The sequence below is a fragment of the Carassius carassius genome, chromosome 21, assembly GCF_963082965.1.
Source record: "Carassius carassius chromosome 21, fCarCar2.1, whole genome shotgun sequence".
Classification (NCBI taxonomy): Eukaryota; Metazoa; Chordata; class Actinopteri; order Cypriniformes; family Cyprinidae; genus Carassius; species Carassius carassius.
Window position 1 is genome coordinate 25,023,697 of NC_081775.1, and position 283,404 is coordinate 25,307,100.

The window sequence follows — 283,404 nt, forward strand, 5'->3', positions numbered from 1 at the left end:
TAAAGTTCGAAAAGTGGCCCCAGCCCCTCCAGTGGCCATTTACAAAGGTAAGTTGACTACAGAGAGGAAAATGACTCCATTGTATTTTGCTGGTAAACAAAAGGTAGCAGATTCAAACCCCGAGAAGGCTTTCAGCACTGAGCTTGAGCGATGCACTTAACCTTAGGTTGTTCCGTCCCAGTAAAAGCTGTTTTCGAAAATACTTAGGCTAAAAGCATCAGATAAATGATTTATGAGTTTGTCAAATGAGAGGAAGCTCACTTCTGTGTTTTCTCATTTTCTAGGCTTCAACACCAGTGAGACTAAGATTCGCACATCTGATGGGAAAGTGTGGGCAGAGGAGGACTTCCAGAACTTAAGCAGAGAAATATACAAAGACCTGACAAAACAGCTTACAGGTATACATAGTTTTCAGGAATGTTATAATATGTAGTATAATATATAAAACAATTATAGATTATTGTAATATCTTTATGTAAACATTACAAGAATTACAGCAATACAAAAACAGAGTAGCCAGAGTATTTAGCCTGTGCTATAAGAAACAACACATTCACACAACATGAGTGGTGTAATTAAAGTCACTGATGCTATCTACAAATATGTTTTACATTTGAGTCATCCTCTTGATTTCAGCCTAATTGCAGCGTAGTGAATTAGGCATTTATTATTTATATGGAATTCAAATGTTTATCTATTGATGTTTTGGAGCTCAAATGTGTTTTACTGCCCTCTGAGTCAGGAAGCATGAGTAATGAACAGGAATTAGGACAAAACACTGTTTTACCTGCCACTCAAAGTAGATAATAATAATAATACATTTTATTTGTAATGCGCTTTTCTTAAACCCAAAGCGCTACAGTAATAAAGTAATAAATAAAGTAAAACAAAACACCAAAAGCAATACAACAATTCATTATAGAAAGACAGTCTTGAATAAATGTGACTTAATCGACTTTTTAAAATCACCCAACGTTGGTGCATTTCTGACGAGCAGAGGAAGTACATTCCATAGCTTAGGGGCTTTATATGAAAAGGCTCTTTCCCCCATGGTCTTTAGCTTACATGATGGCTGGTTAAGTGAAAGAGAGTTAGTAGAGCAAAGAGAGCGTGATGGAATATAAGGGCTGATGAGTTCACAAAGATACTCAGGTGCAGTCCCATGAAGTGCCTTGTATGTTAAAATAAGAATTTTAAAATCAATTCTCGCATTTACGGGAAGCCAGTGTAATTGTGAAAGAACCGGTGTAATGTGTTCACGAGGAGAAGTACAAGTGAGCACATGAGCGGCAGAATTTAGTATATACTGAAGCTTGCTCAACGATTTAGCTGGAAGGCCAGAGAACAAGGCATTACAATAATCTAACCTAGTTGTTATGAAGGCATGTATAAGCCTTTCTGTGTCTGCAAAAGAGAGAAAAGGTCTAAGTCGAGCTATGTTTCTCAGGTGGAAAAATTCAGTTTTAGAGATGTGTTTTATGTGTGCTTCAAATGATAATTGTGAATCAAAAATGACACCAAGATTTCGCACCTGTGAAGTGGGGATTACCGTACAGGAATCAACAATCAAACTGATCTGCTCGGCCTTACGAGTAGCTGCCACTGTACCAATCTGCATCAGTTCAGTTTTGGAGCAATTCAGCTTCAGGAAGTTTTTATGCATCCAGTTACTGATCTCTGCTAAACAACCACGCAAAGCTATTAATGAGCAATGGACATCAGGACTAGTGGTGATGTAAATCTGCGTATCATCAGCATAGCAGTGATACCCAAGACCATGTTTCCTAATGATCTGCCCAAGTGGAAGCATATAAATATTAAATAATATTGGACCCAATACTGAACCCTGAGGAACTCCCTGTCGAACAGGCACGGTATCTGATTTGTAGTTACCCAAGCCAACAAACTGGGCACGATTCGTTAAATAAGACCGAAACCAATTGAGGACAGCTCCAGAAAGACCCAACCAATTTTCCAGCCTGTCAAGCAGAAGAGAGTGACATATAGTGTCAAAAGCAGCACTGAGGTCTAACAAGACCAAAATACTGCATGCACCTGAATCCGCCGTGATAAGAAGATCATTTATGACCCTAATTAAAGCGGTTTCAGTACTATGCCCTTTTCTGAACCCAGATTGAAATGGTTCAAAGAGACTGTTCAGAGCTAGGTGATTATTTAACTGAACAGCCACAACACGCTCAAGAACTTTAGCCAAGAATGGGAGGTTAGAAATCGGCCTGTAATTGGATAAATCAGATACATCACAACCAGTCTTCTTAGGGACTGGTGTAATGGCAGCTATTTTTAGTTCTAGAGGAACAATTCCAGAAGTCAATGACAAGTTCACAATTGAAGCCATAAAAGGGCAGATTGATGCAAGGCCGTTCATGATGACCGAGCAGGGAACCGGATCTAAAATACTGGTTGTAGAGTTCATGGACTTCACTGTACTTATAATAAAATCATCTCCGACCATTTCAAAGTTTGAAAAGGTAGTAGTTGGGATGTTTGAAGGCTGGATATTAACTAGCTCAAGAGGAGTGATGGTATTTAAAGTGCTATATATATCCTCAACCTTACCAGTGAAATAATGAAGAAACTTATTGCACTGTTCAACAGAGGAATGAACAACGGCCTTAGTTGGTTTGAGAAGATTGTCAACAGTCTTAAACAGCGATTTAGAATTTGTTGCAGCGTTACCAATGATGCTTGAATAGTAGCTCTTACGTGCAGTATTCAAAGCAGAATGGTAAGCAGACTGTTGTTCAGTGTAAAGAAGCCTGTGCACCGTCAGGCCAGATTGTTTTGTACTGCCGTTCTAATTGTCTTCCGGCAGCTTTCATTAAACGTAAATCCGGGGTAAACCATGGACAGGGTTTCCTAAAAGTAACAAGCCGTTCTCGCACAGGTGCGGACTCATCCAAAAGTGAGGAAAGCATGGAATTATAGTGCTCCACGGAGTTAGTAGTGGGAAGCCCAGAGACAAAAGTCGAAAAAAGAATGAAGTCCATGTGCTTGATGTTACGGAATTTGATAGTGCGCTCAGAAATAGATCGTGAAGACGTAACATTTATGTCAAAGGTAATAAGTCTATGATCACTTATACTCATGTCGATACTATCCAGAGATTGGATACCAACACCAATCTTTGAGAGAATTTTTGAGAGAGAACCTCTGGATAGCGTAGGTTACTATAGCTGATTCCACGGCAACCAGAAGTACGACGCAGTGAGCGCCTGCGGTTCGACCAAAGTGCAGTGACTCCAGCACCGGCAGTAGAGCGACTCTGACGAGAGCCTCTATGATTATAACTAGGCCGGCGGAGGAGCTGCATGGAACGCAAAGTTTGTATGACGCTGATATCTGGACGGCCATGGTGTCCCAGGGACAAAAGATCAGAGAGAGAGTACCTCAGCATGGTGAAGTCCAGAAGTTCGGTCCACTGCTTTACGCTGGTTCCTGATAAAATCAGATCGCAAATAATCCAGGTGATCATATGAAGTCGCATGATAACATCCAAGAGTTGTTACACAGCCATTGCTCACGGAGAACTTGACGCAACTCCAGTGACCCGTTTGATCTCACACGGAGACAGCAGCAACAGGCAGAGACAGTGCAGGTGAATCACGGCAACCAGATGTGAGCAGCGGCAGATAGACCAGGGGGAAACACTTTAAAACGCTGGCTCAGTAAAGGTAAATATATGGAAATCCAGCAGCAAGTTAAGACTCAGAAGAGTTTCAAATTTTTCAGAAGAGTTTAAAATTAATTAAAATAATAAACAACTAAAAATATGGCTTCTATAATTCAAGTGTTTCTGCCGGATTGGAGCATGGTCAAAAAGTCTGCTTAATCCAAACCGCTCTTGGGTGATGACTTACATGCTCCTAATTGGCTCAGAGTTTCCAGGCGTACTGCCACAGCCATAGTTACCAATTTTCATGTCAGTCCAGACTGTTCTTTGGAGTTTTCTTCAAAGTTATTTGTAAGGATTGCATCAGTTTGCTTAACCATTCCTTAAAATAGCATTAAGGAACAAACTTATTTATAATATGCATAACAGTGCTGCTTAATTCCCTGTTGGCCTACTATATATTTGAATTGCTGTCATTAAAGATGCCTTATGATACACATTTGTAGCAGTACATTTTAGTTGTTTCATAATTATACAAGGATTATTGTTAGACAGAAAAATCCAATTTTGTTTTAGATGTCCATTTTCCATATTCTGTCTTTTCCATTGAATTGACATAAACAAATTAAAATGGGTAGTCTGAACGTATTTACAAGAATGAATCAATCTTCCGACTTAATTTGCTTATACCAACTAGATGTCAAATTAGTTTAATGATGGGCTTTAGGACACTTAAGGGCACTAAATACATCTATTTAATACAATCTATTAAATTTTTTATTGTGAATATTCGCGGAGTCATTGTAATTTTACCTGTTTTACCAGGCAATTTGATGAATACGGATTAGTTATTGATTTGTAAATATGGGAGGTTGTGTGTTCATTATGCATGGTGAAGAGTGTAGTGTAATGAGCAGCAGCACATTTTTTTTTTATTTTTTTTTTATTTTTTTTAGTATTACTATTTAGCAAGCCTTTTTTAAGTATTACTATGTAGGTTTAACTTATTTTTATTTCAGTTTTAGTTTAGTTTTAGTTTTATATATTTCCTGTTTGTAACTGTAGTACTTCAACCTAAACATTTTCAGTTAGTTGCCAATGTAACATTTCAAATTTTTCATCTATAGTTTTTAATAGTTTCAGTTAATGATAATAATCCTGATCCTCAACCAATTTAATCTTCTCTGTCTGTCCTTCACAGCAGAGAGCACAAAACCAAAGCAGAGGCCTTCAGAGCGAGAAAAGGTGAAAGAGAAGAAACCGTCCAAACCTGTTAGGAAAGTACACAGATCTTCCTCTGCACCAGACTCAAATACTAAACCAGGTCTGAGTTCTCTTTGTCATTTGTCATCCTGTCTTTTTCACACACCGTGTGTTTCTCAAGCAAACAGCTGTAGCTTATTTAAGCAAATGATATTGAATGCAACATCTGAATGCACATATAAAAGTGCTTAATTGTAGTTTTGCATATGAAGATCACAATCTGAACTGAAAATGTGAAAATGCTCTGCTGAACACACACACACACATGCTGGCAACCCTGCGTGAGCCTCTTTTGACCTGCCAGCGTTACTGTGCCCTGTTTTCTGCAAGACATTCTTGGAAACAGACGTGTGTGTTAATGTCCGTCTGCAAGCACAAGCTAAGTCTCTTATCCCAACAGAAATTTCTAGAATGTGTAGCATGCAGATTAACAGGATAACTGCAGCAACAGTGATGCAAGAATGCTTGATGTGTCCCAGTTCAAACCACTGTGGTCTTGCTGACAGCTGGAGAGGTGTCAGTCTAGTCATGACAGGATGGAAAAGTGAAATCAGACGCCTAACTTCAGAAATAGTACTTGGTTCTTCTCACGCTGTCTCTTAGTTTCACTCAATCAAGAAACTTAATATCATACGTTTGTATGTGATTGAATATGCTTCTAGCTGCACAAACTATATTTTATTTGATGCATTCCAAATGTTTTGGAGTGCAATGCAAAAGACAGTTCAAGTGCATACTGAATTCTCAACATTGCTGCATACAGACGTTAGCATGAATTGCACCTTCTGTCAAGCCAGAGCATTTTTAGGTGAATCTTGCTGAGCAAGTGGAACAGTTAAACTAATATGTTTATAAAAACTTATTGAAAAATCTGGTTTTAATGGTATAGACATTTGAAGGTAACTTTATCACCACTATTTTACACCACAAAAAAAAAAAATATATATATATATCATATATATATAGAGAGAGAGAGAGATTCCGTCAACATAAAAGTAAATAAATTTTAGAGGGTGAGAAATGTATTAAAATTTGATCTTGTTTTTTGATTTTGATTTTTTATAATATGCACCGATTAATCATGCACAGTAAGACCAGAATCATTTATTAAATAGTCAATTTTGCATTCCCGCAATCATTAAATGCTAGCGGGTGGTTTTCTCTGGAGAAAGATCATTTTACCGGGAGGGTTGGTTTAATTAAACATCTGTGTGAGTGTGATTCAGTGCAGCTATTCTGTCTCTTTATTATTACTTACTTTTTTCATACTTTCCTCTCTGCCTTAATCACACTTGTTCAAAAAAAAAAGTACAAATTAATTGTGGACAAACTGTAGTCTCAAGGTATCTGTGTAACCTATCTCCATAGCAATCAGCACGTCATCGTGGCGAGATGGGCAGAAGCTAGTGAAGATGATGCTGGGGCCACCACCACGGTTACACAGAGAGCCTCGGGTGAAGTCCTCGGAGACACAGATGAGAACAGGTGAGAGGATGATATATTTGCCAGGCTTCGGCTCCATTGCCATGCTGACTGTTAAAGCTCAACCGAACCACAAACAAAACTTTAAATATCTATATTCATTTAGCCTTAAATGGCTCAAGCTATTTGTTTATTGGCTTCTCATATTTTGGATGTCCAACCAAATGATGTCTTTGAGGTGTTTTGAATTAGTTTAGTTTATTGCCAACTGTTATTAAAGACTACATTTGTTGTAAAGCACTAGTGTTCCAGAAGCTAGTAGCCAAAGTGTCAGGTCTATTAATAAATAAAGATTCAGACAGTCTCCCGGCATTGGTACCTTTGCTGCCCAGTGACCATAATGAATAGAGTTCGACTGGGTGTTTCTGACTCACTGCACAAGTCGACCTGATTCCTTCCACAGTACTGCTGTCCTCCACACACGCAGGGCTGGACCCAGACTTTATACAGCCACTCTGATAGTGATTTATTGGACTGCAGAGACGGAAATGCTCAATGCTGTATTGATTTAAACATTATATGCAAGCAACTGCTGAAGGGGATGTTTTTCCAGTTCAGACTTAAATACAAGGCCTGTGACTTAAAAGCATTGTGTTTTGTTTGTTGACTCATTTATGTGTTTTTCAATGCTTGATTTAACCAGAAAGGTATTTTATTTTATTTTTTTACATTTTATCATTTAGCAGATTCTTTTATCCTAAGGACAAAGGAAGCTCAGCTGGTTCTCATAAGAGCACTTAGAAATTTATTTCGCATTTTGCTCTGAAACCGGCAGCGCATAGCCTAGATTTGTTTTTTCTTTGAATGGAAATATTATACAGTATTACAGTAAGTCGATCTATATATATATATATATATATATATATATATATATATATATATATATATATATATATATATATATATATATATATATATATATATATATATATATTGTGGGAATACATATAATATCTTTCATGTTCTTGCCATATTAAAATTGTAAAACTCAAATAATATAAATTTGCTTTCCTGTTTGTTTCTCTCTGTCATTTTCTGCAGGACCCGCTCCCCGTTCCAGCTCGGATCCTCGTCTTGAGCATAGCCGGCGTTCAAGGCCCACCAGTGCAGAAAGACCTCGCCATCACGTTCTTCCAGAAGAGCCAGCTGGACCTTCCAGATTAACAGGGGGTGATAGAAGAAAATCTCCCAGCACAGACCTTCTCTCAGCAGACATCCGTTGCATCCTAGATGACCTGCAGTTAGAGGAGGACCGCAGCAGGAGGGCTGAAGCTCCCCCCTTGAAAGACCGTGCCTCAACCAGAGTTTCTCGTAGTGCCAGCCCTGCCAAGCCTACCAAGAGAGCAGATCCTCCTGAGCATCCCATGGCAAAGAAACGGCACTATGACGCAGAAGCGGTGCGACTGTATATTGCTCAAAAACAAGAAGAAAGGAAAAAACGGCAAGCAGAGGAGAGGAGGGCTCAGCGGGAGGAAGAAGAGAATAAGAATAAACGCCTACAGGAGCTTTACAGGAGACAACGAGCAGGGGCCACCAAGGGCCCAGCCGCACCTGAAGGTCCAATAAAGAAGCGGCTCCAGGAAACCTACACCAAACTTCTGCTGGAACAGACTCAGCTCAGAGAAGAGATCAGTGGTGGTGCCATAACAAACATCGTCCAGCAGGTAAACCTTTATTGAACAGCATTTTTGCAGTTAAACATCTTGTTGATCTTATTTAAGATAATAAATATTTTATTGTTAAAAAAAATGCTCAGATATTTTGAGTGTTTTTTGAGGAAAGTAATTCTATTAAATTGACTGTTTTAAGGTAAACCAGCTTTCAAAAGTTTGCCATCAGTCTTTTTTTTTATTATTAAATTGGTTGTGACAATAAAAGGAAAAGTAAAGACATTTATGATGTTACAAAAGATTTCTGTTTCAAATAAAGGCTGTTCTTTTGAACTTTTCATCAAAAAATGTATCACAGTTTCTTCAAATATATGAAGCAGCACAAATGTTTTCAACTTTAGTAATAAATAATAAATGTATCAAATAGGATCATGTGACACTGAAAACTGTAAAACTGAAAATTCAGCTTTGCCATCACAGGAATAAATAAAAATAGTAAACTGATCATTTAAATGACAATATTACTATTTTAACTATATTTGTATTGTAATTAATAAATGCAGCCTTGGTGAGCATAAGGGACTTCTTTAAAAAAAAAAAACGTCTATAACTACATAATATACTGAATATCATGATCATATTAACTATTGGACACCCTGGTGTCTAGACAAAATCCATAATGATCGACCACTGTTTTAAGTGTTTTTGTTGTTACACTGCAGCCGAGACCAGTATACCAGCCATCTGGAGAGTCTGATAAAGAAAACAAAAGACATGATCGACCTCAAAGTGCCACCTCCAGCAGTGATCTGTCACTTACGGGGCAGTGCCAGCCTCCTTTCTCCAGGTAAAACACAAACAGTCCCATTCCATTACATCATCTGTATCATAAGTGTAATGTTTGAATTTCCAGCTAAAAACACCTGCTTCTGTTAGCTGTTGTTTCCACAAAAGAGCTTCCTTTTTATTGTTAGTTATCTGATCTAAGCACTGAAAAGATGAACAAAATATATCTCCTTTTCCTAAATGGGAAGTCATTTGTATTCCCTTATCACAGATATTTCAATTAGCTCTGTAAGAACAGATTAATCCGTCAGCTCAGTGCTTGGCGAGAAGTGTTTGTTTCTAGCCTGTTTCAGTTTCCATGGCCACCTTTAAGTGCATGTAGTTGGCGGCGGCGTCTGCGTATTGAGTTTGTGAAAACTGGTGTTCCTAAAAATGGGTTAAAACTGACTTCTGAATCTCCCTAATGAATTACTTTGGTAAGATTACATAATTCATGCCATATGTGACTCAATTTAAAATATTTACTATACTTTTTTATGGTAAGTAATTTTTTGGTTGTCTAGCGGTCTTTCTTTTTTTGTCATTGTTGTACTTTAATAATCTGTTGTCTTTTATTATTTCTATAGGAATGGTTTGGGTTTTGCAGGGTCACCCTGGCTTCAGTCTGACCAGCGTAGTCCTGTTCTGGGGGTCAGCAGCTCCCTAGCACCTCCTTCTGGCCATATCTTCTCTCAGCTGTTAGAACTCGATCCAGAACCTTCACTACCTAACAGAGAGTCCCGAACTCCACATGCAGCGTTTCCCTCAACCACAAGTCACAAAATGAGCCGTATTGAGGCTCTTAAAGCCACAGCTGCATCTCTCTCAAGCCGTATTGAGAGCGAGGCACGTAAACTAGCCGGTGCCGGAATAAACTACGGTTGTGCCGGGGATACAGGCACGGGTCTTTTAATCCCTAACAATGACCGCTGGGCTAAACCTGTTAGTCCGCCAGTCAGGGAGAATCCGACAGATTCCGATGACCTGGTTGAGAGGATTGAAAAACTGCTTGCTGCGGGTCAGAGCACCTATGATCAGGCCCTTCCGGGTGTAGGCAACCTGCACAGCTTTAGGGAGAGGATGGAGACTGGGAACAAACAAACACTTGCACCTTCTGGCCTCTACTCTAGAAACACACACAAGACCCCTTCTCCTGCAAAGCCCATTGTTCAGGAAGTTGAGCTGGACTCCAGCGGAGGTTCTATCAGTGAGGGTCCCCTGCTGAGTGAGGGCAGTATATCTGACCAAGACCTGCAAGAGGTGCCCAAATCAAGACTGGGAACCAAAGGATACAGTGCACATCTGAATGGAGACAGTTTGAACCCAATTTCACGCTTTCAGAAAGAGGCAGAGAAGCACCTGCCCTTTAGTGTATCAAGTATGGTACGAGGAGGAAGCAATGGACCATGGGAAGAACTGGCCAAGGGGAGCCCACACAGTGTTATCAATATATTTACAAAAAACATGAACTACAGCAAAGGTGAGAACTTCAAAAACTTATTCGGCCTGTGTTATTTAACTTTGTGTACTATAGCAGGACCAAACAAAGATTTTTCTAGTCAAAACTATCATATTTAAATGTTTAAGGATAATATTAGACCATTTTAAAAATCAAATAATATATAAAAACATACAAATACTTTTGAACTGAAGTTTTTAATTTAATATATTTGTTTTTTTAGCATTCGAAGAAAGGGGCGGTAAGAGTTCTCCGGCTCTCCGCTCTGCTCTGTCTGGCGCCAGCTCATTGGATGGAATGGTCTACGAAGACGACTTTGTTTCCTCTCGTGCCAGTAGCCAATCAGCATCCAAGAGAAGTCTCAATGGGCTCAGGTAAAACAAAATGCTCAATAGATCACTACCTTAAATATTCAAATTATTTTTATGATTTTAAAAAAGGCTGAAGTAAACACAAAAGGTCTGGTATATTTAGCCTGAAGAGGGCAGTGTTGCTCTATAATCATACCATCCTTCAGCTTTCACGTACATGCTCCATGTGGAATCATATACATATGGGTAAACTCTGACGCCTTCTCTCCACAGTAATGGCCACGGTCAGTTCAGTCCTCCAGATGAGGTGCTAAGTGTCAGATCTGCATACAGTAACAGAGCTGGGGAGAGATCTCAACATTCACCAGCTCTTACACCCCTCTCCTCTCCACACTCAGCCAGCTCAAGCAGCAAGAGAGGTCAGATATGTTATAGAGGGCCACATCATGTGATCTTGAGTGTGAAATCCATTTCTGTGCTCCGTGTTCATTCCTATAGGGATATATCACAAGTACTGGTACTTAAAGACCAGTATATTTGTAGAATCACCAACACTGACTGAATTTCACATATGTTGGTTTTAAACACTGTCATTTTTATGATTACAATTCCTAATTTCCTCTGTGTACATTCCTACAGCATCAGAAAGGAGCTTGCTGGAGGGACAAAGAAACACATCCTCTGCAGTCTCTGATCTCCCTGCTGAGGGTTTTCGGAAGAGCGGCTCAGAGAAAGCATCCAGTCGCAGCTCTCACAGGAGCGTGGACACAGACAGCACACTGGGGGGTGTTTCAGTCCACTCCAACCATAGGTAAGGCCTTGTAATCACATTAACTCACACTGATAAAATGTAAACCTTGAACCACAGGTACATCTAAAAAAAAATGCATCTGAACAGCCTCTTGCATGTATGTTCGTTACATTTTTATAGTTGGCATAGTTGAAGTTTTAAAAAGAAAAAAAGCTTTGATTTTGATTTACTAATACAGTCATCTTTCATTGCCATTCTGTTAGTCTGCATGTCACCGGACATGAACTTTGACATTTCGAGCACAGAACGGAAATATGTTTAAACACAATATCCATGCTGTTCCTGTTCATCATAATTATTATAATCCTGAGGAGCCAATGTCAATATTAGTTCTACTATATGTCAGGTAGAGGGTATAAGTGTTCAGCCTGCTGTAGCCCTTCAGAAAGCGAGATGGGAGGCAACATGCACGTACACACTGACTCTTTTGTTCAGTAGGTTAGCTGTGCTGCAGGTCAGGCTCATTGCCAATGAGATATTTCCCCCTAGTGTGACATTCGAGCCTCCCTGTGGCATTTGTTGAAGCCTGTGAGTTAGATTCCCCTCGTGCCTACCTGCGTTTCCAGCTGTATCTTCCAGAGATGTGGTCTCTGGATGCGTTTATACAGCAGCACAGAGTTCTAACTGGGTTAACATAAGTTTAAGGGATAGTCCCATCTTCAGCGCACTTCTTGGGCATTATTTCCAGCTACAGTAGCACAAAGACCTTATTGTTAAGAGATACTGGACTATTGGAAGTTTTGGTGGTCACATTAGAGTGGTGTGCACCATTCATCTCAATCTGTTAGCTTGTACCATTTTTTTTATCTTATTAGTATTTTTAGCTCAAAAAGTTTACCTTTTAGATTTATTTTTAATTAGAAAATCTTGTTAAATCATCTATGTGAAGTTGGTTTGTTTATTAAAACAAATATAACAATAACAGTTTATCAATACAAAATAAAATAAATACAGATGTTAGTATTGTTTTTTTAATGTTGTCCTTATTCTCAACAATTAATAATAATAAACTTTTTTTTTTTTCAAAACTAGCTTATGACCCCAACTACTATATTGCTAATATTGTTAATAAATGTTGTTCATATTTATTCTTATTAATTATTTTTAATTCCCTGTTTTGTTTTATTAGTCATTTTGGCTCTGAGGAAAAGAAATCTCCCCAAAGCGCTCGTACAACTCCTGCCGCTGGTTCTCCAGCCAGCTCTGGTTCTTCCCGATTGTCTCCAGATGACAGTATCCCAAGCAGAGGGTCTGCCCGGCGGTCGGGTTCCCCTCACGCAGCTCTGCCCAGTTCCTCCTCATCAGCTGCCAGGGCTAAATCCAACCCCTCGCCCCATACTCAAAGCCCAGGAAGAACAGAGCACAGAACTGCAGGTAAGCTGATTGTCTAGATTTTTGTCTAACTAATAAGCAGCTGTAATTCTAAAGAAGTCTGCTGTAATGGAAAAAGAATTTAAGTTCAGTAATGGAATTAGTTTAGTTGCTCTTCTATGTGTCCTCAGGTTCAGCGGAGCTCCAGTTTGCTCCTGGGGTCCTCCAGCAGCGCCTGTCTGCTGAGCTCAGTTACCTGGATGCAGTGGAGGAGTCAGTGCGACAGCTCGGTGATGTGGAGCGAGTGAGAGGCGTGTCTCTCGCTCAGCAGGAAACTGTCTCACTCGCTCAGATTCTCAAGGTGAAGTTATGCACCTGCTAAAGTGATTATCTGACCTGCTGTGGTCATGTGGCCATGTATTTGAGGGTGACCTTTAACCCGTGTTTCTTGCAGTCTCAGCAACAGAGGCATGAGCGTGAACTGTACTTGCTAAGGATGAAGGCAGAGCAAGAAGCCTTCGAAACACAACGGCAACTGGAAGAAAGCAGACAGAAAGCTGCACAGGTATTTGCATTCATAATTTGTTAATAGTTTAGGATCTTTTGTTGAGGAGATTTCATGTCAGTTTGTTTGTTTAATTTGAAATATATTCTTTCTGGTATGTGTATATACTTTTTAACAGCACTGAACGAGTTTACATGTATAAATAGATCTACAACAGGGGTGGCCAACTTTGGTCATGGAGAGCCTGCAGAGTTTTGCTCAAACCCTAATCAAACACACCTGAACAAGCTAATCAGTGTTTAAGGGTTAATAAAAAGTTACAAAGTAGGTTGGTTTTTGTCAAGGTTGGAGCAAAACTCTCCAGAACTGACAATAACCACATCTGATCTACGAAGGAAGGATGATGAAACCAAAACTGATTCAGACCAAGTTAAAAATGGCAGCTTTAGTTAGATGATTGGCATGTTTTAAATAAACGGATGCTTGTGTTGCATTCAAGGCCCATGCAGAGCTGCAAGAGGGTTTGCTCCAGTCTCAACAGCAGGCTTTAGGAGGTTTGCATGAGGCCACAAACAAAATGATAAACCAGCAGGCTGAGGCTGCACGCCACACAGCTGAAACGGCACAACACATTAAAGAGGTGAGCTTTTTTGCCCCACATATTTCTGGATTGAGTAACTGAAAATTGTATTTTATTTTTAAATTTGATTACCAATAATTATGATTTTTAAGAAGCATAAACTGGACTGAACAGACAAGAAGGGTTAATATTAAATAAGATAAACATATTAAAAACTATTTTGTTAATTGAAATAAAGCCAAAATAAAATGAACAACTTTTTAGCCAATTAGACATTAAGTTAACTGGAAATAAAAGCAGAACTAAAACCTAAACAGTAAAAAAAAAATGTACTAAAAAAGGATAATAACAAAAAAGTTGAACAAAAAGTGCCCGCTATATATATATCTTAAAATGATTTAAAAAGTTATAAATGTTCTAATAGTATGTAAATAGTACTAGAATTATACTAGATAGAAGTTCCATTAAGAGTCTTTTTGCAGTATTTAGACTAATTTTTGTAATTAAATCTTGACTCAATGAAAATAATTGATGAAATGCCTAAAGATTCTCAGTCCTACTAAATATCTAATACACAAACTCTCGGGTGTTTAATTGTATGCTAGAAAACCAAATGTTTAGAAACAAGATTGCATACTTATCTTCTCAGAGTGTAAAGTGTCCTCCCTTAAGGCACTGTGGCTTTTTCTTTAAAGTCAGCTTGAAGGATTAAAAGTGTATTTAAATGTTTCTCTCCCTCTCCCTATAGATGACTGAGCTGGCTCGTTCACAGATTGCTGGAGCGCTAAGTGTTCCTGGCCCCTCCATTATGACCCTGTATGATCAACAGATACCACACAAACGCAGTTTAAAACCGCAGCAGCCACACCCCCACACTGACAGGTGACTCACTCACCTCAGACATGGCCATTCTCTATTCTGATTCTTCTTACTCTACAGCTTCACTTAAGCATAAAAGCCAGATAATGTTCTGCATTAAAGGAATAATTCATCAGGAAATGAAAATCTATCATTATTTCATGTTGTTCCAAACCTTGGACTTTGAATATGCAAAAGTGCAGATGAATAATGAGAGCCACGGCAGGGGATTTGGAACAACATGGATATGAGTAAATCGTAATGATATTTTCATTGTTGGATGAACTGTCCTTTTAACCATGTTTTCACTTTCAATTTTCTAATGTGAAAGATTTTTTCAAATTTGTCATGTTAGTGATTGTGATCTATACATCAGTAATGCTGCTGTTTTGGATCTTCTCCAGTAGCTGGAATAGTGAGCTGTCTCCTGAGAGACGTAAGAGTCCATCGGAGGTCGAGACTCCACCAGACAGCCTCTCTGAGTCCATCCCTTCCAGGAGACCCACCATCAGGTAACGCCATCTACTTTTCACTTTAGCCAATTTGTCTTTCACAGCACAAATGAATGGTTTTATAGAACATAGTGTGTAAATGCTGATCTCTCGGTTTTTAAGTGGTGGCGGCAGCAGTAGTACCCAGCTGAGTCCACCTCGTTCTGATCAAAAGGAGAGGAATACACCAGGAAAAGACAGGAGCAGTAGTTCAGTCGAGGACCAGGCTCACACCGCTGCTGATGACTCCCTTTGCTCGGAAAATCTACGAAGCCCGCTTAAAGAAAAAGGTAAATCTCACATTATTGGGGGTAAGCAACTTAAATAGTCTGTCCTGAGAAATGTGTGCTGTTTTGACCACTTCCTGTCTATTCCTCCAATCAGCAGACAGTGCCTCCATCGCCGAAGAGTACTCTGTGAAGTTTGATGACTCTATGACAGAGGATGACATTGAGGAAAGATCGTTCCGCTCTCTTTTACCATCCGAGGCCCACCGTCGCGAATCGCTGGACAGGAAGCCCAGTCCTCGTCCTGAATCTGACGACGACCACTGCCATGACAGATCCAGCCCCAGAGCGAGCTCAAAGGTGACATCCTGTCAGCTCTCCTCGTGCAGCTTAACTTTGACCCCAGTTGTGCTCAGTACAATCAAGCCTGTTGTGTTTTGTTCTATTTGGTTGTCATAGTTTAAGTTTATTTGTGTTTTCCTGGTGTGTTGATAAGAAGCTCTTTGTATGGGATGGATTAGTGACTCAGCTCTTGTTTTTCCCCTGCGCCATATCACGTTATACACAGCAGGATGGCAGCATGCCCTTCTCAAGTGGTCAGGACAGCTTCTCTAGGTTCACCATGGATTTGGTGCGTCAGTACATGAAGGAGGAGGAAGTTCGCGCTCAACATCAGAGTTCTCTCCTGCGTCTGCGTCAGAAGGCCCTCCGAGAAAAGACCAAGGCTGAGCTGGCCTGGCTGGAACACCAGAAGAGGCAGGACAAACAATCATTATGATTAGCAGGAAAAAAGATATTAAATGCAACATGAAATCAAAATGGACCATTTTGCTTCCTTAATAATTGCTCTGGTTTATATTAGTATTATTCAAGAATTTAAAAAAAAATCACTAAAATTGTATTGCCTCTAAAATGAATGTCTGTTCTTGTAATAAAGGTTGCACTGGTGGGGAGAAAATAATAATATGCATACATTTGTCTCACCCTACGTTTTTCACGCTATATTCCCTGATTGGTAACTCCATATATACACAACAGTTTAGAAGCATCAGTAATATTTTTTTAAAACTTTTGAAAGAAGTGTCCTGTTAATGAAGGCTCCAATTATTTAATCAAAAATACATTAAAAAAACTGTAATATTCTAACATTATTACAATTAAAAATAATCGATTATATTTTGAAATTTTGTTCTAATAGTAAATTTGTTAGTAAAATCTCATATGTTGAAATGGAAACCCATACATTTAAAGGCAGTAGAGTGATCATCTTGATTAAAATTGTTGAACTATAGTGACATGCGCCTCATCTCCTTTCTTCTCCATTAGGCATCTCAGAGATAAAGGAGAGGACGATAAGATGCCACCCCTTCGTAAGAAACAGAGAGGCCTGATACTGAAGCTACAACAGGAACAGGTGACAATCATATGTGGATTTATGAGATTATCTCGAAGATACACTTTCAAATGAATGTAGAATAAATGAAATAGTCATAATTGATTTACTTAAATGTTGTCATGTTTACCGAACAGAAAAAAGGTTAATATGTTGCTGTTGTTTATCCCCAGGCGGAGATCAAACGACTGCAGGAGGCCAATAAAGCAGCGAGGAGGGAGAGACAGCTGCTCCTCAAACAGCAGGAGGAGATCGAAAGAATGAGGCACACAACACTCAAACTCAAAGAGCGGCTCAAAAGCGCCGACACAAAGCTGGTCAGTTGTCTGAAATCTAATCTAAATTTAATCTTCCTAAATAAAAGCTTTTTGTATCTTGTAAGTCCTCTATGTAGTTTATTGAACATATTGCACTTTTTTTTAATGAAACATCTGCAGGAACCACCCGTTTCAGGTGTGGCAGAGGAGTCGGCTCCGCCCAGCGTGATTGTGACAGACGCAGAGACCCGTAGCCACTCCCCCGTGTCTGTGTCAGGCAGTGAAACCAGCAGCATCATGCAGAAACTGAAAAAGATGCGGTCTCACATGGACGAAAAGTAAATAAACCCTCACAAATGTTTATTTTCTATCCTTCTATCTTTTTCCTCTTCTGTCCTCACAGATAACACATTGGTTTATAAAGTCATTTGATTATAACTAGATATAAACTTTAATTACCTTATGCATATGTAGTGTAAACCTATTTCAAGAAGGCCAAACAAACAGTGAATGTTTAGTGTACTCTGGAGCGATTTCTTATTTATGACTAGCTAATGCTACTAATAACATGTATTCATTTCTTTGAGGTTCGTCTACAGCTTGCTGATCAAGTGACATTTTAAAGTGTTTATTTCTTATTTATTTCTGTGTGCACAGTGTTTGGTTTGAACATAAGCGTGCTCTGTGTAGGAAAACACTCCTCTCACTTTATGAATGGAGGAATCTTTCACATCTAAAATAGAGAACAGCTTTCTTATGCAGCTAGTAAACAGGATGTACATTCTGCCAGTGAGATTTCATGAGATTTCTCTAATGCGTTTCATAACCTTCACATGTTTTCTAAATGCTTTGTCTATTGTATCTCATTCTCCCATGTTCAGCCACTCAATCCTTGACAACAGCTTCTTGTTTACAATCATATCTTGACAACTGATGAGGGACGTCCCATTCGTCAGAAACTTTTCATAGCACTGACACACAAATATTTTTGTCTTGAGAATAAAATTTGGGGATTTCACGCTTGTCTGATTCAACTAAGCACATGCTGTGTTGCGATTGTAGCACCGTTCACACACTTCTGCTCACTTTCTAGCTCACACTTATAGCATGATGATCTCTTTTGTATAACCTCCAGCTGTATTTATTCCGTACTCATCGGTATAAACACTTTATCCAGCATCTCATTCAAAGTGATTTGTAATCCAGTCCTATGCAGCGCTTTTTGTAAAAAGCAATTGCTTTGTTGTCTTCCCTTAATTTAGTTAATTTAATAAATTATGTACTTACCCTCTTTTATCACAGCAAAATTTGCAGAATTAGTCAAAGATTCCTGCATAGAGAAACAGCTTGTTAATTTCAGAAAGAAATGTCTGGGTCGTTTTTAACTTTAAAACTCACTCACTACGGCCAATTTACTTTGTCCAAGTCACCTATTTAGTCCAAAACTGTCCTAAATATTGTTTTAATTTTGGGAAGACTGAAATATGACAAAGGTGTTCTGATCAATTTAAAGAGACTCTCCAGACTGTTGTTTGGGGTAGATAAATGTTTCCAGGCCACTTTTCCTGGAATACTTGTAATTACACAGTGCTTTCATCTTACTTGTAAACTTTTTTTCTTTTCTTTTTTTGACTTGTTTGTAAGAAAAAAAGTTTGACACTCAAAGGTAGTGGCTTGTTAAAGGGGTCATATGACGTTGCTAAAAATAACATTATTTGGTGTAATGCAATGTGGGGGGGGGGGGCTGAGATAACCCCACCAATATTTAAATCTATGCATTACACCCCCCCCCCCCAATATTTATACCATGATCACAATATCAGGAGGCATACCCAAACTTCAACCCCCCCATTGTTCAAACCAAATCTACGCCCGTGGGTTTAAGGTTAAAAAAAACACGTTAATTTCCATATAATGTACATTATTGTTGCTCCTCTATGCCCCGCCTTTCTAAAACACATTGATTTTTACAAACCTTATCTATCTGAAAAAGCAAGGTGTGTGCTGATTGACCAGCTATCCAATGTGTTGTAATTAGCTGAATACCTCAAGCGTGCGATGGAAATGTTACGGCCCTTAACGTGTGATGCCATATCCCGGCGCGACGAGACAAAACCAATATAAACCCATTACAAATGAGGCATTTGTTGCATCCAGTGAGGACGTAATTACTGATTATACAGGTGCATCTCAATAAATTTAAATGTCAAGGAAAAGTTCATTTATTTCAGTAATTCATCTCAAATTGTGAAACTCGTGTATTAAATAAATTCAGTGCACACGGACTGAAGTAGTGCTTTGAGGACGAGGACGTTCTGGTGCAGGTTAACAGGTTAAGTCTTTGATACTTTTAATTGTGATGATTTTGGCTCACATTTAACAGAAACCTAGTGAACCAAATTGAGAGACCATTTTGAAGGCTCAGGAAACCTTTGCAGGTGTTTTGAGTTGATTAGCTGATTGGCATGTCACCATATACTAATTGGTTGAGATAGTGAATTGGTGGGTTTTTGTTAAATGTAAACCAAAATCATCACAATTAAAAGAACCAAAGTCTGACAGGAATTTATTTAATATACGAGTTTCACAATTTGAGTTGAATTACTGAAATAAATGAACTTTTCCACGAAATTCTAATTTATTGAGATGCACCTGTAATGACTCACTGTATACTGTATACTAATTTACTGATTTCTAGTTGTGTCCTGTTTTGGAAGGCCAAAGTAGTTTCACTTTCACATCGAAACACAGCGTCTTCACGACATGGCAGCATCGGCAGCAGAGAGAATAAATGTTACACCGCCTTTCTTTGTGTGAACGTTTGGTGGTGTTATGCAAATCTTAACACATTGTGGGGGCTAGAATGAGACGTTTAGGGGGGTGTGGTTGATTCTTAACTTTTATAAAGAGTATCTCTTTGGATTTGAGACTTTAGTCTTTGCAACTTTACTTATACACCAAGAGCTTGTAACACTCCAAAGAGAAAGGAAAAATCTAAATCGCATCATATGACCCCTTTAAGGATTTGCAGCATGTAGTAAGGATACATGTTTACACTCAATCTCTCTTTCTGTCTCCATATCGGTTTCTTCTCTCTCTCTCTCTTTATTTTTTTATTCTCTCCAACACTTCTTGATTTTTTACTGTCCTCTCCTCTTTCTTCCTTAGACACTGTTCTCCTGTCCATTATTTCTTCTCTGTCTTTACGGCTCATCACTGGGCCTCTCTGTCTATCTGTCTCCCAAATCTCCACCCCAAATTCCAGCTTTTTATCTACAGCCAGTTGGTCAGGTACAGTTACCCAAAATCTCCTCTCTCTTTCCATCCCTCCCTCCTCCCTTCTCTCAGCACCTATTTCCCATGGAGCATGCTTTTGTTCATCCACTGCCACAGCTGGGTGGGTGGGGATAGAGACAGAAAGAGGAATGCAGTGATGAATGGATGAATGAAAATGAACTGGCTAAACCATGCTAAAATAAGTTGATTCTTTGGCTAAAGCTAGTTTGATATTAAGCATAGTTATTTATCTGATTGGGGAAGATTATTTTTTATTTCTAATGATTAAATGATTTACCTGAATCCGTTGTGATTGGTTTTTGAGCCTTTATTTGCTGATCAAATACAGGAAAATGTTTAAAAAATAATTACCGTCAATCAAAGCCAAAGATTAGACTTGTTTAAATCATGGTGGGTTAAATGAGTGATTTGTGGGTCTTACATCTTTTGTCTCTGTAGTGTGATCCTGTCAAATCCAGTCTTTGCCTTGTTGCTAGTCTGTCTTGTATTAATATGTAAATGTAATTTATTTATGATCAATCTCACGAAAACTACATTTTAAAATTAAATTCAAGAGGGAAAAATAGAAGTATATATGTATTGGCATACATGAAGACTGTGTTTATGACCATTAACATTTTTGCAACGTTATCTTCATGACCGTTAAGAAAATGTATACCTCTAAATGTTCATTCCTGTAATGCATTCAAAATGAATTTTACATTATTTCTTTTTCATTTTTATGTTGTAATGTTTCGTTTCAATATTTATGCTCATTATACTCTCATTAATGTAATATATATTTAATATTAACATTTATTTAAATGTATATAATTTGCATTACAGAAATAAGTGGGGGGGGGGTTGAATTATTTAGATAATTGTCATGAAAATCACGATGTGAATGATATTGATGATCTTAAATATAGGGAGTATTGTCCTTAAAAAAAAAAAAAAAAAAAGCATATATATAAGTATATATATATATACTTTTTCCTGATTTGTGGTGAAATACAACCCCAACAACTTTCGTGAGCTTCAACCATGCATCACACACAAAGCGTCTCCGTTAAATCAGTTCTTGAACTTTGTATCGTGGTGAGTGGAGACCGGGAGGAATACCTCTTTTCAGACAGGCCGGGCAGACTGATATATTGTATGCTTCTGAATAATGCTAGTTTAGGACTTCTTCATCTGCCCAATGGCCACAGTAAATCTTAACTCCAGCCCCTGATTAAATAAGTGTAGCCCGCGATGAGCTAATGAGTATATATGACTGAGGCAACATAATACAATTTATGGTTGGATGAAGATGGCCACTGTATTCACTAGGCAAGACGATTGCTTTTAGATAAAGCCATCTGTTTTTCTCTAACATGTTTTTAATTATCTTAAACTTCAATGAAAAACCTAGGCGGCTTTGATCTAGCAGACCAAAGTCATGATACATGGAGGGAGGGCTTTTTTCTGAAAAAATAATGACCTGCCTTCAGTGACTCTCAAGGTTTTTTTTTCCTGGCACCACTTGCTAAAATGATAAATATGCTGTAATATTCAGTACAGCTTGTGAAATTCTAATTCTTTTGCTTAACTAAAATCTATACATTTGTATTGCCAAACGATTATATATATAACACATTTTATTAATTTTTTTCTGAAAACAAATGCACAATCAAATAATTCCATTGCAGGATTGCACTTACAGAGACAAAAGCCTAACAGTGTTTGTCAAAACCCTGGGTGGAACCTATGTGTTTCAGTTTGTCAGGAGTTTGTCCCCATGTGTATCACCCATGAGTTGGATCAGATGCATGTGTTTTACCCTGATAAGGATGTTAAAGGCACAATAGGGCTGTTTTTCCCATTAAAATGAATGCAGGTCACCAAGTGGAGCTGTGCCTGTTTTGGGAAGCATGTTTTGGTGTGTGTGTGTGTGTGTGTGTGTGTGTGTGTGTGTGTGTGTGTGTGTGTGTGTGTGTGTGTGTGTGTGTGTGTGTGTGTGTGTATGTAAGGGTTTGTGTGGGTGCACATCCTTTGCAAAAGAGAATAATCTGGTGTTTGAAGAAGGTGGGTGAGTGTCCTTATTTGGACCTCTGCTTTGCCTGCTTTTTTGGTGGTCTGTTTACAATTTATGTCACTTTACACAGTCTTGTTCTGCCTTTTCTATCTCTCTTCGTCTCCTTCATTCTCTGTCCTGTAGGTTTCTCACTAAAAGGGAGCAGCAGTTGATGCAGAGGCGCAGACATGCGGAGGAGCTTCTTGAGTGGAGACAGCGGTTGGACGCGGAGGAGGCGGAAGTGCGCCAAATGGAGAAACAAGCTCTGGCAGCCTGGGAAAAACAGCAGCAGCCACGCAACAGAACACCACTGCAGCAGCGCAGCTGGGAAAGTGAGCTCAGTAAATCCAGAGGTGGACAACAGAGTCCCGCAGGACAAGGTGAAGAGTGTGAAAAGGGCATTGAGATTGAAAGGAAGTGATATTGAAACTTTTCTTCTAAAGAACGGCCGGTATATGCACATCAGTAACCGCAGATCAGTTGTACTCCATCTGTACTTCCATTATGGAAGCATATGGGTAGCATTATTCAATTTGGAATGTAATATGCAAAATGACAATGCATTTATGTATTTACATTTACATTTTCCAATACATTTGTGCAACGTTTGGTGCAAAATGAAAATGAAAATTAAATTACATAATTTTCATTTGCCATTTCATACACCATTTTTAATATGTAAAATGAATACTAATTTTAACGCTTTATAAGTTGCAAAATTAAAATTAAAATGTATTACAGAAATTATTAGATATGTCTAACATGTTCAAGCAAAAACTGTGGCAAAATGATCATTTAAATGCTATTTTTCTTAAATGCATTAACACTCACAGTCAAGACACTTAAGATTGCATTTTCATTCAATGTCCCGCAATGAATGTAGCAAAATTCAATGTGCACATTGAAAATGCATTCCGAGCCGATCACGTCTCCGCCCCCTCCCGACACGTCAATCACTGCGTGAACAAGGAGGAGCTTGCAGAAGGTCAGAGACTCAAATCTCAAGAAGAGGATTCAAGTGAGAGAACATGGACAAGACAGTTGGTCCGTGTACGTTTTGATAATTTCGGTTTATGGCTTCAATATTTCATTTGCACTTGTGGGCGGAGCTGAAACGCTGCTTTCATCTGATTGGTCGAATTGCTCAACCTTCAGCTCGGTCTTTACATTCTTTCAGGCAGAATAAGAGTCAGTGCGAGTGAAGCACTGTAATGTCTGAAACTACACTCACTGTTAATTAGCATAATATTTTAAATTAGATGTAGCTGGGAATTCGTGCTGCTGCGACTTGCAAGAGACCCCGTTAAATTATTTCTAGGTTGTATACTGTATTGTATAAATATTGTCCCACTGATAAAAACAGTGCAAATAGTTCTGTCTCCTTGGATAAATATAGTTAAATATAAATATAAATAAATATAGTTAAATTTATTAAATAAAATTAAATAGGATTTTTTGGGAAGGTAAGTCTGGCCAGTTATACAGCAACACGAGTCAGACGAGTCTGAAGATCTGAGCTGAATTTGGTGAAACATTAAAATTCTAGTCTGTGTCAATTACTCTCATAATAAATATTAATAATAATGTTACCCGTATTTTTCGGTATAAGTTGCATCAGTCCAAAAATACGTCATGACGAGGAAAAAAACATATAAGTCGCATTTATTCAGAACCAAGAGAAAACCTTACCGTCTACAGCCGCGAGAGGGCGCTCTGGGGTAGGCTACAGGAGCACTGAGCAGCACAGAGCTAATTTTACTATTTTTATTTAGAAATGTAACTATATTAATTTTTACAATTATTTATTAATGTCACACACACATACCTAGTGCCTTATGACTTAAAAAATGAGAGTGGTAAATGTTACAGACATGGAACTGTTCAGTCTATTATTGATTTTTATTTCCACTTCACTTTTATCCAAAGAGAGAGAACTGTTTGCACTGTATTTATCAGTGGGACAATATTCATACAATACTACAACCTAGAAATAATTTGCAGGTCTCAGCAGCACGAATTATGTGCCCAGCTACATCTGATTCAAATATTATGCTAATTAACAGTGAGTGTAGTTTCAGACATTACAGTGCTTCACTCGCACTGACTCTTATTCTGCCTGAAAGAATGAAGAGACCGAGCTGAAGGTTGAGCGATTCGGCCAATCAGATGAAAGCTGCGTTTCAGCTCCGCCCACAAGTGCGATGAAATATTGAAGCCATAAACCGAAATTATCAAAACGTACACGGACCAACTGTCTTGTCCATGTTCTCTCACTTGAATCCTCTTCTTGAGATTTGAGTCTCTGACCTTCTGCAAGCCCCGCCTTGTTCACGCAGTGATTGACGTGTCGGGAGGGGGCGGAGACGTGATCGGCTCGGAATGCATTTTCAATGTGCACATTGAATTTTGCTACATTCATTGCGGGACATTGAATGAAAATGCAATCGTAAGTGTCTTGACTGTGAGTGTTAATGCATTTAAGAAAAATAGCATTTGAATTATCATTTTGCCACAGTTTTTGCTTGAACATGTTATACATATCTAATCATTTCTGTAATATATTTTAATTTTAATTTTGCAACTTATAAAGCGTTACAATTAGTATTAATTTTACATATTAAAACTGGTGTATGAAATGGCAAATGAAAATTATGTTATTTCATTTGCATTTTGCACCAAACGTTGCACAAATGGTATTGGAAAATGTAAATGTAAATACAAAAATGCATTGTCATTTTACATATTGCATTGTCATTTTGAATATTACATCCCAAATTGAATAATGCTACGCATATGCTTCCATATTCCATTCAAAAGAAATGATACCTTTATTTGGCAAGAACAAATTAAATCGATCAAATTATATCAAGGTTTCTACACGAATATTACATACCATTAAGCAGCACAACTGTTTTCAACATTAATAATAAAAATGTTTCTTGAAAATTAAAATGATTTCAGAAGGAAAATGTGACCAAAGACTGGAGTATTGGCTGCTGAAAATTCAGCTTTGCCATCACAGAAAAATAGAATAATATTAAATACCATAGAATTATATTTTCTATATTAAAATAGAACATTTTTAATTTATAATAATATTATTAGTGTGGTACTGTAGTTTTGCTCTAACAAATGAACCATTTTGAAAGACTTAATTAAAAAATCTTACCTCCCCCAGATTTTTAAATGTTCGCTAGTTTTGTAAGTCTGTATATAAGAACATCAAAGCAATGATTATGAATTGAACAGTTACATTTTGTTTATCTGTATTCATGTTCTCACAGAAGCAGGCAGTGAAGATGATGACTCCCAAGCATTGTCTGTGTCCAGCGTGCACACTGATTTGTCAGTTTCAGAGCAGCTGGCCAGCCCTTCCTCGGACCAACCTGTCTCTGAACTCCCCTCTCCTCATACGGGCAACAGCCCTGCCCCTGATACCCTCCACTCACCTGTGTTTAATGCCACACACAGCAAACAGGTGAAAACTGAAACTGAGTTTTCTAAAAAAAAATAATTAAAAATAAATAAAATAAAAACTTTTTGATTCTGCATCTAATGTTTATGTTTTCCTGAGCATGGAGATATGCAAAATTGTTTGCATCTTACAAGTAGTCCAAAGTTGTTTGTGCTGTTTCATAAAACAGAGTTGATCATACTGTAGCTCTCTTTGGTGAGTGTGACTTACACATCCTGACCTTGGATCCTTCTTCCTGTATGTGTTTCAGTCTCCTCCAGAGAAAGTCAGCCTCAGCTCTCTGCGACATTCAGACAGTAGCCAGCCTGGGACTGTCACTGGCACTAGCAAAGGCATCAAGACCAGTGAGGCCTGCACCAGTGACCCTCATTCAGCCACTCCATCCGGTAAGATCCATGCTGCCTCCATTAGACTTTGAAAAAATTAAATGGATTTGCACTCTCAACGTAATGTAGACCCCCCCCCCCCCTTTTTTTTGAAGACTGCAACATACAGAATAGTTTCATGTAGCGTTTTGCTCTCTTAATCCATTTTATCATTGGTCTACTATTTTTAAAAACTTTGTCTATTTTTCAAATCATAGTTCTTAAGGTGCTACATATCTGGTATGTAAATCCCACCTGCTTCAATTGGATATGTGAATGCAGGAAGAGGAACACTGTGCCAGCAAAATACAATGCTCTGTTTATCTCTGTGTATGCACTTCTTTGGGTCAAACCACTTAGTCATGTTATAGCAGCACAGATGAGTCTACCTGCCTTGTAGAGATGATCTGTCTTAATAGAGAGACAGTGCTAAAAGAAATTGTCCATTTAGGTTTAAAACATTGCCTATTGTTATTATTTAAATGTTGTACTTTGTCACAATGTTTAGTGCCATCTTAAGCACATATATATGAATTATATATATATATATATATATATATATATATATATATACACACAGTCACACACACATAATATTTTTGTATTTTATTTAAAGCAAAGACAATGTTTTGACGATGGTGATAATTTTTTTTTTCTCTCTTACCTCAGAGACCACATCTGATCAGAGTGATATTGAGAGCCGTATTCGTGCCCTCAAGGACGAGCTCCGTAAACGCAAATCTGTGGTGTATCAGCTAAAGAAAGAGCAAAAGAAGAGGCAAAAAGAGCGACTGAAAGCTCAGGAGGCAAGCCTGCTGAAACAGCTGGAGGTCAGCCATCATCACCTTTCATATTCACCTATTTCTTTAAATTGGCTATTAAAAAAAATGTCAGTATGCTGTATTTGTTAATGTTTGTCCTCCTCTGGTTCCCCAGTCATATAATGACTTTATTCAGAAGACCAAGGCTGAGTTGAGTAAAGAGCCAGACAGCACTCCAGCTACTAAACCCCAGATCAAAACTCCCACTTCAGCCACTGAAAAGCCTCGGATAAAACCCCCTCCACTTCAGAGGTCGGCCTTGACATTTACCAATCATTTATAATTTACTCTTCATTCTGAGGTTTTTTTTGTGTGTGTGTATATACCTCCCATAACATTTGCTGAATGTTTACTTTACAGACCTGAGACTAGCAAGAACTGGAAGATTGTCACAGAATCTGAGAAATCAGAGACTGTGCCCACAGAGACATCAGCAGATAAAGGTGCAATGTAGACTAAAAACATGATTATTGGCATTAACAATATTGATTTGGACCAAATTAAAAGTATACATAATGTTAAAATTGTGTATGTTGCCTGCCTTTGTTAGCAGATGATGTTGCACCAATACATCATAACTATTCATCAGAACATGATGACATTTCCTCAGATGAAGATCCTCCTACAGTTACTCCAACTCCAGTTATGGGAAGTCCAGAACATATGGACGTTTTGAGGAGCTTGCATAGTCCAGAGTATCCAAGCCACCAATCAGAAGATGCCCCCTCAATCAAAGAACATTCTGCTAGACCAGAGGCCAATGACCTCCCTTCAGAAGATGAGAGTGTGGTCTCTAGCCACAAGTCAGGTATTATGGAGGAACTGGAATATGCAAAGTCAGAGGGGTCTGAAAATTACCAGTCTGACCAACACTCTCACCCTCTGCTTAAACTAGATTTCGGGCTTCAGATTCCATCGCTGAATGACATGAAACCCAAATTTGAGGAGGAAAGGTTGTCTGAGAAGGATGCTGATGAGAAGCCAGCAGTTGAAGGTTCTGCAAATGCTGGAGAGAGTATGAGATTTACTGACTCTCCTGTGGTGAAATTAAAAGATATAGACTATCCTTCAGCTGAAAAGACTCCTTCAGCCATAGATCATTCTTATACCCCTGACTTCTCATTGTCCAAGGAGGAGGATTCACCAAAGATGAAAGATACACAGTCACCCTCAGGTGATGGCTATAACGATGACTTTGAGCCTTCCTTTGAGTCGTCAATTAAGGAGGATAATCATGAATCAAAGCCTACATCACCCTCTGCCCCAGAGCCCAAAGAAAAATCTGTTAAGTCTCCAATGTACAGCAGTGAAGAGGAAATTGAAGAAGAACTAAGTGTCCGATCAGGAAGTACTAATGGCAGCTTCCAAACTGAAGGTCATGCAGACCTCAGTAGCCTTGGTAAAGAATCAGATGACATCATGAGGCATTCAAAATGTTTGACTTTACCACAGCACCAAATGCCAGTTTTGCCGGTAAAGGACGAATTGCCAAGCTTCTGCATTGGAGACCGGGTTTTGGTTAGTAATATACAACCAGGGACACTGAGATTCAAGGGACAAACTAACTTTGCCAATGGATTCTGGGCCGGGGTTGAACTGGACAACCCTGAGGGAAGTAACAATGGAACTTACGATGGGGTGGTTTACTTTGAATGTAGGGAAAAACATGGTATATTCGCACCGCCGGACAAGATCTCTCGTCTTCCAGAGAAATTTGAGGCCAGTCCAGACACTGAAGATGAAGATTCGTCATATGATGACCAGCCAAATAGTAAAAACAAAGGTTCTGAGGAGCAGTTAGAGCACAGAAATCTGCTAAACAAAATTAAAGGAGAAAAATCTGACCTAGATTTGCATCCTGAGACTAGAGAGCCTTTGGAAGAGCATGGAAAGCCATTGGAACTTAACATCAGACAGCTTTCTACTGGGCAAAGCACCTATTTTAAATCTCAGCATAACCTGGATATTAATTATATTGACTGCAATATCATTAATGACTGTGACAAAAGCCAACACACAGTGCCTAACGGAGGAGACGGGGACATCATTCTCACATCTGTTGATAATGTTGTTCCATTGCTCAATAATTTGGATAAAGGGACATCTAAAAAACAAAAGCAGGAAGAGGAACCAACAGCAGTAATTTTGGACCGGTTGGTTGAGGATAAGAAAATTCCAAAAACCACTGACATCTCAATCGAGGAGGCCAGTCTTGATAATAGGGAAGACTTGAATAACAAAAGGGCTTTGACTACCCTAGCAGATAAACTTGTGGAAAACTTCTTAAGTGATGCGGTGAAGCAATTTCAGAAGATCAAGAAAGACAAAGAGGAGAAGTTATCAGCTGCTAATCAGTTGAAAAGAGACTTCATCAATGAAGATGATGGACTTGATGGAAGCAACAACTTTAAGTCTCAGAGCAGGTCTTCATCTAAAACAAAGACGGACAGTTTCCGCACCTTCTTTGATGATGATCAGGAGGAACTTTCATCTCCAGAGCATTGCAACAGACCTGTAAGTGAAAATTTTGATGCATCTAACGATCCTATAATAGATGAAATGAGAAACCAGTTAAAAAATAACCCAGTCTTCAGAGTTATTTATTGAAATGAAGTGAATGATTTAACCAACAAGCTGATAACATTGCTGATATGTAATGCTTAAGTTGACATTTCCAGCCTTGTTGACAGACATCTATGGGCTGATATTACCTTGGAACCCTCTTTTTAGGCCTGTAGTGTGTTGGAAATTAAAAAAAAAATGTAAAGATAAATTAGACCTTCTCTTGAGTTGTAAGAAGTGATCTTGATTATTGTTAACTATGATTCTTCAACAGGAGAGCCCTGTCCTGGGTACGAGTGGACAGGAAGAGCTAGCTAAACGTCTGGCAGAGCTGGAACTGAGCCGTGAGCTCTTCGATGTCCTTGGTGAAGAGCAGGACTGGTTCGATGAGGACTTTGGTCTCAGCTCACGAAAACAACAGCAGAAGCAAGAACAGCAGCAAGATGGGATTTCTGGTGCAGGGGAACAGGTCAAAACACCGCCCAGGCCTGAACTTCCCGTGCAGATGAAGCAACCAGAGGAGCCTGCCATGATTGTTCCTCACACTGTCCAGGAAGTGGAGAAACTGGTCATCGCTGCTACTCAGGAGATCTGGAAAAGCTGCAAACTGGGTCATGGTAGACCAAGCCTGACTGGAGTACCCAAACCTCAACCCTCTAATATTTTCCTGGAAGGAGACTCCAAAGCTAATGACCTGGAGGCTCAATGCCAACAAAGCTACAAACTGGTAGGGATCGAGATGCTGGCATTGAGGGGTTTGTTTAACCTTGGCAAGGTTTTTGTAGGCATTTCCATGAAGTAAAAAATCTTTTCCGTTGTATTTATTTACAGGCCATCTTTGATTTATCATGGGAGGTCATTCAAGACATCTATGCAGAAGATCCAAAAGTTGATCAGCCACAATGGATGAAGCCACGTCGCCTTAATTCCACCTACTTCCATCGGGTGAAATGCCCCAATGACATCACAACAGTTCAGGTATGCAATATATCAATGCTGCTTAAAGGAAAGTGGCATCTTGTTATTAGAATATATATATATATACATTTTCTTTATTCAGGAATTTGTCACCACTGAGGTATTAAAGTTGTGTGGTCTAAAGAAAGAGCAGTACCAAAAAACAGATTGGCAGAAAATGATCAAATTTGGACGGAAAAAGCGAGACCGAGTTGACCACATTCTGGTGAGTGTATTTAAATTCACATTCAGAAAGCTTGTTTCTGATATTGCAAAACTGTATTGATTTATATAATTATTTAGACTTTTAAATATGTAATCACTCTTCCTCTTCTAGGTCCAGGAGTTGCATGAGGAGGAATCCCAGTGGGTGAACTATGATGAGGATGAACTTTTCGTAAAGATGCAGCTTGCTGATGGGATTTTTGATGCATTGCTAAAAGACACAGCTGAAGTTCTGACCCAAATCCAAGGGAAGAAGTCCAAAATAACTTTTTGATGAACTCTTTGATGTTGTTCTCATCTGTACAGAGAAATATTTTAGGTACCTTCTGTTAAACTCAAAATGGAGGATTTGGCATTAAAGGACATTCAGTGAGGAATTCCCTTTCAGTCTGCTTGTGCAGGCCACGGAAAGTTATGGATTCAGGATTCTAGACCTTGTCATGGACATGTTCACATTCTCATCTAGGAAGTCTGATGAACTCTGCTCTTGATGGTCCGGTGTTAATTGTAGCAGCTGTTTGGGTCCAGATTTCCCCATACTGTGTCTGTTCATCATTGCTGCTAAAACTGGCTCTGCCATTCTCAAGTCTTATGATTAAAACACAAGGGCCAGATCAAATCAGGACAGACCTAAGGACTTAAAGACTTGTTTTTATTTCCAATTAAATTGTATCATAAGAAATACTTGTTTTTTCCTTTAATTCTATTAATTTATTTAAAAAAAAAAAAAGTAACATTTGAATTTGAAAGTAACTTTTGAAAAGAGTATTTTACCATTGACATGATTAATTGCAGAACTAAGCACAAAGTACAATCTGAATGTTGAAATAGCAATACAGTGTAATGGGATTTGATGCAAGATAATGTTAAATGCAAAAATATGTACATTTTATTTAACTCGACTTCTCGTAATGGTTTTGTTTTGGTCTATACACAACGATGTTGTATTGGCAACACCTGCTATAGTTACTGGATGCCAAAAGATTGATTTGAAATATATGAACTCTGCTCAACAAGGACAATGATGGGTTCTAGCCTTAACTTTTGCCTTTTATCCCATTCATTTTAAGTGCCTCCATTGTTATGTTTGCTCACACACTAGCGACTTTTCCTGGCCTTCCTTTGACCAATGTTGTAATGGCCCCTTTTGGCTTTAATCTTAAAGAAAAACTTATTTTTTCATTTCTGGACAAACCTCTAATACTGTAAGATGTACATTTCTGCCTTACTTTGTGTGTGTACCCATCATCAGAACCCTTTCAAAGTACAATTTTGTGTTTAAAAAAAGACGAGGGGTAATGTTACGCTATCACTGGCACAAGGACACATTTGTTTACTTTTAAAGAAGGTGTTTCACTCATTGTGTACCTTTCCTCGGAACTGCTCAAGGTCTCAGCACGTCCATCTCATCTGTTATCCATGAATACTGTGATGTACATATTTGGTTGTAAATCAGTCGCCATTACAAGCCTGGTCTCCTAAGCAACTGATTATGTGTATAATTAGCTGTAACCGGCCTTTCCTCGCCTCTCTTAAAGCTGTACTTCCTCTGAGCCAGTCTGTCCAGTAGTGACCTGCAGCATCATTGTAAGGTTAGATGCAGAGTATTGTGCCGTGTCAGTGGGTTAAACTTCATCTATGCAGGAACAAGAGTCTCTGACACCCAGCATCAGTCGCTCATCAAAAAGCATGTCTAATTATATAGGTAACAGAGATCTCTACCTCGTTCTACTACTACTAGTCTTTTTGGCTAATGCATTTAAACTTTTAACTGTGGGTGGGAAATTTGGATTTGTGTGGCACAAGTGGCTTGATAATCAGTTTCTACTTTTAAATTGGTAAGTTGTAGAAATGTTTCACATCCCGTAAACTTGTGTATTTATAATGATGTACTGTGAGTGACAGAGGTGCACTTGAAGACTTGTAAATTTATTTACCCATGTAAATATCATAGATCTCCTGTGAGTGGACTCATGGAAGATTGCTGTGAAAATGGACGTGGTTCCTTTTGCTTCCATGTACATATTATAGATATATTTGTTAACTGAACTGATCCTTTGGAAATTGTAAATAAAGATCTCGTCATTTCTCAGTCATAACATTTGCTGTGATATCTTTTACATTTTTTGTCATGACTTTTTATAAACGGAATCTACAAAATAGAGCTTTTTTTTTTTTACAAATAGTAAAAGAAGATGTGCATGTCTAAATAATGTTTAAACCACAGTTTATTGTAATGTTCTAGCAAGAAACATTAAATAGACATATTAATAAACCTGAAGCAGAAGAACGACATTAAATATTACGTTTTTGGTCGTTATACTCTGTTAACAGTGAATTGCATGGCAAATAACATTAACATTTATGCATTAAGCAGCTGTTTTTATGCAAAAAGAGTAACAAAATCAATACATCAAGGAGCCAACAATATGCATAATGTACTATTCTGGGTTTATTTGACTAGAGAAAATTATCATGACATTGTATGATTTTAGTTGTTGTTGTTGGATACAGTCAAGAAAAATCCAGACCTCTGATGTGGGGGAGGGGGTAAAGACATTTGATGTATAATTTTGTTAGATACTAGTTCAACACATTCAGCAGTTCTCACAATAAATACATATTTGTGTCTCTGCTAATGGCAGAGCTAAGTGTACTATAATTGTGACATGTACCTTGTGTAAAATGTTGAAAGTTTGCCTGGGTGGAATGTGCCCTGTCAGAAACTTTGGACAAGAGGCACACACACAAATGTCAATATTTGAGCAAAGGGTGATTCTGAACGAATGGATCAAGGTGTCAATGCTGTTCTAGGAAGGACTAAACCTACTCTGGCTTACATAAGTCTAATAAAAATCCATAGATGTATATGGTAGTTTGGAACAAATATATCCTAAAATGGTGTTCTGTTTTTAACTATTTGTGGCAACAAAAAGATATTGATGTAAGGAATGAAAAATGGATCTGTCTGGGAATTTAGAGCATATACAGTTGTTTGAAATTTCAAAGGCTTGTGACAGATGTGATTACTTAATGTGATTAATTCTGCAAAAAAAAAAAAAACATTTACTTAGTATCAATGAAAATAAGTCAACCCTTTATTTTCTTTCTCCACATTTTGTAATTCATAACTTTAACTTCAACAACAACAACAAAATTGACTCCACAACTGAGGGACGATGTTTATCTTGTGTACAAATAGATAGAAATCATTTCAAAATTATAAAATTAAAGCTGTTTATATTTATCTCACTCTTTGTTGGGACTATTATAGTTTTAAACACATAATTCATATAACAATTGGGCTTTGGACAAGATAAAATGATTCAAATTAAACGTAAAAAAAACAACTGAACGTCATGGCATGGTAAACGTTTCCAAGACAGTTGTATTGTTACCTGCATATAACAAAAATGAATAAATAAATGAATGAAAAAATCTATATTAAAAAAAAACTCTTAGTTTTAATAAAAACAAACACTGAGACATAAAAGTTTAAGAAGTTTGAAAAAAAAAACTGTGCGCTATGTAGAATTGAAAGAGAGTGGGAGTTGTGTAGAGTTAAGTGGGAGGGAGTTAAACGTGTGACCAGTAGCAGTCAACTTTCTATCACTTTCTAATAGAGTTAGTTGAAATAAGGGAAGATGGCGCAGCAGGGCTGCTGTGCCACGTCTTGTTACGCGACAAAAACCAAATTAAATCCCTTTGACTCTTTCTTATGTGCTTTTATTTCTTTTATAAGTTTTAGTCCTTTAATCGCTGAAGCCGGGCTGTACACAGCATCGGATCAGATTATTATTTTATCCCCGGAGAATGTGGACTCCGTGCTTTTTAACTCCAGCGCGGCTCTTTTCGTTGAGTTTTACGCGACCTGGTGCGGACACTGCATCGCGTTCTCACCCACCTGGAAAGACCTCGCCAGAGATATTAAAGGTTAGTTTGCTCAATATTTCCTCACCGTGAAGATACTGTCGAACAGTTAACAGCTGTTCGTGAGCTGCAGCGTCTAAGTATAACGACTGGACTTCCGCTACACTGTCATTTACCATGGTAACCTGTTTCCTCTAAAACATAGTTAACTGTTATGAGGTAAGGTTATTGTAATTAGTATTTGCCACAGCTGGTGTCCAAATAAATCAACACAATGACAATAAGCGACTACAAGGTTAAAAGTATATTTTAAATATTTTTATCGTGATTTTTGGAACCAAAGTGATTTTTGTGAGTGATTTTATCCTAACTCTTACGCCAAACATTTCATTCTGTGTGTGGAAACTGTTTTCAAAAACCTTCTAACTTCCCTGCATCAAAGTTAAAGTAAGCTCAGGGACGATGACTAATTTACCTTCTGATGATTTTTATCAGTGGTCAGTGGATAGTTATAAACACATAGTTAGTTGAGAAAAGCTGGTATATTGCTGCTAACTAGGTTACACAATGGCTAGTGATCGATATTGACCTACAGTATACAGTCGTGGCCAAAATTGGAAAAGTTGCTGCCTGTTTTTATAATAGCAATTTGCATATACTCCAGAATGTTGTGAAGAGTGATCAGATGAATTGCATAGTCCTTCTTTGCCATGAAAATTTACTTAATCCCCAAAAAAACCTTTCCACTGCATTTCATTGCTGTCATTAAAGGACCTGCTGAGATCATTTCAGTAATCGTCTTGTTAACTCAGGTGAGAATGTTGACGAGCACAAGGCAGGAGATCATTATGTCAGGCTGATTGGGTTAGAATGGAAGACTTGACATGTTAAAAGGAGGGTGATGCTTGAAATCATTGTTCTTCCATTGTTAACCATGGTGACCTGCAAAGAAACGCGTGCAGCCATCATTGCGTTGCATAAAAATGGCTTCACAGGCAAGGATTTTGTGGCTACTAAGATTGCACCTAAATCAACAATTTATAGGATCATCAAGAACTTCAAGGAAAGAGGTTCAATTCTTGTAAAGAAGGCTTCAGGGCATCAATGAAAGTCCAGCAAGCGCCAGGATCGTCTCCTAAAGAGGATTCATCTGCGGGATCGGAGTGCCACCAGTGCAGAGCTTGCTCAGGAATGGCAGCAGGCAGGTGTGAGCGCATCTGCACGCACAGTGAGGCGAAGACTTTTGGAAGATGGCCTGGTGTCAAGAAGGGCAGCAAAGAAGACACTTCTCTCCAAAAAAAACATCAGGGACAGATTGATCTTCTGTAGAAAGTATAGTGAATGGACTGCTGAGGACTGGGGCAAAGTCATATTCTCCGATGAAGCCCCTTTCCGATTGTTTGGGGCATCTGGAAAAAGGCTTGTCCGGAGAAGAAAAGGTGAGCGCTACCATCAGTCCTGTGTCATGCCAACAGTAAAGCATCCTGACACCATTCATGTGTGGGGTTGCTTCTCATCCAAGGGAGTGGGCTCACTCACATTTCTGCCCTAAAACACAGCCATGAATAAAGAATGGTACCAAAACACCCTCCAACAGCAACTTCTTCCAACAATCCAACAACAGTTTGGTGAAGAACAATGCATTTTCCAGCACGATGGAGCACCGTGCCATAAGGCAAAAGTGAGAACTAAGTGGCTCGGGGACCAGAGTGTTGAAATTTTGGGTCCATGGCCTGGAAACTCCCCAGATCTTAATCCCATTTAGAACTTGTGGTCAATCCTCAAGAGGCGGGTGGACAAACAAAAACCCACTAATTCTGACAAACTCCAAGGAGTGATTATGAAAGAATGGGTTGCTATCAGTCAGGATTTGGCCCAGAAGTTGATTGAGAGCATGCCCAGTCGAATTGCAGAGGTCCTGAAAAAGAAGGGCCAACACTGCAAATACTGACTCTTTGCATAAATGTCATGTAATTGCCGATAAAAGCCTTTGAAACGTATGAAGTGCTTGTAATTATATTTCAGTACATCACAGAAACAACTGAAACAAAGATCTAAAAGCAGTTTAGCAGCAAACTTTTTGAAAACTAATATTTATGTAATTCTCAAAACTTTTGGCCACGACTGTACAAACAAGCAATGTCTCAAAACACAAACAGCCCACCAAATGAACTGTCTGCCAACTGAGGTAGCCTACCTAGTAAGCCTAAATAGTGATTTAGTGCGTTAACTACAGTGTCAGCTTATTTGCTCTACCAAGTGAGACTACCTAGTGAAATAGTGAGTTGTCTACCTGGGCATCATTTATGGTTATCATTGGGGCATTTCTAGTTAATTTAGCTACTTCCAAATATAGGCAGTTCATTTAGGTTTTGAGACACAACCACTTTAAAGTGCACTCTTGACACCTGGAAGTCCCCTTTGTGAAAGGTTAATGGAACATATGTTGTGAATGTGAACACCGAATCTTCAGTGTTGATCAGAAACACTGCTTGGTCGTATTGTGCCAGATGCTCTTTGACATAGTGTTGACATTGTATTTGCACAGACAGGTGTTTGATGTTTTTAACCACAGACTGCTTACAGTCATAACACAAATTTTGCAATATGCAACTGAAATCCATTTGCAATAACACCATCAATCCCATTCTTTGCATTGTTTCGGTTTCATAACCTGCACTCTGTGTTGTGTTGCTGTTGTAGAGTGGAAGCCTGCTGTTGATCTGGCTGCTATTGATTGTGCTGATGAAAGCAACCGAAAAGTGTGCACCAATTTCGGCATCACTGGATATCCCTCTCTGAAGGTAGTGTGCAATTTAGAGAGCATGCAATTATTGTTGCTGTTGTCGTTTATAATTATAGTTCAACGTTTGTTTTCCTGTAGGAAAGAAAACCCACAATTGTTTTTAATTTCTCAGTCGTAGCAAGAAATGTGATTTACTGGAAACTTTTCCTCCTAAGAAACAAACCCTAGTAATTAAATTTCACCTCCCAGAGTTTCAGAAGAGATCTCAACAATTTGTGATGAGATTCTGCAATAACAAGTCTGAGATTTAAATACGAATGGAAACATGTTCCACTAAATTCTAATTTATTTCCCAGTAATTAATTGAAGACTGGAGTAATGGTTGATGAAAACTGAGATTTACCATCACATGAATAAATTGCATGAAAAATAGAAAAAGGTTTTTATTGTATATTAAATATATGCATAAATATAAATGCACCCTTGGTAAGCATAAGAATCTTCTTTCAAAAACATTAATAAAATCTTAGAACTATTACTTATTAATATTAAATATTAGAACTATATTACATTTTTGTCTATAATTTTCTTTTGTATTTTTATGCAATGTTTATTTTATACAACTGTAAAGGAAACATTTAAAAAAAAGTTAATACTTAGATGAAATGTCTTCTGAGCTCTGAAAGTGCAAGCAACACCTGAGCAATACAATTTTATCTTCTGAATAACCTTATGTGCGGGATAAGCAGTAAAAAAAAAAAACTTTATACAGTTTATACATGTAAATTTGTCTGTGTAGTCAAATTGCTCATAAATGGAAATAAAGATAAGAAATCAGCTTTAAAAATGGATGACTGCATATATTGGTCCTTATTCATAAAAATATGAGGGGGGACAAATTGTGTATATTTTTCACAAAACCATTATTTAAATTGTTGATGCCGTGACAAATGATTTACACTTAAATTCATTCTGCTTGTGTTTCATGAATGAGGCCCTTTGCTGAGCACAAAAGCATGACTTGTGAGTTTTTTTTCCACACAGATGAATCCATTTTATTCATGAGTAACTGTTCTTTGTTCAGTCATGCATTATGGGTACAGGGTATGCTGTAGCCAGAGGGGCGAACTGATGAAACTGAATCTGTCAGTTCTTTGTCCTTTCTCTACATAAACATTTAACTGTTGTTGCCATTCCTTGAATTATTATAGTGCATCAATTTCCTTCAGGAAAACATTTGGAAACTTGTCACCAGATGTTCCTTCACTATTTGGGTGTTTTTGTATCTGGATTTTTTAAGTCTAGTTTTGTGTTCTTGTCTTGTAAAATAAAGTCTTATGTAGGGACATTCTTCCACAGCTTTGATGAATTTTAAGAGGGTAAGAGGAAGTGCTCTTGACCTAAAGCATAAAACTGATGTGAAGGGCTCAAGCAGCATCGTTACTGATCTCCCTCTGTCTTTCTCAGTTCTTCCCTGCTTATTCAAGCAGCGAGTCCAGGGGCCAGGATTTCAGAGGTAAAATTGTGTCTTTATTTATTCCAGTGTGTCCAGCAACTGTTGTCTTTTTCACACTGCGATTGCAAAATAAGTGTCTACTGTCAGGGTTTACTTAAGACAAGTAGGGGGAAAAAAGTTATGACAAGGCATGGACACATCGACTTTATTGCATATGCATTTGGAAGAGTTTCCACTCCCATTGGCACTTTTATTGGATTGCAGTCTAACGCTGGTTTGCCTTGTTTAGTAAATCTGTCCTCTATTATAAGTTGTCATTTTCAGGTGAACAATTCCATTTCATCCAAATCTTAACCACTTAATAAAGATCTTTGATGTTTACTTGTGAGGTACTTTTCTTTATGTATGAGCATGTTTTTAAATGTTCATATAGGATTTTCAAGGGATGTGAGAGGCCTTCGTCACTACGTTATCAATAAGTTGGAGATGCACAATGAAACTTGGCCACCTGCTTGTCCACCTTTAGAGACAGCCAGGTTAGAATGCAATGTCTTACACACTTTTCAACTTATTTAAAAGCATGTCTTTGTTTTAATTTGCAATTAAAATCTTAAAAAGGTTTGGATGGCATCTTTTGTAAATAATGCTTGCTTCTAACGGTCAGCGAACATGTTGGTTTTGTTTGCTTTAACGCTGCTGTTCAAAAGTTCACTCGAATAAGGAAGGAAAAGGACACACCATAAACTTGATTTGTATCTTATATTTTTCTTTTTTTAGTGTCATCTGTCAAATCATTGCAGGAAATGCATATATATATTTATTTTTTGTCATCTGAGAGCCGAAAACAAGAGAAAGCACAGAAATATCAAATAATTTTCACAGGAGTATTTTTATTAATTTCGGGGGGGAAATGCATCTTAAAGTATGTTTTGGTTCAAGGCTCAAAACTTACTTTTAGTGAACTCCCTAGCATATGAGTGAACTATACAGTGAGACAATGTACTCATTTTTGGTTTGGTTTGCATTACATTATCTCAACTTATTTGAATCTAATCTTTTTCTCTCTTGACAGTGATGCAGAGATAGACAACTTCTTTCAGACCAACAGTGTGAAGCTCCTCGCTCTTGTGTTTGAGAGTAAAGACTCCTACGTGGGGAGAGAGGTGAGATCAGTTTACACAAGGATAATTTTAAAGGAGTAATTCACACAAAAATGAAAATGATGTACTTTTATTTACCCTGTTGTTCCAAGTAGAGGTCTTCACAGTGCACCTGAGACCCATCGACCCGACCCAGGACCCGTACGGGTCAGGTTTATATTTTAAATGATCAGCCGGGACTTAATGCAAGTGCACGCATGGTGATAATGCTTGCAGACTTGACACACTAATATTTAATATATTTCAAATCAGCAACACAATCTGAGGCTTTAACGCTCAAATTGCGTTAAAGGATATTTTATGTTGATCCAGCTAGCGCGCTTGTGCAGTCTCGAGCGCGTTTCATGTTTCTTTGGCAACCAGTGAGGGATACTTCGACCGCCAAACCGCTCTTTACATTTTCTCCCATTTTTATAATAATATAAATGAACCATTTAATCTTAAAGTTTTATTGGTCAGATTCAGACTCAACGCAGAACGGAGAGCACAGAGATGATAGCAAATAAATAACGTCAGCGGCCATGGCATTGCACGAGCGATCGTTATTATAGTTCAAAAGGACAAACAGTCGAAGTTATTATGCGAGTTAAATCGAGTCAGAATGTACATACATGCACAGTTGCATTTGTCATCCGTCACAGTGACATCAAGTGGACTTTTAAGCTGAAATAATGAGTGGATTAAGCTTGGACTTGGAATAATGAGAGGAATAACATGGATAACTTTCTTGTTGGAGGATTGTAATGCATCACAGGGAGTCAGGTACAAGGAAGAAAGACTATGCCTTCTTAAATTAGGTAAGCAACAGGTTTATTGACTTGTAATAGCAAGTCCAGCTTTCAAATAATAGACCGGTCTGGGTAGGAATTTCTCGGATCTACACGGGTCTGGGTCCAGCTTTTTAAATATTAGACGGGTCCGGGTCGGTTCGGTGTAGTATAAATTACAGGTCTCTTTCGGATTCGGGCATGAATTTTTGGACCCGTGAAGACCTCTAGTTCCAAGCCCAAATTCCTTTCATGGAACACAAAACAAAAGATTCTGATGAATTTATGCATAGGTTTTTTTTTTGTTTTTTAACCATGCAATTACAATTTCCCATGCATACTCAAGCTTCAAATATATTTTGCTAAGACTTTGAGAAAATACACAATAACTTTTGTTGAGTAGGATTTATTTGTACAAAATGTACATTGTCGCCTGTTTTTTTTTTTTTTTTTTACATGTCATTTATAATTTTTGTTCTTGTTTAGGTTACACTGGATTTGTTGCAGTATGAAAACATAGCTGTGCGCAGGGTTTTGGACACCGAGACAAGTTTAGTGTCCAGGTTTGGTGTGACCGATTTTCCTTCATGTTACCTGTACAACTCATCCAGACATATCTCTAGACTCAAAGTGTAAGTATTTAATTTCCTTCATATGGCCCTGTAACAGATATAATACTTCAGACTGATGTCATGGATTTTTCAGGACTATATTTTACAATAAATCCTGCATTAAACCTGATGCCTAGATAAAAAAATAAAAAAAAATAAAAAAGTCAAGACGAGAAGTATTTGGGATGTTTGAAAACAAATGCTAATGCTCATCACTTTTTGTAAAGCTCATAGTTAAAATGAACATATTAAACTTAAAGGGTGAAAAATCCCATAGACTTGTATTGGAGGGACTGAAATTACACGGTTCACCTTTAATCTCTCTTTCATAGTGTATTAACATGAGTTAGAGCCAAGGCATTTTATTCTTAGGTTCTTATAATTTAGCATTTGCCTGATCTCGTCTTCTCAGTTTTATGATCATTAGCCATTGCAGGAAAAATCCTGCAACATCTGGCCATGTTAATGAGGCAAAAGAATTTTAATACATGCAATTATTCAAGATCACAGAGCTTTCATAATCGATTCTAACCAGGAGCATAAATCAGAGGTTTACTCGCTTTGTTATGGTTATTTGAGAAAAATAACTTGGCATGGGTGTGGGGCCCTTTAGATGACAAATGCAAAAGAGAAATGATTTATGGTTGGTTTATGTTGTTTCTCTGCTGCATGGGTGTGTTGAGGGGGGGTTTTAATCTTCTACAGTGAAACAATGGTGATCCTTTTCAGCGTTTCACCTGCCAAGCAGTCCCTGCTCTGCAGAGCAACAGATGGCTTCCCGTCAGGTCTGAATGCGTGATTGATCTCGTGTAGCATGCTCGGAAACATAAACGCACACCTCGGGTCCTCGTGGTCTCAGAAGCGTGCCGTCAGACCCTGGGGACCTCAAGCTTCACCCCATCTCTCCGGTGAGGGCTGATTGAAGCTTGGGTAGATGAGGGAGTGTGTGTTCTCTTGTGCAGGAGACACAGGAATACACAGTGGTGTTTGATTGCCAGGGTTAGAGAAGAGGGTAATGATCAGTAATGACATCTCATCAGCACACCACACCCACCATCTGTTCATCTGAAGAAGAAAGATAAATAGATGACAGTAGAAAACAGGAGAAGAGAGACATGGGAGTAAGCTCACTTTTTTTACGCAAGCACAATGCGTTCCTAGGTGTTTTTGAAAAAGTAGTTTGAATTCTACTCAATTTTTTGAATTGTTAAAAAAGGTTACGGTCTCAAAAACGCATCTAACTTAGTAAAATGGTGGTTTACAAATATCAATGTCCAGTACTGATAGACTGTATTGGCTCAATGGCAGATATAAAGACAATTATTAAATTAAAGTCAGTTAGATTTTTTGGCAACACTTCAGTTTAGAGACCAATTCTCACTATTAACTAGTTGCTTTTTAGCATGTATATTACTAGCATATTGTCTGCTTATCAGTACTTATAAATCACATATTAATAGCTTATTCTGCATGACCATAATTGCATAAAATACATAAACTTAACAACTACTTTACAGACTATTAACTTTTTTTCGGCAAGAATGCATTAAATTGATCAAAATTGACAGTATAAGACTTTTGTTACAAAATAATTCAATTTAAAATGAATGTTGTTCCTCTAAACTTTGTTGATAAAAAAAATCCCAAAAAATCTACAAATAGTAAGAATTTTTTTTAAAGATGTTTATTTTAATAAAATAACTAGTCTTAGTGCGCATGAGAGACTTTTTAAAAATGAAGTTAACATTTAAACTGTAAGCACAACATTATAATTTCTGTAGCGCTCCATTGACTTGTTTATTGTTTGTTAATATTTCATTTATTTTGGTAATATTTACTTAAAATTAAGTAATGGGAAATCTGAAGAAAATGTATTCAGAAAAATTCTAGTGCTTTTTTTTTATCTATCCAAAAGGATGTCAGTATATTTTTGAATTGACACCAAGGCAAAGTAACACTTCAGTTATTCAGCAAAAGTAAGGAAACCCTGTTTTGTCCCTCATTATGAGAATTTCAATGGAATTAAAACTGAACTAAACAAATCTCAAATGTTCAAACGACAGTTGATTAATCCGCCTGTCCAATATATTGATCTCTCTAATCACAAATTATTTTCCCGCACTTTCTGTAACTCTACTTCCAGCTGTAACTTTAAAGCTATGTCCAAAATCACACACTATCAAAGTATGTAAAGCATCTGATAAAGAATATATTTCTTGACCCGTTATGTTCTGCAAGTATGCATCTAATTTGAATGCAGTCCTTATATGCTACATCTGCCACGTTGTATGCGCTAGTAGGTATATTTGGATGTAGAGTGACTGTCTCTACCCTAACTCGAATCTATTCCAGAGACCCAAACCTTAACCCTCTTCTTTTAATCCCTGTCCCAAACTGAACTGATCCAACAAGCAGCAGCTCTATAAAGGTGGACTAGTCTCAGCTCTTCTGGAGTCTGGCAGATATGACACCTACTACAAATTCTTCTGTAACATGTTGTCACACACTTGAGGTTATGTTTAGTGATTGTGTGGCCCTCACTCCCTTTTTCGTCCTTCACCAGATTCAGTGAAGCTCGTACCTTTTACTCATACGCCCTCCAGAGGTTGCCAGGGGTAGTGCGGACAGGCAAACCCCAGATTCCCATCACTGATCTTATCAAGAACTCAACTCTACAGGAATGGAGGCCATTTAACAAGTTAGTGCACACATAGTGTGACAAAATTGGTCATTTCTTTTCACATTTAGATTAGTTTTACATATTAATGCATCATTTAAATTCATTGCATTTTTGCAGTTCAAAGAGTAAAGCATGGCGCTAGCAACGCCAAGGTCATGGGTTCATTTCCCGGGAAATGCATGAAATGAAAAAATGGATACTTTGAATGCAATTAATGTAACAATTATTTACGTAAGATAAATGCACTGAAATGTTAGATGATTCCAATTTTACAAGCATTTTTAATAAGTCTGATTACACTTAACAAATCAGTAGTTTGTGAATATTCAAATATGGCCATACTTGAACATTCATTAATCAAAGTTTTATTTAAGAGTTGCAGAATGTCACAATGTTTTTATACAGTAATGGTCTATTTTAGGTGTTTAAAAACAAAATGGTTTACTCAATCATGTGGACTCTCTCATGATTTAAATGGTGCACAGTTGTAATCCTACATATATTTTTGTGTGCATTCATATAGGACACGTGTTTATATGTCTGATTTGGAATCAGCACTGCATTACTCTCTGCGTGTAGAGCTGTCTGGACACGTCAGAATTACTGGAGACGATCTTATTGCACTCAAAAAGTACATCAATGTACTGGCTAAGGTGAGTTACATCAATACACACACACATTAAATATCCACTTAATTCTTTTATATCATGGCATCTGTATCAGCCTAGTCAGCTCACAAAACAAACCACTAGAGGGAGATACACTGAACATTTCAATCCAAGATGTGTTTTTTTAATGCCTCCTCATAGAGATTTTCAGTGTCTGTGGTCATAAGGGTGTTTCAGGGTGACAATATATCCGTACTTGTGACAAACATGGTACATTGCTGAAATTATTTACATAACAGGTTACAAAACTGCTAATGTTGTTTAGATTAATTTCCAACATTTAAGGACACATCCAAGATATTCCTTTTCTCTGCTGTGATGTTCTGTTCCGTCACATCCTTTTTTTCTTTTCTTTTTAAAGGATTTGTACAACTCATTTGTCTTTACCATGTCATTTTTATTTCTTGAAAATGATTTAGGCTGGGATTGCTTATCTTAAAAAAAAGTATGCAATGCGCATATATATGTATATATATGTATGTATGTGTATATAAAAATACATTTACATTAAATATTACAAAATATTAAATTTAGTAAGTAATTTTTCAGATTCACTCAATTTTCTATTCCCTGTATGTTCTCTACTGAGCCATGCTCTACTCGATCAGACGCCTGCCATGGATCTCTTTGATGAGGTCTGAGACAATGACCTTTCGCTGGCTTTGCATCGGTCCAGCGTAGCTCTGCCAATCTCTCTGATTATTAAGGGCTCTCTGGGGAAGGTCTACACAGATGCCTGGAGGAGTGGCAGGGGCCCTGGGCATGCCTCCCATTAACTGTGGTTAGTTTTGTCAATATTTCCGGCTCCCTCTGGTATTCCAGCCTTAGCTGGGCCTCTTCAGAGTGTCCTTGCTGTTTTTGGCTTGCTCTTTTGAGCTGCCTTGTTAAACAGACACGCCGGCTGCATTAATTGACACACTGTGAAGAGGAAGTGTTTAACCCCACTAAAGCAAAGCATGGAGAGATTAATGGTGGCATGGAGGAACAAGCACATTCTCACACAGACACACACACACTCAAGTGTTCAGAGCTGAAGATCTGTACAGTGGCTCAAATGCTAAACACAGTTAGTTTGCTTACAGGTTTGGTACTTTAGATTAAGATGCTTAGAATGCAAGCAGACTGATGTAATGGGATAATCCTGTGAATGTCACAACCTGCCCTCTCATCCTGAACCTTCTCCTGCACCAGGAGCCCACAAGGGCAAAATAGAAAAAAATAAATGGACTTGTATGTATGTATAGTTCCATTCAAAAGTTTGGGGTCAGTAAGATTTTTTTTGAAAAAAAGAGTAAAGTAATCCAAAACTAAATAATAATAATAATAATAATAATAATAATAATAATAATAAAATAAATAATAATAATAAAATAAATAAATAATAATAATAAATAATAATAATAATAATATTGAGAAATATTACAATTTAAAATAACTGATGTACTTATTTTCGTGTGTGTGTGTGTGCTTGTTTATGCTACATTGTGGGGATGTCCCCACAAGGATAGTAAAACCTCAAATTTTCGACACTGGGGACAGCTTGAGGTCCCCACGTGGGAAACAAAAATTGATAAAAAATAGTAAATGGTGTTTATCTGAAAGTTTAACAATGCAAACAGGTTTTCTGTAAGCGGTTGGGTTAGGGTTGTGTTATGGGATGTAAAATAACATTTGGTCTGTATAGAAGTAATAAAAGTCAATGGAAATTTCCCACAATTCACAGAAATGCGCACACACACACACTCACATATATGTGTAAATATGTGTATTCATATACTAAATAGTAAATATACTGGTGGAGTTTGATGCAAAGTGTTTTCCTCGGACACGCTGTTGTTCAACGTATCTGGGTTTGCGGCACAATCCGGATTTGTATGAATCAGAACATGCATTTCAGGATTAAAAGAGTGGATCTTGGAGACATGAGAGCATTACAAAGAGGTTTTAGGATTACCCATCTTTATCCTGCTTTCTTGAAAGAGGCTTCCCGCCACGCAAGAGGGAGAGAATAAAACAAGGAATTAGAAGGCAATTTGAGGTCCAGATTCAGCCGTGATTCAGATTGACTCTTTTATCCGAGGCCACGGTGTCCTAAATGACTGACTCTGCATTTCCTGTTTTCATTCTAACAACTTTCAGAGACCCCAATGTTGGTGGACAACTAGCACCTGCTGTTGGGTTGTGTTGTGATAACATGGAAACAGTTTAGATGGCTTTTACATGGCCCACTTGTCTGTGTCCCAGAGGGTGAGATTAAACGGGGGTCTTCTTCAGGGCTGGGCCGACAGATGCCTTCTCTTTTGAACCTCTGCAGAGAGAGAGAGAGACTGTGGTTTTCTCGAATGCTGATACTAATCGGATTTAAGATGACATATTGCTAGGGTGAAGTGGATTGTCATGGTCCGAAGTGGAGGAAGAAGGGAGAGCAGGGGGGTTGGGGGCTGAATCAGTAAGGACAGTGATTGGAAAGGGCTGTTTGTGGTTAGTGATCTATATCCTTGCTTTGGTAGATGGAATATGCAGAGGGTATATACTCTTACACAGCATGATTGACAGTGTACTGTTGGAAAAACTGTCTGAATAACGGAGTCTCAGAAAACCTTGTCTTCTCATGAAAAAATAAACACTACAGCAGTCGCTAACAGTATTAAGACACTCCAGTATTAAAAAGACTTAAAAAGTATCAATGTCATTGTATTAGGTAGCAAAGTATCTTGGCATCTGCATACAAATGGCTTTTTAGAGCTATTTTTGCTATTAACATTAAATGCATTAGGTTTCATAAACTAGCAAATAAAAATATTGACAGAATTTATTAATCTAGGTTAGTATTAATTTTTAAATGCATTCATGTTCAGTAGTATAATACATTATTTTTATATCATACACCTTGCTATATGTATTAATATATGTAGAATTTTAGAACATTAGAACATGAACAACCACAAAAATTGTTTGATATTGTGATATTTAATGCAATGGCATGCATACATTTAACACTACTGTTTAGAAGTTTTGTGTTTTTTTTTTTTTTTTTTTTGATGCTCACTATATTGAACAAAAATAGAATAAAAACGAATGATGTGAAATAATAATAATATTATTATTATTATTATTATAAGCTAAAATTTATTTCATGTAATTTTTTTTCTTGCGATGGCAAAGCTGAATTTAAAGCATTACTGCAGTCTTGATGTTTCAGAAATCTTTCTAATATGCTGATTTGGTGCTCAAGAATCATTTCTTATTATCCATGTTGAAACCATACTGCTTAATATGTTTGTGGAATCCTTTATTCAGGGTTCTTTCATGGACAGAAGGTTCAAAAGAATAGTATTTATTTGAAATAGAATCTTTTGTGACGTAAATATATTTACTCTCACTTTATCAAATTAAGGCATGCTTTCAAAAAGTATCTTACTGACCTCCAAACCCTTAAACAGTAATATATGTAGTTAAAATCTTGCCCGAGTGTCTGAATACTTGAGGATGGTGTATATCAAAGTGTGTGAGCCAGTTCACAGCATTCTCGTCTTTCCTCCGATCACACTTTTTTTAGTTCTCCTTTACAGTGTTAACCAGCTCAAATATAGTCTGTCATGATTTGTCTGTTGACTTTTTCTTTGCAATTCTTAAAGAGACCTCACAGTATAACTGAATTATTTCACAGCCTTTCATTCACTAGCTGCCAGAGCCCCGGAGAGTTATTCACATCGCCTTTGTTGTTTTGATTCACAGAGATTCAGAACAGAATTTTCACCTAGTTTTGCACAATGTCTTTTGTATGAGCAATCCCAGATTACTCTTTTCAACCCCCAGTTCTGGTAATGAGCTTTTCACACTAGTTAGAGGCCAGACCAGCATGCAGATCTATTCAATGACACACACACACACACTCAGAGAAGGACTAGACTAGAGACTTTCTCCTTTTCCCACCTGTGCAGCTCTGATTAGCTTACCGCGTTGGCTCCGTTCTCAATGGCCGAATCTCCCAGATTAAGGAAACAAATCAGAATGGAGTAGGGCGTTGGGGTTAAGTAAATCTCTGCAAGGCCTTTTTAAGTGAGCTGCGTTTTAATAGAGATCCTGTTAGAGGGTGATGAATAGAAGGCCGCACCATGCTGAACAGATGGCCACAGGAAAATTGAAAAGACGCAAGAGCACAAATCAAAGAAAGGTGCACCTCTGGGATCCTGTGGAGCCTCCCCCACAAACACACACACACAGGCCTTGGCCTGCACTAATGTGGCTGTGTTTATGGGGCCATGACGGAGTGTTAGCTTTGGCTTTGTGGCCCCAGCTCAAGACACAGAATTGTAAGGTCAGCACTGGCGTCCGTCCAGGGCCATTGAATCTGTCCATTCCCTCGTGCCACATGGCTCAGGCTGGTCATTACTTCACTGCGCTTCCAGAGACTTCCACACACACACATTCTTTAAACTATTAAATTTGCACTTGTGTAAGAAAGGAGCGTGTTTACCAATAGAAAATTCTGTGTTGTTTTTCAGTACTAAAGAACAACAAAAACTTAATATTGAAATATTTAAATTCATTCTATGTTGGTATTTGTGTTTTTTGATTTTATTTTTTTCATAAAAAAAAAACATTTTTATATAAAAAATAATTGATTAATTGGTCATGGAATGTTTATATTTTTAATGATGAATGTGTCATGAAATAATAATAGTGATGATGAACATTATTAATAATAATACATTATTTGAAGCAGATTTAAACCATAGAAACAAAGAACACTATATTTTAACAAGAAATAATGATTGCCTAATAAATATAAATAGCAATAATAATAATAATAATAATAATAATTATTATTATTATTATTATTATTATATTTGTAATGTTTAAAGTTTAATAAAAAAATTAAAATCACAATTCTAATATTTTTTTATTATTATTACTCTATTATTATTATTACCAACATTTTATAATGGTTAATGTGTCCTGAAACTAAATAATATATATTATGAATATATATTCATCTTTAAAGGGGCATTTTCTCACTACTTTCCCTGACTGTAAATCTTCAGAGCATTGCAGTCTGCATTTTCACTGTCACTTAGCGTCTTCTAGTAGCACATTAGCGAATCTAGTGATCTCACTATTTGACAACAGCTACTGGTGCTGCAGAAATAGCTGTCACATTTATTAGGTTTAAAAGGACTTATGTAAATAATGAGATGTTTTAGCCTAGCCTGGTCCCAAACACAAGTGTATGACTGTGTATGTGATTATGTGCTTGTTTTGTTTGTGTAGTATTTCCCAGGTCGTCCATCTGTAAAGAGTGCACTGAACATGGTGGACAGCTGGTTACAACAACTGAAGGGGACAGAAATCAAATACAGTGATTTAAGAGATGTCCTGGACAACACGGTGCAGGTTAGACAAGCTTACCTGAGCAGAATATCTCAGAAAGAGCTTACGTTTTTTTTTTTTTTTTTTTACTATTGATGATATTAGAAATGATAAATGAGAATTTTGACAACCAGACATTTGATATAGCAAAGTACCACATTTATTTGAAAAGGTACCTAAGTTTGTCAATACCTTGACGTAAGCATTTCTCCACTTAGACTTGGGTCATGAGGTCAGTGTATTGGGATGCTGTCACTCATTTAAATTTATTAAAACATATATTCAAACTATTTAAGCCATTGCAAGCACAATTTCAAGCCATGGCATTCAACATAATATCCAGCCTGCAGAAACATGCAGAACACAAGCTTTGGAAGAATATTTCAACAGTTTTTGTCCATACGATAAAAGTCAATGAGGTCCAAAACACATTGGACTCCACTGACTTTCATTTTATAGACGAGACACAACAACACTTTTTTTTTTTTCTTTTGTGAAGTCACAGTAAATGACAGAATCTTCATTTTTGATTGAACAAGATTTTATGATGCTGTCACAGTACTGAAGCTTGCATGCCTACACACACAAACATACACGGAAGTAGTTAGTGCCATCATTACCTTTTAGCCACCCAGTCAATGAATCAATGAGGAAGAACGAAGGCGTCCCTTAAGGAAAAGGGCTGGTGTCATCAAGATCATCACCTCTTATAGACACACCCACCAATCAACTGCTGAGTGATTCTGCACATGAGATTGACCAATGGGAGGTCTGGATTAATTCCAAAACGGGCCAAAGAGTTTAATGCTGTTTGATAAGGGCTTTTAATTGTGCATGAAGTCAAATATGATTGAAAATGATCCCTGAAGAGGTTTTATTGCAGTATCCACCTCACTTCATTTGAAGAGTAACTGAAAGGAAAATTGATTGACTTCAATTGATTCATGTTGTTTAGGTGAAACGCAAGTCAATTGAGACTGTGTGTGTGTGTTTTTAGACAAGTGATGCAGTGTTGCCTGAGGGTGTACAGTGGGTGGGCTGCCAGGGATCTCAGCCCCATTTCCGTGGATATCCCTGCGCTGTTTGGACCCTCTTCCATACACTCACGGTGCAGGCTAAAGAAAAGTCCAGCCCAGGTACTATCTGTGTGCACAGCACCTTAACTAGACTGTTAGTTATTTAGTAAATGCTCCTTTCTTGTCGTGAACCTACAACCTTGTGGTAATGAGCCTAGACTAAATGAAATGGCATTCGCCCCCCATATTTCTTCTCTAATATGATATATATCAGAGTGAAACAGAGTTTTAAATGAGAAAAAAGCGGCAAGACTTAATTTTATCCATTGGGAATTAATATTAATGTGAAAAGTTCTATACCAGAATTTGCAGTCAGCTTTGAAAGTATACATAGTCGAAATGAAAGGTTGTTTAATAGTTTTGATGAAAGAACTTTCTTTGCAGTAATATGAACTTATGTCTTCAATAAGGCCCTGTTTACACTAAAGCGTTTTCGTTTTGTCTGACAAAATAAAAACGATCCTCGTCTACACTGGCATTTTCACTGCGTTTCAGAAAGATCTCCTTCCGCACTACACAACCAAAAATGCATGTCACATGACCATGCATGCAGGTAAAACAATGAGCATGATGTTATTGTCCACAGTCATCAAGGATACACAGTGAATGTGGGCAGCCACACCATCATTTCAGAAGTCTCTGTTTTGGTCAGTTTACACTGAAACACTGAAATGGGGTCTGCTTTTTTTTCTTTTTTTTGGAAAAGTCTACATTTTCAACTGTCGAAAACACTGAAGTAGTGTAAATGGCAGGTGTAACCGTAGCAAAAGTTATGCATTTAAAACAAAATTGCACTAGTGTAAACGTAGCCTCAGATTTAAACTGATTAAATGTATACCATGAACGCAATGCAATGATTTGTATAAAAGCATTTGCCAAATGCGTAAATGTGAATGTATTAAAGTAAAAAAAAGATACATTTTGACTTCATGACTTTTATAATGATTCTTTTAGAAATGCAATGTGCTGAGAAGAACAAATCAATGAAAAATCAGATCGCACAGTCTTTATTTTTTTCTTTTATTTATTTTTTTGTCTGTGTTTCTGCTGTAGACCTTACACATTTCAGACTCATGTACTGTAAGTGGTCTAATGAAGCTCAGACTGAATTCTGTGGCCCATCTTGGCCTGTTGTTGACGTTAAGAGTTGCCATCAGCTGCACTATGTCAAAACCTTCAAGGCCTTTTTGAGATGGATGAGTCCCATCTATTGTGTAAAGAAGGCCGACATGCAACTGTTTGTGGCCGACTGTGTGTTCCTCTAGCCTGTTTGTAGTGCTTTTTGTTGAAAAATCCTTCTTCGCCCCATGCAAATATACACAAGTGTCATGTTCCAGGAAACCAGTGTGTCGCTGTTATTTTTAGACCTTGTTTTGTTGCTGGAAAAGTAATTGTGTGTAGGTAGAAAAGAGGGATTTGTTTAGATTATTGGAATCTGAAGGGTTAATATAAGACCCAGTGAACACAGCTTCTCCACTCACACTTAATCCAGCAGCTTACAGTGGGCGGAAGGGAAGCGGAGGGGGCATCTGCGTGTGTTTGTGTTTGTGTGAGCTGGTGGAGGGGGGTCACGTAACCTGCAGATGGAAGACCAGGGACGGGGTGTCCATCTGTCCACTGGCAATGCTCTGGATTATGTCCACCAGCTAAACACCGAAAGAAAGAAAGAAGTGTACTAACCACAACACTAAACCAACTTGGAATATTGGGGGTCAGAGCTGACCTGTCTACCTCTCCTGGTAACTGCAGTGACTTGTCCTCAGAATGTGTTGTTTGAAACAATAGATACTCAAGAATTAGTGTAAATAATCTGGACCCTAGAGGTTGCATAGTTAGTGGAATGTTAATCTATGTGTCTAAAATTACCAGGTTACTACACTTTTGGATAGATTACTGATGGATTTTCATCCATTTTTAACTATGTAACTATTTGCTTGTGAAGATACAGAGAAGGTCAAATATTATTGTATTATGTAATGTAGTATATATTTTTAATAAAGCTGTTATTGTAGAATTAGGCCTTGTTAGAAGTGTTTAATTGTTTATATTTCAAAAAGTGATTAAATTACTGTAATATCAAATGTATATAATATTATCAAATACATTTTTATTTATTATTATTTTTAATGCATGATATATAATATATAAATAGTTTAACATATTTCATATGCTGGAATTTGCCAGTGCTTCTTTTCTTGCAATGGCACTTTCATTCTTTTTTGAATTTCCTCTTTACTTTCTTCTCTCTCTCTCTCTCGACCTCAGACCCTCTGGAAGTGTTGCAAGCGATGAGAAGTTATGTCAGCAGTTTTTTCGGATGCAGGCCATGTGCAACTCACTTTGAAAGAATGGCCCAAGAGAGCATGGATCATGTGACCTCGCTCTCCAGTGCTGTCCTTTGGGTTTGGTCTCGTCACAACCTGGTCAACAACCGTCTGGCAGGTTAGTAATTTCAGTGTAAATAAATGTTAAGTGTTAAACATATTACTAACACTTAACGTGTATACAGTGACCCCAAAAAGTATTTGCATAGTGTTTTTTTTTTTTCCCACTTAAAATTGGAAAAGCACACTTTTACATTTACTGTACTAAAAAGCACTTTTCTGATAAATTTTTGCCATTACTTTTAAACAGTTGGTGGTTTAAGAGTGACATTGTTTTGTGGAAATGTGAAGTCCATTCTCCTCAAGTTCACACAGGCATCCTAACAGAGTAACCATAAGTGTTATTCATCACATTATGTATGAACATGTTCATGTGACCAGAAAGCGCCAAGATATTTTGTCTACATTTTGAACAATATACCTACTACTTAAAAATCTAATAAACCGTTTTCCTCAAAGGTTTCTTTGCGCTATATTTCTGTACAATAAATGCTACTTGGATTTGAGTGTGTCCAAATACTTCTGGGGGCCATAATAAACCAAGGATATTATGCGGTCCTGTCACTCTTGTCCTGAGCAGGAGAAAAGAGCGCGCACCAGGTTTTTTTTTTTTTTTTTTTTTGTGGATTTACCCTCTATGGAGCACCAGTGCAGCTTCTTCCCTTTAAATCCCTTTAATTCGGCGATCCTCTGGGCAGACACCAGCTGTCCTGTTCTCTTCTATCCGTCTATCTCACTATTTCTTTCTCTGTCCATCCATCCCTTTTTCTATTCTCACTACTTCTATTGCTCCCCATATTTTATTTTATTTTGAAATTTTGCTCATTTATTATTCAGGTAGGAACATTGTGTTTTTTAATCTTACAGTTTTTAGTTATAATTCCGTAGTAAAATTTAACATATTGGACATTTCATAAATAAAAATCTCAGTTATCTTTCTGAGAACTTCAGCTTACATATCTAATGCATAAGGGCCATAAAGGGAGTTAGTCCCCTCTCTTCACAGTTGCTTAATTCATTTGTTTGTCATCTTTTGATGTCGACTGCCTCTTTAGCGTCTGTCTCTTTTTACCAGCCACAAAGTCATGAATAATTGGACAAAAGTCCCCCATGCATGTTCCCCAATGGCTCTTCTGTGCCCCCGTCACTTCTGCTGATTAGGTCTCACTGTCTCTCATGTCTCGGGAGAGTCGTTCCAGCCGCTTGTCAATTGATACAGCAACAGTGTCTCCTGCCTTGGGCACGTGGCCCTCTATTCCCCAGACGACCGGGACAGCAGGTGGCACACGCCACACTGCCAGCATCAAGCCTTCCTCTGCTTTGTAATCTCTGTCCCAAGTAGCTAACACAAATTGTGTGTGTGTGTGAGGTGGGTGGCTCTCTTCCCTCCCCTTTATTCCTCTCGGTTCCCAAGAGGGACCCTCCTCCTCCTGATCGTGAGCCTCTTTAGTAGTTCCCTCCCACTTCACACACACAGAGCTAACCAGGCATGAATAGTGGCCTATTAGTATCACTGCTGCACAATTAATTTAACTGGCATAAAGGCCCAGGCAACAAACTCAGCCCAGCACTGCTGCCACTTGTCGAGGGAGGAGAGGTCTACAGAAGGAAGACAAATAAGTTTACTTTTGTGAGCTCCTTTAAAAGTATGTGAAATGGTATGCAGTATGCAGCACGTGACCTAGTAACATTGCTTGTTTAGTTTAGCAAGTGCCGTCAAGTAGTTTTCTCAAAAAAAAGTTTTTTTTGTTTGTTTTTCTTTGAGCTAAAATCATTATTTGAGCCATCTGCCAAAAATGAATAAGGAAATTATAAAATAACCCAATGCTGCAGTATTCTGTGTAGTTGCTAGGGCATTACTATGTGCTGAATGTTGATAAGGTGTTCGGAGAGGTTTTTATAGAGCTGCTTCAATATATGGTTGGTGATTGCTAGGGTGTTTTTTAATGTTGATGTAGGTTTGCTAGGTTGATCTTAGGTGGTTGCATACTGGCTCAAGTGAAAAAGCATACCCACAACACTTTAGATTAGGGAACACTATTCACTGTTAACTAGTTGCTTATTAGCATGCATGTTACTAATATTGGCTGTTTATTAGTTTATGTTGCACATATCTGACCCTGGACAACAAATCCAGTCATAAGTCATACATTTCAGATTGAGATTTATAGATCATATGAAAGCTGAATAAATAAGTTTTTCATTGGTATATGGCTTGTTAGGATAGGACATTATTTGGTCAATATACAACTATTTGAAAATCTTCAGAAAATCGCCTTTAAATTTCTCCAAATGAAGTTCTTAGCAATGTATATTACTAATCAAAAATTAAGTTTTAATATTTACCGTAGGAAATTTACAAAATATCTTCATGTAACATGATCTTAATGTTATAATTAATTTTTGGCATAAATGAAAAATCTATAATTTTGACCCATACAGTGTATTTTTGGCTATTGCTATAAATATACCCATGCTACTGGTTCTCTTTAAAATACCTAGGAAAAGTTTAGCCTATATTTTTGTTTAGTTTTGGGAAGGTCACTTTGATTACAGTTACCCCATTTAAAATGTAACGAGTAGTGTAACTATTTCAATAACTATGTTAAAGTAATGTAACTGATCGCATTTGATTACTTTTTTACATTTCTAATGAATGTTTTCAACTATTAATCTTTTTGAAACTTTTAAAGCAGGCAGGGTTAACCTTACAGTAGTACTCAACTTTGACTACTTGAATTAAGATGATGATAATTCCATTTTAAAGCACAGCCACCATACTTTAAATTCTCTTTTTACTATCATTCTGAGGTTAAATACAGATTTAAAGTCATAAGATATAGTTTAATGGCTATTATATTGTTTTTAAAATCAAATCTTTGCATAGCTATGAGAGGAAACACACTAGCATCTAACAATGCCTATAGGAAAAAAAGTAAATCCTAAAAAATAAAGCATATACATAAACCCAAATAGAAGATAAAATGAGTATTGAGTAAGCATGGTGTCCTAAAATCCTGAAACATTGGGGTCTCATATTTTGGTGTCTCTTTGCACATTTCCTTCCTTTGGGAAGGAAATCAATCAAATCTATATGTTTGTGAAAATATTCACATGTAACCCCATTTGCAATCATTATCATTTTCGTAAGTAACTAATTTAATTACACTTTATTTTAAGGTCTCCTTTTATAATATTACTCAGTACTTAGTTGTATAATTACACTGGAACAAGCACACCATATAATAAAGTCTGACCTTTTTCCTCAGTAACTGTAACGGTTACGTTTCCGATACATAGTTACTCCCCAACACTGTGTTTGTTTTCCATTCGTTTTAGTCAGTCCGCCAATCCTCCCTTCATCTGAACATAGAAGCCCTGCCCAGCTATCGGCACTCACATTCACTCCTGTTTACCAGAACTGTCCCACGTGAAGGCTCCTTCTCTATTCACACGCATGAGTATTAAAGCACCGCCCCGGCAAGCTTATATCAATGTTAACAGTGCTACAGCTGAAGTCACCTTTTCTGCTGAAGGGCTCCATGATTAAAAGTAAGATCTTCATAGGCATTGCATCACAGCCAGATATGAGTGCTGTCACAGAGCCATGCATAAAGACCCCTGGGTACCCGTAGACACATAGTAAAACTGATGTATCTCTTATGTAAAGTGCTGTATGTAGAGTACGTCCACACATGCATATATACATCAGATTAATCTACGTAAAAGATGGGGGGAGGGATGTAAACTAAACGCTGCTGCCACCTCTTGTAGTGTCCCGACCACCCCGTGACATCCGCCACAAGCAATTTATTAGCGGATGCCTCCGTCTGGGGTGGAGTTTTGGGGGAGGGAGGACAGGAAAACATCTGAAGGGGAAAAAATAGTAATTCATTAGAGGGAGAGCTGCAGCCCAGAGGTGCTGGCTTTCATATTCAATTTGGAGATGGTGGCATGTTCATAGGGGGTGTGAAGAGAAGAGGCCGGTGTGTGTGTGTGTGTGTGTGTGGATGGGGAGGGGTGTCTTGTTCACCCCAACCTCATCTATTATCTTCACGATCCTCCCTCTGGGAGAGCCCACAGGTCTATTGATCATGTCTTTAGACCTGTTACACACACACACACACACACACACACACACACACACACGGTTCACATAGCACCTCAAGGTTAGGCAAAATTCAGAATTTTGAATGACAGGAAGAGGAATTTGCAGCAGAAATGTAACAGATACTCAGCCTTTTCCACTAGTTTTAGTTTTTCTTATTTATTTTCTGATAATGCAGAATAAGTTTTGTCATACAGACTTGAATGTACAAAATATTGTTTTCAGATACCTTTATAAAACTTTTCTGAGAAAAAGTGTTCTTCTCCAGGTTTTATTAATCTGTCAACTTAGAATTGATTAAGGTGCCATTTGGGCTTTTTCCACTTAACTTAAAACCAAGTTAAATGATTAATCTTTTTAAAATGGGTTTAAGCCCGTTTTAAGCCTAAGCAGGTGAATCTCATGAAAACATGTCCAGGTCACATTTAAGGTCACATTTAAATGTAAATATATAATACATTTAATACATATATTATTTATATTGTGTATAAATGAAGCTTTTTTAAGCTTTTGAAGTGTTAAATTATAACAATCATAACAATTAGACCCATTTTTCCCCTGTTTGAATGCAAGCGGAAAATGTGCTTTGGATTTTTTATTCCAGCTACTCTCAAATAATTATTCACTAATTTATTCTTATTATTTAAATTATTACTTTATTATTACTAACAAAATTGTATTTTATTAAACCAGAATAAATTAGAAGTTGTACAAAAAATATCCATGATGTTTACAGTAAATACTTAACAATTTTTTTTATATATGTATATTCTTCGCATAATTGTTTTTTTTTCTTTACTGTAATGAGGATTTGATTGAATTTTTGTTAAAATAGGCTTAATTTTCTTCATGCAAAATATAATTTTTAAACACACACACACACACACACACACACACACACACACACACACACACACACACACACACACATAAGTGGGGACATCCCATAGGCGTAATGGTTTTTATACTGCACAAACTGTACTCTATATTCTATGGCTCTACACCAACCCTAACCCTCACAGGAAACTTTGTGCATTTTTACTTTCTCAAAAAAACTCATTCTGTATGATTTATAAGCGTTTGGTAAAATGGGGACATGGGTTATGTCCTCATAAGTCACCCTCTCCTTGTAATACCTGTGTTATACCCATGTCATTATACAGAGTTTTGTCTTGATATGTCACAAAAACACGCCCACATATATATTTTTTTATTTTTTTATAACTTGAACATGTTCTTGAAAAAAGCAATATTATGAACGTGGTAACATTATTTCAGTGACAGTTGTGATTTTAGTTTTTCATTGTCAAAACTAATCCTTTGATTTATGGTTGATCTGGTTTATAACACTCCTTTTTTAAATGTTTATGAAATTATGAAACGCCCCCTGACAGCTGTTTTTCTTATCCCACAAAGGAGAACTCAGCGAGGACCCCCATTTCCCTAAGATTCAGTGGCCGTCTCCGGAGTTGTGTCCTAGCTGTCATGGAATAAAGAAGACCGGTGAGCACAGCTGGAACCAAGAAGAGGTGCTGACCTTCCTCCAAAACTACTACTCTTCAGCTCGCATTCTAACAGACTACCTGCAGGACGAGACCCAAGCGCTCATCCATCAGAGAAAACGACTCACTGCAGCTCGGATGGAGAAAGAAGCCGGACGTGGGGCGGAAAGGAGAGCTCGAGAGGTTCTGGACAGCCACCCTGCCGAAGAGCCTCAAGAAGAAGAGCAGGAGGAGGAGGAGGAAGAGGAGGAAGAACCAGCACTGGAGGAGCAAGCCGGTGAACCATACCCTGCGGGGTTAGAGAGAATGGGGGCACCTGAAGCAGACAAGGCTGATAACCAGGCACCTTGGGAGAAACCACAGTCCCAGCATAAACCAAAAATTGTGGGAATTAAATTACGGGAGCGCCAGGAAGATATCGTAGACCTAGATTTATTTGTCAACCAACACTATAAAGCCAAAGCTCTCCGAGCTGCAGCCATGTCTGGCGTAGTGCGACGGAGGAGTCTGAAGAAGAAAGAGGATGTGGAAGACCTCCAGTTTGAGGGAGGCTGGAGGGTGAAGCGAGACCTGGGAAGCCAGGAAGAGAACCTCGGTGCTGGGGGCGGGATAGAGCCGTACCCCAGACCCCAAAGCAAGCGCTGGATGTCCCTGCTCAGTGTGGGATTCTCCAGGCTGGATGTGAGCCTGTGTGTCCTGCTGTACCTCCTCTCCACCATGTGTCTGCTCGCCATGTACCTGTATTTCAAACTGAGGATAAAGCTGCGACATGCTAAAGTGTCTCTGCCTTAGAGCATCGCTTCAGTGCAAACTTTTACTTTGTAGAAGGAATGACCAAACCTTACAATCTGTGGCTCCTAGAGAAACCGCCAGCTTCAGCGACAAAGTACTGATGCATAGAAATCGAGAGTTTACAAAGAACTGTTTTTAATTTGATGGTAATTAATTTTGTTTTACAGACCCTACACTTGTCTGTGAAGGGCTGCATTTGTTTAGTTTTTGTTTGTTTGTTTTTAAACTCATCTAGTGCATCTAGTGATGGAAAAATTATCATAATTGATGTTTTATATTGTACAAAAACCAATTTTTATATGACCACTCATTTTATTGCATTCAGCACACAACAATTTTAAAAGCACCAACCATTTTTTGTGTAATTTTCTTAAAACAAAATTAAGAAATTATTTTATTTTTTTTTACTAAAATAATTAAAACCATAAAAAAGGCGTATTTTTGGGGAATTTGGAACCCAATTAACTCTTACTGTGGTTATCATAATTAAAATATCAGTGTTTTTAATTCTTAAAATTTCACCATAATTTTACTGCCTGTCCATTCACTATGCCTTTCTGATCAAATATTAGATTTTTTCAGAGAAATATTTTAAGATTTTAACTCTATACAAATACCTGAAACTACAAGAATCACAGACTTTAAGGTTTTTGCCCATTAGATAAGCAAGAACTAAATATTCATACTAAAATGGAATGCTTTGCTGGGTAAAATCTAATTAAAATTATTTTTTCTAAAAATGTCTCTCTTGGATTTTTTTTTCTCTTTCATGTTTCGAGATGTTTTGTATTGTTTTTAACAACTTTTTACATTTCCTGTGTTTTTGTAACCTGTATTTGGTGTGCAGCCCAAACTAACCTGACTGTAGACAGTCACTTGAAAAAATAAAGGCTGGAATAAATTGCACTACTTTTTTTTGCTATTTTTTTGGCCCAATTTGCAGTCTGAAACTGTTGCTAGTTGCAAAGATTCAGAGCCAGTCTGCCAATTTTTGACACTTAGAAAATCACGTAGTGCGTTATAGCTTCTTATTATGATTCCTTCAGTTTGGAAGAATTCAAACATGTTTAATATTTTGGGTCAAATTTTACTCATTTCTCAATCAAACCTCTGTTAAACACTGTAAACTTGACTATGTAACCGTTCATTATATACCTTGACTATAACATCTTTCTCCATTGTATAATTTCTAAAGCCCGAGCATCGCTCACCCTATCAGTGTTGTGTATGTTTGTCTACATGAATAGCTCATGTGTTGTGTTTAGGGGTGTCTGGGGTGAGGAGTGGTCTGGAAAGGGGTGAGCGGGCCCACGGGTGGAAGAACAAGCCTGTTGCCATCTGGTCTGCTTTGCTAGCTAAATCCTAACAATTTCATTGGGATTATAGCAAGTGAGTAATCCTGCTTTCCTTTGGGTCTGCGGGAGATTACCACGGGGATTAGCCCCCACCGATAATAAACTTTATTAAAACGCAATCGGCTTTCAAGGCCTCTTCCCTCACACACTTGGAAGTTGGCTGTGCCCGTGAGGGGGTGGTGACCCCAGGGAGAGAGGATCTGAAGTGGAGCGCTGGAAGACAAGGGTTTGAAGTGTTCCAGATTACACGGGCTCATCTGAAGGACACCATCACTTGATCTTGAGCTTTAGGGTTTTCGTGGAAATCTGAGCTCCGCCCTTTTGTCCCACATCTCTATCTGCTTGCCCCATTTTTTTCCTTTACTAGATGTACTGTATAAATCTTTTTGTTGACAGTGTTGAGCCTTTTGAAAACTGCTGAAAACGAAAGCTCTGAAGTTCAAGGCTTCAAGCAGAGGATGAGTATAGATCAGATGACCAAAAAACAAACTTGCTGCATTTAAAGGGACAGTTCACCCAAAAATTCACCCTCACGTCATTCCAAACCTGTATGACTTGATTTTATCTGTGGAACATAAGATATTTTGAAGAACAACATTGGATTCCATTTGAAGACAAAAAATGTTCAAAACAAAGACTTGGTGTAACTTGGTGTAAACTGTCTCTTTAAGACATTTAAGTGAGCTGTGCTATTACATTTCAGGATATTGGAGTTAATTTTGCACAGGAGATTCAAACATCAGGAATGACTTTAAAGGAGTTACCTGGAGGATCCTAGAGGATGGACTCTTGACTTGTGGATCAGTAAGCAAACATCTTAGGCACTGCATAGAAACACTATAAAAAATAAATAAAAAACACTTAAAACACCTTCGCAACCACAATGTATATCAGTTTTAAATTGGCAGAACTGGAAGATTTTTGTACATCAGCAACTTTGTGCATACACTGATGAGCAGTACACAAAGTCGTGGATTCTCTATCCATCCTTGCTAGTTTTTCTATGTACAAATCAGACAGAATACACTTCCTATTCCATGCCAGACCTGAGTGAGGGACCTGTCTGTGTGCCATGAGAACAATGGAACAAAAGCAACATTCCCAGCCCCCAACCAAAAGCAGCAGAAAGCAAGGGTAAAACGTCACCTTGTGTTGCTAGTGTTGTGTTCCATAAATTAGACAATGCTGGGTTTTATTGCTGAGGCCCTCCAACATGTACTTTGCGTGTTTATGGCCTATCGCATACTGGTATTAAAATGCGGGACAGGTTTGATACCTCTGCTGTCATACCACTCTGATTTTAATAATACAATAAAGCTTCTGCCATGGGTGTACACAGAGTGTATGCACAGTGAGAGTGAATTAATTCTGTGAAGAGAGGAAAAGGGTTAATATATCGTTCTGTTATTGTAGCTCATTTATACTCTTGACCCCTGAATGCCACATTTAGCCCTAAAGCTGGAGCCAAACAGGTCAGATTAATCTCATTTTACTACCGGTATTCCTCCCCTTGTACATAATACATATTTTGAGATGCAGCACTCATTCGCAGCTTTAATGCTGTCAGTCAGAATGGACGGATGGACTGTTGACAGGCGAGAGGAGGCAAAACATGCCAAACAAGCCCTTGCTAGAGTTACCAGTTGCACTTGAGAGAAGGTGCATTATATTATATTATTAATAATGTTTTATTTGAATTTATAATGAATTTTCATTAAAATTGTATATATTTGATTATATTATTACTTGTATAAAATATACATAAAACATAAAAAGATTGATTATAGAATGATTATATTGTATCTTAATATCATTTGTGTATTAAATGTAATATATATATATATATATATATATATATATATATATATATATATATACATATACACACATGCATATATGTATATATACATGTATGAATTACAAAAGACATGCACAAATCTGAACTTCGTCATCGTACTGAATCCATGTAATGAGATTTTTTTTATATAAGCCCCACAAATCAAGTTGAAAGGTTAAATAATGAGAAAAAAAAACATAAAAAGATTACATTATATTGTCTAGGCCTTTAGATGGGTTAAATTATTCTTTTAAGTTTCTTAGTATCTCCGTTTGATTTGTTTTTGGAACTAACAAGAACACGTCAATGTCCCTACTAGTACATAACCATAGATTTGTCTATAATATCAGTAAGGTGAGGAAGTGATGTTAGATTACATTCATTGTTCCAATTCATCTCCGAGGATTTCAGGTTTGGATTGTGTGAAGGTCAGTCAAGTTTCGTTCAGTAAATCATAAATACTATGCACACAGGAGCACTATGATGCTGAAACATTAAAGATACACCCTATTCAGGTATAATACAGTACATTATCCTCTTTCAATCCAGTGTCATATAAAAGCAAGTAGATGTATGCACAGCTTCTTGGCAGTGGCTGTGGATCTGCTGACTTGAGATCAGTGCTACTGGTTTTCATATACAGACTGCAGAATAAAGTGAAAAAGGTTGTCTGAGATCAGCGTAAGTCTAACCTCTTTCCTGATATCTTACATTCTTCTCAATAAGTTGTCAATAAGATGAGTTTGGATGGCTTCCAGAGCATGTCCATCAACATGTCTTGTCTTGTCAGCAAACACCGGAAATGTAATCTCCATGACGATGTTTCAAAGATGTTCATCAGTGTCGTATAACCAATTACATATTACTAGTTAAATGCCCTTCACTTTTACCCCAGTCTGTCTTAAGTCACCTCATCAGTTTAAGATTTTGTATTAAAAAGAAGCAGGTTCATTATTTGTTCTGGATAAACTTGTGTTGCACTGGTAAAAATCAAAGGAATAGTTTCTACCAAAAATGAAAATCTGCTGAAAATGTATATTCACCCACAGACCATCTAAGATGTAGATGAGTTTGTTTCTTCATCACAACAGATTTGGATAAATTAACTATTACATCACTTTTTCACCAATGGATAATAATCTATAAAACATTGTATAATTCTAGTCCTTCAATTAACATCTTTGTGAAGGCGTTTTTAAACTTTAAACCATCACTTCTGGCAAAAAATAACAGTCCATAATCAGTAATAATGCTTCCTCTAAAAATCCATCCCCTGTTGTCCTCTCATATCAAAAATCTCCAACACATTTGTTAAAAACGAATGGATTGTTAGTGCTTGATCTGTGCATATTTCTCTCCTGAATCAGACAAAACAGCTTTTTCTGGAGGAAGCAATATTATGGATAGAAAACTTATATTTTAGCCAGAAGCAAAGGTTTGGCATTAAAAACATCTTTCAAAAAGCTCATTCTGATGGCACCCATTCGCTGCAGAGGATCCATTGGTGCAAGTGATGTAATGCTACATTTCTCCAAATCTTTTTTTTTTTTTTTTTATGAAATAACAAACTCATCTACATCTTGGATGGCCTGAAGGTGAAAACATTTTCAGCAAATGTTCATTTTTAGATGAACTATTCATTCAACATTATAGTGTCATGTAACAAATATTATGCTTTATGTAAGTAGCAATTACAATGTGCATTCATGTTATCACAAAACAAACAAACAATTAGACCTACATAGAAGTGCATGGTGTGCATTAGTATTATTCACTGAATATCTAATTATACTATTAGATGTGCACTTTAGGGTATTTTATTCAGTTGAATAACAATAAAAAATCATGCATAAGATCAGAATCATTATGCTTCATTGGGGGCCCACTTAAATACACATAAATAAAAATATTGATTGCTGAAGGAAGTAAAAACATTACAGGGGATCCTTCATTGTTTAATGGTAAGCTTAAGGTGAAACACTGTCGCCTTTAATTGAATTTCTAACCTAAGCAGGATCTACCCCTTAGCCAATTATAATGTATTAGACAATTATAATGTATTATCTCTGACCTGGTCTACAATGGCCAGGTGCATTGATGCATTGCTTTGGAGGGTCATTGTTTACTTTTAAGTTTTACATGATTCAGATTTACTATTTGATTCCATTTATACAATTACACAATCTAGTACCCCATTAAAAATCCATTTTATTGTATTGTATGCCTATTGTTCATTGTATATTGCATACTAGGTGTATATATTGAATATATATTGTCAGTAAATTTCTTGTATAACTGACTGATATAGCATGTATGGTTAACTGTAATTTTTGAAGCTTCCCACCAATGTCTCCTAGCTAACTTACTAAGCCAATAAACCTAAATTCTGATTCTGATTAAACAATGCCGAACCTCGTACTTCAACTAATTACGTAAATGGACAGGACCTGTCAAGAGACAATAACTATTCCCTAATAGAATTTGCCCCCAAGTGCAATTTAATTTTCTCTGTTGCCCTCTCTTGAGGTCTCTTTCTGTCTTTCCTTTGCAGGGAAAATGGGGGGAACGGCTTCTGACATTGACGTTCGAGTCTTTATTTACTCTTTTCGAGGAATAGAAACCACCAGACTGATGTAGACAGGTAACGTTTCTGTAGTCTTTCTTTGTATCTGTGGAACGAAAATTCTATATCGACTTATACTGTAAGCTCGAGCGCTGTCTAGCTCGCGTAGTGAGCGCAGAAATACATGCCACGCGACAGTCGGTAGGTTTGCATGACGCTCTCTGAGACGTGATGTGCTTCTTTTTTAAACGCGCAAACATTGTTTATTTTCGTGTCGTATTCGATATCGTATTTGTTTAAGATGTTTCTGCGTGTGAAACTGTCTGAAATGTTTCATATTAACAAACAGAAGGAATGACAACAAAGAATTTTAGAAGAAGGCTAATAGTCAGCATGGGAGAGTGAGAATTATTTGTTTGTACTTGTGTGTTTATAACTGTGTTTGTCAGCATAAGAACAATATTCTCGTATTTGTGTGCAACAAATTAAACGTTAGAGATTGGCAAGTTCTGCTTAAATGGTGTAAATTACAGACAAGAACAAAGAGAGAGGTTGTCAGAATCTGCTTCACTCCGGAGGTGGGTTGTAAACATGGACGTTTTGAATGTTGTGCATAATTATGTAGCTACTCCCCCGTCATAACTATTTCTAGTAATGTAATTTAGTATTAAGAGGTAAAAGCAACAAACAGAAACATTTATACATACACTATACCATTTTGTGCAATATTTGTGGCTCAAGTAGGCCTACAAATACATTTGAAACTCTTTCCATCTGATTATATATATATATATATATATATATATATATATATATATATATATATATATATATATATATATATATATATATATATATATTTTTTTTTTTTTTTTTAGGATATTGATTTAGAGATATTTGAGTGGATTCTATTCTATTATCAAATGAACTTTTTGATTTAGATGAATCTATTAAACATTATAAATCACGTAATAGGCTAAACTATAGACATAATAAAATACATCTTTACAGGTAAATAGCTACATATTTTTCTACATATATTCTTCAATTTCTACTCTCACCGGAGGGAATGGTTCATGATATTATTTCACCCATTTATAATTATTTAAACTGATTTGTGTTTCGTACATTCTCTTAAGGGATAATTTTACTTTCAGTATAGTTGTATGAATTTGTCCAAGTGTAAGCTCATTGGCCTCACAGGAGGAGGTTAAGGGGTTGATATCTGATCTCTGCAGAGACCTGTATTTTACTGATATGATACAAGCTCTTATATGATACACCACGAGAAGCGGATAATGTGAAATACTGGCTGTAATTAAAGGTGGTCGGGTCAGCGGGAGACGCACCCTTTCGCTGAATTATAGCGCACAGGTCTCTCATTGTTCGGACAGGTGCCCTTTAGTGCATTTTATAGTGACTTAAACAGACTTTGAGACGCAAAAAAGAGCTGCGCGCTCGTGAAAACGCGTCCACTGTACATGAATTAATGTATTTAATCGTGTGGCAAATCATTGAGCATTAAGAGCATTTGCTCCTCTGTTCTGTTAAAGCAAGACTAAATTCACATTTTCACTTGACCATCAGCGTAATTGAATAATCTGCATAATAACTCCTAGCCATAATCAAAATGAAAATCAAAAGCGTGGCCCGGGATAATTCCCATGTCCACCATTGGCCCATGCAGAGGGAATCTGGTGAAGCTCGAGGGCTGCTGTGTTTGCCACCATTTAATCAGCTTGATGATCACTTTCATTTAACTAAATTACACTGGAGCCATTAAGCAAGACTGTGGACGGGGTTTAAAATTTGAGATAATCGGACTTTGATGACATCCACGTCTTATTTACATACTCCTGTAACATATAGCTGTCCATGATTTTTAATTTTATACATTTTTTTTTTTTTACATCAGACAAGCAAGATAATCAGGGATTGAAATACGTACGTGCAGCTATATAAACGAGACGATTTGATCTGTTTTTGATGTTACTTTGTGTGCCTCCAGTCTCAAGTGGAAGAATTGCCTTTCATTTAATTGGTGTTCTGAAATATGGCATTAACTGGTTTTAACAAGACTGACCAGCAGTCTGAGAGATATAAAATCAGTTAAGTGTTGTGTGTTGGATAGAATTGTTTGTAAGAAGGTAGGTAGAATTAATGCATTCGGATATAATTTAATAGAATGAATTGCCATTTGAAATAGCCGAACCTAATTTTTAACAAAAAAATAAAAATTACAGTAGCCTATTATGCACAGTTTTGTCTTTCGCCCATCAGCCGTTTACTGTATCTTCTTCATTATAGCATTTCACAGAGCTTGCAAACCATATGTTGTAATATAAAAACGTGCTTTTATGTAGGCTAGTTGTAAAAATGAGCATGAGAGGAGTGGGGTATAACGAAACACTCAAAACAGACATGATAGCTACAGGTTACGTGGAAAAGCAGCCAGACTGACGATAAAGAGACTGACTACTCCAGTCTGAAGCTTGTTTTCATGAAGCGGTGACTGTCAGAGCTCGCGAGCTCACGCGCCGCATTATACTGTCCATGAAGAGAATTGGAAGTGAAGATTGAGTTCATCTCGCTTGAACTCCGCTCTCTCCGGAGGGAGAAAGCTCGAATGAAATGAGTCCTGTCAGGATCGACTGTGTCGAGACTGCTGATAAACAAAGTAAAGGTTCACTTGAGTTTTGTACTTATTTTTTTTTTTTTTTACAAACGTATTCCAGGCACTGTTGAGTGTGTTTATCCTGCGAACTGTCCTGGTCAACAGGGCGCAATTATGAGAGCTAATTTCAGTCATTTAAAGTGTACATGTAGGCTGATGAAAGGATTAGATTAAAAAGGAACCAACTATTTTTTAAATAAAATGTAAAATAATGTAACTGTGCATGAATGGAATTCACTACATATTTTTTATGCAATTTTAACAGTATAAGTTAGCCTATCTTACAGTGAGTAGCCTATAGCCTTCTACATATTGACTACACATTTTCTCAGAATGTGGGGATAGTTTATAACTGTAATTCCATAAATATAACTGTAAATGTATTCTTTTATTTTGTACAATTTCATACAGTAAAACATTTTATTATCCTACTAGTAACGTATTTTTCTTACTTTTACAGTGTATGTTAAGTTAACTTACAAGCAATCAATTAGCAGGATTTATGAATATTTTACGTATTTTTTGTTATTCATGTGTTTACAGTCTAATTAGGCTATATCTAAACAGGCTTCAGAAGCCTACATCTCAAAATATAAGTAGGCTATCCACTAAAGCAACGCTGAAATGAAACTAGGTGTTAAATATTCACGTAGGCCTAATATTTACGTTACTTGCTTGACTGGCCCCTGCCAGGTCACAAAATTGTTTAAAACACTTTCAGATCCTGAGGTTTCAGTCGCGGTATTTATCGTCATCACTTCCTTATCGCTTTTTCCGCTCACCTGAGAGCACAAGCCGAAGAAGTTCCCGCCCCTCTCGCTCCCGTCCACGCCTCCCATTGGCCCCCCGGGGGTGTGACGTCAGGGCCGCCCCTGCAGTGTGAATGAATCAAGCGGTTTGTGTGACACACAGCAAAAGAACGCACGAGCTCGAACTCACGCGCGACTATTTCACGAGGATAACCACAGGCGCGAGGACTGTAAAAGGAGACTATCCGGGGAGAAAAAATATTTTACGCACATCTGAGATTCTCCGACCTCCGCGAGCGGGTGCATGTGCGCGTTTTCTCGGACTGGATGAAAATGATGCAAAGTGCGGCTGTGTTGCCCGGCGAGAGCGCGGTGAAGGGTCTGCCGGACATCCTCGGAGTGCCACTGCAACGTAAGGGCTTTATCTTCTGCTTATATTGATTAGTTCATCAGAAAATCGGCAGGCCTCCTCCGGGCGTCTGCAAGCCAACACTGGTGAATAATATGTAGCTTTTAATTAAACTCCACTGGGGAATTATACGTAAACCACTATTCTGGGTGGTAAAATCAATTCAGACATATTGTATAGCTTTATTATTATTTTAATCTAAATAGCTTTAACTATAGCAAATACTTCGTTAATCGGAAATTCTGATCTAATCTCGAGTAACAGATTACCAAATATTATTTTGTGATGAAAACAGATGAATGTTCTTTTTGAATATGATCGTAACTGAGCTCTGCAACAGCATTCACACAATAGCATCGTAAAAATTTGTCTGGTGTAAGTGTAGATTTATAATCTCACAGTGTAAATGTAATATATACATATATATATATATATATATATATATATATATATATATATATATATAGCCAGACTGATTTCTGATTAGTCAGACTAATGTTAGATCGCACAGCTGGCTAGAACAGTTACATTGCATCTTTTTAACAAGTTTGGTTGGTTGGGGAACAACAGTATAATAGGTGCTAGAAATTAAACAAATATATATCCTTAAAAAAACAATTAATCCGAGTTTCTATAATGCAGTGGTTAAATGTGGTAGATTGTATCCCATGTTATTTGTCACAATGAAGAAGAGATTATAAGACCATTTAGATACAGTAGGCCCACACAAACATTTAATTTAAAAAAAGGCATTGCCTATAATCTTCGCATCTGGTCTTTATCAGTCGCAAATTAATATGCGTTAGGCCTATATAATCTGATCTCAAAAACCAAGATGGAGTTTGAATTTGATAAATTCCTGACCTAATTATTCACAGTCGTGCTTCAGAAATTTACAGATGGACCTCATCTTGTTTGAACCAGACTTGGTTTCTCCCTCTTTCAAAAAAAGAGAAAACATAATTTTAGTCACTAGATCCGTGCATAATAAAATATCAAACGGTATTTTATTGAACACTGATAAAAAATTATGGAAAATAATTAGAAAGAAAACTAACCATTTATTTATTTATTAATTTGTTAAAGAATGGCCAAAAGGTTAAGTAGCCAATATAGGTCTGTCAGTGGCGAATGCTTAATTTCATTAAATAATAGTAGATTAAAAGATATTGCTACTCAGCCCCCCTTGTCGTATAAATGATGGATTAAGTGAGGATTATTTTAAGAATAATCTGTTCTTGCGGTATGGATCTAAATATTATTATTCAAATGAATAAGGTGCTTTAAAACCAACATATGTTTTTTTTAAAGAAAACATTTCGTAAATAGAAGCCTGTACGACAACGAGATTTAAATGAGAATGCGCTGAATGATAAAACAAAGATTTAAAACCAGTATCAGACGAACCAAAAGTGAATTGGTATATTTCAGATGCATAGTTTGAAGTTAAAGGAAGGCACGTCGTGGTAGCCATCTTTTAACTGAATGGCTAAGCAAATAGATTCCTCAGAGTAAATGAGCGTTAAAAGCTGAAGACGGTTGAATGAGTGAAGCTGCGCTGGGCGCTGTTCTTTCAGCACCACACACACAGCACTATCAGCAGTCATTTCAGCGGAACAAGAATGTAAAATGCTAATGTAAAAATAGTTAATTACCTGTAAATTAACTTACCAGAAACGGCAACATAACATTATTTTATATTTTAAAATACTATAGGATATACTGAGGCAAGATATATTTAATATATTTAACTCGCACAATTTTTCCGTAAAATATTGTGTTAAGTAAAATTGTAAAAACCAAACAAACAAAAATGCTTGTTATTTTATGAGTAAACGTCATTCACAGAATCACGTTTGTTTGCATTACGTTGAAAATGTGTGCGTGTGTGTGTGTTTGATGTTATGGTCATTTATTTGATGTATTTCTGTATTTTATGTTACAGTGTTTTTTTAGCATTATTTTAGTGTTGATGGTGTTTCATGGTTTTGTGGATAACACTGTTCTCTGTCATTGTGATATTATTAGCTATGTGGTTGCTGTAGAGGTCAGTTTTGATGAACTTTAAGACATTTGCCGCACGTTTACACGACGCATAAAACGCTATTCAGGTGATTACGCATTTTAGCACCTGCTGATATTAAAATTATTTATTTGATAAAAATACTATCCTCTTGCGTCATATTAGAATCCCGGCTTTTGTTGAATCCATTGAAACAGCACGTTTGAGAACTTGTCGACAGAAAGAATAGAGGATCAAAGGTCAAATATCGATATTAAATGTCATGATATTGTGATTTGAAGAAATTATACAGAGTTTTGCTCTCGTTCTCTGAACGCTTAAACTGATTCCCTTTTTTTTAAGGAATAATATCAATTGGATTTTATTTCTGTTTGGTTTAAGATTTCTGATTTGTGTGTTTGTTTTGTTCGAGCACTTGTTCTTGAACAACAGTAATTGAAGTGACAGACTGTCTCTGTTAAAGAATCGATGGACCAGTTATATGATTTTAATCTCAATGTCCTCTTGTCCTCGCCTGTTTTCTTCTGGGATATTGATTATTTACCAAGAAATGGACACCTTTCCTCACCTGTCCAGGGTTTACCGGTCCCATAGGTTGTCTTGCGGAAAGTCCTCAAATTTACTTTCACAATAATCTCTGAAGTCCGTTAATTACTTACTAAGCACTAATAATTAGCATTTATATATTTTAATATTAAATAGTATTTGTTTAACTTGTTTTGTACAAGTCTTATTTATAACAATTCCATGCGCATGATATTATTATAGGCTAGTATACATTTATTTGTTTTTATCCTTGTTTTTTTTCAATGCTGTTGTCATAATTCTTTGTCAGTTTTTTTTTGGGGATGTCGTTTACTTTTTACAAATATTAAATGTTAATTGCATTTTTAAAAAGTAAAGGTATCCCCAGTATGTTCCCCCATCTCAACAGAAGGTTGTACGTACGTATTTAAGAACTTTAAATATGATCGTTGCTGCTTCTATAGGTCTACCCCAGATTACTACAGATCAATAGCTTTTACAATTAAATGAATATATATAAAGTATAAAGCGTAATGTCAGGACATTTCTGTATATTTGAATGTGCAATACCTAAAGGGCTGTCAGCATTATATAATGCAACCATATTTGTTATTGACTTAAAATTATTAAACCTATTAGAAATTTCATAAAGTGTTACTTTATCTAAATATTGTTTAAACCAAGTTCAGCATTTCATTAAGCACATTTGACCTAAATCGCTTTCTGTGCATGTGTTTCTCCAGAGATCCCTCAGTGCGCAGGCTGCAGTCAACACATCCTGGATAAGTTTATTTTGAAGGTGTTGGATCGACACTGGCACTCAAAATGTCTCAAGTGCGCCGACTGTCACGCGCTCCTAGCAGACAAGTGTTTCTCTCGCGCGGGGAATGTCTACTGTAAAGAGGATTTCTTCAAGTGAGTCCATGTTCTCTTGCACTGTTAGCATTTACCTTTCCCCACCATCAGTATATATCTTATATCAATGTTTTATGCTCATATCTATCTATCTATCTATCTATCTATCTATCTATCTATCTATCTATCTATCTATCTATCTATCTATCTATCTATCTATCTATCTATCTATCTATCTATCTATCTATCTATCTATCTATCTATCTATCTATCTATCCAGTTCCCTTTTTTATTCTTGTTTAATACATTTTATGAAGCTAAACAATAAAATCAATCATAAATACCTTAAGCACATCAAGGCTTGTTGATGAATGCAGCAAAATGTGATGCGATTATGAATATTAATTATTTTTAGAATATGACAAATAGAGATCACATAACTAAACAAATAGAAGACAGTCAACCTTTACTTATCCAATTAAACAAATGTGTATTTTAAGTCATTAATGGAGCAAAATCTTATGTAGTCCAGTACATCATTGGACATTATATGATGAGAGATGTTATTTAATTTCTATTCTATGTTGGACATTGTTTCGGTCACTATATTGGCTGCATGAATTATCAAGGACTGGAGAGCCAGACATAAAACATTCAGACAAAAGCTTTGTCAAATTTCCTCACACAGAGGCATTTCACATGTGATTCCTTGTGCTTTTTAGTGCTGTTTGGCACTAGCCTGTGTGTGTGTGTCAGTGTGGGAGTATGTTCAAGGAAAGGCTGGCACATAGATTCTCTGTCATGGTTAATAAAGTGCAGTTTTTCATTTTTCTTGTGTCAGATTAGGAAGCACAGTGTGCTGGAACTCAGCCGCAAAGACCGCATGTTCCCAAATTCAATTCCCAGTGCTTTATAAGAACTCAAGAAAGCAACTTAGCATTTTTTTACTCATCTTTCCTGTGTCTTCCCTTCCTTTCTGTCTTCTTTTCTTCTTTTTTTTGCGATTGGATTTTCCCCTTGGCTTTAAGGAAGGAAATTAAGTTTGACTTTTATCCAAAACAGGATCAGTAGTGGCTTTTACCAAATCATGTTTGAGAGGTTTTAATGTCACAGGCTTCAATGAGACCTAAAACGCTATAGCAAGACTCAGAGTGGAGGCTAACTTTATTAGCAAGCCCTTGGGGACAAAAGAAGGGATTTTAATGTTAAGACCGTGGTGGTGCTGCTGAGGAGGATGGAGAGGGGGATGGAGGAGGAAATGCTGGTGGTTCACAGGCGAGGGGGCGAGGGCTGGCCTTCCAGTTCATGTTGCAAAAACTTCACCTTGGTTAAGTAAAAGGAGGGTTTATTTAGGAGTATTCACACTGTGATTTACAGCCTATTCTGACTCAGTGCTTTATGGGGCATTCTGTATGTGCGTTCAGTGGCCTCTCTCTCTCTCTCTCTCTCTCTCCTGTGAATCCCTTTGCCTCTGCTACATTGATCAAGACCATTTGTCAACTACAGGGACATGACAAGCACAAAGAAAAATGCCTGCTATAGTATTCTGAGCTTTTGTTAACTTATCACAGCCTTTGCATTTATAAAACGATTGCTTACGAAAATAGCCACAGGAAAATTAAGATGTAATGATGCTTTATCCCTAAAACAAGTTTGGGTAACACTTTACAATGAGGTTTTAAATGTTAAAATTGGTTAAAAACATAAGTTAACATGAACTAAGAATGAATAATACTTTTACATCATTACATAATCTTAACTAATGTTCATTTTAACATTTAATAACATGGAAAAAAGTGATTTGTAAAAAAATAAATTATAATACATAACTTTGTGACACTTTGTGAGTTAAAAAATGTCAATAAAAACATTATTTTAACATAATTTTAAAAAATGTGATTTATTATACATGATTAGTTATATTCCATCAGACGCAGATTTGTTCACAAAAAAAACGTTTTCAAATGATATATGTATCAGCTTTAACGCACTTATCAAAATAACAAAAGGTAGCATTAAAACATGATACATTTATATATATATTTGATGTACAGTATTTGTATATATTTGAATACGTATGTTTTGAATTAATTATCATTTGAATATTAAAAAATATTCTCAAAATGTATAGGTATATGTACAAATTAACATATTTATATACATGCATACAGTATATACTCTATACATGATTATAATTTTTTTTTTCACAAAATAACAATTTCATATTATATATGTATATATCAGCTTTAATGCACTTATCTAAATAACAAAAGCAGTCAAATGTCAAAAGTTTAATATTTAATGGCAAAAAGAAGTGTTCAAAATGTATCACACTCTTAGAAGAAAAATAAAAATACTCCATTTAATGTCAATGAACATAAACACAAGTTTGTAAATAAGCATTTGTTAACAAAATCTGTAATTTTCTGCCACTGTTTGGATGTAGAAAAACACCCATAGATATAGAAAATGTCTGCGTCATGTTTGCTTTTGCTTCTGTTATTGGCCATAATTGTAACCTTGGAATATGGATTAGGCATAAAATAATGTCTTAATTATGTGAAAATCATTGAACAAATGGTTATAAACTGGCTCGACGGAAAATAGGAATCATGTCTTTGTGGCTGCTTTTGTTGGTAATTAAGGCATAATACCTGAATTTGAATCTGTATCAAACTGAAGTGTCTATATTTGTACTTGCAGGCGTTTTGGGACAAAATGTGCATCGTGCCAGCAGGGGCTCCCCCCGACGCAGGTGGTCCGGAAAGCTCAGGACTTTGTGTACCACCTTCACTGCTTCGCTTGTGTAATGTGCAATAGGCAGCTGGCCACCGGTGATGAGTTCTACCTCATGGAGGACGGGAGGCTCGTGTGCAAGGAGGACTACGAAACAGCCAAACAAAATGGTGAGCTGTCATCTTCAGATCAGTGTAAATAATTACCTTCTGGAACCAACAATTGGACCACTCATCTTATGCAATATATATTGAGCTTTGTAACACATCTGTGTTTTAATTTGAGGAAGTATTTCTATAAAAGCAGTCGGAAGTCTATATCAGAATTCCAGAAATATGCAGCAATTATACTTGATTGTTTTTAAACAATGCCAAGTTAGGGAAAGAAATAAAAACCATTGCTCAGTAAGTGACTGAGAGTTTACCTACATTAGGATTTCGACCCTCAATAAGTCATTGAAATATATATTTTTAATCGTCCGTTTAAAAATGTGTATGCTATTTTTTAAATCGTATCAAGTTCTGTAATTTTATTACATATGATGGAATGTTTTAAAGAACAAAACATGGCGAAAACAGTGAAATGATGTTCCTAGAGAAAGATTTTTTATTAGTTTTTATTAGTTAGATAATAGATACACACATAGATAGATAGATAGATAGATAGATAGATAGATAGATAGATAGATAGATAGATAGATAGATAGATAGATAGATAGATAGATAGATAGATAGATAGATAGATAGATAGATAGATAGATAGATAGATTGATAGTTATATGACATTTTAATAAAAATGTATTGTTATAACATATTATTAATATTTATATAGATGAGTTATGCCAGTTGCTACTGACCCATTGAGAATAGTGGCTGTTTGCTGAACTGGCATATGATATGTTTTTAGACAGTGGTTGTGGTATATAGAAGCACTCTCCCAGACTTTGCCCACGTTGCTGGATTTTTTGTCACAATTGGAAATCATTCTGACAGTAAAGTTCAGGAGTGGAGATGGTGTAACTAACTTCTTCTTTTAAAATTATAAAGAGACACTGAGAGATCAGAGGAGGCAACAGGATGGTAGTAAGGAGATAAAATCATCATTAACTACAGTCTTGTGGGGTCTCAGAATCTGGCATATTAAGCCCCTCGGTGATCTGACCTCTCATGGGTCTGCCTCTGAAAGCCCCTCACGCTGTATTTATGGAGATTTCTGTGAGCTGTTGATTGATTATATTAAGTGATGCAATGCACTTTTACGGTAGGGTCCCAATAACTCGCACTGGCATGCCATTCTCAGAAGAGATTTATTCCCTCTTCCACCACAGTGTGACAGTTTCAGGAGAGTATCGACTGGCCATGTGTGAGCACTTTCACTCAAAGCATCCCACAAACTCGTACTTACTCATACCTCAAAATAGATGAGCTCCTGACATTTTGCCTCATGCTTGAGAAATTTGCTTCACTTGCTCCAACAGCGAATCAGTTTAGTTGAATTTAGGTGTTTTTATTCACTTTTTTGAGTTCGGTTTAGTCCTGCTAATACTACCTTTCACCTTTATGCTTGTGTTTTTCATTATAACAGTTATTTCAGAAGTTGGTTATTTAAAATATTATGAACTCCTTAGAACACAGTTTACTGTTTTATTGCTTAATGGATCAGTATTTTATGTTATAAAAGATTTTATATATTGAAATAGATTATATTTTTTATTTTATTTTTTTGTTTCTATTCATCAAAGAATCCTGAAAAACAAAACTCATCATGGTTTCCACAACAATTAGTACACAACACAACTATTTTCAGCATTGATAATAATAGGAAATATTTCTGGGCTGTAAATCAACATATTGTTATAATTTCTGAAAGGTTGTGTGACACTAAAGACTGGAGTAATGGCTGCTGAAAATTCAACTTTGCCATCACAGGAATGAATTACATTTTGAAATGTATTCAAATAGAAAACAGTTATTTTAAATTGTAATAATATTAGTGCTGGGCAACACTTCCAAAATAAAAGTTTTTGTGTACATAATATATGTGTGCGTACTGTGTATATTGATTATGTATATATAAATACACACACGTGTATGAATATATTTAAGATAAATACGTTTTGTTTATATTTTAAATCTATTTATATATTATATAAATTATATGAATATAAATATATGCATGCAAATACATGTAAATATTTTCTAAATATATACCAAATGTGTGTGTCTTTATATACAGTATACATAATAAATATACACAGTACACACACATATATAATGTACATAAACTTTTATTTTGGAAGCAAATAATCGCAATTAATTGTTGCTGGCACTAAATAATATTTAAAATTCTTAAATTTCTACTGTATTTTGCTAAAAAAAATGTAGCCTTGGTGAGAATAATAAACAATACTGTAAAAATACTTAGTTCTCCATATTAATATGCAAATAAATCTATAAATGTGAATCTGGACCACAAAAGGGTAAAAAAAAATATAATAAATTTAATCTATAAACAAGCTTTCCATTGATGTATGGTTTGTTAGGACAGGACAATATTTGTCCGAGATTTGAAAATCTGGAATCTGATGGTGCAAAAAATCTAAATATTGAGAAAATTGCCTTTAAAGTTGCCAAAATGAATTCTTTAGGAATGCATAATACCAATCAAAAATTTAGTTTTGATATATTTACGGTAGGAAATTTACAAAATATATTCATGCAACATAATTTTTACTTAATATCCTCATCATTTTGGGCATAAAAGAAAATCATTTTACCGACACAATGTATTTTTGGCTATTGCTACAAATATACTCATACTACTTATGACTGCTTTTGTGCTGCAGGGTCACAAATAAGTGGGGCGGTTTGACCAACCAATGGCAGCACAGTAATGAAAATTTTAATAAGTTCTTCAAATTTGACTGTTACAGATGATTCAGAGACAGGAGCAAAACGTCCACGAACCACCATCACAGCCAAACAGCTGGAGACGCTCAAAAGCGCCTACAAGAACTCGCCTAAGCCTGCACGACATGTGCGCGAGCAGCTCTCCTCAGAAACGGGCCTGGACATGAGAGTAGTGCAGGTCAGACTATAAGTCAGACTTCAAGCTTAACTGTTTTATATGATTAAATGGGTGTCTTTACTGAGGCTTGTCTGTCCACAGGTGTGGTTTCAAAACAGGCGAGCAAAAGAGAAACGGCTGAAGAAGGACGCTGGTCGGCACCGCTGGGGTCAGTTCTACAAAAGCGTCAAACGCAGTCGAGGGTCCAGTAAGACGGAGAAGGAGAGCTCAGCCGATGATGCAGGACTCAGCGATAGCGAACTTAGTTTCAGAGGTGAGTCTGTTTACATCTCCCATGATGCCTTGCTTTGTTTTTCTCTCTCTTCTTTTATTTCCCTCAATTCATTCATTTCCTGCCTTTTGAAAACATGCCACTTGGTGGATTGTTTGGAATATTCAAATTAGGTTTTTGGTTCTGCTATGTGTTTTTTTTATGATTATTTCATTTTTGTCAACCCATTTTGAGAACTCATAAAAGTCTAGAGCCGTGTTTATGCAAAATGAAAGCAGCGATGCACAAACGCTATAAAATTGGTGAAGCTTTTAGTTGATTAGAGAGAAAGCACACAGGGCCTTTGTTGTGTGGTTGAAAGAACAGAGACTGGTTGCGCTCCTGTGTGTACTGAGAGTAAATCACAAATGCTCAGATATTTCCAGAAGCATGTTACCCCCTTGTTAATGAGGTATTTGTCATAACTACAGTTCTTCTTCTATGTGTAAAAGCATCTATACAGCACCATTCAAAAGCTTGGTGTCAGTAAGTTTTTTTTTTATAAAATTTTCTAAGTAAAAAAAAAAAAAAAAAAAAGTGTTATTTTTATTATTATCATCAATATTGAAAACAGTCGTGCTGCTTAATATTTTTGTTAAAAATATTTTCAGGATTGTTTGAAGAATAGAAAGTTTTATAAGATTATAAATGTCTTTACCGTCACTTTTGATCTATTTAATGCATCCTTGCTAAATAAAATTATATATATATATATATATATATATATATATATATATATATATATATATATATATATATATATATTTTTTTTTTTTACAAAAAATACTATTCATTCTCTCAACCTCATTTAATCCAATGTTACTTTCCAATTATTTCTAAATAATTGCGATATTTACTATCAATTTCTGAGTGAAAATTTATTTTCAGTGTAGCTGTATTTTTTTTGGAAACGATCTTGAAACCGATTTTGTCTGCTCTTTCCAACAGAAGACCAAATCCTGTCAGACCTTGGTCATGCTAACGGCTTGTATGGAAGCGTCGGAGATGTCACGAACGGCAACATGCTTAACGGGAGCTTCTCCCTGGAGGGGGGTGGGCAGCCATACCATGACCTGCGGGCAGGAAGTCCCTACGGCCTGCCACAGTCCCCCTCATCCATCACTTCCCTCCCAGGCCACACCCCGCTGCTCAACAACTTAGGCTTCAACATAGACGGCATCATGGGTCAGGGCGGTCAGCCCAATGTAGGTCAAGCTCTGAGAGCAATGGCCGGCGGACCCACCTCTGACCTGTCGACAGGAAGCAGCACGGGCTACCCAGACTTCCCCACCAGCCCTGCCTCGTGGCTTGATGAAATGGACCACTCCCAGTTCTGAGGTCAAAGGTCATAATGGAAAGTGCAGTACTATGGACAAGAAATCTGAAGATTTTATAGACGTCTTTCCCAGAACTGGTGACGTTTGTGTGGCGAGGCCCAAAACAGCACCTACTTTAACACGGTGGCTTGACTTTGCTAAATGGCGCGCTGATACGAGCAACCCACCGTGGAATGTCTGCGCTGTATCATAATTTTGTAATTCATGTTTTTTCATTGTTCTCAAAACTGGATTGGACGATTTCCAGCATGAAATGGCGTGCAGCTGCGAATGGCGTTCAAACCCCAGACCACCCTGGAAACACAATCACGATCCACCACGTTTTTGAGAACAAGAGGGTCCATGCATGCTTCCGAATGAGGAAGAGAACTGTCCACATTCAAAATGGCGACGCACTTTACTGTATATTCCTCCTCAACTGCACACGGCAGGCTGAATACAGGAAAGAGAGGAGCGCACCGAACAAGGAGAGATATTTAAACAAGTGGCACAAGTGTATCTTTCCTACTTACAAGGGTTTGGGATTTTGATGGTTGAAACTTTCTAAACGACTCTACTAGAGATGGCCCTTCACATTAGGTCTGAACAATAGATCAAAATTATTTTTAATAATGATGAATCCGCATGCACTGCTCTGAGTTGTCATAAAAATCTCTGTGTCAATGGTCCCTGCCCGTTCAGTGTTTTTCTGTTAACTTCAGATATTTTGGGGCAAAATGAAACAAAATATATAGTTTAAAAGATTAAAATTAAAGTTAATATTTATTTCCAGTACAGTTCAGTTTATTTGTTATTGATAAGGTTTATTTAACCATCAAAATACCTTTGTTTACAATTGCCATTTTTGTTTCGTACTCATTGCTTCATGAGCAAAAATGGATATCAGAACAGATGACAAGTTCTATTACACAGACACAAGTACCTTAACGGCCTCATCAATTATTATCAAGCAAAACATGTGAAAGGGAAATTTACACTTTAGTTTTTTTTTCTTATTTGACACATTTAAGCAACCACTATGAGGATTTAGTGTTATTTATTCCTGTTATGGGTACCAATGTCAGTATTATGAAGAGGCTGATCATGGGAGAGAGTGCAGTGAGTTGATGTAAAACTACAAAACTGGTGATACAATTGTAAACGTGAGGAAAATTTGTTGTGGCAAAATTTGGACCCACATAATGGAAAACTGAGTAAAGATTAAGCTATGCTGAAACAGTGAACATATAAGCTAACAAAGAGCAACACAGAAAAAAGAAAAATAACCACTCAGAAATATGCTTTGTTGAATCTATGTTGAGTCTTAATGGGTGTAAATTTTGTAAAGTCTCAAAAAGTGTCGACAGTCTTGTTTCATGAGCACTATTTATTGCTATGGATCTTTGAAAAAAAAAAAAAAAAGAGCACTGAATTTAGTCCTATATGCCTTCTGTCCAATGGTATGAATTGTGTACAGTCAAATCTATATGGAGAAATAAAGCCGAAATTGTCTTTGGGTTAATGCAATGTTCTTTTTTATTTACTTTACATGCTTTTATTGATCTTGAATGTACAGATAAACAGCTTAGTATAAAACAGAATATATATATATAAATATATAATACCACAACACTGGTTTAAAGTCATTAATCTCAACTACTGATGTCACCACGTTTAATGATGTCATCTCAATTAAATCTGGAAATGTGAAAGTGAAGTGACATTCAGCCAAGTATGGTGACCCATACTCAGAATTTGTGCTCTGCATTTAACCCATCCGAAATGCACACACACAGAGCAGTGAACACACACACACACACACACACTGTGAGCAGTGGGCAGCCATTTATGCTGCGGCGCCCGGGGAGCAGTTGGGTTGTCGATGCCTTGCTCAAGGACACCTAAGTCGTGGTATTGAGAGAACTGTACATGCACTCCCCCCACCCACAATTCCTGCCGGCCCGGGACTCGAACTCACAACCTTTCGATTAGGAGTCCGACTCTCTAACCATTAGGCCACGACTTCCCACAAATTGGTTGCAAAATATAAAGGAATTGACCAAGCAAGGTTTTTAAGTGTTTATGAGGGGCTCTAACTGAATTACACAATAGTACTAATATGCCCTTTGCATATTCCAAGCAATACCATTTTTTGTTGTCGTTTGTTTTGTAAATTGGTGGTAGCCTATTGTTCACGTGATCAAACCAATTCGCGGTTATTAACTACAAAAAATATCTATGTGTATACTACATTTTGGTTGCACGGGAACAAAGGAATAACATTTCTGCAAAGCCCACAGACACAAACCTGTGGAACTTTGATCAGACGCACATCTGTTCGCCGGTTCCACGCGCTCATCCTTCTGCTTCCATAGACTGGAGCAGATTGCTGTTTAGTCAAACCTTCCCTAATCCTCTAAATGTTACCTAATTGTAAACTGCTCTGTGAAATGAGGACAAACAGGCTGCTTGACGTTCTCAACGGCCAGAAAACACAACAGACAAAAGATGCAGCAGGCTACAATTTGGACACGTGCATTTTAATGCGTGGATTCCATTTGTATGGGAATGCGCATTCCATTTACCAAAAAAAGCGACATAGGCCTATTTATTTACGGATATATATCATGCATAGGCCTACTAGACACTACTATAGGCGCAATTAAACGTTTTGTATCGACAAAACCAATACCTGAACTATCCCATTGCATAAAGGAGGCAAAATGTGTTATCTAAAACAATACATTTAATATGTATTAGTAAGGTTAGGTTATATGTTGTTAGGCTGTGCTTAACTGGAAAACATAGGAGACGTATCGATTTCATGGTATGAAAGCAATATTTATGAAAAAAAAAACTGAAAAAATAAAATAGAGAAACGCGCCGAGCTGATTTCACTCAGCCATTGATTGGGGCTGCAGCGGCCATTAATGTTCGGCCTTTAATAGTTCAGTCTTACAAAGATAAACAGCGACAAAGACAGTTGGTATAATTTACACGCCACTTACAGCACTAGTATACATATAAATCGGAGCAAATTCCTGCACTGTTGCTTTTGCAAAGATGACAAACACAAGCGCAAATGCCATTATCATCGATCTGCGAGCTTTTATTACGAACTTCCTGAAGCTAACGATTCACCAGCCTCCCGGGTGAGAAGGAATAAATTAACATGCAAATAGTTATTCAGCCTAAATGTAATCTGGGCTGCACAGACGGGCTATTTTTTCTCTTGTGTATGATGGCGTTCACTGGCATCTTGTTTGGCATTTTAATTCAACAGCCATACAAATAAAGAAAGGGTCATTTTGCAAGGACAAATGGTCACGTGTCAGTATAACTGTAGAGGTGTAACTTAGTGGGCAGTATTCTCATTTGCATTTAATGTAATAAAGAAGCTGTGCTCATATTGATAGCCTACTCAATGCATCAGATTGACCTTGGCCTTTAATTGACTGGAACTCTGGAATACTTGATTCTGATTGGTCAATGCACCATCCAGTTTGAAATGTAATAATACTCAGCGTCTCCTAAGTAAGCTTAGTTATTTCATACACTACGCGGTTAAGAAGCCTACATAGTGCATAAGTATACACAGTGTATAAGTTCATAGTGTGCCAATTGGGACACTATTTATTGAGAGTTGCAGGGATGATGCAAAACCTTTGAGTTTGCATTTTAGCTCTTTCAGTTCTATCGCTAGTTTTTTTATGGGTTTCTGGTTAATAAATCAGTAAACCCATTGTTAACAAATGGCTAAATGGAACTATAAAGGTTGTCGGTGACATTAAATGCAATTACACTTTCGGGTTGGTCTACAAAAAGATATGTCAGCCTACAGCCCTTTTTTTTTTTATATTAGTGGGATATTTTTCAGCATTTTTCGCTGGCTGGCAAATTCTAAGTGAGGGTGGAATAAAGCATTGCATTAAGAGTAGCCCAGTACATGCCATTCCATTTATAAGCTGGACAACCGGCTGAATAGAGAAAGAGACTGACAAAAAGAGAGAAAGTGAAAGGGACAGCCAGTGAGAGAGAGAACGAGTGAGAGTAACAAACCTCCACCATCTGCCACTAATGGTGTTAGGGAAGCATCCAGAAAGGCGACTTGTAAAAATGCATAAACGTTAAGTAAAGAAAGCTGAGCAATATGGGACATGATTTTAGAGGAGTCCGTGTCAAAAGTGAAGAGCTCAGGGGGAAATTGAGGCACATAATGGAAACGTAATGGGCTTAGTGTCACTGTCGTGCAGACAAGCCCACGGAGGATGCCGTCAGCGGCATTGAGCCTCCCCCAACTCCAGCGGATTTATGGAAATTACCGGAATAAGGGACAAACAGCCTTTACAAACAAACCGATACCATAATTCCTGCCTGTCTATAGAATATCTAAAGCGACAGACAGAGGATCTTGCCCTCGAGGAGGGATGCAGCTCTACAGACCCAAACCCGGCTAATGTTTCTCATTCCTCCACTTGAGTCCTGTTTTTATTCAGTCCATCATACTTTGAGATTGTTTTTGAACAAATGTCTATCAGCTGTAGAGCTTTGGGTAAAATAAAGTTTTGAGGATTTCTATGTGTAGGCGAATTGGAGAATGTAAAAAACACACAAAGTCACCCAGTGTATTTATTGTTTTAAAGCATAAAAATTCAAATGAAGCTTCACCAACCAAAAATTCAATGATAACAGAAAGAAGACACTGATCAGAGGTGCTTCATGCTAGAGGCTCTTACCCTCCAGAGACCAACGAGTAGAACAACTTATGTACTATAGAATTGTGCTACATTTACTATTAAAGGAATAATTAACCCACAAATGAAAATATCCTTAAAATGTACTCATCCTTAGGCTATCCAAGATGTAGATGAGTTTGTTTCTTCATTGGAACAGATTTGGAGACTTTTACCACTTACAAGAGAATTCTATGCAGTGGATGGGCGCCTTCAGAATGAGAGTCTCTTTGGATTTTGACCAGAAATATTAGTTTAAAGATAAATCCCCTTAATGATGGATTTCTCAAAAAAAAAAAGGCAGCTTTTCGCTTCACAAGATGCTAATTAATGGACTGGCGACGTGTGGATTGGTTGTGGATTATTGTGATGTTTTTATCATCTGTTTGGACTCTCATTCTGACGGCACCCATTAACTGCAGAGGATCCACTGGTGAGCAAGTGGATCCTCTTCAGTTAAAAATGCAATACAATGTAAAAATTTTATGTACTGTAACTATTGCATTTTTAATGTCTAAACTGAGAATCAAAAAGAGGTTTTAATATCCATTAAATCAGAAAGAAATGTGTATGCTTAACAAACCTCAATTCCTTAAGGTTTCCCTCCAGTTTTGGAATCAAAATTTATATAATAATTGGCGCATTGCTTTACATCTACCAATTTTTGGTTAATTTAAAACAAGTAGCAAAAAAGTAAAAAAATGAGACACCATTGTGTGTTTCCATGTCTTTAATAGTAACAACATTAACACATTCATTGGAATGTATCTTTCTAGGATGAGGGACGACAGGTTGTCTAAACTTAACTGTTTGAAAGTATAACATCTGTGCTTCAGAGACAAATGGAATCAATGATAATAGTTCTAGAATGCTGAACTGATTGATTTCAGGTCTGGAACTAGTGTCAGTTTGACGGCAGCCATGTACCATGTGGATGAGGAGCACAGTTTGTATGAACTTTTAACTTGATCATGTGGGTTTGGTTTGATTTTTGGAGTGAGATTTCACAGAGTGAGATTTAGCCTTTAGGAGCAGTGTACTGGCGCAGGAGAGAGGAGATAGCGCTAGACTCTGTCACCTCTTCTGGAAGGGAGCCTTCTTGATCTTTGATAGACGGGTCAGCTCCGGCCTTCAGGAGTAGCTCAACTATTTCTGCAAACTCACAAGCTGAGGCTAGAGAGAGAGAGAGAGAGAGAGAGAGAGAGAGTGAGAGAACACAAGAAAAAATATAAATAATGTTGGGTATATTTGCATATTTTGCAAGGGAGTCAGTCAGACACACTGATAGAACAGTACTTTAGCGGGAAATGTGACTCTTTTCAGAGAGTCAATAAAAAAAACTATATTAATTGATTCAAATAAAATTATTATTTAATATTTAATAAGATAATATTTTAAGTTTTTTTTTATTAAAGGTTGTTATAGGTAATTAGTTGTAGTCATAGGTAATTAATATATTAACATAATAAAAAAATGTTTCATTAAATAAAAAACATGAATTGAAATAAAAATACTTCTTATATATTCTAAATACTTATTATAAAATATTTATAAAAACTGTTTATTTCAGCTAGATAAAAAGCCAATAAATAACTAAAACTGAAATAAAAACATAACTTTATAAATATATATTACTAAAATTACTTACTAAAACTAGAATGAAAACAAAATATTACAAAATATTATTATTTATAACACTGCTACCAGTTCTTAGGTAACATGCCACCTTTAAAACGTAATCCAGTCCTGTTTTCTCTCTCGTACACTTAAAGTAATTGTTACAGTATGTATGAAGACTCAATGTGCTAGCTGCATCTGTAGTTGAGCAGCATGCTTGCATTTGTGCCCCATTAGGAGGCTGCAGGGCTGGGAGGGGCGGCACTCCTGTAACCCTGTTAGTGTTGCCTGCCACGCTGATGCAGGAACATTCCTCTAAACTTGAGTGCTTTTTCACGTCTGTGTCAACTATTGCCTTCTTTTAAAAAGGAGGAAAAACGCTCTCCTTATTCTTTCTCTTAGGTGAGTGGCTGATGTCAGCAGGAAAACCATGAGTGACAAGAGTGGCTTTTAACCTCAGACCCCCGACCATGAGAGAATGAGGGAAGGGAGAGGAAACGAGAGATTAAGAGTGAAGGAGAGTGAAAGAGAAGGCAAGTACAAGAGTGTGGTTGAAACTTAGTACTAAGTGAATGCTCACAGGCCAAAGAGCCCATCTTAAGAGATCTCTAAGATATCTGGTCTCCATACATGGATTAGATCCCACTTCAGCACTACCATTTATTTTTTTGGGGCTGGTATGATTTTTAAAAGTCTCTTACGCTATTTAATAAAAAAAATACAGTAAAACCAATAATATTATAACAGTTTAAAATAACTGTTCTGCTTGAATACATTTTAAAATGTAGTTTATTCCTGCAATGGCAAAGTTGAATTTTCAGCATCATTACTCCAGTCTTCAGTGTCACATGATCCTTCAGAAATCATTCTAATATGCTGATTTGCTCCTTAAGAAACACAGTCGTCCTGCTTAATATTTTTGGGGAAGCCACTATACATTTTTCCAGAAGTCTTTAATGAACAGAAAGTCAACACCATTTATTTAAACTATAAATCTTTTGTAACAATGTAAAACGTCCTTTACTGACACTTTTGCTCAATTTAATGTATGCTTGTGGATTAGAAGTATACATTTCTTAAAAAAATTTAATTTTCCTGACCCAAATATTTTGAACAGCAGATCTGTGATTTGACCCAAATATTTTGAACAGCAGATCTGTGATTTGACCCAAATATTTTGAACAGCAGATCTGTGATTTGTCCCCCATGTTTTATTGTGTGGTAGGTAAAAAAAAAAAACATTCTGAGTGTATACAGGTGCTGGTCATATAATTAGAATATCATTAAAAAGTTGATTTATTTCACTAATTCCATTCAAAAAGTGAAACGTATATATAATATTCATTCATTACACACAGACTGATATATTTCTAATGTTTATTTCTTTTCATTTTGATGATTATAACTGACAACTAAGGAAAATCCCAAATTCAGTATCTCAGAAAATTAGAATATTGTGAAAAGGTTAAATATTGAAGACACCTGGTGCCACACTCTAATCAGCTAATTAACTCAAAACACCTGCAAAGCCTTTAAATCGTCTCTCAGTGCAGTTCTGTAGGCTACACAATCATGGGGAAGACTGCTGACTTGACAGTTGTCCAAAAGACGACCACTGACACCTTGCACAAGGAGGGCAAGACACAAAAGGTCATTGCAAAAGAGGCTGGCTGTTCACAGAGCTCTGTGTCTAAGCACATTAATAGAGAGGCGAAGGGGAAAAAAAAAGATGTAAAAGCAAAAAAAGTGTACAAGCACTAGGGATTACCACACCCTGGAGAGGATTGTGAAACAAAACCCATTCAAAAATGTGGGGGAGATTCACAAAGAGTGGACTGCAGCTGGAGTCAGTGCTTCAAGAACCACTACACACAGACGTATGCAAGACATGGGTTTCAGCTGTTGCATTCCTTGTGTCAAGCCACTCTTAAACAACAGACAGCGTCAGAAAAGCCTCACTTCGAAAAGGACCAGACTGTTGCTGAGTGGTTCAAAGTTATGTTCTCTGATGAAAGTAAATTTAGCATTTCCTCTGGAAATCAGGGTCCCAGAGTCTGGAGGAAGAGAGGAAAGGCACACAATCCACACTGCTTGAGGTCCAGTATAAAGTTTCCACAGTCAGTGATGGTTTGGGGTGCCATGTTATCTGCTGGTGTTGGTCCACTGTGTTTTCTGAGGTCAAAGGTCAACACAGCCGTTTACCAGGAAGTTGTAGAGCACTTCATGCTTCCTGCTGCTGACCAACTTTATGGAGATGCAGATTTCATTTTCCAACAGGACTTGGCACCTGCACACAGTGCCAAAACCAGTACCTGGTTTAAGGACCATGGTATCCCTGTTCTTAATTGGCCAGCAAACTCGCCTGACCTTAACCCCATAGAAAATCTATGGGGTATTGTGAAGAGGAAGATGCGGTATGCCAGACTCAAGAATTTATAAGAGCTGAAGGCCACTATCAGAGCAACCTGGACTTTCATAACACCTGAGCAGTGCCACAGACTGATCGACTCATGCCACGCCGCATTGCTGCAGTAATTCAGGCAAAAGGAGCCCCAAATATGTATTGAGTGCTGTACATGCTCATACTTTTCATTTGGCCAAGATTTCTAAAAATCCTTTCTTTGTATTGGTCTTAAGTAATATTCTAATTTTCTGAGATACTGAATTTGGGATTTTCCTTAGTTGTCAGTTATAATCATCAAAATTAAAAGAAATAAACATTTGAAATATATCAGTCTGTGTGTAATGAATATAATATACAAGTTTCACTTTTTGAATGGAATTAGTGAAATAAATCAACTTTTTGATGATATTCTAATTATATGATCAGTACCTGTATAAGCGGCAGGCTATTTTAGAAAGGAATATGTCAAAGATGAAAAAAAGAAGAATTAGAAAGAAAATCAAGAAACTATGAATAGTTTGTTGCTATTGTGTGAATAATATGTAATCCTATAATCAATAACTGTAACTGTAGTCTGATTAAGAGTATTTTAAAATGTTATTTACTCTAATTACAAGTACTTCATTTTTGGAATCTGATTATGTAATCCAAATTACATGTAATCAGTTACTACCCAGCTCTCTCACTTTCTCTCCGATTTGTAATTAATTTAAAAAATAAAATAAGATGTGGTAGAGTTAAGGTAGTATGATAAATAATACGATAAATTGTTCTTCTCTATATCTTTATAACTTTGGATAAAAGCATGTACTACATAATTAAATGTAAATGTACTAATAAAGATTAAAGTGAAAGTGAAAGTGAAGTGACATTCAGCCAAGTATGGTGACCCATACTCAGAATTCGTGCTCTGCATTTAACCCATCCGAAGCACACACACAGAGCAGTGAACACACACACACACTGTGAGCACACACCCGGAGCAGTGGGCAGCCATTTATGCTGCGGCGCCCGGGGAGCAGTTGGGGGTTCGATGCCTTGCTCAAGGGCACCTAAGTCGTGGTATTGAAGGTGGAGAGAGAACTGTACATGCACTCCCCCCAATTCCTGCCGGCCCGGGACTTGAACCCACAACCTTTCGATTGGGAGTCTGACTCTCTAACCATACCATTAGGCCACGACTTCCCTTAGACAACATGTCTAAGACAACATGAGACTGAGTAAATGATAACAGGTTTTTGGGTTAACTGTCACTTTAAGTAGTAAGCAGAAAAGGAAAACTGTTAGATTTTTTTTTTTCTCTCTAGTCCATTTTTTTGTTACAGTATTTTATTTTCTGCACGCGTGTAGGTCCTTGGGCAGTAAAGCCCCTAGTGCCTCTGGGGAGCCGTAGAGAAGAAGAACAATTTACAGCGTGCAGTAAACCCCTCAATTAATCATGTGTCAGCCGCATGGCCCCACACAGGGAGAGGTGGAAATGAATTTTCATTCTGTGCTATTCGTCTCTCTGAGTTCATCGCTTATGTTTATTAGTCACTTTTTTATATCCCACCCCCACATCATTTTTCTGCTCCCCCTTCCCAAAGGAGTGCTCATCTTCAGACATTCACACTGCCACGCGACCAACCTGAGGACAGATGGCAAACACACACACACACACACACACACACACACACACACATACATCGAGAATAAGGGCCTGGAGGCTGCCCTTGTGTAGTCACATGACAGAGGAACACTGTTGATTTCCTCTGGGAAAACTGGTAATTATTACAGGTCCTATTTACCACACATGTGTCTGTGGATAAATGTGACCATGCTCACACACACATACACCTTCCTTCTGTAACCTCAGGTGAGGTGGATAAGAACTTCATTCAGAAAACATTTTATATAGATTTCATAGAGATAAAAAAAATAAAATAATAGTAAAGACATTCATATTCATGTAACAAAAGATTTCTATTTCAAATAAATGCATTTCTTTTTAACTTTCTATTCATCAAAAAAAAAATCCTGAAAAAAAAAGAATCACGGTTTCCACAAATATAGGCATGCAGCACAAATGTTTTCAACATTGATAATAATAAAAAGGAATGTTTCTCGCACAAAACACAGTATATTAGAATGATTTATGATTTTACTCCGTTTACCAGCTTTGCATAGTCATATTAGAATAGATATTGAAAATTGAATACAACCTGTTATAAATAAGATCTCAGTATTTTAAACACATACAGTAGTCTATAGTTATTAAAAAGTGAATTAAAACATTTATCCACATGTAATGCTTTGCTCCATTGACGTCCATTGAAACTGAATGGAATTGAAATTGTTCTATTGTGTTATTTTCTTTTGCGAGCATGGCAACTTGGATTAAACTAAAATATTCCTTTAACATATTCAACTCCCATTTTCATTTGCCACAGCATAGTTTTGTTCTTACCATAGTGCAGTGCGGTCTGACCTTCATCATCCTGTGAGAGAGAAAAAAAAAAAGTTTAGAGTTATAAAAGATATCGACCATTACATCTATTGTGAAACTCTTTAGACACTTTCTAATCTTTCTCTAAAATGACTTAGATTCCAAAAAGAAACATAAAGCAAACAAACATGTTCAAGTGTAAGGCCTGCCTGTTGAGCGCAATTACCGCCACATGATACAGCCTAAAACAGGTGATTTCAACTTGGAAAGGATTAAGAGAACAGATTAAACATTGATTTCCTGTCAGATAAACAATTAGATCCTGTAACCTCCAAAACAGACTTTTGAACAAATAACCAGGATCAGAGGAGCTTGAGGACTTTGTTTAGATGGACATATAAACCAGTTTAATATAAACAAACCTTTGACCCAAGTGCTCAACGAGGCTATGAGGCCATCATGCTGAATGTGTATAAAGGTCTAGGATGATCTATTCATCATCCCCTGCTGGGACCGTGTCCGATGCATTAGCCACAGAGACCGAGGGCATCACACAACAATAGATGCTTACACAATAGGCCCAATCTGCCTGGTGTGCTAGTGACAAATTGCCACAGCTTGTGGTATCAGAGGTGCGATGCAGAGAAAGCCATATTTAGGGCAAGGATTAAGGATCCTGCATGTGTGTGGATATAAATCCAGTGGAATGCAACACTCAGGGGTCAGGAAGTTCTGCGCATGACACGTGTCGTCTCGTCGGGCTAAATTATATTTTAATTGGTACTTTAATATGCCTTCTCACCCTAATAATGATGACATACAGCATTATTGTTTTGGATGAGTGGTTGGTGGAGATCATCAGAACCCAATGAGAACTACAGAGAGAGTTTTTATGACATGTCGCACGTTTGCCCCTCTGACACAATCAGCCTGCATTATCCTACATAGACGATATCATTAGCCCACTGCACAAAGGATTTACTCTACAGGTCATGCATTGTGTTTAGACTTATTATCATGTTGTAAAGCTTACAGTCTTACACTCTAACAAGTAAAAAATTCTGAATTATTAAATAAAATAGAGCATTTTAATGCTGAATTTAAATTACTTTTCATATTTAGAGTAATAGAAGCATTTTAACATAATTTTCAGAAAATAGGTCACACCTGACTATAAATTGGATTAGACCAAAATTACATTGTTGAAGTCATTTACAAACATTATAAACACTACAAACTTGTATTTTAGTTCTTGTTACTCTACAAATTTAACATTGTTCAGAATAGAACAGAATTTTGAAAATTAAGTAAAAAATTAGTATATTAGTGTAAATGTCATATTAAGTTCCTGTATAAATAACTTTTATTATAAACACCAAGCATAGAGAAAAGAATTATTTTTCCTGTTTATGCCCAAAATAGGGTGGAGTGCACCTCACTGAGCGCTAAATACACTTAATCTGTTTCATACTGGACACCAGAGGGGACCCTCACATGGAAACTACACACAGGCATCACAGACATAATAGAACTCATGACGCTCCAGGAAATCCCTAACATGAGCAAAGGCATCTAGCTATAGCTATGACTGAATAAAAAGAAGATATAAATGCTTAAACTAATCAAACATGAATACAGTAAACACACGAATGACAATATATGGTTTATCTCTGTTCTTCAAGCCATCACTGGTATTTTCATAAAAACAAAGTATATTTATAATCCAATACTAATCCAATTTAGACAAAAATTGTGTTTTATGTTCTGGAAAATATGGTTTAGTAACATTTCTCTGTCTGCCATTTGAGCTTGTAGCAATACATTTTTGGAAACATGATGCTGCAAAAAAAGGCATTTCGCAGATTATATTTTAAAACAAGCTTTGCATCAGGAGAGCCTATAATGCCTTAGAGAGTAGGTTTTGGAACAGCCATTATCAATTATTGAAAAGTGATGCTATCGTTCAGAACTTTGTTCTTTTAATCTGTAACCGAGTGAAATTTCTTCTCCAAAGTAGTGAGCCAAGGTGAATGGCCTTGTCAGTCAGATGCTGCTTAACTCTGATCCCATTGTTCCTAATACAAAAATCTTCATCGCACCAGGGCCAGGGCTCTCAAACGATCCTAGAGTCAGATGCTATTGTTTATGGAGAGGCGAGAGAGCGACTCCAGGGGCTCTCTGATTGGATTAGCTGGTTAAAATCCCACTAGACGAACAGAATACTGATGCAGTCTCTCTCCTCACCTTCTCTGATACAGTTACTGCCCTCTGAACAGGATACAGAGTACACGAATATCTGTTAACAATAAAATGCGACAACACAAACAGACATAGCTGTTCCTGGTTTTTAATTAATAATAAACAATTATATATTCATTTTCATATTTTCTTGTGATGCAAATTTGGTAATATATATATTAAAAAACACTCTTATATTCAGCATAATGACCATAGTTTTCACCAAAACGCTATAGTTAATAAAAAATCTTTTTCAACTGTGATAAAAATGTGGTAACTTAAAAACAACAACGACAAAAAATAGTTTGATTTTAACGTTGCAACTGTAACTATGAACTATGTTATTCTGACAGAACACATAACGGTAAGGGAAACATTAAAACTTAAAATCATACTATAAATACATTACTGAATATAGAAATTTGTCAGTTCGAATATTTATTGTTGACATATGCACTGTTAAAAAAATCTGAAGAAAAACATGAGCAAAATTATTTTTCCTTCTTGACGGAGTAAAAAGTGGCAGATGTTTATGAGAATGGTGGATACAGAATATGGAGATGCACATAAATACATATAGCCATAATTAAACAGTGAGGGCTTTACAAAACATAATCTTCTTTCACTAATCTTGTGTGCAGGCAACATCCGCATTGGCCCAGAGCTCTAGAGCATGGACACAAGAGACACTGTGAGGACGGAGACAGCAGACAAACAGGTTGGCTCGAACGTTAACTGCTATGATTCATGGAAAATGGATATAGACATATACATACACATACACCTGTTAGTCTATTTGCATTAGCAGAATCATCTACTGTAATATTTTAAGTACACCGTTCAACCCTGGGATCCTTTTTAAACAGTACAGAAGAAATTCATAAATATGCTCAACGAACTTCAATTTCAACAAGACACAAAATTTAATAAAATAAATCTTAGAATGGTTTTCTAATTTGGCGAATTAAAAACATGCAGCTCTGTGTGTGAGTGCATGTATGTGTGAGCACATGCTTATATGTATTTATGTATTTGCGTTTGTGAGGGGGTCAGAGACTAATGTCTCTAGAGCAGTCTGATGGAATCAGGCATAAATTGGATTGTCCTCCATTTGGTTTTCAAGGGAGAAGCAGGAAAGTCAAGTAAGAAGCCGGCATAGCATTTATTTCAAGACAACTCCATCCTAATAAGGAAACTACATAGAAAGAAACTGCTAGATCTCTAGGTTTCCTTGCGTAGCAGAAAACATAAATATCCCGAGACACATGAGTGTCCATGATGAGAACCTGTGCTTCAAAATTGAAATTCATTTTTCTACTCTTGTTTCTATGCTGACAATAGTAGTACATTAAATTCAGTGCATTTTGGTACAAAATACACTACCGCTGAAAAAAGATTTTTCTTTTAAAAAGACATTAATACTTTTATTCAACAAGGATGCAGTAAAATGATGAAAAGTTACAGTAAAGACATTTATAATGTTTTAACCAATGTTCTTTTGGACTTTCTATTCATCAAAGAAATCGAAGAAAAATAGTCATAATTCACCATACTATTGTTTTTCTGAATTTTTGATCAACTAAATAAAGCCTTGCTGAGGCTTCTTTAAACAAACATCTAAACAATCTTACCAACTCCAAACTTATACAAGCTTATAAAATCTAAATTCTTCTATTCACATCAACAAGCGGCATCAATTTACACTTAAAAGTGTAAGTGATAAAGTGACGTGACATACAGCCAAGTATGGTGACCCATACTCAGAATTTGTGCTCTGCATTTAACCCATCCAAAGCACACACACATGGTGAACACACACCCGGAGCAGTGGGCAGCCATTTATGCTGCAGCGCCTGGGGAGGAGTTGGGGGTTCGGTGCCTTGCTCAGTCGTGGTATTGCCGGCCCGAGACACGAACCCACAACCTTAGGGTTAGGAGTCATACTCTCGAACCACTAGGCCACGACTCCCCCCCCCCCCCCCCCCCCAAAAAAGAAACATAGTCTAATCTGTTTCACTATTACATTTCACCTCATCTTTGCTATTTGGAAAGAGAACACTCTAGAACACTTCTCTTACCCATTACGGCCAATGTATTTCAATCCATTCAGGGAGCATCGTCTAATCAGACTAACCCAAAGCCCTCTGATGACAACACAGAGGGGAAAGACACAGAAAGAAAGCGAAAAAAACAACAATATAAAAGCGATTAATGGAATAAGAACAGTATATCAGGGTAAAGTGGAGAAAAAAAGAGGCAGAAATGGAAGAGAAATGGCAAAGATGAGGTGAAATGTAATGGTGAAAAGGATTAGACTATGTTTCTGAGGCGTCTGTTGTATCCATCTGTGAAGGCTTCAACGGGAGCTGGCATACATACGCTGCCCACCAGGTCACTAAAAGCTTTTATGTTTTCATACCAGCACAACCCGGCAGTTCCCCGTGGCATATGGTAGGTGTGCTGGGAGCCACTGTCACAGCTTTATCTAGCACGACTAAATCTCTCACAGGAACACCCTTTTTCTCTTTATCTCCCTCTCTCACTTACTTTCTTTCCCTCTACTGTCCCGGACAGAAACATTAAACAAATGGGGAAAAATGCACATGCAATTATGATTTATGATGACTGAATGCAGGAGCGCAGGGGTTTTTAATGACCCTGGCAGTAGACAGGAGGAGAAGAGAGGGATAGACAGAGGAGTGAATCGATATAACCACACGCCATTCATATGCAGATACGCTTATGATGAGCAGGTGCCATTAATCAAAGCATGCAGAAAATGCAGCCATATTCATGATCATAGCACCTATAGTCTTACACAGATATAATACAAGATTTATGAACATCTTGGTTCCTTCTTCTTTACAATAAATACGTTCTTGTTATTTTGCATACTGTATATTAAACTAAGATATTCAAGCTGCAAAGAGGGCATGGTCGCATGTAAACGTGATTATTGATATGCGGTATCTCTAGTAATGTTTAAAAATGACCAAAAGCTGGTCTGTAATTTATAATAGGTATTTATGGTATAATAAACTGAGAATTTTGTGTCAAATCTAAGCACTTTTTAAACATTCATAATTTACACGTTGATAACATTAAGAATAATTTCTTGAGCACTAAATCAGCATATTAGAATGATTTCTGAAGGATCATGTGACACTGAAGAATGGAGTAATGGTTGCAGAAAGTTCAGTTTTGCTATAAGAATAAAATGCATTTATAAAATTTTAATTGTAATAATATTTCACCATATTACCGTTTTTTTTTAACTGTATTTTTGATCAAATGATTGCAGCCTTGATGAGCATAAAATACTTCTTTCAAAATGTTATAGAAAGAGAGAAACACTAATACCACGAAACAAAGAATTTGTAAACTTATTTTTTTTATATATTTTCTGATGTTTGTGATGTTTTTTCACTGAAAATTCTGTAATTTCCTGATGATAGGATTAAGGACCTTAATACATTAAAGCAGTTAAAACAATATTTTACAATATGTGTCACTGGGGTATATTTGTAGCAATAGCCAAAAATACACTGTATGGATCAAAATTAGATTTTTCCTTTATGCCAAAAATCATTAGGATGTTAAGATCATGTTCCATGAAGATATTTTGTACATTTCCTACCATACATATATTAAAACTTAATTTCTGATTAGTAATATGCATTGCTATGCTACAGACTTCATTTGGACAGTTTTAAAGGAAATTTTCTTTTCAAACCCAAGTAGAAAACAAACACTCCAAAATGTACTTGTGACACTGTGATTAAATAAAAACCGCAAAACAATTTAAAAAAAAGTGAGTTTAATATTTTAACTAAGACAAGAAGACACGAGAACACTGTATAGTAGGACTGACCCATATGAGTGTGCACACAAGGGTACTTTCTCGTTGGGAAAGCTGTGTTAAAAGGATCAGGCGGGTGGACCGCTCCTAATTGAATCCATTTCACCTCTCTGTGCAGTGTGTTAACCTTGCCAGCCAGTCTGTGTGTGTGAGGGTTAGCCTGTCGGTGCATATCACTCAATCCCAAAATGTCCTTGACAAACCCTCTGTAAAGATCATGTCAGGTTTTTTCCCCTCACAGTACCATCTCAAAACACTCGAACATCTTCACTGAGGCAGAATGCATCCATCACACCACAATCAATTATCAACATATTGCAGATGGTGGATACTATACAATAAAAAAGAATCTGAAATCTGATTGGATGGTTTGGAGCGACTGTAAAAATATACACCTGTAACCGCACATCAATTCTGTATTAAAGCAGTGAGTCTATAACAATACCACTCACAGTTTGGATAATAAAGTATATTATTTGATAGATGAAGTTCATTGTAATGTAATTATTTATTGAACGCTGGTCAATTTTTATCATACTACTGTTGCTGCCATTACATGAGAGAAAAAAAATCATTCAAGTTACCAAAGGCTCTTGCAACGTAGGACTATTATTTGACTAAATCTTTATTCCTGTTAATAAATATGCACCTAAATTGAAAATATAAACACAATGACATTATCTACATGTAGATACCTTGCCTAACAGACTTAAATCTGTGCCTTAGCAGTAAAAAAACACAAGATGTAGACACATTGTTTTCAAGGAAACACTTGTGGAGGATGGGGCTGTTTAAGTTGGCTGTAATATTCAGAGGGAGATTGATTAGTAGCAGCACGACTGATTGATTTTTTTTCTTTTACAGTCAATCCTGGAGGCAGAGCAGCGTTCACTTCTCTTCTCTCTAATGCACAACAGCATAAGTATGTTAATAAGCTGCATAACCAGCACTCACGCCTTCCTAGAACAGCATTAAATCATTGTCTGGGTTTTGATTTTGTTCTTCTTGAATTAGTGACTCTCTTTTCCCATTGACAGTCCTTGGGTAAACGCAGAGCATTTAAAAAGAAGCGCAAATGAAAACAAAACACATTCGTGGAATTCAGTCCCGCCCCCGTCTTGTCTGTGTCTGCGTCTCAGTGTCCACCCCAAGGGACGTCTTAGGATCCATTAAGCAATTTCGCATGGGCCAAGAGTGGCGGAGAATTACCATGAGCAAGTCCAGGATCATCAGAGCAGTTCAAAAAGAAATACATAAAATAAATAAATGCATAAACCGTTCTAATATGAAAATCAATGTTGCAGGCTCAAGCTAAATCGCTGTGGGGGGAAAACTAATAAACCACAGGGCAAGTTCTGGCCCTGCTGGGAAATATGCTCAATCTCTCTCTCTCTCTCTCTCTCCCTCCCTCTTTCTCTGCACACAGCTGTGGACAGCTTTAATGTCCTTCACAATTTATGTGGATGGTTTGAAAACAGGAAGAAAACTGTTGAGTGTACGTATTGTGGCAAGGCGGCAAGAAGAGGGAGAAACAGATGGTTCTGGAGAGGCTTTTCATCAGAGGAGTTTAGCTGCCTGCGGCTAGAATGAAACACTTCGCCGAGAATGAATTGAACCCGCCGATAACGTTGTTTATTTTCACACGATTTCTGCATTTTAGCACGATTCGCTGAGGGAATTATGCAAATCAGGAGATGGCGCAAAAAGATGTGCCAAATGGCACGATTTCGTGGATGGCCATTTTGCAGGCCAGTCTGGTGTACTTTAATAGGACTTGCAGCAATGTGTCACAGTTGCATGTGTATAATTCTCATGCTTTTATACAAAGTGGTATACACAGTGTTCTCTTGGTATCAAACCCATGAACTTGGTGTCAAGTCACTTTTATTTATATAGCACAGTGTTGCCAAGTCTGCGGTTTTCCAGCAGAATTGGACTTCTTTAACACTGATGCCACGGGTTGAAGCAATTGCAACATGTTATTTATCCGGGGTTTTTGCAATTGGGCTAGTTTTGAGTAGAGATTGTGCGGGTTTTCTTGTGTAAACCTGGCAACCCTGATATAGCACTCCAATACAGATTCTGCTGCTAGCACCTTGGTCTACTTTTTGAGCTGTATCAGCATTTTAAAATAAAGTTTTACTTTTTTTACAGTGCGATATAAACATGGACCAGTCATGTTTTTTCTCTATTTCTTTAAACAAAACTGCACTACCCTTTTAAACAATGTTAAAGGAATACTCTACCCAAAAAGGAAAATTCTGTCATCGTTTACTCACCCTCATGTCATTCCAAAACTGTATGACATTCTTTATTCTGTGAAACATAGAAGATATTTTGATGAATGTTGATAAACATTTTGGGTTCCTATTGACTTGAGTTGTATATTTGTCCATACACTGGAAGTCAATGGGAACTGTCTGGTTACCAATTAGTTCTACAGACGAAATAAAGATACAGACATGGCACGACACAGGAGTGAGCAAACAATGACAGAGAAGACTATGCCTTTAAATCTGACAGGCAAAAAGTGTTCACTTTTGTGAGTAATAATACATATTTATAAAATGCCACAATAAAACCTAATTTACATAAAAAGGAGGTGAAAAGAATGATGATTATGCTAATGCCAACAGCATTCTTGTGTCTCAAAGAGCAAAAAATAGCACTGGCTAAGGTCAAGTTTAATTCCCAGGAAATGCATGAACTGCTTCCAAACATAAAAGTTAATAATTAGCCTGAATTGATTTGCAAAGCGTTTTTAAATCACTTGTCTGGAAGTCACATTACAACCATAAACAAATATTTGATCAATTCTATTTCTAATGATGGACAACACAGAAAATGTTTCACTTATAAATAAAAAACAAAAAAAGCAGAGCAGGGACTTCTAGGAACATTATAAAACAATGATTTGCACAGATTGCTTTTTTCTTTGCTTTCACTAAAATAAATTGAACTTCACAATACTCGCAGAACTAGCAATCAAAACTAGAGAAACCAAAATCACTGACTGCCCTGTAGTGCTGCTCTGTTACCCTACAATGATTACAATTTGTATAGCAATGCCAGCCTCAGATCAGAAGCAAAAGTCTTCTGAAGGAGCTGTAAGTGTGTGACTCTCAGGTGTTTCAGCCCATGTGGCTAAACCCTCCCACCACTGAGCCCCATTCTCATGCAGCTGGCGATTGGACGCCTCTCCTCAACAATCTTATGACAGATTGCTTTAGGTATTTGTTATGACGTGGAGGATGGAACCATTTGTTATCGTGGACCTGTGGCAGCAGCAGCAGAAGGACCTGAATGTGTAAGAATGTTCTCAACAGAAATTTAAACAGTTGCTGGGATTAAGAAAGCATGTAGAAGCACAACCATTTTCAATATGTAGTCAGCCAACTACAATTTCATGAATCATTTTAAAATAAAATTATGCAACAGGTGACATTTTGTAAAACCAATAAAACCCTTAAAACGGTTGTCAGGAACTAACACGAATCGGAAACCTCAGATTATCCTTCCATTTCCACAGCACCACTAAATTACCTGTAAATAAACAGCATCCTTTCTCTGTCCCAAACAATTCCTCACCATGAACTACTTGTAACCCAGGCAGATATTTATCACTATTGATCTACCTGGTCCTTGCCAGGGCCTTTTGTTCTCTCGGCTCCAGGCTCTGACCTCAATTAAGTTATGAATTTCAATCTGATGGACTGAGAGCGTGTGGCCAGCGCAGCCGATTAATTAGACACAGCAGCTCTGGGGTTCACCCTCCACTGCTGGCGACTCATGCTGTTTTCAGAAGAAAACACAATTAACAATACAAAAAAAAGCAAGCAAGCAGTGGCTTAGACTAAATATTAAAACGGTTTCAAAAAAGTTTACAATACATCTGACTGGCAAATGAGGTAAAATACCAAACTGACTACAGAAAAATCTTGCTTGCATTTCCAAAACATAATGCACTTTTGAAGGAGCAAAGATAGTAAATTATTATAAATTAATGACCAATCACAAATCGGTATGCAAACCGACTTAAGAAGATCAACTGCAATTCAGCTTGTGTAAATTATGATGCCGTAATCACTGTCTGTTACTCTGTGTTTTGAATGCTAAGATGAAACGCATTCTATCAGATAACAATTTTGAATCTTCAGTCTCAAATTTAAATAAATAAAAACTATAACGTTTACAATGAGAAAAAAATTGGTGCAGAAAAAATATTCACTAAAAAAAGTGCTAGCACATTTCACAATTACAAAGAAAAGGCAAGTAACATATTGAATTAAAAGTGAATTTTTAAAGAAGAAAGACTTTTTTTGATAGTGTACCAAGTTTTAGGTCAAAGGCTGAAATGATCTACAAAACAATGTTTGAACTTAGTCTGTACTACATTAAGCAATTCGAACTAAATTAATTGTGGAAGATTTAAATAGAATAGGGACAGAATATTTGCAATATTTGTAGAAACCATTTTTTACTCAGAATTTGCTAATAAATAAATTAATGAACAATTAATTAAAAAGAAACAGCAAGTAACCAGTGAATTAAACATGGAATTCTGAAGTAGAAATGTTTTCTTATAATCCAGTAAATTTAATTTACAACTTTGAAAAATCACTTTTTTGCTGCCTTCTAGGCAATGCAAAAAATAAACATTATACAGAGTGTTAATCATAATGTTTTATATTTTCACAGAAGTTTCACCAAAAGCATGCTTCTTTGTTTGAAAGAAGCGCTCATTAGTCGGGCCTTTGAGACTCAAAACATGCATTGTGGTGTTAAGCTCATTAAGCTCTATATGCCATGCTCTAATTTCTGATCATGCCACTAAAACTGTGTTTACATTGTTTAAAATGTAAATAACTTGCAAAACATCTGCCCCTGAATGAATAAAGAACAGTTTAGAACTGTGTGTTTGTATACATCCATTTTAATAATGAAGATCCAGCTAGGAGGTGCATAACTGCAGTGATAAGTTGAGCTTTACCAGCACCTAAGAATCCAATCTCTAATAAATGTTGTTTGTGTTCTGTGTGGTATTCACAGAAAATCGGATCCTTCATCAGCATCAGCAGCTGTTCACACAGAAAGTATCAAAGTTGCACATCACCTCTAAAGCCTCGCTAACATGGACCAATCAGCTGTGAGAGAAGTTTTTAAATAAAGAATTTCATGCGAAACCATCAGTAAATACATCCAACTTATTTCAGACATCAGAAATAAAACAAATCAAATCAAATCATGTCATCATGACAAAATCACAATGGATGCTTTTATTATAGACATCTTCATTGATTATAATGTAAATACTAAGGTTTTGATGCATCAGGCCTCTCATATACAAGAACACATGCCCATAGTTGACTGTGTTCTATATCCTCTGCAGTGCAGCTGAAAACAACAGATGCATGAACTCATGAACCCAGACTTTACCAGTACAAATCTGACTCTACCACAGATGAACTACATTCCATGAGCGTGAAAAACGAATCCCCCCAAACTCTCCCATGTGTCCCAGTTCTGTTCAATTATGCAGAGAGAACTGAATACGTGTTGTCGTTGTGATGTTGTCCAGGTGGCTGTTGACAGGTGGCATATGAGCTAATCTGAGAGAACAAGGGGACTTTTTTGCTCCTATTGTGGTTCCCCTTGATCCAGGATTACACCAAAACACCACCATATTCAAACTACCACACTCTCCACGACCACCGCATCCATCAGCTGATTAATTTCAATACAATTTTCATTGAAGACATAATAGCCTTTTTTCTCCATAGCCCCTTTTTCAATCAACAAATTAAAAATAGAAACCACTTTTATCTTTATTTAAAACTAAGCTGAAATCGGATCATAGGACAGATGCGTGAAAACATTGCCCTCGCTCACAGTTCATGGTTCACCCATTATTGGTCTTTTGTAATATTTTCATTTATAATGTTCTACCTTTAGTCTTTGATTTTATATAATCAAAGTCACTTGTAAAATATGAATGTATAAGTATCAGGAAATATTTATGAATAAGAAAATACATCTAGATTGAGCTATTGGTTTTTTTCTTTGTGTGCTTTTCAAAGGCAGTCATGGCTCACACTTGAACCTAATGAGTGGTTTTATATTGCTATCAAATCACACTTCCTGAAAGTATTAACATAGGATAATAATTTTGGCAGGAGCAGTAGCATGATTTAGTACGGCCATATTTTCTCTCATGCCACCTGAACGCTACTTAATAAATCTGCCCTCAATAATTCTCCTGCTGTAGTCCAGCAATATTCCCCTTCTGCTGGTCAGTGCAGTAACCCAAAAGAAATTCTGTTGGTTCTTTAAGGCTGATCCAAAAAGAAGCAACAAAAACAGGCCAATTTACATCCAAATTCAAGTAATGATTTTATTTCCAAAGAAATGCAATGCTTGGCACCAAAATATATATGTACTATATATTTATTTATTTACACATATTATAAAATATTAAATAATATATTTTATTATACATTTATGCTATACATGGCCAGTGATTAAATGTCTGTTACATATAATATTATGTTATGTTGTCTATTAAAGCTCTAGTGGGGATTTCACATTAGTCTAACGGTTAAAATACAACAATAAAGCAGCACTGATTGTTGTCAAGGCCAAGCATTTACTCTCCACCCACACAATAAAGGTCCACAGCCACCAAAAAAAATTAATAAAAAAGTGAGTCATTTGCAAATGTTCTGATTATATGGGTTGTATAATGCAAACAATTTGGCTGATTACTTCCAATTGATTTGTCTTAGTGAGAATCAGATCAAGCCAGTGACCGCATAACTGTACTTCACCGTATTAATTTCCCAATGCAGCATTCAGCCAGCTTAAAACAAAGCTAAATCTGCCATTATGACCTGTAGTGTTTTTTTTAAATACAGCTACTTGCTTATAGTGTGTTGCTTAACGCCCACCGATGCTGATACGATATCTCTAAATGATTAAAGTACAGCCGCTGCTAAGCTCAGGGATGGAGGATGGCAGCAGGACTTCTCAGTTCACTGTTCTCCTAGATCAGTGATGAGGAGAGTCTATCAGCTCTGGGATCAAAAAGTTAAATATTTACTTCTATCACAAACTTTATAGATGTTCACAGTATTTTGCACAATTTTGAGATTTGCTGAAAATGACATTTAAGACTGTTATTAAATTAAGTTAAATGAACTTTAATTGCATTATTTAGATTAAGATGACAGCAAAGGTAATCTGAATGTTAAAATATAGGGCAATATGAGCATACACAATTAAAAATTCATCATCAACTGATACAGTAAATAAAAGAAAACTCTTATATCAACCTATATCCAATATATAGTGCACCCAGAATACACAATATATTTATTAGTAACCATATTGAATCAAGTATTGGTCAAATATTAGAACTATCAAATGAATAAAAAAATTCAATAAATTAATTTAAGGGGTCATATGATGCTGCTAAAAAGAACATTATTAGGTGTATTTGGTGTAATGAAATGTGTTTATGCAGTTTAAGGTTAAAAAAACACATTATTTTCCACATACTGTACATTATTGTTTCTCCTCTATGTCCCGCCTTCTGAAACACGGAGATTTTTACAAAGCTCATTGTTCTGAAAAGCGAGGTGTGCTCTGATTGGCCAGCTATCCAGTGCGTTGTGATTGGCCGAATACCTTAAGCATGTGACCGAACTGTTACGCCCCTTAACATATTGTGATGCCCTGTCTGGCCAGAGTGACAAAACATAAACATAAAACCCATTATAAATGTGATTTAAACATGATTTCTAGTCGTGTCCTCTTTTGGAAGTGTAGAGCTGCACGATTAATCGTTAAAAGATCGCGACCTCGATTCAGACACCCTCTCAATCTCATTTCTAAATGACAACAATTCCGAGTCTATTAAACCTTTGACAAAGTGTTACCGGATCATTCAAATCCGTGCTCACACTGCCGCTGACACAGAGAGAGCTCTTACCATGTTTTGTTAAGAAACATCTTCACAAACGGTCTTTTTTAACTACATAGTATTATTTCAGTCTTACAGTCATTCATATTATCACAGAAATACTGGGATAAAGTTTATAGTTCGGATATAAACATTGATGTCTATATTGTAGCGATCAAAATAGAGCAAATCCACTTTTGAAAGTACTGCGCTTCAAATAACATTTGCGTCGATTGCATTGTTTCACCACTAGGTGGCGATAAGTGTCTTAAAAATGTCTTTGTCAATGAATTAAATTTTTTATTCAAGAGAATCGTTCAAAAACCCTGATTCATCCAGTAATGAAACAAGTGAAGTAGGTTTATGAGTGAGTCGTTGAAGAAATCTTTTGTTATAAATGTCTTTGTCACACTTGATCAATTTAAATAATCGTTGCAAATAAAAGCATTAATTTATATACACTTGTGATAATGATAATAGTAATAATAATAATAATAAAAATGTTTCCTGAGCAGCAAATCAGCATATCAGAATGATTTCTGAAGGATCATGTGACACTGAAGACTGGAGTAATGATGTTGAAAATACAACTTTGACCACAGAAATAAATGACATTTGAAAATATATTTCAATAGAAAGCAGTTTTTTAAACTGTAAAAATGTATCACAACATTACTACTTTTGCTGTATTTTGGATAAAATAAATGTAGGCTTTGTGAGCAGAAGATAATAATAAAAAAAAAAAAATCTTACTGTTCAAAAACTTTTGGACTTGTAGTGTATATTAAAATGTTTAATTATTCAATCAGATCAATTAGACCCTTTTAAATAGACTGAAGCAATAATATTTGCAGCACACATAATTTTATTTAGTTCAGAATCGTAGGAGAATCGTGATCTCTATATGAGACCAAAAAAATCATGAATCTCAATTTATCTAGAATCGTGCAGCCCTAGGAAGTAGTTTCACTCTCTCACCAAAACAGCGTCACACACCGCGCCCTTGAGTGAGCAAAGGCCGGAGGCCTAGAGTGAGTGGAGAGCGATTGAGAACAGCGCGGCCGGCAAATTCTACGAAGGAGCTTGCGGCAACCACATGTGATGACCTCGGGCTGGACTCCGCTTCTTCCACAGTGAAAGCCGGCAGCAACAACAATACCACAACGAGAATAAAAGGTACTCCTTCTTTCTTTGTGTGAACATCTGGGCGGTGTTATGCAAATCTTCCCACATAGTGACGTAGAGATGTGGGGGCATGTGAGAATGAGCCATTTAGGGGGGTGTAGACGAGTCTTAACTTTTATAAAGAATATCTCTTTGGATTTGAGGCTTTAGTCTTTGCAAATGTACAGATCTTCTTCATGCACCAAGAGCTTGTAACAATCCAAAGAGAAAGGAAAAATTCAAATTGCATCATATGACCCCTTTAATTTAGATTAGATTAATTCATGACATTACATATCACTGAAACCGAACCCCATTAATAACAGTTCACAACAATCCATTTTGCAATTGAATGAAAATGAATAAATATGTTAATTTCCTTTTTTTTTTTTCTTACACCAAACTTTCAAATGGTAGTCTATAACAGCTGCCATAAAAATACTAGGCAGCAAAAAAAAAAGAGGAGAAGAAATGTTTCTTGAGCAATAAGCTTAAGTGCATAAGAGACTTAATTATAATAATGTTTTTGCATTTTTTATCAAATAAATAAATGCGGAAACTTATTTAAAAAAAACCATCTTGAAGACACTAAACCTGCAAACAAAAAATATCAACCTAAATAAATAAAGGCACATTTATATGTATAAATATCAGGAACCAGACTGTTATTATGCCTAATAATTAGCAATTTTAAAACATAACTGAGATTTAAATAAGGGCAAGAGTAAACTAAAATGTAATTGTATAAAATGAGCATGTTCCATTAAATATTCAATACCAACCAATTCCTATAAATTGTTTGTTTTATTCCAAATTATTGAGCGTAAATCCATCACTTTTCTATAGTTTCAAAACAATCTATTTTGCAATTTAGTTTGTCATGGACAAATTACTTCTTTGCCATCACGTCGGTTCTCAGCTATAGCATGAAAATGATCATCATTGTTGATCAGCCAGAATGTGTTAATGTGTGTTTAGACTCACCTGGCTATTGATATCAGCATTGTTCTGCAAGAGTAGAGACACCAGGTCTTTGTGGCCCCTGTCACACGCCCAGTGCAGGAGAGCCCGGCCCTGAAACACACAAATAATTACTTACCATGAAACTTCATCGAGTGTAAACTCGTGGATGCAAATGCAAATACAAAAAAATCAGTGCAGACAGGTTAAAAATTTTCGGCTCAGACATTGCACTATATGTCTTTTAGTCAATCTAGGGCGTTCGATCCCATAATTCAATCCGTTACTCTGATTTAGATACAATTTGTGGCGAGTGGGGTGGGGCCGAGGGACGTGGGAACACGAGTGAGGCCGGCAGTGATTGGGCAAATCAGTGGCACCTGCGGCCCACCGCCGGTCTCGAGTCCCACGTAGGAGATGGAAGGATATAAAACTGGAGCGACGACAGTAAAGGACCAGAGAGGACCAGGCCTGGGCTTTTAGTTGTGTTTTGGTTTCATTTTGTGCGCATCAGTCGTCCGTGAGGGGCTGGTGCGCTGTTTTGTTTTTATTTGGAATTATTAAAGTTTCAGTTGATTGTCCGCCGGTTCCCGCCTCCTTCTTCCCGATGATTATGGAGTCTTTATCATTACAGTGGTGCCGAAGCCCGGGAGAAGGAGGGACGCGCTGCTGAGGATCCCTCGCCGCTGTGGTGAATCCGCGGTGCCACAGAGCAGGCGAGGAGGATGCCGCCATGGACGCTCGAGGCGGTGGACTGGAGCGAGTTGCCGGGGACGGGCGAGCTCGCTGCCGACCGCCCACGATAGGGAGGGGCGGCTGCCTCCGTGAGGGAGCGGAGGAGTCAGCGCCGTTCGCCAGGGGGCCGGAGCCTGCTGCCTCCGTGAAGGTATCCGGAGGAGCAGGGAACGGGGGACTCCTGCCGGCTGCCCAAAACCGGAGGAGCCATCGCCGTCCACCGGGCGGCGGAGGGGTGTCGTGCCGTCCGCCGAGGGCCGTCCAGTGCCACCGCCAGGCACCGCGGAGGAGATCGCCCAGCCGGTGGAGGGCCGAGCAGCAGTGCGTCTGGGAACTGGAATTTTTTTTTTTTCTCCCCTCTCTCGTCTCTGTCGCTCCTCCTTCCATCTCCTTTTCTCTCGCCTAGTCTGTCCTACCCCCAGGTTCCCGTGAGCGGTCCCCCCCGGAGGGAGGGGGGGGGGGGGGAGTAGAGCGCAGTCTCGTGGGTACCCACCGGCCTGCGAGGGGCGATGGGGGTATGTGGCGAGTGGGGCAGGGCCGAGGGACGTGGGAACACGAGTGAGGCCGGCAGTGATTGGGCAAATCAGTGGCACCTGCGGCCCACCGCCGGTCTCGAGTCCCACGTAGGAGATGGAAGGATATAAAACTGGAGCGACGACAGTGAAGGACGAGAGAGGACCAGGCCTGGGCTTTTAGTTGTGTTTTGGTTTTATTTTGTGCGCATCAGTCGTCCGCGAGGGGCTGGTGCGCTGTTTTGTTTTTATTTGGAATTATTAAAGTTTCATTTGATTGTCCGCCGGTTCCCGCCTCCTTCTTCCCGATGATTATGGAGTCTTTATCATTACACAATTATTTAGTAAACTCTTTTTTTCGGCTTTGATACGGTATATAAAAATTAGCACTAGCTAAGAGGAGTGGAGAATATTCAATAACATCCCAGTATTTGCAAAAGATCTCTGCGACCCAAAACCATAGACGTGTCCACAGCCCACACAACCTACAGGTCGAGTCCTTCAGATGGATGAATCCCTCTTCACCTCTAACACATTCATTTATTCCCTTTTGTTATGCGGACCTCTATAAAGTTAACTTCACAATAGATTTCTCTCCTCCAGAAAAAATAAATTATGCACAACAATTTATAACTCAGAGCCTTTAGACCCAACTATTTAACGACGTGCTGACAGGATGAGTTCTTCTCTGGCCACCGTGCAGGCGAGAGAGAAGGGCATTGTGGGAGGGAAAGATCATGGGCGCTCCAGTAACAAATTGCAGTGGGACGGGAGACTCTTTAACAGTGATTGATGTGGTTCTGGGGACAAAAAGAGAGCAGACCCTTGATCACCAGAGCCGCCCCCCAGGCCTGAAGCCTCTTGTCCTTATCATGGCTGCAGAGTTCATTTTTCAGTGAAGGCCAATTAGATAAAGCCAACTCCTTAAGTCGTATTCCATGGCTGAAATGATATTGATCTCCAATGCTGCATGTTAAAATTGATATTTATGAGAGTCTGAAGCCTTACACCACAAGTTTTTTTTTTTCTTTTTGGAGAGGAGGGTGTCCCCTGGACCGTTTGTCAAATTTTCATCAGAGATATAGCCAAACATTTTTCTTTTCTCCTACTCTCCTCCCAAGACACTACTCTCTGGATCCGTAGCCCTTGGCTAACAAATTGTACTACAAAGGATAGATAATACCAAGTCTTCTAGACATGTAAATAGAAAAGAATCGCAAATGAATATATATCATGGTATATATTAGAGCACCACTGTATTATTATTTCACCATTTGTATTATATCACATAATTTTGGATTTACCTAAACGGAGTTACCAGTAACTGTTTTTGTCAAACTTGTAATTAGAAGATACAAATAACAACCTAAAGGGTTTACAAAGTGGTTTAAAAAGCTAGTTAGGAAGCTGCTGCTTTTTCAATTTGATATTTCATTTTATCAAAGCTTGTTTCTCCTTTCGGAGTAAAAAAAAAATACAAAATAAAAAAATTAAATTAGGTAATTGTAAGACTAGATATAAAATAAGAAAAGTTGCCATTATGAGAAATAAAGTAAACTGCAACTGCAAAGTAAAAAGTCTCTTTAAGTTATAAAGATATGACTATACTTATAATAATAAGGTCCATTTGGGGTCAGTATTTTATTTCATTTTTTTTTCAAGAAATTAATAATTTTATCTAGGAAGTATCAGTTTCCACGAAGATATTTAGAAGCACGATGGTTTTAAATATTTCTCGAGCACCAAATCAGCGTATTAGAATGAAATCTGGCTGCTGAAAATTAGGTTTTGCCATCCCGGGAATAGATTTTATTTGAAAATATGTTCAAATAGAATACATTTATTTAAAACTGTAATAATATTCCACAATATTAGTTTGAACTGTATTTTTAATCAAATAAAAGCCGCCTTGTTGAGGGTAAGACATTTCAGAAACATAAAAAAAAACAAAAAACGTTTAGACCCCAAACTTTTGAAACGTAGTATCTATATATATGAATTTAAAGTAATTTTGAATAACTTAAGTATTTTGCTGTAAATAAAGACATGTATGAATCCATGTTGTTACTGAAAAAAATGATTTCCTAGGACATGAAACACTCAGTAATTAAGAAATTCTACTAAGACGTGAATGCAGAAAGGGTTAAAATCATCCTTCCGGTGACAATGTCTCAGCAAACATAACTATATCACCTTCCCCAATTTCCTTCCAGCTAAGCGGAAGAGCAGTAGAAACAGGAAAGATCTAGAAATCCCACTGATTAGACCTTTCTGTCCCGGGTGAGAGCTTTGGATTAAGTGTGACAGGCATGGACTCTACTGCGGGGTGGTACATTGAGCAGGGCTCAGTGCAGATGAATAGGAAAGCTCTTGCTTTACAATGTCCTTGCCAAAGAGGGTGGGGAGCTGCCGGCTCAATTGCCTGTAATTGATGGGGCTGTTCCAGCACAAACAGAGAGAGAAAAGGAAAGCAAGAAATTCTTGGGACATCTGCACAAATGAGTCCAGCCCTCTTTTGATCAGGCGGAGGGGCTCGTGCCTATCAGAGGCATGAGTGGACCTGTCGTCCACAGGGAATTTAAGGCATAACCATAATAAGACAGAAAAAACATGACACACAATGTATGTCATAAAGCAGCAGAAAAACACCTAAATTCACACTGATGATTTAGTAAAAGCTCTTCAATAAGTCAGATGCTAGTGCATGTGTTAGAGCTCTGTTGTTTTCAGTTAACATGATCTAATTCAGAATGTGGTTATAGAGTGATGGTATGAGATTGCAATATCACAGTACTTTGAAATAGTATACTGTTGAATTAAAAAAAATGAACTTAATATAGACAATTTCCTTAATTGTTTTAAATTCCTATATAATATAATCAATGTAAAACAGCTGGATCCAACTGTTTATTGAAAAGAAAAACCTATTTATTATCCTACTTTTTATCATTAATAAATAACATTAATATTATTATTACTATTATTATTATTATAGCATCATCAAAAGTCTGAGACCACTAGTAAAATACTAAAAATTAGTATTTTTGTATTATTTTAATAGCATTTTTTCAATTACATATTATATTATTAAAAAAAATAATAATTATAATAAATAAAGAATCAATTTCTCTCATCAGAAGTACATATATCTGATCATTTTTTTCCAAACAAGTTTCATAGAATTCATGTCTTTAATTTTCAAAGTAAATAATTGCAAAAAAATATTGGTGATAATAATAATATTTTTTCATAACATCATTGCGGAAATATTAGTGAGTATAGATCAAACTGTAATCTTTGAGCAAGTATTTTTTAAGACAAAGCAGTTTTTCAGATAATGGAATCATGTCGAACTACAGCATTATCAGTCAGTCTGTCTCTAAGATTGCCAAACACAAGGCAACCCTTAATAATCACATCCACCTTCAGTGTGTGGCCATGGTTGTGCAATCCATTCTCCCATCTCTCCAGTAGTGAAGTGTAATGCACCTGGTATCCCCCAGGTCCCAGCACCCCTCTGGTCACCATCCGCTAACATCCCACATGGAATAACTCCAAGTTTGTCAGTTTATCCTGATCTATTGTCATCATCATTTAGATTATTTCCACACTGGCCTGCACTCAGCTGCACTTGTACATTAAGGGTAATGTATTTGACCCCTGCAGAGACGGGCCGAGCAGAAGGAGGTCAAATGGCAGCCATGAAGCTCATCTCAGCCCAAATTAAACCACTGGCAACAGCCTCTGCTGAAAACATCAAATGGCATTATGTTTCGAACAGAACTCATACGTCACATCTGAATGCTCCAGTGAGTTAAAGTCACGCTGTCGGTGTTTAGGACTTCAGGTTGGAAGCGAGGCCTCAATTCTCACAGGTCTGACCTCGAGCATGTAGTGGAAGACGGGAAGATGGCAGACACACACATAATACATATATAGGTATATATATGTACATAAATACAGCAGGTTTTAAAACTTAATAGTGCCCTCTAGAGGTTAATCTGTTGAACTGCACCAGCAGGACAAACAATGGTGGACTAACAATGGCTGCCATCTGGCCGACCTGATGGTGAGCCAACTGATTCCCCACTTTCAGAATTGGAGTGCTGAAAGAATTGAAACGGGCCAGTTGGTCACGATGATACATTAATAAAAATGGGGTGAGCGGGTGGATGGTGCATCTAGTGACCTTTGGAGTTTTAGATGTGTTGGAAATGCACAGATAGAGAGAGAGACAGAAGTAGGGTGAAAGAGAGAAGCTGTGCTTCAATTCACAGGGTCCCTACGCAGTGTTCAAAGCTCCCTATACACTGAACAGGGACATCAAATTCACTTTCCTTGACTCCTCAACAAACACACGAGAACAGATAATCATTTTTAGGTATACTTGTGTAAATACATATATGTTCTACATAAAATAATAATAAAAATACTACTATAGAATATACAGAAAATAATACTACTATCTGTAAGATGTTTTTGAAGGTGTCAGGCTTAAAGGCAAAAACTGTTGTTTTTTTTCCAACATAAAGTAACAGTTTTCCTTTATAATATATATTAAAATGAAATGTATTTCTGTGATGGTAAAGCTGAATTTTAAGCAGCAATTACTCCAGTCTTCAGAGTCACATAATCCTTCAGAAATCATTCTAATGCTGTAAAATGTTGCATTTTTATAATTGATAATAATACTCATTTATTATTGGCAAATTATATACAATGTGTAAACATGTACAATTCTATAACATTTTATAAATGTATCATTTTATTTATTTCTTAAATGTAAAAAAATGAAAAGCTTACCTCTTCATCCCTTGTATTCACGTCCACTTTCTTGGAGCTTATGGCCTTGCTGACATGTTCGATGTTGTTCTCTCTGCAATAGTCAAAAATGTTTTTGTCCTCTTCCCTAAAGTCAAACACAACAAGAGAGAAAATGCTCTGAAAGAATGTGAAGCAATGATCACACCAAACCTATTACAAGATTTCATAGAAATCAATTAAAGAACATGTGAAATAGCATTTAATCGCAGTAAAGAATTAAGAAACACAATAGTCTAATTTTAAATAATACATAACTAGGGTCAGGGCTGTCACTAGAAATTCTAGGTCCAATAAATGTATATTCCTGAGTGATCACCCAAGAAGGAAGATAATGCCAGACTAAACAGTGCTAAACTGATGTGCACAGGTGACACCAAAATCATGTTACTGGCAGGGGTCTCATGGTCACATGCTTATCCACCTCTGTGGATGTACATTCTCAGGAGCCTGGCACTCACCACAGCAGTTTTAATTATTTTCCTCTCTAATCACCTTGTGGCATTTGGGCCAAGCCAGGCAGGGCAGAGTGAGAGATCGAGAGAGAGAAAGAAAAGGGTTATAGGGGATGAGGTACAGTTGGTTGGAGAAATCTCATTAAGAGATTTACCCCTGCCCCTCTTGCCCATGCAGGATGGCAGATTAATTGCATTTGGAGCACTATTGTGTGGCCGCCCCTCACTGTCATTACAGGGGCAGGGCAGATGAGACTGGCAGCGGACGGGACCTCTGTGCCTGAGAGATCCAGGGAAACCTAAATGAACTGATTTCTGAGAGTGAATCAGTGCAGTACAGAGTATTTCAATGTTATAGAATCAATACACGGACACAAAATACATAATAAATATAATACATATTAAAAATATACATACAGTAGGGCAAAAGGTATGTGACAAACAGATTTTTTTCATATTCTGAACAAAATACATCAATATATTAATCTACAAATCTACATAAAATTCAATAAACTACTTACAGGAAGACATTTACATTTATAGCAGATTCCACAAATAAGGTACAAAAGAAATGGCCTGGAATTTAAGATTTAATTTTTTTATTATTATATTAAAATGTATCAATTAAATATGAATTAAATGTATTTTAATTTGTCCTTAATTTTGTTATTTTCAAAGTTAAATATGCAAAATGTATCAAATAAAAAGACGACTATGTCAGAATGGATACCGGAGTAGGACATTTTAAAGTAATCTATTTTTAACACATAAAATTAACATCAGACTATGTCACAGTTATGACATATTCATAATCATTTATTGTATTCATGAAGGTCCTGACCAGTCGTTTAAAACTAGCTACTTTTCACTCTTGCATCATACATGTACATAATACGATAGTTTATCCAACATATCTGAACAAATTCAAAAACTTGTGTTTTAAAAAGTAATGGTACAACAAAGTGCACAGTTTTCATGGAAACTGGCTTATGCTTATATATGCATGCAGTAAACCTGGCCTTATCTCCGTTGTAGTAAATAAGGCTGAATATGTTAGTGTTTGTGGTCTTAACATGTGTCTGTGCCATGTGGGCATCATTCGTCTCCCGGGGCAACTAATCAATAAAACTGCTCATTCGTCAGACTGATGCTGGCCTGTGCTCCTAAAGCCCGAGTACACACGCGCACACAAGCGCACGCTTACACCTGATTAATAGCCCACTGATAAACGACATGGCATCAGCGATGCCGCTGAGCATGCTGGGAAGGTCACTGGCTACTATGTCATTCCACACCACTTCATCAACATTTTCTGACTAGTGAGAGATCAAACAAAAGATCTATGTTGATGTTTTCACACACAGACTCCAATGCAGATTATAAAGGTGAATCTGTGTAAAGCTTCAAATATTACAATATAACAAACAACTCTTTAGTACACAGCATGAGTCTTTCATGCTCACCCGGCCATGCAAAAGAGATCCCAAAAATGAAAAGTCTGCCATCTTTTACTCACCAAACATTTCCCAAGGATTTTCAATGTATTTCTGTACATACAATGGAAGTCAGTAGGAACCTGAAACTTTTTTGGTTACCAAAATATAATATGTTCCATGAAAAAAGTAAGTCAAACAGGTATGAACAATATTAGAGTGAGTAAATGATGACATCATTGTCATTTTGGGGTGAACTATTCCTTTAACACCATCGATCAGTGATCGGTAGAGCCGAACACACGCCACACCTTGTCCAAAGAAGTACCGCCCTCCAAAATAGCCCGATATTCTGAAACTGACACCTCTGCTCCCATCAATCAGATCAGATCAATCTGATTTATATCTGTCCAAGGCGTCCTCATAGAACAACTCGTCTATCATCCATTCTTCAGAGGAGAAATATTCCTCATTCTTGACTGCTGCAGAAGCACAGGGTTTTTCAACTTATCAGCTGTTGTTTCCCAAGTGAGTTTAAGCTAAATAAATTAATAAATTAGACGGCCTTGGAGTTACAGGTCGTTTGGTTTAGCAATCGGGCAATGCAGAAGCCATTAAGACTCTCTAATCAGATGCTAATAAGAGGTCTGAATATGCAGGAGGGCTCTCAATCACCGAGCTTGGAAATTGGAAAGCAGCGAAGCAGTCTGCATGGCAGTCTGATTGGTTCACGCCCGAAATGGGCCGCTCAGCGAGCGAAAAAAGGCAGGAGAGGAGGGGGAACGGGATGTTAATTGCCTCTTTGCTTTTCCGTCCCCAATGAACGACTCACATTCTCCTGGGACATGTCAACTTGGGGAACGAACCCCTGTTGCATTGATACTTCCATATATTTCTTTCATCCATCCATGCCTGGATCCATTTTACATTCTTATCATTTATATAATCATAAAAAGTAATTAAACTCTACCGCTTCCTGAAGCCTCTTCACCCCCTATGCATGCATACTAATACTGTTCATTTAAGAAAGGTAAAACCATGTGAATTCAGTTTTGTTAAATGGAAGAAGCATCGGGGCGTCTAGTTCCATGAGCAAGAAAATGAATTAAGCCACACTAATGCAAGAGTGATCATTGGATCAAATAAAAAAACTGAAGCAAATTGTAATAAAATCATCATATTCATAAGCAGGACTTGTTACCTTATCTTTTCTTCTTGGTACAGAGAGCTAACCGCTGGCCCGCCGAATCCAGTTCGAATCTCTCCTCCTCTTTGCTCTGATGACTGAAAGAAAGACAAAGAATCAGGTCACACACAAAGAAGAAACAGGAAACTTTCATAATGAAGACTAGAGATCCATTTTAAGATTTTAAAGGAGTAGTTCACTTTTTATTTGTTTGAAATATACTCAACCTCAGACCTTTCAAGATGTAGATGAGTTTGTTTGTAGAAACACTTGCTCAGCAATAGATCATATACATAATGAGAGTCCTAACAGCTGATAAAAACATCCACAAGTAATCCACACAACTCTATTCCATCAATAAACGTCTTGTGAAGTGAAAAACTGTGCTTGTAAGAATCTCCTGATTCAGACAAAACAACTGTTTAACTAAAGAATGCAATATTATGGATAGAGGACTCACATTTTAACAAGACGCAACAAACTGAAGTTAAAATCATCTAAAGAATGTATTTCTTTAAACCAAAACTTAACTTTTCACTTCATGAGCCATTAATCGTGTCGTGTGGATTAATTGTTGATTATGGTGATGTTTTTATCAGATGTTTGGATCCATTTGGATTCATTAATGTGAAAGTGATGTAATGCAAAATTTCTTGATGAAGAAACAAGCTCATCTGCATCTTGGATGATCTGAAGGTGAGAACATTTACAGCAGATTTCACATTTCAAAAGCATGACCGAAAACTGGCAGGACGCTGCACATGCTACTAAACTTGCGCTAGACAGGTTTGTATTTTTGACATTGTTAAATTCCCTTTTCTTCCCTTTGCAGATACAACAGCATTTGGCAAAAGACTCTGGGTATTCAAACTCGCTGAGGAATAGGTTAATATTGCTTTGTGCAGCCAGTCAGCTCTATTATACAACCATTTTAATTAAATGACTTAAAAATATTACTGTTTTGAACAGAAAAGTGCTGCATCTGCACTTCTGCTTGAATAGTAGGCTTGTATTAAAATACCGTAAATTCGTGCACTTTTCTTTTGTTCCTCCACAGCAGGTGCACGGAACAACAGAAGGAACAAGCTATTGTCTAACCTCCCTCCCCGGCTCTATATCTCCATCTTGTAATGGAGCTTCCTGCCCGCTTTTAACACACTAACACAATCAGTTCATTCTGTAAGGTGGGGAATTTGTTTATGTGCTTTTGTGCCAGTCTGGATGGCAGTCAGATTGTGTTACCTGCAGTCCTATCAGTGAAAGGGATGCGTCTTTTCTGACATGGGGATTATGGGTAAAAAGCAATAAGGCAGAGAGAAGATAGATATGGAGGACTACAAGAGCAAAAGAGAAAAGAAGAGAGTAAAGCTAGAGAAAATTAAACTTGACTCAGAATATATTTGGATATTATTTTATTTATAGGTGGAGTTGGTCTGTATAATTGGTTTCATCCTCTTTTATTAGACAGGACATTAAATAAAACTATAATACATTGCAAACACATTGCAGGCTGGTCTTAAACCTGCATCATTCATATAAGCACCATGACTTTGCAATAGCAACATAAATGTATGCTTAAAAATGATTGCATAATTCCCAAAGAATTATATAATTAACATGAATCTACAGTTCCAATAGAAAAGGCATAGAAATGCAGCAACTCTATTTCTGATGTCTTTTTAGTATTATTCTCAACATCTTTGTAAAAACACAAACCACAACCACAACAACTGCACAATCAGAGACTGCCCTCTCCTGGACATGCTATTCAGTAACATTACAGAACAATGCCTATAGTTTACCAAAAGGTAGATCTTCTTACTATATGTAAATGTAAAAACATACTAATTAAATGTTATGCTTCACCTGAAAGCAACAACAACAAAAAAAGTCAATCTCCAAGTTAAGAAGTGAAAATCTCTCCAAAACAATACAATGTAGATCTGTTTTCCATAATTTGGAAAAGTACTCACTAACTCAAATTATTTAATTGCAAAAGAGCAAGAAAAATCTTTTTTTAAATCCCATCTTGCAGTAGGTCTAGTCCTTACCTTCTGGCTGCCTTCTGGATCCAGGGCATGTACACAGGACACATACTCCTGCATGGCCTGCTCCGCACTCATGTCCCCCAGCTGTTTCCATGCAGACCTGTGAACAGGAAGCACTCTGTTGGATTTAAAGACTCTAAAGTTTATAACCCCCAAAAAGCTCATATTGCTGGACACAAATTGATTTTACATTTACATTAATTTATTAAGCAGTCGATTCTATCAAAAGACTAGCAAGTTAAATAAAACCACAAGCAATTTGTCATGAGAGCCAACATTATTCATAGTACTAGTCAAGAACTGATTAGTTTTGAAGATATCAGATGTCACCATCAACAAAATTCAAGATTTATCAAGAAATGCATGCCTTGTTAAGAGACTTACCATTTTCTCTGACCCTCGAAATCGAAGAAACCAGGTTTTGGTGTAGTGCACTTTCCAACTTTGACCTGTAAAACATACATTTATTAATATATTTATGGTTTACTTAATAATAACAAATGTTTAAATAACTGAAAGTATGTCAAATATTTTAGACTATAAACATATCTTTATTAATTATAATTAATCTATTTCTTCTTCTTCTTCTTCTTCTTTTATTTCACAGACTGCAGAGAGTGACATAAAATTTATCGGCGAGAGAAAAAGGTAATAAATCAGGGATACGTTGCTGGCTGGACATAAACCTAAATTACTCACATAAGCACCAAATCTCAACTAATAACTAATATATTTCATGTTTACTTAATAACAATTACTGTCCAATACCCAAATAGATGTTTTATACTCCAGAGTTCAGAACCAACAGGCATCTTCATCTGTCAGAACCTTGCCATGTAATAATGTTTATTAAAAAAAAACTATCACTACAGTTACTGTTGGTGCATAAACTGGGCTAACTTTATACAAGCCGCCACTATTAAATAAAATGCCAGACAATCTCCAAGCTTCGTATCGTGTTTGTAGGTGATCTCATGTTAATGTAATATGACTTTACAGTATCAACTATGTCAATAACGAGAAGGCTGGGTTTACCTGTTTGAACCTGGCGTACAGATACAGCAGCTGCTCTCTACTCGCGGTCTGCACGAGATCTCTGACGCGGTCCGCTGCCACCTCAAACTCATTCTCCAAATCGGCTCCTTCTAATCGAAGCGATGTATCCCCAGCACCACAGTCGAATTTCCCTAATCCGAAATCTGAATCCGAATCGGATCCTCCACCGAGCGGTTCTCCGGTGTCAGGCCGGGCTGGATCAGTACCGGAGCCCGTCGCCGAGTCAGGGGAGGAGGACGGAGATCTAGACGCCATTGAAGAGAATTAAGATACCTTATAGGGGTAATCAACAGTATTTACCTTAATTATAATAAAAACAGCGCAGGCAGTTGACTGCTACAAGTACGTTATCCCGTAATCCGATGCAGTCGGACTTGTTTTGAGAATTAGTCCGTGAATGGTCCGTCACAATAATAAGCACGAGTGCGTCCTGCGACTGCTGCTAACAGTTCCAACGGTTTTTAGGTCCTACCAGTTTTACAGTAGACGCAATACTGCTACCATACTAGAACTTGTATATGTACTATCTATTAAATCCATAGATATGATTCTACTGATTCAATATGTATATATTACACTATTCTATTCTATTTGGCCTTTTTTTTTAATTTTTGGAAAGAATTTCAACACAGAAGAGATACAAAAATTTAATTTACATGATATGGTTTGCAACAAACCTTCTTATTTGCTCTTTTCTTAATATAATTTATTAACACTTATTTTTTATGGATTTATGCGCATATTTTACAATACAGACATTGTCCACAAGATGGCACACAAATCACATTTTCCTGAGCGAATCTCTTTACTACGCGTCCCACTTTCCATTTTATTCATATTCAGCAGCGTTCGATGCCCATTTCCACCTTTTTATTTTATTTATTTCTGACTAAATACTCAGAGAGATTAAGCCAAAAGTGTAGTAGTAGTCCAAAATATGTATTTATACTTTGCTGTGTTGCCCAGAACAGAAGCTATAAGTGCCACCACGGTGTTCTAAAATATAACAACATAAAGCAAGAATGCAGGCCTCTTAAGGGGCATAAATCAGTTCTCTATAGCCTTGAGTCAGCAAGCAGTCTATCAGTTAAATGTAAGTAAGCAGATTCTACATAAACTAGAGTCAAGGGCTCAGAAGGACTGCTGGATGGCTATTTTAACTTTATTTTGTTTTGCACTAAACTTGAGTCAGTAATGAAATTTAATCCTGATTAATATCCATCAGTTTGATAGCATATAAAACAAATTTAATATTTGGGAAGACTATTGTTCCCTTTGATAGTAGTATGCTCTTTTTTGAGAAAAGTAGGCCAGCTATAACTGAACTTATAACCTTATAACTTATAATATATATATATATATATATATATATATATATATATATATATATATATATATATATATATATATATATATATATATATATGTGTGTGTGTGTGTGTGTGTGTGTGTGTGTGTGTGTGTGCTCTTGTTTTTGTAACATATCAGGACACAACTCTGTATAATGACATGGGTATAACACATGTATTACAAGGAGAGGGTGACTTATGAGGACATAACCCATGTACCCTTTTTTCAAAACGCTTATAAACCATACAGAATGAGTTTTTTTGAGAAAGTAAAAATGCACAAAGTTTCCAGTGAGGCTTAGGGTTAGGTGTAGGGCCATAGAATATACAGTTTGTACAGTATAAAAACCATTACGCCTATGGGATGTCCCCACTTTTCACAAAAACAAACATGTGTGTGTGTGTGTGTGTGTGTATGTATGTATGTATATAGGATTACTTTTTCAAAGTTTACTGTTACTTGTTTCCTTCTTGCCTGTAAAAATCATTCTAGACCAGTTAGGGTAGGCTACATAAGTCTGACAACACAGTAAAAATAACGAATTAGTAATACATGGGGTAATAAATTATATGTAAGATAATATATATTACGATTTATATGCAATAATATTATTACTAAAACACCTTTTTTACACTTTTTTAATTCAAAGAAAAATCAATAGAACATTTACATTAATAATAGAAATGTATCTAAAAAATAATATGTACTTTTATTTGTAAATATTAAGACAAAAAAGCATGATAAGATTAATCACAAGCAGCTTTTTCTAAAAGCACCTCACGGCGCGCTGTGACGCACACACGTCTTTCACTCAGTGCGCGCTGATGGCGGACAGCAGCTACTTCAGACGCCCAGAGAGTCCCTCCCAGAGACGCCCGCACCGGGGCTGTAGCGCTGTCATTTAGGCACATGTTTTGGGAAGTAGAAGGAGGTTCCTTTTAGTCATTTTTGTAGCGGGTTTCACTTTGAACGGGGTAATATGTGGGACCGGGGGATATTGGACTGTGATAGACCGGACAGGATTTAGACAGCGCGTGCGGCTCTGTAACTTAGTGACAGAAATAACAAAAGCCCCAAAAGAAGACGCTGCCCGAGCCGAGGTAGAGGATATTATAGTCCTACTGTGGATATCTGCTCCGCCAGCATGAAGTTTGCGGAACACCTGTCTGCACATATTACTCCAGAATGGAGGAAACAATACATTCAGTACGAGGTAAGAGATTTATTTAAGGTTTTTTTTTTTTTTGGTGCATGTAGTCTGTAACGTTAGTTGCGTCCCAGAGATTGCGAAGCAACTCGGGAGTTACCAATATGAGCAAAACTTAAGCGGTTTATTTGATTTGAACAGCTTGTAGTTTTGAGTATGTGCAAGCTATGAAATATTGTTTAAGTTGCTAAGTTATATGATCTATATTTATAAAAGAAAAAAAAAACGTATCATAGCTAAAGTGAAACAATAATGTGTCTGCTAAATAATTTGCCATTGGAACATGCAATATGATAATATAGTATACATCATTTGTCTATTCATGTTCTTTGATATTTAGTAATGAGGGAACCATTGGCAGCTTTTACATGCAGACATTTTTATGTTTAAATGTATTTATTAGTATTTTCCTTTTTATATTTCAGATCATAGTGATTTTATTCTTGTTTCTTAAGACCCTCACAATCAGTGCATCTGGAGCTTTGTCAAACACCTGCCTGCACATTTGGGACAAAGAAGGAGAAATCACCTTAAAAATCTATATATTCTATTCTGTTTTAATATAACAGAATTATAAAGTTACATCGCGTAAACTCACCTAAATTATTTCTTAAGTTTTTCTTTTTTGGGATTAAGCCAGAAAGGTCATTTAAAGCAATTAGTTTGCTCACCCACTTTATGTCTGCAGCAATTCATTTGCTGAGTGTAGGAGTTCAAATTATTTATGCAATAAAATCTTTTTCTTTTTTCTTTTGAATTAAATTTTAGAACGAGGTTTGATACAACAGCATATAATATATGCAATAGTCATGATCTCTGATCCTTCTTAATAAATAGACATGGCAGATATTTATATTAATTTCCCACTATACAAGGTAGGTTTAAATGCACTTCCTTTTCTTAATTTACAAAAGGTTTAACACATCTGCAGTCCATGGCTTCCAAGGTTTTCAACCCCCATTAGTTTTATGAATTATGAACAAAGGAAAGAGCTCCGAGAGATTCATGCTATATCCATTGCTAAATATATAACATGCACCACTATCAAGGCACTGCTTCAGTAGAATGTAATTCCACTTAAAATAAAGTATAATTAGGAAAAACCTTCTTTAAGACATTACTCTTCAGAAATTATTATTATTACAGGGTTTCCCATGTATTGATTTATTTGTGGTGTTCCCATCACAGTATCAACACTGACCGACACAAATAGATTTTCCAAAATGCTTTGACTTCATTGAATAAACAAGAGCACTGCATATTTAAAAATCAAAACGCTGCTCGAGTGTTTTTATATAAATGTGTCTTTTTTTAAAGGGGACCGATTGTCTTGCAAAAAGTTTTGATATCATTTTCCTTTAATCTTTCCTATAATGTCTAATAAATTAGCGTTCATGAGCATAGCACTGTTTTGATTACAGCTACAAACCACTGTTTCTTTTGCTCTTAAAGTGCCTCCTGCTGGCAGAGAATGAATTAGCATTTTCAATTAGCCCGTCTGCTGTTTTATATTTACATTATATACATGTATATTTCCCCCAGGGGAAGTGTCGCCACACATAGATTGTTAGTCTGTGGGAAACAGAAATTATTATATATGCTTATGCTGTTTTTACTGACCTCTAAACAGTAGCTGGAAAATGTTGGACTGATCATTCAAACTGTTGAATAATGAATGTTTTTAAGAATGATTTTAATCATATGTTGGTTTATTGATTGTTTCTATGTTGTAAAATTATTGACTGCACCCTTGACAATAAATCAATGGTATTTGTTGTGTGATGGTGGATGGTCAGAGCTTGAGCAGCCGTCTTGGCGCAAAGGAGGAGAAATCCTTTGTCTGGAGCACTGAATCCGTAATCAGACACAGAACCCAGACAAACATGAACTATTGGAAAAACTGTTAACAAAACACATTTATCCAAGGAAATTGCAGTGATTGCCTATAAAGAATCATGGTAGTATTTTTTTTTTTTTTTTTAATTTTGGACCATTTAATAGAAAATAGATGCATCTGTTGCAGATATTCTCATGTGCTTTATATCTGTTGCATCTAAGATTGATTAATCTCAGTCATCTTTGGGTGGACTTTCATTGTCAAACCTCACTTATTACTAGCCTCGTGTGCCAATTTGCATGTGTGAATGGACTGCAGTGAGATTCCAGCTTGATCTGTCAAGGACAAGACAAAGAACTCAAGGAAAAATGTTAATACATAATGATCAACCTGTCATTTGATATTAACAGGGAATGTTATATGGATATGCAAGCTGTATTTAAACAATTTACATGACAGAGATATATGATTATCAATATATTTTCCAGCACTGTAAAGCCTTATCAATGAACTGGCTGGATCCATTCTTTACATGCGGTGATAGATTGTGCAGAAGTGGAAGTCTAGGCTTTGATTTTATCTTGGCAAGATGAAGACAAACATTTTTTAGCTACATTCAATACAATATGATCTATTGCAGCTCTGTCCTATGGAGTGCATCCCAAAGAAAAGCAGAATTTATTATTGTTTGTCACTGAAGTCCCTCAGTGAGCAGGTATGTCATGATTACTAGATGGACTCGGTCTTTGCTCATCTATTGCTTTGCTGCCTGTGGCTGACAGTACCATAGAAAGTCAATGGGAAACAGCCCCACAGGCTCTACGCAATAAAACTGAGTCCATAAACTGATTTTAGGAAGCTTATAAAAAATGAACTTCTTAAGAAAGCGACAAGCTTCCTAATTAGTCCTTCCTTCAAACTTTGAACAATGCAATGTGTGTATTGTTGAACACATAACATCTAAACAACAACTGACCTTGAAAATATTAACACATTGAGTGATATACATGCTGAAGTGGAAAAAAGATTACAATAATAGAAGGGTGAAAGAAGGTTGATGACACATTTAGTCTCCCAGTTGATAAACTGATAAACCGATTGAGTGATAAATTAATGAGGTCTCACACTCCGCCATGTGCATTTTAAGTAGCTTTAGTATCTTTTTTTAAAGCTGACTAGGAATATATATTTAGCAATGCCATGTTTTAATTGAAACAACGTAGTTCTAAAAGTAGCTGGTTGTTAGGGTTCTTGGGTGGTTGCTACTTTGGTGATTCTATCCAGTGTTCAGAGTGGTTTTCTGTGTGGTTGCTACTCTGTTTGCTGAGTGCAAAATGAGAGGATTCAACCATGTATTTGTGATCCCTAATCAGGGCTTGGATCCTTCCTTTTAGGGGTGGGTGATATGCCCAAAATCTTATATCACGATATGAGTAATTTTATTTCATTGTAACAACATTGCGATATAGGTTTTTTGTTTATTTTTTAAAATAAGCATATGACCAAAATCTTATTTCACGATAGGAGTAATTTTATTTCACTGTAACAATATATTTCACGATATAGTTATTTTTGCTTTAAATAAGGTATTTATTATATAAAAAAATTTGATACCATTGAAATTTCATAATTGTCACCAATGTCAATATCACAAATGTAAGTAAACTGAAGACTCACTGAAGACAACTGTCTGAGATTAAATAAGAATAAGAAACTAGTTAGAAGCAATAGGACAAAAAACTAAAGTAAAACAAATAAATAAGAAATGCTACATACACTCTAATGTATCTAATGTATAAAAACACTGTATATTCTTCACTGTGTAAATTAAATATATTCTTCTTACTAAAGTTACAAAAGAGATTTAGTCGATAGAAGTGACAGATTTTCTCATTGTTGTTTGATTAACATGAATGACAGACAGGAGGAATATTAGACTGCTGTCACTTTAAGATCTGCCCAGATCCAATATACTGTTACATGTGTGTTTTCTTTCTTAGCTGTTTGCTTTCACTTAAAGTGATACTCCACCCCAAAATGAAAATGTTGTCATTAATCACATACCCCCATGTCGTTCCAAACCCGTAAAAGTTTTGTTTATTTTGGATAAAAAAAGGGGCTTCTGCCAAGTAAGTTACACTTTCAAGGTTCAGAAAAGTATGAAAGACATCGTCAGAATAGTCCATTTGTGATCAGTGCTTTAATCTGAATTTTTATGAAGTGATGAGAATACTTTTTGTATACAAAGAAAACTAAAATAACAACTTTATTCAACCATTTGTCTCCTCTGTGTCTCTCTTCATCACCGTAGTGCCATTTTGGAGAACATCCACTGAACACAAGCAGTGTACGCTATTCTGTGTCAGATTAAAGACAAAATTTTCATTTTGGGGTGGAGTAACCCTTTAAGACCTAAATTACTTTGTTTGTGATGATACTTAAAATAACAGGCATTTTGACACAAAATTGTGTGCATTTAACCATTTAAGGCCTATCAAAAATAAATCTGTTCAATACTCCCACATCCTATGAGTACCATCTTCCTGTGCGCATGACTCTCAGACGAAACCAAAATGAGTTATCTTTCGCGGCTGATTGCATTTAACTGCATGCAAAAATGCATGCAAAATGCATTAAAATGCATGCAAAACAATACGTCTTGTGCCCATGTAACACAGCAACATTGTGTCAGCTTGTAACAGCGATAGAAACAACAGTCCAAAATCTCTACCAGTTAAAAAATTTCTACTGGTTAATTGTGTTTAGCAGTATATCACTCACCCCTACTTCCATTAATGTACATCTGTAAGATTAATATCTCCTGATTTATTGTCCTCTATATTAGTCCAATATGAGGTAGAATTCACGTGTGTAGCACAACAGTACAAGTCAGATTTTGGGGGGCAATTTTTTTCATTTAAAGGGTTTATAGGAATAAATCACTAAAACTAACAATGTTACCTGGAGTGATAGTTCTAGTGATACTTGCTTTACCGAATACATAATATAGCTTGTTTTGAGCATGCATACACTATATTTCTTCAAAACAGCGTGTCTGCTTACTGGCTGGGATTTATGGTATGGATCTTGCTGGCTGACTTCACAGACCTGCTGTTCACACATGCACTGACACACACAAACACATACACACACAGGGACTTGCGCTCCCTCTCCCACTGGTATGACATCTGCTGTCAGGCTCGCTGGACGCAAAGATCTGCCCAAACCTCACACAAATGCATGCACACATAGTTCTGGAGGATGGGCAGATGTATAGTGCGAAATGTATCCTGGTTACAGTCTTTGGTTGAATACTCTATAGAGCACATCTAGCCTTTGTGTCATCAGCACCATTGCCATGGCAATGTCGCCATCTTAACGATTCTCTTATTTCATTGGTTGACACACTGGCCAGGCTTTGGCCTTGAGTGTGAGATTGGTTTATATTGAAAAGAAGTGTTCACAGCATCTGTACAGCCCTATGTTAATTGGCTTTGGTTGGCGTTTAGCTTGAACGAAGGATGTCTGCTTAGCAAATAAATGTTCTTGATTGTGATTTTGTCTTTTGTTGTGTCTAGATATGCATTTCAATCTATGCTATATATTGACTGAGCACATCCCTGCATGGACAGCAGTTTGTGTAGTAAATTGCCTGAGAACGTTTCATCCCGTGTGCTAAATGTTTACGTTGACTACATCCGATTGATCTTATTTTTTTATATAAAGAAGTGAATATCTTCCATTGTAGAAGTGTTTTGTCAGGTAAATAAACATTTGCTTGATAGGCTAAATTAACTTGATGTATTTATTTAAAATATATTACATTTATTTAAACATATCAAATTATATTTTAACATGACTAAAACCAGTTAATTTAGTCCATCAATCTTATTTTAATTTACCTGACAAAATTGGTCTACAGGGCCGTCGCAAGTAGGGATGCACCGAAATGAAAATTCTTGGCCGAAACCGAAAACCGAAAAAGAGAAAACCAAGGCCGAAAACCGAAACCGAAACACCGAAAGAAATTATGCCAATTATTAGTACCATTGCATTTATTGCTATGACCGTGTACTAACTTTACTAAAATGAAGACATTGCAATTGCATAAATTAATATTAAAGTTTCAAAGATAATTACAATTACATAAATTATTTTTAAAAAACATAAAAATACATAATTACAAATTATGCAAATATTTATTAAGCACATTGCAACAATGCACAGTATTAAAATACAATTCAAACAAAAAATGTATCCCACTCATGTGTATATTAAATAATAATGTACAGGCCTACTGGCCTGCAGAAAGGTTTTAAAATTTACTGTTCTCTCATAAAAACAAAGTGCATTTAGGTGAAGTGCATTTTAAATTTTTCTCTGTAGGACTAGAAAGTGCATTACTTCTCCAGTATAGGCAAGAGGGTTATCACTTCTGGGGATGGGGACTTCAGACAGATAACCATCTAGCTGTTGAGCAGTTGAGCTTGTCATCTGCCTGACATTTGAGAAATATTTGAGAGAGTGTATTTAAATAGGGCCAGGGCATAAATAAATTTTTTTATCAAATTAAAGCAGAAATCTAGCAGAAAAATGGCTTCAATCTGAGAATATGTATGTGTGTGTGTGTGTGTGTGTGTGTGTGTGTGTGTGTGTGTGTATGTATATATATATATATATATATATATATATATATATATATATATATATAATGTCACATATATAGTAGCCTAAGAACAAAATAGCCAACGTAATAGTATTATTTGAGGCACTTTCTTGCAGAATTTCTCTGAACACATCAGACAACGAGGGTGCATGCCCCTCATCTGGTGCAGAGACTAGTCTTTTTTTCTGCGCTCTGATCAGTCTCCTGCGCTTGGCGCTTCTCCGTCTCCACGCGGGTTCTCCGCATCCAGCGCGGCCTGGATCATTTCTCGTGCGCGCTGCCTTATTTCCGCATCCAAGTAATGGTCTTTATAACGCGGATCAAGCACATTCGCGATGAAGTGCAGAGGATCCGAAAAGATCTAAGTGAGACGTGTGCTAACAGACTCTACTTTTCTTTGTTTTCACTTCGTGGTCCGTCTTAATCTCTTTGTTAGGAGACGCTTTAGTGCTCCGAATAAAGGAATAAGAAGAGAGAGAATGTTCTCACTGGTGTGAAGTGAATGTCGCGGGGAGCTCGTGGTCTGCGCTATGCAGGTGCACGTGCAGGTCACGGTTTCTGTTTGCGTCATCACAACATTTCGGCCGTGTTGTTTCGGTGATAAAAGTCTATCGGCCGAAAACCGAAAATTCTAATTTTCGGCCGAAAATTTTCGGTGGCCGAATATTCGGTGCATCCCTAGTCGCAAGTGGGGTGAAAAGTGGTGACAATTATAGCGGCCCACGGCCGAGGGGAGCCCCCGGCGATCTCAACCGTCTGCCTGAGGCTAGCCTAAAAAGACGATCAGGACAGTTGACAGGCCACTGCTGCGTGTCGTCACGAAAGCTTATCATTTTCATGTGTTTTTAAGCCTGACCACTTTCCAATTTAAACATTCAAAAGAGTTTAAATCATTCAAACACAAGACGCGGAAAATCTCAACTCGCGCGGTGTGTTCAGTGCGCACGCATCTCACAGTCTCAGAGTCGCGTCTGACAGACAGCGACACTAAACCGAGCTCTCCTTTGCGAAGTTCTCCTCGACCTTCCTCCTGCACCTGAACGAACAAAAACAAATCGCAGTTTAAACAAACAGAAAAGGATGTGAAAAAGCCCATTTCAGCACCGCGGTGTTCAGGGCTCCCGCAGAGGCGTCTCAAAACACTTTTGTAACACAGAATTTGCCTCTTTTTGCTCTTGTACCGACAAAAACATACAAAATATGTCAAAATACCCATCTTGGAAAGTATGTTCTAAAAAACTGTCGGTTATGTCTTAAGTGAAAGTAAACAGTTGAGAAAAATTTCGGATGTGTATTTATATTGGATGCTTCATCGTATCTTAAAGTGACCTCGCCTAATTTAGCTATGAACTGCTGTAATGTTAATCCAAGAAAATGAAAGATAATTTTTTTTACATTTTTTTTATTTTTTAAGTTTTAATAGTAGGTGCAGGACACTATAATTAATGTAGGTAAGCGAGTATAGCAAAATAAAGCAAGCTGTGACATATTATACCCAAAAAATCTTCATACATTGGACTACTAGTGAAGTTGATAGAAAAAAAAAATGGGACCAAAAATTATTCAGATGCTTTGACCTCACCATGTTTTGCTTAAGTGTTTTTTTTTCCTGAATTGCTAATGCAACCTTGTCACACCACAGACTGAACAAAATTAAGCATTGCTTGGTAATTGTTCAACAAAGTATTGATAGTTGTGCAAATATTGTCATACTAACAGTTGTCTGAAGTTTTGGTTGATTGTAATCCATTACATATCTTTCTATCAAAGTTATCTGACATTATCAAGATGAATTTGTTCTGACAGTTCAATTCTGAGTTCTTGTCATATTTAATTACCATTTTATAAACTAGAGCAAATAAACTGTGATAATTTAAGAAATGTTGAAGGTGTCTGAATATATTTGGGTTTGACTGTTAATTTAATTTTTACAGTGAAGACTATGCAGTTCTATTTTATATTTAATTAATATAAAATATTAAATAAATAAATAAAATGAACATAAATTAAACAATTTCAAACAGGGCCCACTGGTACAGCCTGCACCGGGGCCCCGCTAACCCCAGCTACGGCCCTGTTGGTCTATATGTAAATTTTTTATTTTTTTGTAGAGTTTATAGTTTAATATTACTGTAATTTCAGGTCGAAATTGATTTAATTGTCCTTAATATTGTTGACAAGCATGTTGACATATTTTAAAGCATACTTTAAGATGCTTAAAAAAAAGTAATTGTTTAATTAAAAAAAAAATCAGTTCTCGAATGAATAAAACTATATCAATTACTGAGAATAAACCTTGCTGTCATAAAATAAAATAAATTCAAATTACTGAGACAACCCTACAGAAGAATCTATCAGAGACCTTAGGGAATAAAGTTATATGTTTTCACAGCCGGAAGATTCTGGAATTAGACTATGCACAATTGTCCAATGTTTTTCATTATCTGCAAGGTTAATGACATGCTAAGAGAAGTAGGTAACCATATTCCCAAAGAACTGAAAGTCATAATTACAATATTTTAATATTCATGTTTAAAGAAACAACAATGCCCTTATTAAATGCTAGAACAATGTTTGAAGTAACCTCAATTAGCCTACATATCCAGCCAAGTCAACTCTCTTTGCCAAGACAAGTTGCCTTAATGGGCTATGTAAGACTTCTATACAACATTGTCCTATTGACCTGTACCATTAGACTTGTGATCTCATCATTACCGTGTCTATTTTTTTGACACAGGCTTTCAAGGAGATGCTCTATGCCGCCCAGGACCAGGCCCCGTCCATAGAAGGTAAGGAAACTCCCTTCTGAACATGTAACCGACCAAACTTTTTTTCTATTCTGTACTCGTTTCCACCACCCTAGCATGAACTCACTGCCACATCTCTCCCAAGACAGTGGGGCAGCTCGGCATAGCTATAATTAATACAGGACGTCTGATGTCCGGCGAGGCGTGAGGGTGACAGGGTGCGACGGGGAACTAGTTGATCTGAGGCACTGTCGCAAAGAAGTAAACAGAGTTCTAGGGTTTCAAGTCACTGAGTTTCAAAATGATGCAGCGTTTATGTTGTTCAAGTACTTTTAAATGAGTCTATTACCTCTGATTTCCTATATGGTGGATGTTTCAAGGTGAACATTTGGTTGGAGACGTCGGTGATAAAGTTTTATGTCTTGGTTTCATGTGACGTTAACCCTTTGAAGTCGATTAACGCGGATACGCGTTTTGAGTCATTTTCTCCTGATAACCCCGAAAAGAACTTAAATTACACTTTCAGTTTTAATCGTACAGATAAGAGCAATACATCAATTGAATCTGTAAAGGGTCTACTTTTTTTTGGATACAGACATAATAACAGCAAAACTTTGTGCACTTATAAAATAAAGATAACAAACAAGGTGTGCTGTCTGCAGCCTTTGTCTGCGCTGATCTTTATTTACAAACACGTCATTAAAATGACCTGTAACTCCGTGAATACTCAACGAAGAGACATGAGAGATATATCTGACATGACAAAACTTCTCCAGGCCCCAAAAATACCCTTAGACTCCAGAGGGTTAAAGGGTTGGTTGGCTGTTTTTTCTAGGCTTGGTTGTGTTTATGTGGGGCAGTCTAACATGCGTTATTGCTTCATATTTAAAAAAACGCATGATTTTTCACATAATTTACCTTTATTCTACACCTCCCTGTCCCTTCTCCTATAAATGGGCTGATGATTTTCTGTTTTTCAGTATGTGTGTTCATGACTGGTATTTAAAATGTATAGCCTGAATGCACTTTAAGTAGCTTTGGATAAAAGCGTCTGCTAAATGAATAGATTTAATGTTTTTATGAAGCCCCTCCCTCAGAAATTAGCATTGGACTCAGATTGGTCAGCTGGGTCAGTGTGTTGTGATTCGCTAAACCTTAAGTGTATGCCACGCCCCTCACGTCAGCGGCATGTGCTTCGTTTGTATTGTAAACAATGACGTCATCAGTATTGCTTATCAATTTGAGCCTGATTGAGACACAGAGGTTATTTTATCTTATGTATTTTTTCATATAAAAGCTTTAATAAAGTATGACAACCGCATGCGCGTCCATGTTTAACACTACTCAAAGCTATGTGAAAAAAAAGTGTATAATTGGAACAGTTCATTGTTTGAGCTGTTTTTGTGGGCATTATACTTCCATAATTTTAAAAGACGATATCGCTCCATTTGCATTGAACATTTAACTTCGTAAATTTGCAAATATTGCTTATGCTCAAACAGCAACATTACACACTAACTAATATTCAAAAAGCGAAACAGACCACCCCTTTAAATTGAAAATGGCACACCATTCTTTGCCGTAACATTAAATTATATGATGCAAGAATTAATTCTAGTTTAAAGTGTCCTATGAGAGAGTCAGTTGGAATCATGAGCGATTCGATGTATTTTTTGCCAGAAACAAGACTGAGCAAGCCATTCATAACAGTGCCAGACACCTGAAGAAGGTCCACACAGTTTGGCATCCATCAAACAGCCCTCTGGAGATTGTGTGTGTGTGTTTATAAGATCCTGTCAAACTAAAGAAGAGATGTTCTTTCCAGTCATTGCTTCTGTATGTCTCTGTCAGACTTTGTGTGTGCATCTGGCAGGCCATTTGACCTTGTTTTTGGACTTCAGGGTTTCATTGAGGTGGAAAATGAAAGCAAAGTTGGCATGTCTGTTGGTCAGGATAACAGATTTATTGTGTTAAAACGTTTTGGGTGGAAAAGAGGAAAGTGGCTGAGCTGCATTTTAACTGGGCTTTGCTTACTGGCATACAAATACTTTTTCCTGTATATAGTTACCCTGGTTTAACATTACTTTAATCCACGGGTTGCTTGTAACTGTGATTTACTCAATACCAACACAGAAATTTTTATTAGTAGTAATTTCTGTGGCATGAACCTTTATCATTTGGGTTAGACATTTGAACTTAAACTTAGTTATATAATTCATCCCACATATTTGCTCATGGAGCTTATTGCAGAGAGAGTGTTATTACTTTTGTAAGCAATCAGACTTGCATTTTTGTTAGCCAGGAGGAGGATGATAAAATGGGCGAATAATTAGGCATGCAATATATCTCTACCATATCGGTTATAGGACAATATGATAGATTTTATTTATTTTTCATTTTATCAATATTGTATATTCTGGTCAATATTGGTTATTCGAATGTTAATGCTTATTTCACATTTTTTAAGGTTTAGATTACCTTTGTTGTCGTCTAACACTCACTTAAAGTTAACATTTACACTCATTATTTAATATCACTGTTAAATGTAATCTTTATCATATCTCAATAAATATATATTATTATACTGTACACTATAATATAATGTTGTAATGCATACATTCACTACTACCATTTAAAATGGATGATTTTAGTTTGTAGTATTTTCTTAAACTTTTTTTATACAACATTTAAAAATTTTAATAGCAGTAATTTAACTGAAAATAATTACCGGCTTGTCGAATAAACCAGAATTTTTATATCGGTTCATCTCTAGGCAAAATACCATAGACTTACACTTAAGGTAAGGTACACTTAAAATTACTCAAGTTATAGCTTTTTTTCTTTTTAAATACAAGCAGTGATCTACTGAGGAACAGTTGTGATATCATGTAACTACTGGATTAAGCTGGTTTAAGTCTTAATGATAATGTGGCCAGTAAATTATTATAATCGATGCCAGTGTCTAAATCCATCAGAATTTATCCATACAGATCAATGGCTTTCTTGCTTTCCCAGCATTCAGTTGAAGCCCCACACAGTTTCCAGTATCAGTTCAGCTGTGGTGGTGTGGTTTCTTCTTTCTTTCAAAAGCGCTTTGATGTCCCTCTACAGTGAAAGTGAATTGATGCAAAATGAAAGGGAGGAAAATAGAGTAAAGGAATAGGCAAACTTATTGAAGCACCTGTCATGTGGCTTTTATATTAAGTTGCTTGTCTATCAATACTCTTAACATGATTTGTGAGGCTTAACGCGCTAATTTTTCACATATACTGTAGGTTTGCAATGTCAGATTCTGTTGAGCTCAAGAGATGATTTTATTAAATAAACCTCCCATGAAACTTCTATTACCACAGCTAGACTTATGAGGGAGCTTTTTCCATCACAGTCTGCGGAGTATAAGAAAGAGAAGTTTTGATATTCTGTGAACACACTGGTGCCCAAGGGAGGCAATTTATTGGGTTATTACGGCCCTCTTTCTCTCTGGCCTGATCTGATATAGTCATATTGAAAGCTCAATATTGAGAGAGCGGCAGTTCAAAGTGTCAGCTTTCCCCTTAGACTGTCAGGAACACGAATCGAAACCGTATGCTAATGTGTTCGGATATGGAAATAAGCATTTGAGGTCCCTAATTGGCCTGAGGTACGTGAGAGTTTTTATAAATTCTTTGAAATACAGAGGATGAAAGATCAATGTAAACTTGCTGTAGACCCTTATGCAAGACCCCTATTTTGTGACAAACATAGTATACCAACACTTACCTAATGGTATGGCAATGTACTTAAATCTGCACTTTTTTGCCAAGCGATTTTTGACAAATGATGTTGATATTTGAAAGCACCAAAATTAACACGGCCATACCCCAACAACAGTACCTCACCCCTGTTTTGACATCTCTGCCCCACAAATACCTACACAACCATGGCAACGATGATCACGGAAACAAGTGAAGATGACACACAAGCATATTCAAATAAAAGACAACACGGATAAGTTGTGCGAAACCAAGCAAAATCAACATTACTCACCTATCATGAAGAAACGATGCAAACTTGGTGTGAGATTTGAGCCCTTCCCGCTCCTTGAGTTCTCTTCACAGCTGGAAAGCTGCTATTAACGCGGGTCCTACCTCTTGCCTGATCGTAACCTTTCTTTTTAATGTTTTGTTTCTCTGATATTTTCCTCTTTTTTTTCTGCCCTGTCCCTCTATCTATAGTCAATCTGCTAAGATCTGTCTTTGTGCACTCACATTGACATACCCCCTTACTTCTGATTGGCTACAAGTGTTTTGGGACTTGGTCCGACGCTGTGGACAAAAGTGTTTTTCAAAAATCGCTTAGTGCACCTTTAAAAGGGAACAATGAAGAAAGTAATCTCAGATTTTAAAGCATGTTCAATGATATACAAAAACAATACAAAAAGCATTGAAAAAAATGATTTGGTCTAATATAAAATATTGAACACTGTTGTTTTTTTTTTTAATTTTTGGTTATTTAAGAAATGGTTCATTAGCTTAGCAGCAGCATGCTAACATGATCAACTGTGAGCAGATTTGTTTCAAACAAAGCTCATTAGCATGTGTAAATATGAACTTGAGCCAGAGGGGTTTGCCAAGACACTATTTTTTTTCGAAAGGTACAGAAATGGTTTGCCCATGGTTACCTAAAGGTCATCTGACTCCCACCACAAAGTGATTCATAAAATTGTGGTCCTGCCTTTCAGCTTAGCTTGCCAGTTTAACTCTCTTCAGTTCAGCTGTAATTGAGGTGAGTGCATACATATTGCCTTCGTCTGCACTTTACAAGACTTTTATGGATTTGGAGTCTCATGTGGTATTTAACCTGCACTGCGGACCTTTTGTCTGAGCCCAGAGGTTTTAATTAAAGACAAGACAGCAGTGAATGAAATATGAGCGCTAGCTTTCTATTTTTGCTTGCTTAATTTCTTACTTGCTTGTATCTGGTTTGGCCAATTGAGATGTGGATGTAGATGCATCTTTATCGATCTTCATAGGAGGAATTGAATTGGACACAGCAGCAACACAAATAGACAAAAAATAATAGAAAATAAAATAAACAAAATTATAAAAATACCAACAAATATTAATATAAAATATAAGATAAAGGCACTCATTTGAAAGCTGGAAAATGCTTCCTCAACAGGCAGCATACAAAGGAAGGCAACTATGTTCATTATCGAAGGTGATCTGCGATAATGAACGCGATATTGCATAGCTTGTCAGTGATCTACGGCTCTGTCTATTAAGTGCCACTCCATTTGAAAGCATGTGATGGTGATTTAGCGTTAATCACAGAACCAGATTTACTGACTAAATGTGCATGATCATATCGTTAGATATATCACCCAGCCCTAAAGGCAACATTGCAAATCCGAATCCAATGATTGCAACATAGATGTATCCTTCGCTGTCTATGATACACTATGCTGTGCATTCAATTCTGTCACAATAAAGGTAGACAAATTTAAAATGGCATATGAAAGTTGAGGTAAGTTTGATGTCATTACTAGTGAGAAATTAGTAACCAAATCAACGAAGCTCCCTCTGTTGTCTTGTAAATCATTAAACCTTTATGTTTCCTTGGCGCTAGTTTCCACAGAACACGTTTTTCCATTCCACTGTGCTACTTTTCCATTGTTTTTCTATGTAAACAAGGCAGATGGATGTGTTTGACTGTGTCATGCCAATCTAAAAGAGCAGCACTCAAGTTAAAAATATGTTCAATATATTTTGGACGCAGACAATGTATATTGAGTAAAGATATGAGATCAAGTGACCGTAAATTAATTTGATCATTACTTCAGATTTACAAACAGTAACTACAGTAACAGGCAAAAATAAGTGCAATTTGTTCTTGTGAAAGTCAGGGGCATAGCAAGTCATCAGTGTAGAAATTTCTACATTTAATGATACTTGATTATTTTTACTAGAATGGGGTGTTAATTGTGTATCACCAAATTGAAAATTGTGGAAAAATGTGGCAGTCTGGTTCAGCTGCTTATTTTGGTTAGGAACTGTGTATGATTGACATAACAGTTTTATTTATTTTATTTTTTTTTAAACTGGCATAATTTCTGCTTGTCATATATAAATCACTTTTCACAAACCAGTCAGTTCCAGAATCAAATAAATAAAATGTATTTTCTATTGTATATTTCTCCTGAGTGAGTATCCTTAAAATATCCATCCGTTTGGCATGTCTTCATGCACAAGTGTCTGAAATCTCTCTTTTTTTTGTTTCTGTCTTTGTATGGACAGATTCAGGACCCATTTCCATTGAATCCTCAAGCCTTTCAAGGTTTAATGATGCTGAATCAATACCGGCAGAAAAGCAATTGTGTGCATCTTCTTCTCTACAGGTTAAGCTCCTGGCTGGCTGGCTGTTTGAGCACACCTCCAGTCATCCAATAAAGCGAGAGAGATGAGGTGAAATGATCTTCCTGGTTGAATGAACACAGGGAGATAAGAAAGTATCTAGTATACAGTAGAGCCCTGGTCTCTATAGAACACAAAACAAAGGAACTGGATGACCTTAAATCTTGTATCTGTAGGTCACATACGCTTTGGAAAGTTCTGTTAGAAACAACTGCATTTAAATTATTTTTCTACACTGTATTTTTATAAATGGTAGTAATTTTTAGAGAACAAAAACTTAAAATGCTACTGTCAAACATGTTATTGGTAAACTACCTAAACTACTGACCTCCAGTTATTTGACCTGTACAAAAACAGACTGTTATGCTGCTTGATATATCTTATCATTTTATTTTATTGTTTATTGTCTTAATTATAAACATACTACTTCATAGCACCAATAGTTGTAATGTTTACTGCACTCTATCCTTCTAGTTATATGCCTATAGCGGCTAATGAATAGGAAGTCTCACACACATTTCTGTGTTGCAAAATTACAAAAAAAAAAAAAATCAGTTTGTAATCTGATGGACGCCTCAGTTGGACTGAAAAGCCTTCATGTAAACACCTCTTTTTATACCCAATCATGTTGCCAATTGACCTAATAAGTTGAAATAAGTTAAAAATTGGTCCTCCAGCTGTTCGTTATATGTACATTTAACTTTTTCGGCCTCTAATTGCTACCTGTCCAAAAATTGTTAAACGTAGCCAGTGTTTTGTATGTGTGTGTATGTTGTCTAACTGACACTCCCACAGCTCATTTAAAGCTGAGTAGGGCTCTTGTCATGGGGAGCTGTGAACAGCTTGTTGCCTGCTGAGAGAGCAGCCAGCGTAATTAGTGTTTGGGGCTCGTTCTGATCAAAGAGCAGCAAACGGCATCATTCTCTTACTTCAGCTTTGAGTCTAGACACAGTTCACACGCGCACACACACAAGTAAACCTTGGTTGTCTGGTTCATAGTGTTTTTATTATCCATTTATATTATTAAGGCACACTTTATTCACACCCAGTTCTGTGCACATGTATTCAAAAAGATCAGATCACATTTGCCTTTCATTTGGCTTTTTGTTTGCTAATTTATCAGGGATGAATAAGCCATTTTACAGACCATCTGGACTACCTACAATTCCTAAAAGAACATTTGAATACAAGGTTCATATAACCCAATTAATTAAAGCCATTGCATAAATAACAATGGCATTTTCGTTCTCTCAACTCTTGTGCTGTGGAGTTGTATTTTCAGATTAGTACCCCTCCTCCTGTTTTGACAGACATGTGGTGTCTTATTTAAGTGTAGGAGATCTTGTTGTTGTTGTTATTGTTATTCGGCACACGAGTGGAGGTTCCGTGTCTCTCATTAGCACAGATTCCGATCGGGGAGCTTTGGGAGTGCGCTGTTCTCCAGTTGTGCTGGCCCAAGGACACGGGGCCAGGCAGGGGCCACATTCAAGGGGGCCGCTAGCTTGGCAGAAACAACACGGCGCCCAGTACTCTGCATTATTGATGGACTTCTTCACAAGCTGCCACTCAGATGTGCAGCTCGATGCTAATTGTGCACTAGCTGGGTTGTTTTTACTTCCTTCTTGGTGGAGAAACAAACACGCAAAAACACTATGATGAATAAATAAACATTTGTACATTTGTTATAAATGTAGTGAATTTGTTCTGTAGAATGTAGAGCAGTGCATGATTTTATTTATCTGGATTTGATTTGGTAAATCAAATTCATTATTCAGGGGATAAAGGTAGAAATCTTTCAGAGAAATTATTGTTTTTTGTATTGTTTATATTATTTATCTTTATTAAATTGTATTTATTTATTTATTTTTGCTAATTTTATTTTATATAAAAAAACTTGTTCAAGAGGTGAAAAGGTAATTTTAGTAACATTTATTTATGCATTTATTTATTTATTTCACAGTAATGTGCACTGCAAATGTTTGTGCAATAAAACCATGGACACTTCAGGAAATTTAGGCATGTAGGAAAGTGAAATAGTAATTTTTGATTTCATGTTGCCTTGATTAATGCCATGAGCTTTTATACTAAAAGCATTCGAGACGAGCAAAAAATGGAAATGAAGTGAAATGAAAGCTTGCAAAAATGGTTGCTGATGGACAGGCATTTTAAGAAGAAAAAAACTTAGTGAGCAAAAAGAGTATGCATAGTAAGATTTGACAAATCTCATCCTCCTGTACTGGAGTGAAACATTTCAGAACAGGACAGGATGGTTTGAAATCTGCTATTGACAGCCTAAACTAGTGCATGGACTGACAGCTAACAGAGATAGAGTCAGGCGGACTGTAGGAGAATCCCACATCTCATGTTAAATGCAGTTGCCTCTGCTACAGTTTCTTAGAGCAGTGAACCCCAAATCCAGGAGAGATGAAAGTCCATCCATAATTCATCTGTGAATTACATCTATGCCGAACAGTGTGGGGGATTGTCAGGAGCAGAGGAAGGACAGGGGGAGGGGAGGACAGGAGGTTATGGGAGACAGAAGGAGTCAAGGTCTTATTTAACAATGTGCACTTAAGCTTTTAAACATCTAAGACAGCACATGATGGATGCACGTATGACTCCCTGTTTCAATATCCAGAAGCCGCAGAATGTTAGGCATAAAGATGAATAGAAATGCAGTGTAGACAGTAAAAGATTTTAGACTTTACTTGATGTGTAGCATAAAAACTATTGACTGCAGTATCTTGAAAAGTGACTATGACACATTGACATTTAGCAGGTTATATTTTCCCTTTGTAAATGAGCCATTGAATACACACTTTAGTTCTTGTTTTAAAACAGATTGTTGAGCTTATTCATTTTCTATAGATGTCATATGCGACTAGAGGAGTAAGCTGCTCTGTAATGTTTGTTTTTTCAAATGCATTCCCTTTCATTTATATGCACCCACAATATTCGGGTACAGTGTCTAAGGGAGGAGGTCGAAAGGAAACTATAGGAGGCGGCTGTGATACCATATGCTCAGGTATTTCAAATTTCTGCCACGCATTCAAAAGCACATTTTCTCTTGTTTTGGCGTCTTAGCCTTGTGATTTCTTGTTTTATAGACTACTGTTCAAATGTTTGGGTTCAGTAAGATTTTTTTTGGAAGAAGTCTCATCCAAAGCAAGGCTGCATTTTGTTAATCAAAAAATACCGTAAGTACATAGTAAACTTGTGAAATATTATTACAATTTAAAGTAAGTCTTAATTTATTTTAAATTGTAATTTATTTTGTGATTAAATTAAATTTTATTAATAAACTGAATTTTCAGCAGCATTTTCTCAAGTTTTTAGTGTCACGTGTTTCTTCAGAAATCATTCTAATATGCTGATTTGCTGCTCAAGAAATAATTCTTATTAATATTGAGGACGTTTGTGCTGCCTATGTTTTTGTGGATTTTTTTTTTATTTTTATAAAAAATAAAATGTATTTTTCAGAATTCTTTGATAAATAGGAAGTTCAAAACAATAGCTTTATTTAAAATGGAAATCTTTCATAACATTTTAGATGAATTTACTGTAATATTTGATCAATATAATGCATCCTTGCGGAATAAAAGCTTTTCCTTTTTCCTTTTCCTTTCCCTTTTGAATGGTAATGTCGAAAATTGTTTTAACATTTAGCTTGGAGCTGTTCACACAATTTAGCTGGTGAAGTTACACAAAAGAAATATATACATATGACCTTGCTCAGGAATTTCCATTTGATAGGAATAAATTTAGTTTCTTCGGCTACATTTCAGCAAGTAAACTTAATATACAGACTGTTTCCATTCCTATAAGGTCATCCTGGGACATTCCTACTCCTTTATGCAAAAAAAAAAAAAAAAATTCAGACCATATCCATCAGAATCTCCACTTGCACTTTGATTGCTGCACTCTGATTGGTTGATCTGTTTCTAGTGTGTCTCTACAAAACAGATTGTGTTGCTGAGAGGTCTGCTGTCTTCCACACATTCATCTTTCATCTATATTCTAATGGGCTTTCTCTCCAGGGAGTTTACAGGTGCCAACACCCCCATAGCAATGTGAGAAAATTGAGCAGATCTATACAGGATGTCCTGCAAGTGCTGAAATACAAAGGTAGTTTTAGATTTTGATTGGATTTTGTGGCTAACAGTAAATAAATAAAAAAATCTTTTGTAGTCTAATTGTGTTTCTCAGAGGATTACTGGTTTTCTGTTAGTCATCGTGTTCATGCAGTTTTGTCACCTTGGCACTTTATCAAGAACCCATTTAGTGGTTGTGTTGGAAAAATTTTACTATTATATAGGGGCTAAATTTATCCTAGTGCCTTTGTGAGCCAAAGCAGGTGGGTTTAATTTGAGTGTGGCCCCTGTGGGTCAGTGTGTGTGTGTATTGTGGTGTGTGTGTATTCCCATGTTGACTTGGATCCTTTTAAGCCGTACTGTAGCCCAGAGCAAAGTACAGACTGGAGAAACTCTGTTGACATTGACAGGCATTGGTTGGCATTAGAGGAAGAAGGAATAGTCCTGGAGCTCATTTCTTTACACTTGAACACCCACAATGCACTTCTCGTTAGCCAAGTCTATGACATGAAGATCACAAAAACAGCCCTCCCATTTAATTTACATATTTACATAATATCATCATTGTATTTAATCACTGAAATAAACAGGGTATTATCTTTAAAGAAATGTTTTTTTCTCCAGGAGCCTTTAGATATTAATCATATAGGGGCTCTCTGAAAAGCCAGACACTCTGAGGGAAATGGTTATATGAATTATTGATGGTTATTGTTCCCAGTCAGCTTGATTTATATTAAATGATAAATTATTCACAGAGGAGAAGATGTCAGATGCAACCCCACCTCAGCATTTTAACCCTGATTTTATTGGATTGGAAATTAAATGAAGTCTGTCAGATTAAGTAAATTAGTTGTGTTTTGAAGCTTTTTACTATCTTATTTTATTACAATTTATATTATGATTATGATGAATAGCTCTGGTTAATCAGCGTTGATCTGTAGTTGTTTTGCATGTATGTAAATCACCCACAGCTCAACAGACCAAGAATTTTAGTTTTTAGGGCATGAGATATATTGTTTATTATATGAAGTTAATATTCTCTGGTATCTTTAAGCCGGTCATATGTGCGTATTGATAGATCAGTTCAACATCTGCTGGTAAAGTTTTTAGAGAGTGACTGTGTAATTCTTTGAGCGAGAATGCAGTGATTATCTGCAATTTACAATTTACATTCTCGCCTGAGGATACATGCATATATCAGCACATCCACGGCTTGCGGGTAATATATTCGAGATGAGTATTAATAATCACCAATTACCACTGTAACCTAATTGTAATCCAACACCAGAGTCTCTCACGCTTTATACAGATGGCCCACGTAAGCCCTGGGGAAGCAACGATGGAGAGAGAGGGAGGAAGTAGACTTGAGTTGGAGAAGTAGATAAAAGGAGAGATTTGATTGTAAGACGAATGGAGGCGGGGTTAGTGATATCAAGAGATTCATCTAATATACAGTACTTTCATTAGAAACATACGTTCAGCTCCATTGTGTTTATCACATAACTAGCCTGTAGCTGGTTCCCAGTGTCTTTATTAGACAAGATTTCATATATATATATTTTTTGATGATATATCATTGCATTATCTGACCTTTCTGTGTCTGGTTTATATGACATTCATACTGTTTTTGAATATTAAGTTTTTGAATATTAATTTACTGTTTTTGAATATTAAATTATTAGTAATTTATTATTTAACTCATGAGTAAATAATTTTAATGACTTTGTTAATAATTAGAAATATAAAAGTATGTATATGCATTCTGCATGAAAATGAAATGTTAATTTAATCAGGGCAACTGACTATATATTTTGCAAAGATATTTATGAAGTGACCTTTTCAGTGTGGCTAAAAATCATAGTAATCAAACTTTCTTATTTCCATTAAATATGTGTATATTAATGTATTTTTTTTTTTATTTTATTCAAAAAAATAAATAATAAAAAATCGGTTTAAGTGGGCATAACCAATGCACGTAAAACATTCAGAAGAGCTTAGCAACAACATAACACCCTGGCAAATACTCGGTTGTGAAAATGTTTACTTTTCTTTGGCAAAGGTCTGGAAAATGGTTTGCTAAATATTTGAAAGTCTAGATTATGCATTTTAATGATTTTACCATCCTATGTGTGTCATTGTGAAAAAAATAAATGAAAGTGCCAAGGTCAATGTTGTATTATTCAATCAAGCATGGAAATTGCTTATAATCAAATCAAGCCGAGTGAAGCATTCCCGTATATAGGGCCCTGCGTCAGGATGATGGAAGAGGAATTCTTAAGGGCATTAGCAGTGGGATTCAAACCACCAGGCAGTCAGGATGTCTCTGTACTGTGTCAAAACAAGCACAGGAATGACACAGGACAAGAGCTTTCCATCTCTGCTCATGTGCTGTTTACAGCTCTCCTATAACATCTTGTTAGGAAACTTGGGGAAGTTATCCCATGAGTTGTTAAAGGATAAAAATGTTAGTTAGAAGTGTTTTTAGAGATGACTTCCTGGAATGATGGAACATGGTTAACAAGATACATATTAATTCCCAGAGAGAGACGAGCAAAACAGCCATGCTGATTAAGAAAGCTAAAATTAGCCACCTCCTCTAGCACAGCAATCCGCTTCACACCTAATAGGATTATTCTCCTCTGTACAATAACAGTAATCAGATGTTAACTTTATCATAAGGTATTGGATGCTACAGCATCATTTCCTAAATCTATTATTATTTTATTACTATTATTATTTTAGTCTTACTTCAAAATATTGCACTTGACTTTTAATGATGGCTTTTAAATTTATACAATTTGTCTGCCACATTGTCTGCCCTGTCAAAGATTTTTTTACTAGCCCATTCTTCCCTTATCCCCAAGTCGTGTCTTGCGTTTTGGATAATGAGTGCTTTTTATTGGATGGTGCTTTTATTGGATGTCAAGACACAGTTGGATTTGTGCCAATGAGGATCTGTCATTTCTCACCCCCGTAAACTGCAGCTGGAGGTTCCACGTGTCTGTGAGATATGACATGATTATAATCACTGGGAAGCTCATTTTATTTATGGGGAGATTTTTCTTGGTTATTGTGTCAGGATGCATATATAAACTCTCAAAATTTTAAAAGTGTGTGCATTTCAACTTGAAGACAGTGCTATACAGTATACTGTATAGCAAATGTATATCAGTGCAGGCTTACAGGATATGTTTGTGCTTGATTCTTTGTGCATCATTAATGCCCCCTTCTTCAAGAGGGTACTCTTCTTTTTAGGCATACAGCCACAAATGCCTTGTTTGAAAATGAACTAGTTTAAAATGCATCAAAAAAACTGTAAAGTGGAGATTTTGACCTGTTCCACCTCTAATGTACTGAATGTGAATTTAAACTATCTTGAGAAGTGTCCCAAATTCAATGGGGGGGGGGGGTCAAACCTCATATAAAATAAAAGAGGTCATATAATATTTAGTTTGACCTGCTGAGGTTACCCATCAGCATTTTCTGAATGTTTCTACTAACCATTTGATGAAAAAGAAAATTATTTCTTATTTTTAATAGCACCAGGTTGTATTTTCACCCTATTTTTAAAAAAGTTCCCAATATTTCAGGTGAAATATTGCAAGAAAATGCAAATAAGTTTGTTTTTATAGTTGGCATTTCATGCCTGTTAATCCATTGTTGTGAGCAGCATTCTCTCCTATCTTTTTGTCACACAAAGAGCTCAGACAGGCCTTCGTGAGCGTGTCCGTGACTCACTTTATTACTGTCCTCAAAGAAAAGCACTGGGTTTCACTCCTTATCAACAGCCTGCAGCTGGCAATAGGTGAGACACTAGCAATGCAGACATCTCCAAAGTCACAGGCTGTATCTGGCAAGTCCAGAAACTTGAGGAAATTTAGATTTTTTTTTATATTTTCCAAATTATCAAACTGGTCTATCAAAGAAAACTTTGTATGAATATGTCTGTTAGTTTGAAGGTTTTTACAGTGATCTCAGTTTCATAAGCACAATAAAGCCTGTAATTGCCAGCTGTAATCATATTGGCTGGCTCACATGTAATTTTCAGGAGTCAAGCTTCACAGGTGATTATTACTGCCCTGAAAAATGTTTTTCTAAATGCTTACAAGTAAGAATCTCTGGATTCTTAAGAAGGTTCATGGTTTATTCCAAAAAGCTTACTTTTTTCAAAACTATTAATACCTTTTTTTTGGATGCATTAAATTAATTAAATTGAAAGGTTGCAGCAAAGACTATTACATTTTTACAAAACATTTCTATTTTTAAGTAAATGCTGTTCATTTGAACTTACTGGTGATCAAAGAATCTAAAGTTTCTGCAAAAATATTAAGCAGCACAGATGTTTTCAACATTAACCATAATAAGAAATGTCTCTTCAGCACCAAAATCAGCATATAAGAATTCATGAAGGATTATGTCATGTGACACTTGAAGATTGGAGTAATGACTGATTTTAATTAAACACATTTAATTGGGAGTGGTGACTTTTTAATCACAATAATAAATTACATTCTTATTTACATTAATATAGAAAACAGTTGTTTTCAACTGTATTAATATTTCACAGTATTACTGTTTTTAATTCATATGTTTTTGCAGCCTTGGTAGTAAACAGGTTTTCAATGACATTAAATTTCTCCTACTGCCTTTTGAACTGTTATATGTGTCCCTGGACCACAAAACCAGCCTTGAGTGTAATGTTTTTTTCGAAATCGAGATTTATACGTCATCTGAAAGCTGAACAAATAAGCTTTCCATTGATGTATGGTTTAGGATCGGATAATATTTAGTCGACATACAACTATTTGAAAATATGGAATCAGAGGGTGTAAAAAAAAAATCTAAATACTGAGAAAATTGCCTTTAAAGTTGTCCAAATGAAGTTCTTAGCAATGCATATTACTAATCGAAAATCGAAGTTTTTATATATTTAAGGTAGGAAATTTACAAAATGTTCAAAATATCTACCTGGCTTTGCTTAACTGAGTGTACTGTCATTTTCTCCTATTGTTGGCTGTGGTCGTGTATTATCCTTTGCTGAACTGTGGCCAAGACACTTTGGTTGAGATTAATGTCCTCTGGTCAGGCTATTGACACAACACTTATTGTAGCATTTATGACCCCTGAGCTGCATGGGGTAGTCATATCTCCTCATAAAACCCCAGCAGCAGGTGGCAGGACTCTGTTTCACCTGCTATACTGGGCTGATGCGTTGCATTATTGATGCCTTTCTTAGTGTTAATGGCTGTCTGAAGTTTACACCGGCATCTCTGTTAATGTTCCGATCTCGTACGGCTTTCTAATAGAATGAGATTTCCTCCGGAGCTGCGATTTCTGTTTTTACCCGCAGGATCAAACGCACACTGAAGCTCACATCACAGAGGCTGTCACAGGCTGTTTAGAGAACCATTTACTCTGCTAAAGTTGTGAAGCAGAGGGCTGTCAGCGTGAAAGTACAAAGATGAGCGGTGACAGGCCTGTTTCTGTTCTTTTGTCAGTGAGAGAGTATCTGAGAACTCTCCCTGTGTTTACTCATAGAAACAACACTCCTTGCAGCAAAATGAAGATCGGTTGAGTTAAAAAAAATTAAATAATACGAAGTATTCAAAAGCTTCAAAGTATGAATGCACAGATTGCTTTTGAATCCTTTTTTGTGATTTTTTTTTTAATAAACTGAATTGGATTTGTTTGAAATATGCAGATTAGTTTATAATTGCATTTTTATAAGGGTTTTATTTTTCATTCATTACCTTCATGTTTAAGATTGAGTTACATGATATATCTGTGATCATATTAGTCTTTGCTAATTTTTTGAAAATTGTTTTTGATTTGTTTTGGCATCAGTCTTTCTGTGCTAGATTTCCAAACGTTCAAAATTTCTCCGGTATATATTATGATATTTTGCCTGCATTTTATAATTTATACAGTGTGAATGCTGATAATAAAATAATAATAATAATAATAATAATAATAATAATTGGCAGTGCAAGTTGAGGACTACTAGATATTATTAATAATTTTTGATTGTGCAGAAAAGTATTATAATACTAAAGGCGCCCATATAGAGCGGCACAGAGCACTTATGCGCATCCTGTGCGCAGAATGATGAGCTTGAAACCGGTTCAAATGAAAGTGAAGTGACATTCAGCCAAGTATGGTGACATACTCAGAATTTGTGCTCTGCATTTAACCCATCCAAAGTGCACACACACAGAGCAGTGAACACACACACACACTGTGAACACACACCCGGAGCAGTGGGCAGCCATTTTTGCTGCGGCGCCCGAGGAGCAGTTGGGGGTTTGATGCCTTGCTCAAGGGCACCTAAGTCGTAGTATTGCCAGCCCGAGATTCAAATCCACAACCCTAGGGTTAGGAGTCAAACTCTCTAACCACTAGGCCACGACTTCCCCACCATGATTCAGTCCGATTTCGTGAACTGGTTCAACCGGTTCACTAAGAAGAACCGGTTTAATCGAACGATTCGATCACTAGTACAAAGGAATATTCAACGACTATGCTTTAAATTGGTCAAGAAATTACTTTTAAATTCTTAAAAATTATTTACATTTCATTAAAATGCTAAAATACTTTATAACATTAAAAGAATCCTCAAAAATGTATGTTGGTTTTTACAAACATAATATAAAATATTAAGCAAAGTAAATGTTCACAAGGTTGTAATTCGCATCTCATGCAAACCTGTTGATTTGTTTTAATCTGTCGAGATGCTCTTGTGTTTTGGTTAAGGGATGGATGGCTTGACAGGTGGATGTACTGACTGGGTTAAGGATAGAACATATGGGATATTTAGATGGATGCTAGTTAGATAAACATTCTGCACAGGTAGGGCTGTTGTATGTGGATGTATAGGTAGCAGTGCAGCAGAGACGCTCTGAAAGGTCAGTGGGTCCACTAGGACTGCGGATGTCAGCATTGATTGCTGATTGGCTGATGGATGAGAGCTACTGTAAGTATCCAGGCACTCAGGAGCGTTGCTTGGTAACAGCAGATTCACATATTGTGAGAGTGGCCTTGAAAGTGATTGACATCGTAAGTGCTCTAAAAAAATAAGCAACCCACCTCCTCCTGTCTTCACCTGACTCTGTCTTTATTTTCTTCTCTTTTTCTCTCTAGCACTTTTTATTTACATTCAACCTCTAAGCCTTTTAATGTAATCTTGATTCCATCACTTTTATACTCTAATAGCAAAGCACGAAGGACTTTTAGCACAGGAACAATATATTTCTAAGGTCAGATTGAATTGTTAAGTTTCATAAAGTTACTCACCATATTGTCATTAAAGCTCTTTCCTATTTTTTTGCGCTGTGATTTAGTATAATAAAATTACTACTTTATTTTATTTAAATTTTACACCAGCTTTTTCATGTTTTTTACACTAATTAATATTTTAATTTTTTTTGCGATGGTTAGACAAGGTTGTACAGATTAATCGATGAACAAAAAGGACTTCAGACTTTCTGCAGATTTTAAGTCCAAGTGTATCAATGTTATAATGTATCAATGTATCAAATATTTTCTCTCATCCCAGTTGAATACAGAGAGACAGCTATAAGCTATACATAGACTGATTGAAATGTTAAATAGCATTATAGTAGTATTTTTTTTGTTGTTGTTGCTTTTCTATCACTCAGAACATTTTGTCTATAGGCTTTGAAATTTGAGGAACGGGGAGCACACATCTCGAAGCAGCCTGTAATTATATATTTTGAGTAGCATTGTTCTGTTTGTCAGTGTAAACTATGGCTTGTGCTCTGTGTGTGTGTTTACATGCTTTATGGTCTGTTTTTATAGGGTGTTTTGGTATTGGTTATGTAGGCAGTGTGTGTTGATACAGAGGCCCAGAGTCTGCTCTCTGATTCATGGTCTGGATGGATGACTTACCTCCCTGCAGTCTTTAGACAGTAAATTGAGCTTTAGGGGTCCGCTATAAACTATGTTTATACTTTCTCAGAAAGAACTCAGGGTGAAATATACTGTAGGTCACAGACACTACCCAACTTTTTAACAGGAATAGATGTCTTGTTCTGTGATATTTTGGACTTATATATATATATATATATATATATATATAAGATATACTAAACTTATTATTAGCATTAAAGGAGTAGTTCAACCCAAAATTAAAACAAATGTTGTTAATTAATGCACCCCTCGAGTCGCTCTAAACCTGTATGAGTTTCTTTCTTTTGTTGAGCACAAAAGAAGAGATTTTGAATAACGAGGGTATCCAAACAGTGGGCGGTAGCATTTGACATCCATATTATGGAAAATACCATTAATTTCTATTGTATTTTTTGCCCATACAGTGGAAGTCAGTGGAACCCAAGACTGGTTTGTTATCAACATTCTTTATCTTCATCTTTAATGTTGTTGTTTAAGAACAAGGATACCTGGAAAACGCTATCCAATAACATTCTCCTTAATTTCATTTGGCATTTTCTCGGCTGATGTAGGGAAAATGAAGGTATGAGATTTGAAATTGTTTGAAAAAGATTTGAAATCGTCATCAGCTGGTCAGTAGTCTTTTAGAAGTCAGCCATTTTCCCAACTTAAAAGATTTGCGATCCCTAAAAAAAAAAGATATATATATATAAAAAATGCCTTTCAATTTGTTTTGGCAGTCTTTCATTCTCTTGAAATCACCGCTGATATTGCACAACCGCACCTCAGAGTTTTGATTTACGTGTCCTTTAACAAGTAATCTGGTGATCTCTGCCCCTTTCTCCTCCTCCTTCCCTCGCCAAGGAGTGATCATGTCCCTGCTGAACTCTTGCCTCTGTTGCCAAGGCGACAGTCCTTTCTGGGCGAAACTGTTTACTCTCCGCATGATTGCATGATAAGTGCTGTAATTATGCAAATTCCAGCCAAAGCAAAGAGCTTTTGAAAAAAATTTGCCATCACTGTCACTCCCCAGCTTTCAATTGCTAAACGTGAAAACTATCTGTTGTGTTGTTCTGCTGATTGGACTCAAAATCAGTCTCTTAAAATGTAACTAATATGAACAATTTTGACCAAACCCCAAATCATCAATATTAAACTTTGGTGCGCAACTCTTTTCACACTGTTTTTCTGCTCCAGACATGAATGACCTCAAATCAGCATGACACCTGTAGCATTATTATGCATGTAAATTTATTCATTCTACACTCCCTTTTGGACAACCATTTCTAGCATAATTAGTATCCCTACACAGTACTCTTGTAGAACTTAAAGTAAATCATGTGCATTCTGAAATTCAGTGCAGTGAAATGCACTGCCAAGCAACCGCCACCTTGTTTGGGACGAGAACATAGAGAGCAGAGTTTGCTTTAATGTTGGCTCTTGTTTTGCAGGGGTTATGGCTGGGATTTGGTGTGTTAATTTAATGCAGAAGGCTGGGCTTGATGCCAGCTAAGGAGAGCACTGAGATGCCCGGCTGGAGAGAGCGGAGAGTGTTTTTTGCCAATAACTCTTGTGATCTGTCCACAGTGCAGCACATGGCAGCAAATCTGTGACCTAGAGGAGAGTAAACTACTCACCGATTCAGCTTGTGTGACATTAAGAATATTGTTTAGCAATAGGAAGTCTCGCTGCGGCTCTCAAAGCACCTGGAAGTTAGAATGTTTTTTTTTTTTTATTATAATCCTTTTTCAAAGAAAAATCCATTGGGACTTGTTTAATGTTTCTATTTTGTTTTTGCTGCTGGTGGTTGTAATTTATTTTTTTCCCACATGGCCTAATATCATTAAAATTATTTCATTCTCTCATGCATCCGCTTTTATTATCATCATTCAAAATAACTTTGTTAGCAAATATTGTAGTCCTTGGAGAGCTTAAGTTTGAGTTGGATACATAGCTGAATAGATGGATTGATAAATAAATAAATTCTATAATGTGATCGTGTCAGTTGTCATTCAAAAAGGTGATATTAATTCCTGTCCTAATTGAGTGCAAAGGAGGGTATGGAAAGGGCTGTTGAGCTCGAGAGACACTGATCTAGGCATTATGTTCAAGAACGGCTCTTAAAACAGACAAGGAGTCAAGGGTTTCACTATAAATAGTGAAGGAACACTTAAGAAGCACTCCACCAGTGTTTGTGGAAACCGATATGAGCGAGTCCACACTTCGCACACACACACTTGCAGTTAAAAGAAAGTCCTATGATTGGAATGACATTTTGCTATAATACTAATAATATTTTCGTAGTTCAGTAATGGTCTGCTAACCAACTAGAACCTGATGGGACCCACAAAATGGGTTTGTGTCAGGTTTGTTTTTATTGTAATAAAAAATAGTATGGTAATAGTTAGTAAATTGTAATAGTTAGTGAGGTAATAGTTAAGTTTAGGTATTGGGTAGGATTAGGGATGTAGAATATGATCATTTAGAATATGTGCTTTTTTAAAGCTGAAGTAGGTAACTTTTGTAAAAATGTATTTGTGAAACCTGTCATTATGTCCTGACAGTAGAATATGAGACAGATAATCTGTGAAAAAATCAAGCTCCTCTGGCTCCTCCCAGTGATCCTATTGCCATTTGCAGAAATTCGACCGCTCCCGGTAAGAAACAACCAATCAGAGCTGCAGGGTCCGTAACTTTTTTTGTGTTCAAGATTTACAAAATGTATATAATAAGAGAGTACACCATGAATCCATTTTCCACACCGTTTTTTTAGCCTGTCCTGAATCACTAGGGTACATCTATAATAAGTGTTTATATTCGGAATATTTTACATTGCTTCGGGGTTACCGCGGCGGAGTAACCCGGTACCTTTGTGATTCTTCATAGACATAAACAGAGAGAAGTAGCTCCGGCTACAATATTCTTCCGCAAGACGCAAGCAGTTCTGTTTATTAACCGCTAGAGCGTCAAAAGTTACCGACTGCAGCTTTAAGTACTAATAAACAGCCAATACGTTAATAATAGGCAGGCTAATAAACTAGTTAACAGTTATTTTTTTTTATTTATATAGAATGTTTGTATATTTATTAAATATTTTTGTATTCCTTAATGAATGTATTTTTGATTGCATTATACAGCAGAGCACACTGCATGAAATCCTGTCTCCCTCAATGCAATGCACTTGTCCTAACTTTTCATTTTTACTGTGATAAATCTGGAGCCATCTACTGTAGTCATTTTCTTGAACTGACAAGTGTTTTTTTATTTTTATTTATTGTATTATTTTAAAGAGCTAAACTCTGACTTTTCTATAAAACATGCAGCATAATGGGGTCATGTGACAACAATGTAGTATATAACTACTGCTTTTAAAACATTTATTGTTATCATGCTATTGCTACTTCATCGTGCTGTGTAGAAAATATAAATCAAATAGAAAATAGGAAGCATTATGCTAGTGTTTGAGGCTCTGATGTTACATGGGTTCTGTTCATAGAGAATGTTTGCAGTGTATTGCAGATGCATTGCAGATCTTGCAGGAAGAGCTTGAAGCTTGTAGGCCTGCAGTAAATTATTCTGTTTATTCAATGAACCAGCTTTCCAACTGTTTATACACAAACAGTGCCTGTATGTTTCATGTGTAAATATGTATGTGCATGCATTGTAGAAAAGAGAAGAGAGGGCATGAAAGTAAGAGAGAAACAGAGCAGAGGGGGATACATTGATAGACGTGTAGATGAAACAATAGTGTTTGAACTCAGTGGCTGGACTCCGACTCTCCCCTCTCACAGTTTGCGACTTTCATCATGTGTGTTTGTGCTTGTTTTGTTGTCCAGTGTACCGAACGGTGACCCTCTCTCTCTGTTTTTCGCTTTCTTTTTCTTTCTCTCAGGTTCTCTCGTTGTTCGCAGTGATGTGTTTATTTCCTCCCTTATTTTTCTCCTACAGCCATACGCGCACACACACACACATACACACACACACACACACACACACACACACACAGATCTGACCTTCTGACCTTTCAACACAGTAGCAGTTCACATCATGATTGCATGTATCATATGTTGATGGCAAATGTGCCGCCCACATCAGGATGATTCACTGCTGACTGCTCTTATTAATGCAGGTGAACTGGGTGACCAGATATCATTTCCATTTCACACCTTATGTGCCACTGAAGACTGGAGTAATGGCTTCTGAAAATTACAAAAATCACATTTCAAAATATTAAAAAACACAAAAGGTTATTTTAAATTATAATAACATTTCACAATATAACTGTTTTTACTGTATTTTGACCAACCTCAAACTTTTGAACAATAGTGTGTATGACCAGACTTCAGTATGAGAAGGAAGCTATTTTATATATATTCTTCTGTTCTTGATATAAAGAACAGAAGAATTTCTTTATTTTCTCTCTCTTTTGTTTCTCTAACTATCTCGTATTCTTTAGTTCTGCATTGATCTAATTAATGTCAGATGGGCTCAAGGACTTCCTGATTATGCTCAGTCCTGTGGGGACATAACAAAAATAATTGAATCGCTGTGATAGACAGCTCACCGTAAGCTAAAGCACACACATATCTAATCACAATGGTTTTACTGCCTCTTTACCCCCATTCTGAGCACGCCCATACATACCCACTTCACCCCAATCTACCAATTTATGAGCCAGATTTATCCCTGTCTGGACAGCGGGCAATCTCCATTTGGGCCTTGCCAATAAGTGGGCGGAGGAGGGGGGTTGCGATCTCCGCTCATTTGAAATCACTCCAGAGAGTAAGGCCTTTAACAAGTGTGTGTGTGCTAGCATTACAAGCAGAGCAATCAATACCTAAGGTCATGGCATTAGCATTATACCATACTTGTGGGGCAAGAGCCAATCAGTACTATCATTTTCTAAGGCCACATCACACATTACTGAAATCACAAGGGGTTTTCATTGTTTCACATAAAAAAGGTTTTTGACTGTTTCTTAGTCATTCATAGTCAAACAGAGTTGTTTGCCAGGTGCTTACTTAGGTGCTTCTGCCTTTCAGAGATTTTATATATGGAGAGTATATATCAGTAGCAGCTCCTGACAGTAAATTTAGGTGGGGCAGATTCTGGGTGGTAGCACTATTATGAAAAACATTTTGTAAACTTTATATTCTAATCTCTAAACACATGCGGACAAAATTTTGACAGAGGTGTCCTTGCATTATCCTATGGGTTGCACACTAATTTTGATTGACAGGCTTGGATAATATGCATTAAATACTGTATTATATTTGCCTTAATATAGCATTTATCACCACCAAATGTTGATTTAGAATGTTACAAGTTGTGTAGCAACTCGGGTGAGAAAAGACGATCATATGTCTATTCTCAGAATGATAATAAAACAAACACAATATAACCATATAAAGGCTATTCATATGAGCAGAATTAAACTAAAGGATTTATACTTTGCTAATTTGATCCACTCCCCACATAGAAAAAAAAAACAGACATGCCAACTAGTTACTGACCTGATGCAGACACATAGCTTAAGCGGATTGATATTGTCTTCGTGGAGCCAGGTTTAGGCTTGCCGCGATAGACTGTGTTGACAGTGTTACCGGTTTTAAGCCTCAAAGCCTATTTATTTGAATTAAGTAAAAATAATAATTATAAATAATTTAGTTTAGAAGAGAGCATACACTATAATTAAAAGCTGAACGCAGCTACAGTGCTGCGTGCCAAAAGACAGTCACATCACAGATCAGCAGAACCACGTCATCTCTTCTCCCTGTGCTGCGTCTCATTAATCATGGGATGAGGACGGACAACTGATAGCCAACCTGAAAGCCGGCATCATATCTATTTTAGATGAGAAATATGAAGCTGTGCCAGAAGCAAGCCGGCAGCTTATGCGCAAGACAACATTCCTGGACCCATGCTACCGGGATGACTACTACCCGAATGTTGAAGGGACCAAGAAGATGATAGAGCAAGAAACAGTCATCCTCGGTAGGAAAGCGCAGTCAACACACCCCGCAAGAGAAGAGGGAGAACAAAATGAGGAGGAAGCCGACGTCGAGCCGCATCCCAAAGCAATTTATAGTGTTATTTTTTTTATTTTTCTAAATGTTTTTTTGTCTAAATGTTTCGAGAATAAAGTCGAAAACATTTACGAGAATAAAGTCTAAATATTACAAGAATACATTCTCACATATTTAGAATTTTCACAAAGAAAACAGTTTCATTTAATGAATTGTTTCACATAAATACAGTGATCTGATCATTAAAGAGCTTGAAAGACACATTATTAGGTCTATCAAAAGCACCAATCTTATTGCTATTGGGTGGCTGGCACACTACAAATAACGAATGCAATGGAAGATATGAAATATTATTTCCGTGCATACTGTCCCTGCGAGTATGACACATGGTATGATTTCAGCTAATGGTCCCACATATATTTATAGTGTATTTTAAAACCGTGTTAAATAAGAGAGCTACATTCTAATAAATGTCTATTTGACATCTGACAGGAAATGTCTTGTAGATGTATTGCAGATGAGCAAACACTCTAAAAAAAATACATCTTGTAATGTAAATGCAAACATCAAATAGACATCTCCAAGATGTACATGTGTGATTAGGGTGAGTGCTTTACTGTCAGGAGCTGGTACCACCTGTAGAACTCTGGTGCTGGTGTCATCAAACGTAAGTCTGGAGCCCTACAATGGTTCTTGAAGTCAGAAAAGTCATAAAATTGTTAGAAGAATGTTGTCTGTGGTATATTTTCACTGCAAAACAATAACAAAAATGCTGCAAATATCACCACAAATTTTGAGAAAAGCCACAGCAAAATCAGTTATTTTAGGCTGCACAAATTGGAAAAAAGCCTAGCAAAATCATGGAGGGACTGATAATTATATGAATATGAAAGTGAAAGTGACATTCAGCCAAGTATGGTGACCCATACTCAGAATTCGTGCTCTGCATTTAACCCATCTGAAGTGCACACACACACAACAGTGAACACACACAAACCGTGAACACACACCCGGAGCAGTGGGGTGTGTGCATCTTAATGCATCTTTCTTCCAACACATTGCATAGATCTAGGGTCAATTTAAAATTGTTGGTGATTATGTTTCGAGAGTGTGGTGTTGAATTTGTGACAGGATTGCAGGCTCAACAGGGCTCTTTCATTCAAGCAGTGAGGGTTAAGGTTGGGGGTGGGGCTAAATGAGGGGGTGGGGCTGACTGGGGCGGGGTGAATCTCTGGAGGTTACATGGCCCATCATCACTCTAAGAGCTTTTACAGGGATGAATAAATATTCAGATCCACAAACACATATGTATATCCCACAGGTCCTCATACATACAGTTCACACCTTTCCAGCTCGTCACATGACCTGGTATCCATGGTAACAGTAGACAAAGGCCTTCTGCTAATTACCAGTGTGAAAAACATGACCAATTACAGATGAGCCCAATACAATGAAAGAAACACAGACAACAGGTTTTACCCACAATCCCTTTCTTTTTACAGCTGAGCGCCAGTAAGTGAGAGTCACACACATGTCCCTGCTAAAAGGTTTTCTGTGTTTCAAAACCATCAGAAAATCTAGTAGAAGCTGTGATCAACGACGGTTGAAAGTAAAATCAAAACATTTCTTTTAAGACCATTTAAAAATCTTCAAAACTTTGGAATGGTAGTGAATAAAATAATATTCTTATTTGTTTCTATTTGTAAATAGTAAGACTAATTTGTGTTGCCTGGTATCATCAAACACATTGTGATGGAGATTTTGTCTGATCTCATAATGCGCTGCTGTGTAATGGTGCTGTGGACGGTAATAGTTGTATGTATTATTGATTACGACATATGCATAATCAATAGGTGGGTGGATTCCAGGCAGCGAAAAGGCAGGATGCCTTCCCAGTCAAAGCTGCATTGATGAGTTTGCCTGCTGATTGCTTGCAACAAGCTCTAGCTTAAGGAAAATCTGAAATGTATGCCTTCTGTGTATGCGGATAAATGTTAGCTATGCTTCGTCGCCTATGGAAAATTGAAAAAAGGAGAAACAATGCACGCTCAAAAGAAACAAGTGCCACTGTGGCTCCATCTCCCACACACACATGCTGGAATGCATGTACACACAAAGCAGCAAACACCTGCTCATTCGAATGCATGCACACACACACACACACACACTTATGTCAAAGCAATTGGCTGGGCGGTTGAAAGGCTGTTCTCCTGGTGGCGGTTGCTAATGGCTACAAGGTAACGGCGGGAGCCTAGTGACGGGTCGATAACAGCGATGTCAGTCCCACAAACACAGATGACATAAAATTGCTCTTTGGTAGGCTATGTCATTATTTCAGATGAAAGCATATGAGAAATTGAAAAAAGACAGATTTTTTTGAATGTTTTTTAGTAGAAAAATAAATGTTTGAAACTTTGTGCTTGTTGCTTTTTCAGAGAGATGCAGTACTATGTATAAGTATTTAAAAAAATGTAATATTTACGCACAATTTTATTGTATACAGCTTTTTTATTGTGTGCAACTGTTTATTCTAAACACTTTATTGTAATGTTATATTTGAATACAATAAGTGTGTGTATGTGTGTGTGTGTGTGTGTATATATATATATATATATAATACAGATTACATCATTCTATCTATGTACAGTATTTATAATTTGAAATTATTAATAATATTATATTTAATAATTTTATATAATAATGTAAGGTGAATCATGTAAAATTCTACTTTGCCATCACAGTAATAAATTACTCTTTAAAATATGTTATTTAAAAAAATTATGAAGTATATATTACATATTAATTTCAATAAATGGAAAGTTATCAAATATACAAATATTTTCTACAATTGTGTATATATAATTATGAAATAATATTAGTTATAAATTATTTTCAAAACAATTATATATATAAATAGTACAGTTATTATATGTGTGTGTGTGTGTGTGTGTGTGTGTGTGTGTGTTATTAAAACACTTTTAACAATAAATGAAAAATATAAATAATATTGCAATTATTAAAAATATATATATACATACCTACACACACAGAGATATATATGTGCATACATAAAATTTATACAAATTATATAATTATATCTATTTACAGTAGTTTATAATTTCGAAATTATCAATAATTTAATGTTTTATTTCTTGGTAATTGTTGCTTCTTTGCCACATTTGCAGTGTAATGTTACATTAGATTTGTACATTGAATGCGACAAAAAAAAATGTGCGTGCCTCTCTCTCTCTCTCTCTCTCTCGCTCTCTTCCACATACATATGGAGAGTCTTCAGAAAGCAGGGAGCAGCTGCTGTGTGTCTTGTACTGGTCTCAAGAGGGCCTGAGGAGGCAGAAATGCGAGACATCTCATTAACCGCTGTTTGAATGTGTCATTGAAGTGCCCTACAGAAGCGAGACAGCTTAAGACTGTCATCAGCAACAAAACTAAAATATTGAGCATGGTGCACTTTCCTGTTTTACAAATGACTATACAGAGGTTGCTTCAACATGTCTATACTACAATATAAAAGACAAATTAATATTATTACAAAACAACACATTTGATGTTGATAGACTGGGCAGGTGGAAGAGGGAAGTGACAAAAATGAAAATCAGAAGTCAGAATGTCATTGCTCCCATTAAAATCAGTGAAGCTGTCTAGATTGCATGTAGAATGGCATAAGGCCTTGTTTATGGTGATAGCAATGTAATTGTGTCATGTCATGATGTTCACTTGTAGTGTAGATTAACTGAAACAGGTGTGTTGACATGGCCGTACTTGTTGTTGTGCATTGTTATAACTTGCTTTAATATAAATCATTTTGTAAATATTTATATTAATTATTTTGCTAGTAAGAAAGATTATCCTACAGATGGACTGGATTAATCAAATTTGATGATTTGTAGCTTTTAGTCCATATCAGAGTAGTCTTTCTGTTCCCGGAAAATAGACCAAACATATTGATCACTGACTCTAAATTCCTTTCAGAGGCATAAGAGGTAGGATATCCGCTAAAAATCTGGATCCAATTCTGGAGGCACTGTATCCGGCTCCAAGCATTATCAGAGTCCTCTGTATCTTGAGATCCTGTCAAAATGCTTCCATCCGGCTCTTGTTCTTCCTTGGCAGCTATAATAGAGCTGTATGGGCACCTGTGTGTGTAATGGGTCTGAAAGAGCAGTGGAATGTTTCCATAAACTGGTTACTGTCTTTGCAAAGATATTTAAGGGAGGAGGTGATAATGAGTAGTGTTATTCAGGTTTGAAGAGGAAAGAGAGTGAGAGAATAGAGAGCAGTAATGGGTCACATGATTTAAACCACCCACTCATGTTCGCTCTGCCTAAAGCATTTAAATCAGCTCATTATTCATTAGAGTAATAGTAATCTTATTAAGGTAATAGCTGTGCCTTAATTGGTTGTTAAACTTAAGATGGAGATTATATGTTAGTACTTTGTATATGGCTGTTAAACATATGAACTCTCATAGTGTTATTTTAATCAGGGTGAAAAGAGACTTACATTGCGTAGTAAATAACAAAATGTAAAAATAATATTAAATATGCTCCATTTTCTGTCCAAATGCAACCTGCTTGGACAAGAAGGGCCGCATTGTGTTTGTATTGTAATATAAAACTGAAATCAGATGTAGAAGATTTTTTTAAATTATGTTTTTATTTAGCAAGGATGCATTAAATTGATCAAAAGTGACAGTAAAGACATTTAAAATGGCAACAAAGATTATATTTCAAATAAATGCTGTTCTTTTTTAACTTTCTAGTCATCAGTGAATAAAAAAAAAAACTGCATGACATTTTCCACAAAAATATCAAGTTCAACATTTCAACATTGATAACAATAAGAAATGTTTCTTGAGCACCAAATCAGTAGGCCTATGTTAGTTATTTCTTGTGGATCATGTGAAAAGCTAGAGTATTCTCACTTTACAATCACAGAAATATGTTTTAAAACATAAAACAATAATGATATTTCACAATATTACTGTTTTTACTGTATCAAAAAATGCAGCCTGGGTGACCATATACTTTAAAAAACATACTGACCCCAAAGTTTTAAGCTGTAGCTAGTTAATAAAAACTTTTTAGAGCTCTGTTCTCTGACATTTAGCGGAGATGAGATGCAGCACTTGTGCAGAGAGGTGTTAAAATATGCACCCCTGCTAATTCAGAGGACAGAGCTCACTGCTGGGGACGAGATTAATAAGCCTTTTGTTTCATAAGCCTCTTGGCCTGCAGACATGCTGCCTGAAGATAATTGAAAGCTCCGTTCTGCCATTCTCAGAGGTGACATTACCTCTGTAGCGTCACAGTGGAACCCTGCCTTTGTAACAAACTTTACATTTGAAAAACACCAGGTGAAATAAGTTTCGTGCTTACTCCATTTTGGTTCAGGTCTCTGCTGTGAATGCTTGCTGAGGTAGACAATGTTTTCATGTCATGATTAATTCAAGAAACGGCTTACACTTTAAAGAGGACTAAATATAGATGTGCTGCACAACCTAAAAGTATTGTACTGTGTATTTAAAATTAATATTTTGCACAAGCTTAGATTTTAATTTAAAGTGATGAAAAAAAGGACATACTGTGGTTTAGATTTGGGTTTTGATGGTCATTGAGTTTCATACTAAAGTCTTTTTTTCTATATAATTTACTATTCAGTGTTATACAAAATCAGATATTTATTATTATGTAATTTTAAATTGTATTTTAATGTTTTATTAGAAATGTTCCCAGGCAGTTTTACTTATTCATATGTAGTTCATACATTGGATTATTAGTATACCTCTATATTGAATAAATTTGCCAGACAGACATTTCCTCTTATTGTGAACCTAAACTCGTGGCATTTAAAATAAGTATCTGAGTTAAACAAAGGAGACAAATCTTCAGTGGAGGTTTTATCAGTGACCTTTCTAGCTTCCTGAGAGTCAGAGAGAGAGAGAAATCTTCACAGGGCTGTGATGGAGCTGTTTTTAAGGCAGAGCTTGTAGACGTCTGGCCTGTGTCTGACTGTGAGCTGGACTGATAACTCTTCACAGCTGAGATGCTCAGCGGGGTCGGCACACTGCCAGTCTCAGCGTCAGCTTTGCATTCCCACATCAGCTGAAGACAGAGATATTTTAAGACCGATCTCAGAATAAAACAGATCTCTGGCTGAGTCTCTGAATATTTTTTGTGTGTGTTATGAGGGATTTTGTGGAGATAAGCAGTCACTCCTTGTTTAGAGATGCATTTGTGGTTATACTAAGTGCTGTTCTCATATTAAATGTTTCCTATTATTCCCTCTCAGATTCTCTCTTAAAGTGTCCTTAAATCTGTTCAGTTAGTAAGAATAAGGTCTCCAGTCTTTAATGTTTCCAGATTAATTCTAATGCAATGTTTCCACCCCAGGAACCTCTAAAACAATAACTGGAGAACATCCTGTCTGTAATGTTCTCTTAACAGACTCCAGACGGTAGAGTCGCCCAAATCACCCAAATTATGTTTGCTTGTTTACAAGCGTTTACTGTGAAGTCACATTCTTGGTGAGTGGAATGACTCTGTGTTGATCTGTCAGTATGAAGACATGGAGCAGATCTTCCCATCTGATATCCTGAGAATAACAGTCGGGAGGATGAAAACAAAGTTTACATTGAAATAGTTGTGCACTTTGAAGCTTATTATTTTGAGGGCTCCTGTGATGCAGTTTGAAAGATTTAGGTCAAACTGTGGAATCACGAATGCCTTCTTAATTGTAGCTTTTCTCCCAGTGCTTTGAGAATGAATTGGAATGTCTCATTATAGAAGTTTAAAAGTAGATTGTTCTAAATAAACAGTTTAAAATAGTTTTTTGGGATTGTTCTGCAGTTGGAACACAATTTCAGAACCATGGACAGCTCATGTATTTTATAATGAGTGCTTTCAAATGAAGCCAGGAAAATATGTTTGTTAAATTCACTAGCCATTCCTGAACTCAGAAATGTTGAATTAAATCAATGATTTTTCCAAGGGGTAATATTAACACTCACCAAGAACAAAGAAGTTTCATTTTTGTCTCTTTTTTTTCTTTCTTTCTTTTCCCCCTTTATTGTTGAATTCTGATTTAACTAACATTTGAAATGTTAAAATATTTTCAACCTTGGATTCACCAATTAATTTTTTTAAACAGTGGAACTCCCTTCTTTTTCAATGTAGCTTTTTGTTAAGACATATCATTTGTCTTTTTGTCCAAGTTTTTTTTTTATTTTATTTTATTTTATATATATATATATATATATATATATATATATTTTTTTTTTTTTTTTGAGAGAGAGAGATTTCTTGAAAATATGCACTACTATTATAAAACCATAATGGTTTTAAATACTACTTTTTGAATATAATGCCCACTGAACTGCTGGGCGGTGAAACAAAAAGATATAACAATATAATTTTCCTTGATTAAAATTTAAATAATAGTAATGTGATAAAACAATTACAATAATTGTCACAATATAATTTTCCTCAGTTAAAATTAAAACACAAGTTTGATAAATGTTTGATTTGATGCTTATGCATTATGTAGTCTCATGCAGCCAGACCTTCAGACTGACAGCAGAAGGTCTGGGAACTTTGGCCACTTTGAATGGCCAAGACATGACCCCATAGGCCACATGACTGACAGGTAAAGCAACCAGTCCCGTTTTTTATTTTGTGTTGTGATTAATTTACATTTTTAATAATGAATTGTTGATTATAACGCAGTTTAAATTGTAACTATTTGATTTTTATGATAAATGTATTTAGTTAATTTACAGTACACACACATATATATATATATATATATATATATATATATATATATATATATATATATATATATATATATATATATAGTATGAAAACCACCCAAATCTTATACTTGGGCTAAATCTAGAAGTGAACAGGAACTAGCAGATACTTGCTAAAAGTATCTTGTCAGAATGACATGTTGAGCTGAATATTTCATTGTGTCATTTTTGTGAACCAACTCAGTGGCAGCGTCATGTCTCTGACCTGCTCGGATTTCATTCCTCACCATCCTTTTCACATCCCATCTGTGTCATCCACCCCGCTTCCTAATGCATTTGCCCGGTCTGGATGCTGCCGGGAATCCCTCCCCACCCCTCCCCCTACCCTACAGAAACCAAGATTTACACTCTCAATGTGCTGAACAGCTCTTTGATGAATGAGTCTAGACTGAGACCTCTGAGAGCTTCTCCCTCATGCTTACTTTGCTTTTATACAGGACACATTATTTACACGAACACTTAATGTGCATTGCTAATCATCTCCAGAATATAGAAGCTTCCTGATTGGTTGAGCTAATTGTGGCTTGAGGCACAAGAGCGCTGATGGAGAGACTGGGGCAGCTTTGAGGGTTTTCCTTCACCTCATAGAATCTGGTTGAACTTAGCAAGGGGGCAGGGGGGCGAACGGATGGATGGAAGAGGCTTTTATGTGCTGCGTTTCATGTTTTCACTTTGTGTTTCTTTCCCAGCATGCATCATTCCTGCTTAATGGGTTCTGCCGCTCCTGCAATCCCACCCACACACTTCAGCCTTTTAATAGAGCGTGCCAGCGAGAGCGAATAATCACCCTCTCTTACTTACTCAGGATGACGGGTCCTCGTAAAAACCTCCAACAACAGAGCATTTTCTGTGCCTCTTTATTGCCGCCAGGCGAACAGTTTAATTCAACTGCGATGATTGAGATCTTTGTGTAGATGGGAGATTAGGGACTCGCACCCATGTTTTCAACAGTGCGATAATCCAAACAGCAAGACGAGGGTGATAAACCACATTGAGGCGGTTAAATGGATTGTAAAATGAGAGGTCATACAGCTGTCGTTCGAGGAATCCCTGCTTGCCAAGCAATGCTCTCTGCTGTAAAACATGCTCAATTGAAATTGCCAGTCCTGCATTTTAATCCTGGTGGGAAAGAATTGGGAAAGAAAAAAAATGTTTAGCTGTTTATTCTGAAAGAATAGACAGATGAATCCTCTTCCTGCAGGGCTTTTTTGGGTAAAACAATGCACAGTTTGATCCCTTGATCCATGGGCACAGTTCGGTCTGGTAAATCTAGGCACCCAGAGGGAAAATGTTATATTCATGTGAGCCTGCCAGGATAGAGTATGATAGAGAGAGAAATAACCCCAGAAAAGAAAAGAAGTGTCCGTTGCTTTATGGGATTTATGTGCAGGATTGAACAGATAGCAAAGCTCCTTAGTCAGGAAAAGTGTGCTGTGTCAGGGTTCTGTGCTTCACTTTCTAAATTAAAGCATAAACTTAGTTGGGTACAAATACGATACAGTATCAGTTTGAGATTTAACCCTTTAATGACTGACATATGAAATAAGTGGCCAGAATATATATTTTTTAAAGTTTAGTTGACCTTTAGATAAATGTCTAAAAGACATTTTGAGTATCTTGTCTGAAACATCAGGATTATGTTTTTGATTTTTAGTATTTTTAGTATTATTTAAGAGAATATAGACTCTTACTCAAGAAGGAAAAAAAACTTTTATTTAGTATGCATTTTGGTGCAGTTGCTGTTATTTATATGGTAAGATGTCATTCTGATAGCTTGTAATGTAAATCGAGATCTTTATAACCATATAACAGACCACAAGCGTAAAATGCACATAAATATCATAATTTATTGATTAAAGATCTGGGGTTAATATTGGTGAGGACAAAACATAATGCAGTGCAATACATGAATGATTGAGGTATGTTAAAATAACCGTTCCAAAAGCCAGATTTTTTGTGTTTGAACATTTTTCTTAACAATGCTGTATATTCAAGTACATGCAAGTGGTTATCTTGAAATATTACTAACAATATAAAAGTTATTTGTGTATAAAAGGTTTCAGCTAAATTTTTATCATACTTTAGAGGCCTTTGAAATTTGTGTATCAAAATTCACAATTATTCAAAATAATTTGTCAAGGGCTGACATCCATCAACAAACTGAATGATATTAAAGGGATAGTTCACTCCCCCAAAAACATCACCCTCATGTCGTTTCAAACCCGTAAGACCTGCATGTTTCTGCATGTTTTTTGATCTGGTCTCTTGCTCCTCTCTTAAGTGAATCTCTTGCTGAAGTCATGTTCCTTTTTGTCTGGGTCATGACACAGCCATAAAGCCATTGTAAGGCTAACGAGGGCTCTCGCGTTGAACAGCAGGAAGACATCACCACTTAAGACATCACACAGAGCTTCCTCTGTTACCTTGACAACCCAGACCTAATGAGTAGACATGCTTTTCTTGTAACAAGCTGTGCTATTTGTTTCAATTTTCTTGCCAAGGTGACATGAAATTGTATTTATGACTTATTTAGTGTATGTAACTAGATGTATTTGTAGCAGTCAGTGGGAAATTGATGTTTATCCATATGGATTTGACTGAATTGTTGATTTTATGTGATATTATTTATCCCACACGATATTATATAACGTGATATTATTTATTATTAACCTTGGTATCATCAGAAGAAAAGACAGGTAGATGAGTAACATGCATTAAAATGATTTCATGTAGTTTTTAAGGCTAAACAATGAATCAGACATCGATTTATCATGAACACTGGTTATATGGTGAACTTGCATGTTGTGTTGTAATTGTATGTAGGTTGAATGTGTCATTTAGGGGAACTCTTCACTATACATCACACAGAGATGGAAGGGGTCAGAGGTCTTCCTGGGTCATTATGTCTCTCTCTTTGTTGTCAACGTGTGTAGATTCTTCAAAAGTAATACCATATGCTCTTAAAAAAGAACCTTTGGAAAAGTATTGCACATATTAATAAATTGTTTGAGCTCCATTTGTTAATGTTAAGTTGGAAAATATGGTTTTGTTTGCAAAATATAAATTGTAAACTAGTGATATTTTAAATTTAGTCTTCTTATTGAAATAAAATTAACTGTGTATTATATTTTCCAGTGTTTGTGTTTTAATTGCTATGTTGGGCCATAATAGTAATGCCAATTTCAACAAACCATACTGATGGATTAAATCCATTGAAACTGATGTGTAACCACAGAACCAACAGACATGTGGCAATATTTGGTTCATGGTCTGTAAGTTATGCATGTTTGCTTAAACTTAAGTAGATGGGAGCAGTTGTATCTGATTGATATCTTCTTGTAATAGACGCTAAAAGCTTTTACCTGACTCTGGGTTATTTATAGAGAGAGACAACTTTGACAGCCAAATAAATGTCTCAGGCATCCTTCCTTTACTAAAGTCAGCAGAGCGGAAGAGACAGACAGCTGCACTGTAAAACATTTTTAAACATCAAACATTTATCTCAACTTTTATGGTCTACATTTTAACATATTACATTTGAAATCTGGAATGCAGATTTGTTGTTTGAAGTTCAAAGAACTGGTTTTATAACTCCCTCTGGCTTTGAGGAGTGAGTATAAAGGATGGAGGCTGTGAATGTTGATGCGGATTTTGGGACGTGGTCTGAGTGGATTAGTGCCCAATGCTGAATATGAAAATGAACACAGATTTACATCTTTGTGTTTTGTCTCTTTCAGTCACAGATGAAGACACCGTCAAACGATACTATGCCAAGTTTGAGGAGAAGTTCTTTCAGACGTGTGAAAAGGAGCTTTCCAAGATCAACACATTCTATTCAGGTATTGTTTTCCCTACATGTCTTCAAAAATATTGAAGGAAAAAAAAATGGCAAGTAACTGGTTACATGTAATCTGGATTATGTAATCAGATTCTTAAAATTAAGTACCTATAATAAAATTAAATTACATTTTAAAACAATCTGAATCGGACTACAGTTAGGTCTAACTAGTTAGGTCAAAAGTAGGGCTGGGACAACGCGTCGAGGTCATCGATGACGTCGACGCAAAATATGCGCATCGATTCGTCGACCTGTTTTTATTTCTCTAAAAAACGTTTGTTAAACGTTTACCTTATGTGCGCTGAATATACGCGATGGCCAGATCAACATTCTGTCCAGCATTATATAACCAATCCAGGGGTTTTTCTGCATTGATCTTTTTTTTTGGCGGCTGTCAAAGCCTTATTTGATCGGTGAGTGATGTAGAATAGAATGACTGTGCTGCGCCTGACAGGGCGCGTACGAGAGAGAGCCCCGGCTGTGCGCGCGCACTCACAGTCTTCAAACAACACGACCGCTTCTTGCTCTCTCTCTCCCTCGTGCATATTAATCAAAATCATTAAACACGATAGAAAAAGGGTGAAACACCCAAGTTTCACGCGCGCCCGCGCACTCACAGTCTTCAAACTACATGAGCGCTGTCTTGCTCTCTCGCTCGCTCTCTCTCTCTCTCTCTCCCTCGTGCATATTAACCAAAATCATTAGACACGATAGAAAAAGGGCGGAATGCCAAAGTTTCACGTGGTGCATTCTGAGATTTTTTTTTTCTACATGACAGGCTGCTGGCTTCCACTGTTAATTTTTTTTTGGAAAAGCACTCTCTGTATTAGCTTAAAGCCCTAAAGTTTGACTTTAGGCTATCATGGTTACATTGGTTACTGTATTCTTTCAATTGCTCTAAACAAGTATTTTGGGTGAACTTTTTTATTGAATGCTAGACATCAAGTTGTTGTTATTTTCATCTGAAAGAAGAACTTTTTTTCAGTAAGCTAGGCCCTATGTGTTCAGTAAGCTTGTTTCAGTAAGCTATGTGTTTTCAAGGCTTCAAGGTTTTATTGAATGCTATCTCTATACAAGTGCAAAGTAATGCATTCTTAGTCAGTCTTTTATTTTGTAATTTTTAGAGCAATAAACATATATTGCAATGTTAAGGAATTCGTGTTTTTTTCATTCAGATATGTAAATCAACATGTATAAATTGTTAGTAGTCAATTAATGGGGAGATAATCGAAATCGAATCGGCCTGGAAAAATTAATCGTTAGATTAATCGATGCATCGGAAAAATAATCGCTAGATTAATCGTTTAAAATATAATCGTTTATCCCAGCCCTAGTCAAAAGTAATCCAAAAAAGTAGTCTGATTATATTACCTAAAATGTGGATTATGTTACTAACAACAGTTTTTGTCTTGTAATTTGGGATCACTTATTATTTTCATATAGTGTTATTTATTTAATATGAAATTTATAATTAACATAATTCTTTCCCCTTGACTTGTTGGACAATTTTAAGACAAACTGACGAGACAAACTTTGCTGTCATCCATTCAAAGCTGCTGAAAATTCCACTATTTTAGGATGAGTGATGTTTATATCTCCTCTTCAGCAATACTCAGCTGTTTTATTGAACATATTTTGAGATTAAAACAAATCTGTAGTTCTATTATGTGTCACACCATAGGATATTATGTCACACAAAACAACAGATTGGTGGTTATTACAGGAGAAAAAAAGTTTAATTTTAAAACAAACAACATCAACATGTTTTTTAAACAAAACAAAATCATTTTCATCAACAAAATTAAATCGCAGTAAGTGTTACTGAAACTCTTCTAGCACCCTGCTGAATGTGCAGCACAGCTAAATATGATTGATACTCAAACTATATTCATTAAGTTGTAAATTATTTAAACTATTTGGCTGCCCTTTTTAAGGCATCATTTTGATTCTATTTACTTTCTGCATCGTTCTCTTAGGATCTCCTCCCTTCTAGTGGATCCCTGTTCATTTTCTGTCTATATTTCCATGTCCCCTCTTTTCCACTAATTTCTCTCCCTTAAATCTTTCTTTTTCAAAAACAAATTATCACATTTGATACTTATTTTCATGACATATTATAACAAGAAAAGTTTTCTATAAAAAAAAAAAAAATTGCCATTTAATAAAATAGACACTTGTACGATTATGCTGGAGGTATTTAACATTTTTATGCTTTTCCTTTTAATTCATAAAAGTTGTAATTTATTGAACCATGCTTGAGACAGTCACACCATAGGACAATTTTGAGATTTGGCTCAACAAAAAAAAATTATAATAATAATCAAACAAAACTGCAGCTTTTAAAACAAAGGGTCTATGCAAGACAAAGAAATGTTTAACGATTTACTGCATTTAATAATGACAATATTAATTATATAGATAATGCTTTATCTATTAATATAGATAAAGCATTTATTTGTATTGGAATTTGTTTTAACAATATAAAAGTCTTTACTGTCACTTCTGTTTAATTTAATGCAGTCCTGCTGAGTAAAATTATTATTGCAATTTAATTTAAAAATCTTAATGGCTCCAAAACTGAGTGTATGTAATAAACACTTACATCTTTCCACAAAAATAAAGTACACATATCCTTAATCAGTCTTACAGTAACTTTTTTGAGGATTAAAAAAAAGCTTTGATGAGCATTAAATCATTCATAGTTAACTTTTAATAATCGTAACTGTTTGGCTACCAGTATTGCTTTCTTTTTGTAACTCATAAATAGCACGAGTGGAAACAATCTTTACTGTGTGGTTGAACTGCAGTGCCCCGATAAATGCCATCAAGGGATTCCCTGTGCATGAGGTCTGGCTGTACAGCACTATTTGGAAACCTGATGTAATAAGTAATGCCTGCTGTAGTCATTTTGACATGCGTAAAGGGCAATAGACTATGTTTGTACTGATAATATATGCACACTGCAACATAAGCTGTGTTGTTGCTTCGACTTCAGGGTAGAAGGAATGTTTGAGCTCTACTGCCTTTAGTGGCTGGTTAGGGGATGGCACGACAAACAAGAACTTTAAAGAATAAGATTAATGCTTTTTTTGCACATTGATGCATTGTCGTATTGCATTGAGGATATAACTCAATTCTACTAAATTCTACCTCTAAATAAAATCTCAGAATGAGCTGAGACAAATGGATCAGCTTTAATTCTGAAACAAAGAAGCTGATGTCCATTAATAATTTAACATAAAAAGAAAGCATCAATAGGTTTAGTTTTTTTTATATTTCAGTTGCCACTGAAAATCATTCACTCCCTCGGTGCTGCAGGTTTGACAAACAGACAAAAATAAACTCTAATCGAGTTGCCCAGCCAAAGAAAGCTGGCAAGTCCATTAGGCTGGAAAAATCTCTGACCCCATTCTTTTATTTGGATATTTGTCATGTCATGGATGTTTTTTTCCACAAGGACAAAATAAAACAAAATAAAGTTTAATTTGCTAAAAAATAGAGTTAGATAAAACAAAAAAGGAACAGTATTCAAACATAAACATTAGTTTAGTTATTCAGCTCTGCAGATAATGTTGTCCATGCACAGGTCAGATTTGAAGGTTTATTTAGTGAAATGCAAGGCGTTATCATATGTGCTGGCCTTTAGTACTGAAATCTATATTAGGATGGCAGCCACTGTTAGTGCACTATAACTAATTCTGTCTAGTTGACCCAGACTGTGTTACGGCAGAGACCCCTGCCACCCCCCTGAGTGGTCCTGAATTAACAACATAGCTTCTAAACCTTGAGAGCATGCAGTCTTTGTCCCAGTGGAGGAGATCTGCTAAGCACATCAATTCCTAGCACCATCTTAGCCATGTTCAGCCTGCAGAAGCACAGACCTTAGACAGGCTATTATAGTTGACTGGACACTATATTTACACTGATGTGCAGTCTATTCAATATGTTGTTTTTACAAGATCAAGTCTTTGTTCACAGCCAGAATTTTTTTGGACTTCAATAAACTGATGTTCTGTCATCTTATCTTTTTATGTATTTGCATTATCAATGCTTTCCAAACATACATTTTATGTTTTCTGTGTTGTTTGTTTGCAAATTCTGCTTGTAAGCTATTAAAACTTGTAAGCTAGACACTTTTTCTAACTGACGAACATCTTTACAAATTTTCCTTTTTTTTTTTTTTTTTTTTTGCCATGAATGCATTTTTTATGTTTATGAATTTATTCCTGTCTTGGAAGTACCTGTAAGAAAAACATTTACCATTGAATGGCCAAATATTACATTCAAATATATGAAAATGTATAATAACAAATACTATTTTAAAAATAACTAATATTAAATAAATGTATATTTAAAATATATTTAATATAAAACATAAATTTATGTATTATGAATATAAATATAAAATAAATTAACATTTATAAAAATTTTACAAAATGTATATAATGGTATTTAAATATATAGTTAAATAAATACATTTTTAAAATATCTTGTAATTTAAATTAATATTAAAAAAAACTATAGTCATAATATGGTTTTGAGATAATTGGGTAATCATTGCCTTGGGAACAAAGTGTGGCAGTTATCTTCCTCACTCCCGTTTTCATCTTGGACTTCTCAGGGCCTTACTAAGGGTTATAACACATACGCCAACAGGACTCCTAGTATTTACATGTCTGATGAACATAATATCCCATTTCCTTCCTCTGAAAGTGAGATGGGTGAGCAGGGTCCTGTTCACCAAACTGCGCTGGGATGCAGGCCAGCGTGGATAATGCTGTCTGAGATATCACCCTTCCAGGAAGAGGCTCATCTCTAACAGGAAATCTGTCTGCTTTACTTTCCAGTTGATGGGTAGAATGAGGGATTTATTTGTCATGTAAAATGGATTCTGGTGCATTTCATTTGCCGGGTTGTAAGCCAAGCAGGCTTTATGTCTCTCAGTAGATGTAGTCGGATAGTTTTTAATACAATTAGGATACAGGTTTTCCATCCTGGTGTACAACCAGGCTTTTTGTTTTCCACGTTCTCTCAAAGGCCGTAAATCAAGTAAAGTGGTAATTGTCCATAAAACTGAATTATTAATATTGTTTTCTCTTCTTGGATGTTCTCAGAGAAACTGGCTGAGGCACAGCGCCGCTTTGCAACTTTGCAGAATGAGCTGCAGACGTCTCTGGATGCCCAGCGAGAGAGCAGTGCTCCAGGGCTCCGCAGTCGCCGCAAAACAGTGTTGCCTTTGTCCAACAAAGAACGCAACAAACATCGCAACATCAAAGACCTGCAGCTGGCCTTCAGCGAGTTCTACCTCAGCCTCATCCTCCTGCAGAACTACCAGGTCTGATGTTTGTCACGGTTTTTGTTTTTGTTGTTTGTCTTCTCTTGTCAATGTTGTCAAGAGGAACTTGGGTTTCTTGACCTTTCTGCTGTATCTTTTTTTAAATGCTTATTTTACTATTTAATTATTATTAGCTTTTCATCAATTCAGAGACCAGTTTTCGTTAAAAAACCCTGATCTAAATATTGATATTAAAATTCTTGAAACATGTTTCATAGATATATATACATTTTTACTACGGATGTTCATTTCGGTTGATTTTCCCGACCGACAACCATTACTTGTTATTCGAACATTATCCGTTAACTGATTAGATTCGAAAATTAAATTATAATTAAATAGAAATTATTATCACACACCTGCAGCACTTCTAAGAACAGAGAAAAACAGAATAAAGTAACAAAATAATAAAATAAATTGCCGTACAATAAATATTTACAATTAAATAATTAATATTAAGACGATGAAACGAAACCAACTGAATCCTATGCACATTAAAGAACCGGTGTCCTGACATTTTATCCTCCCTGTCAGATTTTCCTACCAGTGTTTACTGCGCATGCGCACAGCAATATTGCGTCCTTTTTCTCATGCTAAACAACAATAATTAATGTATCTGCATCACTGTAAGGGTAGGTCTAGGGTTGGGGTAGGTGTAGACTTTAATAAAACACAATCTAATAGGTACAAAAAATATATTTATTGTTGGTTTCATGTAAATGTATCGCTTCTAGATTCAACCGTGAATATAACACAAACTCAATAATTACTGTATTTGCATTACTCTAAGGGTAGGTTTAGGGTTATGGTATATGTAGATGTTAATAAACCATCATTTTATCGACAGCATTTTTCATTGTCGAATTGTACTACCCACTGTTTTAATGGGAGGTAGGAAAATCAGACAGCGTAGGACAAATCGACAGAACACCGGCAGAGTCTTTTTTTTTCCTGTCAGACACAAAAATAAATAGCAGGCCTACCTCAGGGCACAATGTGTCTAGTTTATATATATATATGAATTATGAATTTATATATGAATTCTTATTTTCATATACTGACTCACATACAGAATCTGAACTTCACTGGATTCCGTAAGATCCTGAAGAAACATGACAAGATTCTGGACACGCAGCGTGGAGCTGATTGGCGTGTGGCTCACGTGGAGGTGGCTCCATTCTACACCTGTAAGAAGATCACACAGCTCATCTCTGAGACCGAGGTAGACTGCCTGGCTCCACGTTTGGACTTCTGACTTCCTGCTCATATCATGATCTAATTGTATTGGTGTTAGTAGCTGCTGAAACTGATGAATGATACTTAAAACCCTAGAGCACTTTAAAACAAAGTGGAATTGAGGGCAGAAATTACTAAACTAGAGAATGGTGTCTGACCTTTGACCCTTGTGTGCCCAGGCTCTGGTGACCACAGAGCTGGAAGGAGGTGACCGTCAAAAGGCCATGAAGAGACTGAGAGTTCCACCTCTTGGAGCAGCACAGGTGAGAAAGAAACTCTTGATAGTACATGCAGACGCACACACACATACACGCATGGAGGAATTGTGTTAATTAACCTTTATTTTTGGAAGATTCAAAGTTATTTTATATACCAAAGTAACTTTTAATAAAGTGCATGTAGTTTGTTTTTATGATTATTTTAGTGATAAATACTAAATACTAAAGCAAAATCCATGCGGAAATATAGAAGAATAACATAATAGCAAACAGCCAATGAAAAACGTGAAAAATATCTGCAGTGTCTTTTCATGCAGTACTTTTAGTTCTAGGTCAATAAGAGTAAGTACTCAGGAACTACATAATGTAAAGGCAGCGTGGGTGGAGAGATACACCTGTGCTTGGAACATCATGTACAATACCTTTTACCTTTAATAGAGAGAATGTATGTGTCTCTCTGTCCTTTGGATAACACAAATATAAAAAAAATTGTGCTTGTAGAATAAAAAAATATATATATTTCTGTCAAAAGAATAATTACGATTAATCGCATTCAAAATAAGTTTTTTTAAACATACTATATGTATGTGTACTGTTGCACACTTATTATGTATATATAAATGCACACACATACAGTATATATTTTGAAAATATTTACATGTATATACATTTATATTATATTATTTTATTTTATATTATGTATAAATATATTTAATATATAAACGTAGCATATTTTTCTTAAATATATACATGCATGTGTTTGTATTTATATATACATAATAAATATACAAAGTACACACACATATATTATGTAAACAAAGACTTTTATTTTGGATGCGATTAATTGTTTGACAACTATTCTTATTAAATATAATGACTGAACTTCAAAAGTTGTAGTGACTAAAATAGGCTCTTTTTGAACAATTACCCATGTGCAAGTGCAAATGCTAATGCAAATCAATTTTATTCAGTGTAGGAAGTGTTTTGTAATAGAAAAGTTACACGGAAATGTGTTTTGTTTGTTTTCCTGAATATTGTAGGGTGAATATTGTAGAATAACAACTGCAGTGATTTAAATGTGCCTTTTCTCAGCCTGCACCTGCCTGGACCACCTTTCGTGTGGGACTTTATTGTGGGGTCTTCATTGTCCTGGCTGTCGCCTTTGTCCTTACTGGTACAGTTTTTTAACCTTGTTTCACACGTAGTCCATGTACATCTTGCTACACACATTAATGTATAAATTCCAGCATTTATGCTGATATACCACTCATTTATTATAGAACAGTGCAGTTATTTATACAGCCTTGTTGATAACTGTTTGACTGATCCTTTCCTCTCAGGTGCTTTTTTCATTCGTAATCAGAACATCTGGCCACTGGTACGCATCTACCGTGGTGGTTTCCTGTTGATTCAGTTTCTATTCCTCTTGGGGATTAACACTTATGGTTGGAGGCAGGCGGGTGTCAATCATGTGCTGATCTTTGAGCTGAACCCTCGAAACAATCTTTCACATCAACATCTGTTTGAGGTGAGACACGTCACGTAGAAGGGAACTTTATAGGAAGACTTGTATATATACTGCCTTTTAAATTTTGGGTCTGTTAGATTTTTTTGTTGTTTCGTTTTTTTAAAGGACTGCTTACAAAGGCTGCATCTATTTAATGAAAATCCAGTAAAAAAAACTGTAGTATTATGTAATATTATTATAATTTTAAAAAGCTTTCTTTTTAATATATTTTAATGGAATTTATTTCTGTGATGTAAAACGTCTCGGGTTACTTGACTGTAACCCTGTTCCCTGAAAAAGCGGGAACGAGATGCTGAGCTCAATAGCGCTAATGAGAACATTCTTTGTTCGACCGGTTGTGAAGCACGTGTGTCAAACACGCCAAGAATTGGCTTAACCTCGGCAGGTGACGTCACTGATAACGTGCACCTGCAGGTTATAAATAGACGTGAAACGGAAACATCCTCAGGTTACCCCTTTGTCTGAAGAGACCTCCGGACACGTCGACAGTGCGGCATTGAGGTGCAGCATCTCGTTCCAGCTTTTTCAGGGAACAGGGTTACAGTCAAGTAACCCAAAACGTTCCCTTTCAAAAACTACTCTCGATGCTGCGCTCAATAGCGCTAATGGGAACGAGAATACCAACGCCGCCGCACTGTAAGTGTGTGGACCCCCAAGGTTGTGTAGTGTGTGTGCACAAACATTGAAGAGGTCTCAGCCATGACTCATGTGGATGTGGACTCAAGGGCATGGAAGCCCGGAGTAGCATTGACATCCAAACTGGAATCTGACAAATGTCTGCGGAAAGGACCAACCTACCGCATCACACACTTGCTGCAAGGGCGCACCTCTTGCTCAAGCCATTGAAGATGCAACCCAACTGGTTGAATGGGCACTAACTCCTAGAGGCGAAGTTTGACCACGCGCCTCGTAGGCTAGGGCAATAGCAACCCTCACCCAATGTGAAACTGTTTGCCTGGTGGCAGCCACACCCCTGACTGCGGCCCCCATGGCATATGAAAAGCTGCTCTGACTTACGCCACTGGCTAGTGCGGTGGAAGTAAATCTGAAGAGCACATACTGGACACAGTAAGTGAAGTCTCTTCTGCTCCGGTGTTGTAAATGGCGGAGGACAGAAGACTTTGGAAATTAGTAGGATGGACATTCAAACTATAGAACCTGACAAATGTGTGCGGAGAGGACCAACCTGCCGCATCACACACTTGAGCAGGAACATCCCTCACCCAATGTGAAACTGTTTGCCTGGAGGCAGCCGCCCCCCCGGTTGCGGCCCCCATGGCATATGAAAAGCTGCTCTGACTTATGCCACTGGCTAGTGCGGTGGACGTAAGTCTGAAGAGGGTGAGGATGCAAAATAGCTTTGACTCGCCTAGGGGCAAAATCGGAACAGGATGGCAGGACTGACAAAGCCTGTAAATCCCGAATTCTCCTTAGAGAGGTAATGCCCATAAGAAAAACCATCTTTAGAGTCAGAAGCCTGGCAGGCGCTGATTCTAATGGTTCGAAAGGGGTGCCAGCCAGCCCCTCGAGCACTACGGCTAAATCCCCTGAAGGGGCCGTAGCTCTAGTGGGTGCCTCAACCTCTGAGCCCCATGGATGAAGTGGGCGACTAGAGGGTGCTTTCCCACAGAAACCCAGTCAATCAAAACATGGCAAGCCAAACTAGCGGCCATGTAAGTTCTGAGAGTACTAGGGCATGTGCCTGAGGAAAATTTCTCTTGCAGGAACTCCAGTACTGAAACAATTTGGCAGTGAGCTGGGTCTGCATGTTATGTCATGCACCAGCCCTCAAAAACACTCCATATGAGGGCATAAGTTCTTTTAGTGGAGGGAGTCCTAGCACTTAGAATAGTCTCTATTACTGTGGCTGGAAGGCCAGCATCTCTAGTTGGTCCCCCTCAGGGGCCAGACATGAAGGTTCCAGGGCTCAGGCCGGGGATGATGTACTGTCCCCTGTGCCTGAGAGAAGATCTCTCCTGACTGGAGTCGCCCATGGCGAGCCATCGAGGAGGGATATTAGATCTGAGAACCAAACTCCGGTCGGCCAACGGGGCGCTATTTCCCGCCTTTCAAAGCTTGTCTGGACAGCAAGTCTGTTCCCACATTCATATGCCAAGGAATGTAAATCGCCCTGAGGGACAGGAACTTGTCCTGTGCCCAAAGCAGAACCTGGTGCGCTAACTCGTTTGAGCGGCGCGACTGCAGTCCGCTCTGGCGATTTATTTAAGAGACTACAGATGTGTTGTCCACCCACACTAGGACATGGTAGCCTCTCAACTGCTGGAGGAAGTATTTCAGGGCCAGAAATACAGTCTTCATTTCGAGGCAATTGATGTGCCAATTCGAGAAGATGACCTCTTCAGATCCCTTGGGCTGGACAGCCAACTAAGGCCGCTCCCCAGCCCATGAGGGAAGCGTCTGTCATTAGCATCTTGCGATGACAACACGGACCTAGAGTGGGACCCAAAGTCAGAGACCGGGGTCTGAACCACATAGATAGGGTACGAAGCCCCTGGCGCGTAACCCTTAATTGCCACTGGGGATTGGCCCTTGGATGAAATCCCCTGGCTCTGAGCCACAACTGAAACGATCTCATGTGCAGGAGGCCCAAAGGTATCACCGTGGATGCAGCTGCCATGAGACCTAAAACCTTCTGAAAGTGATGAACAGTGACTTTCTGGCCTAGCTTGATGTTCTTTAGGGTGTTTAGAATGGATTTGATGCATGCAGGAGACAGCTGTGCCTGCATTATGATCGAGTCCCATACCACACCCAAATACATTGTCCTCTGAGCCAGAGAGAGAACGTTTTTCTTGCCGTTGAGTCTCAACCCCAGAGATTCGAGATGAGCTAGGACGACATGCTGATGTCGAAGCGCAAGCTCTTTAGACTGGGTCAGATTCAGCCAGTCGTTTATATACATTTTAAATGTGGATGCCCTGGAGTCGTAGAGGAGCCAGAGCTGCATCCATGAATTTCGTATAAGTGCGGGATTTATTTAACAAAGCTAGGCCGAATGGAAGAACCTGACACTGGTAAGCGTCACCCCCGAAAGCGAACCACAGGAACCTCCTGAGTTGTGGCAATATTTCAAAATGAATATACACGTCCATAGATCTGCGATTGGACGCAGCCCCCCGTCTTTCTTGGGAATCTAGAAATACAGCCTGTAGTAGCCTGACTCTCTGTCTGGCAGGGGAACACATTTTATGGCCCCTTTGACCAGCAGAGTCTGTGATTCCTGTGTCAACAGATATGCACGTGCCGGTTTCACAGAGGTGGAGGCCACGCTGTTGAAACGCAGAAGACGATGTACAAACTGAATCCTTTAGCCCTTCACTACAGTTCTTTCGACTCATGGGGAGATATTTGGCAGTAGCTTCCACGCTGCCAGCTTCTCCAAAAAGAGCACTTAATTGTGACACTTTGTTTGTTGTGTGGGTGGGGGGGGTTGGGGGATTAAGATATCTGGTGTCCTGAAACGTGGCAGGAAACAACAGAGCATGTATCATTTTACTGGAGGCCACTGCCCCCCGAAACACCGGTGGTGGCGGAGGTTGTTCAGTGATCCCCTAAGGGTGCCAGGGAGGAGCCTTATACTTCTGATAGAATTTTCCAGGGCCCTCCCTGAGGGGACACACCCTTTGTCCTGGGCACAGCTTAAGGCCCTTGCTTTGGTCGTCATGACCGTACTTTAGTCCAGCTCCATCTGCAGCCGCCAAGTGTTACAAGCTGCTCCCCAGTCTTATGAGGGGGCGCACAACTCGCCACACTCTCTCTTTGAACCTCCTACCCCAGAGGAGCTGGATCGAGTCGGGACTGTTTATTTATTTTTTGACAGCCCCGACACTTGAGCACAGTGAGTGAGAAACATATTAAAAGTCTCCTCCTGGCACTCAGACTTATTTATTTATTTATTTTTAATCAGCCTGATACGCCTGCAGAACCTATGGTGTGCAGGGCAGTACTAGTCTGACCCACAGCATGAAATGTGTTCCATCCAAGTGCAGATGCTGCTGCAGTACGTGGCTTGGCAGGAAACAATTGCTGTCCTTTCATATATATATATATTTTATATATATTTTTATTCATCATCATAATCATCATCATTTTCATCATCATTTATTTATATTTTATTTAAATGATGTTGCTCCAATAGGGGAGAGATAGCAGCTAGCGTCTCTCTCACCTTTGAAATCATAATATACAAAATCGAATTTTAAGGCTTTAATCTGGTCACTGCACGAGTCACCACCTAGTAACTCCTCATGTGCTTATAATCGCGAGAGGAGCGCTAGGAGAGAGCACTCTCATTGTCCATTTCAACAGAAGCTAGAACTACAGCAGCCTCTGCCCAATCCGAAGAAGTGCTTGGGCACGCTTCGGAGCTGGGCGCGAGAACCGTCTGATCTTCCAGATCGGAGCGCGATCTTAATGAGTTGGAAGCAGCTCGTTCCTCGTGAGAGCAAAGAGCATAGCGCGGATAGGAAGTGAACCGCGGTGCTTACAACTGCCACTCTAGAACGCAAAAGCAGTTTTTTTTTTTAAACAAAAAACATGCGATTTCTCTTCAGAGATCGGCCATGGAGAGCGAGGCACACATCTCATATGGAATCAGCAAGAATAGTAGAACTTTCTTTCTCCCTTTTTTTCTTTTTAAACTAATACTTTCATCAGCGTGACACACACACACACAATGCGGTCTCTGAAGACAAAGAAACCTGAGGATGTTTCCGTTTCACGTCTATTTATAACCTGCAAGTGCACGTTATCAGTGACGTCACCTGCCGAGGTTAAGCCAATTCTTGGCGTGTTTGACACACGTGCTTCACAACCCGTCGAACAAAGAATGTTCTCATTAGCGCTATTGAGCGCAGCATCGAGAGTAGCTTTTGAAAGGGAACTGAATTTTCAACGGTCATTGTCACGTAGTCCTTCAAAAATCATATGTGCTGCTAAATATGTTATGTTAAAACTGATATATCTCTTTACAGAATTCGTTGATGAATAGAAAGTTTACAAGAACAGAATTTTTTCTGTAAATGTTTTACTGCCGGTTTGGGATCTATTTAATGCATCCTTGCTAAATAAAACTTCAGTTTCTAAAAAACTATTGTATCGCTATAAGGACATTGTATTCTGTGAAAAAGGGAAAGGGAAAAAGTGAAGGGAAAACTTTCCAGGTTTTGAAAATCAGAAAGAATAATAGTGCATCTGGATGTTGAATTTGGTCTTTTTTCCCCTTTCTCTTGCTGTAGATCGCTGGGTTTTTGGGGGTGTTGTGGTGTCTCAGCATCCTATCCTGTCTGTTTGCGGACTACACTTGGCTCCCTATGCAGGCGAACCCCCTAATCCTCTATGGCTTTATGGTGCTCTTCCTCATCAACCCTTTCAAAACTGCTTACTACAAATCCCGTTTCTGGCTCATCAAACTTCTGGTGAGAGACAAAACCATTACGTTTGATAAAAATACAGCTTCTATAGCCACAAAAACAATTAATGATAAATAGTGAAAAACCTTTTACGCCAACATAACTTTGGCGGCAATGGCTATTACATGCTGTTAATTGGCTCCATACAGTTATGCAACACCCGTATTTTATGATCCAATCAGTTCAAGATGGATTTAAAAAGTCCCAGTTTCTTCTCATTAAATATCCTGTTTAACTTGTGTCAGATTACAAGTAAAGTGGTTATAAACAGCATTTGCAATCATCATATCCTGTCTTGTTTAAGACGATAAAATGTTAATGTTTCCACTGGAATTACTTTGCTAATAGCAAAACCACCTGTTCAAACACATTTCTAACAAATTCAGTTAAATTAGCGAAGAGCTAATTGGCTCATTTCAATGCTTCTATTAGTTTTATAATAGTAGCAACTGTTTTCCCTTTGGCCTTTATGAAAAAAAGATAATGTGTGCATGTAGTCTGTAAGATTTTTTTTTTTTTTAATTTTGTATGCTCACCAAGGCTGCATTTATCTGATCAAAAATACAGTGAAATATTGTGAAATATTATTACAATTTAAAATAACAGTTTTCTCCTTTAATATAAATGAAAATGTAATTTATTTCTGTGATGACAAAGCTTAATTTTCAGCAGTCATTACTCCAGTCTTCAGTGTCCTTCAGAAAGAATTCTAATATGCTGATTTGGCAATCAAGAAACATTTCTTTTTTTTTTTGTCTTGAAAACAGCTGAGCTGTTTATTTTTTTTTACTTAACTAATATATATATATACATCATAATGGTCTTTACTCTCACTTTTTTCCAGTTTAATGATCCTTGCTGAATAAAAGTATCTATTTCAAAAATATATTATTGACCCCAAACTGTCTGTACAGAGTGTTTCAGTGAGGTCTTAGTGCATACATGTGTGTAATTATGTGTGTGCCTCTGTGTGAGGCACGGAGCAGTGAGGTAAAGGAATATAGATTGCTGTTCTCTCTCTTTGGATGTGAAGACTGTGCCTGTGCAATCATTATTGGGATGGAGTCATCAGCAGCCGCCTCCCTCTGTATCACTGCCCTCCCCACATCTAATTGACCTAGACTGGAGCATTATTCCTTGGAGCACACACACTTCCTGTAGATTAAAGCCAACACGTACTGATGGCCAAACAGTGGGTGGCTTTCCTCCCAGAGCTCAAACGTGCTGTCACACTCAAGCTGTGCATCGCACATGCAGCTGTAACCTTGAAATGTTCCTTACGTTTAGTCCTGTATGTTTAAAAGCATTTTTGTGGACCACATTCACCTGTTTCATCAGGTAAAAATAACTGATCAGGGTTTGTGTAGGGAGAAATCGATTTTCACTGGCATTTGAGACTCAAGAGTATGATGGCAGAGATTGGTATAGTGTCGCTGGGAAATGTCAGCAGTTGCCTGAAGGCTGAAAGACGTAAAATTTCATTTCATAGGGTAGTGTGATTTAGCTGCAAAAAAAAAAAAACAATATGACTCAAGGGCAACACAGGTAACTCACCATGTATCCTGTTAGTGATACATGTTAGCATGTATCCTGTATGTGTAGTGTATATATAGTGTATATTATATACTATATATAGTATATACTATACTATATATAGTATATATTTTTTGTTATATATTATTTTATTTATTATATATTGTTTATTTTTCATCACATTTTTATTCAATTGTTTTTGTCTAATTGTGTCATTTTTATTAAATTTTTATTTTTATATGTATATATGATTTATTTATTTATTAAAAGTATATATTTTTTTCACATTATTTCATTTATTTTATTAGTCTAATTGTGTAATTTGTTTATTTACAGATCTTATTTTAAAATTGGTCAAAGTTCTATTTGCATGCATATAAAAAGTTAATCTTTGTTTTTATTTTTGATTAGTGTCACACTGTCTAGTCTCTGTTTCCCTGGGTGTCCACTAGTGGGCTCACTTCCCCTTAGGCACTTCACAGTAGGCACTAGAATTCCTCTAGTCTGGTCCTGTCTTCACAGTAATTGCACTCCAGTTAATTGCACCAGGTGCAGTCACTTGATTTGTCATTAGCCTCCTTATACATACCTGTCTTTCCCTGTTGTTTGTATGGAGTCCTTACCCATCATGTATGCAGCATTCTCGTCATCCGAGTTTCCCCTTCTCGTCTTCCGAGTTCCCTTTTCTGTTCCCTCCTTTGTTTATTTGTTTTGTTTATTTTTTGGACTGTCTGTTTGGCTTTGACCTCTGCTTATATTTGACAACGATTTGGATTACCCCTTTAATAAACATCTGCTATTGGATCTCTCTCTCTCCCTGTGTCTCTCTGCTGCGCGAATCGTCACAATTAGTAAACCCGTAGTTTACTATAATTCTTTAAATTTTTCAGCCTTTTAGTATTTCAATTATTAATAATATTTCCTACATTTGAAGCCAAATCAGCTGGTGCTGTTTACTCTGAAGTCATACATAGGAAAAAAACTTCATTCAATAATTAATGATCTATATCCAAATAACTTAATTCGACATTGCATAAAACCTATTTTAAAATGGTTTTTAGCATTAAAAATGGTTATTACTTTTCTCATATGCATTTCTCAATCACAGGCAGCTGTGTATGATTAAATAAATAGTCATGTGACAACCATGATGCACAGTTTGCTAGATGAATGGTGCAACACATCCAACCCCATCATTACTTATACACAGTTAAAGCTGGTTTATTGGTGAGGTCAAAGACCTGATGATAGCAGATGATCAGCCAATAAAAACCCCATTTGTTTTGTTTTCAGCCAGCTGAGTTCTCATTAAGATTTTTGCTCGCTGTCTCATAGAGTTAACCCTGCCTCAGCGATAAGCTCTTATATACATAACCTCATTTTAAGAGAAAAAACACTTGTGATGATTTCTCCTGTTTATTATTGTCCTCAGTGATTACCTTAAGCACTGTATACAGTATAAATATTTAAACTTCATATTTTCTGTGTTTGTAGTTCCGTGTGTTCACCGCCCCGTTCCACCGCGTGGAGTTTGCAGACTTCTGGCTGGCAGATCAACTCAATTCTCTGGTCATTGTGCTGTCAGATCTGGAGTATCTGGTCTGTTACTACAGCATGGAGCTGCAGTGGGGAGATCGCAGCGGCTTACTGCCCTCCACATATGGTAATTGATTCAGAACGAAGCCATCCTTTATTGTGCTGGTTCAAGTTTTGACTGACTGAGTCATTCATGTTGAACACTCCTAATTAGATTCAGCATTAGATGTAATGGCAGATGAATGGCCGGTTATGATTAGTTGCTCTTCCACATGAATTAAGATTATACTGGCTGTGTCAACACAGACAGGAGTTCTTCAGGTTCAGTGGAGTTTATCTTTTGAAATGGACCAGGAAATTCAGAGCAGCAGCGGCTGTCTAATGGTGCAGAAATGTCACACCAGCTCAGGATTAAGTATACTGAGAAAGAAGAGGAGGGAAAGTGCGTGAGCACAGCAAAGAGAGAGTAACAGAATGTGAGCAACAGAGCTCAACAATACAGTCTGGTCAAGTTATCAGTAGTTCAGATTTTTACTCCCAAATATGATGAATAAGATATTTAGAAAATTAGTTCTTAATTTTTTTCTTAATGAAGTGTAAACTTTTATATTTGTATATATTTTAAGAATATTATTAATTATTATTAATAATAATATTTTGTATTAATGAAGTATTAGTAGTAGTATTACGTAATTTTTTTTTTACAAAATGTGTAATTTCCGTATTTACATATTTTTGTATATATGAAATATATTTGAGGTTATCAAAAATAAAAGCATTAAGATTTCAAGTAAAAATTCTAATTGTTAAGTCCTGTGCTATTTTATAATCATCATTTGATTTGTAGAAATGCATATAAAAATTATGGTTTTATGTTTGTGTGCTTTATATACTTTAACATTACTACAATATTGAGAGTACAGTCTTGGAAATATTCATGTGCATTCATAATTGTCTCCTTCTACATAAGGCGATGAAAGGTGTAACAGCTATTCTTATGGAGTTCGGGCCATCATCCACTGTCTGCCTGCCTGGCTGCGGTTTGTTCAGTGTCTGCGGCGTTACCGTGACACCAAGAGGGCCTTCCCTCACCTGGTGAATGCTGGGAAATACTCCACCACCTTCTTTGTGGTCACATTTGCAGCCCTCTACAGAACTCATAAAGGTAAAAACAAACAAACTGAAATTAATTACAAATAACCCAATAATGTAACCTGTACATTCACTTATTAAAGCATGTTACAGTTGTTATAATCAGCTTGAGAATCAACAGTATGAACAGTCTGTGCCAAGTTTGGTGAATGTAGTTTGGAAAGTGTAGTTCACCCAAAAAATTAAGATTTTGTCATTAATTACTCACCCTTATGTAGTTACAAACCTGTAAGACATTCGTTCATTATTGGAAGACAAATTAAGATATTTTTATGAAATCTGAGAGCATTTGACCCTGCATAGAAGGCAATGCAACTATCACATTCAAGGCCCAGAATGGTAGTAATGTCATCGTTAAAATAGTTCATGTGAAATCAGTGATTCACCCGCAGTTTTATGAAGCTACAATAATTTTTTTTGTGCAAAGAAATAAAAAAATAAAGACTTTATTCAACGATTTCTTCTCTTCCGTGTCAGTCTCCACTACTATTCTCAACAGTACCACAACACAACGCATGTCTGAAGATTTCAACAGAGGATGACTTGCAATTTTTTGCTTAGCCTTACTTATTTGAACCACAATATACAGACGACGAAATTGGATGGATGTTCTATGTCAAAACACTGGCTCCTGTGTCAGCAACACCACACGCATTCGTTATGGTACATAGAGGAGAAGAAATTGTTGAAATCATTATTTTAGTTTTCTTTGCCTTCAAAAAGTATTCTTGTAGCTTCATAAAATTGTAGTTGAACCAATGATGTCACTTGGACTATTTTAACAATGTACTTATTACTTTTCTGGGCCTTGAACATGTCACATCCGTTGCTGTCTATGGAGGGTCAGAAAGCTCTCATATTTCATCAAAATATCTTAATTTGTGTTCCGAAGATGAACAAAAGACTTATGGGTTTGGAACGACATGAGGGTGAGTAATTAATGACAGAATTTTCAGTTTTGTGTGAACTATCCCTTTAATCAAGATTAAAGAAATTCTAGAAGTTTCATCTTGATAGAATCTGGTTAAAGCTTGTTTGCATTGATATAATGAATATGTTGTCTTACTGTTCTGTGGAAATTGCTTTTATAACCTAGCACTGATGGATGTAAAATGTTCAGTACAAAGAGAGCACCTGGTTTGCCTACAGATTCAGATGAATGGGCAACAAAAGCATGTTTTGAGAAAAGCAGAGAAAGAAAAAATGACCCTGAGCCTGTCCTTGTCTGTTAGATTCTTGATTTATATAGCAAAATAAACAGCAAGTATCTAAGTTTTATGTTACAGATGAATTGCACAAAAACTGGGACATTTTTATAACATAATAAGAGCTGTAGAAAACAGGTTGGAATTACCTTTATGCATTTAAAAAAGAGCTGCTTGCTTTATAAAAACTAATTTGTCAGCAAACACCACAAAAACACCCAAAACCAAGTACAACCCACCAAATATTTATACCATGGTTAATGGAAACATAGGATCAAGCTATTAATTAATTATTTAAAATGTGCCTTCAGTAGTTTTATTAGTGCTAACTTCATGTATAAACCGTAAGGAGCAGTTTTCAGCACAATATGAGTGAAGTGCAGTTCTTTTAATTGTGCATGAGCCATTCCTATCACGGAGCTGATGGTAAAATGTGTGTACTATTTGAATTTATTGAGAAATTGCCACTTAAAAATGCTATGGCAAAAGTCGAACAATATCTTACTAAAAAGATGACAAAACATAATCTTGCACAAGCACTAACAATTTTTAAACCACTCATGGCCACCTTTACTAGAATTTATCACGTTTTATTGTAGGCTTATTTATTATGATCAATTTGGTTTTGGTTTTTAAACTTGTAGATTTTATAATAGATCATCTGTTATGGGAATATATATTCCCTATTGTTTCTAAATATGCAGGCTGTTGTTTTTCATAAGAATTGCTATAGATTAATAAAAAAAGTCATTATTGGCCTGGTAATGATCAATAGGCTAGCCTTATATCATGCTACAGTTAAGAACTATGGTACATTTTCATAAGAGCAAGTGCAAGGGTTCTAATGATGGCCTTCACATATTCCAAGAGATGGCATAGATTAAATCATTAAGAGCCTGACGAACTGTTAGGGAGAAAGAAATAAACTATCAATATAAGAACATGTTAAGTTACATTGACTTTCCCATGGCATGTTGAATTAGAACATTCTATCAAACTATAGCCTAAGTGCCTAAATAATATAAAATATATTATATATCCTATGTACACATTACATAGAATTGTTAACTAGGCTGTTACTTTATTGCAGTTATGTTATCAACCAACATGTATGTGTGAATAATAGCACAAAAATAACATAAGCAAACAAACAAATAAATAAACATTATGAGGGAACATGACCTGAGACTCACTCCACCAAAACAGTGCAAAACATAATGCATTCAGTCACAGTAATTATCCTGCGTTTGGTTCATATGAACTCTTAAAGAGTTTGCCATTAAGATTCCAGACATATCCCACGTCACTACAATTACCGTCTGAATATTCTGCCACTGAAATCCATCTGCTGCTCAAACATGTCTTTCTCTGTCTGTCTCGCTCTCTTATCAAACAGTCAGCCTCCATGCCTTTCAGTATCTCTTCAGAAAGACAATTTCAGACAAAATCGATCTCAAAGCACTTGGCTAAGCTGTTTCAAACATTTTATTATTTATATCCACACATGGTCATTCCAGTTTTTTCCCTTAAATGTCAGTTTAAATATCAAGCATGGGTGCATTTTGCTCTAGACTTCAGTGTGTATTAGAAACATCTCTGTTATCAGTGATATAGATGAAGTCTGGACCTCAGCCCAGAGCATCTGCCTCATATGACTAAAAGAGGCCGCATCTAACCTTGCCACGCATTTGATGCATTCATTAGGATCCGCTCGAGACGTTCCTGGCAGAGAGCCTGTTTAATATATGAATTCATCAGAAATCACCTCCATCATTCGTGCCCTGATTGAAACTGATGTTCGCTCTAGTAAGCTGCCCGGATAAATGAGTCTTTGGATTCAATTTATTTTAATTTTCATGTAAGCAAATCCCAAAGGAATGCAACATGTTTGAGCAAAAGTAATGTTTAAATTAACATACTGTAGTCATGAGCCAAACAGATGTGTGGGATTGAGAATAGTGGTAGAAATGAATAGCATTACTGTTTCCCCATGTGGAGAGTGGCTTAATGAAAAAAATCTAGATTTGAAACCTAAAGGTTGTAGGTAAAGTCCCAAATTGATTTGAAAGCCTTAACTTTAATTATTGAAGTTTAATGTGTTACTCACCCTGCATCCTGGAATTATGAATACAAGTTTTGCATTGGTAAGTGGTTCTTATCCATCGGTAACCCCATTACACCTGCTTTCATGTTTAGTGCTCTGTTTCATTGTAGAACTGATTGCAGAAATGGTAGAGAGTCAATATCCTCAAAGATTTTATTTAAACTTTAATAAGAAATGCCGATCTGAGCTTAAGCTCAGCTCAAGAACTCGGTGACATCCAACAAGACAGAGCAAAATGCAAACAAAGATGCTATGTGAACACTAACAAACGATTAAAGGGGAGAGAAAATATGAAGCGAGATAGTGAAAAAGAAAAGAGGAAATGAAGAAAAATTGCCTATCCAGAGGAGGTTGAGCTGTAATTGCCTGCCTGTGGCGAGACAGAACAGTGTGAGTGTATTGCTAGAATAATGATGAAGCTCTGAAGCACTAAACTATGATTGGATTTTTTTCTCTCTCACTCCTATATCAGACCTGGATCTTTGATCAAAACAAGCATTTTAGAGGAGAGCTATAGAGATGTGTACATGGACAGGTGTTTACCTTCTCTGGTGGCTTCATTAGACAGGTTTACACTGTTTCCTGTGGACCACATATACCCATGAATACATGTGGTCAAGATTGATAATGCAGGAATGATTGACTATGTAGTCACATATCACAGCTTGATTTTTAACTTCAGTGTTGTAATGTTAACCCCCAGCATGTGCATAAATATTACAGTTTAGGACAGATTAACATGCATGGACAGTATTGGTTTGGAAAATTTTTTTTATAAATTACATTATGCTCTTTTTATTCTATTCATTTGTTTTTTGTATTTCTTTTGTCATGTAGCCATCACGTGGTCAGGTGCAGAGACTGACACATTCTATTCCCCATTCTGTACTCTGTTACCAAAGACACTTAAAAGATGTCAGTGTTGAAAGGATGAAAACAATTTCTTGTGCGTCCGAGCACTCAGAGGGATGTTGAGAGGGATTTGTGGTCCTCTGGGAAATGGGTTTGGGTCACCGTGGTTCATGTTTACATAAATCTGCCTTTGTATTTATGAGATAAACCCAAAGTTCAGTGTGACCAGTAATGGTCGACTGATATGGGTTTTTTAATGGCTAATGCTGATATCTAAAGAGTAGGGTGGCAGATGGCCTGTTTACATATAATAATGACACATGAGATCAAATATTTAGTAGAATATTCACTGAAAACATAAATGTGTATTATCAGTTGACAAGGAGTCTGGAATTGAAGTGAAGTGAAAGTGACATTCAGCCAAGTATGGTGACCCATACTCGGAATTTGTGCTCTGCATTTAACCCATCCGAAGTGCACACACAGAGCAGTGAACACACACACTGTGAGCAGACATCCAGAGCAGTGGGCAGCCATTTATGCTGCGGCGCCCAGGGAGCAGTTGGGGGTTCGATGCCTTGCTCAAGGGCACCTAAGTCGTGGTATTGAAGGTGGAGATAGAACTGTACATGCACTCCCCCCACCCACAATTCCTGCCAGCCCGGGACTTGAACTCACAACCTTTCGATTGGGAGTCCGACTCTCTAACCATTAGGCCACGACTTGATACAATAAGGAACTAACACTTCTGTTTATTGGCCTAATTTGCAGTTATTGGTGAATGCTGCTAAGCTCAATTTGGCCATAATTTGCATATCCATTTGATATATATCCAATTCTCTTATGAAAGAAGAAATATAATGGGCCAAATACTTTCGTGAACATTACTGTTCAAAAATTAGGGGTTGGTATGAGTCTTTTATGCTCACAATGGCTGCATTTATCTGATCAGAAATACAGTAAAAATCTAATAAATATAGTAAACACCATGTGAAACACTGCAGTTTAAACTTTAACTTTTAACCTTACTTTTTTAATATTCAAATTAACTGTTGTGCCGCTTAATATTTTTGTTGGGACCACCATACTTTTTTTTCAGAAACAAAACAGCAATTATATAAAATAGAGGTTTGCTGAATGAATGAATGAGTGTGTGTGTGTGTGTGTGTGTGTGTGTGTGTGTGTGTGTGTGTGTGTGTATATATATATATATATATAGATATAGATATAGATATATATATATATATATATATATATATATATATATATATATATAGATATAGATAAATATATATATATATATATATATATATATATATATATATATAGATAGATATATATATAGATAGATAGATAGATAGATAGATAGATAGATAGATAGATAGATAGATAGATATACACACACAGTACAGACCAAAAGTTTGGAAACATTACTATTTTAATGTTTTTGAAAGAAGTTTCTTCTGCTCATCAAGCCTGCATTTATTTGATCAAAAATACAGAAAAAACAGTAATATTGTGAAATATTATTACAACTTAAAATAGTAGTTTTCTATTTGAATTTACTTTAAAAAAAATAATTTATTCCTGTGATGCAAAGCTGAATTTTCAGCATCATTACTCCAGCCTTCAGTGTCATATGTAACATCCAGTCTATCACATGATCATTTAGAAATCATTCTAATATTCTGATTTATTATGAGTGTTGGAAACAGTTCTGCTGTCTAATATATTTGATGAATAAAAGGTTAAAAAGAACTGCATTTATTCAAAATAAAAAATAATTCTAATAATATATATTCTAATAATATATTTTCTTTACTATCACTTTTTATCAATTTAACACATCCTTGCTGAATAAAAGTTTTGATTTTATTTAAAAAAAAAGAAAGAAAAAAATTACTGACCCCTAATTACTGACCAGTAGTGTATATTGTTATTACAAAATATTTATATTTTAAAAACATAGCTTCTTTTTTTATATATATATATATATTTATCAAAGTATCCTAAAAAAGTATCACGTTCTGAAAAAATATTAAGCAGCAGAACTGTTTCCAACTTTGATAATGAATCATCATATTAGAATGATTTCTAAAGGTTCGTGTGATAATGATCCTAAAAATTCAGCTTTGCATCACAGAAATAAATGATAATTTAAAGTATAATAAATTTAAAAACAATTATTTCAAATTGTAATAATATATCACAATATTACATTTTTGATCAAATAAATGCAGGCTTGATGAGCAGAAGAAACTTCTTTCAAAAACATAAAAAATAGTAATGTTTCCAAACTTTTGGTCTGTACTATACATATATATATATATATATACTAATGACTCCAAACATTAGAATGGTATAGATAATCAGCAGAATTTACTTTCATAGTATTTTATTTGTCAAAAAATATTAGTGAAGGTTACAAGCACCCTAAAAATCTTTCTGGCCTCTGAATTACTTTAGCTATTTTTGCCCCTGTACCTTAAGACTTTTAAAGGTAAATGCCTTAGTTTTTGTAGGTGATTTAATTTAGGTAAGGTTGAACAAAAATTTTTGTCAAAGTGCAATAATAATGATCTGTCATGTGTATTAAATAGAGAAATATCTTGCATTGTAAAGTGTGAAACAATAGACTGAAAATCAGCCCAAACTTCCCCAGATTGCCTCTGGCCTGTGTGAAGAGATTAGACTAGCATTGCACTCTTAAAGGGTCTCATGGGGTGAACATCTGGATTTTCGGGTAATCTCAGGACACCATATTCAACATGGGCACTCATAGATCAGGCTGAAATAGGATGAACAGGGCTATTATGTGTTCTGGCGAAGAATGTCCTCCGCTGGTTTCCTGGTGCCTGGATGGCAGCGTGTGAAAGGCTTTATTAAGACTGATGGGCCTATTCCAGATTCAGCCCCATCTGCTGTCTGAGGCCTAAAGAGATTTAACCATTCACTCACCTGAGACCTGCACTTTTCCACTATCTTATAAATGTCTCGCCCCCTATTAACTTAAGCTGATACTCTAATATTGTACTGCAGGATGCCTCTTACTCTTATATTTCAGCTCGGCCTACTCTGTTTTTGTATTGGATTGCCCTTGTGCAAAATGGATATCTTCTGGCATGGTTCCATATGTTCTCCCATGCCTCATCATCAATACTAGCTGCTAATTTCATTTCCCATACAGCTTTTATCCTCTGCCTTTCCACAGATTATATGCAGCTACTTCTGGGTTATTTATGTTTAAGGGATGTATTATTGGTCTTAGTTGCAGCAGAAATAACTGCTGATCAAATTACATGTAGTTATATACTTGTTATAAATAAGAGTAAGGAGTTAGGATAGTAAGATTTATATGTGATGTATTAATTTTGTGAAAGAGTAATGTAAAAATGGCTGGATACACTTAGTTGTTCAGAAGGTTCATAAGATTTGTTGATGTTTTTGAAAGAAAGTCTTTTATGCTCACCAAGGTTTCATTTATATGATCCAAAATATACTGTCACCACAATATATTTTCATGGCAAAGCTGGATTTTTAGCATTCATTTTTAGCATTCATTCATTTTTAGTCTTCAGTGTCACATGATCCTTTAGAAATCATTCTAATATGCTTATTTCAGTTTGCAAGAAACTGCATTATTATATGCATATGCAGCAGAAGGTAAAAATAGTACAGGCTAATTAGATTTTATTCTGTATCAAAATAGTTTTATTGTTCTAGTAACTTTAATTAAAGGTGGCAAAGCATTTTAGTCATTGTATCATTGTTTTAATAAATATAAACACCTTTATTATATTACAAGGTCATTTGACATTGAATGATCTTTCAATGTCCTGGAAGAAAAACCATAGACACAATGGCATTAGTACTGCGAACACTGGTCTCAAACAAAAACAAAATATGTAATATCTGGAATCCAACTTATGTTTGAAGTGTAGATGGATGGTAAACCGTCTCCCTCTAGTGGACATAGTGGTGATGTAAAATTCACTTCCTCCGTTTCAGATCAGAAACACAATGATGCTGAGGTGTTTTTCTACATGCTGATCCTGTCTTCAGTCGTCAGTTCACTCTACACACTAATCTGGGATCTGAAGATGGACTGGGGTCTTTTTGACCGCAATGCAGGCGAGAATACCTTCCTGAGAGAGGAGATTGTTTACCCACATAAAGTAAGATATGGCAGAAAATAATAATACAATCTTAATGCACCATATGGAATACATATTGTAAAATGCGTTCCGTAATGGTCAAAAATCTGCTCTGGTGAGCACAAAGTAGGTTCAAACCTTCCGAGGAGCAAAGCAAAATAATCCTTAACAGTTGGTTTGCTGCCCTTAAAGGCATACTCCACCCCAAAATAAAAATTTTGTCATTAATCACTTACCCCCGTGTCATTCCAAATCTGTAAAAGCTTTGTTTGTCTTTGGAACACAGTTTAAGATATTTTGGATGAAAACTGGGAGGCTCGTTGTGACTGTCCCATTGACTGCCAAGTTAATGACACTGTCAAAGTCCAGAAAAGTATGAAAGACATCGTCAGAAGAGTCCATCTGCCATCAGTGGTTCAACCGTAATGTTATGAAGTGACGAGAATACTTTTTTTACATGAAGAAAAGCAATAATAATGACTTTATTCAACAATTCCTTTGTCAACAGTCTCTGTGTTTTTTTTTTTTCAAATCAAAGCATAAATACACATAGAAACAGCGCATCCTTGTGGCACGACTGACACAGAAGAGCTTAGGCAGTTTGAGTGATGTGGAGAGACATAGAGGACACTGCTGACAAAGGAATTGTTGAATAAAGTCATTATTTTTGTTCTTCATGTACAAAAAGTATTCTCGTCACTTCATAACGTTACGGTTGAACCACTGATGGCAGATGGACTATTCTGACGATGTCTTTCATACTTTTCTGGACCTTAACAGCGTAATTTACTTGGCAGTCAATGGGACAGTCACAAGCCTCCCAGTTTTCATTCAAAATATCTAAAATTGTGTTCCGAAGACAAACGAAGCTTAGGGGTTTGGAATGACATGGGGGTAAGTGATTAATGACAAAATGTTCATTTTGGGGTGGAGTATCCCTTTAAGCTGGTTTAGTTGGCGCCCAAAACCAGTTGGAGCCCAGCAGACCAGCTTAGGTCGGTTTAAGATGTTTTCATTTTCAGCAGGGATATTTATCTGTCACTACCAGTTGTCATGATGTCACTTCCTCTTCCTTTTAGGCCTACTACTACTGTGCCATTATTGAAGATGTGATCCTGCGCTTCGCCTGGACACTGCAGATCTCTCTGACTTCGATGACTGCCATTCCTTCCATCGAGGACATCGTGGTCACTATTTTAGCTCCTCTGGAAGTGTTTAGGTGAGATGATTGTGTGAAACAGAGTCCCTTAGAGCTAAAAAAGTAACCCCTCAGAATTTCAGTAATTTAACAACACATCCACATTCGTTGTTTTCTGTTGTTGGCTAATGGTCACATGACATGCGGTAAAGAAATGTTTATTTTATTTTACATTTTTCTGATTTTAGTAATTATTCGTTTTTCATGGATTCACAAACCCCCTCCAGTTCCCTCACAAAGCCCATTTTTGGAAACTCTCTTTTAATCCTTAGAATTTTTTTCTCCCTGTAGACGTTTCGTGTGGAACTTCTTCCGTCTTGAGAATGAGCACTTGAATAACTGCGGTGAGTTCCGAGCGGTGCGGGACATCTCAGTGGCTCCTCTAAACGCTGATGACCAGACGCTGCTGGAGCAGATGATGGACCAGGACGATGGAGTCCGGAACAGACAGGGCAAAAAGAGCTGGAAACGGAGCTACAGCCTGTCCTTACGACGACCCCTGCTATCCTCACAGTAAGAGATTTGTATATTGGATTTTATTTTATATTTATATTTTTATATTGTATGTATCATACATATTAAACAGAGTTATAAGTATAACCTGTATACAACCTGTATACAATTCATATTCAAAAAAATTACTGATAAGACTTCAAAAACTTTCATAAACAACTCATTAATAAACATGTAATCCAATTCAATGTTCAAAATAAAAAACGAATTGATTTTATTCAAGTTAAAAAAAAATATTATTGAACTCTACCAATAATCCAATACACTGAAAGAAAAAAAGTATTTAAGTTAAAAATAAATATTATTTAACATCAATAATACAATTAACAAAAAAAAGGTAACAATTTAAAACTAATTGATTTTATTCAAGTTTTAATATTTAACATCACCAAATTAAACCTATTTAAATGCATTTTGTTACACACACACACACACTTAAAAAAATGTTATGGTGTAAAAAATGGATCTATTTTATAATAGCTACTATATTTTTCTAATATGTTGATTTGTGCTGAAGAAACATTTCTTATTTTTATCAAAAACAGTTGTGGAAGCCATGACCATTAACCCTTTTTTTCCTGAAAGTTCAAAAGAACGATATTTTTTTGATATGATGTTTTGGCAAAACCAAAATCTTCAAACATCTGAAGTCGGTAAGTGGCATATTAATACATATGTATGTTTTTCTGACAGGTCTAAGAAAGATACTAAGGTGCTCATTGAGGATACGGATGATGAGGCTTTCAGCTGAACCCAGATCTCGCTGTCACACCACCTGTCTCTGCTTTCTGTTGGTTCCTCACAGAGCTGCCTCAACACACCTGACCACAAACACACACAGATACATAAATATCTACACACTCTCTCTTTTCAGCACTCACCAAACCATACATAGACAGAGTAGTGGACAGTGTTAAGCACAAAAACAGCCAAGAGACATATCAGGACACAACAGTGACATCGCACAAACACTAACACACACATACAACAAGATATACACACACACGGAAAAGCCAAGTGTGGAATTTTCCTTAAGGTACTTTTTTTATTAGACTTTGTCATTTTGTTCTTCTATATTGATACTTTTTTTTGTACATTTGTTTAGGTTTTTGAATCTATATTACTGCATATGACTGTTTACAAACTTAAAATAATAACTAGGAACTACAGGGAGGAGAGTTATGATATGAAAGAATAATATATCGTACACTGCACGGACTCAAGTCGCACACTATAACTGCAGCGCATTTACAAATAATAACAGCTCAGTAGCTGATGTTTGTTATATTCTTTTAGTAGTTTTTTTCTCTCATTTTATTAGTTTATTAGTTGTCATGACATCAGAGTACGGCCCTGGTGGCACTTTTTGGAAATGCTTCATATTTCTAAACCATGAAGAACATATGTATAATGCTTAGAGAGTTATTGTTTCATCATACTTAATATGCAATTTTTTTTTATCATGCATTGCTTTGATATCAAAGCTGTCATATTTTTGCCATTTATGGTTTGTGTTTGAGAAAATGGAGTGTGTGTGTGTGTGTGTGTTCTTTTGGGGAACGATGGCTGATGTTAAACTAAAAGTTTATATTCTGCTGTCCTCCTGCTGATGTATAGAATTGTTATTTTCATTGATACTTTGACCAGTGAAACTACTGTAAGTAAACCTGACATTGCTGGTTAACATTTGAAATACTATTTGGGTAAAAAAAAATATTTCAAATGTAATGATGCACTAAATGGAAAAGATTCAGGAATAATTGTCACCCAACTGCAAACTGAATGGAAGTGGATACATTTTTATTGAACTAATGTGTTTCCTATATGGCTTTTTGTATCACTTATTAAGAATTGCCTTTACCACTGCAAGCCAAAGAGGAAATGCAAAGACTGCCAGTCGATTATAATTATTATGGTTGGGATATCGGTTTTGTATTGTGTTAATCTATATGAAATGTTGTGCATCAAAAAGTAGTTCCAGCTTTTTCCTCACCAACATCTTAAATATGATCACAGTTTGATTATTTGTATGCTTGATGAATGTGGCAATATCTTTAGAATTAGTTTTACATTTCAATGAAACAATATGATTGTATGGGATCTATAATGCACATTTATAATGTGCATTTTTGCGAGACAGGTATAACTACCTTGTCTTTCATACATTTTCATACGTAGTTTCTGAATTTCAAACAGCATATTTAGGATAAAAAGCGTATGTTTTTTGCCTCTTTATAATCATGCTTCGACAGCAGAGAGTGAAGACTGTCATTTTACACTTACAATGACCTTTATTATGATTAATATCCATTGTTTTCATCAAAATAGAAAAGAAAACACCAGGGCTGTTTTAGCTGATATGTATGTTTTGCTTAATTTTTTCAGCTTTTACTTTATTTTGATACTCTTTCAGCAGCATGCGTCCTTGTATTTTTGCAAGCACAATCTTTCAGCTGTAACTAAAATCAAATGAAAAGATGGCTTTGTCTTCACAATCTCTCTTCTTATTTGCTTTTTAAAATAATAGTGTTAATGCTAACGAAAAACAATGTACAGATAGCAGGTGTTGTGTTTGTAAAATTTTTGTTGACTAAGGTTTTTTTTATTTATTTTTTTACACATTTAAGGCTAAATTTAAATGTTCATAGTTTGGATTACAAATCTAACAGAAGAAAGGAAAAACTACATGTGATTTGTGGTTGCAAAAGATTATAGAGTGCTATCCTCATTGAAAATGTGGTGTTACTGTGTTAACGTGCGGTCCTTGTCCTTTAATATTAATGAAATGTAGATCTTGTTGTTCTAAAAATGATCTTTTGGCATACTGTGTCTTTGCTGTCTTTAGTTCTTGACTCTCAGAACTGACTGAATCCTTTATTGAGTAGACTATCAAGGGGCACACAAAAAAATGTAGAAATGAGACACTTTCTGAACCAATATCACCGTATGTGGATGCTGAGCACAAATTTGCCCCATCCAGTGCTTTTTGTAATGCATTGCCAATTGTCTTGCCTGCATGCTGCTTTTGTTTTGCACTGTAAATAGTTAAATTTTTAATATTTTAAATGTTTAAAAGAATGTCTGTTCATTTATTGTACTAATTATTTATGTACAAGTTGGAGACTTGCTTTAAATGAGCAGTATTATGGTAGATGAAGGGAATTTTTGATTAGTCACAGTCCCACAGTCTTACATATGTGAATTCTGTCGAAATAGTGTAACTTAAGACGCTTTTGTGAATACGGAATGTTATCGGTTTTATCCACAGTAGGTGTATATTTCTACTCATAACACTTTCATCCACAGGGTTTGTGCTTATTTGACAGGACTTGTTGGGTGACGGTGGTTTTAGGTCAATATCGTGAACTGATCTGGCTGGGGAGCATTGGGAGACCATTGGGACATGTTAACATTCTCATTTAGCACCCTATCTAGGGGTTCTGTTATGAGACGAACCTTCAAAATGTAGGGTTTTTATTTTGTACTTTTTTTACTATTTCAAATACAGAACTGGAAAATTACACAAGCCCTGACATCATTTCTTCATGGGGGGGGGGGGAACTATGTCGACTTGATTACTTGCTAAACCCATGATGTTAAGTGCTTGATATCTCTGCATCTTTTCTAACTCCTATCTTGATGTTGTATCCCTTCTTAAATACTTGACTGTGATGCTGTTTGTAGTTGATAGATGGTTGTACTTTTGAGTAAGTATAGACATAGAGAAAAAACTTGTGGTTCTGTGATTAAATAGAGATATAAAAAGAGAGAAAATGTCCCCCTTTTACAGAGTAGTTTGTAAATGTTGAGTGTATTCCTATGATGGTTCCACTGATGATCTCATTTGTGTTTCTGTATACACTTTGGTGATCCTGTCATATTTGGGTTTTATAAACCACGCTTATTTTTAAAACCTTCATTTTGTGTCAGCCTTTTTATTTTACTTTTTAAAAACAAGAGACTGACTCCTGTAACTAATTAAATGATAAATCAAATGTGATTTTTTTTTTAATGTATAACTAAAGCAAGAGTAAACGTGACACTTGTTGTGCAATCTCTCGTTTAGAGAGTGTGGTGAACTTTTACATTAAAAAACGAACCTCTGATACATACAAATAAATAATATGTAATGGTACATGTAGTCTATATAATACATTTTATCAGAATTAATGGTCAAAGCAATTAATGCGTCATAAAACGTTTTAAATCAATGCAAAACAACTTTTCTACAACATTCTCCCAATGAACAAAAACGTGTGCAGAATCCCATTCATGCCCGCGGCCGCTGAGATCCCGTACACTTTGGTACACTCCGCCTTCTTTCGGTTTGTGCGCATGCGCTTTTCAATTCTCCACAACTCCCTCCGTTTCCGGACGCTAGGATCGAGCGCACAGCTGCCGCCGAATTTAAAGAGACATACATCATTTGTTTAAAAAATTCGACCATTGGAAAAAAATTACATGCGTTGTTTCTGGTTCTCTTCGCGGGTATCGATGAAGGCTCGTTATTGATCTGAGCCCTTGACGGTGTAGTTTTAGTAGGGATTGAGAGGTCTGAACACACTTGCAGGGCTTGAGCTGGAAGTCAATACTGGAGTACGTTAACTGGGTGGCCGTCGGTAAAGTACACCGGACTTGTCGGGGGGGAAGAGAGCTGGGTGGCCCCCCAAAACGAACTGATTTTTTACGCCATAACAACCTGCAAACACGGAGGGACGGTAAATCATCGTGGCTTCGGTGCCTGGTGGTGGGGAAAGAAACGCACCATGGCAAAAATTCAGGCTCGCAGCAGCACTGCGAAGCAAATCAACCAGATCCAAGACAAGGCCTATGTGGTTCAGAAGCAAGTCCAGCAGCAGCACTTTCAGAAACTAAAGGTAAGAAGCATTGCAGCAAGTGCATGTGTTTCCTTCTCTCTTAGACCGCATTGTGTATTAGGAAGTGCTGTGCTGTTCATTTGCATATGGAGCATAGCAAAGCATTCACACTGAGTGTGTGTAAATGGATTTGAAAATCTTACGCACTTATTTAACGTTAACTTCCATCATTTCAAGCTGGAAAAGTCGATTTGCTGTCGCATAACGCACAGATTCCTAGCAATGCTAGTTTAGCAGTCAAACGTGATGGAACTGGATCTGATGAATTAAAGTCTAATGTTTTCTCCTTACGCGGACGTGTTTTCACCGCTGCTCTTTGTTAAAACAAAAACCGGTGTATATTTATTGAGGCTTCGCCAAAAACCACACTTCACACTTCGTTTGTTTAAGATTAAACCGGGTTGTTTTATATAATTGACGTAGATAAGTGAAATAAGGGGGGTTGCTTCGCTAACAGCTGATTTTGTCATAAATGTGTCCATTTTTGTTTTAACCCGACCATTGAAAGAAATGAAAAGTGTGTGTTATGTGAAGCACATCTGAAACGTTTCTCTGTTAAAAAGCAGTTTGAATCGCGTTTTGTTTGTTTTGGTTGTGAAATCGTAGCGCGGTTGTTGTGTGTTGAGACTAGCACTAGTGCTAACGCAGCAAAGCTAAAAGAGTCAGTGAGCCTTTATTTTCCTCACTGAATATTAATAAAACCACAAAGAGAATATAAACCGGCTGTTTTATTTCTCCCAGGCCGCTTGATTTGGGTCAGTTTTCTGCATCGAAGTGGTTGGTAGGACATTGTAACTGTTCTTTTTATCTTTAAGGTTTATTTAGGCGTGCGGTTTTTTTCTCTCGTTGGGTTTTGTTCTTGTAAACAGAGAAAAATCGAATAACTTGCGTTTTGTGTGTGTGTAGTTGTTTAGATTTCACAGCGCTTTTTCGTTTCTCTTGCATAATTCAAAGAATGTAGACCATGTAACTTTAATACTAGAAGCAAATGCAAAGTCATTCAATTTGATGTGGCTCCACAATAGAAAGGGACTTGATGTCCCAGTCTTTTAAAAAATTACCACCATGGTATTTTGGCCATGTACCATGGTGTTCTTCAGAGTACCCTAGAAGTAGTACTGTGGTATAGTATGGTATAGTTATTTCTATCATAAGGTAATACCATGGTACTTTAGTTTATACCCTGCAAGTGAAATTAATGTATTTTTGTATTATGCTACAAGGTACTTCCCTTGTGCTTGTCAAAAAAGTAACTGACATAAATGCATGTTATTATCATCCAATTAATTTACTGTACCATGGTACCACCACAGTACTTTTGTAACTGTGTATACATATATATTGTATTCTGTTTGGAAACATAATTTGGGTAAACAAGATTTATATCTGTTGCAGGTGGAGGATGCCTTATCTTACTTGGACCAAGTCAAAATACGGTTCGGAAATGATCCGGGAATATACAATAAGTTTCTGGATATCATGAAAGAGTTCAAATCTCAAAGGTATGTAGGTGTCTGTGCACTTTAAATGGTCTTCGATGCACAAAAAGCACTCAGTGATTGTATTTCTGGTGTCTCCATCCACAGCATTGACACACCAGGAGTTATCAACAGAGTTTCTCAGCTCTTCCATGGGCATCCTGACCTTGTCCTGGGGTTTAATGCCTTTCTACCACCTGGTTACCGGATCGAAATTCCCAAGAATGGAATGGCATTTCTTCAGTCCCCGTTGTCCTCACAGGTAGGACTTGAGGTGCTTCAGTTTACTATTTGTTTGCATCTATGTTTTGTTCTTCATTTTCACTGTTTCAGTTCATCAACCATGAAAAGGTCATCATTGTACTACGTTCACAACTAATTTTACTTGTGTGACCTTTCTGAATGGAGCAAGATATTGGCAGAAATACAATTTAGGGTAGATATTTTTTAGCTTACGGTACTTGAATAGATTGTGAAGCAAGTTTTGCATACTAGAATGCAAGTTTGCTAAAACAATGCCTAAATAGCTGTTTGCCATTTATTATATATATTATTATTATATATACTTTTTTTTTTTGCCTTTTTAATAACACACATGGACTTTCTGGCAGAAGACAAAAGAAAAGGTGGAGCAAGTAATTTCATTTTAATGAGTGACCGCAAAGACAAATATTTTTGTATTTGGAATAATGTGCACTGATGAACTGTGCACAATAGGACAGGAATGTGTATTGAGAGAGAAAATGGGGTTTATATTGATTTCATGTTGACTTTGGCCCTGTCCCAAATGGGCCCCTTGCTAACTTCCTTTGAGTTCACACTTTGGTGACATCATGCCACATAGACTGTCAGAGAGTAGTCCAAATGACATTAGCTTTGAGTTTTAGAATAAATGGGCCGTTATTTCATGAAATCTATAAGAGCTTTATTATTGCTTCCATGTCGTTTTGATTGTCATGGTCAACATTTTTAGTTATAGTTATATGTAATAACTTGAAAATAATAATAATAAATTCATTACATTTCTATACACCAATTCTGGGTATTTCCATTCAAAGGAACTTTACACAGTTTTACAATGAATTCAGTTTGCTGATGAATTGTTCATAACTTCAAGGCATACCAGTTATGAGTGTTTTATATCTTTTTTTCTTAAATGTAAAAGACAGCTTATAAGCTATTTTTTTTTAACGAAACTAATACTTTTATTCAGCAAGGGTGAATAAAATGTATCAAACATCCACTTTAGACTGTTATGTTACTGTGAATTTCTGTTTCAAACAAATGCTGTCTTTTGAACTTTCTGTTCACCAAAGAATCCTGGAAAAAATGTATCAGAGTTTACAATAATTAAGCACAATCATTTTCAAAATTTATAATAGTAAGAAATGTTCTTGAGCACCAAATCAGCATATTAGAATGATTTCTGAAGAAATCTGTGAGACTGGAGAAATGGCTGCTGGAAACTATAAAAGGATAAAATTATACTAAAATAGTAAACAGTTATTTAAAATTATAATAATATTGAATGAATAAATGCAGCCTTGCTAAGCATAAGAGACTTATGCATTAGAAAACATTAAAAAAAAACACTATATTAAATCAGTTATAAAATATTGTTGCATCTCTATTAAATAAATGCACCTTTGGTGAGCGTTGGTTTCAAAAACATTCATAAAATATTACCGACCCCAAACATTTAAACAGTAGTGTATGTTTTGCGTAAAAAATATGTATTCCTGCTCTCCTGTTGTAATAAACCTATGTGGGGATGTTGGCTTTCCTGGTGTATTAATGTAAGGCTGTTCTTTGGTTTCTTTTCTCTCAGGTCTCTCCGGGACCAGGAAGGAGCTCGGACAGCTCTGTGGTTAGTGCCTCTTCATCAGCAGTGGCTGAAGCAGGACCAGCTCCAAATGAAGCCGTGACCTCTCCGGAGAGCATCACTTCATCATCTGGACCTCCTGAACAATCAAGCAGGTTGTCACTTCCTCTGCCCAGCCGAGAGAGCCAATCACAGCCGGCCACCACGTCCGTGTCCCCTCCCACATCAGAGCCCAGTCCTGTGGAGTTTGATAGTGCCATCAGTTACGTCAATAAGATCAAAAACCGATTTTTGGACAACCCAGAAACCTACCGAGCCTTTCTGGAAATTCTACATACATACCAGGTGAGAGCAATAGTGAAATCACAATTTTATAATTTTTTTTCTTCTTCTTGAGATTTGACCCTACCTGCAACCTTTTGTATTACCAACCCAGATAATAACCGGTTGCCTACCACCAATATCACAGAGCAAGACTTTTGACTATCAACATAAAGTCTGGTCCACCACGCAGCATATTCTGGTCAAGAACTTTCCTTTTGTTATTATCTTTCATTTATGTCAGCAAAAAATGTCTGTAGCCCTTGTGATCTGAATTTCTGTCAATGTAAAAATATTAAGTTCTCATCATTTCACAGACATTAAATATACATTTCTGCTTGTGGGTGTCTTGAGTTTCAGCAAGCCAATCAGATTGGAGCTTGTGATTTTTAGCAGATGGCTGCCTTTTTCATGCAGTATGCACCAGACTGTCAGTGAACGGACTGTGGGCCATCCGTGGGTGTTCTGCCTGAGGCTGAAACTAGGCTACTACCTACTAGCACTAAAGGAAATAGACCATTGGACTGTTTTCCTACCCATCCCGTAAACTTATCAATGTTCATTGATTTGTGCGTCCTGTGTCCATCTGTAGAAGGAGCAGCTGGAGGTGAAGGAGAGCAGAGGGCGTAGCACTGGAGGAATGACTGAAGATGAGGTTTTCTCTAAAGTGGCAAGCCTTTTCAAAGGTCAAGAGGATCTGCTTGCAGAGTTTGGCCAGTTTTTGCCTGATGCAAAGAGATCTCTGGTTAGAAAATGACCTGTGTCTGCTTTAAGAAAAAAATATTTTCTTGCACTTGTATCCATTTGCCACAAAAGGGTTTTCTCTTAAACATTTTCAGTTGTTCACACTGTCATGCAAAAGTTTGGGGTCAGTAAGAAATTATTTTAAGCAAGTATGTATCATACTGTATTAATCAACAGTGACAGTAAAACATGTACAGCATAACTGTTTCCTCATTTATAATAAGAAAATAGTGTTTATTGAGCACCAAATCAGCATATTAGAATGATTTCTGAAGGATCTTGTGACAATAAAGACTGGGGCAATGGCTGCTGAAAATTCTGATTTGCCATCACAGGAATAAATTTTTAAATATATTAAAATAGAAAACTGTATTTTTTTGATTAATAATAATAATAATAATAATAATAAACAATGTAAAAAAAAAAACAGCAGTCTTGGAGTGCCTAAGTCAATTCTTTCGAAACCATTAAAACATTTTACTGCCCCCAGACTTTTGAAAGGTAGAGTAAGTATTTTAATTTTTGACTAACTTTGATTCCAGTTTACTGGAGGTTCTTTGCCTGGCAAAGACAGCCTGAAGAAAGCAGAGGAAGCGGAAATGATTAAACACAGCAAGAAGAGACCTAGACCCATGTTAATGCCCCACATGACCCCCCTTCTAAAGGTCAGAGTTCACAAAACTCTGCCAAAGCAGGGATATCATATGCCCCTGTGTCCTAAAGATCTGCATTATATGCAGGTTACTTGTGCTTAAACAATTTATTTGTTTTTATTCACAGAAAAAAATGAAATATTCCTGCTCCAAGGACCCATCTTTTGCCTCTGTCGGAAAGCATGGAGTTTTGCGTGAATTCACGTTCTTCGACAAGGTGCGTTTCTTAAACAAATTTGCTTTGAAGCGTAAGTGGTAGTAAGTCCGCCATTGCTATAGGATTTATTACGCAGTCACAGCCATTGAACAATTTCATTTATTTTTTTTAGGTTCGCCGTCTGCTCAAGAGTCAGGAGGTGTATGAGAATTTCTTACGCTGTATAGCTCTGTTCAATCAGGAAGTGGTTTCAGGGGCCGAACTCCTGCAGCTTGTGACTCCTTTCTTGGGGTAAGAAAGATTTAAATAGGGCATATTTATTTATTCCTGTTTGTTTTTATATGGTGCATTTCGCAGCCCTTTCATGACGGTCATGAGTCATTTGCCACTGGTGCCTCATTCTGTAGGAAGTTTCCAGAACTGTACACCCAGTTTAAGTCATTTTTGGGTGATAAAGAACTGGCTCATGCCCTCACGGGCCTCTCTGACCGCTACATGGAGGGTGGAGGCAGAGAAGTGGATTATGCCTCCTGTAAACGACTGGGTTCCAGCTACAGAGCCCTGCCCAAGACCTACCAGCAGCCCAAATGCAGTGGCCGAACTGCTATATGCAAAGAGGTACTGCATTTTCAGAAATAGTTGAAATTGTGAAATTTTATGGAAGTAATGTTTGTACTGTTATTAATATAATTAATAATTCCATATAAATATAATTGTCTATATATTTGATAGTATACATATTACTTCAGTATTTGTACTTATTGTTGACTATATATAATTAATGTGTTGCGTGTGTCTTTTTTTTTTCTTTACTGCTTTAATGCATATTTCACTTCCACAGTATGCTAATAATATAATATATAAAAAATGAAAATCTATTGTTACAAAAATGTCAGCAATGTTGCCATTAGGTCTTTAAAGGAGAGGCGTAATTGATGATACACATCCTGGGTTGGTCCCGATCAACAGATAATGGTACAAATCCGCAGAAGCCAAAATCTCTATGAATCATTTGGAAAATGGGGTGTTTCAGCCCCCACACTGATCTTTTTTTCAGCTGAATTTGAATGGAAGCACTTATCATAAATAGCTCTTTTTCCAGGGTGCCTGGAGAACCCGGAGGTGTCGCCGCCAAATGCTTGTTTGTAAACAGTAATTTTGTATGTAGAAAATAAGCTAGATATTCATGCCAAATCTGAAGTGGCTGGTGTATTAGAGATCTTTAAAAAGTGCATCCAGCTATTGCTAAGGCTAATGTACAAATGGTTTAAACTCATTGTTTTGTTGTAGGTGTTGAATGATATTTGGGTCTCATTCCCTTCCTGGTCAGAAGATTCCACTTTTGTGAGTTCCAAGAAAACACCATATGAAGAGCAACTTCATCGCTGTGAGGATGAGAGGTTTGAGGTAAGATGATCTCTTTGAAAAATATCAGGAGATTTAGGTTTCAACTGAAACTCAGTTGAGATTGATATCGATTTATTTTCGTTTTTGCTTTGTAGCTGGATGTTGTGCTTGAGACTAATTTGGCAACGATAAGAGTTTTGGAAAGCGTGCAGAAGAAATTATCCCGCCTTTCGCCGGAGGATCAAGAGCGCTTCCGATTGGATGACTGTCTTGGTGGAACTTCTGAGGTCATCCAGCGTCGTGCAATCTATCGTATCTACGGTGACAAGGCTCCAGAAATCATAGAGGGGTTAAAGAGGAGTCCAGCCACTGCAGTTCCTGTCGTACTCAAAAGGTTAACAAAAAAATTATTTTTCTTTTCTCTCACCTAAATGACAATCAGGGTATCTCTACAGTTATATTTGACAGCAAAAGTAATAGAATAGCTCAGAGGTCATCAACTCATTTATTGCTGCTCTTAGCTCACAAGGGGGAAAATCATTGAGATCTACAAGACAGTATACAGTTAATAAAGCTAGCATGGTTAATAAAAAATGAAAACAGTGGATGTCATTTTTACACTATACCTTATTTTGCAGTCATTTGTGTTTCTAAAGTTTTAAGAGTTCCTCAGTCTAGCAGAAATGACATTTTGACTGAAGAATAAATTGAAGATTGTCTTGCCATAGATTGAAAGCCAAAGAGGAGGAGTGGAGGGAGGCTCAGCAGGGCTTCAACAAAATCTGGAGAGAGCAATATGAGAAAGCGTATCTGAAATCACTGGACCACCAGGGTGTCAACTTCAAACAGAACGACATGAAGGCTCTTCGATCCAAGAGTCTTCTCAATGAAATAGAGAGCATCTATGACGAGGTGAGTTTAGCTGATCTTCTGTTTCTGAAGGTCTAATGACTCATTCTCAAGATCTAGAAAAGAGCTTTTTTCCTTAATTCTAATCTGGTCGTTATTCTGAACCATTTTGCATTGTAATTTCATATACTACTTTATTTTAACAATAGGGGTAATTTCAGTTTATGTAGAGTTTATGATGCTAATGACAGACTTGACTAAATGTATTCGCAGTGGAGGTTTCTCACTTCTTTCTCTTTCTCAATTTTCACGGTCATTTTATTTATTTATTTTTTCTCAATTTTCAATTTCAATTTTCAATCCATATTAGCATCCACAACTTTGAGAATGTTTCTTAGGGATTGCAATAGACCAGATATGTTTTATTTGCCAAAATAACATTTGTAATTACTTGTTCGTTTTTACAATAAATGACACAATCTTTTTGATGGGTTGAACTGAGACAAGTACAGTCCATGTAAAAGCAGTTTAAGTTAGGATTAACACATAGATCTGTTTCTTTATTGTCGAAATAAACTAATTTATAAACAATAAGAACTTGTCACATTTTCATCACCGTCACCATTTTAATTTGCATTCCTTCTCAATAAAAAAAAAAACAGTGTATACTGTGTGAAATCTCATTTCAGGATGCTTGCTACAAGAGTTTCATATGTCATGCAGATAACTAGTGCTTTTGTTTTTTTCCCTCTACAGCGGCAGGAGCAGAGCACAGAAGAGGGCGGCGTGGGCCAGCAAGGTTGTGATGGTTCAGGCACAAATTCGACCAGTGAACCCCACATGATCTTCACTTACGAAGACAAACAGATCCTGGAGGATGCTGCCTCCCTCATCATCTACCATGTCAAGCGACAACCCACCATCCACAAGGACGACAAGGACCACATCAAGCGTATCATCCAGCACTTTGTCCCCGACATCTTTTTCGCCCGTCGTGGAGAGCTTAGCGAGACAGAGGAGTTCACGGACGAGGAAACCGAGGGTGAGGACGGCGCCGCCGCAGGAGGTGGAGTCTCAACAACAGGCGGCCAGCAACAGCTGAACGGTGATTCCAGACGAAGACGATGCACTTCCCCTGAGAGCATGGACACCTCTACGGCCGCCCACAGTATGAATCCAGAAGGTGAGGCTGTGGATCTGCGGGACCCAGAGGCTGAGCACCAGAAGGAGTTGGATGGAGTCTACAATCTGTTCTTCGTCAATAATAACTGGTACTTCTTCTTGCGGCTGCACCAGACTCTGTGCTCACGGCTGCTAAGGGTTTACAGGCAGGCCGAGAGACAGTTACTGGAACACAGGGCGGAGCAGAATCGGGAGCGGCTGCTCATGGGAGAGGGGCGCAGAGAAAAGGCAAACGACCTGGCTATGGAGCTGCGTCTAAAACAGCCAAGTGAGTAGATTTCCTGAACGATGCACATGTATACTTACACCTACACAAGTTTTGCATTGGATGCAAGTGCACAACATTTGCTTTGGGATAGTTACTAATCTGGATTTAGAACTAAATTAACAGGCTTGCACAAATTTTTACAAGTAATGTCTGTTGTATCAGGTGAAGTAGAGTTAGAGGAATATTACCCAGCGTTCTTAGACATGGTACGCAGTCTTCTGGATGGAAACCTGGAGTCCACGCAATACGAGGACACCCTGAGAGAGATGTTCACCATCCACGCTTACATCGGATTTACCGTCGACAAGCTCATTCAGAACATCGTAAGACAGGTGGGTTGAAGAGTTGCATTACACCGAGCTAAGATTCTTGGGCCATTTGTATACTTTTAAAGGTGTCATAAATTTTACAACAATTGTTCAACTCGCAGATCTTTTACAAATAAGTTTTTCTCTTGAAGTCTCGGAAGACTTTATGTAAATGACCTCAGTTCTGATTCACCCATTATCTTAATTGAATAGATATTAAATAGTCATTTGTATGTAAACAGGCATGCAGATTTATTTAATTAAATTGCATACAAGTTGTAATATGATTTTGGTTTTATTTTAATTCATCATTCAGCCCTATTATGACATCATAAGCATTATGTTTCCCAAATTACTTTACATTTTTTGCCGTTTGTCTCTTAAATGGCCAGCGTGAGCTGACTGTGAAGGGAACCTTAAGTAGCACGTCTTTGCATCTAAAAACATGACACACAGAGCTCGAAAATGGTTTTAAAAAAGCACAGTGCAGAATGCCACCGCGCCATGTTTCTGTCAAATAAAACAATTGCCATGCCAACTTGCTTCTGTAAACAAAACCTTGCACCACTTGGCCTGCCTCCAGGGTCTTCTGATAGAACCACTGACTTCACTGCGTGTAAATGTTGAAATTCTTTTAGCTTGACGTGGTATCTTAAAAATGCGAGCTCATGTGAGACTGTCCAAGAGATGTGAGCACTACGCTTATACACGTTCGTCTAGCGCACGTCTACATAGAAAAACAATGGAAAAGTAGTTTGTTAAAAGGAAAAAACACATTGTGTGATCGACCTCTTAGGCTGTGAATGTTACCGTTTTTTTTTATATTTCAAAAAAGCAAGTAAAATGTTTTAAATGCTAGTTTTTCAGACTTCCGAAAGAGTTATATTGGCAAGTACGCTTGCGCATACAAGAAATCTTTTAGTTTTTGGCTTTGGTGTTAACATGCTCTTCTCTCTGATTGACTCCAACAGCTTCAGCACTTGGTCAGTGATGAGGTGTGTCTGCAAGTCACTGAGCTGTACCTGGCCGAGAGGAAGAGGGGTGCCGCTGGTGGCAATCTCTCGTCCCAGTGTGTCCGTGCCGCTTGGGAGGCCAGCTACCAGTGGAAGGCTGAGAGAGTCATGGCTGAGGAGAACTGCTTCAAGGTGCTTGACCTAATGCTGTCCCTATATATTACAAATTTATGTGGCGATCTAAATTCAGATGTCGTGTTCACCTCCTCAGTTGCATTAATCCTATGAATTGTCATGCTTTACACAATTACCCCGTTTAGTTTGTAATTTCTTGAATGTTTCTCATCAGGTCATGTTCATTCAAAACAAAGGTCAGGTGACCTTAACGATCGAGTTGCTGGACACGGAGGAGGCCCAAGGCGATGACCCGCTGGATGTTCAGGTGCCTCCACACAAAGTTCTGTATTTTTACAACAGAAAATATTTCTGAAACATGGGTTGTTTTTTTCCTAGAAAATTTTAAAAGCGTCAAATTTAATATGTTAATCTGGTTTGGTGAGGCAGGAGTGTAATCTTGTTTTCTAGTGGATTAATATTGTTATGTCTTGTTTCAGAGCCTGTCAAATTATATGGAGCAGTATATAGGAACTGAATCTGTATGCTCTCAGACAGAAGGATACTACTTCAAGCCTGTGTTTCTGCCCAGGTAAAAACTGTTAATGCCTGTTCTTTCTCTTTTGTAGCCAAAAGCTTAATTGTTCATTTGTTTAGAGGTGCATGAATTCTACTTTTAATCTACTTTTTAGTTTTTGTATTGTTTACAAGCCCAATGTTGCTTGCTTTCTCTCAGCAACACTCATTATTTTTAGACCCCACGTATTATCTGACCTTGTTTCTGGAATAAATTAGGTATAATTGAAACTGGTTGTCTCAGTATAAAGTCGTACACTGCTTTTGTGATATAAATGAAAAATGACTTGTTCAAATGTAATAAATGTCGAATGAAGGTGAAACTAGATTTACTTTTTTTTTTTTTTTTCTGCACCTCATCTTTAGAAATCTGAGGCATTTCCGTGGCTGGCAGCTCAAGCAGGTGGAAGCCATGCGCTGTTGGAGAGAGTGGCATCGGAAGATGGGTGTGGAGACAGCCGGGAACCTGGACTGCCGTTTCAAACTAAACACCCACAAAATGGTGTTTGTGATGAACTCCGAAGACTACATGTACCGCCGAGGGGCGCTGGTGAAGGCTCGGAGGGTATGTTCCTAAAATACAACAATATACATACAGTAAATATACATTTTTCGTTCTAGTATTACGTCAGTTAAATGAGTGCAGTCTCTATAAAATGATTTTCAAAAATAATTGTAGAACTGTTAAATTCAAATAATAAATGATGCTAACCAAATAACTTTTAAAAGAGAGATGGAAATGCTTCCCATATTTTACCAAATTCCCATATACAGTCGTGGCCAAAGGTTTTGAGAATTACATAAATATTGGAAATTGGAAAAGTTGCTGCTTAAGTTTTTATAATAGCAATTTGCATATACTCCAGAATGTTATGAAGAGTGATCAGATGAATTGCATAGTCCTTCTTTGCCATGAAAATTAACTTAATCCCAAAAAAACCTTTCCACTGCATTTCATTGCTGTCATTAAAGGACCTGCTGAGATCATTTCAGTAATCGTCTTGTTAACTCAGGTGAGAATGTTGACGAGCACAAGGCAGGAGATCATTATGTCAGGCTGATTGGGTTAGAATGGCAGACTTGACATGTTAAAAGGAGGGTGATGCTTGAAATCATTGTTCTTTCATTGTTAACCATGGTGACCTGCAAAGAAACGCGTGCAGCCATCATTGTGTTGCATAAAAATGGCTTCACAGGCAAGGATATTGTGGCTACTAAGATTGCACCTAAATCAACAATTTATAGGATCATCAAGAACTTCAAGGAAAGAGGTTCAATTCTTGTAAAGAAGGCTTCAGGGCGTCCAAGAAAGTCCAGCAAGCGCCAGGATCGTCTCCTAAAGAGGATTCATCTGCGGGATCGGAGTGCCACCAGTGCAGAGCTTGCTCAGGAATGGCAGCAGGCAGGTGTGAGCGCATCTGCACGCACAGTGAGGCCAAGACTTTTGGAAGATGGCCTGGTGTCAAGAAGGGCAGCAAAGAAGCCACTTCTCTCCAAAAAAAACATCAGGGACAGATTGATCTTCTGTAGAAAGTTTAGTGAATGGACTGCTGAGGACTGGGGCAAAGTCATATTCTCCGATGAAGCCCCTTTCCGATTGTTTGGGGCATCTGGAAAAAGGCTTGTCCGGAGAAGAAAAGGTGAGCGCTACCATCAGTCCTGTGTCATGCCAACAGTAAAGCATCCTGACACCATTCATGTGTGGGGTTGCTTCTCATCCAAGGGAGTGGGCTCACTCACAATTCTGCCCAAAAACACAGCCATGAATAAAGAATAGTACCAAAACAACCTCCAACAGCAACTTCTTCCAACAATCCAACAACAGTTTGGTGAAGAACAATGCATTTTCCAGCACGATGGAGCGCCGTGCCATAAGGCAAAAGTGAGAACTAAGTGGCTCGGGGACCAGAGTGTTGAAATTTTGGGTCCATGGCCTGGAAATTCCCAGATCTTAATCCCATTGAGAACTTGTGGTCAATCCTCAAGAGGTGGGTGGACAAACAAAAGCCCACTAATTCTGACAAACTCCAAGAAGTGATTATGAAAGAAGAAATTATATTTCAGTACATCACAGAAACAACTGAAACAAAGATCTAAAAGCAGTTTAGCAGCAAACTTTTTGAAAACTAATATTTATGTAATTCTCAAAACTTCTGGCCACGACTGTACACTTCTATTCAAAAGTTTGTGCTCAGTAAGACTTTTATAATATTTTCAAAAGAATTCTCTTATGCTCAGTAAGGCTTCATTTATTTAATAAACACTGTGTAATAAACACTTTGAAATATGACATTTTTTGTTTTAATATATTTTTAAATATAATTTATTCATGAATTTTTTTGCAGCCATTATGCCAGTCTTTAGTGCCACATGATCCTTCAGAAATCATTCTAATATGGCGATTTGATGTCCAATAAACATTTCTTCTTATTATAAATGTTGAAAATGGTTGTACTGCTTAATAGTTTTGCGGAAACTGACATTATTCTTTTTCAGTGTTTTTTATTTAATAGAAAAAAACAACATTTATTTGAAATGGGGGTCTTTTGTTACATTATAAATGTCTTTACTCTCACTTTTGATCAATTTAATGCATCTACCCCGGCATTTTTAAAAAGCCATGTAAAAATATTTTCTCCACCAACATTGAAAACGGCAATAACGGCATTAAGCTACCTGTTGTCTGCAGCGTTGTTCTTTTCTCAGCCTCGATGATATCTAACCTTTTTTTTTTTTAAATGCTTTTTCAGTTGCATAAATTGTGCATTTACATCTACATTGGCACGAATCCCACAACACACAACAAAAACAGCTCTGATCACAGCATCCTCCATTGTTGACATTTGTAAATGCCACAAATAAAGACGCTTCAGTGTTTCTGCTGCCGCTGCGAATGCAGCCAGGAAACAGCTCATGGGTGAAACCATGCTGGCTAGTTCCTAGAACCACGTGGTGCAAAAACCCCTAGTAGTGTATTTATTATTGTCCCATCTCTTCCTCTAGTCCCAGCACAGAGTAGCACAGACCCAGCACGAGCGCTTCGAGCAGTGGCACCGGGGCTGGATGAGCGAGCATGTGTCCTCCAGCGCCGAGCGCAGCGTACAGGAATGGCTCATGGGAGAAGAGGACGAGGACATGATCCCCTGCAAGACCACCTGTGTTTCCATGCAGGTCAAAGGCTTACATGTCAACAGGTACCAGGTGCATTATAACAGCAAGGCCCCCGCCTCACCGTAACAACCTCAAGCCTTGGGATGGATTTTGGTGATCTGTCTCTCTCTCTCTCTTCTCTCTTTGTCTCTTTCTCGCTCACTCTTACAAATGGCCGAGCTTAAACATGCTTGGCTGAAACACGGCGAGCAGACAGGAGTGGTTTGAGGACAGACAGCTGCTCAAAGGAGGGAATGCTTCATTGAAAAGCATCACATCTCGACACTAGTCCATCATGATTGATGCAGTTACCAGACGTTTCAGAAATGCGAATGTCAATTTTTTTTATTATTATTTTTTTTAAAGAAAGTCCATTGTAGTTTTTAGCTCCTGAAACCAGAGTTTTGTTTTGTTTATACTGAAGTATTGAGAGATTAGGTTTAAAGTATGTCTACAACATCTGTATGTCTTTTTGTACAGTAAAGTCGACTCAAGAGCTCGAGCAATTGCATATATATACAGCAGAAAGATTATTCTGTGTGCATTTTCTTGGCTATGAATGATGACTTGGAAAAATTATGTTTCTCTGGCGCATGTCCGTAACGTCCTTGTTTTAGTTCTGTTTTGTGTTCTTTGTTTTCATCGTCTCTTTTAACTGAACGGAGGATCGCCAGTGTCACCCGTCAGTCACTGCTCATGATTTATAGTCGATTTTGTTAAACATCCCGATCATGTATCATATCGATCTCGCCAAATCCTTGCTTTTGTTTGGTGTAATTTTTACATATTAAAGCAGAAAAATGACAGAAATATCAGTGTTTTGAAAAAAGAATGTATAACATTTATCCTGTATCAGTTATCACAAAATAAACAACCTAGTTGTGCAGTTCTTAAAGAACGGGTCGTGATTCTTGCAGATTTCTCACCTTTTTATCAGAAGAATTGGAATAGCAATATATATCCTGTCTTGTGGTTTATTTGATATAACAATTTAATATTTATCTATCTGCACATACCATGGTTGAAAACCAGCTTTTGTTATACATGTTTGCACAGGCAGAAGATTTTGCATCAAATATCCAAAGAAACTTTGTGTCTGGATCATATTTCACCCAACTGTTTTTTATTTTATCTTTTTTCTTTCTTTTTTTTTTATGACATTTAAGCATATTTCCTGAAGATCTTTTTTACATTTATATTAAACACGCTTTAAATGAAAACCTTCATTGATGAAATCCAGTACAATAAATACTAGAAAGATGCTGTCAACTGATTAATTGCATCCAAAATAAAAGTTTTTGTTTACATAATATATTTTTGTGTACTGTGTATATTTATTATGTGTATAAATAAATATAAACATAAAGTATATATTTTGAAAATATTTACACGTGTATATATGTATATTCATATTACTTATATTAAATAGCTAAACATTAAATTTTTCTTAAATATATATATACATGCATGTGCATTTATACATACATAGTAAATATACACAGTACAAACACTTTCTGTAAACAAAAATGTATTTTGAATGTGATTAATCATTTGACAAATCACTAATTTATTTATCTGTTTGTTTGTTTATTTATTTATTTGTAAATGTGTGGTAATGTTAAACTGTCATGAAAATGTCAAAATGCAAGACATTTTAATGGTCTTCAGTAAGCTTCATTTGATTTATGGATTACAGTGTTTTGTTTTTTGACAAATATATTGACTGGTTTTGTGATATTCACAGAGAAAGTTTTTGTTTATTTATTTAAGAGGAGTCTTGGAAGTTGGCTTTCATTTGGGGATTGTGTTATATATTAGATAACTTTTTTTTTTCTTTTAAGAATTAGTTACTTCACAAAGCCAAATGGGTGCTTCCTCTTTCATAGCTTATAAATAGACGAAGATATGCACTTAGAAAAGGGATTTGGCTCTTGCAGATCACTTGAGTTTGTTCCAAAATGTTTATAAAGTTTATCATGACTTGGCCCCAGCAAGAGTAATAATTTCTGTGTGAGATAACACTTAATTGATCTCCGAAAGTACTTTTATATACCCATTTTTGCTTTGATGCCTTCTGTTTTGTTTTCAAATCTAAACACATGAACTTTATTGCTTTTTGATTGAGTTTTGGCCCAGCAGGGGGTGTGATTTGCCTGTCGGAGGATGCACACTTTTGCTGTGGGTGTGGGTGGTGAGAGAAAGAGAAGGCAGTGAAAAAAGAAAAAACGGAGAGTAAAATTGCTGCAGTCATGGATTTGCGCTCAGAACTGCTCAAGTCCATTTGGTACGCTTTCACCGCTCTAGATGTGGAGAAGAGTGGAAAGGTGTCCAAGTCTCAACTCAAGGTGAGCTGCAAATCCATTTATGCACTATGATAAAACTTTCAGATGTTGGAGGCTGAAAATTGGGGTCCCGTATGATTCTCAAATGTCAAGGTCTTAACATGCTCTAAAATATTCCTTGATCTGAAGACCGAAAGAATGATCAGTAATCAACTCATGCATAAGTTTTTTTTTTTTCTTCTTTTTTCTTCCTCCTCCTCCGTGTTATGCTTAAAAGATGCCATGCACTTGTTTAACTGCTTGTGATGTGTTTCCTGTGTGTTATGCCACATGGTCTAAAGCTTACTGAATATCTGGGTCACAGGTTTTCTTTTACAATTGCCCATTTATAAGACTGAACAGAGACCTGTTCATTCATAGTCACATTAATTTAATGGGAATTCTTATTTTCTTTCTCTTTCATTTTTTTCTGCATTTATAAAGGTTATCTCTTAAACTTATAGCATATATATTAGACTGCAGTACCATGATTAGGTTTTTTCCAGTCCATATCTCAAGCTGACCAGCTGTAACGGAGCATCTCTTACTCTTGGGCATTTTGGGTCTGAAGCTGTAAATGGGCTCAAACTGTTCAACTTTGAATCTTAAGCTTTGTGAACGGTGGTCACCGGATGTTTGAAGTGAGATCACACCCTTTGTACATTCAAACATCATGGTTTTGATCTACTCCTGTCTAGTCCACAACTTCTGCTGTCTTTTTTAAAGAATCATTTAGAGAAGTTCCTGAGCAAAGTTAGAGAAGTAATGCAATGTAACCCTGCGGTTGCTGTTGCTGTTGTGAGTCTATCAGCAAATGGTTTGCTTCAAAATTTTGCCTGGTGTTATTTTAAATATTTTTATATATTTAATCCCGTCGTTGTGGGTTAAATCAAACCTCCGTGTGAGCAGAGAATGAGTGTGTATAAATAGAGCAGACCTCTAACTGTGGCCTGCTTGCTTTCAAGGATGTAATGATGCATGAAATATTAATGCATCTGAAAATCGAATTTCAGGCCTGAACTGCGAATTGGTGGAAAACGTAAAGAAATGGATCTGCAAAAAATGAAAATCTTTTGAAAATTTAATTTACTCGCCCTCAAAATCTAGATGAGTTTGTTTCTTAATCTGAACAGATTTGGAGACACGTAGCATTATAAATTCTCATGTAATACTTTGTGTATATGTGAGTTTTGGCGTATAATATTGTTTAAGATTTGTGCTATTGCTCTGCAGGTCTTGTCTCATAATCTTTACACAGTTCTGTGTATCCCACACGACCCAGCGGCTCTCGAGGAACACTTCAGAGATGATGACGATGGTCCAGTGTCCAGTCAGGGATACATGCCCTACCTCAACAAATACATCCTGGACAAGGTACACAGCCTCTCTTAGTCTCTTACAGTATGTATTCTGTTTGGAGACACAGGCTTTATATATCATCCTGTGTAAGGCCATGTGTTTTTTGTGCATGCATATCTACTGGTCAGTATAACTCAAACTGGAAATCATTTTGTTGAGTGTTTGACTCCTCTCTGTAAGGTGGTGGAAGGCACATTCGTCAAAGAGAATGTGGACGAGCTCTGCTGGACTCTTACTGCCAAGAAGAACTATCGACCAGAGGGAAAGTGCATTTTACCTGGAAAAGACGCCTTCCGGCTCTGGTGTCTGTTCATATTTCTCTCGGAGGACAGATATCCTCTGGTCATGGTCCCTGATGAGGTGAGATTCATGCATTGTCTCATTTAGATCAATTTTTTTTAAACCTTAGTCCCATCAGTCCACACTTTTGCTATGACTACTAGATGCTGCATTATTCTGAAAGTGGCTACAAATATTATTCCACACTTAAAAATGTATACGTTATTAGATTTTTGGACATTTTTAAACCAAGTGCCATCTGTCTTAAAGATAAGTAAGTTAGCTATGTTTCAAATGATAAACAACAGATACATTGTTCAAAGTGAAGACGACAAAAATATGTCAACAGTTTTTGGTTGTCATCATCATCTCGTTATGATGAACTTCACATGTGGTTATCCTGAGGAGAACTGACGTCACACACATCTACTAAAATGTGATAAGATGATTAAAAGTTGAAATTTTTTTGAGATTCACACAGTTCTTTATATTATTCCTATTAAAACTAGAATATGTTTTGTACCTTTATCTCTCTCCTGACTCTTTGAATGCTAAAAAAATCACATCATACACTGTAAACCTGCTGCTAACCACAGGACCACCATTGGCTGTATGATTTTTGCTTATTTCTATTTTTCCTCTTCAACCGAAACTGGTTACCATCAAAAGCCCTGGAGGTTTTTCAGTTTCAGATATAATCATAGTGCCAAATCTGCATGTAGCCTAAAGTCATGTTCTTCAGTACCCTGTCTGCTTTTCATTGTGAATGGCACAAACGCTTTCATATGTGTTTCAAACTAGCAGTCATCTGCTTTTGTTAGGAAACGACGACGATGTGGCTGTCACTGGAAAGATGTCACTGTCACTGATTTGTCTAATTGGATACTACGGTCAAGCCTTTACAAAGTGTTGTTTACAATATTATAGACTCTTAGATATAATTTTTGGCAACTGCATGTACACGGTTAAAATAATGTCGTTTTTTTCCTCTTTTCTTTTATATGTCTTTACTGAAATTGTCTGTTTTCCCAACCGTTGTGGTGTTTCTTGTCTTGCAGCTTGGTTGATTTCCTGTGCCCTGTTTTGCAACTGTTTGTAAAATGTAACTTGTTACAGTTTCACAGAAGAGGAGAAAGAAATGGAGTACAAACATAAATGTTGGCGTTTCATAAAATAGTAATAGTAGTTGCATGATTAGCATAAAAACGAGTGCTGTTTGAACAGTATTTTGAAGCTGGCTGTTAAATGATCTGCAGCAGCATCAGATGGCTGCTGTTATCTTCGCACAATCTCATATATAAATATTAATGCTTTTTTTCACAGGTTGAATATTTACTGAAGAAGTTGTGCATGGCTATGAGCGTTGAGCTGAACTGTGTTGAACTGGAAGACTTTATTTCCCAAGATTCTGTTCAGCAGAATGGCTTCATTGTATGGGCCTTTCTGGAGATGATGAATTCTGGGAAACTAACGAGGGGCATTGCCAAAGAAACCATCAGTATGGCCATAGAGGAGGTGTACCGGGAAATAGTTGGTGATGTGTTGAAAGAGGTATTAGCTATTTACATTATTATTTATTTGATAATTGTGTCTGTGTCCTTTAAATCATATGAGTTTGTATATGGTGGATTCTTAAACCATTACCCCAAGCAGTGTTGCCAAGTCCACGGTTTTCCCCCATACTTTGGCTACTTTTATACTGTTCCCGTGGGTTGTTATTTTAGATTAGGAACCACCTGAAAGGAGGTTTTGACTCTCCAGAAAATGATTGGGTTAGTTTTGGCTGTTATTGGCCTGGTATTGAGTAACAATTGGGCATAGAAAAATAAGGTTGGCGTGACACACTAAACAAAGGTAAATAATGTGATTAAGTTTCAGTATCCTTATAAAATATCAGTAGTATGACACTCAGACACCCTAAACACACATATGGCATGAGAAAGATCCTGTTAAACATGACAACATTATAATGTGACACATGCGCACATTGAAATAGCAACAAATTTCAGCAAATACTCTTAATGCAGTTATGTGTCTGTGGGTTTATCTGATTTATTTATTTCCAAAATCCTTGCTTCTTGACACCAGGGATATCTGTGGAAGAAAGGTCAGTTGAGAAGAAACTGGATTGAGCGTTGGTTCACCCTGAAACCCAGCACTTTAATTTACTTCACTAGCGAGGACCGCAAAGACCGCAAAGGCAACATTCAGCTCGATGGAAACTGCTGTGTAGAGGTAGGGAACAAGTGTACAAGTGTCTGTGGTTTGCATGTGTTGTTTTTAGAAGAAAAGCTGGTATTATTTTATAGTGGCTTAATATCAGTACCACCTCATGAATGCATGAGACACAGGAACTTGTTAGCATTTTTAGCTGGTTATTGGCTGTCCATTAACACACAGCATAAGAGAAGATCTGCTTCTGTGATCAACAGAGCCATGTGTGAAATGTTTCTCTGCTCTGTATATAAGGTTCTTCCTGACAGGGATGGGAAGAGGTGTATGTTCTGTCTGAAGACGCTCAGCAAGACCTATGAACTCAGTGCATCTGACACCAAACAGAGGCAGGAGTGGACTACAGGTCTGCATACATTATGATTTGGTATTTTGATCATTTGTCAGGTGTTCTGTAGATTGTAGGGAGTTTATTTCCCGTCTAGTTTCCCTTTCTTCAAGAGACACCTTGCTCATCAGGACACTTTTCTTTATATTTAAAATTGGTCATTGTTGTTGTGTAACCGTTAAACAATTTTTTTTTTTTTTTTTTTTTTTATATAATGTGTCACTGAGGGTTGGAAACAGCTTTGTTAGTGGAAACCTGTGATATTTTGAAGGTCGACTTTTTTTTTACTCACTAGGTGTTTTGTGAGACTTTCTAAAATGAAACTGCACAGGGAAACTTACCTAAGTATTTTCACTTGGTGGATAATAACACAGGTGAAAAAAATCGTATAAACTTAAGCCCCAGTTATCATAGAGACTTGAAGATGGCCTTTTTTTTTAATCGATTTGGGCCTGAAAGCAGTTACCTAGAAACCACCCACAACACAAGAGCAAAAGGCTAAAAAACATCTTGGAATACATTGACACCAAAAAAAAAAAAAGAAAATTGGATTTATATTATTCCTTTTTTTCCATCAGCAATCCAAACAGCCATCCGGCTGCAAGTGGAGGATAAAACTTCACTTCATAAGGATCTAAAGCAGAAACGGCGTGAGCAGCGGGAACAGAGAGAGAAGAGGAGGGAGGCGAAGGAGCAGGAGTTGCAGCGCTTGCGAGCCCTGCAGGAGGAGCGCGAGAGGAAGATGGCAGAGCTGGAGCTGCTGAAGGAGGCGCAGAGGCAGGCGCAGGCGCTGCTGGAGCAGGACGAACTCCGCAGACGACAGCAACATGAACAACTGCAGCAGGCCCTGGAGATCCAGCTCAAAGAGGCTGAAGAGGTCATCTATCTATCCTTTTTTTTAGAACTTTTTAAATAAGTTAAAAAAAATTTGCTTCCTTGCATTTAATTACAAATTGCAATTTTGCATCCTGTTTGCTACCGTAATATGAATTTAGTTTAAATGCAGTAACTAAACTGGAATTTAATAGGATTTTGAATGAATTTCTGATAGGCGGCTGAAGATTGGTCAGTGTGAGGTATATCTGTTGTGTGTTTTGTTGTGTGCAGGCGCGGGCGAGCATGCAGGCTGAGATGGCGCTGAAGGAGGCCGAGGCTGAGAGACAGAGAAAACGAATCAAAGAACTGGAGGCCATGCAGCAGCGGCTGGAGGAGGCGTTACAACAGGAAATCAAAGCCAGGCAGGACGAAGAGGCCTTCCGCTACGCACAGGCTCGGTGAGCAGCAGCACACAAACACTGTTGAGCAACACACCCATGCTAAGTATTGCACAAAAACACACTGATGTTATAACAGGGCTTTTCAGTAGCACATCTGCAGACTGTTTGGTGTCCTCTTTGCATTTTCTATTAAACGTGTTGGGTTGTGTCTCATAAAACAAGGTGCTTAAATACTTTAATTCTATTCAGGGAGGAAATATAATGTTTCAAAAGCTCTCCCATGTAAAATTGCATGAGGTTATGCTAGAATAAATGAAGCGGAAGTTACCAGAGGAATAATGGACTTTTAACATAAATATATTTGTCCAGAGAAATTAATACATGCATAATAATGATGTATAATATATAGATATAAAACCTGTTTCTATGTCAGTAAATACAATATGACTCTACTACTGTTACAAATCTATTCATTCTACAGTACATGCATGCAAAATTACATTTGTAAGCAGAAACAATTTAAATATTAACATACAGCTGAGTGCACATTTAATCTGAGACCACACTGAATATAAAGTTTTATGGGTTTTTTTTATTTATTTTTTTTTTTAGACAAAGAAATTACATGACAAATGTAAAATTAATTAATTAAGCAAATTTGTGCCACATCAGAAGTTCTTCCATCCAGTGAAGCACAACATTTTTCTCAAATTATTATGCTAATAAAACATGCCTAATTTGAGCACACTATTGCTATTTTAACCTGCATTGTGCTTGATCGCTTACTGTCTCACTGTTACAGGCTACTGGCTGAGGAAGAGGAGAAGATGAAGGCCCTTATGTCTCTCCGTGAGGAGCAGGAGGAATATATCCAGCGTGCCCAGCGGGAGAAACAAGAGCTCAAACAGGAAATGGAAAGTAAGTCTCGAGCTCTGGAGGAGGCACAGATGCAGCTGGAGGAGGTCAGAGCCAATCGCCACCGAGTGGACCAGGATGTGGTGGTGAGTCTTGATCTAAACAAGGGTTTATCAAGGGCTAATAAGGAAGTGACTAAAACTGCAATTCATCGACTGGCCGCTTGAGGCTGGCTGCAAAAGAGAGTCAGTCCCATAGACTCCCCATGTTAAAATGCCCAACTTTACAGCAGGAAAAAACATGTTTACAGCCTGGTGCAAAAAATTATTTTGGTCTAAATAGCAAATTTTGCCCTTCATGACAACTGTGAGGGGGGTGAATTTTTTTTATAACTCATCCGTTTAAATTATATTAAGACTTAAAGTTCTGCATAATTAAGGGCGTAGCCACTTGAGTGACAGGTGGATTGCCGCTGCTGACACTGCCGTCGTGCTAGGTGGGTGTGGCTTCAGCAACTAGCTCCCGCCTTTTTGCCCATTTTTGATTGTCCGGGAGAGTCGCGCGGAGACGCGCTGCCAAGATGGCGACGGCCCGCTCTACACACTTTAGGCTTCAAAAACACACTTCAGGAGTCTACGGGTGACGTCACGGACACTACGTCCATGTTTTTATACAGTCTATGTGCAAGACCTACACTACCATTTTAAAGTGTTTGTTTTTATATTTATTGAAGAAATTAATACTTCTATTGATAAAGACCTACACTGTCATTTTCAAGTGTTTGTTTGTGTGTTTAAGAAATTAATACTTTTATTCAACAGAAATGTATGCATTAAATTGATCAAAAGTGACAGTAACGACATTAACATATTTTTAAATATAACAAAAAAATTAAGCGGCACAACTGTTTGTGATATTAATAAGAAAGGTTTATTGAGCACCAAATCAGCATATTAGAATGTTTTCTGGAGGATCATTTGACACTGAATACTGGAGTAATTACATGAATGAATTTCTTTTTATATATACCCCTTTTTTTTTTTTTTTTTTTTTTTTTTTTTTTTAACAATGTCACAATATTACTCTATATATATATATATATATATATATATATATATATATATATATATATATATATATATATATATATGGTCTTATTGGTTTGGAACAACATTAGGGTGAGTAATTAATGACGGAATTTTCATGGGTGAACTAACCCTTTAAACAATCTTACCAAACCCAAAACTTCTGAACAGTGGTTTATTTTTGCAAGATTAGTAATATTCATTAGTAATATTTTCAGTTAATTGACATTAGCTGATGATGACAGAAGTCTGTATTGTTTTATTCTGACAGGCTGCTCAAAGGAAGCTTCGTCAGGCCAGCACCAATGTTAAACACTGGAATGTTCAGATGAACAGATTAATGCATCCAATTGGACCAGGAGGTATGCACATTACTTTAGGGTTAGGTTAGTTTCAAGACACAAAACACAATCTCATTCACACTGCTTAACCTTTAACAAGACTATAACTTCATCGGCTCTTATGCTTCATGGTTTGAATTTGGCTGATATTGAGAAGATTCATCTAAAACATATATTTAATCAAGATCTTTGGTTTAACTTAACATTTCAGCATAGGCTGAGTAAGAGGTTAATGCAAAGAGTGTGAGTGACATGCAATCTAGGTCTGTTTTAACTGTGGTTTCAGAGAAAAAAAAAGCACAACCTCATTCCCTTAAGACAGCTCTTTTAAGATAATTCACCGTTCTTTTTCCATTTTCACAATAAATACACGCCCTCTAACTTCCTTCTTTTTATTTGCTTGCATCATCTAGAAAAACGGCCCTCAGGAAGCGGATCTTTTTCCAGCTTTCGCATCCCTTCGCAGAAGGATTCAGGACTACGTTCGAGGCAGAAATCAGATGAGCAGGATGAGGAAAGCAAAGAAAACATGGAAAGCAGAGGAGGGTGTGAATCTGACAAGCGTTTGTCTACAAATGGAGATATGGAAATACCTTAACCTCAGAAGAAAAATAAAATCTCTCTTCCTCAATTTCAAGACTGATTTGAATGAAGGAAGGTTATTTTTGCTAGATGCCAAGACCTCATGCCGTTAAAAAAGGATACTTTTTAATATTGTCAGTGTTTGTTAATAGCTTGTTATTAAATATTTTTTTGTACACTTCACACTGTTTGAAAAGTATTGTACTGTAGTTGTATTGTACTCCTAAGTTACTCAAAAACTTATGTAGACTAAATGTACAATGATTAAATATTCAGCATTTTTTCAAGATATATTATAGTGGTGAATTCAAAAAGGATCTGATGGTGCACTGGAGTGTGTTCATGCGTATTTTTTTTATGCGAGATATAAAAAAGAGATTTGCAAAAGTTCATGCGTGTAAACTGGATTTCTTGTGAGGGAGGAACATGTTGAAGAGCTGATGCGCCTGCGGTTTTGAAACTTCCTGCTTCTGCAGTCAGATAACAAATCCAGGAAGACAACTGACATCACAAACATGTACCTTTAGAGATACATTTATGCTTAAAATCATAGTGTATCAGCTAATCCCCAAAGTACATCTTTAAAAGCATTTTTATGCACATTTTGAGGCTGCTTAAGTGAGTGCTTAAGCACACAGGAAATTTAACACCTTTTTTTTTTTTTTTTTAGTTTTTTTACATATACGTCTGGTACTCAGAATATCAATCTATATGAAGAAAAACAGAAGAGCTTATACAGAAATAATCTGAAAAGTACAGAAAACTGGTATACTATGCAGATAACTAGTACAGATAATATGACATAAATGTCCAATTTAAAAAAAATGTATATTGAAAATTGCACTCATGGGTTTGTTAAGGTATAAAAAATTAGATTTGTAAACATTAGAAATCGAAACGGAGGCACCTGCTGTTTGGCAATGGTTCCTACAACTGGCGGTTTCTGGGTTATAATACATCCGCGACACCGGGTGGCGCTAATTATCGCAGAAAACTTCATTTTAACCCGGAAAATGAAGAGGGGAAACCTGGAAGAGGGGCTGTCTCGAAAGAGCGTTTGTGTACAGAGAATCGGGGAAAATGGCTTCACGCCTGAGCCGGATCTGGCCCACCCTGTCTCGGGTTCGGTTAAGCTCGGCTCTCGGGAGCCGCTGTGTCTCGCAGACGCCGAGCTCCAGGGCGTCTGGAGCGGCGGTGGCGTCTGATCTGCAGCCCGTGTCTCCCGCTGCTCAGGACAGTCATGGACACGCAGAGGTCAGCCCGTTTGAGAAGGTAAGTTAGGAGCCTACAAACGCATGTGTATGATGCACGCAAAGTAATTAGCAGAGGCTTCTAAACTGAAGTTTGACGTGCTTTGACAGGTATGTTTACATTGTGCACTGTGTGATCCAACTCCATTTTTTATTTATTTTATGCATGGTATTGTATATTGCAAAGCTGTGCCTGCTATGTTTCTATTACTGCAGTGATGTTTGTGTTATCTTGTTCAGAATCCAGATTTCCATGGCTTCCATCATTATGACTCTTTTGTTGATGAATGGAACATGAGGTTGGCATTTTTCTTTGGCATTTCTGTGGCCATTGTTGTTGGAGGGACTTTCATCCACTATTTACCAGATCATGGGTAAGTAATTTTGAACAGAATCCAGTGATTGACCCATTTAGAATCTAATATCCTTAATACATGTTTTTATAAGTCATGAGTGAACCATGAAATGTATAACTCATTTGTGAAGCTCTTACTACTTCACTACTATGCAATTATATTTTGCACATTATTTCAATTGAAACGTTTTTGAATTTATTATTCATAATCTAGATATTTGGGAAGAGTTTTGAGGACAGATAATATCTATATTGATTATTGTCTGTTTGAATGTTTGAAAAAGAGCATTATGATATTCTTGAAGACTTTTTTGCTGTAATTGTTCAATAGTTTAAAAAACAACAACCAAAAAAAAACAGGCATAAGATGAGGTCCCCAAAAAACGTGTAAGGGTTTATATTGATTTTAAGACCTGCATCTCAAATTTGAAGCTTGGAAAAAAGCATTTAGCTATTAAAAAGTGCAATATGGAGGGTGAATTTGCTGCTTATATATCATTGTAATTTAAAGCTATTTGTATCTTGACCTACATTAATTGGCTAATTAATGGTTTGCTTCAATGCATTGGTCTCCAAGTGTGCATTGTCCGTTGTTTCATTTAATCTGAAGGAATGATTTGCAATTTTCTTAAATCTAATGTCCATATTCTCCGTCTCTATCATGTTTTTCTCTTCCAGTATGAGGCAGTGGGCTCGCCGGGAAGCTGAAAGGTTGATCAAACAGAGAGAAACCGAGGGTCTTCCCCTCATGACTGACAATTATTACGATCCCAGCACGATTGTTCTGCCATCCTCTGGAGAGGAATAGACAACATTCTGTCAATAATTATCCTGTTAATTTGTTTCGTTGTACATTTGTCTCCCTTTGACTATGATGTAATAAAAATGTTATAATATAGTGCTTTGTGGTATTTTTAACTAATACTTGAAAAAGCATCATCCTGTAGAATTAGCTTTTTGTTTGCAAACTTATCTTAACTTAAACCTATCAAATTTTCTTATTTTAATGATGCACTATTAACATGGTTAAGAATTACAGACAAGGCCCAAGTATTTCTATGCTTTACAACAACTGAAAGTAGCTGGTTTGTGGTGCAATATAATGTTGGGCATATACAGTATATATATTTTTAAATGGTATGTATCCTACCTCGGCTAAAATTACGAAAAAGTTATGTTTTGAAGAGGATTGTGAAAATGCAGAATTTAAAGAGAGTATGTTTCAAAATGACATACAACACTATTTTTTTATTATTATTATTATTATATTTATCGATATCTTTAGGCTATTTTCATAAGAAACTAAAATGGTCAGTGATGTCTTTAAACAAAAACAGAACAACATTTAATGCATTGTGTTGTTTTTCTGAAGAAGCCACATATATCAGTAGTTCAGAATTTGTAATTAAAGAAACAGAAATACTGTACACCTTCAGTGGAACATGAAAGAGCAGGAAACAAAGGAAGGGGAAATATGTAGTATATTGAAGTAACTTGAACCCCATCAATATTATCTCCAAACATTCCTTGCTCTGTTTTAGGACTCATTTTATATAGTCTTCTCTTTTATTGTTCTTTAAAATTAAGAGATATGAGAAGAAAGTCTATTTCAATTAAGAAGCATGTTACTGTTCTCCTTCTTTTGGACGTCACTCCAGCGTCTCTGCCTCTGATTGGTGGAAAAGACAAGAGTGGGCGTGTCTTAGCGGCGTGGCACCGTTTGCGGGGCGGGGCTTTGGGGTCGTACAGGAAAAGATAAAGAAAGCGAGGACGTCTGAAACAAAAACGGTAAATACTCATACAAAAACACCTTTGGTATTTACAATCGATATGTTTGATAATTTTACATACGGGTTAGAGCCAATACAACAGATTAGCATTTTTTAAAACCGCTCCAGTGAGATAAAATATGCCTTTTATATGCGGCTAGCTCAGTGCTAAACGGCTAAGTGTGATGATGACGGAAACGGAGGAACAAGATTCCGAGCACGAGTTCATAATTGCATTAAACTCCGATAATCGCGACTGTAACATGTCTGGAAAGTTTAATACTAGAATTGGTCTGTGGAGCCAGTCGAATCTAATCCAAACGTGGTTAATTTTACAGTTATTAGGGCGTGAGATGAGGCGTCCCAGTTAGCATAGGGAGTAAACCATGTACTGACCCAGTTCGGCGCGGATACGCGACTGTTATAATCACCATCTGTAATTTTTGTCTGCAATGTAACACTCAGCCCTTTAAACGGCTATTGTATGTATCATTAAGCCTTCACTCTCGTTGAATCAATGGTTGCCTCATTGTTAAACTGTAAAAGGTCACTTGAGCGACACTATTTTGACCTGACTGCAGTCAGCTGTCTCACCGTGAGTCCAGATGTATGTGTAATGCTTTCATGTGTGTTTTGCCGTTGTTGATAAGTGAACTGAGTAAGGTGCGGTGTGTTGTGACATCAGCTGGGAGGTGTGTGTGTGTGTGTGAGGAGGGGTTGATACTGCAGTGCTATAATGACATAAGAACCCAGTGTACAGATCATTAAAATGGCTGAAATATGAATGTAGACATGGGGGAAGGAACCCTAATGAGTCCACTTGTTGTTTTATTTTTAAATATATGACGGAAAAGACCTTGGATAAATTACTTGTTTCTAACTAAAAGCAATCAAGTTGGTTCGCAGGGAACAGCACCATAGACCCCTGTTATTCCTAATGAGCCCAATGAAACTGATATGAAAAGGCATTAGCTGAATTATATGTGCTCACAACACAAGCTTTTCACTTATATGTAACATAGGAGACTTTAAATAGTGCACACGGGTCCACTCCAGACTCTAAAGCTCTTAATTTCGTTGGTTTATGACAACATACGTTTTTAGATAAGAGATTATTATATTTGATTTTAATACTGTTTTTGAGAATTTGTAATATTTCTGAATCCGATTTGATCAAGACAATTTGTCATAGAATTAGTTCCTGGTATGTTTTTCAGTTACTTTAGAACTCTGTACAAACACTGATATGTCAGAATAATGACAGTATAGATATAGATAGTTAAATAATACTGCTGTGTGCCTGGTTTACATATTTTTTTTTGAAGAATGTCTGGAGTACTTCCACCTCAGAATGGCTCTTCCACATGAAACAGGCATACACAAACAGTTCTCTATTTATTAAAAAGGTTTGATTTATGTAATAAAAATGGTTGCCAATTCCAATTCATTTTGTGTGACAGATGGCTGCAATTCGTAAGAAGCTTGTAATCGTTGGGGATGGAGCATGTGGAAAGACGTGTTTACTCATCGTTTTCAGTAAGGACCAGTTTCCTGAGGTCTACGTACCCACCGTGTTCGAGAACTATGTTGCTGATATTGAGGTGGACAGCAAACAGGTAAGATTGTCATCAAAACCAGAATCACCACTGGTCTATTACAGCATTCATGTGTCTCTTCCATAGCAATTTGAAACAAGTAGCCTAACTTCCTCAGATTGTTCATTAACTTCTTGATAGTGTTCTTCCTGTATTATAATTTGTGCATTTTTATGTAGAGTTCATTTATAATGAATGGGGTTTATTTTGGGTCAACAGTGAGTGATTGTCTTTTTGCTTGTGTTGAAAAACATTGTGTGCATCTGTGAAATGATTCATTAAAATCATAATAATATGTGTATTTATATGAACACATTATAGAAATATAGTTCAAATATACAATAGTCATCATACACTACCATTCAAAATCTTTTGGTCTGTAAGATTTTTAAATGTTTTTGAAAGAAGTCTTTTATGTTTACCAAGGCTGTGTATATATTTGATTGAAAAATGAAGTAATATTGCAAAATAGTATTACATTTTAAAAACTGTTTTTATATACATTCGTATTTTATTCCTGTGATGGCAAAGCTGAATTTTCATCATTACTCCAGTCTTCAGTGTCACATGATCCTTTAAAAATCATTCTTATATGCTGATTTGCTGCTCAAACATTTCTTATTATTATCAATATTAAAAACAGTTGTGCTGTGATAAATCTTTTCAGGATTCTTTGATAAATATAACAGCATTTACTTGAAACAGCAATCTATTATAACATTATAAATGTCTTAACTGTTGCTTCTGACCACATAAATGCATCTTTGCGGAATAAAATATTAATTTCTTAAAAAATAAATCTTACAAACTTATGAATGGTAGTTAACTATAACAACTGCATGTATTTTTGTGAATAATATTTGTATGAATTTGGCATTATTCAAATTTGTGGCACAAAATGTAAAATGAGACTTTACACAAACATGTGGAGTCCAGACAGCTCAAGTTCATTTGTTCAATCACTGTTTATGATAATATAATTTTGAACCATTTGTTGGCAGGTGGAACTGGCTCTGTGGGATACAGCTGGACAAGAGGACTATGACAGACTGAGGCCCCTGTCCTACCCAGATACTGATGTCATCCTCATGTGCTTTTCCATAGACAGTCCTGACAGTTTGGGTGAGATCATCTTTTTCTGGTGTATCCAGTCTTTTATATGAATTACATTTCGGCTTAATATCAGTTGAGTATTTTATAGAGATGTTCCGATACCCTTTTTCTCTTCCCGATACCGATTCCGATACCTGGGCTCAGGGTATCGGCCGATACCGAGTACTGATCCGATACCTGGTTGTGTATCTGTATATACAGCTGTATATACTACTAGCCCTGTGTAAATTTCTAGAATTATTTTATGGTGTGCTCCAGACTTATCCCTTGATAAAACATGAACAAATACATGGTTAACTACTGTATTTATTACAGTATTTTTATTATCTGACATGAATTTGACAGTAATATTATTTAATTTCTTAAGCGAAAAAGAACTTCAAATGCAGCCAAAAATCTAACACCGCAAACTAAAAAAGGTATTTTAGTATTTTAGTTTTACAATATTAGTGTATAAAAAACTGCAACAAATAAGTCTAGGAATATAAAAAATTCTTTACAACAACTCTTTACAACAAAACAAGTAAAAAACAAGCAACCGTCTAGGCATAATTATTATTATTAATAGAAGAAGTGAAGAAGTGAAGTGACATTCGGCCAAGTATGGTGACCCATACTCAGAATTTGTGCTCTGCATTTAACCCATCCAAAGTGCACACACACACAGAGCAGTGAACACACACACACACTGTGAGCACACACCCGGAGCAGTGGGCAGCCATTTATGCTGCGGCGCCCGGGGAGCAGTTGGGGGTTCGGTGCCTTGCTCAAGGGCACCTCAGTCGTGGTATTGAGGGTGGTGAGAGAACTGTACATGCACTCCCCCCACCCACAATTCCTGCCGGCCCGGGACTCGAACCCACAACCCTTCGATTGGGAGTCCGATTCTCTAACCACCAGGCCACGACTTCCAGAGACGTATTATTACTACATAGAGACGTAGCTAAATCTACTGTAGGCTACAACAGTAGCTTAATATATTGTCAATTTACTCGCCATGAAGATCTTTGAGTGTCTGTGTTTATGATATGACAGTTTTCTCAAATGAAACGTTAAATTCTCATGAAGTGACGGTTTATGCGTTCATGTCCTCATATAGTGACACACGGCAGAGGCCACAAAACAGCGAGCTCCCGTGCATCTGCGCCCGTCTCCCACAGAGATGTAGACTTTGCAGGAGTAATATTTAAATAGTATTTTGCAGTTTACTATTCACAGACACTAGTATATATATTCGGCTACAGTCTGGAGCCCTGCGCTTAGACTAACACGGAAGCGACTGAACGCAGCTGCGGGTAACGAATATACTCAAACTTACTACCGGTTCTACAGAGACGCTGGTATCATCACATTTTAAAATTTTCAGCACCGTCTTGGTAGTGAAGTGCCAGTACTTGTGGCATCCCTAGTCGCCGTTTTACTGTCTGGTTGGTCCAGTCTGAAATACTGCTAAACAGCGGACATACTGCTAACCACTGATCTGTAATATAGAAGCGGCTTCACTGTCTGTTGGCAGTTTAGAACGCGATGAGCGATCCAGTCATATATAGATCAGTGCTGCTAACGCGTTTTCATTTCTTCTTCGCTGCTCTAAACAGGGGTTGCTTGTGGCATTACAGCACATCGTCCTGTGTTTGCAATGCATTCTGAGCAGCGAAGAAGAACCGTGCAGCGGTTAGGCAAAGCTAGCGTTCATAACTAGGTCTTGAAAATGGTATCGGATCGGTATATGGGTTCATGTACTCGCCGATGCCAGAATTTGTTGTGGTATCGGAGATATTTCCGATACTAGTATCGGAATCGGAACAACTCTAGTATTTTATACTCTAAGAGCACATTCCTGTGGTTACCCTATTGAAAACCATACTCTTTTCACACAGAGAATATTCCAGAAAAATGGACACCGGAGGTAAAACATTTCTGTCCAAATGTGCCAATAATTCTGGTGGGTAATAAAAAAGATTTACGGAATGATGATCACACTCGACGGGAGCTACAGAAGATGAAACAGGTGTGTGGGCTAACACTTTCTCTCTTTATAAAACAGTTACTCTATTTGTATGGAAATAACATAAGTTATGTTATAATGTACTAATGCACCCGTCAATGCTTTCTCCCTTGAACAGGAACCAGTTAAACCAGAGGAAGGGCGAGACATGGCTAATCGCATCAATGCCTTCGGCTACCTTGAGTGTTCAGCTAAAACTAAGGACGGCGTGAGGGAAGTGTTCGAAATGGCCACAAGAGCGGCGCTCCAAGCCAAAAAACGTGGCAAGAAGAATCCCTGCGTTTTGATATAGAGAACGAGAGAGCAAAAGAAAAGAACGAGGGAGGGAAAGGGGTAACCAGACTAGGCCAAGGAAAATGAAAGAGCTATATAAGTTTGCAAATAGAGGGAAGCAACGCCCCTAGTGTTAAATATGTACTCGGGGGTCAGGGAGGGTCATTTTCAATCCAGGCCAAAGGAAACTACAGAAGATTGATTGTAGGGACAACTGCACCGGCAAAAAGGGACTTAAGCATTTTTTTGGCCATCAGTCCTCTTTAAATCAAGATTAGTTGACCTTAAGCCTTTAGACTGATCAGAAGTCTAAGGATAGTGAATATGTAGGGTAAAGACTGATGTGGTTTCACAGTGGCTCACAATCACTGATTGCTTTTGGGGTGGGATTATATGCGATGTATTCTTTGGCCCATACCACATCTTCTGCTTAGAAGGTCAGCACTGTTATCAAAAACAGAAACAAACGACTTGGTCTAAAAAGATTCCTTTTTTTGGCACAAAGTGCATTAGTCAGGGTGTAAAAAGCATTAGTTAGTACTCTACATCATGTATGCTACATGTCAAGCAGGGAGGTGTTTTTCGGATCAAGACATTGACTCCCGTGATCCCCTTTATAAAGCTCCAAGGTGCCATCTTATGTAATACATTCACACCTGTCCTTCATACTATGATATTCAAAAAGGTATTTTTTCTTATGTTAACATGCTAATACTGCTGGTTAACACAACTGGTTCCCCTGTGCCCTCCTGTCCTGTCGCAAAATTGGCAGTTTTGTCACTGTTTTAAAATAGCTGAAAGTAGTGGTAGTCTTACAATTCTTTAATCCAATAAGATTTAAATACATCTTCTGCTTTTTTTGCCATTTGCCTATAAAATTTAAAGTGAGATGCATTAAGCAATGATCATACTAATTTACCTTTTTTGTGAGTATTTTATGTGCTTGCTCATGTATTGTAATTACAAAAAAAAGTCAAAAACTTTTGGGTTGATCAGCCCTTGTGGAGTTCAAACCAAAACCACAGCTCTGTATGTTGACTGTCAGACACTGTTCATTTTTTTTGGCAATATATATATTAGTTTTATAAAAGGTGACAGTAACATTATTTTCGCCCATATTGCTCTTTGCCTGCATGACAGGCTTTTTTTGGTGTTTGGAAATACAAGTGAGATTTCTTTATCTCACTGTACAAATAAAAAAAACTCCCATTTTTCACTCTGTCACTCTGTTTGTTTTCTTTTCATTATTCCCCTCTTTTTCTCCTGTACTGTATTGTTTTTCGTTTTTTTGTGAAATTCTACTGGCTTATACAATATCGTTTTTGCGTATTTTACAAATTCTAGTATCGTAGAATTTAAAAGTTTTAAAAGAAAGGAAAACGGTAGCGAAAATGTGATTTTGAGAGAGCTGTTTAATGCCATATTATTAAATGCAAGTCATTTCTTAGATGAGATTCTGCATTTCATTGTAAGAAAAAAAGAGCCTTTGATGCATCAATTATCTTTTGTATACCAGTGCATCTTTGGATTTCCACAGTCTCATTTGAAATATATTGAAAAAATAAATTCTTATAGGGTAACTTTGCTTGGGTCATTATTCTGTGTCTCTTCTCGGGTTATGTTGCCGTAAAATGTCTTCATCGGCCAGATGTGGTCTCCAGTAAACAAGTACACATGCTGGCGATGTTAGGAGTTAAAAGCGGAGGTAGATAACTAAAATACCAAACTGTTGCAGGTCGACAGAAGTCTCAAAGGACACCCAAAAATGCAAATGATCCCATAAATTACTCACCCTCAAAATCATATTTTGAATATGGATATTATTCTTATAAAAACGCATCGATTTGCTACAGGAGGCCTTTTTTCACCCCCCGGAGCCGTGTGAGACAGTTTTTATATGGATGGGCGCTTTTTATTTAACTTCTTTTGGACTGATGCACTGCAACACCCGTTGAGTGCCATTAAACAGCTTAGAAGATCAAAAACTATTTTTAATATAACTCAGACTGGATTCGTCTGAAAGAAGATAGTCATATACACCTAAGCAGTGTTGGGGTAGTTACTCAAAAAATGTAATTAGTTACTAGTTACTTCTGTAAATTGTAATGAGATTACTTTACTAGTTACTGCATTTGAAAAGAAACTTAACTACTTATTACTTTACTTTTTATTTTTCTCAACTCCTTTTTAATGGTTACATTTAATTGTATTCATCAAAAAGCATGTCTAATTCATTTAATTCATAACGCATACATTTTCACAGCAATTTATTAAAAGTTTAACAAAAATTAAATGTTCAGGGCCCTATGAAATGTTTTATTTTTTCTTCACCATATGTTTTTTTTTTTTTTTAGCATGTGTAATTATTCAAATGCATAAAAACAACTTCATTTATTATTTTTTTCTTAAAATAGCCTTATGAAATGTTTTTTTCCCCTCAGAAATTCTGTTGTGTATTTACATTTTTCTGGTTATCAAATGAAGGCATAAAACAAAAATTTAGATTTTATTTGAAAGATAAATTGCATTTCTTTTTTCTTCTTCTGAGAAATATATTTTCATTCTGAGTATGAACAATAAACACAAACTATGCAGCATATAGTAAAAACAATTGCACAAATTGTCTTCAACAATACAGTGCAATAACAGTGCAAATGATTCATAAACTACACACAAAATGAGTGAGAAATATTCAGAGTGCAACAGAAAAAAATAGTGCAACTATCTTTATGAACTGTATAATTATATAATGATTTACTTAGTATACATAATATACATATTATAAATGATCGATTCGTTGGCTGTAATCTGTGTCAGAATCGATTTTACTGGGACATCGCCTAACGACCCAAGACATAAATCCCAGTGCTTTATCAGATGTGTTTCATCCTTGTTTTTGTTTTGTTTTATGTCAAAGTACTCTGTCGAGTGTTTTTTGTGCTTTTTCTGAGTTTTCTCATGCAAATGTGTTATTGTGTGTTTGTATTCATGCAATCATGACAGACTTTACTTTCACTTTGTTTTCGTTCATTTTCCAAAGCAATAGGCTATGTTAAGTAGTAGTTCAAAAGACTACTTATTGGTTTAATATGGGAGAGTTTGAACCAATCTGCGCACGGGGGTGGGACTAAGCATCAACAATCATTTCTGTTTGGCTCAGAGGAACAAAAGCATTGGTTTCTTCTGACGAATCAATGTTGTCAAAATGCGATGACGTAATCACATACACTACGGCGCCTCTGAATATCCATAATGAGTCTTTGAGGGTTAAGCGCTAAGATCAATCGTTATCGGGAAACCCCAGCCAGAACTTTACACACAGGCAAACACGGCATGTGTAACGCAGGAAAGCGCGTTCCTATAGTCTAGTAAAGTAGTTTAGTTACCAATATTATTAGTGTAATGCGTTACTTTACTTCGTTACCCCAAAAAGTAATATAGTTACTGTAATCCGTTACTTTGTAACTTGTTACCCCCAACACTGCACCTAAGATGACTTAAGGGTGAGTAATCTAAGGGCTAATTTTTATTTTTGGGTAAAGTAACCCTTTAACACCGACAGTCAGTTTTTACAGTGATCTGTGCAATCCAGCCACAAATTCGTGATAATAGGGCTCTGAAATGAAAGAAAAACATAAGTCACAGCCTTTCTCTTGTTAAACTTCCCATTTAAAAGTAAATGCCATCAAGTTCTAATCTCAAATTCTAACATCTGACCTCCAGTGTGTAACAAACCTGAGTCTGGCTCAATAATGGCATGCCTGATGAGGAAGTCCAGAACCACCATTGCACAGTTTGGCTTGAACTCCTCACTGACCAGGAGATCTTTCACCTGAAATCAACAAATGACAAATAGGAGAATGGGGGTAAGATGTGTCACCCCTTATTCTAGGACATTGCACATATTTTAGAAAGCTGCCTGAGAGAAAAGTAACCATTTTTATTGCTAAAACACAATTTTTTTCTGCATATCACACCTATCCTTATATAAAACACATCACATAGCATTCAAACCTAAAATCAATGGGATGCCTTCACCTTCTCTATTGGATAGTAGTAAAATGCTTGCACTTCTCCGTCTCCAATGTGAGGCTGAAAATTGAGAGGCAGCTCTAAATCAAAGACAAACTGACACTCAGGAAATATTCCTTCGTCATCTTCGTAGGTGTAGCTACAGAGAAGACAAGAGGGAGGCATCAATTGGACATTGAAGATCGCAGAACTCATTTCAATTTAGCTAAACATAGTAAACTGTTTCCAGGCAGAAATGATTCCTGTGACAGGCATTCATGTCTTTGAGTCTGTATAAAACTTGAGTTCTGGTCATCTTCATTTGTGCACACTGAATGTTTCTCTGGAAACCCTGCCAGTTGGAAGCTATTTCTGGCATTTCTGCTGTATTAATCAGTCTCTCTTGCAGGAGAGTTGAGAGAGTTTATATCTACCCTTGTATTTTGGAAAGGTTTTGAACAGAAAAAAAAACTGTAACATGCATCTTTAATCTTAAAATTCAGCATTTAACAATTTCTTTTGTGCCTTGTAAACTATCTTTAATGACCTAACCTAAATAGTGGTATAGAAACAATAATAATTTAAAAAAGTGATTAAGCACCTCACGGTTCCCACAGGACGTGCTTGCTCTGCCAGGCCTGGAGGGATACAGGCCTCCTCTTCACACTCTTTTACCATGGTATGCCTTACACTACAGCCTGCTGCCAGTCCTCCAGCCGCCTGAGTGATAAATCAAATCCTTTAAAGACCCCATTGCATCACAATTGGAGATTTGTGGTTTTTAGTAAGTGTTTGTTAGCTCTGAGGTCATCTTTAAAAACAAAATGTACTAATTTATAGCAGATATACACAATTTATTACTCTGTATATTTATATAAATTATTTTATCCACTACTGTTCAAAAGTTTGGGATTGGCTTTATAAAAAAAATCTTGATCTTCAACAAGACTGCATTTATTTGATTAAAATCTTGTAAAAAATAGTGAAATATTTTTACAATTTAAAATAACTGTTTTCCATTTTAATATATTTTAAAATGTAATTTATTACTGCGTTGGTAAGCCTGAATTTTCTGCAGGCATTACTCCAGTCTTCAGTGTCCTTGATCTTAAATCACTCAAATATTCTAATTTGCTCCACAAGATGTTTTTTTTTTTTTTTTTTTTTACATTCTCAATGTTGAAAACAGTTGTGCTGCTCAACATATTTGTAGAAGTCATGATACATTTTTTATACATTTATAAATGTCTTTAAATAGTTTAATACTTACTAAATAAAAGTATTAATTAAAACAAATCTTACTGTCCCCAAACGTTTGAACGGAATTGTATTTAAATGGTCCAACTTCGTCAAAAGTCAACGTTTTTTACTGTCATAGATACAGGGTACATCATATTACAATTAAATTCTTAGTTGGGAAATTCCCACAGGTAAAGACAGCAATGCAATGTGCAAAAATTAAAAACAGTGCAAACCGAACTTGCATAAACAACAGACTTCCAAAACCCCACACAAAGGCAGAATACAGTACAGAAGGGTTTAAAATGTTGTATGTACTTGAATGTATTAAGTCATTAAACAGCAGCAGTAAAAATGTAGCATTACTATAATTGGATGAATCCCTGAAGTTGAACTGTACTGAATTGCAAAGAGTTTTGATGGCAAGTGATACGACATGAGATATGACTGGTTAAGTTAAATGAGTGTGAAGTGTGAAGGAGTCATAGATTTAAGTGTTAAAATTAACAGTATGATTCAACCTACTGTTGACTCAGCCTGTTTAGTGTGTCGCTTGTTGTTATGAGCTGATTAGTTAGTTTATTAATAAATTACCATGTTGTCAAGTCTTCCTGGATATGTCTGTTTGGTCAGAGATCGTCGTGCCAGCCACATATTAAGGTTGCCACTTGAATCCCGAGTGTAGCCATTGATATGGACGCCGTACCGTTTCACTCCAAACAGACCTGTGTTTGACCATTATTTAGAAACAGCTTGAAGGGTCACTCTCTGTGACAAAGTAGAAGCAGGAAATTCATATTTCATTAACATACTTGTAGCTGCTCTCTCCATATACATCAGCGGAGGGTCGCAATACCTGGGCATCACAGCATATTGCTAAAAATAAATACACCGATAATTATGAAAAAACCAGAGGACTTATTTATAAACTGCATGAATGATCAGATTGGATTCCAAATTCCATGAAGTTCGTCATATATCAAAAGTGAGGAACAAATTAGAATTTGCAGTAAAGGCTATGAAAATGTCTGTATGTATAACTTAAGGGAATGCGTAGATTATTTATTATATATTTTTTACCAGTAATTAAAGTAATCCAATTTTAATTAAGTAAATAATCCAATCCAATTTCATGTTTATTATAATGCAAAGATAAACAGACAAATCACATTATGCATTAATATTATTATAAAATACAAAAATCATTATTTCTCATTTTCATTAGTTTGATCTGTTTACTTTATGTACTTAACTAAAACTGTAATAAAAAATAATAAAAACTATGTAGACATTTATACATTATGAAATAAAATTAAAATGGAAAATAAAAATTCAAATATAAATGAAAATATATCTAAATTACACTGAAGTAGCACTGCAGTCTATACAGTGGTATGCATTTAGGAAAACATTTTGTGCATATGGACATTTCAAAAAAATGTTTTTAGAACCATTTCCAAAAAATTGTCATCCATCCACATTTAGGATTCTAAGGACATCTTTATAAATGAGGGCCCCTTTGTATGAAATCACCAAAGTTTAAAAAATTATCCTGTAGTGAATTATTCTGGGTTTTTTATGTAATACAAATTGATGGCATGATGTGTTGTTTTAAATCATGTGCATTGAGCAAATAATCCCCATTAATAAAAAATAAATAAAAAATAAAACATTGCTCATTATTTTTGACATTGGAAGGAACTGACACACAACTGCTCAAGAAGTAAGGATGAAGATGGGCAATTATCTAGCAAGTACCAGAGATGTCTTACCTCATCTCTCCAGCCTATGAGACAGGTGAATGTTGCCTCTCTCCTCAGCTCATGCAAGACCTCATCCACAGCCACTGATCTGCTCTCAAAAGTGTCAAGACCGGAGCTGAAGGTTATAGTGCTCCCGTATGGTCTGAAGACAGCAGGAAAACGCCCAAGAATTGTTGCTACTTTTGGGGAAATCCATCCAACCTGTTCACCAGCCACCTTAAAACGTAGACAGCTCTCTAAACTAGAACCTGGTGTAAAAGAATGCATTTGCATATTAATTCTACATGTATATTATCGTATTATATTAGTCAATGATAAACAACAAAAAATAAAAAGTAATAACATGTTTTCCTTGAATACAGGCGAGTACACAGAAGTTCAAAGAGGTTTTCAAAAATGTAAGGTAACACGTGTACATCAATTATTATTTCCAATATTTACAAATATTATTTTTTAGGTTTTCTTGACTTTTTAATAAATTAATCGTGAGTCATGGATATCAATAAATCTTTACTCTTTACAAATATTTTAATTTATACACTGTATAACATGTTCATAATAATAATAAAAAAGCATTTGTCAGCATGAGTTGAATTTTAATGTATTTTTACGGATCAAGTAATCTTTTATTGACCTTTATATGACATGCATTCCTGCTGGATCACATGCATATGGATTACTCTGTCATATGATTCTTTTAATATTTCCCCACCTGGATAATGGAAGTTATTCATTCGACGCAGCAGTTGTAGCATTTTCTCCGACCACGAAGCCATTCTTTCGATTTCACACGTAGAACATTTAACTGTCCGTTTAGAAAGCGTGCATTATGATTTTGGTGGATTTGCGCTTGATTTGCCGTTTACATGCTGTCATACACCCACGGGCTTCATGCTCGCCTCCATTGTTGCAGTTCCTGTTTATGTGAGCGCTGATTGGTTCGCAGGTTCTGCTGATCTGCGCGCTGATTGGGTAACTCTATGACGAGCTCTTGAAGGGCTATGACGAGTGTTGCTCATGTGTCTCTCCACCAGAGGGCGAATGTAGATCAAAACAAGGACCACTCAGAATGTTACTGGACCAAAATATTTTGTAATGAATGTTGAAAGTTCACGTTAGTCCTCCATATGCAATACAAAACGTATACTGTTCATTTATGTTCTGTGGGTCATCAGTAATTTTTTCGAGTTCACATCATATAATCTATGTGAATCAGCTTTGGCTTGTGGCTTGGCAAAGAGATTGAGGTAAAATCGGTTTATATACCACCCTTTTGTGATTGACAGTTGTAGATGAACACACCCGTTCGTTCATAAGTCTATAAAAAAGGGACAATTGTAAGTGTATAACCCATTAAGTTTTCCATTGTTTGTGACATTGATTGCTCCATGCAGGCTGAAACAAAACCGTTTAATATTAACCACAATTTCCGCCAAAATGCTTAATTGGAAAGTTTTTTTTTTTTTTTTTTTTTTACTAACTTACCAGTCCCAAAAATGTAATTCATTCATTCATACATACATACATAGTACAGTGATGGGGAATTTTACTTTTAAAAGTAATGCATTACAATAATGAGTGAGCCTACTCCTTAAAGAGTAAGTAATTGCTCTTCGTTGCCTTGCATTACATTACTTTTGCGTTACTTTTTCGCATCTGGGCTGGGCTTGCTTGTATGTTTTTAAGATAGAAAAGTTATATTTTTGGCATATGTAAAAGCCATATTTAACTTTATTGCATATTTAATTACTGCAGGTTTTGCGGCATATTCTAAGTCTGCATTTAAGTTTTTATTCATTTTGAGGAATCCTAAATCTGTTTTTGTGCAAGTGAGATGAGTAAAGGCATGTTCACATTTAGCATAGAGCTACAGTAACCATTGTATTTACACATTGCACTTACTGCAGATTTTTCTCAACATGAAAACAGGAGAGCTCAATAAATGGGAAAACAAAGTAGCTGGTGTTACTTATTTGAAAAAGTAACTTTTACTGTAAATTGAAAAATAATGCATTACTTACTTGAAAAAAGTAATCTGATTACATAACTCTGATTAAGTTACTTGTAATGCATTACCCCCCAACACTGTACATACATACAATCAATCACTCCTCAGAACTGATTTAAAACATGTCTTACCATAGACATTTTTCTAATATGTTAGAAAAAATTTGATTAAATAAAACTCGTTGCACATTTTAAATATCAGGGGCAAACATTATTAACATTATTTTTGCTTCAAGCTCTGTATCATATCCATACTAATATCTAATATATATTAGATATAGCACTGCTTTTTTTTGCCAGTGAGCAACAGGATATATCCAAAGCCTAGCAAAGAGACCCATTACAGATACAGACAGCGAGAAAGAAGGACAGTAAAAATGTCGGTTATATTGCATCGCTGTAATCTGCACCATAATCTTAGGTTCAGATCTCCCTCTGAGCACTAAAAATATACAGACAGTAATCACTGTTGTTAGAGGACTGAGAAGTATCTAGTGGTAGGTGGCTTTTTAATGAGTCAAGAAAAGCAAACTGTTCCCAAATGCACACAGCTAGAGATAAACAGAAGAGGTCTATTTCTATCTATCTATCTATCTATCTATCTATCTATCTATCTATCTATCTATCTATCTATCTATCTATCTATCTATCTATCTATCTATCTATCTATCTATCTATCTATCTATCTATCTATCTATCTATCTATCTATCTATCTATCTGTCTGTCTGTCTGTCTGTCTGTCATTCTTTCATTCTATCTATCGTTCTTTTGTTCTGTCGTTCTATCATCTATCGTTATGTTTTTCGTTATGTAATTTTATTGTTTGGTCTATCTATCATTCTGCCGTTCTATCTGTCTAGAGTCAGTCACGTTCTCTAAACAGTCTGGGCGGTAGATTTATCATGTTCTGGACAGGCTTGGCTCCAGCCGTGTGTGTGGATGGATGGGGAATTCTAGGAAAAAGTAAACACTGATTCTCAAGTTGTCATGAAGAAAATGAACGCACTAGACTGTTTGCTGTCTGAGGTTGGCTTACTTTAGTTGTATATCAAACTGTATTTTTGGAAGGTCTTCATATACAGACTCATTCCAAAAGCGCACCACGGATGAAGGATGTTGCTAAAATGATTTCTGCGTTATTTGTTTGTGACATTTATATCTGGTCTAATCTGTTTTTTGGTTGGACTCTGAGCAGGTGAACGAGGTAAACCCGAAGGCAGGAAGATGTGGGTGGTGTTGTTTGCCTGTTTAAAATGATTGTTTGTCTTCATGAACATTCAGAGTTTTTATTTTTGAATGAAAGACAGGAAGCTCTGGGCATGTCTTGTGGAAGGGAGCATTACATCAAATTGCTTAATAATTTTCTGTGTGGGAGGCAAAAACAAATAAAAGGCTATAACAAACTGGAGTGTAGGAGAGTGTAGGAGAAAGAATTAAGTAGAACTAAATTACTTATTTGTCCCAGCCTTCTCCAAACACATTTTATATAATCAAAACAAGCTTACACTTGTGTGCTAATATTGTGCTGACCACATTTCCATGCACTGATATTCATTCTCATTTCAAACATTGTTTTTTTTTTAATTAACGTCTTAGCACCTAAAAGTACAAATTAATATTTAAAATTAATATTCTGAATAAGATATTAACATGATAAAAAAAAATATAATATTTCTTTATTATTTTGATTGTTAGATTCTTAATTAGGTTATTTCAGTATGTTTATGTGACTTGTACTTAAATTTTGATTAATATACACTACAGTTCAAAAGTTTGAGGTCACTAAGATTTTTTTATACTTTTATTCCTTTTTAAAGTATTGCATTTAAAATACTTTAAAGTGAATGCTTATTCAGCTAGTAGTAAAATGTGACATTACAGTTTTTCTCAGTCACTTTGGTGCATTTCTCAAATCAGAAATGGAATTCTCAAAGCTGCTTGTACAACCTCCACATCATCTAGTCATTTTTACACATCATAAAAACAGTTTCTCATTCTTTTGAACAAGTTGCGATAGCTTTTGTACATTCATGCAATTGATTATGTACATTTATCTGCAGTTTCCTACATTATCAGTTGCTAATGTCATGTGGCTCAAAATGTATTATATAGTTTTCTGTTCAGTCTTAACCCTCAAAACATCTAGTCTTTAGTTCATCGTATAAGTCATTACAATTTTTCTCAGTCGCTTTGGTACATTTCTCGAATCAAACTCACAATTTGCAAAACAGTAAGTGCATTTCTCAAAACAACTCGTACAAATAGCAAAACACAATGGATTACCTGCAAAAGCCAGTCTCTTGCTCAAAATCCTTAGTTCATCTTTTAAAAAATAAATATCTGTGTCAATGAACATGTCAGTGCCATCGAATGACAAGTCCTTGTGTCATAGTTTACAGATAAGACAGTCAAATCGCTTAGTCATGTTGTCAGTATAACAGTGTACTCTGGAGAGATGTTCTGATGTAAACTAGGGCAACATTTTGGATGACAGTTACTGTAATGAACAGTATGGCATATGCTTATGTATGCCATTTATCCATTTCAAAAGTACCAATTTACACATTACTGTATGTGGGATATTGATTGAAAGAGACTTGATAGAATTCCAAGTTACACTTTTACTAGTGGTCTGGCCGAAAAAAAACCTTTACAATGTCATGGTTATATAGAAAAGGAAAAAGAAATATAGGCACAAAGATGAAAATAAGTCAATTGTCAGAATCTGTAACTCTTGTGTTGTCCTCCGTCTATACAGTATAAGCTTTCCAACTGAAGATTCATGAGATGAACCTTTGAGCTATTTCAGAGAAATGGTTTATCATTGGTTTATTATCTACATTCTCTTCATTAGTAAATATTCACTTGCACAATTCATGCCAAACTGACAAAAAGTCTAATAATAATGTGTAAAAAAAAAAAAGTGTGCTTGGCAGTTTATGACAACTAGATTAACCATTTTGCATTTAATGACTTATCCGATGAACTAAAGTCTAGATGTTTTGAGGTGTAAGACTATTGCACAGAAAACTGTATAATACATTTTGAGCAACATGACATTAGCAACTGATAATGTAGGAAACCGCAGATAAATGTGCGTAATCATTTGCATGAATGTACAAAAGCAATCGCAACTTGTTCAAAAGAAGGAGAAACTGGTTTTATGATGTGTATAAATGACTAGATGATGTGGAGGTTGTACAAGTAGTTTTGAGAATTTCATTTCTGATTTGAGAGTGACTGAGTGACTGAGAAAAACTTTAATGAAGAGAATGTAGATAATAAACCAATGATAAACCATTTCTCTGAAATAGCTCAAAGGTTCATCTCATGAATCTTCAGTTGAAAAGCTTATACTGTATAGACAGAGGACAACACAAGAGTTACGAATTCTGACATGTTCATTTTCACACATACTTATTTTTGAGAGATGAACTAAGGATTTTGAGCAAGAGACTGGCTAATCCATTATGTTTTGCTATTTATACGAGTTGTTTTGAGAAATGCACTTACTGTTTTGCAAGTCTCAAGGATGATTCGAGAAATGTACCAAAGCATCTGAGAAAAACTGTAAATATTTAAATATTTCAATTTCAAGTAAACGTTTTTTAACTTTCTATTTATCAAAGTTTTTTTATATTAAGCAGCACAACTGTTTTCAACATTCATAATAATAAGAAATGTTTACTGAGAACCAAATCAGCATATTAGAACACAACCTACAATAGCCTAGAATAATTTTCCAAAAATGTAAACGTGCTGCACTGAGATGATTTCAGTTTAGTTATAGCAACAGTGCTCCTATGCAGTGAAATGGCCACACTGGACAGAAAGAGGCGGCAAGGTTGCAAAAGGCAATGGAACTTGAAGAATTTCTCAGGACTGTGGTGCCGTTAGCCCTTGGACAAACAGAGCTACCTTTCATGACAACAGGCTCCCTACAGACCAATGTTTGCTCTTCTCTTCCATCAAAAGTGCACTAGAAGCACAAACAATAAAGAGCATTTTAAGAGAGACTTAAAGTGAGACACACCGGAAGTGCATACGTTGATGTCAGAACATTAAAATATGTCAAAGATAAGATTTTTTCCCCTTGAGGATGCTCTAATAGTTTGTTTTTCTCTCAAGACCAATGGCCGTTCGTTGAGAGGCGGTTGGTGGGTCTTCAGGGCAAGTGAAAGAGGCGCTTTGTTGAAACTGTTTTGATTTGATTTTTTCCCTCTCACTCCCCTGCTTCCGTTCCATTCCTGCCTCCTCACTCTCTGCTCTCACCTTTGCATTTCTTTTTCTTTTTTCTCCCTCGGAGGGATGGGTGATGGGTTGACCATGATTTCCAGAGGCAGAATATAACTGGCCTTTCAGAGGGTGCAGCCCTCAGAGTCACTGAGACAGCTGTCTCCGGCAGATTGCACCTGAACTAACTCCGGCATACATTTACAATGTACATGCCTTTAGCTTTGTGTCTGTTTTTAGCGCTTTTAGCAGCTGAGGGGAAACAAGAAAAGGGGAGAAGAGAGAGACAGAAGAGCTCCAGACGATTCTTATTCACTGAGGATGCACCTGACTATGATAACCCTTTCCTTCCAGGTGAGCAATGCTTTTAGCATTTTTTTATTTGAGTCATTTTATATTTATATTTATTGCGTAATTGTTGTAAACATAAGTTGTTTTAAGAAAGTGGTTAAGCAAAAAAAAGAAAAAAGAAAAAAAAAGCACAAAAATAGTAAAATATGTATGTATGTATGTATGTATATGTTATTTTAAATTTGTTGTGCAGTAATATTTATTGAAAATAACTGGTTACAATGAATTGAATTGAAGAAGGTCTGTACAATATTTGGACAAAAGTCATGCTTAAAAATGTTTGAATGTCTTTGCATTACAACAAAACATCAAACCAAGTAGCATTCATTTGACAGAACACAAAACAAATTTCAAGAAAAACAATTTAAAACAGAATTTTTTTTTGTGGGTCACCTTAGGAAATTTTTATTTATTTATTTATTTATTTATTTATTTATTATATTATATTATATTATATTATATTATATTATATTATATTATATTATATTATATTATATTATATTATATTATATTATATTATATTATATTATATTATATTGTGGGCTGTCAGTTTAACTCGTTAACTTAATTAATTAGTTATGAAAAAATAATGCAATTAAAAAAAATTATGCACTGGCCCCGCCCCCAGACCTGTACTTCATGTTATATTTCATACAGTTGACTGTTGACAAATATGAAGCAGGACAACAACTTCATAAATGTAATTATGCCCCAAAATTCAAGATATTGGGGCAAATATGCTCCTGTATGAGTTTTTGTCTCATATTTATATCACATGATAAACTATATCAACAGGGGCGCATTAACGCACAGGCATTACTCATCCCCAAAATTAACATTTTGTCATTAATCACTTACCCCAATATCATTCCAAACCCATAAAATCTCCGTTCGTCTTCGGAACACAATTTAAGATATTTTGGATGAAAACGGCTTGAGACTGTCCCATAGACTGCCAATTAAATAACAGTGTCAAGGTCCAGAAAGGGTATGAAAAGTGGTCATCACAATACTCCATCTGCCTTCAGATGTGCAATATGGGTTATATGAAGTGACGGGAACACTTTTTGTAAGCGAAGAAAACAAAAATAACAACTTTATTCAATAATTCCTTTGTCAACATTCTCCTCTGTGTCACTCCATATCACCGTGCTGCGTATGCTCTTCTTCTTAAACCGTTCCCTCGGTTTAACAAATAGTGCCCACAAATTAATAAACTGTACTCATGAATTCTTAAGCTGTTCCCTCGGTTTAACAAATTGTACCCATGGATTAATAAACCGTACCCATGAGCGCACGGATTGGTAATTCGTGGGTACGGTTTATTAATCCGAGGAGCGCACAGATTCGAAATTTGTGGGTACGGGTTATTAATCCGAATGTGCAATTTGTTAAACCGGGGGAACAGTTTAAGAATTCATGAGTACATGAGATTGCAAAACCGTCGGCACGGATTGTTTTTTTTTTCTCCTACAGGTGACCTCCGTAAGGATGCGCTGTATTATTTCAAATCAAAAATACACATAGAAACAGCGCATCCTTGTGGCACAAGGATGTGGCATAAATAAGAAGTTATTATTGTGTTATACTTGTAAAAAATTATATGTTTCTGCTCATTTTTGCCAACAAAATATTTCCTATAAATCCACAGCACAGCAGAACTGTTGCGTGTTTATTAGCAAGCGGTGTTTAGTTTCTGAATGAATCCGCGTTTTGAACGAATCGTATGAGTCAATGATTCAAAGGACTGTTCAGCCATTTACTTCATTCCTGAATGAATAAGCCATTCGAATGTATAAAAGACTCATGAAGACATATACAGCCACATGCTGGCATTTTTAGTTTCTTATTTAGAATATTATTTAACTTTTTTTTTAAGTGAAAAAAATTGAAAAGAAAAAAAAACTTTAAAGGAATAGTTCACCCAATTTTTTTTTATTTATGTCATAATTTACTCAAACCCGAATGACTTGGGCTTCTTTCTTTTGTGTAACATAAAAAAGGTATTTTGAAGACTGTTGAGAAAGTTTTGGTTACCAATGACTTCTAATGGATGAACCGAAAAATAAATAAACAACTGACTTGTTTCTCAGATTATTTTATTTATGTTCCATAGTTAATGTTAGCCTAAAATTTTAATACATTTTATGTTGAATCAAATAAAATATTTCTTTCTTAAGCTACTATTTATAATGTCTACTTAAATACTTTCTCAAAGCACACAAAAATAGCATTAAATAATCTTTGGGGGTATTTTAACAGCCAAATGTAATTTGCGATTAATTAGATAAAAAATCAACTGACAGCCCTATTTACATTATATTATATTATATTATATTATATTATATTATATTATATTATATTATATTATATTATATTATATTATATTATATTATATTATATTATATTATATTATATTATATTATATTATATTATATTATATTATATTATATTATATTATATTATATTATATTATAGGCACTTATCTTATGCAGTGTCATTCTTGTGTGCTGAATTCTTACATTTTGTCTGTGTGGATACATGCCAGGGCGTAGCAGCCAGTGTTTGGTGAATGGGATTTCTCTGTTTGAGGGGGCTGTGTGGTCTCCAGAGCCTTGCAGTGTGTGCCAGTGTAAAGATGGAGCCGCAAGTTGCCGAACCATCCCCTGCCCAGCCAGAGGTTTGGAAACCACCATCATTTCTCTTTTGATGAATAGAAAGCTCAAAAGAACAGCATTTCAATGAGAAATATTCAAAATATAAATATTTTGTAGCATTATACATGTCTTTACTGCCTCTTTCAAACAAGTTAATGTGTTAAAATAACATAAAAAATATATTTAATAAAAATAAAAATATACATTTAATCTTACTGACCTCTAACTTTTGAACAGTAGGCCTAATGCATGTTCCATTCTTGCTTTATGATTGTTGTTTTGGGGTTTACTTTAAAATAGTAATTGGATTAGCGATTTGTAGTAAGAGCTAAAGAGAACAGTGGGTATCCCTGTGGGTGATGCAGGCTGGGAATTATGTAAAACATTGGCTCCTAGTGTGGTGCAATGCAGTGCTGGGAAATGTGCCATCAGGTAGTGGGATGCTTGGTGGAGGGTATTGATTTTCTGTTTGCCACACCATGTCTAGCTTCACCCACCCTGAAGTCTGTGGCCAGTAAGCCCAGTCCAACATCTGTAGGGAAAACAAGCTCGAAAAACAGACTGACAGGGAATGGAAGACCACCTGTGGGGATGGAGGTCTTGAAGAAGAACAAGTTGGTGATCACCCCAGCAAAAGAAGTATGTAGATGTGCATTTGAAAATGTAATGTATGTCTCATACTTCATACTTAATTTTCCATTATTATTGAACTTTTTTTCTTTAAATGTGTATTTGTTGGTCCTAACTGGTTTAAGGTGGTATTTATGCTCTTTTAGTATGTCTATGCTGGTGCTCTGCTGGTTTACCTGGTCGGTCTTCCGAAAAGTATCCAAAACCACTCTACACTCTTAAAGGGATAGTTCACACCAAAAATGAAAATTCTGTCATTAATTACTCACCCTCATTGCATACCAAACCCATATGATCATATTCATCTTTGGAACACAAATTGCATGGTGGTACTCTTGTGAATGTGCATTGAAAACTGAAACGCAAGGGAAGAAATTGTTGAATAAAGTCATTATTTTTGTTTTCTTTGCGCACAAAAAATATTCATAAAATTAAGGTTGGACCACTGATGTCACTTGGACATTACTAACTTTTTGGGCCTTGAACGTGTCAGTTGCATTGCTGTCTGTGCAGCAAAGTCAGAAAGCTTTTGGATTTCATAAAAAATATCTTAATTTGTGTTCTGAAGATGAACAAAGGTCTTACAGATTTGGAACGCAATGAGGGATAAACAGGGTTTTCACTGCAAAGTCACAGAAGAACCATTTTGGTTCCCCAAATAACCTTTCAGTGCACAGTATGAAGAACATTTTATAACTGTTGTGCAATGGAAAGATTCTATGGATGTTAATATAGAAAATGCCAATATAAAACCTTTATTTCAAAGGTATAAACCCAGCAAACCAGACCAGCTAGAAATAGCAAACCATTTTAAGGTAGTTTTAAGCAGATTTGACCTTTTAATTGTTTTTAAATGCTTATGTTTTTTATTCAGCCACCCTCAAATGTCCCTAAGAAGCAAGTGAAGAAAAACCAGGAGGTGAGTGTGGATCCTGGAAAACCCCCTAAGACCCCTGTAATACCCACAGGACCTAGGTTTATGAGACCAGTCCATTTTGATCATGATGACCATGATGATGACGACTATCTAGAGGACGACAGTGACAGTGATGATGATGACGATGATTACCGCAGCATTCCAGTGTTCAGATCTGCTGTCCGTCCTGTAGCACTCGAAAGACGAGTAATACCGCCCACATTCAAACCAGCCAGACCACGAGCACAGCCAGCCTTTGCTCTTCCTACAAGAAAATCTGTGATCCTGCCCACTGGAAGGCCACTGCCAGCCCCCACTCGGAGACTGGTGGATCAAGGTATTGGCCATCCAGTCATCAGTACCTCTGTTCATATGGAGTCTCTCCCAGCAGGCTGTCTGCTTTCAGAGTCTCTTATTGCTTGTGGAAACACTCGCCTTACCCAAATGCCCATCATCAAAGATACTGGGGTCCGGAGTCTCTTTCTAGCAGGTGAGGTGAGAGAAAGTCTCCTTGCACATGAGGACTAATTATACACTGTGAAAATCATTTTCTTATCTCAGGTTTTTTGTCTCATTTTACAATAAAAACATCTGAACATCCTTACAATAAGTTAAAAAAATAATAGTAAAAGATAATACATTTTTTGGATAATATACCTTGAATTAGGTGTATTTCCTTACCTCATTAGTGTTTTTTTCTTTCTCTCATTTAGGCTACACCTAATTCCTTTTATACTACATATACACTACCATTCAGAAGTTTTGTGGGTGTGTTTGTTTTTAATAAATAAATAAATTCACCAAGAATACATTCAATTGATCAGAAGTGATAGTAAATAGTAAAAAAAAAAACATTTTTTGAACTTTTTCCTCTGCAGAGGATCTTGACAAAACATGTATAACATTTTAAAATATATTAAAATAGAAAACAGTTATTATAAGTTATATAAATATTTCACAATATCAAGGTTTTTACTGTATTTTGGTCAAATAAACATTGCAACAGGAGCATACATGTAAAATATGTTTTATTTTATTTTAAATATTTGTCATATTGTGAGAATATGATGTTGCGACATACAAAAAAAATTGTATACACATTTAAATTGTGACATAAAAAGTACAAACCTCACAAAATTTTGTTAAGTAAAGAGTCTGAAAATAGTGAGTTTGAGAGATGTCCTTGCATGTTTTACTGTGTTCTAACACAATCTGGCAGTGTCCTATTGTTTGCCCATCATATGATTGTCTGTATGCGGCACTGCAAGAGCTGGCACTGAAATGTGAGAAGTGTAAACAGAGCTTACCATGATCCAGAAAAAGGTGAAAAATTACTCTCGTCTTGGTATTTTGCAGATAACAAAATCAGCAAGATCCCATGGTATGCTCTGGCAGGTCTTCCCAACCTGGAGTGGCTCGACCTCAGCAAGAACAAGCTGGATGATTTCTCTTTGGGTCCAGATGTGTTTCGGGTGAGATAAAGTCAAAGAAAGCTTATTATATTAGCAAGCATACTGACACATAATACAGTTTTTTTCACATAACAATCATTGTGATATTTCTTTGGACTCTAATAATGATCAGATTAAAGTAGATCTGCAAAAATAGAGACTGCTTTGTGATCTGTTATCTGTAATAATGGTGAGTTATCAGGCCTTATGGTGCGGCACAGTGCAAGCTTGATATTTAGCAAGTAGCTGACGTGTTTTCCCAAGATGTCAAGTCTGACATCACCGAGACAATTCTCACCAGGATGCTGCAGCGAACATGGGAATTTTCAGTCAATAGATATTACCCCCTAAAAAGAAACACAATCATTTTTTACCTCTTTCTCACCCATGTGTCATATCTATAAGGCGCCAAGCACAGGTTTTACAGGTGACATATATATATGACACAGAGCAGAATAGTGTTTTTTTCACTCGGTAGCATGATCAAGAAACATCTGTTCCTCATGCCAGATGCCAGAACTCTGTGTAACTGCTGCTTCTGTGACTTGCAGCAAGCTTTGAAAAATTTCCAGTCTGGTTTTGACAGTGTTATGAGTATCTTCTCGGCCTGTTGCAGAACTTGACGAAGCTCAGGAGGTTGAACCTTGATGGAAACAACTTCACTAAAGTGCCGGCTCTCCCTCCGTCACTGGTAGAGCTGAAGATCAACGATAATAAACTCAGTGCTCTCACTCCCCACAGCTTTCAGGGTAAACACAAAACCACAGTGTCCATACGTAGGTTTTCAACACTCTGGTCCGTTAAAAGATCAGTTTTTTCATGTTAGGGGTTAATCTGTGCATTTTAAAATGACTTTTTGTCTACTTGCCTGATTGATTATAGTAGACTATCTTTTTAATGTTTTTTAATGTTCTCCAAGATAGCAGTGAGATTAAATGGATACATGTATTTTTTATCAAATAAATGCGATTTTTCTTTCAAAAACATTTTAAAATCTATTTACAAAAATTATAATTTAAAATCTAACTACTTTTCTAATCTTTTTCTATTCTATTTTCTTTTAATTTATTATGCAATTGTATGTGCATGTGTGTGTGTGTGTGTGTGTGTGTATGTGTAAAGACCTCTAAGACTAGCTTGCTCTATTCTTTTTTTATTCTATCTGTTTTCTTTTTATTTATTATATTATTTAAAATCCCTTGCTACGTGTACTGTGTTAACCTAACTGAGACTTGTTATAGCACTTATATATCATTGCTCTTTTTGTTGTTTTTGATTGCTTCCACTGTCTTCATCTGTAAGTCGCTTTGGATAAAAGTGTCTGCTAAATGAATAAATGTTAATGTAACAACTGAGTCCTCTGTTAAGCTTCCAATTACCAATAAATACTGATACATTAAGCATAATGACACACTTTGTGTAATCTAATGTTATTTTGTCCTCAGGTTTGTCTCAGCTGCTGACACTGGAGTTAGAGGATAATTATTTCCACGATGGAAATGTCTCTCCTCTGGCCTTCAAGCCTCTCAGGAGGCTGATTTACCTCAGGTTGGATGACAATAAGTTCAGGGCTATTCCCTCTGGTCTGCCTGTTTCAGTACAGGTCAGTTACATTTTGTCTTTCAAAACGCCAAAATTGCAGTACATTTACATACTATATTCTCATGTAAATTGTGCACTAGATTTTAGTTTGGTGACACTGCCAAGTGTATTGAGGTGTTTTTATACGGTGCAGTGCAGTAGATAATGGATAGTTGTTGATTTGTAACTTCACCAGGAGCTACACCTGTCTGACAACAAGATAGAGGTGGTCCATTCAGGGCTCCTCAACAAGACCACAAACCTGAGAGTCCTGAACCTCAGCCATAACCGAATCCGAGAGGACCGCATTCATCCAAGAGCATGGATACACTTGCTGTGAGTTCAGATCTCAGTTCTCTGCTGTTAGGCGCCATCTAGTAGACAATTACTGTAATTATATGGTGAATAAAGAGACGGCACTCTTGTATGAACACTAGCTAGGGTCTCTATGATTTTGCAAGTAAGACATGTTCCTTGGTCAACATGTTTTGTAGTATTAACCCAGTCCCTACCCCTAATCCTAACTCTACTCATAATTTATTCCTAAAATTAGAGGGAAATGATATCTGATTAACAAGGGGGTAGAAACACCTGTAACCATAAACCGGCTAAAACTGACATTTCCTGAAAAGTTATCCCTCAAAATTAAGCCCCTATTTTACAGAAAACTATTAGTGTCACTGTGAACACAAAGTACTTTAACTTTTGGAAATGTATTTGTCATAACATAATACGTAGTTACATAGTATAAAATATCTTTTTTTAGTATTTCAAAACTATCTTCAAAAATGTCTTTATCCACAGAAAACTGGAGTATTTGGACCTTTCCCACAATAAGCTGGTTCACGTTCCCTCTTTCCTGCCGGTTGGTCTGCGGCAGCTCAACTTGCATCACAACCAAATTGAGCGCATCCCTGGCTATGTGTTCGGCCACCTGCGACCTGGTCTGGACTCCCTGCAGCTCTCGTACAACCGTCTGCGTGAAGACGGGATAAATGAAGTGTCCTTCCTGGGCCTGTACAACTCACTGACTGAACTTCTATTGGACCATAACCAGCTCAGATCAATCCCACGAGGCATTCTACAGTTAAAGAACCTGCAGCACCTAAGACTGAACCACAACTACATCAGGTTAGTGAGTCGGTCTCTCTGTCTGTCTGTCTGTCTGTCGCTTTGTCTGTTTTAACCTGATCTTCTCTCTGTAGCTACATCACTATGAACTCATTGTGTGACACCACGGCCCGTGAGGATTCCCTATTGTTGTCTGTTCACCTGGAATACAACCTGATCGACCGCCGTTTGATTCCACCAACAGCCTTCTCCTGCATCAAAACCTACCAGAGCGTCCTTCTGCGGCCCCAGAGATACGAAGAGCACCATGAATGAAAGTGTTTTTTGGGGTTGCCGTTTACAGTGCATCTCAATTCAATGCTTAAATCTGAGTTTTAAGTGAAATGAAAATAAAGATGTAGCTCCTCTTTCACACCAGAGGCCTTTTATTTTACATGGTGCTAAATGTGCATCTTTCCTTTTGCAGTTGGCATTATATTTTGTGTACGTCTGTTGTTGTTGTTACCATATCTAATGTCTGTCTTGGTTTGTTTTATACCTGCATGTCTGCAATTTACAATCTCTTATAAAGCGGACTTGTATGTGCAAGGAATTCCCTCTTTTTATATGCAAAAGGTTTTTAATAGATCGCCTTTACATTATTTATTTTGATTAAATTGTAATGCATCACTTTTTTTTATACGGTTTTAACAATTTTCAGTAGCAAAGGCTTTTACTTTTATATTTAGTTTTTTTTATGATACCATGTGTTGTATGTGCTTTTGTATTCTGTCACAAACTACAATAAAGTTGAGAGGTGACAAATAATCTGGTGTCAAATAGACTTATTTTTCAGCATTTTGTGTCATTAATATTATGAGTGCATGTCTGATGGAAACGATGCACTGGTGTCTTGATGTATGCTGTTTGTTCAAGCAGTTGGTTATTCAGCATATGCTTGAAGAGCCTGATTCTCTCATTGGTCAACTAGGAGGCGTCAGTAAACGTGAATCCTAAAACAGTTTAAAAGGAATGATATAAAATAATTGTTACATATTTTATTTAATAAAATATATAATTTTTATCAAAAGTTACATTTACATTTAAATGCTGAGCTCTCACTTTTGACAAATGTGATTGACAAATGTTTGCTTTGTCCCTACAGCAATTTTTATTTTATTTTATATTATTGTAGGCCTATTGACAGTCCTACTTTCTTTGGCTTCTTTACACTATTGGGTAAAAATATATGAACTAACAGGTCATTTTCTGACTGCATGTTTTTTGTCTTGCTAGTTTAATATTGCTTTGTTCATCAAATGCAGCCGGCAGCCAGTGCTGAGTTGCACGTTCATCATTCTGTATTATGACTCTGTAGACTAGCACACTGGGCAGTGGCACTCTCTGCTTGCTCTATTTCTGTCCAGAGAAACTCTCTTATAGTGGCAACTCTCTGCCACAAGTGTTTCTTATTCTGCCTCACAGCAGGCCTCTGTCCCAGATTTATTTTCTTTGGGCCGTCCCTACATTGATTCTCTGTTGATGTATATATTTCTGTGACTACTCTTCATTTCCAGGGCGTGGGTCATATCCTTAAACCATGAAGAAAAACTTCCTTATATTAAAAGAGCATATCCCTGAGTAACAGCAGTCTTAGTGGGAAAACCTGGAAGTCTGTGGTAACATATTCATTGAGACTAATAGCATGTCATAAAGACACTTGTCTCTCTCTCTCTCTCTCTCTCTCTCTCTCTCTCGCTTTCTGTCTGTCCGTCTGTATTTCTATATCTGTCTGTCTGTCTATCTATCTGTATCTGTCTGTCTGTATATCTATATGTCTGTCTGTCTCTCTGTCTGTCATACTCTCTCTGTCTTTCAATATTTGTCTGTCTGTCTCTCTGTCTGTCTATGTCACACTGTCTCTATCTCTCTCTCTCTCTCTCTCTCTCTCTCTCACTCTCTTCACCCAAAAAGAAAGAGAAAAACAGTGGGAGGGAAAGCCAACTTAAGTGGGAATGTCTCAAATACACATTTTTTCCCCTCTTTTTGCAAGCTGTCCTGTGTTTTGAACTGCAGGTAGTGTTCAGTGCTGTGTGACCGCTGGCAGCCAAGGACCTAACAGACAGTCATCCAAAACAATGATCAAACTATAAATCAATTTGCCATCAGATACCTTAAAAAGAAGAAATAATCTGCAAATACATCTCACACACCAGGTAAGATGCTTTAATGCTCTTATTTATCTTCCTGACCTGTTCCCCAGTTTTGTGCGCCTGATGAGTTTCCATAGTAACTTTATTCATCTGTTTCCATTGCGACCAGTTCAGTCCTTTGAAAAGCTTACATAGCTTATTGAAGCACATTAAAAAAAACTACCACTTAAATTAGTTTTAAAATCCTTTAGAAATGTTGTTCTGTAGTTTTGTGCGTCACTCAGTCATCCACGTCACCTCTATAATCTTGACAACATTCAGTAATGTAGTCTATAATTAGCCCATCTCATCTCTTTAATATAAGATGTAATTCAGCTTTGACCATTTGGCATCATTTGGATGTTATGCATCTTTAAAGGAAAATCTAGACATTTTATCCTTATTTTTTAAAAGACATCTATATCAAGCTCATAAGTAGATAAGTGGGTGCAAACTATTTTAGACTGAGGCAAAGACTTTTAATAAGCTGAAAAACCATTTCATTAATTAGTACTTTTATTATACTATTAGTAGAATGGTTCTGGCAGTGGTAAAATCAGGCTGTGCATGTCATCATTTTGTGTGCTTTTAAATGAGGTCTGTTAGTTTATATATAACATTATTGTAATAATTTAAGAGGATATGATTTTGGTAAATTTGGTGACTTATTTCGGTGCATGAATCAGGGTGGCTCTCCAAAAACAATCTGTTAAACTTGCCAGTAATGTGGTTCTTCTGCCATTTTGTGGTAAAGGGTGTGGGAGTGAATTTAAAGAGAGAGAAAGAGCTTAGAGGGAGTTTAAAACCACACGCACAACACGTGGCACAAAAAAAAACTAGTTACTGCAGATCTGGATGGTCACAGATGGATCAGTGGGTCTATGAATGATCTATTTTAGTATTTTTAGTATCTATCTATTTAATCTATTTTAGTAGCATTCATGCGATTGTAGTATTTATTCATATTTTGAATTAGCTTTAATTTTAGTAATTTTGTTATGTGCGTTTGCCATTTTTATTATTTTTTGTTATAACTGTTATTTTTATTTCAGCTTTAGTTTTTGTGATTTTAGTACGTCAGCATAATCTTATTTCAATTAGTGATTTCATTTTTTATATTTATGTTTTATTTTATTTCAGATTAATTTCAATCACTGAAAATATTTAAATAGTGGTAAATTTTAGCAACACTGGATCTGAGTTTTAATGGAAGAAAAATTACACATGAATATCTCAAATGTTTCAAATACACAATAGTGTAATTAAAAGGAGAACACATTGAGATTTGCTTGCATTTCAAAAATACACTAAAATTGTTCATGTCTCTCCTCACAAAAATTTAGAATTCAACTAACTGTACTCAGGTTTGTCAAAATGCTGAAGTCTGAAAATCAGTTTTACTCTGAACTCTGATATGACTCACTAAATTATCTGAGATATTTAATCCACACATATTTTATAGCTTTATACTTTATACAATTTCCATTTTTATATCTTCCAAGGAATTTTAGACTAAACATCTGAGACTGTTGATACTTAAACGAAACAAAGTACCCTGAATTATGAAAAAGCAATAAAATGTTCTTCTAGGATGGAACTGCTATTAGTTATTAGTGAATCAAGTCACATCTTTAATTTATTTACATTAATTATGTACATCTGTCACGTTTCTTCTGTAGAGACATATGATCAAATGAACAAAAAGGACAATAATAGGTAAATATTTTTGCACTTGGTTTTCATCTCCTACTGACGTTGTATCGGTGTAGTTTCAGCTGTAATTCACCTAGACAAAATATGCAAAAATACACTGAAATACACCCATTCTGGGAGAAAAAAAAATGACTGTAAATATAGCATGAAGACAAGTTACGAAAATACACATTTGCACACTTTGATGCATCTGACCCAAACAGTTCTTTCCCTGTCTCAGGCTTTAGTTTTAGTAACAATGAGATATTTTCCCTATTGTCGATGTGGAGAGCAGATTGGTTTATTGTGACTGTCAGTGAGGCGGTTGTTAATGAGACCACAGAATGATGGATTTGACCAGAATCAGCTTTTGGATGCAAAGTAGCATTTATGGTTTTTTATAAAAGTGTGGAAAACAATTGTACTGCCATACTTTGAAAGTTTTCTTCCTCTGTGTTTCTCTTTTTCGCAGATTAAAAACATAGCAACCATGTTGTCGGTCTATGTGGTTTTTCTGTTTCTCTGCACTGCCCACCTGTCACTAGACTCTTCCGCCCTTCCCTTTGAGCAGAATGGATTCTGGGACTTTGGCAAGGACATTGATGTGAAAGAGCTGATGATGATGATGAAAGACGAGGAAGAGGGCTCAGCTATGGATCCATACCAACCGGAACATCCCACATGTCCATTTGGCTGTCGGTGCGACCTCAGAGTTGTACAGTGCTCGGATTTAGGTGGGCTTAAGATGATATGTGTTTGCAGTGGTGTCTTGGTATAGACAGAAAAGATAATGACTGTTTAGACTAAGAGGTTTGGCTTCTAGACCCAAATTTTATATTGGACAACACAATGCCAAAATTGTTTACTGCACAAATGTAAAATATGTCCTTAAAACTTAAGGACTTAAACTTTGAAAAATAGCATGAACTGCATAGCTCTAAATATATGAAAAACAAATATTAATATGGCATGCACATGATGAATATGAAAACTTAAAATTATATTTGCTGCTTGAATTTTTTTTTTATTTTTTTTTGTGTACTAAATATAGCTTAGCAATTTACTTTATTTTATTTCATTTTTTTTTCTATTTAATACAGTTTTTCATTATCCGAACAAACTTGTGACCCATTTTTGGGTTGCAACTCACCATTTGGTAACTACTGGTGTAAAGAGTGGAGTTACGCTGGTTTGTGATTAGGATGGTGTGAGTTAAAGGATATCCTGTTTATATCACACATCTTATCCCAAAATTACTAGCCTGTGACATCAAGGAAAGATCAAAGACCTTCCTATCATATTTAATTTTGAAAATGTGGTATGAATGAATGTGGTAGGAAATACAATGGTTTGAATATGAGTTATGAGTTATATATCAAATGTTAATGAAAGTTGTGACTGAAAGTAGGGAAAGTGAGCTGAAAGCTAAAGAGAAATGTCAGGTTTTAAAATCCACATCAAAGGCATGAATGAGATCAGGATCAAATTTAGCTTGAGAACGGATACCAATTCAGACACACTGCTAATCTGGCCCATCCACATCAGACAGCACATGTGGTGTGTGGTCGGTCACCTGAGAAGACAGACGCTCTGGTTATTCTACTCGGTACAGCAAACGTGCCATAAACTATGATGTCGGTCACCAGGAATGATGGATTTCAAAGCAAATTGGACAGTTTCTGTGAATGCCAGTTACCACCCAAGCACAGCTGCCCTCTTTCCTATCTCTCTTCTATGAAGTTCATATAATACAGCTATTTCCCTCTTTTTTCGTCTCTCTCCACGTTGTAATGTGCTACGTGGAGCCATGGTCATCTGGCTCCATCTTAATTATATAGGAAGCTTTTTAGAGGGGAATGCTAGCACACAACAACAGAGCACAGCAAACACACATAGAGTCCCGAAGTCCAGAGAATTACCAAGCATTTCCGAAATTATAGCCCGATGAAAAGTTTACAAGTGAACTCAAAGACTCTGAAGTAAATTCTGAAGAAACTGTTTCTTAAATGAACTGCCTTCCTGCTGTCTGAAGGCATCAAAATGCTTTTTTTGTATTTATTTATTTTTTGGTTTGAAGTATAGCGTCTATTATTAAGGCTCTCTGGAATACTTGATTTTGATTGGCCAGTTCTGGCAGGTAGCGATATTTCCTCATGTTTGCCATCGACCATTTATGGCAACGCGGTATCAGTCTTTTAACTGTTTTATCTTAGGCTGAGTGCTGTCTTGGCAAATTGGCAATAATAGTGACCTGACCTGAGACCCGAGCTACTTTCATGTCTCCCACACCGTGCACTCGTGCTTTCGTTACTTACACAACTGGCGCCATCTGTCGTTACATTAATGTTACACAGTGTCCTTAGTGTGGATTTCTGTTTTAATATTCCATATCTTATTTCTACTAATGTATCTGTTCTTGTTTGTTTCCCCAACAGGTTTAGGTTATGTGCCATATGATATTCCCAAAGACACACTTCTGTTGGACCTGCAGAGCAACCGGATCACAGAGATCAGGGAGGAAGACTTTAAAGGAATGACCAACCTCTATGTGAGACCTAACATATCTTTATTTCATAATTTGTATCACAATCACATTTGCTCTCTTTTTGTGAATGAACTGAGATATGCAATATTTAGCTTAATGTTAATAAAAGTTTGTACAGCATTCCCTCATAGTCCTTGTCTGATTTCAGGCCCTGGTGTTAAGATATAACCAGATCTCCAAAGTTCATCCCAAGGCATTCCTTCATTTGAAGCGTTTGCAGAAATTATACATCTCACACAACCTTCTGACTTCCATCCCCAAAAACCTGCCTCCATCCCTTGTGGAGCTGCGTATCCATGACAATCACATCAAGAAGGTGCCGGCATTTAGCTTCTCAGGCCTCCACAACATGCATGTCATTGGTAAGACTGTGTGTTTGATTCATGATGTCTAACAGACCTTTGTCAGGTAAGATGCCATATTGAATTCATCACAGATAAGGGATAGAGTTATTACAATGGCATACACTGTTTCACGTTATTTTCACAACTCACAAACTTCTTTTTGACTACCAAACTTTTTTTTTTTTTTCAAAAAGACATTTTGTGAGCTGAACAGTAGTACAATCCATTGAACACAATGTGTACTTCACAGCCTTATTTTCATTCCTGTCAAAAAATGTATATGGCACTACCCTGACTAAAGTCTATAGTTACTCGCTGAGGTTTATAGTCCTGTAACATTGCTTTCTGGCAATATTTACTGATACAATGAGCTATATAAATAAAACTGAAGACTTGATTTGTGCCTCAAACACTGGTTGATATTGCAGAAATGGGTCGTAATCCTCTTCAGAACAGTGGTTTCGAACCTGGAGCATTTATGGGCCTTAAATTGAACTACTTGCGCATTTCTGAAGCCAAACTCACCGGAATTCCCAAAGGTAATATGAATGATGCTCAAAATTGAATATAAATGTAATTGACTTAATTTACTGGCAATCTCTTTGGCATTTTTTCATATGTTTAATTAGTAACACAGAGTAGGGGTGTAGTTGTGTTACAGAATACAAAATTCTTTTCTACATGGAATGTGTCCCATTCTTGTCTAAACACAATGCAGCTCATTCTGTTCAATATGGAATGTGTCTCATTCTTATCAGACCTTCCCAGTACTCTCAATGAGCTTCATTTGGACAGTAATCAGATTCAGGCCATTGAGTTGGTGGATCTCAGCCAGTACACCCAGCTGCAGAGGTAAACCCTAGACATTCCTACTTTTTTGGTGTGATTTATATATATATATATGTAAACAGACTGTTTTTGTTTCTAATGTGATATTAAATGAAACATTTTCCTTCAGTTGAACTTCTTACATGGACTTAAGAAATAAAGTTTGCTTTGGGTGTCCTCTAGTGGCTAAAACCCCTCTTTCTCTGTGTTTAGGTTGGGACTTGGCCTTAACCAGATTCGCCACATTGAGCATGGTGCTTTATCTTACCTCACTGACCTGAGAGAGCTGCACCTTGACAACAACCGTCTGTCCAGTGTGCCCAGCGGACTGCCTCACTTAAAGTATCTGCAGGTGTGCTTGTGTACATGATTCTTCTAATTCTAGTTAATTTATACTGAATAAACTAAACCACACTTTCATTACAGGTTGTCTACCTCCATTCAAACAACATCACTAATGTTGGAGAGGATGACTTCTGCCCTACGGGTTTCGGAGTGAAGAGGGTGTTCTACAATGGCATCAGCCTCTTTGATAACCCAATCAGGTATTGGGAGGTGCAGCCCGCTACTTTCCGCTGTGTCAGTAACCAGATGGCTGTACAGTTTGGTAACCACAAGAAATAAAAAAATAAAAAAAATGCACAAAACCAATCCAGGAGGAGAACAAGAGGAAAACGTCCATAATTTGTGTAAATCAAGATATTTGAGTGAAGAAGAAGAAGAGGCACAATTCAGAAGAAACATGGACTCCATTTAAACCAAAGACAAAGTCCAACCAGTCTTTTCCAAACTGAATATTGATGTGTGTAATTCCCTGCTGACATTAATGAATATATACTCCACAAAATGCCTTTTTGTTTAATCAAGTTGACAGTACAGCATTGATGACTCCTTGAGATGTCTATCAACAGCTTCATTTGCTTAGTTTTCATGGGTTGCATCTTTAAATATTGAGATAAATTCGCAGTTTGTCATTCAGGGCGGCTGATTGTCAATCATTCATCATGGTAATATGTAATAAAGTGGATGTTTATATAGTGCTATCACAAGACAGCCAACATTAAAGGTTACAGGATATTTATTTCTAACTTTAAATTCAAGATCCTAAATGCATTCAGTAGAATTAAAAATAACCTCCCAGAAGTGGCAGGAGATGTGAAGGTGGAGTACATAAAACGCTGAAAAGGAGAATGTTTTTGTTTCACAAACAAGTCATTCTGCTGGATGCATGACCACGCCTAAGAGGCGTGGCAGAGTCATTTTAATCCTTTTGCGTATAGTTTCTGCTCTTAACGACTAAACGACACGAGAGATGGACTACAAAGAACAGGTAAGGTTAATAATATTTACAGAATTAACTTGATGCGTAGATGACAGAAATTAATATTTCCATACTAGCCTATAAACAATCTTTATCATGTCACGTTACGGTTAAGACTGCAAATTCGAACGGGTATCTATTAGAAATAACTTAGAATGTGTTCTATTTTGTTACTATATAAGTATGTTTATTAGAATAGTGTTTTATAAAAGGCCTATAGGATTAGCTATCATCTGTGAATCATTACTTTGTAAGAAAAGTGATTATAAATCGGTTATCAGTAACGTCCTTAAAGAATGCAGCCGTCACATGTGGTCAAACTTGTTCTAAAACCTGTAACAGCTGTAAACGAGTGTAATCTTGACAGACTAAAAATACCATGCACAGGTTGAGCAGGTTGTATCCACCGCGCAATTCGGAGATTTGATAGAGTTCTTGTACCCCATTGGCTACTCACACTGGGGCGTGTACGATGGAGATGGATACATCATTCACTTCTCGGTTGCCGGTAAGCACGAGAACGTTCACCTTAGTATTAATACTATTTCTATAATGATGTTATCATGCTATACACAATAATATAGACTACTATACAAGTCAGATTACACTGAGACAACTTACCCCAATAAATAAGGGCATGCTAAAACAAAAATGTTAACATCTGATCTTTTTTGTTTTGTTTATTAAATGCCTTTAAAAAAATAATTACAATTATACAATGTATCCGTACATATATATGAATATGTCTTTCAAACTGTCTCATTACAAATTTGCTTTTTCCAGATGAATCCCAGGTGATGAGTAAGTTTAGAAATTGTCTGCAGACTATCTTCCCTGTTTGTGGTGATCTTTTGCTTGGAGAAACTAAGATAAGGCGTCAGCTTCTGGCTGAAGTTAACGTACCAAAGGGAGCTCGTGTTTCAGTGAGCAATAACCAGCACGATCTCGAGCCTTCACCTGTTGATGAAATTAGAAAACGACGAGATGCTTTACTGGACAAAGAGTATACTTACAAACTCTTCACACACAATTGTGAGCACTTTGCCACATTTGTCCGCTCCGGTAAAGCTATGTGCAATCAGGTGAGTTCATGAATAAGGAAGCTATAATTGAACAGTATAGACATTCTGTGTTCTGTACATCTTATTTAGACTATTCTGACATGATGTTGATTCCTTTGTTTTAACAGATTCCAGGGAAGCCCAAAAACAAGGAATGTGTGGAATCTACAGAATCATTTGGCTACCTAGTGCCATCGAGTTAACCTACTGAACACCAAGAACTACAGATTATCAAAATAATAATATATATCATGTTTGATTAAGGATGTTTCTCACACACTCATTAAATCAGTTAAGATTCTTTTTTCATGTCGGGGAAAAGGGTTCTTCACACTGATCTGTTATAGTATATAGATTAGTGGTTTCTTCAGTGTGCCTGCAGGTCTTGTTTGGTCTCCTAGCCTTGTCAAGTTGGTCTGATGGCTGGTTTTAAAATGGTTTTGGGTTCAGGACAACAGCTTGGTTATGCAGGAAGACCATATTAAACATCTCCTTTTTTTTTAGCAAATATACAGTTAAAATGTACATTGAATGTTTAGTAAAGCTGTTCACATGTTTCTGACTGTCCTTTTCACATTTCTAACTAATATGGCACTATTACTCATATTACCAGTTTACACCACAGTTACAAAGACATCATTAAATTGCTTGATAAGTGCAGATTTCTTTCCTGTGCTAATGTATTGTCTATTGCAACAGAACATCTGGGAAATATCTAAGAGTTCATCTTTTTTAAATAGCCAACACCCAGCAAACATTCCCCTAATGTCAGCATATGGTTTCCATTTCAATTATTATTATTATTTATTATTATTATACAAATAACGTTTTCTGTAGTTTTTTTGTAACTAAAAACATATATTGTAACCAAAAACATGAGATTTACTAATTATTAATCAGTTGCAGGTAACTGTTTTAGCAGAATAGACCAGAAGTTATTTAAGTATATCTTCTAAAAGTGAAGTTTCTGTAAAAAAAATAATAATAAAAAAAAAAATATATATATATATATATATATATATATATATATATATATATATATATATATATATATATATATATATTATTGACTTCAAATCATGCACAAGTGGGGAGAAAGAAATTAAACAAAATGATCAAGAATGTAAAAGCTTCTTACAGGGTTTAAAACGAACCTTTTTTTTTTTTTTACATTAGTAACAATGACTAGGAAGCTAATTGTATCTTGGATGAAACTGTGGTTACCATGGTGATTTTTTTTTCGTAAGGTGAAGGGGAAATGCAGTGTTGTGTTTTTTATCATTAAAAAATTAATATTTATATTCTATACAAAGACCTATTCTGATTCACGTTTTTCTTGTTCCTTTATTCGTAATTGTCAAAAAAAGCTTATTTACATATCACAGCAGTTTATTGTTATTTCTGAAAGACGAAGCGTTTCCTTCATTCCCCGGATGTTGCCCCACGCTTTTGCTCATGTCCCGGATGTACCTACATTTTAGTAGAGGAACAAAAAATGGGCCCATTATCAGGCTTCACCAAACCGTTTAAATTATCCCCCCACATGATTATTGTACATGTATGAGGACCAGGCCGCAGTTCTGAGCAGAGTCCACGTCCACAGCCTCCGTGTCTGTAAGGTGATTCATGAAATCGAAGAGGTAAGACAGTTGTGTACATTCAGTGTTGCTACACGCTGTTGACGTTAGCAAGCCAACAGGCAGTTGCTAAGCGAAGTTTATATCAATAACAAATAACGTGTAAGTTGCTGTGGGAATATAGAAACATTAGAGCGGATCGCAATATAATATTGACAGTAAAATATATTTTTTTCTTAAAAGATCAAGGTGTTCTTCAGCCACTCTTTGTGAATGCTAAGCATCAGGCTAACTAACACACAGCTGTCCAGATAGATTTCAGAAGATTGTTGATGTGTAACTGCTTATTCATCAGTCGTTTCTAGTCTTTAAACTTGCATATGAAAAGAGCATATGTTAGTGTTTTTAAAGCCATGATATGGAAGTCAGATGATTGATGCATTCTGCTATTTTGATTTTCACTCCCTTAAACCTGTTAGATGTTAATTAGTAGGCTAACCAGGTCAGTAACTTCACTGTTCCTCTTCTTAAATATTTTGTCTACATATTATTTATTAGATTTATTAGATCAAACTGAATAAACAGTGTTAAATACAAGTTATATAGTAGTTAAACTTCAAATAGGTTCTTACTATATGTAGAGGAGATGTGATCAAATATTTAATCTGTATGATTTTAAAAGTAGATTAGTTATCAGAATGTTTAATCTATATGTTGATGTAATGGTCTATGTAATATATATTCTGTCTTTTCATATGTAGACGTGAAACCAGAATATATAATGTATATGATTTAATCTGTAGTTATGATGTGAAAACATGTCCTGCATGGTTTTGATCTGTTGCATGATTGAGCAATGACCGCTCTGACATTAAGTCAAAAAACAGTTGAGCAATAGATCTGTTTAAAAAGCAGTGGAAAATTAACCCAGGTCATGTGGTAATGTTTGGCAATTTATTATTCAATATGTTATATGGATCTTTAATACTGTGGTGTTGTCAGTGACCTAATGCTTGAACATTAATTTTATTCTCTTCTATAGTGCAGTTGGAGGTGAGAGCTGCGGGCCGAGTGTGTTGACACAGTTAGAGCTGCTTCACACTGCTGACAGGGCCTTCCGCCATCCCTTCACCCGTCATCTGCCTAGCGAAGAGTGATGACCTCACAGCAGCATGGGAATGCCAACCCTGCCCTCCTCTCGCCACAGAACTCTTCATCAAGTCAGGGCAGGCAACACATTTCTCGTTCCCCAATAGACTCGTATTCCCGCTCTGGGCTTTCCTCTCCTCGGAGAGGCTGGGTTGCAGGGTCCTCATCTTCAGCAGCTCATGGTAACTCTCTTGCGCTCTCTCTAAGCCGATTGGCTCCGGCGTCCTGCAGTCTATCCTCCTCGTCTCGGAGACCTGCATCTGGTCGGGTGGAGCCGTGGCCGGAGGAGGCTGTGGATGACGCATATGGGCTTTACTCTCTTCACCGCATGTTTGATATTGTGGGTGCGCAGCTGACGCACCGTGATGTACGTGTGCTGTCCTTCCTTTTTGTGGACGTTATTGACGAGTACGAGAGAGGAGGGATACGGAGCGGGCAGGATTTCCTACTCGCGCTTGAGCGTCAGGGGCGATGTGACGAGACAAACTTCCGGCATGTTCTTCAGCTGCTCCGCATCATCACTCGCCATGACCTGCTGCCATACGTCACATTGCGCAAGAGACAGACAGGTTTGTGGTCTTGCCAATTACACTTTTGAGAGATGATTATTATGTACAGTGAAGCTACCGTTTCATCACTCTGCAATATGTTTTGGCAAGGTGCACATGTAACATGTTGCAAATTATTTTCCAGTGTGCCCAGATCCAGTGGATAAATACCTGGAGGAGACATCAGTCCGTTATGTTTCTCCCAGAGGAGCCGGAGAAGCCCAGCAGGGGACTCCTCACAGAAGAACAGGTGGGTGATACATTGCTTTAGACTTCTCATTCGTGCAAAAAAATATAATTACAGAAAAATATTACAGATCCCAAATTTTAATACTATGTGTGAAATTATGTTATAATAAATGTATTAATAGAGCTGTTGTTATTATTATTATTATTGTATTACTTTTTAATTTTATTTAAAGCTGCAGTCCGTAATTTTGGCGATCTAGCGGTTAATAAACATAACTGCGGAGAACATTGTAGCCGGAGCTACTTCTCTCTGTTTATATCTGTTTAATCTTACTGTCAGGTTTATGTTCTGTTATGGGGACCATTATTTTGTTATTCTCTTCTGTTTATTCCACTTCCAGTTTCAATGCTATTTGATATCGGCTTCATTGGTTTCGGAATATGAAATCGATATATTGTAACATACACACACACAGATTTTATATATATATATATACAGTATATATATGTATGTATGTATATGGAGATAATACCGCATATCACGTTATTGAGCCACTCAATATTAACTTCACCGTGACAGTCCTAATGATGTATAATGCACATCAGTTTTGTTTTTGCTTTGTTTTTTTTTTCAATTTATGAAAGTGCTGTAAATGTAATAGTTATATATTCTAATCGATCATATGTTGTACATGCAGTTTAGCTAGGTTTATTGTAAACTTGCAAACTTGGGGTTTAAAGAAAATCCTGGGTTTCTTGTAATTACAGTTAATTGTTGTGGCATTCATATGTGCTCAACTTCTAAATACAATCTTTCCAATGTGACAAACGCACCATAGGTTTGGAATAATTTCCAGAACAACAGAAGACTGGAATACACTACACAACATTTAAAATATGAACAGATTTTAAATCTGTATCTCATGCACTTGCTGGGTTTGTAAATGGTTACAAAGGATCAGGATCACAAACTCCCAAACTTTCAGCAAATTCTTAAACCGGGTCAAAATATTAAACCGATTTGATGGCTTCCAACTGGATTGAACTGTATACTGAAGCTAAAAAATTGGAGTCTGTGCTTATTATAAACTACATGATTTTCTGTGAAATCTGTCAACTCCCAACTGCCCAAAATCTGACTTGGTCTGATGTTCTCAAATGGAGCCAAATGCTGTGTTGTGTATTCCGGTCTTAACTTAATCATGACAAGTGGAAATGCATGTACTAAAAGCGAGACAGATATTGTGGTAGTGATTTTAACAATGTTCTGTTTTCAGGACACCAGCCATTGATCTGCTGTCCTCCATCAGGACCCCAGGTATGCCCACCCCGTACTAAACCAACCCCACCTCTGCCAAGCAGGAAAAGAAAGAGATCTCACACGACAGCTGACTGCAGAGAAAAACAGACCTGTGGTAAGACAGCAAATCTGCTAAAGAGTGAAAAATGTTTATGGCTCAGAAAGAGAGGGTTTGACTAAATAAAAAAATAAAAAAAAAATAAAGTGACATGGCATTCAGCCAAGTATGGTGACCCATACTCAGAATTCGTGCTCTGCATTTAACTCATCCAAAGTGCACACACACACAGAGCAGTGAACACACACACAGACTGTGAACACACACCCGGAGCAGTGGTCAGCCATTTATGGGGCAGCCATTTACACACCCGGGGAGCAGTTGTTGGTTCGATGCCTTGCTCAAGGGCACCTAAGTCGTGGTATTGCCAGCCCGAGATTCGAACCCACAAACCTAGGGTTAGGAGTCAAACTCTCTAACCACTAGGCCACGACTTCCGAAACTGGGTCATAACCTCACCATTTTTCCAAAAAAATATTGTTTTATTTACACTGATGCAATGATAAAACACATTTGTTATTCACAGTTAAACACTAGGCGGCACTCCTCCCCAAATTTTCCCTATAAGAAGTGACTTGAATAAAACAGTTTGTTTGTAAAAATCTAAAATTATGAACATCTTGGCAGCCTCTTTGAAAGTTTCTTTAAAGCCAGTCAGTCAGATTAAAACTGACCATTTTAGCCAGCACTTGCCATTATTCTCTATAGATGTGCCATTTGAGCATATAACAACTGACAAGCAATATTCCTGAAATCTGTGTCCTTTGCAGGTATACATGAAAGCTACTTTTTTTTTTTATCCCGCTTCCTTATCTTGCAGACATACGACTGAGGGTGCGTGCGGAGTACTGTCAGCACGAGTCTGCCCTTCAAGGAAACATCTTCTCCAACAAGCAGGAGGCGCTGGAGAGGCAGTTTGAGCGGTTCAACCAGGCCAACACCATCCTCAAATCCCGTGACCTGGGTTCCATCATATGTGACATCAAGTTTTCAGAGCTGACCTACCTGGACGCCTTCTGGCGGGACTACATCAATGGCTCGCTATTGGAAGCCCTGAAGGGTGTTTTCATCACAGACTCTCTAAAGCAGGCAGTGGGCCATGAGGCTATTAAGCTCCTGGTGAATGTGGATGAGGAAGACTACCAAGCTGGCAGGAGGAAGTTGCTGAGGAACCTGGTGGCAGGAGGTGCCGGTGCAGGGACAGGGAGCAGGGAGGGTCCCTTGTCCTAGTGGTGGGATTGACTCGGTAAGTGGAAGAAATTCAGAGAGACCCTGATGAGAGATTGGACACTAATGAGAAGGTATACATGGGGGGGTGGGGGGTGAGAAATGTAAACAGAGTGGAAGTGACTCTTAAAAGAAAGATACCCTACAAAGAGGCTAGGATTTGCATCTTTAGCAAATGTGGATGAAAAGAGGTGTAAAAAGTGTTCTGGAAAGTCACATTATTTCTATTTTATTTTGAGTATCTCAAGTTGTGGAAATAAAAGATGAAGGGGGAAATATCGGACAAAGAAGGCATTTCGTTTCTTTTGTCTTTATTCCTGCGTAATTAACACTAATACTTTTGTTTTTAGGCCTGTGTGAATGAGTTTATTTTTCTTGTTTGTGCTACAAGTCTTGTTGCACAACCTTAGTGAAATTCTCTTGGTTAAATTAAATGTTCACCTCAAAGTTTAACAACGCGGACAGGTTGCATAAGGTTTGATTGACTGGTTTGCCATTAAAACGTCACATTGCTTCTATTCATTATGGAATAATTCCTCTCTCAATGTTGTTTAGCCATCCATGGTTTGCTGGATGTAAACTTGCATAAGCAGAATCTGTTTTTTTTTGTTTTTTTAATCGCACAAAATCTTCATTGCACACTGCAACACTGCACTTTGCTTTTGAATTGTGACTTCTTTATAGAGAACGCATTCTCCATTTGTTTCATCACTGAAATTATTGCACAATTGGGTTGGTTTTAGCAAATTCACAAAGAAGATTCTGAAGCATGGATAATTGTTTTTCAGAATGGTTTATGATATGCTTTGTTGCAGTTCGTGTTTTCATGCATGTCCCTGTAATTTTCTTTTGGTTATGGAAAAAACTTAACCCTGACAAATGCTCACTCTTATTTTGCAACATAATATGTGCTCTTTGTCCCAAATTTTCCAAAAAGATTAAGACATTTGGAATCTCTAGGCCTATTAATATCCATGTTGGACCAACTTAACTCTGAAATTAATCTTCATTGTTTGTTATTGGTTGAATTTCTGGGCAGCGCGTCAATTGCATCATGAACGGTACAATACAAAGATATGCCTTTGTAAAGTTCAAATGCATGTGACGGCAGTTCAAATTGTCTACTTTTGTTCAGTCCAAAAAAAGATTAGGTTCTAGTAAAAAACATTTGTACTGTTATTGCTAGTTTAAAATGGGTTCTTACAATGCAGCACACATGACAGAAGCTGAACCTTTTACTTGTCTCATGATTTTGGGTTGCTCCTTAATAGCAGTATTTAATGTGCTATATTTTTAATTTCTGCTCATTTGAATTAAAGCAAATGTGTCCTGATAAACGGCCTCTGCCAGGGTTTATATGTTGAAATAATCTCCAGTAACCTCTGTCCAACAAGTCTTGAAAGATGACACAAAATATGCCAACCTAGAGTGCAACCTGTGTTTTAACATGTCTGAAGTGAAAGAAAAATGCCTGAGTAACATGCAATCGCAGGAAGATGTATAATTTGAGTGACTTGAGATGTTTTTGCTATACTTTTAAAATACCAAAGCTGTTCCCAGACATTTATTCTCCCTTAAATCTCTCTCTCTCTCTTACTCATTCTCTCCTCCATCTGTTAAGATATAATAAAACTGTTGAAATATTGAAAGAAAATTGGTGACTTGTGGGGTGAGTGGAACAGACGTTTAGAAAAGTTAGCTGTGGATCAATTACTGCTATTATTATTATTATTACTACAGAAGGAAGAAAAGCATTTTGTAATGTTTTCCTAATGGAACTAAACAAAGTTACAGACTGGTATCTATTATATAGGTTACATGTTCTATTGATTGTGCTCAAGTGTTTGTCTTTATATCTTGCATGTATATGACATTGATCCCCTTAAATATCACACAGTGACAATTGAGCTGTGGTCTGTAGATTTGAGATATCTAGACATTTCTAACCTTTTTATACTTTGTTTTTCATAGAGAAAGAAATGGGATTGCTACTTTTTGGAGAGTTGAGATGAGTATTCTCAAAGTGACACAGTAGAACAGATGAAGACCGAGCACTTTATTTTTTACTCTCTCTCAAGTATTTGACCCATTGTAACCATATACTGTATAGTAATACACCATTCCAAAATGTAGGAGACATTCGGCATCATCGGCCATCTGTCACATTATGAATAATTTTATTTTTGTTGACCATGCCGGTGGTTGTGTTAAGTGAAATATTTACGTGCAAAATAGAAAGCTGGTTCATTCAATGTCTGTACAAATCAATAAAACAAATGGAAAAATACAATCTCCTGCAGTTCCTTTTTTAAAAACAAAAATATCCTGTTAGCAACACATTACTTGACCGAATGTATTTGTATGATGTGTGTAATTTTATGTACACTGAAATTTAAAATTTCAAGAACATTTTTCCAAATAACTACAAATGCTTGATCTGTGGCATTCTCAAAACATTGCCTTGTTTTCCTGAACTGCCTGACCTAGTAACATTCTCAACCAAAAGATAGGGGGAAGTTTTGGGAAAGTTGTTTAGAAACTGCAATCCTGCAAAAATATATAATGTGATATAATCACACCTCAAAGAAGTTATCCAACAGCATTTATATTTATCTCCATGGCACTTGCTTATGCTGCCTGGTTTTTAGCCAATCATCTGAATCTACATTTTTTTTGTTTGATCACTGCGAACAATACTAATTGGCTGATGGTGCCAAAAGAATGTCCACAGTCCCAATTGTTTATAAAAGGTCTACTTTAATACATCAGTATATTAGCGCTTTAAAGGTTGCTTGTCAAATGATCAATGGACAATTTTTTTTTAACCAGATGGACTAGTTAAAACATCTACCAGCAGGGGTGAATAGGGACATGCTAACTAACCGAACCTTTCCACACTGGAATTGGTGCATAGAGCACCATTAATGACATTAGCCTTTAGCAAAAAAACTAGTGTTACCAAAGACATGACTTCACTCTTTTTTGGATTTTCTTTTCTTGAGCAAAACTTTCAACAATGCCCTGCTCATCAAGATCAAGAGCACACTGACTGCTGTAAACAAACTCATTATCAGCATTAACACATCTACGCAGTAGTAGGAATACCAAGGAAGTCTGTAGGACTCGGTGCGTAAGTGCGCCGCACCCTTATGCCTCATGACAAACTCCAGCCAAAAGATGGCACTGTCCATTGGCTTGAGTGGAGTGTCACGATGTAGGCTTGACATTCTGCGCATGTTCTTCTGGTAGGGTTGATTTTCATCTAGTATGTCCCTTAGGGATTGTGTTAGGGTATCTACATCCAAGGCTGCAACGTCAAGCATTTGAGCCACCCCTCTGGCTTCCAGGCGAATCATGTTGTCAAACTGGTCGAAGATGAGCGGGAGTCCAAGCATCGGAACGCCGTGGTAAATAGCCTCGTAGATTCCATTCGTTCCTCCGTGGGTGACGAAAGCTTTAGTTTTAGGATGGCCTAAGAGGTCGTTTTGAGGCAGCCAGTCCACTATCAGTGTATTGTTCCCCAACGTAGATGGCTTTTCTCCTATGTGTCTCCAAATCACCTTTTGTGGCAAGCGAGCAAAGGCGGAGGCAACGAGTTCGGATATGTCAGGAACCAGACTTCCAAGCAGAGTACCCAAAGACATTATCACCACCCCGTGCTCTCCAGAACTCTCGACAAACTTCTCCAATTCATCTGGTAAAGGTTTGGATGGTTTGCACTGGAAGCCTCCAATGTAGACCACATTGGGCATAGTAGGACGAGGAAACTCGAATACAAAATCGACTCTCATGAGCCACAGATCTGCTCCTTGGATCAGAGAGTACACATTGGTGTTTGGATCTATGTGTTCGCTGATAACTCCTTGATAAAGAGGCCTTGTGATCAAGTGGTCTATGTATTGGCCGATTCCATAATGCAAGATATTTTTCATTTTATTTGCAAAGCTCATTTTATCTGTCACCCTAGATCCAATAGTTGGGATGTAAGAAAGCGGTGAGGGTGCAATTGCAAAGTGCCCTTCTGCATTTGTTATCCACCGTACATTGTATACCATTGGTAAACCCAAGTACATGCCCAATATGACCCCTCCTGCAAAACCAGGATCGGTTAGCATCAAATCATACTTGGAATCTTTGAGTGTTTTAACAAGCTTTTTATCTTCGAGAATGGTCCTCACCATCTCAGCAGAAGACTTGTGAGACTCTTCTAAAAGATTAATTACTTCTTTCTGCAGCGCCATGAATGACCAAACAGATCCTTCCCCTCTCTGAATCTCAATGTTTCTCTTAAGAAAGGACGCCATGTACTCGGGGTCCTCCAGGCTGGAGAGATGATCGGCAATTATGGTGATGGGTGTATAGTGGGTGGTGTTCTCTGGGATGTACCAGCTGTTGGCAGAACGGACAATTGTCAGTTTGTGACCTCGCTGATGAAGCTCTCGTAGCAAAATGTCCATGTTAAGCCAGTGGCTTCCATCCACTGGGTACACCAGGATCTTCCCAGCCAGGGAAAGGGGCGGGACGCTCCAAAGGAAGGCAACAAGGACAAAGACTGAGGGATGCAGCAACATTGTCTGAAAATATATAATTGGTTAGGCAGTCATAATCAAAATGTGGCCAATGGAAAAATTGCTTGTGCTTATAACTAAGAAACCAATGTGGGTCCAGTGTTGTTCGGACCACTTGGACTTTCAAAAAAAAATTTTTATATATATTATTTATGTATTTATTTTTATTTATTTACTTATTCAAAATCAAGTTAATTTGCTATTTTGTAAGATGTAATAAATGAATCGATTAGTATGATTACAGATAGCAGGCAGTGTACAATGTTTTTGATAATAATGTATAGTTAGTGTAATATAAGTATTATACCCAGACCATATATGATTGCAAACTGATATCGCGATCTCATTTGTAATTTTATTTATTAATTTTTTTCACTCTTCTTTCACTTGCAGGGGCTGCCCCTTTATCCTATCTGAAAGAATGATTGTACATTGACCTGGAACTACTACACAATCTCAGCTGAACACAAGTACAGTTTTATGAGTTCACAGTGAGACTAAAGATAATAGAGTATACTGATCATATAACTTTCACAAATATATGTCCCTGACATGTATGCTAAATAGATGTGTTATATAAAGGCTATTCATCTGAGAATACACTATCGCATACCAATGACTTGAGCATCAAAACCTGGCTAAATAGGTTGCACAGTGTAAGCAATTTAGTGATTTGCACAAATGTGTTTAAACTGATAACTTTTAATAACTCATTGCAGAAAATAAATACTGCAACTGTGCATTGTTCTGAATGACACTGTGCAATAGTAATAATTTATTTTAATATGTCCATTACCTAAACTGCAAAATGGACAAGGATGGGTAGTAACTGATTACATGTAATCTGGATTATGTAATCAGATTCCAAAAATTAAGCACTTGTAATTGGGTTAAATAAAATGTTAAAATACTGTAATTGGACAAGAGTTACTTTTTATTGATGATTACATATTATTTACACAATAACAATAAATTATTCATAATTTATGTATTCACACTATTCCTTTTTTTAATCTTTTAAATGTTCCTTTCTAAAATAGCTTACTGCTTATATAAACTCAGAAAGTCTTCCAGTTTTGTGGACATTTACACAAAGAATGCACAATTTTTTTAATACACAAATTCACATTCTTTTTTATTTACATGTAATGTAGGCATTTAAAAAAATGTCATCTGAACATCTTTCAACTAATATAGGCTATATTTAATTCAAGTACCCTGTGATTTTCATAATTAAGTATCGCATTTGCATGTTTACGATTCTCTGTTGGTTAATGCTCACAAGACATGTAAACAAATTAAGTATTACATTTTTTATTAAGTGTTGTATTTTGATTAAAGGTCCCGTTTTTCGTGCTTTTTTGAAGCTTTGATTGTGTTTACAGTGTGCAATATAACATGTGTTAATGTTTCGCGTGTAAAAAACACAGTATTTTTCACACAATTCACCTATCTGTATAACGCTGTTTTCACTGTCATCACTGATGACTTCCTTGTTCTATAAAGTCCCTCCTTCAGAAATACGTAACGAGTTCTGATTGGGCCAGCGGTTCCTGTGTTGTGATTCAACACCAGCTTTAGTGCATGCTGCCCTCCTGGAAACGCGATTGGGCTAGTTTTGGAGTAGTTTTGAGAAGCCAGTGGGCAGGATTTGTTTTGAAAACCTGGCAATCCTGATCTGAACCACGTGCTGGAGATTTACTTATAATCACAGGAGCGTTTTTACTGACGAGATGCGCATGAAAATCGCATTCGATTTTTTTGCACAGCCCTAACATCTAGTTAACAAAGGTATGTTTACAGCGTTGCCCTTTGTGTAATAATTTACAGAAACTGTTAAATGTAAATAATAAAATACACTTACCGGTTGTGGTCCATAAACAACGCCTTCTCCAGACAAAGAAGGAACTGCTCCATCTTTCAAGAATAATCTTTGTGCGAATACGGCATTAAACTGATTGAGATTGAGGAAGCTGTCCTTAGCAAAATGTGCTGCACAGTTTTACATGTGGATTATAATTTTCTGGAACCGAGTTGAACATAAATTGTAACCATTAATCTCCAAGTACAGCGTCCCTGGGAAGGCCAAACAAAGGTGATTGGACTTCGAGATGAAAATAACAGCGTTTCAACCAGTGGCGGATGCAGAACGTGACAGATGGGTGGGCCTAGATTAAGTCGAGGTGGGCCTGAATTTATGGGTGTTCCGAAATCAAGGCTGGGTTTCCCGATAACGGTTGTTTCTTAGCGCGAAGACTCTAAAGGGGGCCACACACCGGACGCGCAGCTCAGCGCCGCGCCGCGCCACGTCTAGGACAACGCTCACCTGAAAATCCGATAACATCAGCAATTTTCTGATTTCTGTAAATAAATATAAAACTAAATGTATATTGCAGCACATGGTAAAGTCCGTATATACATTAACTACGATTTGAGACACATAAATGTAAACACGGTCCTGAGCCGTTGCTGGGCATTATATTATATATTTATTTACAGAAATCAGAAAATTGCTGATGTTATCGGATTTTCAGGTGAGCGTTGTCCTAGACGTGGCGCGGCGCGGCGCTGAGCTGCGCGTCCGGTGTGTGGCCCTCTTTAGGAAGCTGATATATCTTCTTATGTGCGATGTTACCGGGTGCTGTCCGTGGCGATGGTGCTGAATTGGTTGATATCGATGGCTCGAGAATCAATTATTCTCTCGTGCAGGGGCTTTTTATGTAAGAAAGCGGTGTTCTTTATAAAAGAAGCGCTTCAGAAATAGTTGAAATTTCATTTATTAGGACTCATGGGATATTATAAAAAATAATCCAAACTATAATAGCCTAGCCTACATATTTTTAAATTGTATCATATATTGCTGCCATAATAACCCATAATAACCCAATAAACCCAATTTGTATGTGCTTTCGTCTCTTTCTTATTTTTGTTCGCTGAGGTGGAGCTGCGATTAAATTTTGTTCTTGTAAATACTTTACAGCATTTCAATAATAATAAAAGTGTACATCTTACGTATGGTGCTCGGCAGTGATCAAAAAGGATTTTAACAGTGTATTTTGAATTTCTTCTTGTAAACTCAGAGATGTGGATTCAGACGGCAATTAAATCACCACACGACCTGTTTGTCAAAAAACAGTAGGTACTAATTTGGACAGGGATTTTTATTGCGGGTTGGGTGAGAAAAGACACTGATATTATGGATTCGGACGGCACTAAAATCACCGACTTACTGCTGTAAATGTTTAAAATACCGTATGAGCCCATGAGAAACAATATTAGCGTCTGAATAGGACTTGACTGACAGTAGCCTATGCTTTCACTGACCTTTAAAAGCGCTTTTTAATTAAATTAAATTAATTAAATGTTAATTAAATTTGTTTTTATTAATTAATTAATAATTCCCATTTTTTTTTGTTGTGGTGAAGCTGCAATGAAATATTGTTCTTGTAAATACTTTCCAGCATTTCAGTAAAAAAAAAAAAAAGTGTAGCCTAAATAAGAAGGTTTCGGGAAACGCTGAAACCTTGAGTCCTCTGACGTTACAAGGTGCTGTAGCCATTAAAGAAAACGTATTTAGGTTAATATATATGTTCAATATTATAATATACGTTTTTATTTATTTAATCTATGGTTATGAAAAGTGAACACTGAACAGCATTATAAGAGGCGCAATATGACATGGTCAGACATGATTATGACCACTTCATAGGTTTGTTTTGTAGAAAGACTTTCTTTAAAGTGAATTTCGTTTTGTATAAATTGTATCTTAATTTTAATCAATTTTTCATCAACCAATTGCAGATATAAAAACAAGCAAATATAACAGACAATAATCATGGAGGCGCCTGCGCGGTCACTTGCATTGCACGTTAACTGGAGCGCATCTCATCCTAACTTAACGAAACTCAGTGTATGCCTCACACAGACATGAGAAATACATCAAATGCACAAAGCTTGAAATGTCTTTAAACGAAATAATTCAAAACGAAAAAAAAAATTAAGGTTATAACATGGTGTTATTCAAAAAACGTTTTCCACTTGTCTAGTTCAGGGTGCTTGCAAGAAAAGTTCTCAAAGTGATTATAGCTGAAAGCTGCTCGGGAATTCTTTTCTCATTAGAATCATACTGTAACGCAATGAAACATTCAAACTGCTTTATAATGGTAAAAAAAAATGTTTATTAGCCTACTTATTTTGTAATTTAAATTTAATCTACTGTCAAAACTGAGCTTCAGTGGAGGTCGTCGGTTCGGAGTTAATCTCCGCTCCATTCTCAGAGCCAGTGGTTGTTCCATTACGATCCACAGATTGGTCCTCCAAATAATTATTAATCTCAATACGAGGTTTTTTAAAAAAATGAGTGAGAGTAACTTGTTTGGCCATACTAAGAAAAATCAAGATACCGTACACTTCTAGCGAACGTTATAACCGTTGGTTGTTCGCGTCATAGATGGTTCGCGCCAGATTACAATAGAGCGCGCTACGATGTTGCATTGACCAATGAAAACAAGTCACCAACACACTTAAATATTAAATAGTTATCAGGCTTACTTATAATTTTACTGTTTTACTGTTTTAACATAACATGTTATAGATGAAATACACCACATAAAGTAGTATCCATATTTAACAATACAGAGTAGTATTTTATTTATTTTTTTATTTCTGATTGGGCGGGCCAGCTGTCAATGTGGGCGGGCCCAGGCCCGTCCAGGCCCGCCCACAGCTCCGCGCCTGGTTTCAACGACATGGCGACAAACACAAACGTAGCTCTTCCTTCTTCTCCGTCGGAGCGCAACAAGGCCACGCCCCCTTTTTGTGTATTCATATGGGCGGAGGTTAGTCAAAAAACAGTTTTAGTGACGTCATTACTCCAGAAACTGGAGGGATGTAGTCCAAACGGATCGTTTTTTGTAGGCGAATTCTGTTAAATAAAATATTTCGCTTGGCATTGAACTTTGAGCTTTAGAATTTTACAGATATTATTTATACTCTAACAAGAACATTACACACTAACTAAAGTTTAAAACATGGGATCACGAAGAACGGGACCTTTAATGCTATCCTAAAGTGACTAATTTCGATTTTTCATTTTTATGATTTAATTCATTATAAGCTTTTCATTAAACTCATAAAGCCCCTGCAGCTCATTTACAAACCCCAGTTTGGGAAACCTTGAAATAACGTAATGTTTAAGCACTTCCTGTATTAATGACAAGGAATATAATATATTTTCTTACTCTTTGTAGCCTATTTTTATATAATCTGTAATGTAATAGATTCGTTACTAACTACAATTTTTGTCATGTAGTTAGGAATCAGTAACGGATTACAGTTTCTAAGTAATGCAGCTCTGAAAATGGAACATCTGAAGCATGCAGACAATTAAAATGAAACTCTACCTGGTTTGTTGTGATGTCCTGAAGAGAAGTTTTACAGTGTGAAAGAATGCCCTATAACAGTGCAGTTTTTATTCCTGATCTGACAGGAAGCCTTGCAAAAGAGCAAGCAAAGTCCATCACATTTCTTTTGTTAAAAAAGTGGTGACTAGCATAGATACCGGACTGGGAACAGCATGAAGTTGAACTTTGGCCCAGATTGTACTTCCTCTGTGCATTTATCTAGCCTCAAAAGGGGACTTGATCTGAATCATGTGTTTGGTGCAAGAAAGCAAGAAAGAGAAAGAGAGAGAGAGAGAGAGAGAGAGAGAGAGAGAGAAAGGGAGAGGTAGGCTCAAAACAGATTATGTCAGGGGATTACATACAGCACATTCCATCCACATTAAAACCTTTATTTGAATCTGACTCATTAAAACAGGCCTTTGAGAAGAAGTATGGAATATTGAAAGCTTGGAATGGAAAACTGCACATTGTTCCACTTCTTAGTCAAGGATTTTAAAAGGAGTGCAATCATGAAGATCTATGATGATTTGGAACCAGTCAAAGAAGAATTTTCTTAGAAGCAAATACTATTCTGGATAAGCTAAAATTCCTATATTTCAGAATTTCCATTCAGTCCAGTAGGATCTTTTTTGGTCTGGGTATAATGCTCTATTTGCATCAGCAGGGTGAGAGAGCACTTTTAAAATATACAGTCTATATGGTAGACATCAGCTCATTGCCTTGTAAAAGATTCATCACTTTAATCACGAATGGCTTCAGAAATCAAGACGTCTTGGGCACCAACATGGGATGTGACTGCTGCTGGATGCAATGCCATTTTCCTCCACTAGAGGGGACAACATTGTCACTAATTTCACTTGGATGCAGCAGAACCGTACAGGACACAAACACAGTCCACGTAAGTGTGTGTCAACAAGTCAACTTACTTCAAATTATTTTAAGTGGCTAGCATAGAGATACAGATGACATATGCTCAGTGTTTTTACCTAATTTTTGCTTTCCCACTCTATAATTGCAGTTTAGTATTGTTTACTCACATTTCACTGCTGGTTATATATGCTATATATAATTTTGTATGTGACGAATAAAAATCTTGAATCTTGAATCTCTAACATGACAAAATAAATAAACAAACAAAAAAGTAAATAAATAAATAAAAACTAGCAAAAGAAACAGTTAAATGATCAGAATGAAATTAAAAGTAAAACGACAAAGTAACAGTCGTGACAGAAATTCTAATTAAAATGAACAAATTAAAGTGTCTGTGTTTGTGTGTGTGTGTGTGTGTGTGTGTGTGTCATACTTGCCAACCTTGAGACCTCAGAATTAGGGAGATATTAAAAAGGACCCGGGGGGGGGGGGGGGGGGGTTGTGTGTCGTCATATATATCACATACACAAACGATGTGTCGCCATATATAATATCACATACACAAACGCAAAGAAAAATGTAATTCATTTATTTGACAAATTCAATTCCTTAAGGCCTCTCCTCAGGAGGTTAGACCCTAATTTGTTAGCTACTGTAAATGAAGAGATATGAAATAGCTAGATCTTATCAATAAACATTTATTAATTCATAGCCTAATGCAACAATTACATAAGTAAACTCTCAAAACGTTATAATTATGACATTTCATTTTTAAATTTTCATGTAACAGTCTAAAGCTAAATAAATAGCTGTTCTTGCCTTTCATTTCAGACGTCTGCTTCTAGGGGCCGTTCACATATCGCATCTTTTTCGCGCTCAAGGTCGTTATTTCAACCGTAGGTGCGCGGCCGCGGTGAGCACGCTCATAATGGAAGCAACGTGGTGCGCTACTTTTTCCAGGAGGGTTTTTCCTTCTCATCTCCAGAAATATATCTAGTAGTAAAGCTAATGCGAGCCGAGGTGAGGCTAGAAATCAATTAATCCTTTGCTGATACTTCTTCGTCGTCATC

The 283,404-nt window shown here is 36.8% G+C and overlaps 15 protein-coding genes across 27 annotated transcripts in view; 12 read left to right on the top strand and 3 right to left on the bottom strand.

Annotated features, from left to right (window-relative positions):
* Nucleotides 1-31,511, top strand: part of cep350 (centrosomal protein 350) — a 38,766-nt gene extending 7,255 nt beyond the window's left edge. For all 5 annotated transcript variants that reach the window (XM_059503987.1, XM_059503988.1, XM_059503990.1 and 2 more), the window contains 34 exons: nt 1-47; nt 285-398; nt 4,836-4,958; nt 6,266-6,382; nt 7,421-8,043; nt 8,712-8,836; nt 9,402-10,294; nt 10,497-10,647; nt 10,858-11,003; nt 11,224-11,395; nt 12,525-12,769; nt 12,898-13,067; nt 13,161-13,271; nt 13,711-13,851; nt 14,540-14,673; nt 15,054-15,161; nt 15,264-15,430; nt 15,525-15,727; nt 15,936-16,123; nt 16,694-16,781; nt 16,934-17,077; nt 17,198-17,355; nt 20,186-20,308; nt 22,494-22,729; nt 25,634-25,827; nt 26,075-26,210; nt 26,859-27,019; nt 27,126-27,262; nt 27,371-27,453; nt 27,564-29,524; nt 29,847-30,299; nt 30,404-30,550; nt 30,633-30,755; nt 30,867-31,511. The exon at nt 1-47 is cut by the window's left edge and continues 513 nt beyond it. In XM_059503987.1, the coding sequence (XP_059359970.1) occupies nt 1-47; nt 285-398; nt 4,836-4,958; nt 6,266-6,382; nt 7,421-8,043; nt 8,712-8,836; nt 9,402-10,294; nt 10,497-10,647; nt 10,858-11,003; nt 11,224-11,395; nt 12,525-12,769; nt 12,898-13,067; nt 13,161-13,271; nt 13,711-13,851; nt 14,540-14,673; nt 15,054-15,161; nt 15,264-15,430; nt 15,525-15,727; nt 15,936-16,123; nt 16,694-16,781; nt 16,934-17,077; nt 17,198-17,355; nt 20,186-20,308; nt 22,494-22,729; nt 25,634-25,827; nt 26,075-26,210; nt 26,859-27,019; nt 27,126-27,262; nt 27,371-27,453; nt 27,564-29,524; nt 29,847-30,299; nt 30,404-30,550; nt 30,633-30,755; nt 30,867-31,028 (8,284 nt within the window). In that variant the 3' untranslated portion in view covers nt 31,029-31,511. The remainder of the gene's footprint in view (nt 48-284; nt 399-4,835; nt 4,959-6,265; nt 6,383-7,420; nt 8,044-8,711; nt 8,837-9,401; nt 10,295-10,496; nt 10,648-10,857; nt 11,004-11,223; nt 11,396-12,524; nt 12,770-12,897; nt 13,068-13,160; nt 13,272-13,710; nt 13,852-14,539; nt 14,674-15,053; nt 15,162-15,263; nt 15,431-15,524; nt 15,728-15,935; nt 16,124-16,693; nt 16,782-16,933; nt 17,078-17,197; nt 17,356-20,185; nt 20,309-22,493; nt 22,730-25,633; nt 25,828-26,074; nt 26,211-26,858; nt 27,020-27,125; nt 27,263-27,370; nt 27,454-27,563; nt 29,525-29,846; nt 30,300-30,403; nt 30,551-30,632; nt 30,756-30,866) is intronic.
* Nucleotides 31,512-34,365: 2,854 nt separating this feature from the next.
* Nucleotides 34,366-59,965, top strand: qsox1 (quiescin Q6 sulfhydryl oxidase 1). Its single transcript, XM_059504000.1, has 12 exons — nt 34,366-34,687; nt 37,328-37,428; nt 38,838-38,886; nt 39,260-39,362; nt 39,899-39,989; nt 41,240-41,385; nt 43,928-44,062; nt 44,568-44,697; nt 49,987-50,109; nt 51,083-51,221; nt 53,427-53,603; nt 59,070-59,965. The coding sequence occupies exons 1-12, from the start codon at nt 34,399-34,401 to the stop codon at nt 59,945-59,947; spliced, it is 2,361 nt and encodes a 786-aa protein (XP_059359983.1). The 5' UTR covers nt 34,366-34,398; the 3' UTR covers nt 59,948-59,965.
* A 9,333-nt stretch (nt 59,966-69,298) lies between these two features.
* Nucleotides 69,299-80,986, top strand: lhx4 (LIM homeobox 4). The gene is made up of 6 exons (XM_059504001.1): nt 69,299-69,537; nt 72,826-72,997; nt 75,641-75,843; nt 78,606-78,760; nt 78,842-79,013; nt 79,959-80,986. The coding sequence occupies exons 1-6, from the start codon at nt 69,453-69,455 to the stop codon at nt 80,345-80,347; spliced, it is 1,176 nt and encodes a 391-aa protein (XP_059359984.1). The 5' UTR covers nt 69,299-69,452; the 3' UTR covers nt 80,348-80,986.
* A 4,785-nt stretch (nt 80,987-85,771) lies between these two features.
* On the bottom strand, nt 85,772-120,350 carry acbd6 (acyl-CoA binding domain containing 6). Its single transcript, XM_059504002.1, has 8 exons — nt 119,909-120,350; nt 119,258-119,322; nt 118,877-118,973; nt 116,841-116,923; nt 113,734-113,839; nt 107,708-107,797; nt 91,527-91,557; nt 85,772-86,232 (listed from the first exon to the last, which is right to left on the bottom strand). Exons 1-8 carry the CDS (start codon nt 120,182-120,184, stop codon nt 86,078-86,080), a joined length of 903 nt encoding a protein of 300 aa, XP_059359985.1. The 5' UTR covers nt 120,185-120,350; the 3' UTR covers nt 85,772-86,077.
* A 1,748-nt stretch (nt 120,351-122,098) lies between these two features.
* On the top strand, nt 122,099-199,731 carry xpr1a (xenotropic and polytropic retrovirus receptor 1a). The gene is made up of 15 exons (XM_059504009.1): nt 122,099-122,492; nt 131,727-131,778; nt 167,716-167,817; nt 172,931-173,151; nt 174,224-174,373; nt 174,567-174,650; nt 175,698-175,779; nt 175,946-176,133; nt 181,392-181,571; nt 184,593-184,761; nt 185,605-185,799; nt 193,956-194,122; nt 195,181-195,320; nt 195,591-195,812; nt 196,506-199,731. Exons 1-15 carry the CDS (start codon nt 122,424-122,426, stop codon nt 196,561-196,563), a joined length of 2,079 nt encoding a protein of 692 aa, XP_059359992.1. The 5' UTR covers nt 122,099-122,423; the 3' UTR covers nt 196,564-199,731.
* A 421-nt stretch (nt 199,732-200,152) lies between these two features.
* On the top strand, nt 200,153-215,509 carry sin3b (SIN3 transcription regulator family member B). 5 transcript variants are annotated; one of them, XM_059504003.1, is made up of 20 exons: nt 200,153-200,689; nt 202,085-202,191; nt 202,276-202,441; nt 203,996-204,334; nt 204,426-204,512; nt 204,903-205,055; nt 205,597-205,719; nt 205,835-205,924; nt 206,037-206,155; nt 206,272-206,482; nt 207,155-207,271; nt 207,367-207,605; nt 207,940-208,123; nt 208,817-209,510; nt 209,673-209,842; nt 210,790-210,963; nt 211,121-211,213; nt 211,386-211,477; nt 211,828-212,026; nt 214,465-215,509. In XM_059504003.1, the coding sequence occupies exons 1-20, from the start codon at nt 200,579-200,581 to the stop codon at nt 214,696-214,698; spliced, it is 3,702 nt and encodes a 1,233-aa protein (XP_059359986.1). In that variant the 5' UTR covers nt 200,153-200,578; the 3' UTR covers nt 214,699-215,509. The 5 variants fall into 5 exon arrangements, with proteins under 5 accessions (XP_059359986.1, XP_059359987.1, XP_059359988.1 ...); XM_059504004.1 differs by having other exon boundaries at nt 202,276-202,429; XM_059504005.1 differs by lacking the exon at nt 204,426-204,512.
* A 1,093-nt stretch (nt 215,510-216,602) lies between these two features.
* def6a (DEF6 guanine nucleotide exchange factor a) lies at nt 216,603-225,391 on the top strand. 2 transcript variants are annotated; one of them, XM_059504010.1, is made up of 11 exons: nt 216,603-216,956; nt 218,166-218,306; nt 218,472-218,651; nt 219,894-220,121; nt 220,659-220,805; nt 221,040-221,148; nt 221,709-222,007; nt 222,238-222,404; nt 223,150-223,348; nt 224,559-224,673; nt 225,042-225,391. In XM_059504010.1, the coding sequence occupies exons 1-11, from the start codon at nt 216,861-216,863 to the stop codon at nt 225,224-225,226; spliced, it is 1,866 nt and encodes a 621-aa protein (XP_059359993.1). In that variant the 5' UTR covers nt 216,603-216,860; the 3' UTR covers nt 225,227-225,391. The 2 variants fall into 2 exon arrangements, with proteins under 2 accessions (XP_059359993.1, XP_059359994.1); XM_059504011.1 differs by having other exon boundaries at nt 216,606-216,956; nt 224,559-224,649.
* Nucleotides 225,392-226,241: 850 nt separating this feature from the next.
* Nucleotides 226,242-227,713, top strand: ndufb11 (NADH:ubiquinone oxidoreductase subunit B11). The gene is made up of 3 exons (XM_059502865.1): nt 226,242-226,482; nt 226,701-226,834; nt 227,494-227,713. Exons 1-3 carry the CDS (start codon nt 226,291-226,293, stop codon nt 227,621-227,623), a joined length of 456 nt encoding a protein of 151 aa, XP_059358848.1. The 5' UTR covers nt 226,242-226,290; the 3' UTR covers nt 227,624-227,713.
* A 739-nt stretch (nt 227,714-228,452) lies between these two features.
* Nucleotides 228,453-235,153, top strand: LOC132097967 (rho-related GTP-binding protein RhoA-A-like). Its single transcript, XM_059504014.1, has 5 exons — nt 228,453-228,603; nt 230,045-230,200; nt 231,181-231,301; nt 233,173-233,303; nt 233,419-235,153. Exons 2-5 carry the CDS (start codon nt 230,045-230,047, stop codon nt 233,590-233,592), a joined length of 582 nt encoding a protein of 193 aa, XP_059359997.1. The 5' UTR covers nt 228,453-228,603; the 3' UTR covers nt 233,593-235,153.
* On the bottom strand, nt 234,847-241,512 carry tpk2 (thiamin pyrophosphokinase 2). Of its 3 annotated transcripts, none has more exons than XR_009422806.1 (9): nt 241,299-241,512; nt 240,596-240,834; nt 239,636-239,699; nt 239,418-239,548; nt 238,186-238,304; nt 237,612-237,744; nt 237,309-237,405; nt 237,061-237,189; nt 234,847-235,613 (listed from the first exon to the last, which is right to left on the bottom strand). XR_009422806.1 is itself a non-coding variant. In XM_059504013.1 (9 exons), the coding sequence occupies exons 1-8, from the start codon at nt 241,360-241,362 to the stop codon at nt 237,143-237,145; spliced, it is 894 nt and encodes a 297-aa protein (XP_059359996.1). In that variant the 5' UTR covers nt 241,363-241,512; the 3' UTR covers nt 234,847-235,228; nt 237,134-237,142. The 3 variants fall into 3 exon arrangements, 2 of the variants coding, with proteins under 2 accessions (XP_059359996.1, XP_059359995.1); XM_059504013.1 differs by having other exon boundaries at nt 234,847-235,228; nt 237,134-237,189; XM_059504012.1 differs by having other exon boundaries at nt 234,847-235,250; nt 237,134-237,189; nt 241,299-241,511.
* Nucleotides 241,513-246,858: 5,346 nt separating this feature from the next.
* si:dkey-6n6.1 (uncharacterized protein LOC100170811 homolog) lies at nt 246,859-256,291 on the top strand. The gene is made up of 10 exons (XM_059504015.1): nt 246,859-247,181; nt 249,727-249,858; nt 250,323-250,474; nt 251,340-251,871; nt 252,738-252,853; nt 253,449-253,581; nt 254,278-254,435; nt 254,610-254,749; nt 255,218-255,544; nt 255,619-256,291. The coding sequence occupies exons 1-10, from the start codon at nt 247,034-247,036 to the stop codon at nt 255,797-255,799; spliced, it is 2,019 nt and encodes a 672-aa protein (XP_059359998.1). The 5' UTR covers nt 246,859-247,033; the 3' UTR covers nt 255,800-256,291.
* Nucleotides 256,292-257,030: 739 nt separating this feature from the next.
* On the top strand, nt 257,031-264,129 carry bgna (biglycan a). The gene is made up of 9 exons (XM_059502866.1): nt 257,031-257,142; nt 257,540-257,679; nt 259,820-260,081; nt 261,783-261,895; nt 262,041-262,254; nt 262,665-262,775; nt 262,995-263,088; nt 263,278-263,416; nt 263,491-264,129. The coding sequence occupies exons 3-9, from the start codon at nt 259,838-259,840 to the stop codon at nt 263,686-263,688; spliced, it is 1,113 nt and encodes a 370-aa protein (XP_059358849.1). The 5' UTR covers nt 257,031-257,142; nt 257,540-257,679; nt 259,820-259,837; the 3' UTR covers nt 263,689-264,129.
* Nucleotides 264,130-264,284: 155 nt separating this feature from the next.
* Nucleotides 264,285-266,106, top strand: LOC132097230 (phospholipase A and acyltransferase 2-like). Its single transcript, XM_059502867.1, has 4 exons — nt 264,285-264,394; nt 264,773-264,893; nt 265,169-265,467; nt 265,575-266,106. The coding sequence occupies exons 1-4, from the start codon at nt 264,377-264,379 to the stop codon at nt 265,647-265,649; spliced, it is 513 nt and encodes a 170-aa protein (XP_059358850.1). The 5' UTR covers nt 264,285-264,376; the 3' UTR covers nt 265,650-266,106.
* A 1,938-nt stretch (nt 266,107-268,044) lies between these two features.
* dedd (death effector domain containing) lies at nt 268,045-275,924 on the top strand. 2 transcript variants are annotated; one of them, XM_059504018.1, is made up of 5 exons: nt 268,045-268,741; nt 268,866-268,970; nt 270,187-270,324; nt 271,088-271,513; nt 275,787-275,924. In XM_059504018.1, the coding sequence occupies exons 1-4, from the start codon at nt 268,180-268,182 to the stop codon at nt 271,495-271,497; spliced, it is 1,215 nt and encodes a 404-aa protein (XP_059360001.1). In that variant the 5' UTR covers nt 268,045-268,179; the 3' UTR covers nt 271,498-271,513; nt 275,787-275,924. The 2 variants fall into 2 exon arrangements, with proteins under 2 accessions (XP_059360001.1, XP_059360000.1); XM_059504017.1 differs by lacking the exon at nt 275,787-275,924 and adding an exon at nt 273,466-273,784.
* ugt5e1 (UDP glucuronosyltransferase 5 family, polypeptide E1) lies at nt 273,536-276,187 on the bottom strand. Its single transcript, XM_059504016.1, has one exon. The coding sequence runs from the start codon at nt 276,063-276,065 to the stop codon at nt 274,467-274,469; it is 1,599 nt and encodes a 532-aa protein (XP_059359999.1). The 5' UTR covers nt 276,066-276,187; the 3' UTR covers nt 273,536-274,466.
* Nucleotides 276,188-283,404: the final 7,217 nt, after the last annotated feature.

Bases quoted from the DNA above. Each gene is read 5' to 3' on its own strand.
- bgna (XM_059502866.1), top strand. From the start codon at position 259,838: ATGTTGTCGGTCTATGTGGTTTTTCTGTTTCTCTGCACTGCCCACCTG. The intron at 260,082-261,782 runs GTGGGCTTAAGA...TTTCCCCAACAG, and splicing joins TGTACAGTGCTCGGATTTAG to GTTTAGGTTATGTGCCATAT. The intron at 263,089-263,277 runs GTAAACCCTAGA...CTCTGTGTTTAG, and splicing joins CAGTACACCCAGCTGCAGAG to GTTGGGACTTGGCCTTAACC.
- qsox1 (XM_059504000.1), top strand. From the start codon at position 34,399: ATGGCGCAGCAGGGCTGCTGTGCCACGTCTTGTTACGCGACAAAAACC. The intron at 34,688-37,327 runs GTTAGTTTGCTC...TTGCTGTTGTAG, and splicing joins CCTCGCCAGAGATATTAAAG to AGTGGAAGCCTGCTGTTGAT. The intron at 44,698-49,986 runs GTGAGTTACATC...TTGTTTGTGTAG, and splicing joins ACATCAATGTACTGGCTAAG to TATTTCCCAGGTCGTCCATC.
- LOC132097230 (XM_059502867.1), top strand. The intron at 264,894-265,168 runs GTAAGCACGAGA...TGCTTTTTCCAG, and splicing joins CATTCACTTCTCGGTTGCCG to ATGAATCCCAGGTGATGAGT. The intron at 265,468-265,574 runs GTGAGTTCATGA...TTGTTTTAACAG, and splicing joins GTAAAGCTATGTGCAATCAG to ATTCCAGGGAAGCCCAAAAA.
- si:dkey-6n6.1 (XM_059504015.1), top strand. From the start codon at position 247,034: ATGTACATGCCTTTAGCTTTGTGTCTGTTTTTAGCGCTTTTAGCAGCT. The intron at 250,475-251,339 runs GTATGTAGATGT...TTTTTTATTCAG, and splicing joins TGATCACCCCAGCAAAAGAA to CCACCCTCAAATGTCCCTAA. The intron at 255,545-255,618 runs GTTAGTGAGTCG...TTCTCTCTGTAG, and splicing joins CTGAACCACAACTACATCAG to CTACATCACTATGAACTCAT.
- ugt5e1 (XM_059504016.1), bottom strand. From the start codon at position 276,065: ATGTTGCTGCATCCCTCAGTCTTTGTCCTTGTTGCCTTCCTTTGGAGC.
- acbd6 (XM_059504002.1), bottom strand. From the start codon at position 120,184: ATGGCGTCTAGATCTCCGTCCTCCTCCCCTGACTCGGCGACGGGCTCC. The intron at 116,924-118,876 runs GTAAGGACTAGA...TCTTTCTTTCAG, and splicing joins ATCCAGAAGGCAGCCAGAAG to TCATCAGAGCAAAGAGGAGG. The intron at 86,233-91,526 runs GTAAGAACAAAA...CTCTCTCTCTAG, and splicing joins TCAGACCGCACTGCACTATG to CCTCAGCTTGTGAGTTTGCA.
- def6a (XM_059504010.1), top strand. From the start codon at position 216,861: ATGGATTTGCGCTCAGAACTGCTCAAGTCCATTTGGTACGCTTTCACC. The intron at 220,122-220,658 runs GTATTAGCTATT...TCTTGACACCAG, and splicing joins TTGGTGATGTGTTGAAAGAG to GGATATCTGTGGAAGAAAGG. The intron at 223,349-224,558 runs GTGAGTCTTGAT...TTATTCTGACAG, and splicing joins GAGTGGACCAGGATGTGGTG to GCTGCTCAAAGGAAGCTTCG.
- dedd (XM_059504018.1), top strand. From the start codon at position 268,180: ATGACCTCACAGCAGCATGGGAATGCCAACCCTGCCCTCCTCTCGCCA. The intron at 268,971-270,186 runs GTGGGTGATACA...TTCTGTTTTCAG, and splicing joins GACTCCTCACAGAAGAACAG to GACACCAGCCATTGATCTGC. The intron at 270,325-271,087 runs GTAAGACAGCAA...CTTATCTTGCAG, and splicing joins CAGAGAAAAACAGACCTGTG to ACATACGACTGAGGGTGCGT.
- LOC132097967 (XM_059504014.1), top strand. From the start codon at position 230,045: ATGGCTGCAATTCGTAAGAAGCTTGTAATCGTTGGGGATGGAGCATGT. The intron at 230,201-231,180 runs GTAAGATTGTCA...ATTTGTTGGCAG, and splicing joins TTGAGGTGGACAGCAAACAG to GTGGAACTGGCTCTGTGGGA. The intron at 233,304-233,418 runs GTGTGTGGGCTA...TCCCTTGAACAG, and splicing joins AGCTACAGAAGATGAAACAG to GAACCAGTTAAACCAGAGGA.
- xpr1a (XM_059504009.1), top strand. From the start codon at position 122,424: ATGAAGTTTGCGGAACACCTGTCTGCACATATTACTCCAGAATGGAGG. The intron at 184,762-185,604 runs GTAATTGATTCA...CTTCTACATAAG, and splicing joins CTTACTGCCCTCCACATATG to GCGATGAAAGGTGTAACAGC. The intron at 185,800-193,955 runs GTAAAAACAAAC...CCTCCGTTTCAG, and splicing joins CCTCTACAGAACTCATAAAG to ATCAGAAACACAATGATGCT.
- ndufb11 (XM_059502865.1), top strand. From the start codon at position 226,291: ATGGCTTCACGCCTGAGCCGGATCTGGCCCACCCTGTCTCGGGTTCGG. The intron at 226,483-226,700 runs GTAAGTTAGGAG...TATCTTGTTCAG, and splicing joins AGGTCAGCCCGTTTGAGAAG to AATCCAGATTTCCATGGCTT. The intron at 226,835-227,493 runs GTAAGTAATTTT...TTTCTCTTCCAG, and splicing joins CACTATTTACCAGATCATGG to TATGAGGCAGTGGGCTCGCC.
- lhx4 (XM_059504001.1), top strand. From the start codon at position 69,453: ATGAAAATGATGCAAAGTGCGGCTGTGTTGCCCGGCGAGAGCGCGGTG. The intron at 72,998-75,640 runs GTGAGTCCATGT...TTGTACTTGCAG, and splicing joins TGTAAAGAGGATTTCTTCAA to GCGTTTTGGGACAAAATGTG. The intron at 78,761-78,841 runs GTCAGACTATAA...GTCTGTCCACAG, and splicing joins TGGACATGAGAGTAGTGCAG to GTGTGGTTTCAAAACAGGCG.
- tpk2 (XM_059504013.1), bottom strand. From the start codon at position 241,362: ATGGCTTCGTGGTCGGAGAAAATGCTACAACTGCTGCGTCGAATGAAT. The intron at 239,549-239,635 runs GTATGTTAATGA...GGTCAAACACAG, and splicing joins TATGGAGAGAGCAGCTACAA to GTCTGTTTGGAGTGAAACGG. The intron at 237,190-237,308 runs GTTTGTTACACA...CTTTCATTTCAG, and splicing joins CATTATTGAGCCAGACTCAG to AGCCCTATTATCACGAATTT.
- sin3b (XM_059504003.1), top strand. From the start codon at position 200,579: ATGGCAAAAATTCAGGCTCGCAGCAGCACTGCGAAGCAAATCAACCAG. The intron at 207,272-207,366 runs GTAAGATGATCT...TTTGCTTTGTAG, and splicing joins GTGAGGATGAGAGGTTTGAG to CTGGATGTTGTGCTTGAGAC. The intron at 209,511-209,672 runs GTGAGTAGATTT...CTGTTGTATCAG, and splicing joins GCTGCGTCTAAAACAGCCAA to GTGAAGTAGAGTTAGAGGAA.